Raw genomic sequence first — 284,669 nt, 5'->3', positions numbered from 1 at the left:
TCATTTCAGACATCTCAGTGAGGTCACACTTGTAGTTGGGAAGAGAAGAGTATGCAAATGTCTCCAAGTGAATTAAGCAGTAACGGTTTCCAAGTGAATTAGTCCTTCTGAATATAGACACATCAGGAATCTGAGCAAAACAAACAGTGCTCCAGCTGTAATTCTTGCACAAAGGCAAAGAGTATGAACTCTAACAGAGTCCAACAGTCCAATAGGCAGCCAAATTAGTGAATTTCATAGCAAACAAGGCAACTTTAAGTGTGTGCACACACTCCAACAAGGTTGCAACCTAGCATAGCAAGCTGAAAACACCACTAATCAGAACTCCATGTACCAAAAGACTACATGATATGCTTATCTAACGCAGCAACAGTAGCAGCACAGCACCAATCAAGAAGCTGATTCCACTAACAAGCAGTCTAGCAACACATCCGAGTCAAGTAACAGCGCCAAAGGAGGGGAGGAACGAGGAAGCGGCAGCGCATACCTTCATCTTGGACTTCTTGGCCTGCAGCTTCTTGGCATGCTCCTCCTTGGCCTTCTTCTCCCCTGTAAACACACAAACACACTCACACGATCAATTCAAACCCAAACAAATCAAATCACGCTCTTCATCTGAACCGCTACTGATCCTTGGAGAAGGAAACCGACATGCAGGGGAGAAAGAGCACGAGCAGACGGTCGAACACGGTGATCGGGAGCGCCGCGTCCTCGGGCACCTCCTTGGACAGGTACAGCGGGTACCTCTCGGCCGCCTCGCTCCCCTCCTTGGGCAACATCACGCCGTCCTCCTGCGCGCCGGCCTCCTCCACCGCCGCCGCCAAGCACCTACCGATGGCCCAGATCCTCCCACTCCTCCCGTCGATCCTGACCCCCTGCCACCGCACGCCACACGCTGGCTCATCGCCGCCGAGATCTTGGTTCGAGGGAGGGGCGTGGCAGCGCGGTGGTGGGAGGTTGGAAGGGGAACTGGTTACCTGGAGCAGGAGGGAGGAGGACGTCGATGGGAGATCGGATCTCTTCTGATGAGGGAGGGGAGGGGAGAGCCGAGGTCGTGGACAGCGGCGAGGTGAGGGAGATGGGGGAGGTGGGTGGCGGCGATGGGAGGGATCTGGATCTGAGCGTTAGGGTTCATCACGCGGGAAGAGAGAGGAGTGGTGTGCGGTGGGGCTGGAGGTGGAGGTGGAGGCCACGCGGAGGCGGACGGTGGCGGATCTGAGGGAGGGAGAGGGGAGACGGTGGGAGACAGAGGCGAGGCGGAGAGGGAAGGACGGTGGCGGTGGCGATCTAGAAAGGAGGAGGTGGCGGTTGTGATCTGGAAGGGAGGAGGAGTGGTGTGCGGGGAAGAGAGGGGCTAGGGTTCGCTGCACGGGGGAGAGGGGAGAGGATCTGAGGGGGGAGGGAGAGAAAGAAAGAAAGAATGGAGGCGGGAGCATAGACCTAGGGTTTCGGCTCGGGTGGGTTTGGGCCATTGGATCCGGAAGCATCCGACGGTGGTTGATGTGTGATCCGCGTGATATGCTCATGGTCCAATCAGAACACAGCAAACCATTTGATGACCTTATGACCATATAAATTGGTCGTGATCGATTCAAGATAAAAAATTTCATTCCATTTTTCAGTGCTCAAAATGAGTATTTTTGTGAAAGTCCTATCAAATATTTGTTCAAATGATATCATATTTTGCACAAGTTTACATCATGGATTTGCAAACAATATTGACAAAGGGAGTTTTTATTTCCTTTGCACGAAAAATCAATTTTCCATTTTTCAAGTGCCCAAAATAAGTTTTTTTGTGAAGGACCTATAATATATTTGTTGCAAAATTGGACCAAATCATTTTTCTAAAATACTAGGCCATATTTAATGCACAATTGACCAAATGGTTGGGTGTAAAAAGTTTTGATCCACCTCTGGTGAAAAAGACAAATTCCCGCCGATTCAGTTGGAAGCGGGTCAAATTTGAACTGTAGCTGCCTCGTAGTTTGCTATTTATTTTTTCCAAAAATCATTTCTAGATACATAAGTATCATTTTAATCAGAGAAACACCAACAAAATTCCAACATTCAACCACTAGCTAGGAACGGTCATTCCCGCCGTTTTGACCGCATTTTGAAACGGGCATAAAAAATAAAAAAAATTAAAAAATTGGGAAACCTTCGCATTGTGTCATCATATGTGGTCAAGTTCCTAGGAAAAATAACAAACTTGTAATACGGCAATTATTTTAAAAAAGTGTTCTCAGAAATGAGCTATCATGTGTGGAGATCAATGGCATTCAAGCCAAATGATCAATCTTATGGCCACATTCATGGCATAGTTTGTTCAAATGATCTCATATTGTGCACAAGGGTGCATATTGGAATGGCAAACAATGTTGCCTAAGGAAGTTTTCATTTTCGTTGGACGAAAAAACCATTTTCCATTTTTCGAGTGCCCGAAAGGAGGTTTTTTTGTGAAGGAACTACCAAATAATTGTTGCAAAATTGGACGAATTTTTTTTCTAAAATACTAGGCCATATTTAATGCACAATTGACAAAATGGTTGGGTGTAAAAAGTTTTGATCCACCTCTGGTGAAAAAGACAAATTCCCGCCGATTCAGTTGGAAGCGGGTCAAATTTGAACTGTAGCTGCCTCGTAGTTTGCTCTTTATTTTTTCCAAAAATCATTTCTAGGTACATAAGTATCTTTTTAATCAGAGAAACACCAACAAAATTCCAAGATTCAACCATTAGCTAGGAACGGTCATTCCCGCCGTTTTGACTGCATTTTGAAACGGGCATAAAAAATTAAAAAAAATCAAAAAATTGGGAAACCTTCGCATTGTGTCATCATATGTGGCCAAGTTCCTAGGAGAAATAACAAACTTGTAATACGGGAATTATTTTAAAAAAGTGTTCTCAGAAATGAGCTATCATGTGTGGAGATCAATGGCTTTCAAGCCAAATGATCAATCTTATGGCCACATTCATGGCATAGTTTGTTCAAATGATCTCATATTGTGAACAAGGGTGCATATTGGAATGGCAAACAATGTTGCCTAAGGAAGTTTTCATTTTCGTTGGACGAAAAAACCATTTTCCATTTTTCGAGTGCCCGAAAGGAGGTTTTTTTGTGAAGGAACTGTTGGAAATATGCGCTAGAGGCAATAAAAGCGTTATTATTATATTTCCTTGTTCATGATAATTGTCTTTATTCATGCTATAATTGTGTTATCCGGAAACCGTAATACATGTGTGAATAACAGACACCAACATGTCCCTAGTAAGCCTCTAGTTGACTAGCTCGTTGGTCAACAGATAGTCATGGTTTCCTGACTATGGACATTGGATGTCATTGATAACAAGATCACATCATTAGGAGAATGATGTGATGGACAAGACCCAATCCTAAACATAGCACAAGATCGTATAGTTCATTTGCTAGAGTTTTCCAATGTCAAAGTATCTTTTCCTTAGACCATGAGATCGTGTAACTCCCGGATACCGTAGGAGTGCTTTGGGTGTACCAAACATCACAACGTAACTGGGTGACTATAAAGGTATACTACGGGTATCTCCGAAAGTGTCTGTTGGGTTGACACGGATCAAGACTGGGATTTGTTACTCCGTATGACGGAGAGGTATCACCGGGCCCACTCGGTAATGCATCATCATAATGAGCTCAAAGTGACCAAGTGTCTAGTCACGGGATCATGCATTACGGTACGAGTAAAGTGACTTGCCGGTAACGAGATTGAACGAGGTATTGGGATACCGACGATCGAATCTCGGGCAAGTAACATATTGATTGACAAAGGGAATTGCAAACGGGGTTGATTGAATCCTCGACATCGTGGTTCATCCGATGAGATCATCGTGGAGCATGTGGGAGCCAACATGGGTATCCAGATCCCGCTGTTGGTTATTGACCGGAGAGTCGTCGCGTCATGTCTGCTTGTCTCCCGAACCCGTAGGGTCTACACACTTAAGGTTCGGTGACGCTAGGGTTGTGAAGATATGTATATGCAGAAACCCGAATGTTGTTCGGAGTCCCGGATGAGATCCCGGACATCACGAGGAGTTCCGGAATGGTCCGGAGGTAAAGAATTATATATAGGAAATGCTGTTTCGGCCATCGGGACAAGTTTCGGGGTTATCGGTATTGTACCAGGACCACCGGAGGGGTCCCGAGGGCCCACCGGGTGGGGCCACCTGTCCCGGGGGGCCACATGGGCTATAGGGGGTGCGCCTTGGCCTACATGGGCCAAGGGCACCAGCCCCACTAGGCCCATGCGCCTAGGGTTTCCATGGGGGAGGAGTCCAAGTGGTGGAAGGCACCTCTGGGTGCCTTGGGGGGGAGGGAATCCTCCCCCTGGCCGCCGCACCTAGGAGATTAGATCTCCTAGGCTGCGCACCACCCCCCTTGGCCCTCCTATATATAGTGGGGGAGAGGAGGGACTTGATACACCAGCCCCTGGCGCCTCCCTCTCTCCCCGTTACGTCTCTCCTTCGTAGTATAGGCGAAGCCCTACTACTGTGACGCCCTGCATCCACCACCATGCCGTCGTGCTGATGGATCTTCATCAACCTCTCCTCCCCCCCCCCTGCTGGATCAAGAAGGAGGAGACGTCTCCCATCCCGTACGTGTGTTGAACGTGGAGGTGCCGTCCGTTCGGCGCTTGGTCATCGGTGATTTGGATCACGTCGTGTTCGACTACATCATCACCGTTCTTTGAACGCTTCCGTGTGCGATCTACAAAGGTATGTAGATGCATCCAATGACTCGTTGCTAGATGAACTCCTAGATGATCTTGGTGAAACGAGTAGGAAATTTTTTGTTTTCTGCAACGTTCCCCAATAGGAACTACCAAATAATTGTTGCAAAATTGGACCAAATCATTTTTCTAAAATACTAGGCCATATTTAATGCACAATTGACAAAATGGTTGGGTGTAAAAAGTTTTGATCCACCTCTCGTGAAAAAGACAAATTCCCGCCGATTCAGTTGGAAGCGGGTCAAATTTGAACTGTAGCTGCCTCGTAGTTTGCTCTTTATTTTTTCCAAAAATCATTTCTAGGTACATAAGTATATTTTTAATCAGAGAAACCCCAACAAAATTACAAGATTCAACCACTAGCTAGGAACGGTCATTCCCGCCGTTTTGACCGCATTTTGAAACGGGCATAAAAAATTAAAAAAAATCAAAAAATTGGGAAACCTTCGCATTGTGTCATCATATGTGGCCAAGTTCCTAGGAAAAATAACAAACTTGTAATACGGCAATTATTTTAAAAAAGTGTTCTCAGAAATGAGCTATCATGTGTGGAGATCAATGGCTTTCAAGCCAAATGATCAATCTTATGGCCACATTCATGGCATAGTTTGTTCAAATGATCTCATATTGTGCACAAGGGTGCATATTGGAATGGCAAACAATGTTGCCTAAGGAAGTTTTCATTTTCGTTGGACGAAAAAACCATTTTCCATTTTTCGAGTGCCCGAAAGGTGGTTTTTTTGTGAAGGAACTACCAAATAATTGTTGCAAAATTGGACGAAATCATTTTTCTAAAATACTAGGCCATATTTAATGCACAATTGACAAAATGGTTGGGTGTAAAAAGTTTTGATCCACCTCTGGTGAAAAAGACAAATTCCCGTCGATTCAGTTGGAAGCGGGTCAAATTTGAACTGTAGCTGCCTCGTAGTTTGCTCTTTATTTTTTCCAAAAATCATTTCTAGGTACATAAGTATCTTTTTAATCAGAGAAACACCAACAAAATTCCAAGATTCAACCACTAGCTAGGAACGGTCATTCCCGCCGTTTTGACCGCATCTTGAAACGGGCATAAAAAATTAAAAAAAATCAAAAAATTGGGAAACCTTCGCATTGTGTCATCATATGTGGTCAAGTTCCTAGGAAAAATAACAAACTTGTAATACGGCAATTATTTTAAAAAAGTGTTCTCAGAAATGAGCTATCATGTGTGGAGATCAATGGCTTTCAAGCCAAATGATCAATCTTATGGCCACATTCATGGCATAGTTTGTTCAAATGATCTCATATTGTGCACAAGGGTGCATATTGGAATGGCAAACAATGTTGCCTAAGGAAGTTTTCATTTTCGTTGGACGAAAAAACCATTTTCCATTTTTCGAGTGCCCGAAAGGAGGTTTTTGTGTGAAGGAACTACCAAATAATTGTTGCAAAATTGGACCAAATCATTTTTCTAAAATACTAGGCCATATTTAATGCACAATTGACAAAATGGTTGGGTGTAAAAAGTTTTGATCCACCTCTCGTGAAAAAGACAAATTTCCGCCAATTCAGTTGGAAGCGGGTCAAATTTGAACTGCAGCTGCGTCATAGTTTGCTATTTATTTTTTCCAAAAATCATTTCTAGTTACATAAGAACCTATTTAATCATAAATACATGGTTTGGTGGCGATACGTCGAGGTTTGGGTGCTGGCCGAGGGCCCCAACTCTAGAGCGCGTAAACTCGCATGCCCGCCGCGTGGTCACCGCGTGACCGTGGTGTTGCCATGTGTTCTGGGCGGCCTAGGCATGTCTAGTGGGTTGGGCACTCCCCAGGTAGGTGCTAGGAATAAAATTACAACATAAGATTCTCACGAGGAGACCGATCGATGCTCAAACATGAATTAGCAGCCAAGTGTTTGATTAGCGGTACGGGAAATGTACATGGCTAATGGGCGTGAGTTTTGGCCGAGGATGATCAGTTACTAAGGATACCGTCTTCACAAATTTTCAGCTCAAAAGGAGGAGCCTAGGTGGTACTTGCTTTGCAAACTACCATGCTGGACATGACTACGGATGTTGAAGCTCGGCTCAAAATAATAAATGGATTGAGCTGGCATTTGGTGGAGGATGGTTATTTGGGCATAGGAAAGCACTGTAGAAAATGGATACTATTTGGACATGCCAAAGTAGTACTTCCTTCACAATGCTCTTCTATGGACAGAAACTTGGGAAAACTAGTGAGAGAGATTGGATGAATGAAATGAGCTCAAAATTGGTGTAGGTAAGTTACTTAGGTATGGTCATGCGCTGGTAAATTTTCAAATCATTTCGGTAAGCCTAGCTAGTACTTACTTCACAAAGCTTCTCTCGAGGTAGAAACTTTGGAAATTTCCCGAGAAAGATTTACTAGGAAAATTGAGCTGAATATTATCATGTGGCAATGATTTGGGTATGGAAGACTACCCGAAAAGTTTGAGGGTAATAGGAGGGGTCTATATAACACTTGCTTTGCAACGTGCCAATTTTGCCATAAAATATAAATTGAACCTGGGCTCACATAGATGATTTGACTGACCTGCAATTTGGAGGAGGGTGATAATTTGGGCATATGAAGGAACTGTATAAATTTCATGTCATTTAGAGATATAAAAAAGGTACTTTCTTCACAATGCTTCTAGGTGGACAAAAACTTTGGAAATTTGCCGAAGAAGATTTGCTAGGCAAATGGAGCTGAATTTTGTCATGCTGTAATGATTTGGACAGAAAAGAGTGCCCAAAAATTCCGAGGGCAATCAAGAATATATAAATAGCACTTCCTTCATAAAGTGTTGTTGTGAACAGAATAGGAAAATGAATATTGTTGAATTAGTTTTGAACTAGGCAAGGAAGGATTTTTACATATTTGATGAAGATATGCCCCAAAGAATTTATGAGATTTTTTTGGGAATTTTGGGAACGATAGAAATATAGGTTGCTTCACAACCTAGGGCAAAAACTGCCACATGGACATGACACATAGGCAAAACTGATGAGATGGCGCCTAGTCATCACAACCCACCACAATATACAAGGCTATGACCATCTATATTGGTCATTAACAACTAGAAATAAGGCAGCGGACTAGCACTATTTGCTTTGTGACCATTTCGTGTAAGGAAATTACGACCTTTCTGACCAAAATGGTCGCAATGGTTTAGGGTTTGGAGCCCCCTGAACAGCTTTTGACCAATTGGTCTAAAATGGTCATAAATTTATGACCAATTCTTCGAGGGTCATTGACAGAACGTCATAAGTTGACATATTCCTTGTAGTGCCAGGAAACAGCGCCACCTCCAAGAGTAAACATATACCCAGTTGTGGCCTTCATCTCATCAGCATCAGAGATCCAATTCGCATCACTATACCCTTCAAGTACCGACGGGTATCCGGTATAGTGAAGTCCATAGTTCATAGTACCTTTCAGATAGCGCATAACTCCCTCAACATCATGCCAATGTACATCACCCGGTTTGGAAACAAACCGGCTCAGCTTGCTCACAGCAAACGCGATGTCATGCCTGGTTGCGCTCGCTAGGTACATCAGTGAACCAATGATTTCAGAGTATCTCAATTGATCTTTAGCCATGCCTTTGGACTTTCGAATCAATACGCTAGGATCATATGGTGTGTGAGATGGCATGCAGTCCGAATATCCAAAACAACTCAACACCTTCTCAACATAGTGGGATTGCAGAAGTGTAATTCCACCCTCATTATCTCTCAGTAGCTTGATGTTCAAGATAACATCAGCCACACCAAGGTCTTTCATCTCAAAGTTCTGAGATAGAAACGATTTGACCTCCTCAATGACTTTGAGGTTTGTTCCGAATATCAGTATGTCATCAACATACAAGCACAGTATAACTCCTTCGCCCCCACCATGGCGATAGTATACACATTTGTCAGCCTCATTAACAACGAAACCAACAGATGTCAGAGTTTTATTAAACTTATCATGCCATTGCTTAGGTGCTTGTTTCAGGCCATATAAAGATTTTATCAACCTACACACCTTTCTTTCCTGAAATTCTATCACAAAGCCATCAGGCTGTTGCATGTAGATTTCCTCCTTTAGCTCTCCATTTAGAAAAGCCGTCTTAACATCCATCTGATGGACGAGAAGACCGTGTGAGGCCGCCAACGAGGGTAATACTCGAATGGTGGTCAGTCTAGCCAGAGGTGAATAAGCATTGAAGAAATCTTCCTCTTCTTGCTGCACATAGACCTTGGCCACAAGACTAGCCTTGTACTTTCCAATAGTACCATCGGGCCTAAGCTTTTTTGAACACCCACTTACACCCCAGTGGTTTGCAACCATAGGGACGATCAGTGATCTCCCATGTCCCGTTAGCCATGATGGAATCCATCTCGCTACGGACCGCATCCTTCTAGTAGTCAGCTTCTGGAGAGGCATACGCTTCTGAAATAGAAGTGGGAGTATCATCCACGAGGTACACGAAGAAATCATCACCAAATGTCTTTGCAGTCCTTTGTCTCTTGCCCCTACCAAGGGTTTCCTCGTCATCCTCCTCAGGATTTTCATAATGTGTTTGTTCATAATATTCCATAGGAATGGCAGGTTCAGGAGTCTCATCAGATTCCTGTCTAGAAGTGCTTTGCATATCTCTCATAGGAAAAATATCCTCGAACAATGTAGCATCCTTAGACTCCATAATTGTACCGACCTTCTGGTCAGGTACCTCAGATTTCACTACTAGAAATCTATAGCCAACGCTGTTCTTAGCGTAACCCAAATTAACGCAGTCCACAGTCTTTGGTCCAAGCTTACGCTTTTTGGGGATCGGCACATTGACTTTCGCCAAACAGCCCCAAGTACGCAAGAACGAGAGTGTTGTCCTTCTCTTTGCCCATTTCTCATAGGGAGTGATCTCATTATCCTTTGTTGGAACTTTATTCAGGACATGACATGCCGTCAATATAGCCTCCCCCCACCATGCCTTGGATAAACCCGATGTATCTAACATGGCGTTAACCAAATCAGTTAGAGTACGGTTTTTCCGCTCGGCAACCCCGTTTGACTGGGGTGAATAGGGAGGCGTCCTCTCATGAATAATGCCATGTTCTGCACAGAAAGAATCAAACTCACTCGAGAAGTACACTCCACCACGATCTGACCGGACTCGTTTAATTTTCTTTTCAAGTTGTTTCTCAACTTCTGCCTTATAGATTTTAAAGTAGTGTAGAGCCTCATCTTTAGTATTTAACAGATACACATAGCAATATCTAGTGGAGTCATCTATCAATGTCATGAGGTATTTCTTTCCACCTTTAGTCAACACACCATTCATCTCACAAATATCAGAATGTATGAGTTCTAATGGTGCCAAGTGTCTCTCCTCCGCGGCCATGTGAGGCTTGCAAGGTTGCTTAGCTTGCACACATGAAAGGCACTTAGAACCTTTGGCTAAGGTGAAACTCGGGATTAAATCCAACTTGGCTAGCCGCGTCATAACACCCAAACTAATGTGACAAAGACGTGAATGCCAAACTTCAGTTTCATTAACATTCGAATGAATATGGTTCACGACTTTATTACAAAAATCTGCGAGGGAAGGGCAGAACATCGCTCCGCTCTCATAACCTTTTCCAACAAAGAGTCCATATTTCGTAACAACTAATTTATTAGACTCGAAAACCAACTTAAACCCTTCTCTACATAGAAGGGAGCCACTAACGAGGTTCTTCTTGATGGCGGGGACATGCTGCACGTTCTTCAGTTGCACGATCCTTCCCGAAGTAAACTTCAAATCGACCGTGCCAACACCATGAACAGAAGCACTCGCGGCATTCCCCATCAATACGGACCCGTGACCTGTGACCTGGTAAGAAGTGAACAATGAAATGTCAGCACACACATGAACACCTGCACCTGTGTCCACCCACCAATCGTTGGGTTGAAACACTGAAAAAACAGTAAATAAATTACCGTACCCAGATGCACCATTCTCATTGTTTCCCACTATCATGTTGACAGACTTGGAGTCCTGTCCTGGCTTCTTGTACTTGTTTGGGCACTTGTTGACCCAATGTTCAACCGAACCACAAGTAAAGCAGCCCTCATCCTTCTTGTTCTTCTTGAAGGACTTCTTACCCTTCTTCTTAAAGTCGGTATTCTGTTGGAGACCATTCTTTCCCTTGGGCCTGTGGGAGTTATGGTTCCTCTGGTTCACCATGTTGGCGACAGAAGTCCCTTCGGTCCCTTTTCCATGCGAGTCTTTTGCCCTCGAATTCTGCTCAACACTCAGATGGCCAATGACATCCTCCACAGAGAATTCACTCCTCTAATGTTTCGGAGTGGTGGCAAAGTTCCTCCAAGAATTAGGGAGCTTAGCGATTATGCATCCCCTGACAAACTTGCCCGGTAACTCGACCTTAAGCAGTTCAAGCTCCTTAACAATGCATATTATCTCATGAGCCTGCTCCAATACAGGACGATTTTCAACCATCTTGTAATCGTGGAACTGCTCTATAATATACATCTCGCTCCCTGCATCGGCGGCCCCGAATTTAGATTCGAGCGCCTCCCACAAGTCCTTGGCGACATGCACATATAAATATGCATCGACCAGTTTATCTCCGATCACGCTAAGAACTGCTCCGAGAAACACAACGGTAGCGTCCTTGAACGCCTTCTCCTCTTCTGGAGCAATCGTTCCCGTGGAGACACTGGTGACCCAGAACACATTCATAGCCGTGAGCCATAACATGGTCTTAGTCTGCCAACGCTTAAAGTATGTACCGGTAAACTTATCCGGTTTCAGTGCAGCGGCAAGGGCACTTGCCGAAAAAATCCTACACATAATAGGTTTTTGGATTGTTGAGTAAATAGGCAATTTCTCGATTAAATTAATCCACGAGTAAATCACTAGCATGACATTGACACAAATAAACACACACTGATATTCAGTCAAGCTAGCACATACTACGCTAATTGCAGAAACATCTACGTATAATGCTAGCATGGCTAAAACAGAAAACAGTAGGAGCGGGATAAACGAGTTATACTCTCCAGTAGGCCATGCAGAGGCCGCGGCTTTGATGGCGCCAACGGCGTCCTCGGCGGCCTTCTTGTCGGCTTCAGCTTTCTCGGCGGCAGCACGTTCGGCGTCGGTGGACATGGTGATGATGAAGGCGACGCGGACGTAGAGGAAGTAGACGATTGGAAGCGAGCAGTCGCGTAATCGCTGCCCAAAAACCTATTCGCCCCTCACCCCGTATAGGAACCAGAAGGGCGTGGTTTCAGATACCTGCTCTCCCGTCAACCGTGTATGCGGCAGATGGGATGGAGTCACCGGCGGCAGCAGCAGCAAGGGAACGACGGTGGGCGTGCGCGTGGAGCAGGTGTGATATGTTCGTGGCGGCTAAGGTTAGGAGACACCGCACACTTATATAGACGTAGCCACGTGGAGAGACGTGGGCTCGACCCACGTCCGAGTCCGTGATAGCCCACGATCCGACGTCTCAGATCGTGGCCCAGCTGTCAGAGAACTCTCCGTTAGTGACTGGCAAAAATAAGCGCGTAGGTGTGAGCTCGGCTCGGCTCAATCCCGCAACCCGCAACCCGCGGCGCGTCGTGACGAGGCGTGGCGTGGCGAGGCAGGCGGCGGAGGAGGAGTGCGCGAGGGCCTCTTCTCTTCTCAAGCTCCAATAGCATGTAGAAGAGAAACCCTTATAAACCACTCCAACTCTCCTTCCACTAGCGGGGTGGGACTAAACTTCCCACTACACCTGGTGCCATATAACCCACATGGGCCCTTATAGATTTTTCAGAAATTTCTATATGGGCCTAGAGCCAATCTCAAATTTCAGCAATCCCCCACCAGATCTCGAGGGCCCATTGTGTCCTCTGTTCCAATTGCTGTTTCGATATACAAGTGTGTCAGTGAAGACCTGTTAAGGTTGAACTTCACCTAGAGCAGGTAGCTACACTCCTTCACAACTGAACAATGGACTATGCCTTGAATTGTCAGTTTGGCGTAAAGAAGTTTCACCACATGTCTTACTAGTACTTGGCTGCCGAAGGCTGACCCCTCGGGTGGAGCATATAAGTCACACTCCTGGCCTATTCATGAGCTTACTAGAGATCACCCCAATCTCATAGACTCTGACCAGCAGTCGGGCTCACATAGGTGTGTTCCTCCAAAGATCGCTCTAGAGGATAGCATCTTGCTTACATAAGCTTTGGAACACATTAAGACAATAGTCATCGTACAATACAGTATCGAGAGTATTGCATCTCCAACGGAGTGGGTTAGTATAGTTACTCTCCTCAGTTCACCACTGGCTTGTTTTCCCAGGTCCTAATTCACGGGATCTCCGATCACATAGGTTGGGTTACTACCATGGCAACTCATGTGGGTCTCATACCCGTCTCCCTCGATGCATTATCTATCACAACACGTGATAGCCCTTTCGTAAAGGGATCTGCCAGATTCTTAGCCGTATGGACATAGTCCAACGCTATCACTCCAGAGTTTCTTAATTTTCTGACAGCTTTTAATCTCATTCTTATGTGTTTGGTGGACTTCATGTTGTCCTTTGAACTCTTCACCTTGGTGATGACAGTCTGATTGTCACAGTTCATAAGGATAGCCAGAACCGGTTTATCAACCAATGGTAAGTCCATCAAAAGATCTCGAAGCCATCTCGGCTCTACACCAGATGTGTCTAATGCTGTTAATTCTGCTTCCATTGTCGATCTCGTTAAGATCGTCTACTTGCAAGACTTCCAGGAAACAGCGCCACCTCCAAGAGTAAACATATACCCAGTTGTGGCCTTCATCTCATCAGCATCAGAGATCCAATTCGCATCACTATACCCTTCAAGTACCGACGGGTATCCGGTATAGTGAAGTCCATAGTTCATAGTACCTTTCAGATAGCGCATAACTCTCTCAACAGCATGCCAATGTACATCACCCGGTTTGGAAACAAACCGGCTCAGCTTGCTCACAGCAAACGCGATGTCAGGCCTCGTTGTGCTTGCTAGGTACATCAGTGAACCAATGATTTGAGAGTATCTCAATTGATCTTTAGCCATGCCTTTGGACTTTCGAATCAATACGCTAGGATCATATCATGTTTGAGAAGGCGTGCAGTCCGAATATCCAAAACGACTCAACACCTTCTCAACATAGTGGGATTGCAGAAGTGTAATTCCACCCTCATTATCTCTCAGTAGCTTGATGTTTAAGATAACATCAGCCACACCAAGGTCTTTCATCTCAAAGTTCTGAGATAGAAACGATTTGACCTCCTCAATGACTTTGAGGTTTTTTCCAAATATCAGTATGTCATCAACATACAAGCACAATATAACTCCTTCGCCCCCACCATGGTGATAGTATACACATTTGTCAGCCTCATTAACAACGAAACCAACAGATGTCAGAGTTGTATTAGACTTATCATGCCATTCCTTAGGTGCTTGTTTCAGGCCATATGAAGATTTTATAAACCTACACACCTTTCTTTCCTGACCATCTATCACAAAGCCATCAGGCTGTTGCATGTAGATTTCCTCCTTTAGCTCTCCATTTAGAAAAGCCGTCTTAACATCCATCTGATGGACGAGAAGACCGTGCGAGGCTGCCACCAAGAGTAATACTTGAATGGTGGTCAGTCTAGCCACAGGTGAATAAGTATCGAAGAAATCTTCCTCTTCTTGCTGGTCATAGCCCTTGGCCACAAGCCTAGCCTTGTCCTTTTCAATAGTACCATCAGGCCTAAGCTTCTTTTTGAACACCCACTTACACCCTAGTGGTTTGCAACCATAGGGACGATCAGTGATCTCCCATGTCCCGTTAACCATGATGGAATCCATCTCGCTACGGACCGCATCCTTCCAGTAGTCAGCTTCTGGAGAGGCATACTCTTCTGAAATAGAAGTGCGAGTATCATCCACGAGGTACATGAAGAAATCATCACCAAAGGTCTTTGCAGTCCTTTGTCTCTTGCCCCTACCAATGGTTTCCTCGTCATCCTCCTCAGGATTTTCATAATGTGTTTGTTCATAATATTCCATAGGAATAGCAGTTTCAGGAGTCTCATCAGATTCCTGTCTAGAAGTGCTTTGCATATCTCTCATCGGAAAAAAATATCCTCGAAGAATGTAGCACCCTTAGACTCCATAATTGTACCGACCTTCTGGTCAGGTACCTCAGATTTCACTACTAGAAATCTATAGCCAACGTTGCTCTTAGCGTAACCCAAATTAACGCAGTCCACAGTCTTTGGTCCAAGCTTACGCTTTTTGGGGATCGGCACATTGACTTTCGCCAAACAGCCCCGAGTACGCAAGTACGAGAGTGTTGTCCTTCTCTTTGCCCATTTCTCATAGGGAGTGATCTCATTATCCTTTGTCGGAACTTTACTCAGGACATGACATGCCGTCAATATAGCCTCCCCCCACCATGCCTTGGATAAACTCGATGTATCTAACATGGCGTTAACCAAATCAGTTACAGTACGGTTTTTCCGCTCGGCAACCCCGTTTGACTGGGTTGAATAGGGAGGCGTCCTCTCATGAATAATGCCATGTTCCGCACAGAAAGAATCAAACTCACTCGAGAAGTACTCTCCACCACAATCTGACCGGACTCATTTAATTTTCTTTTCAAGTTGTTTCTCAACTTCTGCCTTATAGATTTTAAAGTAGTGTAGAGCCTCATCTTTAGTGTTTAACAGATACACATAGCAATATCTAGTGGAGTCATCTATCAATGTCATGAAGTATTTCTTTCCACCTTTAGTCAACACACCATTCATCTCACAAAGATCAGAATGTATGAGTTCTAATGGTGCCAAGTGTCTCTCCTCCGCGGCCTTGTGAGGCTTGCGAGGTTGCTTAGCTTGCACACATGAAAGGCACTTAGAACCTTTGGCTAAGGTGAAACTCGGGATTAAATCCAACTTGGCTAGCCGCGTCATAACACCCAAACTAATGTGACAAAGACGTGAATGCCAAACTTCAGATTCAATAACATTCGAATGAATATGGTTCACGACTTTATTACAAAAATCTGCGAGGGAAAGGCGGAACATCCCTCCGCTCTCATAACCTTTTCCAACAAAGAGTCCATATTTCGTAACAACTAATTTATTAGACTCAAAAACCAACTTAAACCCTTCTCTACATAGAAGGGAGCCACTAACGAGGTTCTTCTTGATGGCGGGAACATGCTGCACGTTCTTCAGCTGCACGATCCTTCCCGAAGTAAACTTCAGATCGACCGTGCCAACATCATGAACAGAAGCACTCGCGCCATTCCCCATCAATACGGACCCTGACCTGTGACTTGGTAAGAAGTGAACAATGAAATGTCAACACACACATGAACACCTGCACTTGTGTCCACCCACCAATCGTTGGGTTGAAACACTGAAAAAACAGTAAATAAATTACCGTACCCAGATGCACCATTCTCATTGTTACCCACAATCATGTTGACAGACTTGGAGTCCTGTCCTGGCTTCTTGTACTTGTTTGGGCACTTTTTGGCCCAATGTTCAACCGAACCACAAGTAAAGCAGCCCTCATCCTTCTTGTTCTTCTTGAAGGTCTTCTTACCCTTCTTCTTAAAGTCGCTATTCTGTTCGACACCATTCTTTCCCTTGGGCTTGTGGGAGTTATTGTTCCTCTGGTTCACCATGTTGGCCACAGAAGTCCCTTCGGTCCCTTTTCCATGCGAGTCTTTTGCCCTCGAATTCTGCTCAACGCTCAGATGGCCAATGACATCCTCCACAGAGAATTCACGCCTCTGATGTTTCAGAGTGGTGGCAAAGTTCCTCCAAGAATTAGGGAGCTTAGCGATTATATAGCCCGCGACAAACTTGCCCGGTAACTCGCACTTAAGAAGTTCAAGCTCCTTAACAATGCATATTATCTCATGAGCCTGCTCCAATACAGGACGGTTTTCAACCATCTTGTAATCGTGGAACTGCTCTATAATATACATCTCGCTCCCTGCATCGGCGGCCCCGAATTTAGATTCGAGCGCCTCCCACAAGTCCTTGGCGACATGCACATGTAAATATGCATCGACCAGTTTATCTCCGATCATGCTAAGAACTGCTCCGAGAAACACAACGGTAGCCTCCTTGAACGCCTTCTCCTGTTCAGGAGCAATCGTTCCCGTGGAGACACCGGTGAGCCAGAACACGTTCATAGCCGTGAGCCATAACATGGTCTTAGTCTGCCAACGCTTAAAGTATGTACCGGTAAACTTATCCGGTTTCAGTGCAGCGGCAAAGGCACTTGCCGAAAAATTCCTACACATAATAGGTTTTTGGATTGTTGAGTAAATAGGCAATTTCTCGATTAAATTAATCCACGAGTAAATCACTAGCACGACATTGACACAAATAAACACATACTGATATTCAGTCAAGCTAGCACATACTACGCTAATTGCAGAAAGATCTACGTATAACGCTAGCATGGCTAAAACAGAAAACAGTAGGAGCGGGATAAACGAGTTATACCCTCTAGTAAGGCATGCAGAGGCCGCGGCTTTGGTGGCGGCAGCGGCGTCCTCGGCGGCCTTCTTGTCGGCTTCAGCTTTCTCGGCGGCGGCACGTTCGGCGGCGGTGGACATGGTGATGATGAAGGCGACGCGGACGTAGAGGAAGTAGACGATCGGAAGCGAGCAGTCGCGTAATCGCTGCCAAAAAACCTATTCGCCCCTCACCCCGTACAGGAACCAGAAGGGCGTGGTTTCGGATACCTGCTCTCCCGTCGACCGTGTACGCGGCGGACGGGATGGAGTCACCGGCGGCAGCAGCAGCAAGGGAATGACGGTGGGCGTGCGCGTGGAGCAGGTGTGGTCTGTTCGTGGCGGCTAGGGTTAGGAGACACCGCACACTTATATAGACGTAGCCGCATGGAGCGACGTGGGCTCGACCCACGTCCGAGTCCGTGACAGCCCACGATCCGACGTCTCAGATCGTGGCCCAGCTGTCAGAGAACTCTCCGTTAGTGACTGGCAAAAATAAGCGCGTAGGTGTGAGCTCGGCTTGGCTCAAACCCGCAACCGGCAACCCACGGCGCGTCGTGACGAGGCATGGCGTGGCGAGGCGGGCGGCGGAGGAGGAGTGCGCGAGGGCCTCTTCTCTTCTCAAGCTCCAATAGCATGTAGAAGAGAAACCCTTATAAACCACTCCAACTCTCCTTCCACTAGCGGGGTGGGACTAAACTTCCCACTACACCTAGTGCCATATAGCCCACATGGGCCCTTAGAGATTTTTCAGAAATTGCTATATGGGCCTAGAGCCCATCTCAAATTTCAGCAATCCCCCACCGGATCTCGAGGGCCCATTGTGTCCTCTGTTCCAATTGTTGTTTCGATATACCAGTGTGTCAGTGAAGACCTGTTAAGGTTGAACTTCACCTAGAGCAGGTAGCTACACTCCTTCACAACTGAACAATGGACTATGCCTTGAATTGTCAGTTTGGCGTAAAGAAGTTTCACTACATGTCTTACTAGTACTAAGCTGCCGAAGGCTGACCCCTCGGGTGGAGCATATAAGTCACACTCCTGGCCTATTCATGAGCTTACTAGAGATCACACCAATCTCAAAGACTGTGACCAGCAGTCGGGCTCACGTAGGTGTGTTCCTCCAAAGATCGCTCTGTAGGATAGCATCTTGCTTACATAAGCTTTGGAACACATTAAGACAATAGTCATCGTACAATACAGTATCGAGAGTATTGCATCTCCAACGGAGTGGGTTAGTATAGTTACTCTCCTTAGTTCACCACTGGCTTGTTTTCCCAGGTCCTAATTCACGGGATCTCCGATCACATAGGTTGGGTTACTACCATGGCAACTCATGTGGGTCTCATACCCGTCTCCCTCGATGCATTATCTATCACAACACGTGATAGCCCTTTCGTAAAGGGATCTGCCAGATTCTTAGCCGTATGGACATAGTCCAACGCTATCACTCCGGAGTTTCTTAATTTTCTGACAGCTTTTAATCTCATTCTTATGTGTTTGGTGGACTTCATGTTGTCCTTTGAACTCTTCACCTTGGTGATGACAGTCTGATTGTCACAGTTCATAAGGATAGCCAGAACCGGTTTATCAACCAATGGTAAGTCCATCAAAAGATCTCGAAGCCATCTCGCTTCAACACTAGATGTGTCTAATGCTGTTAATTCTTCTTCCATTGTCGATCTCGTTAAGATCGTCTGCTTGCAAGACTTCCAGGAAACAGCGCCACCTCCAAGAGTAAACATATACCCAGTTGTGGCCTTCATCTCATCAGCATCAGAGATCCAATTCGCATCACTATACCCTTCAAGTACCGACGGGTATCCGGTATAGTGAAGTCCATAGTTCATAGTACCTTTCAGATAGCGCATAATTCTCTCAATAGCATGTCAATGTACATCACCCGGTTTGGAAACAAACCGGCTCAGCTTGCTCACAGCAAACGTGATATCAGGCCTCGTTGCGCTCGCTAGGTACATCAGTGAACCAATGATTTGATAGTATCTCAATTTATCTTTAGCCATGCCTTTGGACTTTCGAATCAATACGCTAGGATCATCTGGTGTTTGAGATGACGTGCAGTCCGAATATCCAAAATGACTCAACACCTTCTCACCATAGTGGGATTGCAGAAGTGTAATTCCACCCTCATTATCTCTTAGTAGCTTGATGTTCAAGATAACATCAGCCACACCAAGGTCTTTCATCTCAAAGTTCTGAGATAGAAACGATTTGACCTCCTCAATGACTTTGAGGTTTGTTCCGAATATAAATATGTCATCAACATACAAGCACAATATAACTCCTTCGCCCCCACCATGGCGATAGTATACACATTTGTCAGCCTCATTAACAATGAAACCAACAGATGTCAGAGTTGTATTAAACTTATCATGCCATTGCTTAGGTGCTTGTTTTAGGCCATATAAAGATTTTATCAACCTACACACCTTTCTTTCCTGACCATCTATCACAAAGCCATCAGGTTGTTGCATGTAGATTTCCTCATTTATCTCTCCATTTAGAAAAGCCATCTTAACATCTATCTGATGGACGAGTAGACCGTGCGAGGCCGCCAACGAGAGTAATACTCGAATGGTGGTCAGTCTAGCCACAGGTGAATAAGTATCAAAGAAATCTTCCTCTTCTTGCTGGTCATAGCCCTTGGCCACAAGCCTAGCCTTGTACTTTTCAATAGTACCATCGGGCCTAAGCTTCTTTTTAAACACCCACTTACACCCCAGTGGTTTGCAACCATAGGGACGATCAGTGATCTCCCATGTCCCGTTAGCCATGATGGAATCCATCTCGCTACGGACCGCATCCTTCCAGTAGTCTACTTCTGGAGAGGCATACGCTTCTGAAATAGAAGTGGGAGTATCATCCACGAGGTACACGAAGAAATCATCACCAAAGGTCTTTGCAGTCCTTTGTCTCTTGCCCTCGTCATCCTCCTCAGGATTTTCATAATGTGTTTGTTCATAATATTCCATAGGAATGGCAGGTTCAGGAGTCTCATCAGATTCCTGTCTAGAAGTGCTATGCATATCTCTCATAGGAAAAATATCCTCGAAGAATGTAGCATCCTTAGACTCCATAATTGTACCGACCTTCTGGTCAGGTACCTCAGATTTCACTACTAGAAATCTATAGCCAACGCTGTTCTTAGCGTAACCCAAATTAACACAGTCCATAGTCTTTGGTCCAAGCTTACGCTTTTTGGGGATCGGCACATTGACTTTCACCAAACAGCCCCAAGTACGCAAGTACGAGAGTGTTGTCCTTCTCTTTGCCCATTTCTCATAGGGAGTGATCTCATTATCCTTTGTCGGAACTTTATTCAGGACATGACATGCCGTCAATATAGCCTCCCCCCACCATACCTTGGATAAACCCGATGTATCTAGCATGGCGTTAACCAAATCAGTTAGAGTATGGTTTTTCCGCTCGGCAACCCCATTTGACTGGGGTGAATAGGGAGGCGTCCTCTCATGAATAATGCCATGTTCCGCACAGAAAGAATCAAACTCACTTGAGAAGTACTCTCCACCACGATCTGACCGGGCTCGTTTAATTTTCTTTTCAAGTTGTTTCTCAACTTCTGCCTTATAGATTTTAAAGTAGTGTAGAGCCTCATCTTTAGTGTTTAACAGATACACATAGCAATATCTAGTGGAGTCATCTATCAATGTCATGAAGTATTTCTTTCAACCTTTAGTCAACACACCATTCATCTCACAAAGATCAGAATGTATGAGTTCTAATGGTGCCAAGTGTCTCTCCTCTGCGGCCTTGTGAGGCTTGCGAGGTTGCTTAGCTTGCACACATGAAAGGCACTTAGAACCTTTGAATAAGGTGAAACTCGGGATTAAATCCAACTTGGCTAGCCGCGTCATAACACCCAAACTAATGTGACAAAGACGTGAATGCCAAAATTCAGATTCATTAACATTCGAATGAATATGGTTCACGACTTTACTACAAAAATCTGCGAGGGAAAGACGGAACATCCCTCCGCTCTCATAACCTTTTCCAACAAAGAGTCCATATTTCGTACCAACTAATTTATTAGACTCGAAAACCAACTTAAACCATTCTCTACATAGAAGGGAGCCGCTAACGAGGTTCTTCCTGATGGCGGGGACATGCTGCACGTTCTTCAGCTGCACGATCCTTCCCGAAGTAAACTTCAGATCGACCGTGCCAACACCATGAACCGAAGCACTCGCGCCATTCCCCATCAATACGGACCCGTGACCTGTGACCTGGTAAGAAGTGAACAATGAAATGTCAGCACACACATGAACACCTGCACCTTTGTCCGGCCACCAATCGTTGGGTTGAAACGCTGAAAAAACAGTAAATAAATTACCGTACCCAGATGCACCATTCTCATTGTTGCCTACAATCATATTGACAGACTTGGAGTCCTGACCTGGCTTCTTGTACTTCTTTGGGCACTTGTTGGCCCAATGTTCAACCGAACCACAAGTAAAGCAGCCCTCATCCTTCTTGTTCTTCTTGAAGGTCTTCTTACCCTTCTTCTTAAAGTCGGTATTCTGTTGGACACCGTTCTTTCCCTTGGGCTTGTGGGAGTTATGGTTCCTCTGGTTCACCATGTTGGCGACAGAAGTCCCTTCGGTCCCTTTTCCATGCGAGTCTTTTGCCCTCGAATCCTGCTCAACACTCAGATGGCCAATGACATCCTCCACAGAGAATTCACGCCTCTGATGTTTCAGAGTGGTGGCAAAGTTCCTCCAGGAATTAGGGAGCTTAGCGATTATACAGCCCACGACAAACTTGCCCGGTAACTCGCACTTAAGAAGTTCAAGCTCCTTAACAATGCATATTATCTCATGAGCCTGCTCCAATACAGGACGGTTTTCAACTATCTTGTAATCATGGAACTGCTCTATAATATACATCTCGCTCCCTGCATCGGCGGCCCCGAATTTAGATTCGAGGGCCTCCCACAAGTCCTTGGCGACATGCGCTTGTAAATATGCATCGACCAGTTTATCTCCTATCACGCTAAAACTGCTCAGAGAAACACAACGGTAGCCTCCTTGAACGCCTTCTCCTGTTCAGGAGTAATCGTTCCCGTGGAGACACCGGTGACCCAGAACACGTTCATAGCCGTGAGCCATAACGTGGTCTTAGTCTGCCAATGCTTAAAGTATGTACCGGTAAACTTATCCGGTTTCAATGCAGCGGCAAAGCCACTTGCCGACAATTCCTACACATAATAGGTTTTTGGATTGTTGAGTAAATAGGCAATTTCTCGATTAAATTAATCCACGAGTAAATCACTAGCACGACATTGACACAAATAAACACATACTGATATTCAGTCAAGCTAGCACATACTACGCTAATTGCAGAAAGATCTACGTATAATGCTAGCATGGCTAAAACAGAAAACAGTAGGAGCGGGATAAACGAGTTATACCCTCCAATAGGCCATGCAGAGGCCGCGGCTTTGGTGGCGGCAGCGGCGTCCTCGGCGGCCTTCTTGTCGGCTTCAGCTTTCTTGGCGGCGGCACGTTCGGCGTCGGTGGACATGGTGATGATGAAGGCGACGCGGACGTAGAGGAAGTAGACGATCGGAAGCGAGCAGTCGCGTAATCGCTGCCCAAAAACCTATTCGCCCCTCACCCCGTACAGGAACCAGAATGGCATGGTTTCGGAGACCTGCTCTCCCTTCGACCATGTACGCGGCGGACGGGATGGAGTCACCGACGGCAGCAGCAGCAAGGGAACGTTGGTGGGCGTGCGCGTGGAGCAGGTGTGATCTGTTCGCGGCGGCTAGGGTTAGGAGACACCGCACACTTATATAGATGCAGCTGCATGGAGAGACGTGGGCTCGACCCACGTCCGTGTCCGTGACAGCCCACGATCCAACGTTTCAGATCGTGGCCCAGCTGTCAGAGAACTCTCCGTTAGTGACTGGCAAAAATAAGCGCGTAGGTGTGAGCTCGGCTCGGCTCAATCCCGCAACCCGCGGCGCGTCGTGACGAGGCATGGCGTGGCGAGGCGGGCGGCGGAGGAGGAGTGCGCGAGGGCCTCTTCTCTTCTCAAGCTCCAATAGCATGTAGAAGAGAAACCCTTATAAACCACTCCAACTCTCCTTCCACTAGCGGGGTGGGACTAAACTTCCCACTACACCTAGTGCCATATAACCCACATGGGCCCTTAGAGATTTTTCAGAAATTGCTATATGGGCCTAGAGCCCATCTCAAATTTCAGCAATCCCCCACCAGATCTCGAGGGCCCATTGTGTCCTTTGTTCCAATTGCTGTTTCGATATACCAGTGTGTCAGTTAAGACCTGTTAAGGTTGAACTTCACCTAGAGAAGGTAGCTACACTCCTTCACAACTGAACAATGGACTATGCCTTGAATTGTCAGTTTGGCGTAAAGAAGTTTCACTACATGTCTTACTAGTACTAGGCTGCCGAAGGCTGACCCCTCGGGTGGAGCATATAAGTCACACTCCTGGCCTATTCATGAGCTTACTAGAGATCACCCCAATCTCATAGACTCTGACCAGCAGTCGGGCTCACATAGGTGTGTTCCTCCAAAGATCGCTCTGTAGGATAGCATCTTGCTTACATAAGCTTTGGAACACATTAAGACAATAGTCATCCTACAATACAGTATCGAGAGTATTGCATCTCCAACAGAGTGGGTTAGTATAGTTACTCTCCTCAGTTCACCACTGGCTTGTTTTCCCAGGTCCTAATTCACGGGATCTCCGATCACATAGGTTGGGTTACTACCATGGAAACTCATGTGGGTCTCATACCCATCTCCCTTGATGCATTATCTATCACAACACGTGATAGCCCTTTCGTAAAGGGATCTGCCAGATTCTTAGCCGTATGGACATAGTCCAACGCTATCACTCCGGAGTTTCTTAATTTTCTGAGATCTTTTAATCTCATTCTTATGTGTTTGGTGGACTTCATGTTGTCCTTTGAACTCTTCACCTTGGTGATGACAGTCTGATTGTCACAGTTCATAAGGATAGCCGGAACCGGTTTATCAACCAATGGCAAGTCCATCAAAAGATCTCGAAGCCATCTCGCTTCAACACCAGATGTGTCTAATGCTATTAATTCTGCTTCCATTGTCGATCTCGTTAAGATTGTCTGCTTCCAAGACTTCCAGGAAACAGCGCCACCTCCAAGAGTAAAAATATACCCAGTTGTGGCCTTCATCTCATCAGCATCAGAGGTCCAATTCGCATCACTATACCCTTCAAGTACCGGCGGGTATCCGGTATAGTGAAGTCCATAGTTCATAGTACCTTACAGATAGCGCATAACTCTCTCAACAGCATGCCAATGTACATCACCCGGTTTGGAAACAAACCGGCTCAGCTTGCTCACAGCAAACGCGATGTCAGGCCTCGTTGCGCTCGCTAGGTACATCAGTGAACTAATGATTTGAGAATATCTCAATTGATCTTTACCCATGCCTTTGGACTTTCGAATCAATACGCTAGGATCATATGGTGTTTGAGATGGCGTGCAGTCCGAATATCCAAAACGACTCAACACCTTCTCAACATAGTGGGATTGCAGAAGTGTAATTCCACCCTCATTATCTCTCAGTAGCTTGATGTTCAAGATAACATCAGCCACACCAAGGTCTTTCATCTCAGAGTTCTGAGATAGAAACGATTTGACCTCCTCAATGACTTTGAGGTTTGTTCCGAATATCAGTATGTCATCAACATACAAGCACAGTATAACTCCATCGCCCCCACCATGGCGATAGTATACACATTTGTCAGCCTCATTAACAACGAAACTAACAGATGTCAGAGTTGTATTAAACTTATCATGCCATTGCTTAGGTGCTTGTTTCAGGCCATATAAAGATTTCATCAACCTATACACCTTTCTTTCCTGACCATCTATCACAAATCCATCAGGCTGTTGCATGTAGATTTCCTCCTTTAGCTCTCCATTTAGAAAAGTCGTCTTAACATCCATCTGATGGACGAGAAGACCGTGCGAGGCTGCCAACGAGAGTAATACTCGAATGGTGGTCAGTCTAGCCACGAGTGAATAAGTATCGAAGAAATCTTCCCCTTCTTGCTGGTCATAGCCCTTGGCCACAAGCCTAGCCTTGTACTTCTCAATAGTACCATCGGGCCTAAGCTTCTTTTTGAATACCCACTTACACCCCAGTGGTTTGCAACCATAGGGACGATCAGTGATCTCCCATGTCCCGTTAGCCATGATGGAATCCATCTCGCTACGGACCGCATCCTTCCAGTAGTCAGCTTCTGGAGAGGCATACGCTTCTGAAATAGAAGTGGGAGTATCATCCACAAGGTACACGAAGAAATCATCACCAAAGGTCTTTGCATTCCTTTGTCTCTTGCCCCTACCAAGGGTTTCCTCGTCATGCTCCTCAGGATTTTCATAATGTGTTTGTTCATAATATTCCATAGGAATGGCAGGTTCAGGAGTCTCATCAGATTCCTGTCTAGAAGTGCTTTGTATATCTCTCATTGGAAAAATATCCTCGAAGAATGTAGCATCCTTAGACTCCATAATTGTAGCGACCTTTTGGTCAGGTACCTCAGATTTCACTACTAGAAATCTATAGCCAACACTGTTCTTAGCGTAACCCAAATTAACGCAGTCCACAGTCTTTGGTCCAAGCTTACACTTTTTGGGGATCGGCACATTGACTTTCGCCAAACAGCCCCAAGTACGCAAGTACGAGAGTGTTGTCCTTCCCTTTGCCCATTTCTCATAGGGAGTGATCTCATTATCCTTTGTCGGAACTTTATTCAGCATATGACATGCCGTCAATATAGCCTCCCCCCACGATGCCTTGGATAAACCCGATGTATCTAACATGGCGTTAACCAAATCAGTTAGAGTACAGTTTTTCCGCTCGGCAACCCCGTTTGACTGGGGTGAATAGGGAGGCGTCCTCTCATGAATAATGCCATGTTCCGCACAGAAAGAATCAAACTCACTCGAGAAGTACTCTCCACCACGATCTGACCGGACTCGTTTAATTTTCTTTTCAAGTTGTTTCTCAACTTCTGCCTTATAGATTTTAAAGTAGTGTAGAGCCTCATCTTTAGTGTTTAACAGATACACATAGCAATATCTAGTGGAGTCATCTATCAATGTCATGAAGTATTTCTTTCCACCTTTAGTCAACACACCATTCATCTCACAAAGATCAGAATGTATGAGTTCTAATGGTGCCAAGTGTCTCTCCTCCGCGGCCTTGTGAGGCTTGCGAGGTTGCTTAGCTTGCACACATGAAAGGCACTTAGAACCTTTGGCTAAGGTGAAACTCGGGATTAAATCCAACTTGGCTAGCCGCGTCATAACACCGAAACTAATGTGACAAAGACGTGAATGCCAAACTTCAGATTCATTAACATTCGAATGAATATGGTTCACGACTTTATTACAAAAATCTGCGAGGGAAAGGCAGAACATCCCTCCGCTCTCATAACCTTTTCCAACAAAGAGTCCATATTTCGTAACAACTAATTTATTAGACTCGAAAACCAACTTAAACCCTTCTCTACATAGAAGGGAGCCACTAACGAGGTTCTTCTTGATGGCGGGGACATGCTGCAAGTTCTTCAGCTGCATGATCCTTCCCGAAGTAAACTTCAGATCGACCGTGCCAACACCATGAACAGAAGCACTCGCGCCATTCCCCACCAATACGGACCCGTGACCTGTGACCTGGTAAGAAGTGAACAATGAAATGCCAGCACACACATGAACACCTGCACCTGTGTCCACCCACCAATCGTTGGGTTGAAACACTGAAAAAACAGTAAATAAATTACCATACCCAGATGCACCATTCTCATTGTTGCCCACAATCATGTTGACAGACTTGGAGTCCTGTCCTGGCTTCTTGTACTTGTTTGGGCACCTGTTGGCCCAATGTTCAACCGAAGCACAAGTAAAGCAGCCCTCATCCTGCTTGTTCTTCTTGAAGGTCTTCTTACCCATCTTCTTAAAGTCGGTATTCTGTTGGACACCGTTCTTTCCCTTGGGCTTGTGGGAGTTATGGTTCCTCTGGTTCACCATGTTGGCGACAGAAGTCCCTTCGGTCCCTTTTCCATGCGAGTCTTTTGCCCTCAAATCCTGCTCAACACTCAGATGGCCAATGACATCCTCCATAGAGAATTCATGCCTCTGATGTTTCATAGTGGTGGCAAAGTTCCTCCAGGAATTAGGGAGCTTAGCGATTATGCAGCCCGCGACAAACTTGCCCGGTAACTCGCACTTAAGAAGTTCAAGCTCCTTAACAATGCATATTATCTCATGAGCCTGCTCCAATACAGGACGGTTTTCAACCATCTTGTAATCGTGGAACTGCTCTATAACATACATCTCGCTCCCTGCACGGCCCCGAATTTAGATTCGAGCGCATCCCACAAGTCCTTGGCGACATGCACATGTAAATATGCATCGACCAGTTTATCTCCTATCATGCTAAAACTGCTCCGAGAAACACAACGGTAGCCTCCTTGAACGCCTTCTCCTGTTCAGGAGCAATCGTTCCCGTGGAGACACCGGTGACCCAGAACACGTTCATAGCCGTGAGCCATAATGTGGTCTTAGTCTGCCAACGCTTAAAGTATGTACCTGTAAACTTATCCGGTTTCAGTGCAGCGGCAAAGCCACTTGCCGAAAAACTCCTACACATAATAGATTTTTGGATTGTTGAGTAAATAGGCAATTTCTCGATTAAATTAATCCACGAGTAAATCACTAGCACGACATTGACATAAATAAACACATACTGATATTCAGTCATGCTAGCACATACTACGCTAATTGCAGAAAGATCTACGTATAACGCTAGCATGGCTAAAACAGAAAACAGTAGGAGCGGGATAAACGAGTTATACCCTCCAGTAGGCCATGCACAGGCCGCGGCTTTTGGCGGCAGCGGCGTCCTCGGCGGCCTTCTTGTCGGCTTCAGCTTTCTCGGCGGCGGCACGTTCGGCGTCGGTGGACATGGTGATGATGAAGGCGACGCGGACGTAGAGGAAGTAGACGATCGGAAGCGAGCAGTCGCGTAATCGCTGCCCAAAAACCTATTCGCCCCTCACCCCGTACAGGAACCAGAAGGGCGTGGTTTCGGAGACCTGCTCTCCCGTCGACCGTGTACGCGGCGGACGGGATGGAGTCACCGGCGGCAGCAGCAGCAAGGGGACGACGCTGGGCGTGCGCGTGGAGCAGGTGTGATCTGTTCGTGGCGGCTAGGGTTAGGAGACACCGCACACTTATATAGACGCAGCCGCGTGGAGAGACGTGGGCTCGACCCACGTCCGAGTCCGTGACAGCCCACGATCCGACGTCTTAGATCGTGGCCCAGCTGTCAGAGAACTCTCCGTTAGTGATTGGCAAAAATTAGCGCGTAGGTGTGAGCTCGGCTCGGCTCAATCCCGCAACCCGCGGCGCGGCGCGGCGCGTCGTGACGAGGCGTGGCGTGGCGTGGCGGAGGAGGAGTGCGCGAGGGCCTCTTCTCTTCTCAAGCTCCAATAGCATTTAGAAGAGAAAACCCTTATAAACCACTCCAACTCTCCTTCCACTAGCGGGGTGGGACTAAACTTCCCACTACACCTAGTGTCATATAACCCACATGGGCCCTTAGAGATTTTTCAGAAATTGTTATATGGGCCTAGAGCCCATCTCAAATTTCAGCAATCCCCCACCAGATCTCGAGGGGCCATTGTGTCCTCTGTTCCAATTGCTGTTTCAATATACCAGTGTGTCAGTGAAGACCTGTTAAGGTTGAACTTCACCTAGAGCAGGTAGCTACACTCCTTCACAACTGAACAATGGACTATGCCTTGAATTGTCAGTTTGGCGTAAAGAAGTTTCACTACATGTCTTACTAGTACTAGACTGCCGAAGGCTGACCCCTCAGGTGGAGCATATAAGTCACACTCCTGGCCTATTCATGAGCTTACTAGAGATCACCCCAATCTCATAGACTGTGACCAGCAGTCGGGCTCACATAGGTGTGTTCCTTCAAAGATCGCTCTGTAGGATAGCATCTTGCTTACATAAGCTTTGGAACACATTAAGACAATAGTGGCGTGGCGTGGCGTGGCGGCGGAGGAGGAGTGCGCGAGGGCCTCTTCTCTTCTCAACCTCCAATAGCATGTAGAAGAGAAACCCTTATAAACCACTCCAACTCTCCTTCCACTAGCGGGGTGGGACTAAACTTCCCACTACACCTAGTGCCATATAACCCACATGGGCCCTTAGAGATTTTTCAGAAATTGCTATATGGGCCTAGAGCCCATCTCAAATTTCAGCAATACTTAGGCTCAAATATATGCTATGTCACTTCTAGAATATTTTAAACTTTCAGTGCGACTGCCGGCGAGCAATTGTCAGAAAAAAGGATAGAACACTTTGAAGGTTTTCGAACCTTTCACCAAACCTGCTTGCTACCCAAAGCTTGGGAAAATAGTAATGAATCATCACAAAAATAGAGATGTGAGATAACCGGTGCTCTTCTACAAATACGGACTCCTTCAAGACCATCATCCGCCATAGATTTGTTGATCAACGTAGATAAATCGTCAACCATACAAAGAAATAAGAACATGGATAATGGATCGCCTTGGTGTGTAAAATATTCCAATAGCTTCCCATGAAATTTCATCGAATATTTCACCGAGGTAACAAATATCATGGTCTGATAAATCCATGCCTGAGAGAACCCCATTTGAGCAAGGCCTTCTCCAAAAATTACCAATCAACACAATGATTGGCCTTTCACAGATCCAATTATAATAACATCAGGCCGGTGCTTCACCCCTCATTGCCTAGATATGGTGGATACACTCAAAAGCTATGAAAGCCGTCCCATATATGGGGAGGATATGGGGATCTCCAGGTGTGTTCGGGCAGTGTGCCACACGTAGGATTCGACCCACCATGGATCATCCTTTTGTCTTTTTTTTTCTTTTTTTCTTTTCTCTATCTCCCTCTCCACCAATCATATGCATGTGACTGGAAATACATGGGAAAAAGTGGGGGGCATGGTTGTATGCATGGACAAATAGGGGCTGACAGACATGCCAACACACTGACTGGACACATGTGTTTGAGGGGGTAAATTTGCCGACTGTGGTTGTAGATGCCCTTAGCAATGGAATGAATTGTTCCAGGGGAACTCCTATTGGACGCTCGTTGCATCCAACAGCGTGCCGATGCATACGGGGGGCGCCGCAACTAGGCCCGCCCAAGCTAGTGAACAGAAGGAGACCTAAAAAAATGTGAGGCTTTATATAAACCAAACACAGGATCTCCTGTTGCTGAAGATGTGCTATTACAAGTCGACCCAGCATACGTTGTTGAATATACTGCTGCGCGAAATAATTAAGAACCAAAACGAGCGCCGATACAATTTCTTTGAAATTTCAACCGCAAAACATTTTTTTGAAAAAAGATAAGAATATTTATGAAAGACGAACACATTCCAAAAAAATTAAAAATTAAAAAGAATGAAATTTTTCAAAAAAACAGGAACTTTTTTTAGCATAATGAATTTTTTAAACGCCTTTTTAAAGAACTCTCATTTTTTTCAAAAAATGCAAACACTTTTTGAAATTCCATGAAATATTGGAACACGGACATCTTTTTAACTTCTTGGATAAAATTTGAAAACATGAACCTTTTATCACAACTGAAACATTTCTTAGAAATTCCAAATCAAAATTTGGAACACGGACATTTTTTTTTGAAAACTTCAACTTTGTTTGAACCTATGGAACAAAATTTCAAAATAAGAGCATTTTTGAAAATTTCTGAACAGTTATTGAGACAGGACCATTTTTTTAGACCCTCAAACTATAATTAATTCAAAACATGAACATTTTCTAAAATTTTGAATTTTTTTAACAGGAACGCGCTTTCAATCTCTGAAATTAATTTGGAAACATGAACATTTTTTAAATTGTGAACAATTTTTGAAATAGAATTCTTTATTGAAATCTCCAATATTTTCAGAAAGGTTGTGAAAAATTTGAACATGCACGAAAAGTGAACGATTTTTAAAAAAGTGAATTGTTGTTTAATTTTTGTACAAAATTTTCAGAACATTTTATTCAATTTTGAAATCAAGGAGAAACACAAAAAGTAAAAAAGGAAGGAACTGGAGAAAGGAAAAAAGGAAGAAAAATTGTTCAAACGCAAAAAAGAAGTGATAAAACTTGGACAAAAAACCAATCTAGGAACCTTATAGAAGGTTCCCGAAGCAAGAAGAAAAAACAATACAGAAAAGTACAAACGCTGGGTAATGGGCGGCCCACTGCATCTCTCGCTCTATCCCTCTATGCGAATATCCCTCTATGCGAATCGTCGACATTACGACGCGGTAAGCGTCCAATAGGATTTTCCCGAAAGCAATTAATTGAGGAGCGCTCGTTCAGGAGCCTCCCAAGGGTCATTTGGGTGGGCTTGGAGCGTGTCAACCGCCGCCATGTGTCACGCTTTCGACGCTACCATTGGTTTTTTTTATTTTCTCGCACACGTTTTTAACTTTTTAAATGGTTTTTCTCGGGCTTTTTGACTTTTTTATTTTCCATTGGTCTTTCTTAGCTTTTCGACAAAATGTTTTTTTTGAAAAAACTGTATTTTTTTCTTTTTCCTTCCGCGAGAGGCACGGCAGTGCCCCTCAAAAACGGAAAAAATATTTTTTTCTTCCGCGAGAGGCACATTTTTGCTTCCACTGTGCCTCTTGGAAACGAAAAAAAAATCTTTATTTTCTTCCTTCCATGAGAGGCACAGTTTTGCTTCCGCGAGGGACACATATTTGCTTGAGCGAAAAGCACGGCCGTGCCTCTCTAAGGAAAAAAGCATTGCTTCCGACGTGGTTTTCTCGTCGTTTTTTTTGTGAAAAAATAGTCATCAAAACCTATCAAAATGGTATCTAGTTTTAAAGATCTCAATGGGAGGAATCCAACAGTGAAAGCGGCTTGAGATTTGGACGCGCGGTTTGAGAGATAAAACATTTTAAATAAACAGATCTATAAAAAAAGAAAAAGAAAACTCTCCGATTGCGACCAGTGACGCACGTCCAACGCGTCACTTGTTACAACCTAGGGAGATGGAAGTGATCTTTCAAAGGAATACTCCTCAATTAGTAGTTTGGATTTTCCCTGTTCTAAGTCAAAGAAAGAAAAGGAGATTAGTGTACCAAACTCAGTAGGGCTGATTCTTTGGCATGTGGCATCCACGTTACCTTGACCTCGGCCCAAAAGCCCAAATCAGCCGCCGTTCCGTTCTCCTTTCCCACCTCCGCCCTAGCCCGCCACTGGCCCCATCGCCATTCTGTGCACACGGAGGAGCGCCAGGATCGCCGTCTGCTCGCCGGCCCCCCGTATGAATCGGCTTACCCTTCCTCGGCTTCGGTCTGCCACCTCCTCGCCCCGTTCCCATCTCGCGGTGAGCCCCTCGCCGGTCCCCGTACCATAAATTTCGCGTATCCACGACTGTATGTATATCTGCCTCCGCGCATCTCCGTTACCGGTGAAGACTGTAGCAGTACTGCAGATAGCTCCAGCTCGCACGCCGGCGATGTCTGGTCTGGCACAGTAGTAGTCGAATTATTATACTACTACTAATTCTTCATTAGATGAGCCAACTTACCGGCCGGTCTTGATGAAGATGCTCTTTCTGATTTGACGAACGAAGTAAGTAATTTACGTTTTGTCTGAGGCAGCAGGGCATGAGGCATCCCAGTCGCATCCTGATGTATTGTGCTCATTCCTAGCTAGATTGGAGATAATGCCCAGCAACATCCTGCAGCACGCAAAGTAACTTAACCGAACCTTGAGCCTGGTTACATGACACATGCCTCCTTCCCTGCTAAACTGAAGTTTATTACTGCTCCAATAGTACTGCTAGCAATTGTTCAGTTTATCATACATCAGACAGGACAGAGAGTGGTTCAAATTACTGAATCAAATTATAATTAAAAGCAGGCCATCATGGCAGAACTTGAACTATTTTGGCTACTGGGGGTGAAGGCATCACGCCCTGACAATGATCCATCTACCTATTTCATTCTCCTACCTGATTTCCAGGCTAGCATGGCTCTCAAATCTCAAGCAAGTTGTGCTCCAAGGGTAATACAGTGACTCTGAATTGGTGATACCTGAGGGCCAAGCTCGCTGAGAATCTAAATCAACCAGGAGCAAACACAAGGTGCGTTGTTCCATTTGCTTTGCAGTATCAATTAATCGTTGTAGTATTTCAGTTCGTGCTGGCCACTTGTTCTGGATTCACTTACACGATACAGTTTCAGTTATTTAGGTCGTGTTGAAGATCCGTGTCCTGATAATTAGTAGGACACCATGCACTTGACTATGTATGCATATGTACTGCTTCCGTCCTCTAATGTGTATAGATTTTCTCTTTCTAAGAAATTGTAGTAGACTGGCTAAGCTAACAGTCTGCTGTCTGGGAATCTACCACTGCTAAACACAAACCGACGATAAGTCACGGGAGCACAGGCATGCATCGATCGGTGGCAACCTTATTACTTCACCTACTTGTATATATATTGGCAAGTTGGAAAAGGCGCGCATATCGATGCACTCATGATTTGAAGACATCTTGAAGTGAGATGTATGGTATGTATGTTATGCAACTGCCCGGTTGTTCTTATATACTTTTAAGAAACAGCATGTAAGTGGAGGTTGTAGGCTAGCTAGGGCGCTTGGCTCAATTGATAGTTGGATAATGGTGTCTTGTCCAAGGAAAATGGAACTTTACCGACCTTCACGCATATTGTTTCCAACATAACATGTTATCTGAAGAAACGAATGAACTGAGAATGAATCATCGAGTATCTCAGTTAATGAAAGTAGATGTATAATTCCATCCCTAAGGATTGAACTAGCTCTTAACTCTAGTTCAGCTATTTTATCTGATTTATTTATTAAAAGAACATAGTGTTCCTCTTAGATATTGGATAAAGTCTGAATAACCCTTGATTAGATAACCTCAGCTTTATCCCATATGACATTTGCAATTATTAATTGACTGTAGGTACTCCATTTCAATTTGTGCGTCAGTAGCAATTCGAAAATAAACACCAACAGGAAAACTCAATTATTTTGCTGGACATATAAATGCTGGTACGGTGCATCTGATAGGATGTGCCTCAAATTTGACGAATTCAAGTCTTTGCGTGTATGGGCAATGTTCTAGTAAATTAATGTTGCATGCTAGCTAGCTAATGCATGTGATTTGGGTCGGGACCATCAAAATAGTGATCTAAACGCTCTTATATTGAGTACTTAATTAGATCAGTGCAACAAACTAACGCATTACAAAATCTGTGATGCCGTGATACGAGGATTAAGGAGTCCTATGGAATCTCCCCTTTTTCAATGATATTCACGTGGCTCCCTTGATGGAAAAGTAAGAGAAATGTTTAGTCAAAATTTGAGTTCGTGTCAGCTGTTCATCAGTGGAAAATGTTAGTTTTGGTCCATAGATTGTGGCCGCACCTGGCTTTTTAGTATGGCAATCAAGCTTTTAAAACCAGATTTAGCCTATTTTTCCATGTGGATAACTATTTTGTTTCATTTCTCATAGCTGTTTTTTCAGGAGTAGATTACAAAATAAGTTAGCACAGCGCAGCTCAGTAGTCACAAACCGAGCCCATTTCACTCTTAGGTAACTTAGGGTCAATTTTCTATTTCTTATTAGGGTGGTGTGTGATCTCATTTTCATATGAAAAAATATAGCCACGAAATAAGAAGAAAAATGGTCAAATAGAAAAATAGGCAGCTGGTGGCAAGAGCTAGATTGTCATAATCCACCTCAGTGCCGAACCCGACCTCAAAGTGACAACATATCTCATAATGCTTGTTTTTAAAACTATTTGTCTCAACTATAGGTCAATCATAATGTTTGCAGGATACTATCTGCCTTATCTCTTGCCAGTAGAGGTTTCCCAACAACTGATTTTTGTTGTTAAAAGATTTACCAAGATGGTATTGTAACCGATAATATAGCCACATTGTACTAGGGCGGGAGTTCGGTAGTATTGCCATAACTTGTATAACATATGCTTTTCGAAGGTTGAGGTACACGATTTCCGAAGGTTTCTTGGTTATGTGTTGAAGGATGGATACAGCTGGATGTAAGGATTGTTAGAATTGGGTGAGATATATTGCTTCCCGTGTATCCCCAACACCTGATTGCATAACTAGAAAGTTTCGGGAGTTTATAAGTGGGAATTCAAGTATCTCGTAGGATATCTTTCCAACAGACACATGATACGATATGGGGTCTATCATATGTTTGTTTCTGGCTTAGTTTGCAAGCCAATCCTTTGTTTTGTTTTGAGTTGTGGTATTCGAGTTGCTTCAATGTCAAATGTTGATTCCATGCCTTTTTCCTAAGCGGCGTTCTCATATTTCTATGGGAGTGCTAATCCTTTTCGATAATCGAAATTGTCATGTCAATCCTTTTCAACCGACGTGTTTATCTTCAAGTGAATCCGATCATTTTCAACATTCGCAAGATCACCTCTCACCTTTCTAAAACGGTATCTATTCCATCCGTCCCAAGTTGCCACTGTTTTCCCACCCTCCCATCCTTTTTCTTTAAGGACTCAGATTTCTTAATCAAGTATCATTTTATTGATGGGAAGTCTCTCCATTCTTTTCCATCAGTGTTCCTATCTGGTGATTCTCAGGAAGATACTAACAGAGCTTCAAGTTCATCATTCTTTGTCTTCGTTCTTCTCCGATGGATTCAAGTCAAGCTTTGTCGAATATATCTTTTCCTCGTTTCAAATGTTTTCTAATGCCGGTGCACCTCTTAATCATCCACTTCTCGCTATTCATTTTTTCTGGAGTACTGAAGATATCTAAGAAGGCTCGTCTTTTCATTCAAGATCTGTTCAACCTATCTCGAGGTTGTTATCTCATTCAAGTCATTTAATTCAACCGGTGAAATCTCTCTTTTAAATCACTCAACGGTGTTTTCTTTTGAGTGGGCCCTAACCCACAGGTCTTTTCTCAGGATCTTACCTGACTCTTCTAATTTTCCGGAGTTATTTTCAAATTCATTTCAAAGTTTGACGTAAGAATGAGTTTTCATCAGTCAAATGTCTTTCTCCAAGATCTTTCAAAGTCTTTTCATCATTGGTTCAACCTTTCTAATTTTCATTCCGAAGTGTCTCAACAATTCGTGGTGTTGTTTCTCATCGTCATTCTATGCATTTGAAGACTGAAGAAGAGTTCCTCTTAAATCCTTACCCATTCTTCCAAAGATTCATGGTTCTAGCTTGACGCCATCCTCTCTTAATTATTTTCGATTGTGAGAATTCTTTTCACCCATCCGGAGCATTTCATGAGCTGTTTCCATTTCTTTCCTCTGAAGGCCATCTTTTCAAATATTACTCATTCTCAGCTTTCAGCTCTCGTTCTCCAAATCTTACCGGTGCATCATTCAAATATCCTCTAATTAGTTCATGATCTCTCCTATCTCATGTATCTAAATTCCCTCAAGCCTCTTCATTCGTTTTCCAATTCTTCCCGGTGAATTGTGCCTTTGCTACTTTCATTTTCAATTCTTACGGCGACTTGTTCAAGAATTCTCTTCCGTTGTTAATGTATCAATTCATTCGTCCTTTCCAAATCCAACCGGTGGTTCGTCGAAGACCTTCTCCAGTTTGCGCTATGTCTTTCCCCAATCCTTTCTACGAGAATAAGTAGTATGCCAAAATCCGTTGCTTGTCATCAATTTAAATTGGTGAAGGATAAGCATAATGTAACTCTTATTCTTGTTTCATCGAGTGAATTCAATTCCTTATTCCGGAGGTTCATCAAATTCTCCGTTTCATTTGTTCATCTTTCTTTTCCGGAGTTCCAGGTTTTCCGCTTTATCTCGTCGCGAAGCTTCTTATAATCATTGCAAGGCTTCTCCCGGAGTTCTTTTCAACTTTCCCTTTCGTTTGATCATTCTTTTATTACCGGAGTTCTTCGAGAGTTTCTTCACTGTGGTTCGTCAAGATTCCTTTCATTCTTCATTTGTCCTCAAGTTTTCTCTCGAAGTTAAGTTCCGCCAAGCTATACTAAAAAATAAACATGGTGTTCAAGACATGTCTTGTTTTGAGGAGTTTAAGCATTCTTCAATTTGCAACCGAAGTGCAATTCTTTCATATCTCATCTTTTAAGGTGGTGTTATGTCATTCTTGACAATTTTCCCTTCGTGTTTCATAATTCGCAAGTTGTTAAGAATGAGATATTTAAACCCATCATTTTCTTCCTTGGAATTATCTTGGGTTATATTTCACCTAAAGCTTTCCCTAAGGAATTTTGCTATTTATGGTGCTCATAAATGACCCAAGTTCTTCATTTATCCTCCCGGTTAAATAAGTTTCTCGTCTCCTTGTTGATATCAATCCAATCTATTGTTTCCGTAGTGGTAGAGTTTCGCCTCAATTTTGAGAAGTTTTCCATAAGTCCACTACAAGTTTATTCATTTCGTTGTTGGTTTTTCCAACAACTCCATTATAACCTTCTTGGAAGGGTGCTCTCCAAGATCTTTTGTGGAAGAAATCAGCATTTCCTTCTCCATTCTTTCATTCCATTGGTCTATCTTCTATTATTTCTTCCGGAGGCATTGTGATGTTGCTCTCTTCACTCATCATCTCGAATCGTGAGGATCATGTGCTTTTCATGCTTATCCATTTAATCAGAGTGTTGTGTCCTCTGCTCAAGTTCTTTTCATCTTATCAAGTCATGCATCTCCTCTCAACCGGAGTGTTGGACGAATTTGTTCTTCCTCGTTCCTCTTTTCTAATGGAGTGTTTTCAACTTCATTCATCTCCGTTGTATTCTTTTCTCGGAATGGTTTAACCTCTCAAGGTTCTTTGGTTTCACTCGTTTGTCGAAGAAGCAACTTAGTTTTACCTCTTCTCTTCATCTTCCGTTTTCCCTCCGGTGCCATCCTAGATCTCAGGACGAGATCCACTTGTAGTGGTGGAGTGTTGTAACGCCCCGGATACAACTTTCCATATTTCTAACTCTGACTCTTGCCTTTTCCGGACATGCGATATGTTATTACTTCGTGGTTGGGTTTTTTCTTCGTTTTGCATTCTGTTCATGTCATGCATTTCATATCATGTCATCATGTGCATCGCATTTGCATACGTATTCGTCTCATGCATCCGAGCATTTTCCCCGTTGTCCATTTCGCAATCCGACACTCCCACATGCACTGGCGTACCCCTCTTGTCTCTTTTCATGAGTGGGAGATAAACATTCTCAGAATGGACCGAGATTTGTCAAGTGGCCTTGGTACATCACCGGTAGACCGCCTGTCAAATTTCGTTCCATTTGGAGGCCGTTTGATACTCCAACGGTTAACCAGGTGACTGCAAAAGCCTCTTTGTGTTGCAGCCCAACACCCCTCCAAAAGGGCCCAATAAACCATCTAAACCATCTCCATGTCCTCCGTCGTCGGATAACGATCGTGTGGGCGAAAACTACACCTCATTTGGACATTCCTACCTCCCTCTACCTATATATATATGTGATCCCCTCCGAATTTTTCGCGCAGTCCAAACCCTAGCGCCGCTCCCCTCGCGCCGCCAGACGTTTCTTCCTCCGTCGCCGGACATGTCCGCCCTCCACATCGCTCCAGCCAATCCCGTTGTGCCACCTCAGCTCCGCCGTATCCCGCGCCCAACCTAGAGGCGCCACGTGTTGCCGGCGTCCTCCCACCACTGTGTGGCCCGCGGGACCCGGATCGGGCCCGCGCGAGCCCGACCGTGCCGCCGCCCGGCCCGAGCTCCGCCCGAGCCGCCCACCGCCCAGCTCTGTCGCGCCGTCGACCGCCAGAGCCACCGCGCCTTGCCTTGCCAGCGCCCGCGCTCCGCCCGAGTCCCCGCCGCCCGTTCCGGATCGCGCCGCCACCCGAGGTCCTCCTCCTCGCACCTCCCGCCGACGACCAGCCGCCGCCGCCGACCATCGCCAGGCACGCCGCCCGCCATGGCCCGAGCTCGCCAAGCTCCACTGTTGGCCGGAGCCCGCTGCCGGCGCTCGCCTCCCGGCTCATCGCCGCCCGCATCGGCTGGAGCCGCCGTCGGACGCCGCCCCGACCTCGCCGCTACGCCGTCTCGGCTTCCGCGCCCTCGTCGGAGTCGCGGAACGCTCGCCGGAGCCGGATCCACCGTTGGGTGGATGAGATCCACCAGCACCCCCATCCAAACAGGCGCCCGCGTCCCGGATCTCCTCATCTCGCTCCGCTCCATCCATTTTGCCCGAGGTCCAATTTCTACAAAGTCCCAGATCCCTAATATTTTGATGCCCCCTTCATCCTGTCACGTCTCCGTGCTCGGTGATCCGAGTCATGCATATGATATGTCGATTTGTTCGTCTTGTTGAGCTCTTCATGGTAGAAGTATTTCAATGCATGTTTCTGTTAATTATGATGCCATTATCAATGATACAAGAGTGCTATAAAATGTTAACTGCTGGTTTTTATCAGTTTATGAGGTTTTGCCATTTTTGTTGCATTTGGTGTGTGCATTGTTTGGGCATGAGATCTACATGTGTTTTTAACTACAACATGCCATCTTTACAGGGGTGCTTGTCTTGTATTTTTGTGATCTTTGTGGTGACTAGAACAAGCATGCAAAGTACGCTCCAGAATGTTGTTGTTTTCAGGGCCTTAGGATTTTGCTAAGTCTTTTTCCTGTTGTTATTTTGATGCCATGTAAACTTGATGCTACAGTGAGATCCATGCTTATTTTGGGTTACTTCAGTAAGGATGTTTTGAACATGTGGTTATGCTATTTCCATTCATGCCCCTGTTTGCAAATATGGAGTGCTCTAGCATGTCATTTACGTGCTCTACTTTTGCTAAAATGTTCCTGGCAGAATGTTAACATGTTAATCAATTTTGCCATGGTTGTTGTCAGTGATCCATGTATCCTATGAATTTTCTCTTGCCATGTTTAGCTTCACGAACATGTCTTGTTGCTATTTGTATGCTTATTTTGTCATGCAATGCTTTGTGGTGAGTGGCATGATCTCGCAAAGTTGCCTTCATAAATCTGTTTATGACATGCTCTGTTTTTCTGCTAAGTCTGAGACTGTTAATAAAACTTGCTATGTTTACATGGGTGCCATCTTGTCTTCTATTTTCGTGTAGCATGATGTTTGCTTGCTCTAAACATTGCTTCCTGATGTTGTTTATGCCATGTTATTATTCTCACTAAGTCTGTGATGCTGATATCTTTTGCACTTTTGCCATGCTTGCTTGAACCTATTCTAGTGTGTTTTAGTCATAGCTCAGTGTTCATGTTTTGTCAAGCATCTCTTGTACATCACTGTCATATGCTTTGTTTCTATGTTGGAGTGCAGTAGCTTAGTTTCTTGTTGCATTCTAAGTGCCATCAAGGAAAAAAGGAAACGCTATATTTATTTTTTGTAAAGAACAAAAGCAGAACTTGAACTATTTTGGCTACTGTGGGTGAAGGTATCACGCCCTGACAATGATCCATCTACCTAATTCATTATCCGACCTGCTTTCCGGGCTACCATGCCTGCAAACTCTCAAGCAAGTTGTGCTCCAACACTACCGGAATCGCCCCCTATGCCGACGGCAAGGGCCGTCGGCATAGGCCTGAGTCCCGTCGGGGTAGACCTATGCCGACGGCCCCCGTCGGCATAGGGCCGTCGGCAACATATGCGTCGGCACAGCCAGGGAGGCCGTCGGCTTAGAAAAGCCGTCGGCATATATGATACGCCGACGGGGCCGTACATCTATGCCGACGGCCTCGGCCGTCGGCAACTATCACGCCTAACGGCAGCCGCCGTCAAGTCTGCCCAATGACTGATAGCCACATGGCACCCCTATGCCGACGGCCTAGCCGTCGGCTTAGTCAAAACCTATGCCGACGGCTAGACCGTCGGCATAGGGGTGCCACGTGGCGACCAGCCGCTGCTCTAGGACCAGGCCTATGCCGACGGCCGAGCCGTCGGCATAATTTGAAACTAAGCTGACGGCCAGGCCGTCGGCATAGTCCTTCATACAGAGCTCCCAGTAGCTGCCACGTGGGCGCCTATGCCGACGGCCTAGCCGTCGGCACAGTTTTAAACTAAGCCGACGGCCCTGCCGTCGGCATAGGCGCCCACGTGTCAGCTACTGGGAGCTCACGCTAGCCCTATGCCGACGGCCTAGCCGTCGGCATAGTTTGCTTTTGCTTTTTTTTTCTTTTTTCTGTTTGTTTTCAGATCAATTCAATTCAAATAGCAGCACATATCAGCAGATGTATATGATGAGATAGACATATAAAACACAATGGAATATCATCCGGCACCATCACAACAATATATGCATAAGCATCATCACACACAAGTCTCTAAATGAACATCATCACAACCAACATAAGCATATAGAGAAGCACACAAGTCATCTAAATGATCATCACCACACACAAGTCATCTCAAGCATCATCACCACACAAGGATCATCGAGCACCGCGGAGGTCGTCACCGCCAAGACGGCCAAAGCCCAGGTCGTCGGTGCTAGCAGCAGCGCTACCGCCAAGACCGCCTCCGCCTCCGCCTCCGTGGACCGGAGTGGTCCGGCTCCGTGTCTCCGGAGTGCTGCGAAGACCGCCGCCAACGGTAGATCCACGTGTTCCCTGGATGTTGAAAAGACATATGCACGGGATATATGACTATGTTGAAAGGCATGACATGCTTTGGGTGAATAGATTGGGGATGAACTAACCGAGAAATTATATATCAAGCTCTATTCTCACCAGCCGCTGCCAGAGATGTTGTGGTTGTTTCAGGCATGTTGCTTGGTAAAAGATGCTATGTTTGTGTGGTTAAAGGATGATGGTAATGGTTGTGGTTTGCAGTGCCGTGTGGGCTGCTTGCTGTTTTCTTTCCTCTATTTTTATGCTTCTCGAAATATAAAGACTATCTGCATGATGTTCTACTAATCTCATGAAAATTAAATTGGGAGCAGGAGCACCGTAATTCGTAGGAGAAGACATAGTACCTGTTGATACAAGTGGGGTATGTATGCCTTTGATGAGATGTGATACATCTTTATCTTTAGAGTTCAGCATGTTGTCCAGCAGAACTTCAACACTTGATGTAGACCCCAACGTTTCCATCTCTGCAAATTGCGCATTTTCAGACTGCAGAACAGCGCCATCCTGGAATGCATATTGAAATATCTTTATCATTCTTTTATTATTCCGCGGAAGCTTTTGGTACCAAAAGCAGAAGTTTAACACAGAACAAAGTAAAATAAGCAAACTTCATGAGAATTATCAAAAGAAAAATAAGACACGGCCCTCCAAATATCATAATTCATTATGAAAGCCTCATTCTAGATAGAACTAGCTAACATGACTGGTCAGACCATACTAAATAAGCAAACTTTCATTGAGAATTCTCTAAGAAAACATAGAATGGCTCTCATGTTTCTAGTAATCAATTAAGAAAGCTTTTCTACGGAACATGAAAAGAGCATTTGCAGCTAATTACGAAAGCCTACTCCAGCACATTTAATTATCCACATCTCTCCCTCCTCAAAGTTAAACAACCGAAAACGTAAAAAACAAGAGAAACGGAAGGATTGAACTTACATGGTATTTGTGCAGATTACCAGCTTCATGATCACCTTCACCATCAAGCTTGAATCCTGCTAGCATGATTCATGCGAACTCAGAGATTATATCCACATTAGCAATATTTCCAGCACTCAGTAATGTGCATTCCTTTAAGGACCCGAATAAGGGGCAAGGTGAAGTTTCTCAACAGAAGATCTATAGTGATATACACTAGCGGAGAATCAAGGGGCATAGAAGGTTACCAGGGTTGCAGCTTTCTTCTAGATGCATACTCGATTCATCACTGTGCAAGAATATTTGTATTACTATTTTCGTGCAGCTCAAACTTCAGATAAGCAGCTTTCTTTTTATTTTTCAAATAACTATATTGATTGAGGAAAGCATTTCTGAAGGCAGCAAATGGTTTAAAATTATTGTACGACCCTACTAGACAAACACACCTCTTCTTTCTGCTCCCGCTCCCGCTCTCGCACTCTTCTCCTTCAGGTAAAACTGGTGTAATATCTAGGATCACAAGGACAAAAAAGAAGAAACAGAAGTTGGGTCAGGAAATGTAATTTATCATCCACGGAAAATACATGGAACACAGCGTTCAAGCAGTTCACATAACTCATCCTAATAGTACACGGAAAAAGCATTAAAGCATGCAAATATAAGATCTCCAAGTCATATACTTGAATCCAGTTCAGGCCCAACACTAATACAAGAAAACATCTGATAGTTCATTCTCTTTGCTTTAGAAAAAATAAATAAGGAACAGTGACTCCATTTTCACCATTCAGTCATTTTTTACTCTCCATCCTACGCTATGATTCTCCTCCTACCAGCACAGTTTTACAACTCCTTCTATCGACTGCCTCTATATGTTGAACTCAACACAAGCATCACTACGCTTATAAATTTCCCCCACCCCCACCCCACTCCGCTGATAGCATTACCTACGAATCCCAAGGAAATTGCTGAAAGTGCAGTTGCAATTTGAAATTGAAGCACATTGTGAATTCTTCTGTTCATAACTGGAATATAAATCAGATGGCGGGACTTTGTACCTTGTGCTACTTTCTCATGCCACTACCGGAATCGCCCCTATGCCGACGGCAAGGGCCATCGGCATAGGCCTGAGTCCCGTCGGGGTAGACCTATGCCGACGGCCCCCGTCGGCATAGGGCCGTCGGCAACATATGCGTCGGCACATCCAGGGAGGCCGTCGGCTTAGAAAAGCCGTCGGCATATATGATACGCCGACGGGGCCATACATCTATGCCGACGGCCTCGGCCGTCGGCAACTATCACACTTAACGGCGGCCGCCGTCAAGTCTGCCCAATGACTGATAGCCACATGGCACCCCTATGCCGACGGCCTAGCCGTCGGCTTAGTCAAAACCTATGCCGACGGCTAGACCGTCAGCATAGGGGTGCCACGTGGCGACCAGCCGCTGCTCTAGGACCAGGCCTATGCCGACGGCCGAGCCGTCGGCATAATTTGAAACTAAGCCGACGGCCAGACCGTCGGCATAGTCCTTCATATAGAGCTCCCAGTAGCTGCCACGTGGGCGCCTATGCCGACGGCCTAGCCGTCGGCACAGTTTTAAACTAAGCCGACGGCCCTGCCGTCGGCATAGGAGCCCACGTGTCAGCTACTGGGAGCTCACGCTAGCCCTATGCCGACGGCCTAGCCGTCGGCATAGTTTGCTTTTGCTTTTTTTTTTCTTTTTCTGTTTGTTTTCAGATCAATTCAATTCAAATAGCAGCACATATCAGCAGATGTATATGATGAGATAGACATATAAAACACAACGGAATATCATCCGGCACCATCACAACAATATATGCATAAGCATCATCACACACAAGTCTCTAAATGAACATCATCACAACCAACATAAGCATATAGAGAAGCACACAAGTCATCTAAATGATCATCACCACACACAAGTCATCTCAAGCATCATCACCACACAAGGATCATCGAGCACCGCGGAGGTCGTCACCGCCAAGACGGCCAAAGCCCAGGTCGTCGGTGCTAGCGGCAGCGCTACCGCCAAGACCGCCCCCGCCTCTGCCTCCGTGGATCGGAGTGGTCGGGCTCCGTGTCTCCGGAGTGCTGCGAAGACCGCCGCCAACGGTAGATCCACGTGTTCCCTGGATGTTGAAAAGACATATGCACGGGATATATGACTGTGTTGAAAGGCATGACATGCTTTGGGTGAATAGATTGGGGATGAACTAACCGGCGAGGGGCCAGCGTTCTGTGCCACAAACTCCTCAAAGCTCATCAGCACTGGTTGTGCTGGAGGGCATTGTGCTGGAGGGAACTGAGGACACCTGTCGGCCGCCATATCCTGAAAAGCCTGCTGCATCTGGCTATCCCTCTGCACTTGGTGTTCATAAATCCTCTGATGCCACGCCATGGTCTCCTGGCGTGTGTACTCCATGTAGGCCTACGGTATGACAGGATGGAACTCATAAAACTACTAAATGCGGAAAATGAAGTGAGAAATGAAGATAAGAGGGAAAATACTTACAGATTGTTGCTCCTGAAAGAGGTACTGTGTACTGGTCACTGGCTGGCTCGTGCACTGGCTCAGACTCGAGTCGATCCGACGAAGCTGTGTGTAGGAGATACTAGGAGTGATCACAGCATCGAGAACCGCCTCCCGACCGTGCTCCTTGGGCCCCATCCTCACCACCGCCATGTCGTCCAGAGGCGCCGCAATGGGGTCAGGTGTGTCAGGATGTAACTCCAGATACGCTTCGGAGTAGGCCTTCTTCCTCTCTGCGGTCTTCTTGCCGTAGTACTTGGGCTCGCCAGGCTTGGGGTCCTTCCGCGTATGGGCGATCTCCCACGCCTGCATGTGTGAGAGCGGCCGCTTCAGTTTCTCCTCCCGCACCACCAAACAGAGGTTAGTCATACATAAGAAAGTGATGGTAAATAGAAGAAGAAGAATGTTTAATGGGGTTAGTCATACATTAACTGCCTTGTGGAGATAGTGGTTTCGGTTTCCCTGAGCATGTACTCCCTCCGTCCCTCGGTTAGCCTTATTTTTGGTTCTCATAGCCGCCCAGGCTCCAGCCTCATCACACCAAAGATCCACCAATGCCGCCCAGGACTCGTCTTTTCCATAACACCAATTTGGACACACCTACATAATAAAAGCATAATGGCATGTAGGTGTATCCAAATTGGTGTTATGGAAGCATAAAGCATAATGTACCACAAGGTAATGAAAGCATAATATATGAAAGCATAATGAAAAATCTTTTATACTTACCGCCAAGAACTCGGGCCTCTCCAAGGTAATGCCCATCCTCCGCGCTTCTTCCTTGGTCATCTTCACACCAAGATAGTCGTGGTAGTATGTGGAGATGGCCACATAGCACACCTCGTACTGCATCTGGCGGGCCTTCTTCTTGCATTGGCGCAGCACGATCTGGTCCGCTCTAGCCCTGTGCTCCCGAAGAACTCGATAGAATTTCTACAATCATGCATGAAACAAGAATGGGAGAAGCCATGAGTTAAATCATTCATGAAACTAGAATGGACTTGTGCTTCTGAAGAGAACTCACCCAGAAAGTAGTGATCACGGCCTTGGCATGGGTCTCATGGTCCGCGTGGTGGGCCGCTTCCCAGTGGTCCCAGCTCGTGGCCAAAACCCGACGGTCCGGCTGCCTGACTGGATCAGGACAGTACAACCCCGGCCAATATAACTTCAGCAAGACGGTGATGAGGCCGTTGGGAATACGGACCCCTTTAGAATATATCCAGTTGCTGCAAAAGAATGAACGATTAGCATGTGACAAGAAAAATAAATAACAACCGGAATAAGCATGTGACAAGCAACATAATGAACCACTTACTCTTTTCCCGTGGGCTCAATGAGCCACTTCTGCTCCTCAGTAGCAGGAACCTGCTTTGGTAGCTTTGCGTTGCCACGCAGCCACCCCTTCGTGTCAACCCCCTTCCCGTCACCACCATCATCCCCGCCACCACCCTCCTCCTCGCCTGCCTCCCCCTCCCCAACCTCCTCCTCCTCCTCCTCCTCCTCCTCGCCTGCCTCCTCCTCCACCTCCTCCTCCTCCTCCTCCTCGCCTGCCTCACTAGAGGAGGGTACCTCACTAGAGGAGGACCTCGAAGACAACACCCCTAAGTCGGTGAGGGTGCGCTCTTTCTGGCCGCGACCCCCTGTAGTGGCTCTCCCCCCAGCACCTCGTCCTCTAGAGGCTCTCCCCCCGCCCCCTCCTCCTCTAGGGGCACCTCTCCCTCGACCTCCCTGTGAGGAGTCATCGTCAAGTAGCCGAGGGGGAGGATTACGTGCTCGACCACTCCGACTAGGCAGGCCGACGACCTTGCGTAGGAAACCCACGCCGTCGGCCTTCCCCTTGCCCATGTTCCACGAACCTGCATTGAAAATAGAAAAAGCAATTAGTAAATTAATGAAATGAAGGAAAAGGCATGATAATAAACACATTAATAAAAATGCATAAAAAGGCATATTCCTAAACTATAGAAAAAAAATACTTGAAACGTACATCTGCTAGAACCCATATGAATCATCACTGTTGTAACCACTTTCTCGGTCCGTCTCATCATCACTATCAATCATATCATCTTCGTTGTCCGACGGAGGTGGAGGCTCTTCCTCGTCGTCAGCGTCTTCGTTTAACTTTTCTAGCATAAGTATGTCATTTTCATTGACAATGTTCTCACCATCATTCCGTGCATCGTCGACGTTTGGGTCCACATCATCATCACCCAATGGTCTAGCGTCATCGTTTCTAACCACATCATCATCATCATCATCAGGTTGCTCTTGATAGAACACTCCCTCGTATGTCATGGGGTTAATGTTGTAGTAATCGTCTTCATTCGGGTCTGGTAGCTTACCATGTGGCGACACCTTGAACACAACTTCCCAACCCTTTAGATACACTTTCTGGCATGGGTAAGGCAGATAATATACTTGTGTAGCTTGGGTAGCCGCAATGAAGAGATCGGCTCCGGCATAGACGGTTGATGGTTTAACTTCGACCAAACCAATGGAAGGCGTATGTTTTACCCCCTCCTGCGGATCGAACCATCGGCATTTGAACACAGGCAGACTTAGGGTCTCACGCCCCTGGCGGAATTTAACCTCGTATATATTTTGTACCCTTCCGTAGTAGTCTACTGAATTTTGACCGGGGGTGTACACTCCAGTATTTATAGTTTTGGGATCGGGGCGGCTGTTTTGGTGCTCCTCTGTATGGAAGCGATACCCATTCACATCATACTTTTTACATGTCACGACAGCAGGGTCAAAACCCATGGAAACCCATCTCAATTCATCATCCATAGATATGTTTGGATCTTTTCCCTACAAGTATAATGGAAATTGTTGCGTGCATTAGTTCGGTTAACTAATAAATGTTGAAGTAGGTATTTAATAGGGGCTCTTCTATATTGTATCGAGGCACCTTGTTATGCAGATGGGGAACATGGTCTGGATAGTATGATGTCCTGAGGTCTGACACCTCCTCTAGGATAACTGCCTCAGTTATGGAAGCTTCAATCTTAGCTTTGTTTCCACATTTCCGTCGGAGATGCTTGTTCTGCCTCTCAGGGCCGTACTGCCAGCGATTTTGCACAGGGCCCCCCAACAATACCTCGTTCGCGAGGTGCAGAATGAGATGTGTCATCGGAGTAAAGAAGCCTGGCGGAAAGATCTTCTCTAGCTTGACTATCAACTCCGGTGCCTTCTTATGCAATATTTCAATCACCTCTTTACTTACTTCTTTAGCACAGAGCGTGCGGAAGAAATGGCTAAGCTCGGCAAGCACTCGCCAGACATGCTCGGGGACATAGCCTCGAACCATCACCGGCATTATCCGCTCAATCCATACATGGTAGTCATGACTCTTCAGGCCGGTCACTTTGCCCGTTGAAAGATTGACTCCCTTACTTATATTCAATGCATAACCATCGGTGAACTTCAAAATTTGTTTCAGCCAGATAAGTACTTCTTCTTTTTTTTCTAGCGGTTTAAGGACAAAGTCAACATCTGGCTTGAACCAGTTTTTACGACCGCCTGTGGGAGGCTTCATGTTCAGGCGTGGTCTATCACAAATTCTCTGTTGATCGGCTCTAGCTTTTACGTTATCCTTCGTCTTATCAGGAATGTTGAGGATCGTGTGGAAAAGTGACTCTGCCACATTCTTTTCGGTGTGCATCACATCAATATTGTAAGGAAGTTTGAGGTCCTTGAAATAGGGAAGCTGCGAGAAGGGGGTAATGTGCGTCCAGTTATGCGTCTCACCATATCCCTCGAAGCCTTTGGCTTTGGCTTTGCCTTTGACTTTAGGCTTGAGAGCTTTTAGCTGAGCAAGAACATCTGCCCCCGAAAATGTTGGAATCTCGGTTACTTCATGAACAACCCGGCCTTTCGTGAAGTTCTTCTTGTCTTCCCTGTCTGGATGGTCTGGAGGGAGGAACTGTCGATGCAGGTCAAAGGCTACATACTTGCCACCCTTACTCAGCCAAATCATTCGCAGAGCCTGCATGCACACTGGGCATGGCATCTTACCACTTGTACACCATCCGCAGAATAGAGCATAGCCGGGAAAGTCATGCATGCAATAGTGCAACCAAACTTTCATCAAGAAATTTCTCTGCAAATCCCGGTCATATGTCAACCTCGGAAAATACCAAGAATGGTGCAAAGCATCCACAAGCGGCTGCATAAACACACCCAACTGCTTCCCCGGGTAGTCAGGCCCCGGAATGATGAGCGACAAGAACATGGTGTTCCGTTGCATTAGGGCACCAGGAGGAAGATTGAGCGGAATTACAAACACAGGCCAGCAGCTGTATGGATTGGACGACATACCATATGGATTCAACCCATCACCTGATATGGCTATTCTGACATTCCCAGCCTCGGCTGCTTCCTCGGGGTATTCTTCATCGAATGACTTCCATGCTTCCCCTCCCGATGGATGTATGATTTTTTTTGGATTGTACCTTATACCTTCCTTGTGCCACTTCATCATTTTGGCAGACTCCTTCGTGATGAAAAGGCGCTGCAGTCTTTTTATAAAATCAAGATATCGAAGAACCTTAACGGGGATGGTTAGATGCTTTTTCTCACCATCCTCACCGACCACCTCAATGTACCGAGACGAACCGCACTTCCTACAGTACTTGTCATCCGCATACTCGTGCCTAAACAAAAGGCAATTCTTCGGGCAAACATCTATTTTCTCATAATCCATAGAGAGTGCCTTCATGATTTTCTTTGTATCGTACATGCTTTTCGGCAGTTCATGACCCTCAGGGAGGCTGTTAGCCCATACTCCCAGGAATGCTTCGAAGCATTTCTGGCTACAGCCATACTCAGCCTTGACTGCAATCAGTTGCGAGATGGCATCCAGCTGAGATATTTTCGCACCCGCATAAAGAGGTTTCTTCGACGAGGCCAAGACCTCCAAGAAGGCCTTTGCGGTTGCCTCCGGCTCCTCTGGTTCATTCTCTGAAGGTGTCGCATTTGCCGTTTCTGCAACAATGACATCATCTAGCATGTCCCTGACCCCGTCGTCCTCATATCCATCGATGCGTTGTCGCATCACCTCCTCTCTACCACGGTCCTGCTCGGCTATGTTTATCGGCGGCATGTCAAAGTTTGGCATATATCCGTGCGTGCGAAGATGCTCACTCATGTCCGTCTGATTTCTACGGTGACGTCTGGCACATCTCGCACAGGGGCATGGTGGGATAATTCTCATTGGACGACGGAATATCTCCTTCAAATACACATCGGTTTTCGCGATCCACTCTGATGTTACTCGATTCCGACGGATAAAACCACTGTACATCCACTGATTATCTGCCATCCTCTGCTTTTTTGCAACCCACACAACATAATTAAGGATTCACTTAAATTAATCACATCAAATTTTCAGTTTCTACCGCGTTTAATCCACCTACATCTCTAATAGGTAAAGATGGGTCCTAATCCCACCCGAGAATGTGTAGATTGAGTACGTTGTCCACGCTCTACCCCGTTCCGAGACAAAATTTCGGCAGCACCTCCCCGCTGTTCTCCAGATACACGTCTCGGCAAAATGCCGAGAGAATGTGCATCCGGAGAACAACAGGGAGGCGCCGCCGAAATCCTGTCTCGGAACGGGGTAGAGCATGAACAACGTACCCAATCTACACATCCTCGGGCTGTCCGTGGAAAGCGCTGGACAATCCGAAAGAGCTGCGGTGATAAATATGCAATTGAATGCATATTTATCGATGCAACCCTTTCGGACGGGAGACCTAGGTTACGCGACTTGATGTGAAAATTTAATCTAGTGACATGGAAAAAAAGTGGACGGGGTCATGGAATTGCTGCTCACCCTCCGATGTAGAGGATGTAGTCAATCAAAGGAGGGACGATCCTGGACCAACACCTCCAACGTCGACGGTCACTCCACGAAGATGGGAACACCACAAATCCTGTTAATTCCATCAAGTGAAAAAATTAGGTCTTCACCTCACATTAACCATTTGGCACAACATTATGAATCGACATGAAACAAAATGTCAAATTGCAAAAAAAAAAATCTTTATTAAGTATTTTAGAAACCAAGTGCCTCGATTTGCTTCTTATATATGAATCAACATGACCATAACACTAACTTGACCAATATCCATCCATCTATCACAAATTTGCCCAACATCTAATTCATCTATATTCACGAACTTAGTAAAAACTATCTAGTATGTATGTAAATACCTAATAAAACTACACAAAACTATCTAGTATATATCTAAATATCCATCCATCTATCTATTCATCTAGGAGGGGCGGAGAGGGTCGGGGCGAGGGGCGGGGAGGGGCAGGGGCGGCGGCAGGCGGCGGGGAGCGGCGCGGGTGGAGCGGCGGCGCAGCGTGGGGGCGGCGGGGAGCGGTGCGGGTGGAGCGGCGGCCCAGCGTGGGGGCGGCGGGGAGCGGCGCAGCGTCGGGGGCGCGATGGGGAATGAGTGGAGGGGGTTCGCCCCGCGGGTGGATAAGGCAGACTATGCCGACGGCTAAGCCGTCGGCATACGTGAGGAGGCCACGTGTCACCTATGCCGACGGCTTAGCCGTAGGCATACTTTTTTATTTTTTTTATATTTTTTATTACCCACGTCACTGATCCGCGTAACGCCTACCGTATGGCCTAAGCTATGCTGTCGGCATAGTTTTATTTTCCTTTTTTATTTTATATAAATTTTTTAATGTTTTCTTATAGTTATATATTTATTATTTTTATTTTATATAGATTTTAAATTTTTTTATAGTTATAATTTTCCTTTTTATGTATTATTATTTCATATAGATTTTTAATTTTTTTTAAACCGCTCAGCCCTCTCCTCTCCCGGAACCACACAGAGGGGAGGGGAGGGGAGGCGCCGTCCGTGACGGGGGCCACATCCCGGAGACGCGTGCCGCCTCTTCGGACATGCCACAACACCACCCCACATGTATGAGGGCCCGGTACGACACTCCGGTGCCATTGCTACCCCCCAGGTCCCCCGTCCCGCCTAACCCTGTAGCATTTGACCACGGGATCTAGCCCTTTGACTTTGCACGGACGGGCTTTGACCAGCGGACCTTCCCACCCGGTTTTGTTAGGTCAGCCCATAGGAACACTTTGGAGCAACATCCGGGCCAGACCCACAACAAGATCCCCTCCGTGTAGACCCGATGCGTCCGTTTCCCCCCTCCAGGTGCCGGCGGCGGCGCCGTCCGTGAGGGGGGCCACGCCCCGGAGACGCGTGCCGCCTCTTCGGACATTTCACCACACCACCCCGCATGTATGAGGGCCCGGTGCGATGCTCCGGTGGCATTGCTACCCCCCCAGGCCCCCCTCCCGCCTAACCCTGTAGTGTTTGACCACGGGATCTAGCCCTTTGCCTTTGCATGGACGGGCTTTGACCAGCGGACCTTCCCACCCGGTTGTGTTAGGTCAGCCCATAGGAACACTTTGGAGCAACAACCGGGCCAGACCCGCGGCGCCGTCCGTGAGGGGGGGCACACCCCGGACACGCTCCGGTGGCATTGCTACCCCCCCAGTGCCCCCGTCCCGCCTAACCCTGTAGCGTTTGACCACGGGATCTACCCCTTTGACTTTGCACGGACGGGCTTTGACAAGTGGACCTCCCCACCCGATTGTGTTAGGTCAGCCCATGGGAACACTTTGGAGCAACATCCGGGGCAGACCCACAGCAAGATCCCCTCCGTGTAGACCCCACGCGTCCGTTTCCCCCCTCCAGGTGCCGGTGGCAGCGCCGTCCGTGAGGGGGGCACACCCCGGAGACGCGTGCCGGGCGTTTGCAACCGCGACAACACTTCCAGACTTGTGAGAGGCCGCCGGCGCAAGATTTGGCGGCATGCTAGCCCCCGGAGGCCGCCGGCCACAGCCGTAGACACGCGAAGGGCAATCCGCGTAGAGGGAATTTTTCGGATACTTCTCCATCACCAAAAATTATGAAAAAATACCATTGTTCCTATAGCATATGTGCCCACGTCGTGCAAAAAAATCATGATTTTATCGCGCTCCGAGTATTTAGTAATATTGACGCCGCATCGTTACCGCAGAACGTCTACTACCGTGTCATCGCCGTCCGTGAGGGGGGCCACGCCCCGGAGACGCGTCCCGCCTCTTCGGACATGCCACCACACCACCCCGCATGTATGACGGCCCGGTGCGACGCTCCGGTGGCATTGCTACCCCCAGTGCCCCCGTCCCGCCTAACCCTGTAGCGTTTGACCACGGGATCTACCCCTTTGACTTTGCACGGACGGGCTTTGACAAGTGGACCTCCCCACCCGATTGTGTTAGGTCAGCCCATAGGAACACTTTGGAGCAACATCCGGGACGGACCCACAGCAAGATCCCCTCCGTGTAGACCCCACGCGTCCGTTTCCCCCCTCCAGGTGCCGGCGGCAGCGCCGTCCGTGAGGGGGGCACACCCCGGAGACGCGTGCCGGGCGTTTGCAACCGCGACAACACTTCCAGACTTGTGAGAGGCCGCCGGCGCAAGATTTGGCGGCATGCTATCCCCCGGAGGCCGCCGGCCACAGCCGTAGACGCGCGAAGGGCAATCCGCGTAGAGGGAATTTTTCGGATACTTCTCCATCACCAAAAATTATGAAAAAATACCATCGTTCCTATAGCACATGTGCCCACGTCGTGCAAAAAAATCATGATTTTATCGAGCTCCGAGTGTTTAGTAATATTGACGCCGCATCGTTACCGCAGAACGTCTACTACCGTGTCATCGCTGTCCGTGAGGGGGGCCACGCCCCGGAGACGCGTCCCGCCTGTTCGGACATGCCACCACACCACCCCGCATGTATGAGGGCCCGGTGCGACGCTCCGGTGGCATTGCTACCCCCCTAGTGCCGCCGTCCCGCCTAACCCTGTAGCGTTTGACCACGGGATCTACCCCTTTGACTTTGCATGGACGGGCTTTGACCAGTGGACCTCCCCACCCGGTTGTGTTGGGTCAGCCCATAGGAACACTTTGGAGCAACATCCGGGCCGGACCCACAGCAAGATCCCCTCCGTGTAGACCCGACGCGTCCGTTTCCCCCCTCCAGGTGTCGGCGGCGGCGCTGTCCGTGAGGGGGGGCACACCCCGGACACGCGTGCCGGGCGTTTGCAACCGCCACAACACTTCCAGACTTGTGACAGGCCGCCTACGCAAAATTTGGCGGCATGCTCGCCCCCGGAGGCCGCCGGCCACAGCCGTAGACGCGCGGAGGGCAATCCGCGTAGAGGGAATTTTTCGGATACTTCTCCATCACCAAAAATTATGAAAAAATGCCATCGTTCCTATAGCACATGTGCCCACGTCGTGCAAAAAAACTCATGATTTTATCGCGCTCCGAGTATTTAGTAATATTGACGCCGCATCGTTACCGCAGAACGTCTACTACCGTGTCATCGCCGTCCGTGAGGGGGGGCCACGCCCCGGAGACGCGTCCCGCCTCTTCGGACATGCTACCACACCACCCCGCATGTATGAGGGCCCGGTGCGACGCTCCGGTGGCATTGAGGGCCATGGGGGGACGGGGGCCCTGGGGGTAGCAATGGCACCGGAGCGTCGCACCGGGACCTCAACCGTGAGGGGGGCACTCCCCTGAGCCGCGTGTCGGGTGCCTGCGCCTGCCACCATGCTTCCACAACCGTAGGAGGGCCCACCGCAACGCCTAGCGGCATTGCTACCCCCAGGTACCCCGTCCCGTCTAACCCTGACAAAGACGACCGCTGGGTCTAGCCCTTTGACTTTCGCCGGACGGGGTTTGACCGGTGGACCTTTTCACCTGGTTTTCATAGCCCAGCCCATAGCTAGACCCCCCAACACCATCCCGGCCCAACCCACCCCAAGATTCCCTCCGTGTCGGCCCGACGTGGCCGTTTCCCCTCTCCGTGACACGGTGGCAGCGACGCCCGTGAGGGGGGCACACCCCGGAGCCGCGTGTCGGGTGCCTGAGCCTGCCACTACGCTTCCACAACCGTAGGAGGGCCCACTGCAACACCTCGCGGCATTGCTACCCCCCAGGTACACCGTCCCGTCTAACCCTGACACAGACAACCGTCGGGTCTAGCCCTTTGGCTTTCACCGCACGGGGTTTGACCGGTGGACCTTTTCACCTGGTTGTCATAGCCCAGCCCATAGCTACACCCCCAACACAGTCCCGACCCAACCCACCCCAAGATTCCCTCCATGTCGGCCCGACGTTGCCGTTTCCCCCCTCCGGGACACGGCGGCAGCGACGCCCGTGAGGGGAGGGGCACACCCCGGAGCCGCGTGCCGGGTGCCTGCGCCTGCCACCACGCTTCCACAACCGTAGGAGGGCCCACCGCAACACCTGGCGGCATTGCTACCCCCCAGGTACCCCGTCCCGTCTCCCCTCTCCGTAACACGACGGAAGCGACGCCCGTGAGGGGGCAATCGATATATATATATATATATAAGGCACATTTAAGTTAATCTAATTATTTTGGAAAAAAATAAAAAGGAAAAAGAGAAAATAAATAAAATATGAAAAAAATATTAGAAATCTATGCCTACGGCTATGCCGTCGGCATAGCTACAGCCACAGAAGGGTAGAGCCATGGATCGATGACGTGGCATACGGCGCGGATCGATGACGTGGGACCATCCATGGGCCAAGCCTATGCCGACGGCAAGGCTGTCGGCATAGATATGCCACCCCACGGACCAGTGAGCGTTTCGGATCGTTGACGTGGCAGATCACGCGGATCGATGACGTGGCAGATATGCCGACGGCCACCGTTAGGCCCCGTCGGCGTAGGCTTCACGCCGTCAAAGGATGTCGCCGCCCGGGCAGTCGGGCACACAGATATGCCGAAGACAGCCTCTATGCCGACGGCCGCCGTAGGCATATTTATTGGGATGCCGACGGCCCATCTGTGCCGACGGCCCGCGTCGGCATAGGTGGATGTATGCCGAAGGCGTTTCTACGCCGACGGCCTGACCTGTGCCGTCGGGATAGATCTGTTGATGCCGACGGGGGCCGTCGGCATAGATTTGGCCGTCGGCAATTGGGTAAATTCTGGTAGTGCAAGGGTAATACGGTGACTCTGAATTGGGGATACCTGAGGGCCGAGCTCGCTGAGAATCCAAATCGACCAGGAGCGAAACAAGGTGTGTTGTTCCATTTGCTTTGCTGTATCAATTAATCGTTGTAGTATTTAGGTCTATCGTGTTCTGGATTCCCGTAAACGATACAGTTTTGGTTATTTAGGTCTATCGTGTTGAAGATCTGTGTCCTGATAATTAGTAGGACACCATGCACTTGATCATGTATGCATCTGTACTGCTTCCGGCCTCTAATGTGCATACATTTTCTCTTTCTAAGAAATTGTAGTAGTCTGGATAAGCTAGCAGTCTGCTGTCTGGGAATCTACCACTGGTGAACACAAACCGACAATAAGTCACGGGAGCACATGCATCAATGGGTTGCAAACTTATCAATTCACCTACTTTTATATATATTGGCAAGTTGGAAAATGGCGCACATATAGATGTACTCATGATTTGAATATGTTTCGGAGACATCTTGAAGTGAGATGCATGGTACGTATGCTACGCAACTGGACGGTTGTTCTTACTTTTAAGAAACATCATGTAAGCGTAGGTTGCAGGCTAGCTAGGGCGCTAGGCAATTGATAGTTGGATAACGGTGTGTTGTCCAAGGAAAATGGAACTTTACCAACCTTCACGCATATTGTTTCCAACATAACATGTTATCTAAAGAAACGAATGAACTGAGAATGAATAGTAGCTCAGCTACTGAAAGTAGATGTATATTTCCATCGCTAAGGTTTGAGCTAGCTCTTAACTCTAGTGTAGCTATTTTATCCGATTTATTTATTAAAATAACATAGTGTTCCTCTTAGATTTTTGGATAAACTCTGAGTAAACCTTGATTAGATATCCTCAGCATTTTCCCATATGACAGTTGCAAGTATTAATTGCGTGTGGATAAATGGATATCAAAAACACTATTGTGCTATGTAGATACTCCATTTCAATTTGTGCATAGTAGCAATTCCAAAATAAACACCAACAGGAAAACTCAATTATTTTGCTGGACATATAAATGCTGGAACGGTAAATCTGATAGGATGTGCCGCAAATTTGATGAATTCAAGTCTTTGCTTGTATGGGAATGTTCTGGTAAATTAATGTTGCATGCTAGCTAGCTAATGCATGAGATTTGCGTCGGGGCCATCAAAATTATGCTACTACTTAATTAGGTCAGTGCACCAAACTAACGCATTACAAAATTTGTGATGTCGTGATACGAGGACTGAGGAGTCCTGTCGAATCTCCCCTTTTTCAATGATATTTATATTACGCGGTTTCCGGGTTTAGTTGAGGCATCTCTTGATGGGCTCACTTGATGGAAAAGTAAAATAAATGTTCAGTCAAAACATCAGTTGATGTCACCTGTTCATCAGTGGAAAATGTTAGTTTCGGTCCATTGATTGTGGCCGCACCTGGCGTTGTAGTATGGCTATCCAGCTTTTAAACAAGATTTGGCCTATTTTTTCCGCGTGGCTAACTATTTCCTTTCATTTGACGTAGCTATTTTTCAGGAGTAGTTTACAAAATAAGTAAGCACAACACAGCTCAGTAGTCACAAACCGAGCATATCTGCTCATGTCACTTCCTTTCAAATTATTTTGTTTTGAGCTCGTTTAACCCCATGTCAAGCACTTTGAACAACAGTTTAATGGCGTGGACAGTGATTTTGTCTCCGAGTCACCCATTTCACTCTTAGGTAACTTAGGGTCAATTTGCTATTGCTAATTAGGGTCTGGTGTGAACTCATTTTCATATGAAAAAATATAGCTACGAAAGCAAAAAAAAAAATAGCCAAATAGAAAAATAGGAAGCTAGTGGGAAGAGCTAGATTCTCATAATCCACCTCAGTGCCGAACTCGACCTCAAAGTGACAACATATCTGATAATGCTTGTTGACAAAACTATTTGTCTCAACAATAGGTCAATCATAATGTTTGCAGGATACCATCTGCCTCATCTTTTGCTATTAGAGGTTTTCCCAACAACTGATTTATGTTGTTACAAGTTTTACCAAGATGTTGTTGTAACCGATAATATGGTGGGACCTTGTAACTTCTAATAATAGTGTAAAGTCTTAGAAGATTCATGTGATTTGTAGTTTTTTTTCTCCTAGAAAAGACTTAGTCCTTGCCTTCTTATCCATTGTGGATGAAAACTTCTTATTTGATTCTCTAATGCAATTACTGAGGCCTTTCTTGTGCAGCATATTATTATCATCCAATTGGTGTTGCCTGTAATTTGCGATAGTGGTTAGTCTACCTTGTGTTTGTGCCATCTGTTTGGTGCCGTCACAGCTACCATACTACTCCATCCGTCCCAAAATAAGTGTCTCAACTTTGTACTATCTTTAGTACAAAGTTGTACTAAGGTCGAGACACTTATTTTGGGACAGACAGAGTAGTACTTTCATTCATGGCCTACTGCATTTTGCCAAAGTTTAAGCTAAAGGTCGTTTGTTCGCCCCAGCAAGTGATAGTTGAACTTGGAGCAATAGCGCCCCTTTTATGTGCGGACATGTGATTTGTCTCCAGACTAGCAAAAGTTTTAGGATTTTTCAGCATTATGGAGGTGTCCTTGTTCTCACTATAACTAGTACTCATCGTCATGTGTACCTTCATACAAAGATATATGTCAACTTGCTCAACCAGCATCTGTTTCTTAGTCCATGATGTTGGCTTCATGATTAGTATATAACATATATACAGTAGGCAGTGTAAACAGGGTGGGTTACTGTTACCCACACAATGGTATGCAACAGCCCAAGTATTATTTAGGTTATCTCTACTTACAACAGGAACACAAAAATATTCGGCGACTGGTTGGTTCTTGTGCCATTGTCTTCTCCTTGGGTTCCATTAAGAATTATGTCCTCTGCTCACCCAGAATCCTATGAGACAACTGGCACCTGTGAGAAGGCATGCACCTGTTCCGATCTTGCAAAATCAGATTTACAGCCAAGGAGATTGTGAGCTTTGAATAGTTTGAACATACCCTGCTTCGTAGCTAAGCTTCATCATGAGATTTATAGGAATTTCAGATGACATAACAAGACATCACGTCTTAAAGATTAAATTAGTTGGGCAGTATAGAATGATTATGCAAGTGCCATATCACAAACCTTCATCAGTTGAGTATGAAATACAGTCCTTAGATTTTTCTTTATGCTTCGTGTGAGGCAACCGACATATACGTCGTCCCAAGCAAAATATGTAATTTCATATGCATCTCTCTGGCCTGGATATATTCAAGGGGCACACATGCCATAGTTGGACCTGTTCAACTGAACTTTAATATTAGGGGTTCCACTGCACCTAGCACAACTGGGAGCCTAGCGAAGTCACTTGCGACTGTGCTCTTGTAGGCAAGCAAGCTCCTCCTTTTGGTCTACCATCCTTAGCTTTTGCATCTACATGCGCAAAGCATTTGCACTACTGCCTCCCACCATCACAGCCACTGCACACAAACCAAGTAGCAGCACCATGGAGGCCACCGCACTGAGCGTTGGCAAGTCTGTGCTGAATGGAGCGATTCGATATGCCACATCCGCCCTGGCGGAGGAGGTGGCTCTGCAGCTCGGAGTCCGGCGTGACCAGGTCTTCATCACCAACGAGCTCGAGATGATGCAGGCTTTCCTTGAGTCTGCTCATGACGAGGGAGATGACAATAGGGTGGTCAAGGTCTGGGTGAAGCAAGTCCGCGACGTTGCCTACGATGTCGAGGACACCCTCCAGGAATCCGCCGTGCGCCTCGAGAAACAGTCCTGGTGGCGTATCCATCGCACACTGCAAGATCGGCGCCGTGTAGCCAAGCAGATGAAGGAACTCAGAGCCAATGTTGAGGATGTCAGCCAGAGGAACATGCGCTACAACCTCATCAACGGCTCTAGCTCCAAGGTCGCCACAGCTGCCGAGCAGTCTAGCATTACTTCTGCAGCACTGTTTGGCATTGAGGAAGCAAGGCGTACATGAAAGCAAGAGAAATCAAAACTGGATCTTTTTCAGCTGATCAACCAGAAGGAGAATGGCCTGAGGGTGATCGCAGTGTGGGGAACAAGTGTTGATCTTGGACAAACATGCATAATCAGGGCGGTATACGAGAATCAAGATATCGAAAGCAAGTTTCCATGCCGAGCTTGGGTCAGGGTGATGCATCCTTTTAATCCAAAAGACTTCGTTCAGTGTTTGGTCGAGCAATTTCACGCAGCCATAGGTGTTGATGTTTTGTTGGAGACAGAGAAGACGTCCCAAGAGTTGGTCGAGGAATTCAATGGATATGTGAACAAGAAGCGGTACCTGGTTGTGCTTAATGACCTATCCACCATTGAGGAGTGGGATCGGATTAAAAAGTGCTTCCCAAATAACAATATGGGGAGCAGGATCATAGTGTCTACAGCTCAAGTTGAAGTTGGAAGCTCATGTGCAGGGCAAGGAAGCATGGTATCACAGCTCAGGCAACTGTCTGCTGATCAAAATATTTATGCTTTCCATGAGAAGGTAATATTCAAAGCTCCACCTTATGCCGTTCGTCTAGATCAGCCTCTTCGCTAGCTGATTGCTTGTGGAGTTATTTACATGATTACTCGTTTATAATACATGTCTTCTTTGACAACAACGACCCAAACGAGTGTGTCACATTAGGTTTATCATTTCTAGTAATTAGTACATCATTTTGTACCATCTTATCCTTGCCTAAATAAACAACATTGTTTGGTCCCTGTAATACTAGTGATGTTATTGCCAAAGAAGCAGCGCTATTTCACCACATTTGAAATTAGAAGTAAAAAATATTTGTGTTGAAGTAGTATTCAATGATAAAAAAAGTTCAAAATTCTAGGTTATCCTTTTGAGAACAGAATGCACACTTCCATTGTAGTTGTGACCTGTGTGTATACCTGCACATGTTTGGTTGAATTTAACATGTATTCTAGGTTTTTCAGGAATTGGGATGGGAAGATTTCAGTTTATGGGAAAGTTTGCATCTGAATTATTCAATCGATTTTATAGTCTACTTATTTAGCATTATTTTACATTCATTCATGTATAGGATTCTCAACATGGATAAACAATTAAACATTGCTCGCTTGTGAACAGGTTTCTCAAGATGAAACAGATTTAACTAAGACAGAATCAAGCTCAAACCGTGCCATTACCAGTACAGATAACAACTCTACTATGAGTGAAATATCGGAGGACCAGTCCAAGGGTGCAGATGAAAAAACTATAGTAAAAAAGAGCTTCACCCGCCTCAGGACGACGGTGACTGCTTTGGAGGAATCTCACCTTGTTGGGCGAGAGAAAGAAAAGGATGAGATTATCAAATTAATTTCAGATCAACCTACCCAAGAATTCCAGGTGATCACAGTGTGGGGAATGGGTGGTCTACGAAAAACCACTCTAGTCAAAGATATCTACCAAAACCAAGGGCTGAGTAGCATGTTTGAGAAGCGTGCTTGCATCACAGTTATGCGTCCTTTCAATCTTGAAGGTCTTCTTAGAAGCTTAATTATGCAACTAGATAGAGAATCTTCTGAAAAGAAGGATGTGGCGGGGTTTGATGGGCAGCACAAAGAACATATTATTATTCATGCCACTTGCAGAATTGAGCACGGAACTGGCAAGGCTTTTAGAAGGAAAGAGGTGTTTGATTGTTCTTGATGATCTCTCATCTACCGCAGAATGGAACATGATAATACCAATTTTCCATGGAATGGAAAAAACAAGCCGGATCATAGTCACCACAAGGGAAAAACATATTGCTGATTTTTGTTCAGAGAACAAAGAAAATATACACATGCTCAAAGGTCTAGAATACAAGGATGCACATGACCTCTTCACTAAGAAGGTACTCAATGACATATGTCATTATTGTTTCCATCTTATTAGCTATCAAACCAAAATGATCAGCTGTATTTTGAACGTAATTTGATCCACCACACAACCTGTCTCTCCGGTCTTGGCCATTGCTACAGCCATGGGATTTACTGGGAGTAATTCATGCATTCCAACATTATTGTATTTCATGACCGCCAACATTATTTTGTAAATAGTTATAAGCTATGCAATCACATATATGCTTACCATTTGGTTGGTCTAGTTGCACATTAACTTTGAACAACAAGGAAGCAAATGTCCTTATATTTTATTAAGTATATTAAACTGATAGTCACTGGTCACAGGTCACCTACGCACCCACCAGCCATCTTGCATGCCCACAGAAGTCTATAGCTGCTCCGTTCCATATCACGCTGTGTTTAGTGATTAATTTGAGTATAAATTAATTAATCTCCATGTCCTTATATTTCAATAAGTATATTAAAATATAGCTACCAACCTTACCTATTTTTCACAATAATAAATAAGTTCATCACATGAATTTTAGGTATTCAAGGAGACTACAGATTTGGATACAGAATATCCTGAGCTGGTTGAACAGACAGAACTCATCTTGAGGAAGTGTGGTCGGCTCCCTCTTGCAATAGTCACCATAGGTGGCTTCTTGGCTAGCCAACCAAAAACCTCTTTGGAATGGAGGAAATTGAATGATCATATCAGCGCCGAGTTGGAGATGAATCCAGAGCTTGGGACTATAAGGACTGTACTTATGAGAAGCTATGATGGTTTACCTTATCATCTCAAGTCATGTTTCCTATATATGCCCATCTTTCCTGAAGACTACAAGGTTGGCCGGGGACGTTTGGCACGTAGGTGGAGTGCAGAGGGTTACTCAAGGGAGGTGCGCGGCATGTCTTCAGAGGAAATAGCGGACAACTACTTCATGGAACTTATAAGCAGGAGTATGATCCTACCATCTCAACAGTCAATTCATAGCACAAAAGGAATTGATTCCTGTCAAGTCCATGATCTTATCCGTGAAATTGGTATCTCAAAGTCCATGGAAGAAAATCTTGTTTTTACACTCGAGGAAGGTTGCAGCTCAAATAGCCAGGCCACGGTGCGCCACCTGGCTATAAGCAGCAACTGGAAAGGAAATAAGACTGAGTTTGAGAGTGTAGTGGACATGTCCCGTCTACGGTCAATCACATGTTTTGGAGAGTGGAAGTCATTTTTCGTTTTTGACAAGATGAGGTTGCTACGAGTGCTGGACCTAGAAGACGCAACCGGTCTACATGGTCATCACCTTAAGCATATTGGGAAGTTTCTTCACCTAAGATACCTTTCTCTAAGAGGATGTGATGATATTCTTCACCTTCCAGATTCACTGGGTAACCTGAGACAGCTTGAGACACTAGACATTAGAGGTACCTACATAATGATGCTGCCAAAGACAATCATCAAGCTTCGCAAGCTAAACAATCTTCGTGCTGGGTGGTTGTCAGAGAATGAGGATGCCTCATTTGAAGTGGGAGAGGATTTGCCAAAGGTATTGAAGGGGCCATGCAATTTACTTCTCTTGATGGCGCTATCCTGTTTTGTTTGTCAACTGCCTTGTATTGATGATGTTGACATGAGCCACCGAGCTATGTGCAATTTCTTGTGCTGCTCCCTGTTCCCTGCTGTGTTGATGCACATTGAACTAAGTGGTGTTCTAGTGCCAAGAGGAATGAGGAAACTGGAAGCCCTGCGCACAGTGGGTGTTGTGAACATTGGGCGACGTGGAAAGGATGTTGTAAAGGACATAAAACGGCTCGTTCGTCTGCGCAAGTTGGGAGTGACCGGTGTCGATAAGAGAAACGGACAACAGCTGTGTTCTGCAGTTGTTGGCCTGAGCCGCCTGGAGTCATTATTGATACGGTCAGAGGGGGAGCCAGGTTTATGTGGCTGCCTGGATGGAAAGTTCTCGTTTCCGGAGACACTGCAGAGCCTCAAGCTGTACGGCAACCTGGTCAAACTGCCAGAATGGATCCAGGGCCTCAAGAATCTGGTGAAGCTGAAGCTGCGGAGCTCCAGGATAACAGAGCACGATGCTGCCATACAAGTCCTTGGGAATCTACCCAATCTGGCGTTCCTGCATCTGTTGGAGAAGTCAGTCGAGGGTAAAGAGGTCCATCTCAGTTTCCAGCAGGGGACGTTCCCGAGCCTGGTGGTGCTGGAGCTGAGCATGGGACTCGAGGGAAGGCTCGGGTCGGTCAAGTTTGAACAAGGAACAACACCGAAGCTTGAGGTGCTCAAGTTTGGTACGACTATATACATCGGCAGTGGTTTCCTTTCAGGCCTACCATCTCTCGCCAGCTTAAAGGAAGTTGTGCTAGGAGGCTCCCACTTTGGCTCTATATTGGAATACCTGAGAACCGAGCTTGCCGAGCATCCAAATCGACCCGTGGTGAAGAGGGTCTGATTGAGCTTCAGAGGTCAATCGTGCCCAAGAATCCACGACAAGCTACGAGCAGTTTTTTTTTCTTTTTTGTTGGAAGAACATCTATGACCATTTAATCGTTGATATTTCCATTCGTGCTGGTCGATGGCTTGTTTCAAAGTCACATATGACCTGTAATTATTATGTATAGGTTGCGTCCGACGGTGTCCTGATAATTATGCACGCGCTTGATCATGTATGTGTCCAAATTTTCAATGGCTAGACCCCCTTGGTCCTTCGGCCTACATATTATATCCCACTTAGCAAGCCTATACTTTCGTTTGAGGTCGTCATTCTGCCAAAAGAACCGAGATCGGTAGAAATCTAACCTTTTCCTGACTCCCACCGGAACCTGGAAAAAGGATAAGAGAAACATAGGCATACTGGTAAGGACCGAATTAATCAGAATCAATCGTCCTCCGTATGACATGAGCTTTCCTTTCCAACAGCTCAGCTTCTTTTCAAAGCGATCCTCGATGCATTTCCACTCACTCTTAGTCAGCTCACGATGATGAATGGGTATACCTAAGTACGTAAACGGTAAGGAACCCAATTCACATCCGAACAATTGTTTATACGTGTCCTGGTCCTCCTTTGCTCTTCCAAAGCAAAACAATTCGCTCTTGTGAAAGTTAATTTTGAGGCCAGATAGTTGTTCAAATAAGCATAATAGCAGCTTCATGTTTCTTGCTTTCACCAAGTCGTGCTCCATAAAGATGATTGTATCATCAGCATACTGAAGAATAGAAATCCCTCCGTCAACTAGATGTAGGACCAGGCCACCTACCTGTCCTGCATCCTTGGCCCGACCTATTAAGATAGTGAGCATATCAGCCACTATATTAAACAGGATCGGTGACATCGGGTCTCCTTGCCTTAGCCCCTTGTGTGTTTGAAAATAGTGACCTATGTCGTCATTCACTTTAATCCCTACACTCCCTTTTTGCGTAAAGGAATCAATCTGGTTTCTCCAGGCCGGATCAAAACCTTTCATACGCAAAGCTTGTTGAAGGAAAGGCCATTTAACTTTATCATATGCTTTTTCAAAATCCACTTTAAAAACTACGCCATCAAGTTTTTTGGAGTGGATTTCATGGAGCGTTTCATGCAAGACAACAACCCCTTCCAGGATGTTTCTATCAGGCATGAAAGCAGTCTGGGACGGCTGAACTACTGAGTGTGCAATCTGCGTAAGTCTATTTGTCCCGACCTTGGTGAAAATTTTGAAACTCACATTTAGCAGACATATAGGTCTGAACTGCTCAATGCGAACAGCCTCTGTCTTCTTAGGAAGAAGAGTTATCGTCCCAAAATTCAACTTAAACAATTGAAGCTGCCCCTCAAAAAACTCCTGAAACATGGGCATCAAATCTCCCTTGATAAAATGCCAACACTTCTTGTAGAACTCCGCCGGAAACCCATCCGGTCCTGGAGCCTTATTATTCTCCATTTGTGCAATAGCCTCAAAAACCTCTTTCTCCGAGAAAGGCGCAGTTAGTATCTCATTCTCGGCAGTCTCAAGTTGAGGCACATCCTCAACCCTAGACTCATCCAACGACACAAAATTCTCTACCGGGGGACCAAACAACTGCTTATAATAATTGGTAATGTAGACTTTCAGACTGTCCTGACCAACTATTGTCCCTTCATCTTATTCTAGTTGGAAAATTCTCTTTTTACGATGCTTCCCATTGGCAATCATATGAAAGAATTGAGTGTTATCCTCGCCTTCTACGATTTTGCGAACCTTAGCTCGCAACGCCCACTTCAATTCCTCCTCACGAAGAAGCTTTTTAAGCTGCAACTCCGCTTCTATCTTTGTTTCCAGCTCATTGGAATCCAAGATAGAAGTTTCTGGTTTAACTTTAAGGTTGTGAATAAGTAGAAGAAGTCTCTCCTTCTCCACCTTATAAATCCCATGCGTGTGCTTAGCCCAACCACGAAGGAACCTTCGGAGATGACGAATCTTGCATTGCCATCGCTCGATAGGCGTCCTACCTCCCAAGTCCTTCGCCCACTCTCTAGCTAGCAACTCAAGAAACCCTTCTCTTTCAAACCAGGCAAGTTCAAACGAGAAAATGTTCTTGTTTCCCACAAAATTTTGAGCTCCGGAGTCGACTAATAACGGTGTATGATCCGAGACACCTCGAGTCAGAGCCTGCACAGTTACCAAAGGAAACTTCTGTTCCCACTCGACACTAGCTAGCACACGATCAAGTTTCTCAAAGGTCGGAACCGGTAACGAATTAGCCCAAGTGAATTTCCTACCCGAAAGCTCAATCTCTCTGAGATCCAAGCTTTCGATAATAGTGTTGAACATAAACGGCCATCAGCCGTCAAAATTGTCATTATTCTTATCCTCCTTTCTTCGGATAATGTTGAAATCCCCTCCCACTAAGAGAGGTAGCTGTTCGTTACCACAAATGCGTACCAAATCCACCAAAAAATCTGGCTTGAGCTCTGGTTGCGCAGCTTCGTAAACTGCCACCAAGGCCCAATCAAACCCATCTGCCTTAGTTCTGACTCGAAACTTGACAGCGAACTCTCCCATAACTACGCTCCGAACCTCCAACGACTCGCACTTAACCCCAAGTAAAACCCCACCGGATCTTCCTCGAGGGGGGAGGCAATGCCAATCAAAATCTACCCCCCCGGACAAAGTGGCAAGAAATTGAGAAGTGAAATTGCTTCTTCCAGTCTCGGATAAAGCAATAAAATCTAAATGATGTTCAAGAGAAGCATCCGCTAGAAACCTCCTTTTAGCCAAGTCTCTAAGACCTCTGCTATTCTAGAAAATGCCTCTCATAGCTCATCATGAAATTTTTTGGCAGTACGGATCCTAGCACTCCTACGCGCTGCGGAGGCTGGATAAACCTTTCGTTTCCATGTTCGCTTAGGCTTTATGTGACCATCAGCCTGATCACCGCACTCATTCACAGCTTCTAGCACCAAAGGCTCATCTACAAGAAGAGACGTCTCAGGATTGGTGTCTTCCTCTGTCTCTAGAAATGCAGGGTCAAGATCGGCACACATACCATCAAGAACCCTAACCCCAAGCGCATCAATCTCCGAGTCATTCATTGGTTTAACGACAGCTATGTGACGAATCATATCTACCGCACGATCAGCTTCCAAATCAAGAATGTCGTTAACCGACTTGGCAATTTCAATATCATTATTACCCAGTGAAATTCCTAATTGATTTGCATTATGAATGATTTCATTATTAGTAAAATGCAGAATGGAATTCGACTTAATAACAGACATACCAGTGGAGGTCTCGACGTCATGCAACTTGGCAGCCCTCAACGCACACCTCAGTTGTATGTCATCAACGTCCGGCTGCTCCTGCAGCCTCCCGCTGATCTGCCTCCCCTGGGAGACAGGATCCGGGATACCACCAAAGGCGATGACCTCCTCTCGAGAAGCTCTGCTAGGGGAAAGGCCTCCTGCCCGTCCCCCAACAGCGGCGCTCCGGGTCGCAGTCACCGGAGCAGGAGAACAACGTGGCGGTGTCTCCTGCAGCCTGTCCACAGGCGACCCACCAGCAGCAGAGCCCGGGGCAGCCCACGCGCAGCGCACCGGGGAGGAAGCTGGAACACTGGCCGCGTCACCCAGTCCACCCACAACGGGGACCGGCGAGCCAGCGACCTCTTGCCCAGCCACACCCACGCCCGCGCGTGGTGACGAGGAGAAGGACGCCGCCCCAGCCAAAGGGGTGGGTCTGGCCGGTGAAGCGGCAGCCGGCCCGTGGCCGCCCCCAGCGGCCGGCCCTCCGAAGAAAACTCCCCCCGCCTCTGAAGATGCCATGGAGGGAGCGAGTGGTGCGTAGGCCTCCTGCCCGCTTGTCCCACCCGAGGTCGCCCGAGCCTCCGGAGGGGCCAAAACCTCCGCACAGGCCTTAGGCACCATCGAAACAGGCGCCGCAAGAGCGCGGGATGGCCGGACCTCACTCCCGCCCAAGTCCGCCGAGCCGTCCAGCGAAGTCGTCACCTCCGGCCTAGGCAACGGCGATGAAGGAGGAGTAACTTGGACCTCCTGTCCAGTGGTTCCTCCCGGTCCATCGACCAACAAGACACAGTCAACCCCCGTAATCTCCGGCGGCAAATGCTCAGACGGGTCATCCATGTCCACCCGATCACTCCAGAGACGAGGAGGCGCCGAGAAAGCTCCTACGGAACCAAGTTGCAACATGTTGGACGGGACCAAAACCGGCGATTTCCCCTGAGCAGACTCTCCTGCCTTAGACGAATCCACAGGCCTGGAATCCCTGTCCCCATCATTATGTGCGTCATCACCATGGTTCCCAGAGGGGCCTCCCCCCTCAGTAGTATCCATATGATGCACCTCCTCAAAATCCTGAAACAGGTTAGGGTCCTCATACTCGACATTCAACATGTAAGCAATACCCTCGTGACACCATCTGACCACTTCCGGCAAGAACTCGATGTTAGCCACGCTAACCAGCAAGCGCGCCACACCATGTGCACGGGTGAAGGGCATATCTACACGCTATCCATCTCTGCGCCATTATTAACAAGTAATAATTCTAGGTTGATAAGTGAAACCAGCCACTTGGCAATCCAACGGAGCCGCCCACTCCTCAATGTAATCTTTCGGGTGCTATTGAGAGCAGGGAAGGACGGATGTCCTATGATGCCATCCTCTTCTCTCAGATACAACCAAATGCGGAGGTTGCGAAGGTTGCATGCATCCAATTTACAGATCGAAGACATGTTCATTGGTGTCCCAATAAATGCCCAACTGCCTCAGACTTGTTAATCTGGCAAGTCCTTCCAGAAACTTCATTGACTGCACAAAGATGTTTATAAAATCCCCAAGCTCTTGCAAGTTCTCCATTTTCCCAATACCATCGGGCAATTCAGTTTCATTTGGAACAAACAGACGGCTAGTCGTTTTAGCCGAGTAATCGATTCTGGAAGCCCATGTAATTCGGATTCAGACGCATCTAGCATCTCTAGAAACTGCAAGTCTCCAATTTCTTTCGGAAGCTCGGTTATCTTTGTAAGAGAGATGTTCAAGTACCTCAGTTGCAAAAGCCTTCCAATATCCAGGGCATAGCACGGCACCTTGCTATAAATGGCAATTGGGAAGGAGACAAGACTGAGTTTGAGAGCACAGTGGACATGTCCCGTGTACGATCAGTAACAGTTTTTGGCGAGTGGAAGTCATTTTTCATTTCTGATAAGATGATTCTTCTGCGAGTGTTGGACCTCGAAGACACCACAGGTCTTTATGATCATCACCTTCAGCATATCGGGAGGCTTCTTCACCTAACATACCTTTCTCTTAAAGGATGTGATGGTATTTTTCACCTTCCAGATTCGGTGGGTGACCTGAGAAAACTCGAGACACTAGACATCAGAGGTACCACCATATTGATGCTGCCAAACACCATTATCAAGCTTCGGAAGCTCCAATATCTTCGTGCTGGTGTAAAGTCAGCAAATGAAAATGTCTCATATGAGGATAAACTGTTAGAAGAAATTCCACACATAATGAGGAACAGGCTATGCATCTTGCCTCAGTGCTTGCTGTTTTCTTATTTATTATGCAAAGATCGCAGTGACTTGAAAATCCATCATGCATGCACTATGACATGCTGTGTTATACTCCCTACTTTAGCGATGTGCCCGGACTTGTGTGGTGTTCTAGTGCCTAGAAGGATGAGGAAGCTTAAAGCCCTGCACACACTCGGTGTTTTGAACATTGGGCGACGAGGTAAGGATGTTCTACTGGACATAAAAGGACTCGCCCAGCTGCGCAAGTTGGGAGTAACTGGCGTCAACAAGGGAAATGGCAAAGACTTATGTTCAGCAATTGTTGTTTTGAGCCACCTGGAGTCATTGTTAATCAGGTCAGAGGGGAAGCCAGGTTTATGTGGGTGCTTGGAGGGAAAGTTCTCGTTTCCAGAGACACTGCAGAGCCTCAAGTTGTACGGCAACCTGGTCAAACTGCCGGAATGGACCTTGGGAATCTACCCAATCTGGCGAAGCTGAGAACGATGCTGGCATACAAGTCCTTGGGAATCTACCCAATCTGGCGTTCCTGCATCTGTTGAAGAAGTCAGTCGAGGGTGAAGAGGTCCATCTCAATTTCGATCTGGGGACGTTCCCGAGCCTGGTGGTGCTGGAGCTGAGCTTGAGCCTCTTTGAAAGGCTCAAGTCCGTCAAGTTTGAACAAGGAGCAGCCCCGAAGCTTGAGGTGCTCAAGTTTGGTGCGCCTATATACATCGACCGTGGTTTCCTTTCAGGCCTACCATCTCTCTTGAGACTCAAGGAAGTTGTTCTCCAGGGTACCTACGATGACTCTGAATTGGCATACCTGAGAGCCGAGCTCGCCAAGAATCCAAATCGACCTGTGGTGAAGAGGGTTTGATCGAGCTTCAGAGGTCAATCCAAGGCAAGCTAGGCGTACTGTCTGTATTTTCATTTGTGTGCAGTATCTATGAGCAGTTTTCTTGTTGTTAAAAATACGGTTTTGCTATTTAACAGTCGACTGTTTTCTAATTCGCTGTCACTCGAATTTGTGTCCGTCTGATCACGCGCTGTGATTCGCCCTGAAAGTTGTTGTTTCGGTCACGGGTTTCTTTTGTCGGGCACGGTCGGGTGCGGTTTTCTTTTGTTGGCCTTGGTTTTATATTGGGTCTGCCCGTTATCATCTCCCCGTGTGTGTCGGGCACGGTCGGGTACTGTTTCGAAAGGGCAGAGGTGCAGAGGGAGGAGCGATAGGAGGAGGCGCTCGAGCGGCAAAGGAGTCGAGGCGATTTCGTCAGGTTCATGGCGTCTCCGAGATCCCTCTCTGCCGGAGCTTGATTCTCCTCTTCGATTCTCTACTTCCCTCGTTACTTCTTCATTGTCTCTCTCCCTTCCTGTGTGCTATTTGCCATGGTTGTGGTTGTGTAGCTTCCAGATCTTGATGTTCGTGCGTTTGTGTAGTAGATTTTGTTGTTGTTTGAGTATTTAGCTGTTGGTTCTGCTTCGTGGTTCATGTAGTTTCCTGTGGATCCAGTGTCCTAGCGTCAGTTGTTAGTATTTGTGTGTTAGCCCTGGCTTTGTGATTGCGTTGTTATGTTTTAGGTGTTCTCATTTTGATCCTTTTGTAGTAGCCGCTGTTTTGTTGCTCGTTTATGATTTTTTTAATTGATATGTTGGTGCTCTGGTAGGGTGAGGGTTTGTGGGTTTTCAGGTGATAGGCATATCTCTGTGTCGAGTCTTCTGGATCGTCCCCTGCAGTTGCAGTTTCAACCATCTGGTAGGGTCAGGTTTTAGGTGACAGTGCTCTTTTAGGGTTGGTTTTCTTTTGTATCCGAGTTTTTCAGAGTTTGCAGTGCTATTTTCCTGGTAGTTGGTGGGATTTTTTTCTCTCTCCACAGTCCCCTGCGTTCTAGCACTGCAACTAGGTCTGCTAGTGTGTGTCAATTTTTTCTCTATATATTTTCCTTGAATTTCAGTGGATTTTAGCTCTGAATTCCACTGTAATACCCGAGTATTTCCATGTAATGTAGTCCCCCAGTTTTGTAGTGTATTGTTCTCTAGTATTTCTTTGTAATTCCCGTCTGAATTGTTTGCTGCAATTCTTGTGCTTTTGGTCTGTAATCCCCCAGTCTAGACCTAGGTTTGCACTGTAATTGTGTATCTTTACTTTCTAATTCATGTGCTTTCTGCCTTAGTAGCTTACTCTGTAGTTTTCATCAGTTTTGCACTGTACTTTGCAGCAAGCATGGCAATTACACTGTACTTTGCATTGTAATTTCACTGAAAGTAGTCTGTAAGTAATTACACTGAAATTTTCCTCTATGTACACTGTAATATTTATGGTAATTACACTGTAATTTCCCTCAATATACACTGTAATATTTGTGGTAGTTACATTGTATTTCCCTCAATGTACACTGTAATTTCCATATAGTACTTACACTGTAATTTCCCTCGATGTACACTGTAATTTCTGTATAGTTTTTACACTGTAATTTACCTCAATGCACATTGTAGTATGCATGGTATTTACACTGTAATTTCCCTCAGATTTCTCTGTAATTTTCCTATAGTTTTTACACTGTAATTTCCCTCCATGTACACTGTAATATGCTTGGTATTTTCACTGTAATCTCCCTCAGATTTTTGCCTGTGTAATTTCCCTAAAGTAAACTATATAATTGCTCTGCAATTACTATGTAATTCATGTGATTTTTGCACTGTAATCTCCCATTTCTGATTTTCACTGTAATTCATGTGCTTTCTTGGTTGTATGCCTTTTGATTACTCTGTAATTTGTGTCAGGTTTACACTGTAATTTCTTTGCTTCTTGAGTGTAATTTCCATTAGTCTACACTGTAATTAGTGTCTCCTGGATGTGTTATGCGTTGGGGTTGTGTATTAGCTGGGATCTGTGGATGGGAGGGGTAGTACAAGGTGAGATCTGGGATGTGTGTTTGGGCCTTTTCATTTTCTTTTAGTTGTCCAGGGTATGTGCGCGCGGGGCGGGGGGTCCTTTTTAGCTGTGTCATTGAGTTTCTATTTCGATTAGTTGAGAACCGGGTCACAATGTTAGCCCGACCCGTTGGTAATTGGACATACAGGTGTCAACAGGAAATTTGAATGATATCCAAATGGAAATCAGTCAAATGCTAGATAGACACTCCCTAAAAATATCTATGAGCAGTTAACCGTTGATATTTCTATTTGTGTTGGTCGATGGCTTGTTTCAGAGTCACATATGACATGTAATTATGTATGTATCTGAATCGTTTCGTTTCCAGCCTGTTTGCTATACTTGTCTTTTCTTCATATGGGATGGCAGCCAAGTCTGTAATTTCTTTGGTGTAATGTTTTCTTCCTCGTATGTGTGCGTTCAGTGAAGGATAGTGACAGCTCTGGCTGCTGCATACATGCTGCTGAATCACAAACAAATTTTGAGCAACGCTGACTGTCTGCGGTGATCTATATATAACACTGAGACTGTAGTTCCATGTACATGGTAATACTGGAGCCAAATTAAGGTGATTCAACACAAAGCATAGAAAGAACATCGCCATCACCTTAATTTTGATATACGCCCTGTTATGGCGATGTTGGCTTTTGATATACGCCATCACCTTAATTCAACACAAAGCATAAAACTATTGCAGTATTGAAAGAGGATCAAAATCCAGTCTAACTTTTGATATACGCCCTGTTATGAATGCTGAAAAAGAAACGAGAAATAAGAGTTCAGCATTGCCTACACTCGTGCAGCATTCATGAGACCTTCAAATCTCTGAATTTTCAATGTGAGACGGTTGGGGCACGCATCGGCCATGGTCTTGAAAGCACCCTCCGCAGCCTCCACATCTTCATCCATTCGTGCTGGACGATGACTTGTTTCGAACTAACATTTCACCTGTAATTATGAATAAGTTGCCTCCGCCGGTGTGCTTAATATTTCCGATGTAATCATGTGTGTATCTGAATCGTTGGCATGCTTCCAGTCTGAACATCCAGTTCAGTAAGGGGTAGGCATGCTTCCAACAGTTTCAAAGCCTGTCGGATGCTATGCTGTCGACAAGATGGAAGGTCGGCGGAATTGGAGTTTGAACAAGGAGCAGCTAGCCCCTAAGCTTGAGCTACTGAGGTTCAGCAGTTGGAGTTTGAATCCCAAAGTTGGTCCAAGCAAGACTTCATGGAGGAATTGCGGGGCAAGCTTGGCGCGAATCAAAATGGACCCGTTCTGAAGAGGTTCCGAGCCCGAGCCCGATAATTTGTCCCTGCTCCCCATATCGGCCTTTGTTCCTTCTGGCTTGTATTTTTTATTTCTTTTTATTTCAATTCGTAAGCAATGTAAGTGTACGTTCATTTTTGTGTGTGTTCAACGCAAGTTTTGCTATTCGTTGTGTATCAGTCCCAGCAAAGTTGTAATTTTGGTTATTCTTGTTCTTTTATTATTGGTGAAGAAAAATGACAATGTAGTCCCTGGTTTGTGTGACTGTGTACGTGAAGTTGTTCATGGTCCTAGAGTTGTTGTTACATGCAAGGCCGTGCTTGCCAAGAGCCCAAGAACCGAAACCGGCCCTCCTTGAAGATGGTCCGACCTCCAGTGCATCCATCCAAGGATAGTATACTACTGCTGCTACTATCTTGTTGCAACGCTCTGCTTCTGTATAGAAAACAATGTATTGATCAATGTAGTCTCCATTTCTGATGATCACATGTTTTGAATTCATAAGATTAGCTATGGAAGCCATGGTTCATGTAATGTATGTGTCTCCATGCAGAAGCGCGAGCAACTAGGCCGGCCCATTAAGCTATGTCCCTTCTACCACATTCTATGTAAGCGACGTAAAAATAAAGAGAATAAGGAGAGCACATGCTACTAGCCACTTCACCTCAATGCTGTTTGTGATGTTGTATAGAGCGAAATATATAAGAAAACACAACGACATATATATGAAATCATTTCTGAATTTTTTTATTTTGTTATAACAAATGTGATTGTTTCGAAATCCCAAATATTTTATGAATTTGTGAAAAAAATTAAAAATCAAACATTTTTTGAAATTTGAACGAAGTTTCAAAACATGAATTTTTCAAAAAAAATCCGAACATGTTTCGATACATGAACAGTATTTAAGAAACGCGACCAGTGTTTGAAATTCCTGAACATATTTTAAATTTACGAAGAAAATTTGCAAACATGAACATTTTTTTGTATTCCAAACAGTATTTAAATTTCTTAAAAAGGTTTCAAAAAGAAAAAAAGTTCAAAAATGAGAAAAGTAAATTAATAAGAAAAGAAAAAGGAAAATAACCTTAGGCCTTGGCCCAACTAGGCGACCGCATCGCTCCCGTTGGGTGACCACTGGGCCGGACCAAGCATTCGCGGATTGAAAAAATTCATAAATTTTGAAAATAAGGTCACGAATTTGAAAAAAAATAACGGGATTTGAAAAAAGTTTGCAACAGTTGAAAAAAGATTGCTGATTCGGAAAAATGTTCAAGGATTTGAAAATAAAGTTCATGAATTTAGTAAAATGTTATGAGTTTAAAATATTTATGGCTTTAAGAAAAAAACTTCTTTTAAAATAGTTCGCGATGTTTAAAAATGGATGAAAATGAATAAAGAAAAAGAAAAATAAAGAGAAAAATGAAAAATGAAGGAAAACGGGACAAACAGAAACTGAAGAAAAAAAATGAAAAAACACAAGTTTTAAAAATTACTCATGTTTCAACAGATGTTTAAATTTTTTATAAATTGTTCACTATTTAAAATTTTGTTCGAATTTCGATTTTTTATTTATTTTAGAATGTTGTTAAAAAATTCAAGAACTATTTGGTATTTCAAATTTGTTCACATTTTCTTTGAATAAAAGTTTCGATTTTTTCAGAAATATTTTCATATATATGAATGTTGTTATGTGTGCTTGTATATTTCACGTTATAGAACACCACAAGCAGCGGTAAGGTGATGTGGCTAGCAATGCCCGCCTTAACTGCGAAGTCAAGTACTCGCAACCTCTTGTTTTCCTCTGTATATTTACGCCGCTTTGACGAAAACGTGGTAGGCGATTCATGAATTAATGGACCGGCCCAGTCGCTTGCGCCTGTGCAATTCGTATAAGAGGTCCCGCGTATTGGTGCAGGCGACGTACTTTTAAGCGATGTGTTTAGGAGGTGTACCGAAGCAGAAATGATAATTTTTTCATCTGAAAATAAGGTCAGCACACCACCACGATTAGGAACGGCAAATTGAGGCAAACTGCTTGAAACGGGTTTACACGAGCTCAACCTGCAACAATTGGAAAGGGAAGTGATCTGAGCAGATAGGCTCGGTTTGTGACTGCCGAACTGTGGTGTGCTAACTTATCTTGTAATCTACCCCAGAAAAATAGCGCTGAGAAAAGAAAGAAAATAGTTAGCCAAACAGCAAAACTGGCAAAATCTTGACGAAAAAAACTGAATTATCATACCACGGCACCAGATGCAGCCAACATCTATACCAAAACTGAAATTTTCCACTAAACAGACAGTTTTGAACAAACACTACTTTTACTTTTCCATCCAGTGAGCTGAAATAGCAGCTCACGCCTGAGGTGCATCTATGCATGGTAGGGGCAATTAATACATTGGGTGGTCGATATACTATTATTTTATCGAAATATGTATTTGGCAACCCTGTGCCCGATTGCAAAATTGCCACACCACTCGGTGTCCCTCCGATCGGCATCACACGCATAAGTCTTCCTCCCGTATTCCTCCCCCGCGCCAAGTCCCAGCCGATGGTGTCTTCCTCTGATTCCTCCTCCCTGCCGCCAAGTCCGAGCCCTCCTCGCCGCATCCTCCTCCGGCGAGCCGCCGCCGGCAAGCCAAACCGCAGTGCCGCCCCTTGCTTCCTCCTTTTCCCTTCATCTTCCTTCCTTCCTCTCTCTCTATCATCTCTTTCTTTCTGCTCACGGGAGCTCCCATGGCGCCCACTAGTAGAAAAAGGGCCTATAGTCCCGGTTCGTAGGGGCCTTTAGTCCCGGTTCTTGAACCGGGACTAAAGTGTCGGTACTAATGCCCCGACCCTTTAGTCCCGGTTCAATCCAGAACCGGGACTGATGGGCCTCCACGTGGGCAGTGCGCAGAGCCCAGGCAGGAGACCCTTTGGTCCCGGTTGGTGGCACCAACCGGGACCAATAGGCATCCACGCGTCAGCATTTCTGTGGCTGGGGTTTTTGTTTTTTTTAAGGGGGAGGGGGGGTTGGGGGTTTTGGGGGGTTAATTTAGGTGTTTCATATATTGTGTTAGCTAGCTATAATTAATAGAGAGAAGTGTCCTCTCTTATGTCCGTGCTTGGTCGACGCTACGTACTATACAAACGTATAGAGAGGACTAGACACGCTAGCTAGCTAGTAAGCAAATGAAGGAAACAGAAGATCGTCATGAACATATATGCATACAGAGAGAAGTGATATCGACCACCTCTCCTTCTCCGAGAGATTGGTCGAACAACAAGTTCTCATATATCTATCTGACACTACCGGCTACATATATACAATAATTATCTCTTACAAATATAATCATAGGGACTCAGAGTCCACATAGAATTCTCCGTCTTCAGGGATCACGTGGTCAAGAAAGAATGCCGCCAATTCCTCTTGAATTGCTCGCATGCGAGCTGGTGCTAGGAGTTCATCCCGCTTCCGAAACATCTAATTTAAAGAAGGGGGTCAATACATATATATATATATATATATATATATATATATATATATGAATGAATAAAACTCAACACAAATGATGGTAATAAAATAAAATTGTGAATGTTGTTATTTACGTACTTCATATTGTTCGTCAGTGGAGCCCCGCTCACAGGTCGTGTGGCGGATGGACTCGCAAACGTAGTATGTATAGAAATCATTCCCTTGTTCCTGCCACAACCACTTTACAAGAAATAGAGGTTAATCAAACTGATAAGCAAGAATGCCAAATGGTATTGATGAAACTAGCGCTTGAATGACTAGTAGATGCGCTTAAAATGCTACTATAGTACTTACTTTCGGGTGTCTAAATTGCAGCTCCTTCGGCAGTCCCGGAGCTTTTCTGGTGAATTTTCTCCAAACCCTGCCGGACAAAGAAAACAATTACTTGATATATCAGGAAATGAACAAAGTTGCTGATATGGTGGATAATGATCGATTTAACTTACTTGTCGAGTATTTGAGTCATGTCTGCATAGTCCTGGGGATCTTTTCGTCTTGAGTCTAAGACGGTTACTAGTCCCTGCTCAAGCTTAATCTCTAGGAGAATATAGTGGAAACTGCACATGCATGCATAACTCATCAATTACATTACTATAACCTTGACTAATATATAAGGGAAACCGAATACGCACAAGACAGTAACACTCACTTGAAGTTGTAAGGAAAGAGTATTATATCTTTGTTTTCATTTATTACGAACGATCATAGCAAGTTGGCCTCGGTAGCTGCGGCATGAAATTTAACCTAAGTTGCATCTATGAGATATGTGTTAATGAACCCAATATCACCGACTTATCTTTTCTTCAATTCGGCGATCTTCAATCTGCATAATATAGTGAGGATGATTATAAATACATGCAATGAAAGAGCTAAGCTATATAGAGAAACTTAATGACAGAAGTAGTACTACTTACAGACAGTAGCAGGCGACCGTTGTTTTATCAAGGGCCAATTGATGGAAAAACTGATAGAACTCCTCAAATGGAACAGGCAACAGTTCAATTCCAACGAGGTCATGCTCCTTTTTAACTTTCACATACAAAGTACTCCTCCCCCCAGAGTCTCTGCAGATTTTCAAGTACCAATCATGCAATCTTCGCATCATCGTTGATAGAGATCTTTCATCTTTGATGAGAGGCTTCCCGTACTCGTATCTTTGTATCTGCATGTCCATGGGTTCATAATGTACATCGTCGGGCAGGTAATCTGCAAGATTGCTATAACCGGGCACCATCCTCGGATCATTAGCGACGTTGTGGCTAGGCACCTTGAGCGAGGGGCACGATTGCTTCGCTTGTTCGCCGAGCTGGGCAATTTGTTTCCCAGATCGTCGTTCTTTCAGCCTTTGATCACTGACAGTACTTCCCGACCGCTCCGCTTCGGCAAATTCCTTTCCAATAATGCGCTCATAGTTTCCTTTCGGCGGAGACTTCGGTGGTTTTGTCAGGGCAGCCAGAGTGCGCTTCACTTTCACTGGATCTACCTTCTCCTCCGGAGGTGGATGTCTCTTTGCTCTCAACCCTTGAAACCAGTCATCCACTTCGGTTCGCTTGATCTCGACGTTCTCCTCCGGGTTCCTCTCATATGGTAACTTCTCTGGAGTCTTCAGAGAAGGACCGAATCTGTATGCCCTCCCTCCTCTGGTTGTACTGCTAGACGTCGACCGAGCAGACGGAGCGGTTGTCTTCTTTACTTGCTTATGAGGCGGAGGAGAAGGACTACGACGCGCCGGAGCAGCTGGAGCGGCGGCAGGTCTCTTCCACCCTTGCTGACGAGGCGGAGAAGGAGGAGGCTGGCTGCTCGGACGCGTCGGCGCAGGCGGAGAAGGAGGCGGAGTGCCGCCACGCGCCGGAGAAGGAGCCGGCCGAGGGCCCTGATCGTCACTCGCCGGAGGAGGAGGCGGAGTGCCCTGACTCGCCGGAGGAGGAGGAGGAGGCGGAGGCGTCCAGTTCGGAAGGTTGATGAGCTCCTTCCGCCATAGGCATGGAGTCTTCAGAGCAGACCCCAGCCGAGTCTCCCCTTCACCGGTAGGGTGGTCAAGCTGGAGGTCCTCAAATCCCTCTGTTATTTCATCCACCATCACCCTAGCATATCCTTCTGGAATCGGCCGACAGTGAAAAGTTACGCCGGGTTCAGTAGGATAAACAGAGCCAACAGCCGCCTTGACCTTCAAATTCATCCATTGCGTCATAAGGTGGCAATTTTGAGACTCCGTGATAGCATCCACGGGATAGCTGGCAGGAGTCGTCAAGGCATGCTCCGGCTGAAGCAGCTCGGTGGAAGCCACGCTGCTTCTGCGCTGAGATGGCGGGGTAGCTTCGGGGGAGGCTTCGGCAGTACATTTGCTGCGATTTGCTTCTCGTTCCTCTATCGCGTCTACCCTTGCTTGCAGCGCCTGCATTTGGGTCTGCTGCACTTTTTTCCTCCTCTCATGGGATTTGTAACCGCCTGCGTCCGGAACCCAACCTTCCATGGAATGGAGCCTGGTGTGCCTCGTGTCCGTCTAGGGTGCTCAGGATTCCCGAGGGCCATTGTGAGCCCATCGTTCTCTCTGTCTGGAAAGAACGTCCCTTCCTGCGCTGCTTCGATATACTGCTTAAGCTTCCTGACTGGTATGTCCATTTGATCGTTCATCCCAATGCACTTCCCTGTTACAGGGTCCAAGGTTCCGCCAGCCCCGAAGAACCAAGTCCGGCAACGGTCTGGCCAGTTAATTGTCTCTGGTTCTATCCCTTTATCAACCAGATCATTCTCAGTCTTTGACCACTTAGGCCGGGCTACGAGGTAGCCACCTGACCCCGTGCGATGGTGAAGCTTCTTCTTCGCAGCATTTTGCTTGTTTGTCGCCGACATCTTCTTACTCTTTTCCGATGTCTTGTGGGCCACAAATGCGGGCCAGTGATCTCTGATCTTCTCATATCTGCCCTTGAATTCTAGTGTCTCATTATTTTCGACAAACTTATTCAGCTCTTTCTTCCACGTCCTGAATAGTTCTGCCATCCTCTTAAGAACAAAAGACTTGATTAATTTCTCTTTAACTGGGTTCTCTAGATTATCCTCTGGCGGTAGGGTGAAATTTGACTTCAGCTCAGTCCAAAGATCATTTTTCTGCATATCATTGACATAAGACACCTCAGGGTCTTCTGTAGCCGGCTTAAACCATTGCTGGATGCTTATCGGGATCTTGTCCCTAACCAGAACCCCGCACTGAGCAACAAATGCGCTCTTTGTCCGGAGGGGTTCAATCGGTTGGCCGTCGGGCGCGATTGCTATGATCTCAAACTTTTCATCCGAGCTCAACTTTTTCTTCGGGCCTCGTCTCTTTACCGAAGTTGTGCTCGATCCGGAGGGCTAGAAAAAAGAACAAAGACTTAATTAATATGTGTACATACCAAAACAATGAATGCATCAATCAGCTAGTCAGCACAGGCTTAACTAATATATATACCTGGCCGGACTCGGTTCGGTCACCGGAGCCGTCATCACGGTCTCCTTCTTGCACCGGCATTGGGTCACCGGAGCTGTCCTCATGTTCTTCTTCTTGCACCGGCATTAGGTCACCGTAGCCAGCTTGTTCACCCTCTCCTTCTAGACCATCGGTTTCCTTGAGAAACAACGAGACGGCATCACTTCCTTCTGCGATTATGTCCCTCAACAACGCCTCTTTTGCTTCGTCTAGGGCGATGTCCATAGTTTCTACAAATATTTACAACATGGCAATTATTATTCAAACATGACAGATGGATATATTAGTGCCAACGTAGAACTAGCTACCTAATAAAAGTAAGCTATCGGGAGGGGGTATATATCGACAACGACGTCACTACATCTATGTCCCTCGATGACCCTCGTTCCCGATAAAAAAAGAGGAAGAAGAAGAAAAAAAGAGGAGAAGAACTCCTCTATTCTTTCTTCTCCTCTTTTTTTTTCTTCTTCCACTTCTTTTTTTATCCTCTTCTTCCTCTCATGTTCGAGAGGATCGCCGAGGGGTCGGGAGGTTGTGTAGTGTCAAAGGATTCAACAAAACCATGTCTTCATCATCAGGCGAAAGTAACATGTGCATGATGGTACGAATCTCTTCAAAGTTGTTCTGGAACGGAGTCTCAGATAGGATAATTCGCTTTTTGGTACAAAGTTCAGCAAGAGCCCTCCGAATATCGCTATTTGGAAGGCCTTTGCTGAATTCGTACCAAAAGGCGGATTATCCTATCCGGGACTCCATTCCAGAACAACTTTGCAGAACTTCGTACCAACATGCCCTGGTTACTTCCGGCTAATGATGAAGGCATGGATTTCTTCAAAACTTTGACACTAGGAAACCTCTCTCGACCCCTCGGCGATCCTCGACCCCTCGAACCCTGGACGACCCTGGAACCCTCGACCCCTCGGTGATCCTCTTCTTCCTCTCATGTTCGAGAGGATCGCCGAGGGGTCGGGAGGTTGCGTAGTGTCAAAGGATTCAACAAAACCATGTCTTCATCATTAGGCGAAAGTAACATGTGCATGATGGTACGAAGCTCTTCAAAGTTGTTCTGGAACGGAGACCCAGATAGGATAATTCGCTTTTTGGTACAAAGTTCAGCAAGAGCCTTCCGAATATCGCTATTTGGAAGGCCTTTGCTGAATTCGTACCAAAAGGCGGATTATCCTATCCGGGACTCCATTCCAGAACAACTTTGCAGAATTTCGTACCAACATGCCCTGGTTACTTTCGTCTAATGATGAAGGCATGGATTTCTTCAATACATTGACACTAGGAAACCTCTCTCGACCCCTCGGCGATCCTCGACCCCTCGAACCCTCGACGACCCTGGAACCCTCGACCCCTAGACAACCCTGGAACCCTCGACCCTCGACCCTATAGAACCCTCGAACCCTCGACCCTGAAACCCTCGACCCTTGACCCCTTAACGACCCTCGACCCTCTACCCTAGTTCCCGACCCTCGACCCCTCGGCGATCCTTGACACCCTCGTTCCCGATAAAAATTAAGAAGAAGAAGAAGAAGAAGAAGAAGAAGAAGAAGAAGAAGAAGAAGAAGAAGAAGAAGAAGAAGAAGAAGAAGAAGAAGAAGAAGAAGAAGAAAGAGGAGAAGAAGAAAGGAATAGCTAGAGGATAAGATCGAAGAAAAAAAAGAAAAAAAAAGAGGAGAAGAAGAAAGGAATAGTGGAGAAGAAGAGAAAATAGAATACACTATTCCTTTCTTCTTCTCCTCTTCTTTTTCTTCTTTTTTCTTCTTCTTATTTATTTCTCCTCTTCTTCCTCTCCTCTTCTTCTTCTTCTTATTTAGTTCTCTCGACCCCTCGTCCCTCTCTCATGTTGTCGGGGAGGGGGTATATCGACCTCCGCTCATGTTGAAATTATCGGGGAGGGGGTATATCGACCCCCACCCCCCTCATCATGCATATATAGCTACCACATACATATATACATTGAAAAAAATTACATATATGCAACAAAAACATTAATACACATATGAACAAAAAAATACATATATGAACAAAAACATGCTGTGAACAAAAACATTAATGTAATAAATCTAACAAGAAATTAATCTAATAAAAAACATGCTCTGGACTTACATATAGCCACATACATACAAATATACATTATATATATATGAACAAAAAATTAATCTAATAGAAAATCAAAACAGAGCCGGACCGGCGTGGCGGCTCACAGCAGGGGCGTCTGGCGATGGCGACGGCGGGGGAGGCAAGGGCGCCGGCGGGCGGGGCGGGCCGCGTGAAGGGGCTAGGGCGCGGGGCAGGGGCCAGCGCGGCGACGACATGGTCGGCGGCAGGGGCGGCGCAACGACGGCACCGGAGGCAGGGGCGGCGCGGCGACGGCGTCGGAGGTAGGGCGGCACGGCGACAGCGTCGGGGGCAGGGGCAGCGCGGCGACGGCGTCGGAGGCAGGGGCGATGATGGCGATGGCGACGAGGAGCAGCGCTGGGGCGTCGGGCACGAACTGACGGTGAAGTTGTGAAATTTTCACAAGTCCAGCTTATATACCGACAGCATTGGTCCCGGTTGGTGCTATGACCCGGGACTAATGCCCCCCTTTAGTCCCGGTTGGTGCCACCAACCGGGACCAAAGGCCTGTGCTGCCCCGAACCCAAATATTTAGTCCCACCTCGCTAGTTGAGAGGGAGGCGCACCTATTTATAAGGTGCGGTGCGCCTTCCTTCTCGAGCTCCTCTCTAAAGCAGGCTTTCGGGCCTAACACTGCAATCTGTGCCTGTGGGCCTACTGGGCCTCCCACGGGCCTGAATCCTGGCCCATGGTAGGGTTTCTAGTCGTATTCAGGCCGTGGGGCCCAGTAGGTGGCACTTTTTTTGTTTTTTTGTTTTTTTGTTTCTACTTAGAACTAAATACTTATAGTTTTGTAGTGATTTCTTTTTTATTTTAGGTCACAAAAATTATAAACTTTCTGTTAGTGCCATTAGTTTTAAAATTTGAATAGTTTAAATTTGATTTTTTTTTTAATTTGTGTGAATCACTAGTTTATGAATAACTTTACTATAAAAATTGATTTTTGAGTCAATCTTTTTCCTGCCATTTAATATTACTGTGTTTTATCATTATACTCAATTTGGTAATTTTAGTTAGTCATACCAAATATTATAGGGGTGAGCCCTATTTTTTTCCAGTTTTTTGTTTTGTTTTCTGCATTATTTATTTCCTTTTGTTTTTTGCTTTATTTTTTAATTCTTTTTTCTTTTAGTTTTAGAAAAATTATAAACTTTCTGTTAGTGCCATTAGTTTTCAAATTTGAAAACACTTTTTTAGTTTTTTTGTTTTCTTTGTTGCTTTATTTATTTTATTTTGTTTCTACTTACAACAAAATACTTATTGTTGCTATTTTTATTTTTTCCAGTTTTTTTGTTTTGTTTCTGTATTATTTATTTTCTTTTGTTTTTTGCTTTATTTTTTAATTCTTTTTGCTTTTAGGTCAGCAAAATTATAAACTTTCTGTTAGAGCCATTAGTTTTAGAAAAAATATAAACTTTATGTTAGTGCTATTAGTTTTCAAATTTGAATAGTTAAAATTTGAACATAGATGCACCTATAGAGAAAATTCGACCTAAATTCATAGTTTTCAAATGAACTTTGAAAAAGTTGGCATAGCATACTCGTCTGTTACAAATTTGGCATGGTATCATCATAATAGTTGCGGGAGAAAGTCTTCACTTTTTCTTCGCTTGTGTCATTTGCTTATTGCGCCGTAACCATGGATAATCTTCATTGTTTATCAGGATGCTTGGGTCAGCCTTGACATTGAAGGGAGGAATTTCATGAAACTTTTCATAATCTTCAGACATGTCTGTCTTGCCGTCCATTCCCAGGATGTCCCTTTTTCCTGAAAGAACTATGTGGCGCTTTGGCTCATCGTATGATGTATTCGCTTCCTTATCTTTTCTTTTTCTCCGTTTGGTAGACATGTCCTTCACATAGATAACCTGTGCCACATCATTGGCTAGGACGAACGGTTCGTCAGTGTACCCAAGATTTTTCAGATCCACTGTTGTCATTCCGTACTGTGGGTCTACCTGTACCCCGCCGCCTAACAGATTGACCCATTTGCACTTAAACAAAGGGACCTTAAAATCAGGTCCGTAGTCAAGTTCCCATATGTCCACTATGTAACCATAATATGTATCCTTTCCGGTCTCGGTTGCTGCATCAAAGCGGACACCGCTGTTTTGGTTGGTGCTCTTTTGATCTTGGGCGATCGTGTAAAATGTATTCCCATTTATCTCGTATCCTTTGTAAGTCAATACAGTCAAAGATGGTCCCCTGGACAACAAGTACAACTCATCACAAACAGTGTTGTCACCTCTGAGACATGTTTCCAACCAACTGCTGAAAGTCCTGATGTGTTCACATGTAATCCAGTCGTCACACTGCTCCGGGTGTTTGGAGCGCAGACTGTTCTTGTGTTCATCGACATACGGGGTCACCAAGGTAGAGTTCTGTAGAACTGTGTAGTGTGCTTGAGACCAAGAATATCTGTCCCTGCATATTATTGAGTCTCTTCCAAGAGTGCCTTTTCTAGTCAGTCTCCCCTCATACCGCGATTTAGGGAGACCTATCTTGTTAAGGCCAGGAATGAAGTCAACACAAAACCCGATAACATCCTCTGTTTGATGGCCCATGGAGATGCTTCCTTCTGGCCTGGCGCGATTACAGACATATTTATTTAGGACTCCCATGAACCTCTCAAAGGGGAACATATTGTGTAGAAATACGGGCCCTAGGATGACAATCTCGTCGACTAGATGAACTAGGACGTGCGTCATGATATTGAAGAAGGATGGTGGGAACACCAGCTCGAAACTGACAAGACATTGCACCACATCACTCCTTAGCCTTGGTACGATTTCTGGATCGATCACCTTCTGAGAGATTGCATTGAGTAATGCACATAGCTTCACAATGGCTAATCAGACGTTTTCCGGTAGAAGCCCCCTCAATGCAACCGGAAGCAGTTGCGTCATAATCACGTGGCAGTCATGAGACTTTAGGTTCTGAAACTTTTTCTTTGGCATATTTATTATTCCCTTTATATTCGACGAGAAGCCAGTCGTGACCTTCATACTGAGCAGGCATTCAAAGAAGATTTCTTTCTCTTCTTTCGTAAGAGCGTAGCTGGCAGGACCTTTATACTGCTTCGGAGGCATGCCGTCTTTTTCGTGCAAAAGTTGCAGGTCCTCCCGTGCCTCAGGTGTATCTTTTGTCTTCCCATACACGCCGAAGAAGCCTAGCAGGTTCACGCAAAGGTTCTTCGTCACGTGCATCACGTCGATTGAGGAGCGGACCTCTAGGTCTTTCCAGTAGGGTAGGTCCCAAAATATAGATTTCTTCTTCCACATGGGTGCGTGTCCCTCAGCGTCATTCAGAACAGCTAGTCCACCGGGACCCTTTCCAAAGATTACGTAGTGTAAATCATTGACCATAGCAAGCACGTGATCACCGGTGCGCATGGCGGGCTTCTTCCGGTGATCTGTCTCGCCTTTGAAATGCTTGCCTTTCTTTCGACATTGATGGTTGGTCGGAAGAAATCGACGATGGCCCAGGTACACATTCTTCCTGCATTTGTCCAGGTATATACTTTCAGTGTCATCTAAACAGTGCGTGCATGCGGGGTATCCTTTGTTTGTCTGTCCTGACAGGTTACTGAGAGCGGGCCAATCATTGATGGTCACGAACAGCAACGCCTTAAGGTTAAATTCCTCCTGTCTGTGCTCATCCCATGTACGTACACCGTTTTCATTCCACAGCTGTAAAAGTTCTTCAACTAATGGCCTTAGGTACACATCAATGTCGTTGCCAGGTTGCTTAGGACCTTGGATGAGAATTGTCATCAAAATGAACTTCCGCTTCATGCACATCCAAGGAGGAAGGTTATACATACATAGAGTCACGGGCCAGGTGTTGTGATTGCTGCTCTGCTCCCCGAAAGGATTAATGTCATCCGCGCTTAAAGCAAACCATACATTCCTTGGGTCCTTTGCAAACTCATCCTAGTACTTTCTCTCGATTTTTCTCCACTGCGACCCGTCAGGGGGTGCTCTCAACTTCCCATCTTTCTTTCGGTTCTCACTGTGCCATCGCATCAACTTGGCATGCTCTTCGTTTTTGAACAGACGTTTCAACCGTGGTATTATAGGAGCATACCACATCACCTTCGCAGGAACCCTCTTCCTGAGGGGCTCACCATCAACATCACCAGGGTCATCTCGTCTGATCTTATACCGCAATGCACCGCATACCGGGCAAGCGTAACAATCCTTGTATGCACCGCGGTAGAGGATGCGGTCATTAGGGCATGCATGTATCTTCTCCACCTCCAATCCTAGAGGGCATACGACCTTCTTTGCTGCGTATGTACTGTCGGGCAATTCGTTATCCTTTGGAAGCTTCTTCTTCAATATTTTCAGTAGCTTCTCAAATCCTTTGTCAGCCACAGCATTCTCTGCCTTCCACTGCAGCAATTATAGTACGGTACCGAGCTTTGTGTTGCCATCTTCGCAATTGGGGTATAACCCTTTTTTGTGATCCTCTAACATGAGATCGAACTTCAGCTTCTCCTTTTGACTAATGCATTGCGTCCTTGCATCGACAATGACCCGGCGGAGATCATCATCATCGGGCACATCGTCTGGTTCCTCTTGATCTTCAACAGCTTCACCCGTGGCAGCATCATTGGGCACATCGTCTGGTTCCTCTTGATCTTCACCAGCTCCCCCCATTGCAGCATCACCGTATTCAGGGGGCACATAGTTGTCATCGTACTCTTCTTCTTCGCCGTCTTCCATCATAACCCCTATTTCCCCGTGCCTCGTCCAAATATTATAGTGTGGCATGAAACCCTTGTAAAGCAGGTGGGAGTGAAGGATTTTCTGGTTAGAGTAAGACCTCGTATTCCCACATTCAGTGCATGGACAACACATAAAACCATTCTGCTTGTTTGCCTCAGCCGCATCGAGAAACTCATGCACGCCCTTAATGTACTCGCGGGTGTGTCTGTCACCATACATCCATTGCCGGTTCATCTGCGTGCATTATATATAATTAAGTGTCCAAATTAATAGAAGTTCATCATCACATTAAAACCAAAGTGCATACATAGTTCTCATCTAACAACATATAGCTCTCCAGAGCATGTAATTAATTAAACCATACATTGAAACTATGTAAAACATTTTAATGCGAAAACAAATGCGATCATAATCGCAACCAAGGTAACAATTGATCCAACGGCATAATGATACCAAGCCTCGGTATGAATGGCATATTTTCTAATCTTTCTAATCTTCAAGCGCATTGCATCCATCTTGATCTTGTGATCATCAACGACATCCGCAACATGCAACTCCAATATCATCTTCTCCTCCCTATTTTTTTTTTCCTTCAACAAATTGTTTTCTTCTTCAACTAAATTTAACCTCTCGACAATAGGGTCGGTTGGCATTTCCGATTCACATACATCCTAAATAAATAAAATCTATGTCACGTTGGTCGGCATAATTTTCATAAACAATAAATGAACCAATAGTTATAAAGATAATATACATACCACATCTGAATCATAGACAGGACGAGGGCCGACGGGGGCAGATACCAAAACCATCGCACTATATAAGATGCAATAATAAATGTAAGAAAATGATACAAGTATCTATCTAAACATACAAGTAAGAATATTTTTCCTTTCAGAAAGAAGATAAGAACAAGAGACTCACCACGGTGGTGTCGGTGATGAGATCGGCGCGGGTGATCGACGGCGGTGAAGACGGGGACGGGGCGTGACGGACTGCTAAATCTAGACAAATCTCGAGGAAAATGGAGCTTGGAGGTCGAGCTTCGAGAGGAGAAAGCTTAAGAAGTGTGGCTCGGGCATTCCATCGAACACCTCATGTGCATAGGAGGTGAGCTAGAGCACCACAAAGCCCTCTCCCCCTCGGCTAGAAAAAACAAAGCACTGTGCTCTGCTCTTGCGCGAGGGGGTATATATAGGCACCTCATTGGTCCCGGTTGGTGACATGAGCCGGGACTAAAGGGGAGCCTTTGGTCCCGGTTCAAGCCACCAACCGGGACCAATAGTGGTGGGCCAGGAGCGAGGCCCATTGGTCCCGGTTCATCCCACCAACCGGGACCAAAAGGTCCAGATGAATCGGGACCAATGGCCCACGTGGCCCGGCCGGCCCCCTGGGCTCACGAACCGGGACCAATGCCCACATTGGTCCCGGTTCTAGACTGAACCGGGGCTAATGGGCTGACCCGGCCTGGACCAAAGCCCTGTTTTCTACTAGTGGCCGCCCATGGATCCGAGCAAGCTGCCGCCGAAAACACAACCCATTCACTGGACCCCCTCCGCCCCAACGGTCGCGACCTCTGGCGCCTCCCTGGCGTCCGCCGCTGCCTAGTCGTCATCCTCGAAGCCCACGATTGCAACACCTCCTCCAGGGCCGGACTAGGGGGTGTGAGGCTCCAATAAATTATGTAGTTGGGAGGTGTAAACAAGCTCAGTTGACCAAAAAATGGAGTTCCGAAGGTTGCTGGATCCAAGCAGAGTGATGAGCCTGCTGCGTCGCTATAGAGAATGGACGAGACCTGGCGCCACCGCATCGCAGGAGTGTGTTGTGCATCCCTTGCTCATTCAGTTCAGTTGTCTCGTAAGAAAACCTGAAGGGAAATGTATTGTCAAGAGATGCCAATACTATTGTTGCTTCTTTGCAACTTTTTTGTTCATTTCTTACAAGAAACTCTAGCCTATTCATATCTGGTGCTGCTACAAACTTACAAAGTGTACAGATAGACTAGCCTGGTATATTCAGTACTTCAATTTATTGTTCAGTTGTACCACTTGTTGGTACAAAAAAAACTATGTTAGTTCTACACATTTTCCGGTGTTATGTGCTAGAATTTCAGTGTTAAGTACTACAAAAATGTTCAATTTGGAGAGGTTCCGGTGCTTTGTTGCTGCTGTTATGTGCTAGAATTTCATTTTTATAAATCGTTTCTTGTATTCTTATTAAGCCTATAAGTGAGGCTCTAAAAATGCAGTTTGGATAAGTTCCAGTGCTTTGTTGTTGCTGTTATGTTGTACACAATCTGCACTTTAAAGAGGGTCCAATGCTTGGATGGTGCCGTTTCTTGCTATTAAGCGTGCAAGTGTGTTGTGAAAATCTGCAATTTGAGATATTCTAGTGCTTTGCTGTTGTTCGTTATTCCTGTACTAGCACTTGTAAAAGTCAGAAATCAGGAGACGTCCAAGTCCCATGTTGTGGTTGTTTTCTTGCTTCTGCTAAGTCCATAGGTGTGCGCTATTTTGTTTTCGGACAATCTCGTGCATTGGATTTATATTGGATGTCAGATAAAAGAGGGCATGTTACAACACGACTTGCTAGAGGCAAGTTACTAGATCTCGGTCCAGATAGGACAAATAATATTAGGGATTGTTGCGTCTGTGTTGTGTGGTGTGGTAACTTAGTTTTTTCTTGGCTAGATACACCGCAATATTGGTACCATTTTGAAGTTGAGATCAATTTTCACCGCGTGGATGAAAATTGATGCTATCTCCTAGTGTGAAGAATTTTTTCAGTCACACCGTAATTTTTGTTTCCTATTTTTGAAAGATTGACTACTCCTTTTTCATTCTTGAGGTTGAGACCATAATATCGGCAACAAAAATTGAAAAAGCAATTAGGTGACTAATGGGTGTTCACTTTTCACATCGTTTTTCACATGGTAATTTATGCATTACAACCCTCAAAAAAATTTATGCATTACAGATTTGATAACTTACATAGAAACATAGTGATAACATTTTGTGTATGTTTCTTAATTGAGAAATGTTTTTAAGTGTAAATAGCATGGTCATATATGTACCGCAGACCCGATAACTTAAAGACAAATCCCATGGTAACTATGGCCCGGAAAAAAAATATTGAAAAAGATAACGTCACTAACTTACGTGTAAATAACATCATAATTTACGCTCCGCAGACTTTATAACTTGCATATAAACATCATGGTAACTTTAATGGCGTAGGGTGGAGGGAATTATTGAAAACATACCCCGGTAATTTTGGTATAAATAACACGGTAATATAAGTACCGCATAACTGATATTTCACATACAAGCACCGTGGTAACTTTTGATCTGGCAAAAAAGTTACTGAAAACACAACCCCGGTAACTTTTTCTGTAAATACTATGGTAATATACATTTTGTAGACATGATAACTTAAGTACAAACACCGCGATAAAATTAAACAAGGAGGGGAGTTGTTAAAAAATAAACCCAATAACTTTACGTGAAAATAACATGATAATATATGAACCATGTACAAGATAATTTACGTAAAAACATCGCGGTAAAATTGACCAAGGGAAAAATGTTATTGAAAAATGTACTCCCAGTAACTTCTGTGTGAGTAGCTGGGTAAAATAGGAAACACCAACTTGATAATTTGGGTGCAAACACCATGGTAACTTTGTCCAAAGAGAGGAAAATTGTTGAAAAATATACCTCGACAACTCACGTGAAAATAGAACGGTAATATACGAATCATATACCCGATAACTTACATACAAACACCACGGTAACTTTGACTAAAGAGCAAAAATGTTGTCGAAAAACTTATCCGCGATAACTTAAGTGAAAATAGCATTGTTATATATGAACCGCAAAATCCGATAACTTACGTCCAAATACTATGATAAGTTTGATTCGAGTGGATGAAGTTGTTGAAAATATACCTCGGGAACTTATGTGTAAATAGCACGGTAATAGTCTTGATTTGGGGAAAAGTAGTAAAAAGTGGTCGAAAAATACACATGGTAACTTTTTGTATGTAAATAGCATAGAAATTACGCACCACAAGCTTGATAATTTAGGTCCAAACACCACGGTAAATTTGATCTGGAGAAAAAAAATTGTTGAAAAGATACCCCGGAAACTTCTGTGTAAATAGCATAGTAATATACACACCGCATACCTGATAATTTACATACAAATACCATGGTAATATTTGACTCGGTGGGGAAATTGTTGAAAACATACCCCCGTAAATTTTGTGTAAATAGCATGGTGACATACGCATCACATACCTACGTACAAACACCATGGTAATCTTGATCAAGTAGAAAAAAATGTTAGAAACATACCCCCCGGTAACTTATATAAAAACACCATGATAATATACGAACCGCAGACCTAAAAACAACATGGTAATATAATAACCGCAGGCCCTATAACTTATATGAATAAAGCATGGTAATATATGAACTGCAGGGTCGGTGAACCATTTTTATGCCTTCGATAACTTATGTGGAAATAACACGGTAACTTGCATATAATGAGCATGGTAACTTATGTAGCCTAGGTGTGATAAATTTTGGCTGAAAAAAAGTCATCGGAACATGCCAACATGGGATCTAGTTTCGAAGATCTCGGCGCGATGAATCTTTTATGTAGAAACGGTTCTTACATCGGACCAATGGTTTGACCTACAAAACATTTTAAAATTTTGGAATAAAGAGAATCTAGAGTGACATCAGATTTTTTGTCTTCTAGTGTATGCATATAATTAGAAAGAGAAATGCATGAAAGAAGAAAGAATGCTAATGTATGCATGTATTTAAAGTGAATGAAGTAGAGGTGTGGCAGTTTTGCTTATATGACACACATGTGCCAAATATCACAATCCGTATTTTATTAATAGAATTAGTTGGGCAGTATAGATTATATTGATTAACAGAATTAGGTGGTAGGAAGCATTGAGTGCAGCGTTTCGGTGTCCAAACTTATCTGCACCTGGTCAGAAAAAAATCACAAAAATTAAAACAAAATTCAAAAGATTCCATTTTTTGCAAGGTAGAAAATTTAGTGCGTGAGGTCTGGTCAAACTTTCAAATCATTTGGACATCTGAGCAGCTCTCGGCACAAAACACAAATCGGTTCAGAACAATGTATGAACAATAAACTTTTTTAAAGACCCCGAATTTGTCTTTTTTGCCGAGAGCCGCTCGGATGTTCAAATGATTTGAAAATTGGAGCGGACCTCATGCATGACATTATCTACCATGCAAAAAATGGAATTTTTGAATTTTTCTAGTACTTGTTTTGTTTTTTTCGTCAGCGCGGGTGCAGATGAGCCTGGGCTCGGAAGCGGATTTTCCAAGATCATATTTCGTTTTCTGACAAAAATGCTGGTCCAGTTACAGTGGTGGCATATTAATACAAATATATCTTCAACCAGACCATTCTGTTATAATATATTCCCTGCATAATAATATTCATTATGTGTGCAAGTAAGAACACATGTGGGATGCCTCAACATCATTGTTGGCTAGGCGGTTGACTTGTTTAAAAAATGGTCTATATGTGCAAGTCCCACCAAACTAATTATAGATATTGGGGCTTGGGTGTGTTAGGAGGATTGGAACTTTTATTACTCAATGGCCAAGGGCCTGCCAGTATATAGAGAGGAGTAGGTGAAGGGAGATAGGCAAGAAACAACGTATACAGTGGTTTGTGTGGATTTGTTTTGTACGAATGTTAGGTGTTGTGTAGATACGAAAGATGATATATATATATAATAAGTGATTCTTCACCCGAGGTAATCTTACGATCGTTTAATAAATAAATTACGTTTGGAATATAAATAGTTACATTTATATTGATTCACTACGTAAAATTTCGTATAAGAAAACTAAAAAATATGTTATAAGACCAGAAATATCGCATTATAAGTATGTTTTACACTATGTTTTTACGTTCGTAATTTTACGTAACATAAAATATTTTTTACAGCGGCTATATATTTTCTTACGTGCTCTTTTTACGTATGAAATAATACAAAATTTACGGAATCTAAAAATACGATGCACTAATGTCAAAATAGAGAGGGGGTGAATAATAACTATTCATCACCCAGGGTGACGAATAGCGCGACCCTATATATATGGGTAAAAAGGAGGAGCTGGCTTGGCCGCAAGAGTCAGTGTATCCACAAGTTGCCTAATTTGGCATAGTAAATTGAGCAATTTGTATCAAAATAAGAAGAAGACTAAGACTCGAGGCTATGCTGGGTCCGAGTCCTTGTAATTTATTGTACGTATGTTGATTGCATCAAGAATAAGGACATTTTTGGCATTAGGGGTAGATAAGTTCTACAAATAATGCCAAGAAATAAATTGGAAATATTATTGACACTCAATCCTTATATCCACGTATTCAACGAATTTGAATTAGAAGTTTAGAGAATCATATATTTGCAACTTGTTCCAAATTTGCCACATACATTTACTGATGACAACATTGGCACTAAATTTTATGTTCCTGCAATATAGTGTCGGAAAGTGTGGTAGTACCTTATAGAGAGCTCTTCTCCCCAAATGAGAGGAAGAGGGAAGAAATCTCACCACACAAGAGATATAATTTCTCATATGCTTCCATGGAAATATAGAAAATTAGATCCTCAACTAGTAAATGTAATTCAATATCAAGTTGGAAGACACCTCATGGGATGCTCATCAACCAAAGCCCCGACATAAATGTGCACAAAATTTTTTGGTGTTGGGACATCGAAACACCTTGACTCCATTGTCGTAGAAATACATTTCCCCAAATTTTATCGATTCCACCAGAATCATATAACACAATGACTACATTTGTAGGCATACATTTCTTCTCAATTTGCAAAAACCTTTTGGGACTTAAACAAAAAAATTCCATAGTGTGGGTATTTTCCTCATATTGGTTCACATGAAAGGAAGCAAGTTATAGTATAGTAGCACTCGTTCAACAAAAGAGTTGTATTTATCGCAATAATACATACTCCTGATAAGTATTTTCCATACATATTTACAAGTAACTACTCATTAATAGACAAAGTAAATGAGGTGGTGAGAAAGTGAGGCTTGTAGCAAAAGGGTTCACGTAGAGATCCGACGTCTATTACAATCTAACATACCCTCTTGGTATGTGTGGAATTATGTTTCGACACAAAATATAGTTGACAGTAAAAATACTTTATCCATGCAACTAATATATGCAGTGAATACATACTCATATGTGTCAGTCATTAGGGATGTCTATATATTAAATTCCCTGAAGAGCTTACAACTCCAAAACCAAAAGCAAATCATAACATGTTTTGTCTAAAACTTCAAAAGTCACTCAATGACTTGAAATAGTCGGAAATCATAAGCTACTACCGACTAAATGAGTTTCTACTTCAGATAGACTAGTAAAATAATGATGATTGTTTACGTGCTTATTAAAGGAATCCCAAATTTTATTTCCTTATATCACCTTATATTAGTGTATATCGATGAACTCATCATCAAAGTCGATAAAAGACATAAACATAAACAAAATCAACTTAAGACGGAAATTTGGATTCAGTCAAAGACATTCTGAAGTTTACAACCTGAGCATTACATTTCAGTCTATAAATATCTAAAACATATGAGAAGTTAAATATGAAAATATTATATCAATAAATACATCTATAGTCATATTTTCCCTGGCAGGAATACAAATCCATTCAAACTTAGGGGTGGTAATGAAGTGATATATGCACCTGAAGTTCCATATCTCACTAACACTGAAGTACTCGTATAATTGCAAGCTACGTCACGCTTGAGACTATATTTCCTATATTTATTCAGAGTGCAACTCCCCCAAATGTATATTTAATGGATATCCGCTTATATGTAAATCTTATAATGTATCTTGATTTATTTCATAAGGAAAATCAACATACAACCATGATATGATATAATGATATTGACCACTTATTTGATCCCGACAATGCCATATGAATGACTGGATTTGCTCGAATAGCCTTCTTATGAATGTCATATAAATATAGTTGAACGACTACTTCCACTTATCATAGTGACATAAATTCTTTATTCGAAGAATTGCAAAATATTTATGGATCGGAAGAATGATTGACCACACTCAAAATCATGTGGCTAAGATTCATTAGAATCACATATTATTATCTAGGTATCCCTTATATCATAGAAATATCTATGGGTTACATGAAGATTAATTTCATGAACAAATTGCACATAAATTGTTTATCCTCGCCAATTATGAAAAAGCGAGAAGATAATTTGGAAAAATATATTGTGAAGATGTAATAGATTATTCACAGTTCCATTACCAACTTCTATATTCCATGACACACTAGATTTGCAATATTTAGGGGGAGTAAACTAGAAAAATTATAACTACATGATAGTAATTAGATTGCATATATTATACTCCTTTTTCCTTCATGAGTTTTTCCCTAATGGTTTCTTAGAAAAGGGTTTTAATGAGACAATATAGATACAAGTGTTAGGGAGCGGCGTTCTGGCTCTGGGGTCCAGATGATCCCGCTATCTGCACCGTCCAGGATCGCGCTGTGATCTATGCGCTGTATTTCTGTGCTATCAATACGGGGACAGGAAAATGCCATGATGTACACGTACGTGCGGTGCCGGACGGACGGTCGTTTGCGGGCGGCAAGCAGCCGTTAACGGACTGCAGCGGAGCACGTTTGTGGGGACGCTCACGTCGTTCGCATCTGTCCTGAGCAGGACCCACCTGTCGGTCTGGCTAAGCATGGACGGGGGCATCTGGACCACAGAAAAATGGTTTTGCCCCCCACCCCCCCACTCAACTGGTGTTGCGCATCTGGACCACCTGCATCTCCGCGCGGCGGGGCGGCGGCGTCGGCGCGGCAGTTTGGCCATGGATTTCCCAGTTTCTCCTGTTGACAGGTAATTTTTGATTTACTTGCTATGAATCGATGGATGTAGTTAGTACTGGTTATGAACACCGCTGATTGTTAGCAGATTGCCAATCTTTACAGATGAGGCATCTAGCACGGCGGCGCTGCTGGAGATGAGCTGCCGCGCGGCAGATCACTCCGGCGATGGATCTCGTGGTGCCGTTCTATGCGGGGCACGAACGGCAGGAAGGGACTCTACTGCCTATCGGGGTAGTTTCTTGGGCGAGGAATCAAGTGTTGGCACCGTTGGGGGAGCTCTGCCCTGTTTCAGCAAGAGTGAAGGTGACAACGCCGATGCAATCCAGGATGTGGAGCCTAAAGACGCTGTAGTGGGTGAAATTGGTGAAGGAGACGATGCTGCCTCTGTTGAGTCCACTGGGAAGGTAGATCCTCAGGCTCCAGGATGGACAAAAAGGTATTGTCATTCTCAGAAGTTTGATTGCCAAAAATGACTGAACATACCTTGTTATCTGAAAAAATGTGAAGCTGTTGCAGTATGTTTCAGTAAGAAGGCAGGGGAAAATGTTTCCAGTTTGATTCATTTGTTGCTTGTGTGTGCACGATTAGAATGTTTAGCTGATGAACTTACTTCATGTCTGGACCGATGACAAAGTTGTTTGCTATGCTAACATAAATGGATGGGCCAAAAATGTCTGCAGGGTTAGGATTCGGAAGCAGCCGTTGGATAGAGTTTCATGTCCTGAAAGAGTAGGCGCACTAGAGCAAACTGTCAGGGAATACGCTGAGAAGCTGGGTGATCATGTAGTTGAGCCAACAGTTGGTATGACATTTGATTCATTGGGCGAGGCATACGATTTTTACAATCTGTATTCGTGGGAAAATGGCTTTGGGATAAGATACGGGAAAAGCAGGTTAAATGCAGAGAAGACAAAGTGCATGCAGGAAGTAGTATGTGGATGTTCAGTGAGTTCTTGCACTCTTTAACATCAACTAGCACGGATTACTCCGGGTGGATGTTGAAAAAATAACTAACAACTTAGTGTGTTTTCCTTTTCAGGGAAAACCGACGAAGGAGAACAGCAGGTCATGCAGGTGTGAGTGCCCCGCGAAGATAAGGTTGCTGAGAACATTGGACAATGGTTGGTACATAACAGAGCACAGGCCTAACCATAATCATTCATTGACCCAGACGTGCGGCGAGAAAGTGCATTGGCCATCGCACAAACACATAGATATGTACACAAAGGATTTGGTGAAACAGCTAAGGCAGAACAATGTCAATGTCACCAGGGTGTATAGCATAATATCAAGTTTTTTCGGTGATGCTGAGAAGGTGCCTTTCACCAAAAGGTCGCTGCGGAATCTGTGCGGCAAGATTAACAGAGAGCAAGCTGAAGATGATGCGAGGAAGACAATTGATGTCTTTGCTGAGATAGCTGCTAAAGATCAGGAATTTGTTTTTAGAGTGCAGCCAGATAAAGGGTGCAGAATAAAAAAATCTGATGTGGGCTACAGGAAGTAGTAGAAACCAGTACATGTACTTCGGTGATGTCGTTACATTTGACACCACCTACAGGACAAACCTTTACGACATGCCGTTTGGGTTGTTTGTTGGTGTCAACAACCACTTCCAGAGCATCATACTGGCTGGGGTTCTTCTACGGGACGAGCAGGTTGAGAGCTTCGAGTGGGTCTTCACTGAGTTCGTCAGGATGATGGGAGGGAAGGCTCCTATAACTATGCTCACAGGTATTGACATCTGGAACAAAGCATTGTTTTTAACATCTTGCTCCTGATTTAAATCAATCTAATTTCTTTTTGGTTATTGGGATTGTTGATGTTGAGCAGATCAATGCAGGGCCATGGAGGTAGCTTTGAAAAATGTCCTCCCGTCGACGGCTCATCGGTGGTGCAAATGGCATGTGTTGAAGAAGGTGAAAGAAACTCTTGGTCCGATGTACATGAAGCAGACAGATTTCCGTGACGAGTTTCACAAGGTTGTTAACCACATGCTTACAGTTGATGAGTTCGAAGAAGCCTGGAAGATGATGATAGAGAAGTACAACCTAGAAAGCCAGAGCTATCTGTCTCAAGTGTATGAGGTCAGGCACAAATGGGCAAAGCCATATTTCAAGGACGTGTTCTGTGCTAAGATGACAAGCACACAAAGGAGTGAGAGCGCTAACAGCATGCTGAAGTCATATGTCCCCCCCCCCCCCGGGTGCCCAATGCATATGTTTGTGAAACACTATATGCGGTTGCAGTACGCCTAGGGATGCAGACGAGAGCTATGAAGAGAAGCGGAATAAAATTGTGAGTATTCAAAATTGGTTGTGTTTTCTTTTTTAATGTTGCAGTTTTGATTGCCATCCATGAAACCACTATTAGTTAATGATCCGGATAAAATGTTGTTCATTGTTAACAGGGAGGCATGGTCGTGAAGTGCAATATGTCGTTGGAGAGGCACGCGGCCAAGGTTTACACGCGGGCGATGTTTGAGCAGTTGGGCGACCTGCTGTACCAGGCTCATGCTTACAGGATTGAAGAAGTTGAAAAGGGTAAGATTTACATAGCGACGCACACACAAGCAGATAGGCGGGAGAGATGGTCGCGGGTTGTTTTTGAGGTGAAGATACTGGATGATGGGGCCATGTTACAATGTGAATGCGGTCTTTTTGAACACATGGGAATGCCTTGCTGCCACATGCTGAAGGTACAAAAAATCCAATCAATTGATTTGTTGAAGGCAAAATGCAGTTATGCTGTTTGTGATGCTGTCTGGTTTGTCCCAGGTTATGGACGTCACTGGCTACACAGAAATCCCTTCGAGGTTGATAATGAAAAGGTGGACTAGGGATGCTAGGGATATTCTACCGTCGCACCTGCAGATATACCAGAGAGACCATGCTGGGAGCAGGACGATGACGCATCGGCACACAACTTTGTATGTGCATGCGATGGAGCTGGTTCGCCTCGGTGACGCATCAGTAGAGGCTTATGAGAAAGGCATGAAGATAATTAGGGATGGGATTGTTGCGTTGGCTGAGTATGAAGATCAGAGAGATGGCTTAGCCCTGGAAGACAGGGCTCCTTTGACAAACAATGTAGCAAGGCAATGCGATGAGGCAACGCCCGAAAAGGGTGGCAACGAAGGGGGGATGAATGTTGAGACTTTGGCTGGCCTTGATGCACCAGAGAAGAGGAGGAAACTTGGCCGGCCAACTAACAGTAGAGAAAAGGCGCCATATGAAGAGTTGAGTAAGAGAACCAGGTACTGCAGCATTTGCCGTGGGAAAGGGCACAAGAAAATGACTTTCCCAGAAAGAGGTGATCTTCCCAAGAAGGCAAGGAAGGAAGCGAAATGCAGCAACTGCGGGGTTGCTGGTCACAGGAGGAACACGTGCACAAATGCGGAGGCTGTTAAACTGCAAGCGGGCTAATGACAGACATGGTAGGGTTGTATTTGTAGAAAAATATTGTCGTATTCTTGTGCTGAGCTTTTTTCCACTCGTTGCATTTTTTATTGTGCGTGTTAGAACAGTATGTTTGTGTTCATGGTGAGCCGTATGTCATGAAATATTTTCTGCTGTTGTAGAAGAGAGATCGGGGAGGCGTTCCGTATCCACCTGGGACGCTATGAATGTTTTTTCCTGAGGGTGTTTCGTTTCCTACTATGTGGGGCATGGTCCAGTTCGAATTTTGAATTTTGAAAGACGGTGGAGGCAGTGCTTGCGGGTGTGTGTGGTATGGGGTGCACCACGTTAGCTATCATGCCTTTAAGTAGCCAAGCTCACCGAGCGTTGGCTTGGTTACATACACGGCGGAGAGCACCATCGAACTCAGACACAACTCAGAACCTTTCATTTGCTTCCTCGTCATGGCACCGTCGTTTAGATGGCCAAGCTCCGGCATCCTGTCCGCCGGCTTAGCGTGCGAGATAGACAGCGATTTGTTCGCGCAGGTACGTCTTCGCGCTTTCTTTTGAGGCAGCTGGCAAAGAGTGCGTGCGGACGATACACATACTGACGGATTGTTCTCCGTTTTGCAGTGGCTGGGGATATCCGCAGGAGATGCGCCGCAGGATGGGGGTGAAGCCAGTTCTGTCCATGGGCAAGACCAGGATGGCGGCGGCGAAGCGGCCGATGCTGAGGTGGTTGCTGTTGTAGAGGTAAAATGCAATCATATTACCGAAGGTACACATTCAGAGCGGGGGGCAAACAAATCTCAGATACATTCTTCTTTCGCTTGTGCATCCGCATGTGGCTGGAGAGGTTGGCGTCCCCGTTGCTTTGGAGCAGGAGGGCGTCCGCGAAGTGGATCTAGAGGTGGTGGCGGAGCACGACCCAGACGCCGTCGAGCCACACGGCAGCGCAGATGGTCCTCCGCTCGAAGAATTCGAGCTGTCTGTGATGGTGTGGCCATCTGACGACCAGTCGGAGGACGAGGATGAGGTTTGCTCGTCAAGCGTGAAGCGCCGCCGCGTGGATTAGGTTGCGGGTGTATGGGTCAATGTTATGAGTTGACTGTTCAATGTTTAGTTCGTACGAGCCGGTTTAAGTTAGTCGTTTGGCTGGGTGCGCTGTCTTGTTGTTAGGGGACCTTATGTTGTAATCATCGGATTTTTTTTCAAAACTATGTTATTTTTTGTAGCAATTTCGGAAACTATAGGACGTAATGCAAAAAAACCAAAACTAGTAGCCCGTCGGCCATTCTTTGGCCGAAGTAGTACTTTTCGGCCACAGTTAGGCCGAAGTAGTACTTTTCGGCCACAGTTAGGCCGAAAAGGTACTTTTTGGTCAACTCTAGGCCGAAATAGACTTTTTGGTCTAGTCTAGGCCGAAAAGTCACTTTTTGGTCAACCCTAGGCCGAAATTGCATGGCTCATGCTGAAATGTATTTTGTCGCCACCCGTTTCCCGCCCACCCCTTCCCGCCATATGTTTCCGCCACCCGTCTCTCGCCAACCCCTCCCCGCCAATCCCTTCCCGCCTTATTTTCCCGCCTTATTTTTCCGGCAATCCGTTCCCGCCTTATTTTCCCGCCAATCCGTTCCCGCCTTATTTTCCCGCCAATCCCTTCCCGCCTTATTTTCCCGCCAACCCTTTCCCGCCATACCGCAGTTATTCTTTCCCGCCATTTTCTCCTCTGTATCTATAAAACCCGCTTCAGGCGGAGGTGGATAAGCATTCAAGTGTAGTGTAGTCGAGATGTCCCATTATCCATTCGATTGTAGTTTTCACCCTGAGATGAGCAGCACTCTGCTGAGTCTAGCTACCGATTTCAGGATGGACAATATGATAGTTCCATGGGACGAACTCACCGGTAGTGACACCATAATGAATGAGTTGGCTCACCAATTATGTAGGTCTGGGTGGCCTGAAAGGACCTATGCGGAGGTACGTCAAGAACTTCTTAGGTTGCATGAAAGGTGGAAGAAGGTGGTGGAGCCGAAGAGTGAAACTTTCAGAAGGACAGCAGAAAAGCATCCATTTTTATGGACTGAGGAGAGCGAGGACGACGATGATATCTTCATGCCGCCGCTTCCGGGTTCTGCATCGTCGAAGGGCAAGAGTTCTGCATCGTCCAAAGGAAAGAGTTCTGCATCCGCGAAGGGCAAGAGTTCTGTATTGACCAAGGGCAAGAGTTCTGCATCGACGAAGGGCAAGAGGAGCGCATCGTCGAAGGGCAAGAGGGCTGCATCAACAGAGGATGACGATGATGACTTCATGTAGTATGTAAGATGTATTCCAGTTGTACCGTTTTATTCAGATGTATTTGCATTATTAGTTTGTATCGTATTATTGTAGGGCATTATGTTCTATCTGAATTTCATTTTGTAGTATGTGATGTATTGCACAAGTTCAGCCGCACCGTTTAATTCAGATATACTTGTATCTTAATTATCGGTTGTAATCTATTTGGAAATGTAACTGAAATAAGAATGCGAATTAATAGTAATATGTCTCTCGCATACATAAAACAATATATGTCTCCTGATCACATAGAAGCAAGTGCGAATAGTCTGAAACTAACATAGATAATGAGTCATACATAGATAGATAAGCATATCACTGCGGAGGACGACGACGAGTCTGGGTCTTCCTCGGGCGAGGACCGGAAGGCGATAAGCGCTGAGGTGGACGAGGCTCGCGATAACCACGACCATAGTTAACCTCGTCTGTCACGGTCTGTGTCTCCTGCATCGGTGGTGGTGGTGGAGTGTGAAGCACTGTCTGCGAGAAGCCATAAATGTTTGTAGCTTGGTGATCACCCCCGCGGTCGCCCTCAAAGTACGAAGCACCACCACTAAGGATCGGTGACTGCTCTGAATGCATGAACGGTTGCGAATGGTTGCCGCCTGCGGTAAAGTAAAATTGATACAAATGCATGAACGAAGCACCACCAGTAAGCATCAGTGACTGCTGAGAATGCAAGAACGATTACTACATTGTTCAAAAGAATGTAGTGAGTAGTGTTACCTAGATTCATCTGCTGATGCCAGGAAGAGCTCCCTGGCTGTGAAGGAGGTGGCTCATGCCAGGAAGAGCTCGCTGGCTGTGAAGGAGGTGGCTCATGCCAGGAAGAGCTCCCTGGCTGTGAAGGAGGTGGCTCATGCCAGGAAGATCTCCCTGGCTGTGAAGGAGGTGGCTCATGCCAGGAAGATCTCCCTGGCTGTGAAGGAGGTGGCTCATGCCAGGAAGAGCTCCCTGGCTGTGAAGGAGGTGGCTCATGCCAGGAAGATCTCCCTGGTTGTGAAGGATGAGGTTCTGCACGGTGCACAGAGGGTCGTGGTTCTGAACGGTGCACAGAGGGTCGTGGTTCTGAATGTTGTACAGAGGGATGTGGCGGATGATGGGCTGGAGGAGGAAGTGCAACATCCGAAGTCCGTCTACACGTAACAGCTGCGTAAATCCCGCGTAGCTTGTCATTAAGACGCCTCAACCATGAGACGCCCTCTCGCGGTGGGATAGTTTCTCCCCTCTGAAAGCGCCGCATTAAAGCGGAAACCTCCTCTCGCGCCTGTAGTGTCAAGTCACCCTGTACAAAAAGAATGAACCAATTATATGCTCGTTGTATGATAGACACCACGAATAGACAACCAAGCGAATATGTCCAGATTAACAAAAGACTTAACATATGAGAACCAAGGCATTTACCGCGTGGTGTCTGGTTCCCACAACAGAGGCAGTTAGGTACATATCGCTGGTGAGAGGGGCTTCGATCTGATCAGGAGTAGCTGATGGAACCAAGTAGATCCTCGTTGTATGCCGGTAACGCTGCAGATACAACCCAAACATTTCCCAGTTAAAGGGCCGAACCTCACCCCAGATATTTGTCGCAGCGGTAGTCCATTCGTCAACGTAAGGGGTAATGCTCTCAAGCCAATAAAACATGGACTTGTTTCCTCCTAGGCGACTGTCCCTGAGATTGACATGCGCGATACATGATTAGGTATATTATGAATGCAGAGCTGCCAACTAAAATAGTATTAGTACTTACTTGTGCACGTGGTCTGGCAAGTGTGGAATAACTGGAATCTCAGGCTGTTGATATAGACCGAACTGTCTCATCACCCTATGAAGAGACATCTCCTCAACCGTCACGTCGAACACCAACTTGGCCTTGGTCATCCAAAAGTGCCGATCTCTAGTGCACAATCCAGAAATCCCAACTGGGTACCTCGATGATATAGCCTGAGGCGAGTATGGCTCCCAAATAACTTGATCCTCGTGCAAACTATCAAACTGCGCCATGAAGGACGGGTAGCATCACCTAACCTGAGTATGCGCAAACTGTCTCTGTGCATGACAACAAATAAGCATCAGCAATACTATTGAATGGCAAGAAATAATTGAATTAATTGTTACTTAATATAAAAGTACCTCTCGCCGTGTCCAAACAGATCCCATAGTAGGTAAGTCCCGATAGCAGGCACATAAGTCCCAGCTAAGTCCTCCAAACCAAAAGGTTTATCAATGTAGACATAGGGTCGTCCAATAGGGAACCTCTCGTATGACCAAAGCTGCAACAATAATGGACATCCAACAAGACTAGATTTTCTAGACTTCAACAAGCAAGCTTTGCACAGGCCTCTGTACGTAGCCGCTAACACAGCAGAACCAAAACTCCTCTGTAGAATATCCGCAGGGCAACGTGCTTCAGCTATCTCTCGTGCAATACTGATGAGTCGTGCATCGACAGTGGTCACGTGGTTCTCCGTAAACATTGTCTTGCCGAACAGCCAAAGAATATATGCCTCTAGGGACCGGTCAATCTGAGCCTCCGACAACTGAACGTCGGGATGTCCTAACGAGACAATCTACATAGAAACGTAATAATTGTATGAACATCGGACAACTAAAAAACAACATTTGTTTAAGTGGCCGTGATGGTTACCTAAAACTGGCTCAACCATCTAAAAAGAGGTCCATGAGGATCGTTGTCTATAGCCCTAGCAGTCGGGACTGCAGCCAAAAAACGGGTCTGCATCGCTGCTTGCCACCCAGATTCTGCCTCTAAGGGACCTATGGCAGCACCGGCCAGAGGTAATCCCAACAAGTAAGACACATCCTGTAAAGTAGGCGCCATCTCTCCCCAAGGAAAGTGGAACGTATGTGTTTCTGATCTCCATCTATCTACTAAGCAGGTAAGGAGTGACTTGTCGTAAGAGAAACGTCTCACTTGCCTCTTGTGTAACTGCAATGGTTCACCTGCCTCATCTAAGTCCGGACCATCAATCCACTCGTCCAATGTACCCTCAACCAGCCGTGCCAAGGGTAGAAGTCCAGCCCAACTTAACCTACAAAATAAAGAGATTGTTAGCGGTTATGAAAAGTATGTCAAACATAGTAAGTCATTATATGGTCTCCATTATATGCACACATACCTATCAACCCATGAATCGTGTATCAGCCAGTTAGTCTTTGGGGTACGAGTGACCAACACGTCTAAGTTGTTGCCCGCTTCCGTAAGGGCGCCCCGGTGCTTTCTATCGATGTTACCATTAAGCAACGGATACGAAGACATATCTGCAATTCAAACAACAAATCTCAGGTGCAAATAAAACATAGTATGACATATTACAAATTATAACATAGTCCTGACATATTACGAATTAAAACATAGTCCTGACATATTACATATTAAAAATAGTCTTGACATATTACAAATTAAAACATAGTCCTCACATATTACAAATTAAAACATAGTCCTGACATATTACATATTAAAACCCACTACGGCACATTATATAGCTTGTGAGTTATTTCTTCCTCGTCCGCCCCTTCGGCCTCGACTGCCACGACCACGCGGCCCTCTTGCTCCTGTTGTCGCAGCCGTCGATGTGGAAGCACTCGTCGATGCGGAAGCACCATCTTTGTTCAGGTCGGGACAATATTTCATCCTATGCCCATAAGCCGCGCATAACAAACATTGTCTGGTTGCTCCACCAGCTTCAGACTGGTCCATATCGTTCCGGATGCGACGGGCCTTTCGTCTGCCCCTACTTGTTCGCCTAAGGTCTGGATGCGGGATGTATACTCTCTCACCGTCGTTTACCTTGTTGAAATTGCCGACGACTCTAAACCCTGTCATCTCGCCTATCCAGGTGTTGAACACTGCCTCTTTTAAATAGTATGGGGACACGAAGGATATAGCATCCAACTGAATCTGGCCACAGGCAGCCAACACATGAGAGCAAGGTAGGTGCAGCAACTTCGGTTTGTTGCATGTACACTCACACGTTGGATAAAATTCCGTTCCAATTTTTACCTCGTGTGTCTTCACCTCATTTCCAGAACCAAAACCATCGGTAGGAAGCTGAACCTCATACATCCTTTCTTGATTCCCTATGAGTCTGACACTGTGCTTCTTTGCTTTCTCTATCTTCTTTGCCATGTATTCCATGACACGGCTACAATAAGGTGTGTTCTGATTATCTTCAATATGCTTCTTTGCTAACTCGTGCCTTTCTCTGAAATATCTCAAAGTGCCATGGAATACAGCCTCCACAATAGCTGTGAGTGGCAATGCTCTATTCCCTCTCAGCACAAAGTTATACACCTCTGCAAGATTGGTTGTCATGTGGCCATACCTAGCTCCATGTGTGTCATGCAGCAAAGACCAATTCATTGGAGGCTCTTTCTCTATCCATTCAGAAAAATTCTTTATTGCCCTTCCCTTCTTTCTCTTAGTATTAGGAGGGTCAATTGCTGGCAAGTCACAAAGACCAACTGGCTCCTCTAGCTCCGCGATGAGTGCTGCTAATTTAACCTGATCTTCTTCCATTTTCTTCCTTGCACGGACCTGCTTCTTAGTAAACTCATCTAGTTTTGACCAAATAAATTCGTATTTCCGCTGCTGGCTCTGCTTGCATAATTTTTTGAACAAGTTCATCAACCGCTTGTTCTTGAACTGTGAGAAAAAATTAGCCCCAAGATGGCGCATGCACCACCGGCTCTGCAAGTCCCTCCAAGGTGTTGGTTCATCATCTGCTGGATTCCGAAGTGTCTTCACGGCCTTCAATATACCAGCATGTCTGTCATGAATGACACACACGTTTGGTCGGTCCTTCACGATGGCAATTTTCACTTGGCGGAAGAACCAAACCCAGCTGAGAAAGTTCTCACCCTCCACAAATGCCATGGCAAGTGGGATGATTTGATTGTTCCCGTCCACACCAATAGCAGTCAGGATTTGCCCTCTATACTGACCGGTCAGGAATGTACCATCCACAAACATAACAGGAGGACAATGCCGGAAAGCTTCGATGCACATAGCAAATGAGAAGAACACTCGTTTCAACACCTTGAAATCTGGTATACTCAGCAACCTCATGTGTTATACGTTCACATAAGTGCCGGGATTCCTCTCCTTCAGTATGCCCAGGAGACGGACAACATTATCATATGAGTTGAAGAACGTCCCAAACCTTTCCTCCATAGCCTTCTGCTTAGCGCTCCAAGCCTTCCCATAAGCAATGACATAATTCCATCTGACCTTCACTGCTGTCTGGATGTGTTTTGCTTCCATATCTTTCTTCTCTACTATCTCAGTATACATGAGTTGCGCAATGAGACTTGAAGTCAGGTTCGGATGCTTCACCAGCAGGTTCGTCCTCACACAATTATGTGGGACGACAATGGTGACAACCCAGTGGATGTCATACTTCGGCACGTGACCGTGCACCTTCCCAGGACAACCTGTTACAACACATTTCACGGTATAGTTTGTTGGAATTGATATGTGTGTCTTCAAAACCCTCTGCGTAGACATAGCCCACTTTATCACCGCATACTTCAATTTTTTCTTTGTATCAAACATAGCCCCTATTTGTACTTGGTTCAGATTATACTGCCATGGAGTCTCATGGCCATCGTTCACCGTAAGGCCGGTGGATATGTCCTGCTCCCATGCAGAAGGAATCGGTACCTCAACTTCATCCTCAGAATTTTCAGAATCCAGTTCCTCCACCAATCCATCCTCGTCCTCTTCCTCCATCACCCTCTGCATTTCATCCCCTTCCTCATCCCCATCAGCAAAACCAGAAACAACTAATATTATCGACTGGCTACTCTGCCCAGTATCAGGACCACAAACATTGTGTGGCACGTAGTCTGACTCTTTCTCCGGCTGGCTAGCATCCACATCTTGTGGCTGTGACCCGGATAAAACAATCTCGTTAGCCACTTCACTGCCTTGGCCGGGTTCATACCCCCTGTGGAGTTGTACGGTATTCTCCTCCTTCGGCACAGGTTGCACAAGTGCATATGGGTGGATTCTTCGGTCTCGGCAGCGCCTTAACAGGGACAACCAATGCTGGCTCCTATCTACCGGCATCAACTCCCACTTGACATTTTTACAAGATTTGGTCCATAATGCATGAATACTGACGGAACATACTTCAGGATCCAGACCGAAACTAGTTGTCAACCAGTACTTCAACTGTCTAATGTCCAGTCTGTCCGGGTCAGCTAGTGTCATAACGCCATTTTTAAACTCGCTAAGATCAACCCCCAACTCATTATATCGAACATTACCAGCGCCGTAGTAAACATTCAGATTTACTGATTCAGACATTTTCACCTGTCAGACATTGCCATCTTCTCATTAATCACAACGAACTATGCGCTAAAATGCCTCCAAAAATATATTAACACTAAAATTCATAATATGACTTATATATACACTAACTAAACTATATTAATCACAATATACACTAATATTATCCGCTACACGAACTATGCGTTAAAATGCCTCCAAAAATATATTAACACTAAAATTCACAATATACACTAATATTATCCGCTACACGAACTATGCGCTAAAATGCCTCCTAAATTAAATTAACACTGAAATTCACAACGAACACTAATATTATCCGCTACACGAACTATGCGCTAATATTTACATAATATTTGTGACGACGTGATTATACCTTCGAAGTGTGTGTCCACTTCTTGCTTCTCTCTTTGACTCAGCGGCACCGGCCACCTCGCGAAGTACTTGCACCACCGGAGAACGACAACGCCGCCCCCGACGACCGGAGGTTCAACTCCGGTCAGCCCCCAACCTGCTCCTCCTCCTCACCACCTCCTCCTCTGCAGCTGCTGCTACTAGTCACCACCACCTACTACCCGTCCTCCTCCCCACCATGGCTCCACCTCCCCACCATGGCTGCTCCTCCCCAAACACATCAAAAACTATCCCATAGCAAAAAATAACACCGTAGGCCGGTGGAGATTGCTATGATCTACTGATTCTGTGGGTTGGATTTGCAAATGTGTGGCAAATGGAGGAGATCAGCGCGGGGGGGAGTTCTACAGAGAAGAACTGAGAGAGAGAGAAAGGGAAACGAAGAACAGCAGCGCAGGGGCGAACGGGTGCTTATCCGCACCTTTTCGGCCTAGACCTGGCCGAAAACCTCTTCGGTTGAAGCCTGGCCGAAAAGGCCAGCTTCGGTCACCGGTGGGCCGAAAACGGCCCAGTTCGGCCGCCTAGTAGCCGAAGCTACTATTTTCGGCCGGGCCCCCGCCAACAGCGAGTTTTTGGCCCAAGCGCGGCCGAAAAGCCTACTTCGGCTACACCCTGGCCGAAAACTGCCTTTTCGGCCCACTCCTGGCCGACGGGCTACTAGTTTTGCGTTTTTTTCATTCTTCGCTATAGTTTCTGAAATTGCTACAAAAAATAACATAGTTTTGAAAAAAACCTAATCATCGTGTGGGGCGGTAGTAATTTAGGTTGCTGTCAGAGCGAACATCTGTGGGATGTGTTCGGAAAAGCGTGTCGCTTTTCCCTCTGTTTGGAAATGTAGGGAAACAAACAGTAAAGTTTCGCTGCCGGACGAAAAAACAACTTTTCCGTAGATTCGATGGTTAGTTGAGAGAATCAAGTGGATGCATTTTAAAAAGAGGATACGCTTTTATCATCGCCGCAAAGTAGCATGTAAACGAACCCAGCCATCCATTGGATCTAGCAGGGCCTCCTTGTGACTAGAAAAAAGTCTTAGCAAATAGCCGTTCTGTCTTGCATGCATGTCGGTCGTGCCGATAAACGATAGTAATGCTTGCGGATCCCCACGGTCAATTATTGGGAGTTGCATTAAGTTTTTCTTGAGGGCATGTGCTTTGCGGAGGGACCAGCACGGTCTGGGTGCCCGTGTGCACTGGTGACGACATTCCCTTTGTTTTTGGCACTACGCCAGTGGATCGAAGTGGTGGCTGGCACATGCGCATGGATAAATTGAACTGTACAGATCACTTTGATCGTGCACCGGGTTGATCACGCGTGGACCACAGACCGGAGTTGTATCAGGATTCAGAAAAAAAGATTTGCACCCATCGTGTACCGTTGGTGAACCTGTCGTAGGAGTCGTTTGCTTATATCGGTCTCAGAACGCTAAAAATTTGTGTGCAGCGAAAATGTTTGGGCTATCGCACCAACCAGTCGTGGCAAGTGTGATTTGTGGTGTGTTGGGCGGGAAAAATCCCGCCAAGCGAGACAGGGGCGTGGGATTGGGAAACAATGCCGTGTGGTAGCTGGGGTTCCACGTCGTCTTTTTTTGACCGAGGTGGTTGTATTGACAAGGGTGTGGCTAGGACTGGCCAACGGGGCCCCATCCCCCCACATCGTACTCCCAGCTATACACCAGAGCTCGTTGGAGAGTGAGAGATAGGAGGAGAGATAAGAGCGAGAGCAAGAAAAAAGAGGAGGAACATTGGGTCTGCGCTCGTGGTGAATTTGATTCGGTCAACGCCGCCTTGCATCTCCTCCGAGCTAGCGTCAGTGGTTAGTAGATCGGATTCCAGCCGTCGTTTTTTTTGCTATCCAATAAGCTTGCATTTTGATCTTAACTAATTCTTGGTGCTCATTGTCCTCTCAATTTTTGTAGCTTCGGTGGCACCATGAAGGGGGAAGCTTCTTCCTCCAAGAAGTGCCGCACTAGGAGCCGCGGGAGAGCGACTGCTGATGTTGGATCTGGCAATGTTGTACGTCAGTGGGGTAGCAAGCTGCAGCTACCGGCCCCAGCGGATGAAGCCGAGATCGAGCCAAACGAAGCTGCGCTGGCGGCGGAGAAACTGCCAGGGCCATCGACAAGGAACACCTCCACTCCAACAACCTTGTTCAGTGTCGGTTCGATTCTGTACCCAGTGGTGAGGAGCACCGGGCTTGGCAGTTTCCTGACAGTTAGAGTAGCTGGGAAAACGAATAGAAGGTTCTACGCACGTGTGTTAGCTATATTGGATCCGAAAACGATGGGTATGACTTTCCCGGATGGGCAAGTTAGGTACTTAGACAGGGATGCTGTGTCTAGGATAACTGGCGTCGTGTCCGGGACGAGGCCTGTTAAATTTGGTCCTCTGGTAGACAGGGCACGTACTGTCGAGAAAGTCCAGTCCTTGTTGGGTTTGGATGTTAGAGCATCTGCTGGAGTTAAGGTTGGAGATCTGCAAAAAATTGCTCAGATCTGTGATCCTGATGAGATGTCGGCACAGCAGCTCGAGTCGGCACGCATAGCATACACGTTGATGGTTTGCTGTACTCAGGTTGACCCCAAGAGTGGGCAAGCCAACGTGCCAGATGAGCTGCTGGCATGTGTTGAGGACCCAAGCATAATTGGAGAGTACGACTGGGCAGGGTACATTCTTACTGTCACGAGGCGAGCTGCTGAGAAATTTAAAGCAGATCTCCTAACTGGTGCAAAGACATACACCATAGGCGGCTGCAATCTCCTTGTGCAGGTCAGAAAAGAGATAACTGTAGTTTGTTGAAGAAAACTGATGCAGGTTGATATTTTTGCTGACCTATCTCTTGTGTGCAATTACATAAGCAGCTATTCTGCCTGGAGTGGGTTGACTTCAAGGGGGCCAATATTAGCATAGACCTGGTGCCCAAGATTGCAGCTTATTCATCGGAGAAGATGGATGAGCTGATCACTTTGTTTGAGGAAGACAGGGAAAGGCCGGCGGAAACACGGAGATACAAGGTTTGCAAAAAAACCGCATATGAAACCTGATTTTGACAAAAAAAATTGGATTCTTCCTACTTAATCAGAATAGCATGTCTGTATGTGGATGAAATGATATATGCCTTCATTTTCTTTGTGGGCGCAGACAAAACCCGAAGGGAGCATGGTTGGCCTAGCAATGAGGTGGCACCCACTGATGGTGCCGAGGACAGATGTAGTACCATGGGCAGGCGCTGTGGAGGTTGCGGAGGTAAGGAGTTAGTAAAACCATTGTCTCTTAATTAGCAAATGGTGTTGAGATGCTAAAAATTCTGTGTCTCGTTGTTTCGATATGGTGTTGTGGACAGGGCATGGAAACCATCATGTCTGTGCTGGAGGAGCATGTGAAGCCAATGCTGGCAGATGCTGTCTTAACAGTTGCGGCAGAGACTAATGAGGTGAACCGAAGCTCGGTGGTTGGCGAGTTGATGAGACAAGCAGATGAGAAAATGAGAAGGCTACAATTCTGCTTTGGGAGCAAGTTGTTTCCGGGTGTTGTTAGCACTGGTGCAACGATCCGTCCCATAACATGTATGTAATTAGTAATATGTAAAATGTGTTTATTTGTGGCATAAAAAAATTGAATGAGTTACATTTCTGAGCGAGTTAGCTAATTACCAGGGAAATTACTATGAAAATGCAGATTTGGGGAGCAGCAGTTCGAGCATGGACTTGATGGTTGGCTCTTCTAGTGGTACATCTATTGGAGGACCAACTGGGTAAGGTAAGAACATATATTAATTTCAGGAAAATGCTAGAAATAAATGGGAGTACGATTCTTGTAGATAAAAAAACTCTGACTTGCCTTCGTTTGTGGCTAGCTTTGATATGTGCACCTGGAACGAAACATACTCCCCATGCTGCATCCAGATACAGTGCACTTGGTGCAGATGATGGAAGCTTCGGTAATCCATCTGGTAGTGGTGTGGCTGCCGGCGCAGTTGGTAACCCGTCGGATGGTCTTACTGAAAGTGGTTTGCGTACAGAGGTGCATGGGAGCATCCAACACTTGTACCGTATGCCGAGAGTGATGAGGAGGTGGCTCTTCTGGATGATGATATCGCCTTCTGCCTGCGTGCAATGTTTGCATCACCGGGTGAGTTCTATTCAGTTGACATAGAGATGCTACAATAAATAAGATGGATATTAAGAAAGTTCAAATGTGGGGTGTGATTTAAAAAAGCAAGAACAAAAATTTCGTGGCAGGGGGTCCAAGTAGTGGCGTTGGAGATGCAGGTCCAAGTAGAGCAGCCTCTCCGGTTCGGAAAATGTTTGCAACAGACGGAGAGTACGCTCGAGAGTTGGCAAAGAAGCTGGAAAGCAAAGGTATGTGTTAAAAGAAAGCACGTTCATAAAAAAATATCAAACAGGTTGGTGTGCACTAAGTCGGCATCGTTTCTAAAATGCAGAGATAGAAGCAAATGATGTGGTCGAAGATCCACTTGCGGTGGCTGCTCAGAGAGAACAACAAGATCAAGCCGGGAATGGTAAAGCAGGTATAGAACCAGTGAACTAGAAACACCGCTGAGAAATTTGCATTTTCGTGAACTAATTTGACTCTAACTGTGTGGAGCAGGAATATCAGCCGTGCCGCGGATGATTATGGTTGATGACATGAGGACACTTACCCCAATAAGGATCACAACTGATAAAGTGGCAGTCGATGGTAATCGTGGTGGGGGGAGGAAGAGGGCTGGTGGTGATGATGATGCTCCTAAGCGTAAGAAGGTCAGGTTTTTGTCTGAAATTGTTTCGCAGCCAGAGGCAATGCCGATCACGGTTGCCCCAGCCCCCGTGGAAGAGTGTGCGGTGCATGATGCCCAGGCTGTCCCGGAAATGAGTGTGAACATGCCTGGGACAGTTGGTGTGGCATCTGGTAGTGACGTGTGCCCCCTAGGGTATGGTCCTCTGCGGCAAATATCAAAACGTAAGTGAAATTAGAGCTATTGAAAAAAATTAAGCCTGGAAAAACATTTATTAGGCTGAACGACTGTTATTGTTGATAGCACTTATCCCAAGCTTTCCGCTATTTTGCAGAGGACAAGGGAAAGGAGGCGGTGGTTCTAGAGGATCCAGTAATTGAAGCGATCCGTAGAGCTATGGCAGGAGGTAAATATAAAACATGAAATGAATAGTTGGGTTGTTTATTCCAGGCTAAATGTTCATGGCTGACTATTCATACTCAATACAAGGTGGTCCGATGATTAGAGACGGTGGGCAAGTTGGGCCGATGATAAGAGACGGTGGGCACCATGGTACACCAGATGATGACGATGGTACGTCGTGAGACAATCATCAACTTATTTATGCTGCATGCGGTGCTAAACTAAAATAAGATGTTCTTCCTGACATCTGTTTTCTGTGGTATATCAAAAATTAGTCCAAGTGCCACCGCATCTTAGCCAGTACATCAAGCCTAAGAAAGAGATGAGGGAGAAGTACCCAGGCAAGCTCGGTCTTCATCCAGATGAGCCAATTGGATGTGATGTGATGGGGTTGTTTGACAAGATAGACAGATGCTCTTCTATGGAATTTGCAAGGTCAGGTCAATCAGATAGTGGTCGTTCTATGCTCGCATATGTTTAACGATCAATGTCTAACTGTTCTGTCAATGCAAAAATGCAGGCCATGGTACACTCATACACACCCGTACACCACACAGTTGACGGGGACCCAGATCCAAATGTACTTTGACCGCGATGGTGATCCGGATCTTGACCACATGGTTAACATGTTCCGGTTGGTGCGGAAGGAGGAGTTAATTCTTTTTGCTGGTTTGCCAGAACGGTTTAGGATGATACCAGACTTCAGGCTGGCGGTAAGGGTTAGATATAGTAGGAAACTAGAGCGGGCAAGTACAAGGGTTAATGATCATGAAAAAAATCTAACTACCTATTTGTATTGCAGGCAGAATTGGCTGAAGCCGAGCGGGCTTCAGACCTTGACTACGATTATACTGCAACTATGATAACAGAGGAACATATTGGAGTCAGGATTGAAGCGTGCCAAGAAGTACGATCATTTTTCCAATTCGTACGGTCGTTCCTGTTTCGACCACAGTGATGATTTGCATATATTCCATGCTTAAAAAATAAAGCGGGAAGTTACATACAACCTGTTTTGTTGCAGGTAATGCTGCTGTTGAAGCACCGCGATAGCTGGGCTGTTTATGCAGTTAACTTGGAGAAGAAAAAGTGCTTGGTGATGGACCCAGTGGAGACACAAGAACTACCTAATGAGGTGAATGATAAACACAAGAAAAATGCAACGAGGGTGATTTCTAACCTGCGTCGTTGCATACACGAGTGCATTCCTGGGGTCCGTGTCTCCTCAGAAGGTTGGACACTGGAGTTCAACACGGGAGTGTATGGCCACTGTGAAAGGTACTGCGTGCCACGCATATATGAATGCATTTGTGCTGTGTGATTGTTGTTACTCAAAATTTATGTGTGCAAAAATGTCAGGGAGGAAAGCTGGATATATGCAATGCACTGCCTCCGTGACTACAACGGTCAGAGAGTTACTGCACTGACTGATGTAAGTTTGTTGACATTTGTCCCATTTTTGGTAGACATGCTGGCAACATTTTATTTGGTAACTGACCGAAAAAATGGCCTTCTCGTTCGTCAGGGGCAGCTTGAGTACATGGCGAAATCTCTGGTCTACAAGCTTGTGACCATGAAGGAGAACAGGGCAAGGCTTCCATTCTGCCTGAGGGCAGCCAGTGAATAGGGAGAGTCACACTGCGGTGTGTGACCGCTCATTTTGCGTTTCGAAGGATGTAAGAGATGAAAACTGCTAGGCTCCTCTGATCCTTCGAACCCAGGGATTGGTGAATTTAATTCCCAGATGTCTTATTGTAAGAACCTAAAATATCGACTTATGTATGTTGACGGGTAGACTCATATGGTACTAATCCTTCATTAATGTACAACTAGCTTGAAAATGCCATAGTTTCGGTTATGTGCATTGAAGTAATTCGCTTCCGGAGTTCCGTGGGGGGGCGGGGGGGGGGGGGGGGCATGGGATGCATGGAGTTGACGCGATATTAATTTGAGGGGCAATGGAAAAATGAAACACTTTCGGAAGAGAGTGTGAAAAACAATATGGTTTTAGAATATCGTTGGTGTAGAATATACGGGATAGGGGAAAAAATGTGCGTGGCGATGAGGGATTGCTTTCGAAACTGATTTATTGTGTGTCCTTGAGGATATTGCTTAACGAAATGTGAAGTGGGTTGTAGGAAAAGGTTATTTGTGTGGGAACTTTGTGACCACATGGAAAATGCACAATTGAGACAAGGAATGTAAGGGAGTGACAGAAAAGAGTTAACTGTTGAAGCTGGATTGCTGGTATGAGTATGATACTGTGTTCGAGTTAGTAGGATAAATTTTGGCATGAGTTGTCTTAATTAGAAATGAAGTGTGGAGTTAAGATCGGTGGGAAACAAATGAAAACACCGTACCAAAATGAAACGGCTGGGGAGTTTGTTACTACACGATGGCAGTTGCTTAAAGAAAAAGAACAAATTCAGCAGATTGTTGCTTCGGGGAACGAAATACACATAGAGAAAGAAAGATCCCTATGTTGGAGTTGGACAGTTAAGCAGCCATGTCGTCGTCGAATCCATCACTTGGAGCAAATACTGACCATAGTGCATCGGCTGGGAGTGATGATTGGTTCCCCTGAAGCTTCATCATCTCCTGGATGCAACACAACCTGTTGACTGACAGATTTTCCTGCATCAGGTTGTACCATAATTCCAGTTAAAACGGAAAATGCAAAAGCTAAGGAACTTTTCAGTAATAGAAATGAGAAAGCTTCTCCGATGCATGAGACATGCCTTGGTAAGCGCATTCCGCACTTTTTCCCCGTCATGGTACCTCATGATATGCATGACGCATAATCCAGTTTCTTGCCTGACAGAACACAAAAATATTATGTAGTGGTTAGGCTAGTTGATATCTGTAGTTTAAAAAATAAGGATGCATGTCAGTTCATGGTTAAAACCTGGTAACCGAAGTTTGCATTAGAAGTGGGTATTTAGTAGTCCAGTTCTCCTTAGGTGTGGGCCAGCCAGCAAAAAAATCGTTGAGGCATGCAAACAAGGCGTCATGAAGACGCGACGCTATGAGCTCATGACGATCCTTCTGATCTGCATTGCATCCCATTGGGCCAGCGGCAGGGGAGATGATGTGAATGATCCTAGACAGCATGTCCCAGATGTACAAAGCCCATCCCTCCTGGAGTATTGCAGGGATGTAGAACTGCGGTGGGGGGGGGGGGGGGGGGTGCACCGAAATAAGACGGTAAGCGAAAAAATAATTTTGCCTAACCATTTGTGCACGAATAGAAATTGCTGCGGTTAAGCAATTAGACTTTAATCATACCAGCTGACATGCCTCGATTGCATGTGTGATGTTGGGCCCGATGAACTGATTTTGAATCTCTATGAAACTTGATATAGTTGCGTTGTCGGCAAGAGCCAGCGTCTGACATGTGGGGGGGAATGTGAGGTCGAGTTATGTAATTGCCTTGAAGGGATAATTTACTTTGACGGGGTGTCCTTACCGAGAAGTCGCATTCCAGCAGGTGACGATGTGTCAGGTGAGGAGTGCCTAGGCTTGCATCAGCGTCGAGCTGGGATTGCCGACGGATAAGTATAGAACCCAACTCATGATCGAGCATGCCGTTGCGAACAAGCTGGTGGATGATTTCTTGTGCAGTTACTTTGACAAGGCGAGGGGCGGCATGCAATACCCAATTTCTGATAACAAAACGGACGTTTCGTGAGTGCATGGCGCAGGGTTTAGGAAGAAACGACAAAAAATTGTTGAGTCTTAGGGATGAGCAAGTACTGACCGTGCAAGCTGGTTGTCGGGAAGTGATGGCAAGTATGCTGAAAGCAATTCTCCTGTTTGAGTTTTAGGAGGCACTACAGCTTTCCCTGAGAACCACGGATTGCTGGCATAGCTCCTTGACGATATGTACTTGCGTTTAGGTAGAGGGCCACAAGAAACGCCAAAACAGATTGAGGTCTGGTCCTCCAGTGGACTTGAGCAGTATAGATCCTTGACTGCTTCCGCTATGCATGAGGCGTAGCGCTTAACAGAGTTGCAGATAGCCTCGATCCTCGCTTGAGGTGCGGCTGTGCCTTTGAGTGGGGTTCTGTCGTGGACGAGGGTGGCTGGTGAGACCAGATCGGACGTAAACATTTTTTGCATGGCTGTTCGGCGTGAAGACCCTGTGGCAGTAAAAAATGCTTTAGAAGCAGAGTTGTTCTGCCACATGCTGTGGTTTGAATGAATGGGAAAAATGATTTAGATGTTAGAACAGATTGTTGGATTACCTTCACCGTCAGACATATCAAGCCTGACACCAGATAGCTTGCGAGCCTTCGGAGTCTTGTAGGATGTTTCTGCAGTGGGAGTGAGTCCAGCAGGATGAGGTTTTCGTTTACTATTAGTAGACACACTCTGCTCGTCTACCGTCGCCGAGCGAGGTTTGAGAGGACAATCAAGCAAACCCCTTGCAGCACAACAAGTGCAAGCTGAAGCGAGTGCATGCATTAGCTTGTCTGAGAATGAAACCATATCATTCTGAATGTTTTGTCTTGCCATGGTGACGTGACGGATCGCGCGTGCGTTCTGCTCGCGTAGGAGGACTGCAATTGGTTGTGACGACTGAAAAACAGGCAGAAAAAATTACTAGGAGGGGAGACAAAAAATATAATTGAAGGTAATGACGGGCAAGAAACCGTGTGGGGTCATTGCAAAAATTTAAAAAATCTGCTACCAGCTAGAAGGATGCTTACCATCGCCGGATATCGATTTGCAATGTAATTAGAGAACTCCATTGCTGATGGCTGTCTGGGTGGTACGAAATGGGAGACGGACCCTGTGGCAATGGGAGGCGAGTTGTCCGTGGTGGCATTAGGTAAGCGCGAGCAACTGGATGAATGATATTGATTGCCCCATGTGCGGGGCAATGCAGGTGCGTCACTCCTCTTGTTGTCAGTTCGTACACTCCTGGAGTAGCAGACGGTTGACGGGTCCCTGAGCTGTGTCACGCAGATAGTGAATAATCCGGAAAAAAATCATGTTAGGTACGGGCGACATCTCCACAATGGTTGGTATGTGAAAAATGAGACCGGGGGGCATCAGACGTATACCATTGCGGATGCGAAGGACGGCTCGGGTACGCCGACATCAGAGGCCATTGTTGTCATTTTACGCAAACAATCTTGGTCGAACAGTTTCACCCTCGGGCGCGCGTCATGCTTCAGGTTGAATAGCCCAAGGTCAAGATTGTCAAGAAAGAAAACCTGCAGTTGGATGGGTAACCTTGCGTGAGTGTCAGTCGGTAAAAACATAGCAACAATGCATGGTTATTAAGATTCATCCATGTACAGGAGAGGAAAACAGAAAAGAAAGATCGTGACCTGCAGGAACAAATGGCAGCCTGGTAGGTTTGCTACTGGCACCCCGTTGTCCATATCAATCTTCAGTTTTGCAACAGCATCGAGCAAACACTGCAGCACGTACTCACACCAGTTGAACTGAGCAATCTCTTCGGTGCTGGCAAGCGCACCCCAGAAGTCGATGCTGTTGTAGTCATGCTTGGACGAAGGAGCAAGCACATGGCCCATAACGAAAATCACAAATGCAATCTGGAAACAGTCTTTCTCCAGCTTGCAACTTGGAGGGACTACATCGGATCGATCGTGGGTGGCGGCGAACCTAGTAGATGGTGATTGAACTTGCACAGACCCATGGTGTCCGCTATGCCGTTCAGAAAAATCGTCGTCGCCAAGTGATTCGGACATCTGGCAAATAACAAAGAGAACACCTAATCTTACTGACTGCGTACATGTACAGCTACTGACGAATCGCTAACTGCATGTGAAGCTACTGAAGAACTGTGCCGATGGTGGTGAGGGGTGTGCGGGGTGGGGGGAGGGGTGGGGGTGGACCTTGGAGATCTGGTGTGGCGGCCGGGCAGAGATGCGGGGCTGACATCCTTCACAGGCGGCCGGCGGCGGCTGTGGAGCAGCGGCGATACGGCGAGCGTCGCCCCGAAAAGAATCGCCGTTGGGGGGGTGGGTGGCTGAATCTGGAGGTGTGGTTGCGGGATACATGATGGGGGCGTGTGGTGGGGAATGGCCTGAGCCCTAAAGCGATAAACTAGGACAACAGTGTGAGGGACAAAAAAAATTGAAAAAGTCGATCAGTGGCCACGCATGTCAGTAGCTTAATTGCTGGTCCAATTACAACAACACACATCATAGTGGGTGCGCCATTAAAGAGACAATCTGACAGAAATTTAGGCACGATCAAGCTGGCAATAAACTAAACATCATGGTGGTAGTACTTGTACTTAAACTAGCCGCTTCCGGCGCGCCCGATGATGATGGCCGCGCTAACGAGGATGAAGATGGCTAGCAGCAGTGCCGTGGCCATGAGATTCGCCCCGGCAATGAGCAGATTAAGCCTCAGGAGGTTTTTGACGATCCCCAGGTTTGCAGCAATCTACTGGTCTTCGAGAGCGGTCGAGCGTGCCTGACATTGGCCGGCTTGGATGGACGGCGATGGATTTGTGGTAGCTGCCGGCTGGGAGTGGGATCGAACTGACCGAGGGCCTGGATCTGCAAGAAGCCACCTCGCATAGCCCTCCTGCCACTCGTAGAACCTGCACTTGCCGGACTACATTGGGAAACAGGAGTGGGGCGATCAGTAAAAATCAGTGGATGAAATCACGAAATTTCATTCGCATAAGACGGCGAACTTACATCCTTCCAGATGCACTTGTAGTAGCGTTTGCCCGGCCTCGTGCCGTTGGGGCCGCACACGAGCGTCACCAGCTCATCCTTGCAGTGCGGGCAGGGGATGAGCGGCAAAATCTTGTCCGCCGCGTGGTGGGTAGACGATGACGAGGACGCCATTGATGCAGTAGCGAGAGCTATCCAGCCCCCAAGAGATATCTTCGGACTCGTGTGGACGAAAGAGAACGAAGAAAGTGAGGGTTCGTGCGGTTGGGTATGGGCCCTGTCGGTGGACGGCCGTTTTGCGCCGTTGGTCCAGAACCGTCTGGACCTAGACGGGCCCCACATGTACCGGCTGTCCCCCTACCTGACACCGTTGCTATTTACACGCATTAAGTGGATATTCTTGCTGGCGCAATACGGTACAGAATACAAGCATACGCGCGAATCGCGACGATCATCGATGGTCCAGATAGCGGGATCATCTGGACCCTGGTCCCGAATTGCTTTTCCGCAAGTGTTAACATATGTCATATCAGTTTCTCCTTATACAAATGTTAACATATGTTAATATACAAGATCATATTACTTTTTCTGATAAACATGTCAGTCCAGTTACATTGTTGACATATATTAATACAAATCCATCTTCAATCAGGCCATTCTGTTATAATATGTTCCCTTTGTACTAATAATGATTATGCGTGCATGCGAGAATGCTGAGTGTTGTGTAGATACAGAAGTTGGTATATATTAGTTAAAAGGATGAGCTGGCTTGGCTGCAAGACGTCAGTGTGTCCACAACTTGCCTAATTTGCTGTAGCTTTTTTAGCACCAAATGACAGTAGGCTTCGCCTACTGCCTTTATATTAACACCAATGGATATACAAGATTATTACATGGTGATTTTACAAGCTAGTGTCTCCAGCCCCTAAGCCAGCCCAAGAAGTTGGGAAGAGCTAGATTACAGAGCCCCTAATTTTCTGTAGTAAATTGAACAATTATTGTTACAATAAGAAGAAGACTAAGACTCGAGGTTGCTCTGGCTCCAAGTCCTAGTAATTAAACGTCAGATTGCAAATTTAAGATTAGAAGAAGAGGAAGAAGATGAAGACTAAGACTCGAGGCTGCGCTGGGTCCAAGTCCTTGTAATTAAACTTTAGATTAGCAGGGAGGCATGTGCTTCATGACGCTCCAATGAGGATGGGCAAATTAGGATGCTGGGTGGGTATATTCCATTAGGATGAGTGCAAAACATGCAGTAGATGGGAATAATGCCTAATAACTTAGAATCTAATCACGCCTTGTTTGTCATAAAATGAGAAAAAGAGGAGCTTGATCAAGAACACGTCAGTTGGCTACTTTCGTTCCTTAATAAGCTCGATCAAGATTCAAGACCGCTTCAGAATTCAGTAGGACATGTGGATATGTGGTACTCTTGCCAAATGAAAAATGGCAACTCAACCACAAAAATAACAACGAGGTGGAGGATGAAATCACCTAGACAGGAGAGGAATTGGCGAGGGTGTAACAATGGCATATGGCAATGAAAATGTGTGGAGACCCCAAATAATGAAGGAATTTAGAGCAATCGTGGATGCCACATGGCTAGGTCACAACCCACATCACAAAAATAGTTTTTTTTATCAAAAAGGATCGCGTCCCGGTTTATAGATAAAGCAACAACAACCGTACAACTCGACACGACAACACCACAACACACTCAGGAATAGATAAAATGTGCTTAAGCGGCTACACAACCCCAAACCACTGCAATCACACTACAAGTAGGAAGAAAGGGAATAGCCTCAAGTTGTTGGAGCCTTCAACGAGTCACTGCGAAGAAACGAAGCCATGCACGACAACCTGGATGCTCCAAGGCGGCAACTTCAGGAAGGGCACGACATCTAAACGCCGCCACCACCCGATCCTGCGATTTGAGGTTTCCCTCGAAGAAACATAGAAGGCGCAGAGGAACAGCGACACTGCCTTCAACGAGGAGCCCGCATGCACAGGTGCATCCGCCTGACATAACCAAATAGATTTTTCACCACAGCAAGCCCTCTGCACCTCCAAGACGTAGTACCGAACACTAGTAGGAAAACCCTTATGGACTAAGTAATTAGGGGCGCTGCACTATTTCTGAATGTCGGTGCTATTTTCACATAATAGCACCGGCATCCGGAAAAAAGTAAATGTCGGAGGTAAAGCTTAGTAGCGTCGTTGAATCTACAGCAAAAGCCCCTGGTGTTTTGTAAAATAGCACAGACGTTGGCACATCTCGCAACACCTCTGGTTCTTGATGTACCAGCAAAGTGGGAACTTTGTGTCCACGCCGTGCCGCAGGAGGAAAATATTTGTGGCGTTGGGTCTGTTGGAGAATGCCTTAGATAACTTACCGACCAAATTTGGCAAAAAATAATAATCTCATAAGGCTCGAATATATAACATTTTAAAATAAATTTTTGCCACATATCACACGTACAAAATGAAGTTAAACTCGATTATATAGACATGTAGAACTTATAGTTGCTTGCATGTGCGATAGTTCGTCCGTGATCTGAGTCCGCCACAGAACATAATTGGTGCAGGAGAGTTTCTTCGTGACTCCGCCATTGAGAGTTGGCTGGATGGCACTAGAGAAAGACATGGCGGCTGTGTACTAGATGGAAATGGAGATGCTAGATCGATGAAAGAGAGATGCTCTGTATACCGTGTGCGATAGCGAAAACGTCTTACCTCAACGAGAGGGGACGTCGTACATGTTATATGCAGGGGCGCACCTCCCAAGATAGCGCATACAGTTAAGGAGGTTCACATCTTGGAGAACAAGAAGGATAGAGATAGAGGAAAGTTGTTACAAGAGATAAGCTATGCGCCTCTAAACCCTAACCGAACCAAGACTCCTGCCACGTTACAACTTTCATGTACAACGGTACATCATGTTTAACAAGCTACACTTGGAGTACAGGAAGCTTGGTGGGAGAACAGGACGTACGAAGTTTCGAGGAAGTTGTATCCTATCTGCTCAGGAGGTGCAGAGGAGATCGTTTTGAGGAAGTTGTGTCCTGTCCACCAGAGTTCCTCAACTCGTCAGCCTAGCTGATGACGGCAACGAATAATACTACATCTTATGTGATCCTACGTAACCTTCCTTCTAATTCTTGAACGTCGATAAGTGTCACATATGTGGGCGTTGGGAGGTTTGCCCACACATTTTGTGTGGTGTATAAAAGGAACAGCCCATACACCTACGTGTGGGCAAAACAAGTAATGCCTATACATCTTTTTTCCCCTCCCGATGCCTCTCACACGCGTGCGCGTGAGTGAAATAGATAACGCCCACATGCCCCGTACGTCAGGCCTCATACCTCGTGGTCCTGCACGCCGCGCGTGACAGTCATCGCGCGTCCCGCAGTTGCCATGGTCCAGACTCTCGTCCATGTTCGTTTAACTGTAGTTGCCATGTCGCTGAACTTCGGTTGCCATGTCGGACAACTACAATTGCTATGGTTGCTCAACTGCAGTTGCCATGTATGGTCTGGTCTACTGCAGTTGCCATGATTTCAAAACTTTAGGAGTTGCCACCTACTAACACTAGGCAGTTGCCGTGTAGCACTACAAAAAGGCATGGCAAAAAAATATGTCCGGGTAAAAGAGAAAGTTGGCGTGTGCTCACAAGCACGCCAGGGCAGTTTCCATGTAAAGAAAAAGAGTGCCATCTGCTTACGTGCACGTTGGGACAGTTGCCATGTACCATGCAAAAATACATGGCAACTCGGGTAAAAGATAGTTGCCATCTGCTTACAAGCAAAACTAGGGCAGTTGCCATGTACCCTGCAGAAATACATGGCAACCGTCAGCTTTGTGTGTGGGCGGGGAGACGGGCCTGTGGGCGAAGTGATAAAGGCCCACACACCAGTCCCCTCCGCGTGCGTGAAAACTGGTGTGTGGGCGAATTGTTAAACGCCCACACACCAGCCCCCGTGTGGTGAAAAAAGACGTGTGAGCGACCGGATGAATGCCCATACACCAGCTTAGTTCTACGTGGCACAAAAACTGCTAGAATGCGCCAAGATTCGTGTAGAATTGGTTGGACGAGGATCCATGCGTGTGGGCGAGTTGCCAGACGCCCACACGCGTGGGCGTTAATGTTTACGCTAATTCTTTCCTCCCCTGATTTTCATGGGTGTGGGGCCCCCTCCCTCCCCTTATTTCAATTAAAATTTGCCAAATCAGCAGCATTACGTAAACCTTATGTAGCTTTGCGTGGATGTAGCATTGCTCTGACGGCAACTTGGGTACTTGTCAGCCTAGGAAAGAACTTTTCCATTTTAGCTTTTCACATCCATCTAAAGTCACAGTCAGCAATATTCTTTTCGAGGTGCTGATACAAAGATTTGGTAGTGAACTTCTTATTGGGACCAAAGGACCAAACGACTTGGTCACCGAAACGGCGTTCTCACTAGCATGTCCGTATGTATAAATGACGGATGGAGCCTAATGAGCATAGAGCAGCAAGCAGATCGGGGAGCTAGCGAGCCCTAGCTACCTACATACACAATGGTGGGGCTCTCTGTGCTGGTGATGCTGGTCGTAATATACGTGGTCCGGAGGCTGAGTTCCATGTGGACACGCTCATCCGGGTCGCTCCCTCCGGGGCCGTCGCCGTGGCCGGTGGTAGGCGCACTCCCCGAGCTGATGGTTAACAAGCCGGCGTTCCGGTGGATCCACCAGGTGATGGAGCAGATGGGCACCGACATCGCCTGCTTTCGCTTGGGCGGCGTCCACATCATCCCCATCACGTGCCCTCGTATCGCCAGGGAGGTGCTCAAGAAGCAGGACGAGATCTTCGCGTCCCGACCGGTGACTTTCGCCTCCCGTGTGGCCAGCGGAGGGTACGTGGAAGCCGCGCTGGCGCCCTTCAGCGCGCAGTCCACCAAGATGCGCCGGGTGCTCACCTCCCACATCGTCTCCCCGTCCCGCCACAAGTGGCTCCACGACAAGCGCGCCGAGGAGGCCGACAACATCACGTGGTACATGTACAACCTCACCGGCGAGGAGGGCAGCAACGTGGACGTCAGGCACCTCGCGCGGCACTACTGCGGCAACGTCATACGCCGGCTCCTCTTCGGCAGGCGCTACTTCGGGGAAGCCGGTGTCGGCGGCGGCCCTGGGAAGCTGGAGATGGAGCACATGGACGCCTCCTTCGCCGCGCAGGGGATCCTCTACTCCTTCTGCGTCAGCGACTACCTGCCGTCGCTGCTGGGGCTCGACCTGGACGGCCACGAGAAGATTGTCAATGAGGCTAACGCGACGCTGGACAGGCTGCACGACGCGGTCATCGACGAGCGTCGGAGGCAGTGGAACGCCGGTGAGAGGAAAGAGGTCGACGACTTGCTCGACGTGCTCATTGCGCTCAGAGAACCGACATTGAGCATAGAGGAGGTGAAGGCACAGGCCAAGGTACGTAACGGTAACGTAACGTGCGTAGCAATGCATGCATGTCAAGCAGTCCAGCACCACCATCCAACGGTAATCGTAACGTACGCATGCAGCTCATCAATCTCGCGGCCGTCGACAACCCATCCAACGCCGCCGAGTGGGCGCTGGCGGAGATGGTGAAGAGGCCGGAGCTGCTGGCGCGGGCGGCGGAGGAGCTGGACCGGGTGGTGGGAAGGGAGCGGCAGGTGCAGGAGTCGGATATCGCCCAGCTCAACTACGTCAAGGCCTGCATCCGGGAGGCGTTCCGGCTGCACCCGGTCGCCCCCTTCAACGTGCCGCATGTCGCCCTCGCAGACACCGTCGTTGCCGGCTACCGCGTGCCCAAGGGCAGCCACGTCCTCCTCAGCCGCGTGGGCCTTGGCCGGAACCCGGCCACCTGGGAAGACCCTCTCCGCTTCGACCCCGAGCGCCACATGGGAGGAGGGAACCTCGAGCTCACCGAGAACGACCTGCGCTTCATCTCCTTCAGCACAGGACGCCGCGGCTGCGTCGCCCCCATGCTCGGCACAGCCATGAGCGTCATGCTCTTCGGCAGGCTCCTCCATGGCTTCACCTGGACGAAGCCCGCAGAGGTGCGGGACATTCAGCTCACCGAGTCCAAGCACTATCTCTCCATGGCTAAGCCGCTGGTGCTGCACGCCAAGCCACGCCTGCCGCTGCACCTCTACCTCTACCGCCCGTGAATTTATTTACTTGCTCCTGTCCGTCCGGACAAGTTAATAACGACCGGACCTGTTCCTCCGTGCGAAAATTTGCTCACGCAATAATTTCTGCAGCCGTCCATTTGCTCCGTGATTCGCACACATTTATTTATGGTGGTTGAAAAATAGAAAGAAATTCTTAAATGTCTGAATACGATACAGTTTCGGGCAGTGATGGGCGCCCGCAGTCCGGCCGAACAGTTCGGCCGGACTAGCCCCAGCCATCCGATGCGTGGGATAAGAGCCGTTCGATCCCCACTCTTCCACGTCATCATCTTCTTCCCCCTTCCCTCTGCTTCAGATTTGCCGTGCGCTCGCCCCTGGCCGCCGCGTGCTCGCCACCGGCTGCCGTTGGATGTGCTGCTACAGCCACGATACCGCAACCCCCCCCCCCCCCACCTCTCGGCCCCCATAGCCATGACGCCATCGCCCGCGGTCGCAGCGCTGGTGGTCGACGCTCACCGGGGTCGCTCAGTCGTCCCGACACGGTCGTCGGCAACATCAGTTGCAGCCCGCCGGCTTGTCGATTCGAAAACTCGCCATGGTCATCATCGTACATGGTGGAAGCTTCTGCAAACGCTGGTTGTAGCTTTTCCATAGCCGGTTGCAGCTTTCGTCCTCCGACCATAGCTTCTGTCACCTCCAGTTGAAGCATTTTTGTTTGCCGGTTGGAGCTTTTCCCATCAACAGTTGTACCTTCTCAGGTGCCCATTGTAGCTTCCATGGCGCCCCGCCTCAGTTTCCATGTATCTCTGGTTGGAGCTTTTTTGTCAGCGGTGGTAGCGGTGGTAGCATTCTCGTGTGCCGGTTGTAGCAAATTGAAGTGCTGGTTGTAGCACGGCATGACAGCATTGTAGCAAAAAATTCCCGATGCCGACTATGGCAAAGCCGCAAAATGAGACACCGGTTGTAGCAAAAATCGACACTAGTTGTAGCAAATATCGCTGGATCATAGTGGCTACAAACTCCGGCGAACTCGGGTTGCAGCTCTGACGAACATGGTTGTAGCTTTTTTGTCGAACGGTTGTAGCATTTGACGACACACGTTGCCGATTGTAGCTCTGTTGTGCACACGTTGTAGCATCTTTGCAAGCTTATTGTAGCTTTGTAGTACATGGTTGTAGCATTCACGACACCATCATCGGCAGGTCTCTCGTGCAGCAACCTAATGGGGTCCGCCGGTTGTGGCCTCGCCGGAGAAGCCGCAATGCTCGGCGGCAGCGCCTAAGGTCGCAGGAGGGGGGGGGGGGGGGGGGATGAAAGGTGGAGGGAGGTTGAGTGGTAGAAGAAAGAAGAAGATAAGGGGTCCGCCGATGATGGCCTCGCCGGAGAAGCCGTGGCGCTCAGCGGCAGCGCCTGAGGTCGCGGAGGGGGGGGGGGATGAAAGTTGGAGGGAGGTTGTGTGGTGGAAGGAAGAAGAAGATAAGGCAAAAGAAAAAAAAACTGGGAGAAGGACGCGCGAGACAGGCTGGATCCATGTGGATCGAACACGCGCGATGCGACCGGCCGAACGTTTCGGCCGGTGCGCTGGCGTAAAACGTTTACCTACAGTTTCTCCGTGTGTGTATGATACATCTCCTATTTTGTTACATACTCTGTTCCACAAGTTCATTGCACTGTTCATCTTCTTCTTCCTTCGTTTTTCTCTTGTTCCGTTCTTATCTTTCAGTTTTCTTCTCTTCCTTTGACAGTGTGGTCCTTCTGTTGCTGACGTGACTCCTTTCTAGTGATCTTCTGCGTTGAGTCCTTGTTCTGGCAGCTGTGTTGGCGCCCCCCAACTTGTTGGAATAACAGTTTATCCTGCCGACTTCCATCCGTTGGCAGTTGCTTGCTCGGGGTTCATACTGTCGCTGTGGGTGTTGTATCCAATAATTAATCTGCCATATGTTGTACCGTGATATATGTACAATGGCATGTACCAAGCTTTGTCCCGTACCTTATTCAGGCACCATGTCCTGTGCGCGCTTCGTACCATGTTATGTCATACTTGTGTCAACACTGCCGACTTCGCCGCCGAGGCCGCCATGCTGCAGGCCACGCAGCACAAGGCCGCCATCAAGGACAAGGAAGCCATCATCGCCAAGGCGCACGCTCTCCTCATGCGAGGATTGTGTCGACCCTCACCGGCCATTCTCTCAGTCGCTATTATGGCCACGGTTAGTACAGGCTTGTAGGCCGTCCGCCCTCCACATCGCCCGTCGCCCAGCTCCTCCATGACAACAGAGACAGTCGGTTTTCATCCGTCTAGGTACGATGGTCATACCGGTTCTCCACTTCGCTAGACAGCAGCGTGATGCGTCCGTGCGTTGGGCGCACAGACAATGCTTTCAGGAAACCAGCCGGTTGATCCATAATGTGGATACTTTTTAGTCTCTAGGCTGGTTGCACCATGCTGGATAGTAACTTTTTTTTAGAATGGAGCAAGGTTTGCTAATTTCTGGGAACTATCAGACCAAGTCAATCAATAACAAAAATGACGGAAACCTTACAAACACTGGCAGGCAACTAGGAAGGAAACTTCCTTCCTACATTCGACTTTTTCCTCACCGAATCTCTAACCTACCCCTAACCTAAACATGGCTCACAGAAGTTTTCCCAGGTGCGAAGCATATCCAAAATGCATGCACATGTACCATCTCTCTCTATATGGTATGTGGACGTAAGCAAAATGGTACTGTATGATTTGTCTTTTGCATGTTACGTCCTTGTTGGCTTGTGGCTCCTGCTCCAGTTGGTGGTCAATATAGGTTTTATTAGTCAAAGAGTACGACAAACACTGTTATGATTGATTCCTTAATAATCAAGTTTGGGCTGCTAATAAGCTCCTTATTGACTAAACAAAAATAGCAATGCTGTGTCAAACAGAAAAAGAGTGGTTGCATGATGCAGCACACTGTCAAGCTGGCACATATAGAACAATGTGTACTCAACAATAGAAAAAAGAAGTTGCTGAATGTGCATAAGATTATCACTACAAACTGACGCAGGTATGGTGCAATGACGTATTACGAAATGACGTATGCTGCCACTAGATTGTGAGCTTGTGATTTTTTTTCTTTATTATGTTTGTGGGTAGTGAGCTTGTGAAGTCAATCATTTATTTATACAATAAGATGCAAAGGTGCCTCTTTCCGAGAAGGGAACTCTGAAGATTGTAATACTAGTACAGTCACTTTCAAACCCACATCCTAACTCAAATAGGTTTGTTGAAAACATATGTGGAATAGACAAGACCTTAGAAAATTACACCAAGGAAAATGGTTGGTATACATTCGCCTTATTGTTATATAGAGGAAACTACACCGATACACATATTGAATATCTATTGTAACAAAACTAATGCAATTCTTAATGGATTTTTACATCAACTTTAGGTATAATTACTAAAGAACATGGGTGACATGAAATCTACAAAAGTTCACTGAGGTTAGTGCCTAGCGCTTCACCGGAGACGAGGAAGCCGATCATGGATCGGTGGCAGCTCACCTGGGGCTTGACGTAGAAACTGGCCTATGCATCTGAAATACATGTTTGATAGGCTACACCAAGTATGTTTTGTTAACATAGTACTCTGAAACTATATCTTTGGTTGGTTTAGAAAACTAACCGGCTGCAATAGTGAAGTATACCAGCTGGTTTCGCAAAACAGTGGGCTGTATTCGCTAAAAAGAAAAGAAAAGGGTAACAATTCCACGCATCTCACGGAATCAACAATTTATACTCCCACTGGTTAATGTGATGCATGCATGCATGAGAGAGAGAGAGAGAGAGAGAGAGAGAGAGAGAGGAGCATCTACTGGACGGTGCATGCATGCTTCCATCCATCGATATCTATTCCTTCCTCCACTCCTGTCCTTGTAAATACTTGCCACGTTCTTTGCCCAGTCCATCACATCTCGTAGAACAAAACAATCTTGAAGCAGCTCCTCCATCGCATTGTGTGCATCAAACAGTTTTTCACTCTACTTAGGTATCTCATCGATTGCTTTTGCTTATATTGATGTTATAGTTGTCTTTCCATTCTTAAACTAGCTGGGAGTCCCGCATATTTGTGCTGCTAAATGTAAAACAAACTGTTACATTTGTAATGTTTTCTTGTCAAGATATTTGGTCATGTGAGAACATAGTTGCACTTTGGTAAAATTATTGTGCATTAAGTATATTAGCTTTTCCAACAATAGAAGACCGTTGGTATCAATGTTTGCAGCTTGTCGTCTAAGATATCAACCTCTAGCTTCCCATCTTCTTCTCTTTGTATCTCGGTATCATCTTGTCTTTCTAGAAAGGGCACTGATAGGCGTCGGCGCGCCGGCCGAAATTTCGGCCGGTCAACGCGCAGCCGCCGGATACAACTATAGCCAGCCGTCTGATCTGACCTTCCGCATCGTCTACTTCCTTCCCCTTGATTATTAATTTCTTCCCTCTCCCACGCGCTGCCGCACCAGAGCCGCCGCCTAGCACGAACCAACCCCCGCGTCTCTCTCTCCCCTGACGACCCCCAACTCCGGTGACCTCGCCGGCTCGCTGCCGCTCGCCATCCCCGCTCTCGGTCAGCCGCAGTTCCAGGCAAAAACACCAAGTTCATGGTTGCAGCAAAACGCGACTATACGGTCCCAGCTATTCTCGACCGCGGTTCTAGCTCGGCGTGGTTACCGTCGCAGATGGCCGTGGACATGGTTACAACTCGTTGTGTTTCCATCGCAGCTTGCCGTGGTGACCGTCGTGCTCACCGCGGTGACCGGTTCCAGTAAAAATGACTCACGGTTGCAACTTGCCGGCCACCGACTCTTTTTGTGCTCGCTGGAGCATCGTCGCAGCCATGAACGAAGGGTGTAGCAAAAACGTCGACTGGTAGTAGCAAAAATCAGACATGGTTGAAGCTTTGAAAAAATCCGGTTGTAGCAAACTAATTGGCCACATCCAGCGAAAAACTAGAAAGCAAGAAAAATATCCAAAATCTTGGTTGAAGTAGAAAAATTTGCAGGTTCCCGCAAAATCAAAGGACGATGGTAGCAAATTTAAGGCTGGTTCCAGAAAAATCAAAAGAAAAGGAGTGGTAGCAAAAATTAGGACTGGTTCCAGCAAAAAAATAACATGGTTCCAGCAAAAAATCCACCTCGTCGGCTTCCCAGCAAAAAAAATGCCTCTTGCTTGTATCATCCCCCGTCACTGGTTCCAGCACTTTTGCTAGCCGGTTGCAGCAAAACCATGTGCTGGTTTTAGCATGACGTCCGCACAGTGATCGGTCATGTCCATCTCCGGTGAGAGATGGTTGTTGGGGTCAGGTCTCTGGTGAGAGATGGTTGTTGGGGATCTGGTGATTCAGGGCCGCGCGTTGGCCATTAGAGAGAGAAAGGAAAGGAGGACGCGGGGGGAGGGGGGCGGCGGCGGCGCCGTCGCCTCTCGTTTGGGATGGGGAATCGGAGCTGCAGCGACACTGGTGCGGGGTGGGGATCAAGTAGATAAGGAAGAAGACTGGTTCACGGGAGCTGCATGGGCCCCCACAGCCAGGCATTTGGGCCGTGCGTGGATGGCCAGGCTAAAAGCGGATGCTTCGCTCGCAACAGCATCCAACGACACGCGAGCGACCGGCCGAACGCTTCGGCCGGCGTGCCGACGCAAAACGTTTACCTTCTACAAATGGCATGCGACCAGATGCCTCCACGCTATCTTCCACCATCCTTATTTGGAAATTACCACTATATGTTACCTAAAATATGTCGATCCATTTTGTTTGACAACTTCATGTATTGTTCTTTCTAATCTTGTGTGTTTGAGAGTAATACTCCTGGGTAATCCTTGGTACTTCATTTACTACTTCCGCGTCACCAAGAGCCAGCACCTCACCGACCTCAAGAAAAAATTCAAGGCCATGTGTAAGCAAACACAAGCACATGCATGCATACAGTGATCGTCTTCGTCTAATTAATAAGTTTTTTTGTTGCGATCGATCTCCTGGCCAAGTTAACATTGGGTGTTTAATTTTGTTGTTTCCAGGCCAGATGACAGCAACGGACTGTTGAATATATAAGAAAATTACTACGAGTTTTAATCTAAATAAACAGTAAATAAATCATGACGGAAATAACAGAGATAGAACTAATCATGCGAATTAGCATAATAGATGAACAGATCAGATCTATGACAAAGACTAGAAATAGAAATTCTAGCATAGTCTCAAACAAGGAGGATAGAATCATACGGTGCAACGGGAGCAGAACAGTTGGCATTGAAATTATCACCCCTGTTGTTGATGAAGAGGTTGCCAAGGTAGGGAAAGAAGTCGTTTTTGAGGAAGTCACTAGTAGAAAACCGGGCATTGGTTTTTGCCAGATCAGAGCAACAGTCTCAGTCAACTTACGAACCGGGACTAATGCGTGCATCAGTCCCGGTTTGAGTGGCCAGGACGCCGGCCCGGCCTTGGCAGGCACCAGTCCCGGTTCGGCTAGGACTTTTGGTCCCGGTTCCAGCCACCAACCGGGACTAAAGGGCCTCGCTCCTGGCGCAACCTCTTTAGTCCCGGTTGGTGTCTGGCATTTAGTCCCGGTTCCAGACACCAACCGAGACTAAAAAATGCCTATATATATGCTCGTCCTTGCCCGCACACTACTCGTTGTTTTGGCCGACAAGCGTGTGGGAGGTGTGTGCTACTCTGTTCTCACCTCCTATGCACATGGGGTGTTCGATGAAATGCCTGAGCCACACTTAAGCTTTCTCCTCTCACTAGTATAAAACAGGGCTATGGTCCAGGCCGGCTCAGCCCATTAGTCCCGGTTCAGTCTAGAACCAGGACCAATGTGGGCATTCGTCCCGGTTCGTGAGCCCAGGGGGCCGGCCGGGCCACGTGGGCCATTGGTCCCGGTTCGTCTGGACCTTTTGGTCCCGGTTGGTGGGATGAACCGGGACCAATGGGCCTCGCTCCTGGCCCACCACCATTGGTCCCGGTTCGTGGCTTGAACCGGGACCAAAGGCTCCCCTTTAGTCCCGGCTCATGTCACCAACCGGGACCAATGAGGTGCCTATATATACCCCTCGCTCGCGAGCAGAGCACCCCAGTGCTCTGTTTTTCTCTGGCCGAGGGGGAGAGGGCTTGGTAGTGCTCTAGCTCACCTCCTATGCACGTGAGGTGTTCGATGGAATGCCCGAGCCACACTACTTAAGCTTTCTCCTCTCGAAGCTCGACCTCCAAGCTCCATTTTCCTCGAGATTTCTCTAGATTTAGCGGTCCGTCACGCCCCGTCCCCGTCTTCACCACCGTCGATCACCCGCGCCGATCTCATCACCGACACCACCGTGGTGAGCCTCTTGTTCTTATCTTCTTTCTGAAAGGAAAAATATTCTTACTTGTATGTTTAGATAGATACTTGTATCATTTTCTTACATTTTTTATTGCATCTTATATAGTGCGATGGTTTTGGTATCCGCCCCCGTCGGCCCTCGTCCTGTCTATGATTCGGATTTGGTATGTATATTATCTTTATAACTATTGGTTCATTTATTGTTTATGAAAATTATGCCGACCAACGTGACACAGATTTTATTTATCTAGGATGTATGTGAATCGGAAATGCCAACCGACCTTGTCGAGAGGTTAAATTTAGTTGAAGAAGAAAACAATTTGTTGAAGGAAACAATAAAAAAATTCGAGGAGGAGAAGATGATATTGGAGTTGCATGTTGCGGATGTCGTCGATGATCACAAGATCAAGATGGATGCAATGCGCTTGAAGATTAGAAAGATTAGAAAATATGCCATTCATACCGAGGCTTGGTATCATTATGCCGTTGGATCAATTGTTACCTTGGTTGCGATTATGATCGCATTTGTTTTCGCATTGAAATGTTTTACATAGTTTCAATGTATGGTTTAATTAATTAGATGCTCTGAAGAGCTATATGTTATTAGATGAGAACTATGTATGCACTTTGGTTTTAATGTGATGATGAACTTCTATCAATTTGGACACTTAATTATATATAATGCACGCAGATGAACCGGCAATGGATGTACGGTGATAGACACACCCGCGAGTACATTAAGGGCGTGCATGAGTTTCTCGATGCGGCTGAGGCAAACAAGCAGAATGGTTTTATGTGTTGTCCATGCACTGAATGTGGGAATACGAGGTCTTACTCTAACCGGAAAATCCTTCACTCCCACCTGCTTTACAAGGGTTTCATGCCACACTATAATGTTTGGACGAGGCACGGAGAAATAGGGGTTATGATGGAAGACGGCGAAGAAGAACAGTACGATGACAACTATGTGCCCCCTGAATACGGTGATGCTGCAACGTGGGGAGCTGGTGAAGATCAAGAGGAACCAGACGATGTGCCCAATGATGCTGCCAGGGGTGAAGCTACTGAAGATCAAGAGGAACCAGACGATGTGCCCGATGATGATGATCTCCGCCGGGTCATTGTCGATGCAAGGACGCAATGCATTAGTCAAAAGGAGAAGCTGAAGTTCGATCGCATGTTAGAGGATCACAAAAAAGGGTTATACCCCAATTGCGAAGATGGCAACACAAAGCTCGGTACCGTACTGGAATTGCTGCAGTGGAAGGCAGAGAATGCTGTGGCTGACAAAGGATTTGAGAAGCTACTGAAAATATTGAAGAAGAAGCTTCCAAAGGATAACGAATTGCCCGACAGTACATACGCAGCAAAGAAGGTCGTATGCCCTCTAGGATTGGAGGTGGAGAAGATACATGCATGCCCTAATGACTGCATCCTCTACCGCGGTGCATACAAGGATCTGAACGCATGCCCGGTATGCGGTGCGTTGCGGTATAAGATCAGACGAGATGACCCTGGTGATGTTGATGGCGAGCCCCTCAGGAAGAGGGTTCCTGCGAAGGTGATGTGGTATGCTCCTATAATACCACGGTTGAAACGTCTGTTCAGAAACGAAGAGCATGCCAAGTTGATGCGATGGCACAGTGAGAACCGAAAGAAAGATGGGAAGTTGAGAGCACCCGCTGACGGGTCGCAATGGAGAAAAATCGAGAGAAAGTACTGGGATGAGTTTGCAAAGGACCCAAGGAATGTATGGTTTGCTTTAAGCGCGGATGGCATTAATCCTTTCGGGGAGCAGAGCAGCAATCACAGCACCTGGCCCGTGACTCTATGTATGTATAACCTTCCTCCTTGGATGTGCATGAAGCGGAAGTTCATTATGATGCCAGTTCTCATCCAAGGCCCTAAGCAACCCGGCAACGAAATTGATGTGTACCTAAGGCCATTAGTTGAAGAACTTTTATAGCTGTGGAATGGAAATGGTGTACGTACGTGGGATGAGCACAGACAGGAGGAATTTAACCTTAAGGCGTTGCTGTTCGTGACCATCAACGATTGGCCCGCTCTCAGTAACCTTTCAGGACAGACAAACAAAGGATACCACGCATGCACGCACTGTTTAGATGACACTGAAAGTATATACCTTGACAAATGCAGGAAGAATGTGTACCTGGGCCATCGTCGATTTCTTCCGACCAACCATCAATGTCGAAAGAAAGGCAAGCATTTCAAAGGCGAGGCAGATCACCGGAAGAAGCCCGCCATGCGCACCGGTGATCACGTTCTTGCTATGGTCAATGATTTACACTACGTAATCTTTGGAAAGGGTCCCGGTGGACTAGCTGTTCCGAATGACGCTGAGGGACACGCACCCATGTGGAAGAAGAAATCTATATTTTGGGACCTACCCTACTGGAAAGACCTAGAGGTCCGCTCCTCAATCGACGTGATGCACGTGACGAAAAACCTTCGCGTGAACCTGCTAGGCTTCTTGGGCGTGTATGGGAAGACAAAAGATACACCTGAGGCACGGGAGGACCTGCAACGTTTGCACGAAAAAGACGGCATGACTCCGAAGCAGTATAAAGGTCCTACCAGCTACGCTCTTATGAAAGAAGAGAAAGAAATCTTCTTTGAATGCCTGCTCAGTATGAAGGTCACGACTGGCTTCTCGTCGAATATAAAGGGAATAATAAATATGCCAGAGAAAAAGTTTCAGAACCTAAAGTCTCATGACTGCCACGTGATTATGACGCAACTGCTTCCGGTTGCATTGAGGGGGCTTCTACCGGAAAACGTCCGATTAGCCATTGTGAAGCTATGTGCATTTCTCAATGCAATCTCTCAGAAGGTGATCGATCCCGAAATCGTACCAAGGCTAAGGAGTGATGTGGCGCAATGTCTTGTCAGTTTCGAGCTGGTGTTCCCACCATCCTTCTTCAATATCATGACGCACGTCCTAGTTCATCTAGTCGACGAGATTGTCATCCTGGGGCCCGTATTTCTACACAATATGTTCCCCTTTGAGAGGTTCATGGGAGTCCTAAAGAAATATGTCCATAACCGCGCTAGGCCAGAAGGAAGCATCTCCATGGGCCATCAAACAGAGGATGTTATCGGGTTTTGTGTTGACTTCATTCCTGGCGTTAACAAGATAGGTCTCCCGAAATCGCGGTATGAGGGGAGACTGACTGGAAAAGGCACTCTTGGAAGAGACTCAATAATATGCAGGGACGGATATTCTTGGTCTCAAGCACACTACACGGTTCTACAGAACTCTACCTTGGTGACCCCGTATGTCGATTAACACAAGAACAGTCTGCGCTCCAAACACCCGGAGCAATGCGACGACTGGATTACATGTGAACACATCAGGACTTTCAGCAGTTGGTTGGAAACACGTCTCAGAGGTGACAACACTGTTTGTGATGAGTTGTACTTGTTGTCCAGGGGACCATCTTTGACTGTATTGACTTACAAAGGATACGAGATAAATGGGAATACATTTTACACGATCGCCCAAGATCAAAAGAGCACCAACCAAAACAGCGGTGTCCGCTTTGATGCAGCAACCGAGAGCAGAAAGGACACATATTATGGTTACATAGTGGACATATGGGAACTTGACTACGGATCTGATTTTAAGGTCCCTTTGTTTAAGTGCAAATGGGTCAATCTGTTAGGCGGCGGGGTACAGGTAGACCCACAGTACGGAATGAAAACAGTGGATCTGAAAAATCTTGGGTACACTGACGAACCGTTCGTCCTAGCTAATGATGTGGCACAGGTTATCTTTGTGAAGGACATGTCTACCAAACCGAGAAAAAGAAATGATAAGGAAGCGAATACATCATACGATGAGCCAAAGTGCCACATAGTTCTTTCAGGAAAAAGGGACATCCTGGGAGTGGACGGCAAGACAGACATGTCTGAAGATTATAAAAGTTTCATGAAATTCCTCCCTTCAATGTCAAGGCTGACCCAAGCATCCTGATAAACAATGAAGATTATCCATGGTTACGGCGCAATAAGCAAATGACACAAGCGAAGAAAAAGTGAAGACTTCCTCCCGCAATAAGCAAATGCTATGTGGGTGAAATGATGATACCATGCCAACTTTCAACCTTTTCAGAGTTTATTTTGAAATGCTTTCCAATTTCAGAGTCATTTAGCTCAAAGAATGAATTAATAGCAAACAGAATGAACTACAAAATTTTTATGAAAATAAAAACAATCAATTAAAATATTATGTTATGATCAACTAAAATAAAACTATAATATTCTTCAATAGCAAAAAGAATATAATTTTTATGACCTAAAATCAAACTATAAGTATTTAATTGTAAGTATAAATAAAAAATAAATAGCAAAGAAGAAAAATATTTCTATTTTTATAGTAAAGTTATTCATAAACTAGTGATTCACACAAATTTTATAAAATTCCAATTTAAACTATTCAAAATTTTAAAACTAATGGCACTAACAGAAAGTTTATAATTTTTGTGACCTAAAATCAAAAAGAAATCACTAAAAAACTATAAGTATTTAGTTGTAAGTATAAATAAAAAATAAATAGAAAAAAATTCTATTTTTATAGTAAAGTTATTCATAAACTAGTGATTCACACAAATTTTTAAAAATTCAAATTTAAACTATTCAAAATTTAAAACTAATGGCACTAACAGAAAGTTTATAATTTTTGTGACCTAAAAGCAAAAAGAAATCACTAAAAAACTGTAAGTATTTAGTTTTAAGTAGAAATAAAAAAATAAAAAACCAAAAAATGTAGAAATAAAAAAGCAAAAACCAAAAAAATGCGACCTACTGGGCCTCCATGGCCTGAATACGACTAGAAACCCTACATGGGCCAGGATTCAGGCCCGCTGAGGCCCAATAGGCCCATAGGCAGTAGCAAGTTTAGGCCCGAAAGCCTCCATTAGAGAGGGGCTCGAATGGGGAGGCACATCAGCGCTTATAAACCAATGCCGGCGCCCTTCAGCTAGCGATGTGGGACTAAACTTTTGGGCGTTGGTAGCACAAGGGCATTGGTCCCGGTTGGTAGCACCAACCGGGACTAAAGGGGTGCAATGGTCACGGTTCGGGGCATTGGTCACGGTTCGTGGCACCAACCGTGACCATTGCACCCCTTTAGTCCCGGTTGGTGTCACCAACCGGGACCAAAGGCCGCCGCTTCCCGCCCTTTGGGCTGCCGAAAATTGGCCTTTGGTCCCGGTTGGTGGCGCCAACCGGAACTAAAGGGGTGCAATGGTCACGGTTGGTGCCACGAACCGTGACCAATGCTTTTGGTATATAAGCTGGACTTGTGAAAAATTTACAACTTCACCGTCAGTTTGTGCCCGACGCCCCAGCGCTGCTCCTCGTCGCCGTCGCCATCATCGCCCTTGCCTCCGACGCCGTCGCCGCGCCGCCCTGCCCCCGACGCCGTCGCCGTGCCGCCCCTACCCCCGACGCCGTCGCCGCGCCGCCCCTGCCCCCGACGCCGTCGCCGCGCCGCCCCTGCCCCCGATGCCGTCGCCGCGCCGCCCCTGCCCCGCGCCGGCCCCTGCCCCGCGCCCTAGCCCCTTCCCGCGGCCCGCCCACGCCCGCCGACGCCGTCGCCATCATCGCCCCTGCCTCCCCTGCCATCGCCATCGCCAGAGCCCCCGCTGTGAGCCGCCGCGCCCATCCGTCTCAAAGCATGTTTTTTTATTAGATTAATTTCTTATTAGATTTATTACATTAATGTTTTTGTTCACAACATGTTTTTGTTCATATATGTATTTTTTTGTTCATATGTGTATTAATGTTTTTGTTGCATATATGTAATTTTTTCAATGTATATATGTATGTGGTAGCTATATATGCATGATGAGGGGGGTGTGGTCGATATACCCCCTCCCCGATAATTTCAACATGAGCGGAGAGGTCGATATAGCCCCTCCCCGACAACATGAGAGAGGGACGAGGGGTCGAGAGAACTAAATAAGATGATGATGTTTATGATGTTTTTTTCCTGTTGATGATATGATGATGTTGATGATGTTTTTTTCTGTTGATGATATGATGATGTTTTTTTTCTGTTGATGATATATATGATGATGTTTTTTTTTTCATATATGCATTTTTTCATATATATGATGATGTTAGTGGAGAGGAAACAGTAAAATAAGGAAAAGGAAAATAAGTAGAGAAAGAAGGAGAAGAAGAAGGAGAAGACGAGGAGAGGAATAAAAGGAAGAGGAGAAGAAGAAAAGAATAGAGGAGAATAAAGAAAATTAGAATATATATTCTATTTTCTCTTTTCTCCTCTATTCCTTTCTTCTTCTCTTCTTTTTTTTCTTCTTTTTTTTCTTTGACACATGGGGGGGGGGTCGAGAACGTCGGACATTCATGAGAGAGGCGAGGAAGAAGGGGAAGAAGAGGGAGAAGAAGAGGAGAGGAAGAAGAGAAAGTCTTATCCTCTATTCTTTCTTTTCTTCTTTTTTCTTCTTCTTCTTCCTCTTTATTTTATCGGGAACGAGGGTTGTCGAGGGTCGCCGAGCGGTAGAGGAGAAACCCTAAATAGAAAGTATCGTCGGTGTGAGATACATGTACTGTTGGTGTCGGACACTACATCCACATCCCACAAGTGGCGCGGGCTTCGACGCCCACGTCACTTGTGGGACGTGGATGTAGTGTCTGACACCGACGGCCACATGTATCTCACACCCACGATACTTGCTATTTAGGGTTTCCTCTACCGAAAAGAAGAGGAGAAATAAATAAGAAGAAGAAAAAAGAAGAAAAAGAAGAGGAGAAGAAGAAAGGAATAGTGGAGAAGAAGAGAAAATAGAATATATTCTATTTTCTCTTCTTCTCCACTATTCCTTTCTTCTTCTCCTCTTTTTTTTCTTCTTTTTTTTCTTCGATCTTCTCCTCTAGCTATTCCTTTCTTCTTCTCCTAGTGTCAAAGTATTGAAGAAATCCATGCCTCCATCATTACCCGGAAGTAACCAGGGCATGTTGGTATGAAGTTCTGCAAAATTGTTCTGGAATGGAGTCCCGGATAGAATAATCCGCCTTTTGGTACGAATTCAGCAAAGGCCTTCCAAATAGCGATATTCGGAAGGCTCTTTCTAAACTTTGTACCAAAAAGCGAATTATCCTATCTGGGACTCCGTTCCAGAACAACTTTGAAGAGCTTCGTACCATCATGCACATGTTACTTTCACCTAATGATGAAGACATGGTTTTGTTGAATCCTTTGACACTAGGCAACCTCCTGACCCCTCGGCGATCGAACATGAGAGGAAGAAGAGGATAAAAAAGAAGAGGAAGAAGAAAAAAGAGAGGAGAGGAAAGAATAGAGGAGTTCTTCTCCTCTATTCTTTCTTCTCCTCTTTTTTTTCTTCTTCTTCCTCTTTTTTTTATCGGGAACGAGGGTCGTCGAGGGACATAGATGTAGTGTCGTCGTTGTCGATATATACCCCCTCCCGATAGCTTACTATGATTAGGTAGCTAGTTCTACGTTTGGCACTAATATATCCATCTGTCATGTTTGAATAATAATTGCCATGTTGTAAATATTTGTAGAAACTATGGACACCGCCCTAGACGAAGCAACAAAAGAAGTGTTGTTGAGGGAGATAATCGCAGAAGGAAGTGATGCCGTCTCGTACTTTCTCAACGAAACCGATGATCTGGAAGGAGAGGGTGAACAAGCTGGCTATGGTGACCTAATGCCGGTGCAAGAAGAAGAACATGAGGACGGCTCCGGTGACCCAATGCCGGTGCAAGAAGGAGACCGTGATGACAGCTCCGGTGACCAAACCGAGTCCGGCCAGGTATATATATTAGTTAAGCCTATGCTGACTAGCTGATTGATGCATTCATTGTTTTGGTATGTACACATATTAATTAAGTCTTTGTTCTTTTTTCTAGCCCTCCGGATCGAGCACAACTTCGATAAAGAGACAAGGCCCGAAGAAAAAGTTGAGCTCGGATGAAAAGCTTGAGATCACAGCAATCGCGCCCGACGGCCAACCTATTGAACCCCTCCGGACAAAGAGCGCATTTGTTGCTCAGTGCGGGGTTCTGGTTAGGGACAAGATCCCGATAAGCATCCAGCAATGGTTTAAGCCGGCTACAGAAGACCCTGAGGTGTCTTATGTCAATGATATGCAGAAAAACGATCTTTGGACTAAGCTGAAGTCAAATTTCACCCTACCGCCAGAGGATAATCCAGAGAACCCAATTAAAGAGAAATTAATCAAGTCTTTTGCTCTTAAGAGGATGGCAGAACTATTCAGGAGGTGGGAGAAAGAGCTGAATAATAAGTTTGTCGAAAATAATGAGACACCAGAATTCAAGGGCAGATATGAGAAGATCAGAGATCACTGGCCCGCATTTGTGGCCCACAAGACATCGGAAAAGAGTCAGAAGATGTCGGCGACAAACAAGCAAAATGCTGCGAAGAAGAAGCTTCACCATCGCACGGGGTCAGGTGGCTACCTCGTAGCCCGGCCTAAGTGGTCCAAGATTGAGAATGATCTGGTTCATAAAGGGATCGAACCAGAGACAAATAACTGGCCAGACCATTGCCGGACTTGGTTCTTCGGGGCTGGCGGAACCTTGGACCCTGAAACAGGGAAGTGCATTTGGACGAACGAACAAATGGACATACCAGTCAGTAAGCTTAAGCAGTATATCGAAGCAGCGCAGGAAGGGACGTTCTTTCCAGACAAAGAGAACGACGAGCTCACAATGGCCCTCGGGAATCCTGAGCACCCTGGACGGACACGAGGCACGCCAGGCTCCGTTCCGTGGAAGGTTGGGTTTCCGGACGCAGGCGGTTACAAATCCCATGAGAGGAGGAAAAAAGTGCAGCAGACCGAACTGCAGGCGCTGCACGCAAGGGTACAAGCGATAGAGGAACGAGAAGCAAATCACAGCAAACGTACTGCCGAAGGCTCCCCCGAAGCTACCCCGCCATCTCAGCGTAGAAGCAGCGTGGCTTCCACCGAGCTGCTTCAGCTGGAGCATGCCTTGACGGCTCCTGCCAGCTATCCCGTGGATGCTATAACGGAGTCTCAAAATTGCCACCTTATGACGCAATGGATGAATTTGAAGGTCAAGGCGGCTGTTGGCTCTGTTTATCCTACTGAACCCGGCGCAACTTTTCACTGCCGGCCGATTCCAGAAGGATATGCTAGGGTGATGGTGGATGAGATAACGGAGGGATTTGAGGACCTCCAGGTTGACCACCCTACCGGTGAAGGGGAGACTCGGCTGGGGTCTGCTCTGAAGACTCCATGCCTATGGCGGAAGGAGCTCATCAACCTTCCGAACTGGACGCCTCCGCCTCCTCCTCCTCCTCCGGCAAGTCAGGGCACTCCGCCTCCTCCACCGCCTCCTCCTCCGGCGAGTGACGATCAGGGCACTCGGCCGGCTCCTTCTCCGGCGCGTGGCGGCACTCCGTCTCCTTCTCCGCCTGCGCCGACGCGCCCGAGCAGCCAGCCTCCTCCTTCTCCGCCTCGTCAGCAAGGGCGGAAGAGACCTGCCGCCGCTCCAGCTGCTCTGGCGCGTCGTAGTCCTTCTCCTCCGCCTCTTAAGCAAGTAAAGAAGACAACCGCTCCGTCTGCTCGGTCGGCGTCTAGCAGTACAACCAGAGGCGGGAGGAAATACAGATTCGGTCCTTCTCTGAAGACTCCAGAGAAGTTACCATATGAGAGGACCCCGGAGGAGAACGCCGAGATCGCGCGAGAAGAAGTGAGGAAATTCTTTGAAGGGGTGAAAGCAAAGAAACATCCACCTCCGGAGGATAAGGTAGATCGAGTGAAAGTGAAGTGCACTCTGGCTGCCCTGACAAAACCACCGAAGTCTCCGCCGAAAGGAAACTATGACCGCATTATTGGAAAGGAATTTGCCGAAGCGGAGCGGTCAGGAAGTACTGTCAGTGATCAAAGGCTGAAAGAACGACGAGCTGGGAAACAAATTTTCCAGCTCGGCGAACAAGCGAAGCAATCGTGCCCCCCGCTCAAGGTGCCTAGCGACAACGTCGCTAATGATCCGAGGATGGTGCCCGGTTATAGCAATCTTGGCGATTACCTGCCCGACGATGTACATTATGAACCCATGGAGGTGCAGATACAAAGATACGAGTACGGGAAGCCTCTCGTCAAAGATGAAAGATCTCTATCAACGATGATGCGAAGATTGCATGATTGGTACTTGAAAATCTGCAGAGACTCTGGGGGGAGGAGTACTTTGTATGTGAAAGTTAAAAAGGAGCATGACCTCGTTGGAATTGATCTATTGCCTGTTCCATTTGAGGAGTTCTATTAGTTTTTCAATCAATTGGCCCTCGATAAAACAACGGTCGCCTGCTACTGTCTGTAAATAGTACTACTTCTGTCATTAAGTTTCTCTATATAGCTTAGCTCTTTCATTGCATGTATTTATAATCATCCTCACTATATTATGCAGATTGAAGATCGCCGAATTGAAGAAAAGATAAGTCGGTGATATTGGGTTCATTAACACATATCTCATAGATGCAACTTAGGTTAAATTTCATGCCGCAGCTACCGAGGCCAACTTGCTATGATCGTTCGTAATAAATGAAAACAAAGATATAATACTCTTTCCTTACAACTTCAAGTGAGTGTTACTGTCTTGTGCGTATTCGGTTTCCCTTATATATTAGTCAAGGTTATAGTAATGTAATTGATGAGTTATGCATGCATGTGCAGTTTCCACTATATTCTCCTAGAGATTAAGCTTGAGCAGGGACTAGTAACCGTCTTAGACTCAAGACGAAAAGATCCCCAGGACTATGCAGACATGACTCAAATACTCGACAAGTAAGTTAAATCGATCATTATCCACCATATCAGCAACTTTGTTCATTTCCTGATATCAAGTAATTTTTTTCTTTGTCCGGCAGGGTTTGGAGAAAATTCACCAAAACAGTTCCGGGACTGCCGAAGGAGCTGGAATTTAGACACCCGAAAGTAAGTACTATAGTAGCATGTTCTGCGCATCTCCTAGTGATTCAAGCGCTAGTTTCATCAATACCATTTAGCATTCTTGCTAATCAGTTTGATTGACCTCTATTTCTTGTAAAGTGGTTGTGGCAGGAACAAGGGAATGATTTCTGCGGATACTACATCTGCGAGTCCATCCGCCACACGACCTGTGAGCGGGGCGGGTACTCTAACAAACAATATGAAGTACGTAAATAACAACATTCACAATTTTATTTTATTACCATCATTTGTTTTAAGTTTCATTCATTCATGTATATATATATATGTATTGACCCCCTTCTTCAAATTAGATGTTTCGGAAGCGGGATGAACTCCTAGCACCAGCTCGCATGCGAGCAATTCAAGAGGAATTGGCGGCATTCTTTCTTGACCACGTGATCCCTGAAGACGGAGAATTCTATGTGGACCCTGAGTCCGTATGATTATATTTGTAAGAGATAATTATTGTATATATGTAGCCGGTAGTGTCAGATAGATATACGAGAACTTGTTGTTCGACCAATCTCTCGGAGAAGGAGAGGTGGTCGATATCACTTCTCTCTGTATGCATATATGTTCATGACGATCTTTTGTTTCCTTCGTTTGCTTACTAGCTAGCCAGCGTGTCTAGTCCTCTCTATACGTATGTATAGTACGTAGCGTCGATCAAGCACGGACATAAGAGAGGACACTTCTCTCTATTAATTATAGCTAGCTAACACAATATATGAAACACCTAAATTAACCCCCCAAAACCACCAACCCCCCCCCCCCCCCCCCCCCCCGCCCTTCAAAAAAAAACAAAAACCCAGCCACAGAAATGCTGACGCGTGGATGCCTATTGGTCCCGGTTGGTGGACCAAAGGGTCTCCTGCCTGGGCTCTGTGCACTGCCCACGTGGAGGCCCATCAGTCCCGGTTCTGGATTGAACCGGGACTAAAGGGTCGGGGCATTAGTACCGACACTTTAGTCCCGGTTCAGGAACCGGGACTAAAGGCCCTTACGAACCGGGACTATAGGCCCTTTTTCTACCAGTGTCTCCAAGCTCGACCTCCAAACTACATTTTCCCCAAGATTTGTCTAGGTTTGGCGGTGCACCAACTATGCAAGTGTTCTAAAAGGTTAGCAACTTCATAATTTCATCTCTCACTGCTAGTTTAGCTCATTTCAAATGCTCTAGAAGTAGAGTGGTTTGTGGGTTTTAGAGGAGGAGTGTATGCGGGAGTTCATTTTATTAGATACACAATTTGAGCTCAAATTAATTTCTGCACATTTGTAGGGTGCCGTCCAGTCCCCGTCCCCGTCCTCACCGCCGTCGATCGCCCGCGGCGATCTCGTCGCCAGCACCACCGTGGTGAGCTTCTTGTTCTTATCATCATGGGGTACGTTATGTTTGGGAAATATATTTCTTAGGTATATCATTTCGCTTATCATACATGGGTATACCATTTCTATGTTTCTGTCATAGATGTATTATTATATGTATATAATTTTTTGTGTGTTAGGTATATATATGTATGTATGTATGCACGCATGCTGGAATTTAGTCTATTTTGTGATAGCCCAATAGAAAATTCAGAAATTCTTAATAGATCCTAAAGGCCCACTAAGCCCATTGTGCAAGACAAGGGGTGCTACTAAAGGGAAAAATCCTATATGCCGCTCGCTGCGTCGTACTGCCGAAGCTTCGCACAGGGGGTGCGGGAGCGAACGACGCAGTGGACCGGCCCCACTGCTAGCGAAGCTTTTTGCTTCTTCTTTTCGTTTTTAGTTCTTCTGTTTCTTTTATCTTTTCTTCTTTTTTCGTTTTTGTGTTTGTTCTCTTTCTTTGGTTTGTTATTTATTTTTCTATTTCTTTTCTCCTCTTTTTTTCAAAATATTCAAATTTTGTTTGTGTTTCCATGAAATGTTCAGTTTTTGAAAAAATGTTCTCAAAATTCAAAAATTGTTCTGGTTACACAAAAAAGTTCAAAACTTTTGTAATTCATATAATGTACCAGATTTCATTTTTTTGTTCAGGTTTTCAAAAACAATCATGCTTCCAGTTTTTTTTGGGATTTTTCAAATTTGTGCTCTGTTTCAAATTTGTTCTCAATATTCAAAAAATGTCCGTGCTTTAAGAAATTGTTCCCACTTTGAAATTTGTTCTCTGTTTGAAAATTTGTTCTCAAGATTCAAAGAAATTTGCATGCTTTAAAAAGTTGTTCGCGCTTCCAAATTTGTTCTCTGTTTCAAAATTTGTTCTCAAGATTAAAAGAATGTTTGTGCTTTAAGAAATGTTAATGTTCAAATTTTGTTCTTGATTTCAAAATTTTGTTCTCTATATTCAAAAAAATGTTCGGGATTTTAAATTTTAGTTCAATACTAAAAAGTATTTCAGAAATTTTCAAAATTTGGTCGTGTTTGTCAAGATTGTTCGCAGGTACAATTAAAAAATATTCAGAAATTTTCAAAATGTTCTTGTTTTCAATTTATTTTTTTCCTTTTTTAAAAAATGTTTGAGATTCCAAAAATGTACTAATTTGTTTTCACATTTTTTAAAGTGTTTGCATTTTTCAAAAATTGTTTGCAATTTCAAATAATGTTCTTATTTTTAATTTTGTTCTTTTTTATCCCCAAATAATGTTTGCATTTTCACACAATGTTCTAATTTTGGCCATGCTACAACCATGGTCTATACTTTTAGTAATTCAAGCATTGCAACCAAAATGTAGTTCATTATTCCTGATAATATGTTCTGCAAATATGCCTCCCAGCATTAGCGATATCCTAGCATACTGGTAGTATATGCCAATTTGATTGATTCACTTGCGCAGTCACTTCGAACAACATGGAAGCAAATGTACTCTTCATGATTTGCATATTCCAATAGTTCCTGCTAAATCAATAAGTATACTGAAATAATGTTCCCAATCTAGCTTAATTTCCACAGAACTGGATAATTAGACCGCATGAATTTCAGGAATTCAAGGTGACTACTGACTTGGATCTGCAATATCCAGAACTCGTTGAATAGACAAAACTGATTCTAGGAAGGTGTGGTCGACTCCCCCTTGCAATAGTCACCATAGGTCAGGGTGGACACGGTCTGGGCCGGTCCGGTCCCTTACCGAGCCGCCGTTTTGACCGGCCGGCGGCGGACCGGACCAGACCGGACCGGACCGAGCAGCTCCTCGGTCCTCTTTTCCTAGACCGGACCGGCAGTGGTAAAGCTCGGGCCGGACTGAGTGGACCGCCCATGTTAGTGTACGGCGACGGCGAGCGGCGGCGGACGGCGACAGCGAGCGGCAGCGCACAGTGATGGGAGTCTATAGGGTATGGGAAGGAGAGGAAGGAGAGGGGAAGCAGCCGCGGGCCTCGTCGCCACACTCGACATGGCCTTCTCTGAGCTCGTTGAGAAGAAGCACAGGGACGCCTCGAGTAGCAGCAGCGGCGTCACCGTCAGTGCGTTCTGGCTGGTGCCCTAGTTCTTCCTTTCTACCATGTGTAGCTGGAGTTTTTTCATCTGGGAGGCCCGGATGAATCCCATGGACACGGCCACACAGCTATGTTACTCATGAGGTAGTGTTATGCAATTAATGGTGTTGCCTCGTTGCTTCCTGTTTTTTTGACACGTTAATTCTGATTTCTGTCACGTTAACTCCGTTGAGCCGAAAGGAGTCTGCACTGCAGGGTTGTTGCATGTGCCATGACGGCTATGACGGCTATGCCCAGGTACAAAAGTTTGGTCTGCCTCTGATCAATCTTCAGTTAGATGGCAGATCGTGGGGAGGTGTAGCGTAACGATCGGTCATGATCTCCGAGATGTGTGGATCGGACAGAATAAAAAGGAAAGAAAACAAAAGAACGCTGATTACGCGCATCGCAGAATCGTGTGCTGGATTGTTTTTGAGTTGCGTTGTTTCGGTTAACCGAGTTGGACCGAGCTAAAACCGGACCGGACCGACACTTTTACGGGCCGATATTTCGTAACCGGACCAACCATATTCTTGAGCGGGCCAAGACCATACGGTCCGGTCCATAGCAGGCCCCGAGCCGGGCCGAAAGCCCGCTCGCCACGTCCAGGCTGAACCATAGGTGGCTTCTTATCGAACCAACCAAAAACATCTTTGGAATGGAGGAAATTAAAAGATCATATCAGCGCTGAGTTCGAGATGAATCCAGAGCTTGGGACCATAAGAACTGTCCTTATGCGAAGCTATGATGGTTTACCTTATCACCTCAAGTCTTGCTTCCTTTATATGCCCATCTTTCCTGAAGATTACAAGATTGGACGGGGCCGCTTGGCAGGTCGGTGGAGTGCAGAGGGTTACTCAAGGGAGGTGCACAACAGGTCTGCAGAGGAAATAGCGGACAACTACTTCATGGAACTTATAAGCAGGAGTATGATCCTACCATGTCAACAATCAATTCAAAGTACTAAAGGAATTGATTCCTGCCAAGTCCATGATCTTATCCGTGACATTGGTGTCTCTATGTCGATGGAAGAAAATCTTGTTTTTACACTCGAGGAAGGTTGCAGCTCAAATAGTCAGGCCGCGGTGCGCCAGCTGGCTATAAGCAGTAACTGGGAAGGAAATAAGTCTGAGTTTGAGAGCATAGTGGACATGTCCCTTCTCCGTTTAATCACATGTTTCGGAGAGTGGAAGTCATTTTTCGTTTCTGACAAGATGATGTTACTGCGACTGCTGGACCTGGAAGACGCAACCGGCCTACATGGTCATCACCTTGAGCCTATTGGGAAGTTTCTTCACCTAAGATACTTTTCTCTAAGAGGATGTGAAGGTATTGTTCACCTTCCTGATTCATTGGGTAACCTGAGACAGCTTGAGACACTAGACATTAGAGGTACAAATATAATGATGCTGCCAAAGACAATCATCAAGCTTCGGAAGCTAAACAATCTTCGTGCTGGGAGGGTGCTGGAGGATGAGCATGCCTCGTTGGAACTGATAGAGGCTTTGCCAGAGGTTGTGAAGAACGGGCTATGCAAATTACTTTTCTTGATATCCACGGGCGTTGGCGCGGTCTTGCAATTGTCCATGTCAGCACGCTCCAGGATCTCCTCAGCATACTGGGACTGAGAGAGGAAGAAGCTGGAGGCGTCGCGGGTCACCCGGATGCCCAGGAAGTAGTGGAGCTCGCCCAAATCCTTCATGGAGAACTCGGCAGTGAGGCGGGCGATGATGCGCTGGAGAAAGGCGGCTGAGCTCGCTGTGAGGACGATGTCGTCCACGTAGAGAAGCAAGTAGGCGGCATCAGCGCCGGCGTGGAGGAGGAAGAGTGAGATGTCCGAGCGCGTGGCGACGAAGACGAGCGTGGCGAGGAAGGTGGCGAAGCGCTGGAACCATGCGTGCGGCGCCTGTTTGAGGCCGTAGAGGGACTTGACGAGTCTGCAGACATGCTCAGGCTTGGTGGAGTCGACGAAGCCGGCTGGCTGCAGGCAGAATACCTCCTCCTGCAGGTTACCGTGCAGGAAGGCGTTGCTGACGTCGAGCTGGCGCACCGGCCAGTCACGCGAGGCAGCGAGGGTGAGCACGGTGCGGATGGTGGCGAGCTTGACGACGGGGGAGAAAGTCTCGCCGTAGTCGACGCCGGCGCGTTGGCGAAAACCGCAGACGACCCAGCGCGCCTTGTAGCGTTCCAGGGAGCCATCAGCGCGTGTCTTGTGCTTGAAAATCCATTTGCCGGTGATCACATTGGCACGGGGGGGAGGGGGGACGAGGAATGAGCTCCCAGGCGTGGTTGCCGATGAGTGCAGCGAATTCTTCCTTCATTGCAGCGACCCAGTTCGGATCACGAAGCGCATCGCGAACAGATCGCGGGATCGGCGAGATGTCCGGCGAGGGAGCGACAGCGGCGTTGTAGATGTAGTCGTCGCGGTACCGTGTGCTGGGGCGGAATACGCCAGCGCGAGCACGGGTGATGATCCAAGGCGCTGCCTCTGTGGTGGAAGAAGGGGGCAGCGCGGGCACGCCTGAGTTTGAATCAGGGCCGCGCGATGCAGATCCGACGGCGGCACTTGAAGGAAGCAGGCGCGCGCCACTCGACGGAGGGCTGGAGCCGCTGGATGGTGTTGAGGCAGATCCAACGGCGTCACTTGAAAGGCGCGGGTGCGCGCCAGAGGATGAGGCGCTGGGGCCGCTGGATGGGGATCCAGCGGTGGAGTTTGAAGTCCCAGAAAGCGCGCGTGTGCTGCCGCTGGAGCTGCAAGGTTCAACAGGCGCCGGCGAGACAGGCGTAAGCTGCCGCTGGAGGGGCACGGGAACGAGACGCGGGGGCGGCAGAGCGCTAGGGGCAGGCGGTGGCGCTGTGGCGAAGGGAAACGAGGTTTCGTCGAAGCGTACATGTCGGGAAGTAAGTACGCGACGAGTGGCGGGATCGTAGCAACGATAACCACGGTGGTCAAGGGGATAACCCAAGAACACGCAAGCGACAGACCGGTGACCGAGCTTGTGTCGTGCGGTGGATGAGGTGTTGGGGTAGCAAAGGCAACCAAACACCCGGAGAATGGAATAGTCCGGGGGAGCGCCCAGGAGCAGCTCGTGTGGTGATCGCGGCGAGGAGGTGGTGCACGTTTTGTAGTTGAGGAGAAGGGTGGGGGTGACGAGAGCTTCAACCCAAAATCGTGCGGGGAGGGAGGCATGGAAGAGCAGAGAGCGCACACTGTCATTGAGAGTGCGCATCACCCGCTCGGCCTTGCCATTTTGTTGGCTCGTGTATGGACATGAAAGGCGGAAAGTGGTGCCGTGGGTGGAGAGGAGCGAGCGAACAGCAGCGCTGTCAAACTCCTTGCCATTGTTTGTCTGAAAGGCGAGGATGGGGCGCTCAAACTGGGTCTGAACGTAGGCGTAGAATTCAGTAAGAACAGAAAGAACATCAGACTTGTGACGCAAGGGAAAGGTCCAAACATAATGAGTGCAATTGTCGAGTACAACCAGATAGTACAGAAAACCAGACACACTAGCCATAGGAGATGTCCAAACATCTAAATGCAACAATTGAAAGGGGAAATAGCTACGACTATGTGAAGTGGCGAATGGCAGACGAGCGTGCTTGCCCAGCCGACAGGCGTGGCATGTGTGGACAGCCGAGGGCGCACAACTGAAGGAGAGCTGAGGCAGCACGCGGCGAAGAGCATCATCCCCAGGGTGGCCAAGATGCTGGTGCCATAGCTCCACGGTGGCGACGCTGGCGAACGGACGCGAGGGAGGGAGCGCGCGGCAGGGCGTCACACGGTACAGATCGCCGGTCGAGTCACAACGCAGGATCACCTGACGGGTGCGGATATCCTTGACAGAAAAGCCAAATTTGTCAAATTCGACGGAGACAGGATTGTCATGAGTTAGTTGACGAACGGAGAGAAGGTTGGTCAGGAGAGATGGCGAAACTAGAACATTGCGAAGAACTAGAGAGGAGTTGGTGGCGATCAGAGAACCGTGGCCGGTTTTCATGATCGGCAAGTGATCGCCGTTGCCGACCACGATCTGGGTGAGAGAGGAGTGTGGGACAAAAGAATGGAGGTTACCAGGATTGTTGTCATGTGGGACGCCGCGCCAGAGTCGAGGTACCAGTCCGACGTGTTTCCGGTGGTGGGGGAGGAGGTGGACGCAGCCTGCAGAGCCTTGCGCAGAGTCCCCATGTCCCAGGGTTGTGGAGGCGGGGGCGCGGTGCTAGAGCTGGCTCCGGGGTCGCCTTAGTGGAAACCGGGGGGCGGGCCGTAGATGCCGTAGCCAGACGACGCCGGGGGCGCGCTTGGGGCGGTGAAGTAGGCCTGCTGATGAGGCATGCCGGGGCAAGGGCCGAGGACGCTGGCGCCGGGCGTGCGCTAGGCCATGGGCCAAGCTTGCACGAGGCCGGTCCAGGAGTTGGCACCGAGCGCCTGACGTGGGAGGGCAGGCGGACGAGCGGGCGGAGGGGCGGATGAAGAAGACGCGCCCGGAGTGCCATGACCACGACACCGGCCACGGCCACGGCCACGCCCCGAGTCAGGGGGCGGGGTGGTTGGGGAAGCCGCAGGAGTCGATGCAGGCGCAGTGGGTGGCGCTAGAGCGCGCCCGGCCACCGTTGCGTGCGCGTGTTGGAGACGAGCCGTCTGCTCCGCGTGGTGTTTCTCTAGCAGCAGGAAGGAAGGAGCCTGTAGGAAGGAGGGCAGGGGCACGCGCGAGGTGAGGTGCGGAATGGCACCGTGGTACTGGCGGCCGAGGCCACGGATCATGTTGAAGAGCTGCTGGGTCTCGGAGACGGGCTGGCCGAGGTCCCGAAGCTGATCGGCAAACGCCTTCAGGCGAGTGCAGTACTGCATGATCGTGAGATCGCCCTAGACGAGCGCGTGGTACTCGACGTCAACGTACACGGCGCGAGACAGCTGGTTGTCGTGGAAGATCGCCTCGATGGTCGCCCAAAGAACGGCGGTGGTGTCCTCAGGCTGCATGACCGCGTCGAGCAGCCCCGGCGAGATGGTGGCGTAAAGCCAGTGAACGATGCAGTGATCGATCATCACCCACTCGGGGTCACGGTGAGCCGGGGCAGCAGGGGCGATGAGATGATCGCGGACGCCGAACATGCCGACGATGGTGTGGAAGAAGCGCCGCCACTGCGCATAGTTGCTGGCATGAAGATCGAGGACGATGGGGACATGATGGCGGATGTCGATGGTCTGGAGGACAGACGCGGGGAAGGCGCGGAGCGGCTGGAGGAGGGCGTTCTGGAGGAGGCCAGTGGCTGTGCGATCGCCGTCGTCGGAGGAGGTGGGAGAGGGGACGGGGTTGCCGTCCATGGCAGCGGAAGGGGGAGGGAGGTCAGGAGCGAAGGGTTGGTTTCCTCAGTATCTGATACCATGTTTCAGAAGAAGAGATCGAACGCATCGATTCTATTGCACTTGGGCATAGATATAGTTTACAAGAGGGGGCACGCAGCCACGAACGGGGTCGTGGGGTGACCACGATCAGAGGAGGTGGGCGAGTGTGCTTACAGGAAAAACTGCACACATGCACACCTGTCTACGGTACAACTGTTGGGGAACGTAGCAGAAATTCAAAATTTTCCTACGTGTCACCAAGATTTATCTATGGAGAGACAAGCAACGAGGGGAAGGAGAGTGCATCCACATACCCTTGTAGATCGCTAAGCGGAAGCGTTCAAGTGAACGGGGTTGATGGAGTCGTACTCGTCGTGATTCAAATCACCGATGACCAAGTGCCGAACGCACGGCACCTCTGCGTTCATCACACGTACAGCCCGGTGACGTCTCCCACGCCTTGATCCAGCAAGGAGAGGGGGAGAGGTTGAGGAAGACTCCATCCAGCAGCAGCACAACGGCGTGGTGGTGATGGAGGAGCGTGGCAATCCTGCAGGGCTTCGCCAAGCACCACGGGATATGAGGAGAAAGAGAGGGAGGGCTGCACCATCAGGCAGAGATCGAATCACATGTCTTATGGGCAGCCCAATGCCTCAATATATATAGGGAAGGGGAGGGGCTGCGCCGCCTCTAGGGTTCCCACCCCTAGGGGGGGCGGCAGCCCTAGATGGCCAAGGGGTGGCGTCAAGAGGGGGGAGGAGAGGGAGGCGCAGGGTGTATGGGCCTTAGGGCCCATCTGCCCTTAGGGTTTGCCCCCTCTCCTCTTCTAGGCGCATGGGCCTTAGTGGGGCTGGTGCCCTTGGCCCATGTAGGCCAAGGAGCACTCCCTACAGCCCATGTGTCCCCCTGGGGCTGGTGGCCCCACTTGGTGGACCCCCGGGACCCTCCCGGTGGTCCCGGTACGTTACCGATAAACCCCGAAACTTTTCCGGTGACCAAAACAGGACTTCCCATATATAAATCTTTACCTCCGGACCATTCCGGAACTCCTCATGACGTCCGGGATCTCATCCGGGACTCCGAACAACATTCGGTTACCACATACAAACTTCCTTTATAACCCTAGCGTCATCGAACCTTAAGTGTGTAGACCCTACGGGTTCGGGAGACACGCAGACATGACCGAGACGTTCTCCGGTCAATAACCAACAGCGGGATCTGGATACCCATGTTGGCTCCCACATGTTCCACGATGATCTCATCGGATGAACCACGATGTCAAGGACTTAATCAATCCCGTATACAATTCCCTTTGTCTATCGGTACGATACTTGCCCGAGATTCGATCGTCGGTATCCCGATACCTTGTTCAATCTTGTTACTGGCAAGTCTCTTTACTCGTTCTCATCGGATGAACCACGATGTCAAGGACTTAATCAATCCCGTATACAATTCCCTTTGTCTATCGGTACGATACTTGCCCGAGATTCGATCGTCGGTATCCCGATACCTTGTTCAATCTCGTTACTGGCAAGTCTCTTTACTCGTTCCGTAACACATCATCCCGTGATCAACTCCTTGATCACATTGTGCACATTATGATGATGTCCTACCGAGTGGGCCCAGAGATACCTCTCCGTCACACGGAGTGACAAATCCCAGTCTCGATTCGTGCCAACCCAACAGACACTTTCGGAGATACCCGTAATGTACCTTTATAGCCACCCAGTTACGTTGTGACGTTTGGCACACCCAAAGCACTCCTACGGTATCCGGGAAATGCAAAATCTCATGGTCTAAGGAAATGATACTTGACATTAGAAAAGCTTTAGCATACGAACTACACGATCTAGTGCTATGCTTAGGATTGGGTCTTGTCCATCACATCATTCTCCTAATGATGTGATCCCGTTATCAACGACATCCAATGTCCATGGTCAGGAAACCGTAACCATCTATTGATCAACGAGCTAGTCAACGAGAGGCTTACTAGGGACATGGTGTTGTCTATGTATCCACACATGTATCTGAGTTTCCTATCAATACAATTCTAGCATGGATAATAAACGATTATCATGAACAAGGAAATATAATAATAATCAATTTATTATTTCCTCTAGGGCATATTTCCAACAGTCTCCCACTTGCACTAGAGTCAATAATCTAGTTCACATCGATATGTGGTTAACACTCAACGTCACATCCCCATGTGACTAACACCCAAAGAGTTTACTAGAGTCAATAATCTAGTTCACATTTACCATGTGATTAACACTCGATGAGTTCTGGGTTTGATCATGTTATGCTTGTGAGAGAGGTTATAGTCAACGGGTCTGAACCTTTCAGATCCGTGTGTGCTTTACAAATCTCTATGTCATCTCCTAGATGCAGCTACCACACTCTATTTGGAGCTATTCCAAATAACTGTTCTACTATACGAATCCAGTTTACTACTCAGAATAATCTGGATTAGTGTCAAAGTTTGCATCGGCGTAACCCTTTACGACGAACTCTTTTACCACCTCCATAATCGAGAAAATTCCTTAGTCCACTAGTTACTAAGGATAACTTTGACCGCTATCCTGTGATCCATTCTTGGATCACTCTTGTACCCCTTGACTGACTCATGGCAAGGCACACTTCAGGTGCGGTACACATCATAGCATACTGTAGAGCCTATGTCTTAAGCATAGGGGACGACCTTCGTCCTTTCTCTTTATTCTGTCGTGGTCGAGCTTTAAGTCTTAACTTCATACCTTACAACTCAGGCAAGAACTCCTTCTTTGACTGATCCATCTTGAACACCTTCAAGATCATGTCAAGGTATGTGCTCATTTGAAAGTACCATTAAGCGTTTTGATCTATCCTTGTAGATCTTGATGCTCAATGTTCAAGTAGCTTAATCCAGGCTTTCCATTGAAAAAAAAACTTTTCAAATAACCCTATATGCTTTCCAGAAATTCTACGTCATTCTGATCGACAATATGTCAACAACATATACTCATCAAAAATTCTATAGTGCTCCCACTCACTTCTTTGGAAATACAAGTTTCTCATAAACTTTGTATACACCCAAATCTTTGATCAAAGCATACATTCCAACTCCGAGATGCTTACTCCAGTCCTTAGAAGGATTGCTGGAGCTTTGCATACTTGTTAGCATCTTTCAGGATTGACAAAACCTTCCGGTTGTATCACATACAACCTTTCCTCAAAAATCATCGAGGAAACAATGTTTTGACATCCTGTCTGCAAGATTTCATAAATAATGCAGTAATTGCTAATATAATTCCAACAGACTCTTAGCATCACCACGAGTGAGAAAATCTCACCGTAGTCTACTCCTTGAACTTGTCGAAAAACATCTCAACGACAAGTCGAGCTTTCTTAATGGTGATACTTACCATCATTGTCCGTCTTCCTTTTAAAATCCATATGCACCTAATAGCCTTACGACCATCAAGTAGTTCTTCCAAAGTCTACACTTTGTTTTCATATATGGATCCTCTCTCGGATTTCATGGCCTCGAGCCATTTATCGAAATCCGGGCCCACCATCGCTTCTCCATAGCTCGTAGGTTCATTGTTGTCTAGCAACATGACTTCCAAGATAGGATTACGTACCACTCTGAAGTAGTACGCATCCTTGTCATCCCACGAGGTTTGGTAGTGACTTGATCTGAAGTTTCATGATCACTAACATAAGCTTCCACTTCAATTGGTATAGGTGCCACAGGAACAACTTCCTATGCCCTGTCACACACTAGTTGAAGAGACAGTTCAATAACCTCATCAAGTCTCCACCATCCTCCCACTCAATTCTTTCGAGAGAAACTTTTCCTCGAGAAAGGACCTGATTCAAGAAACAATCCCTTATTGCTTTCGGATCTGAGACAGGAGGTATACCCAACTGTTTTGGGTGTCCTATGAAGATGCATTTATCCGCTTTGGGTTCGAGCTTATCAGCCTGAAACTTTTTCACATAAGCGTCGCAGCCCCAAACTTTTAAGAAATGACTGCTTAGGTTTCTCTAAACCATAGTTCATACGGTGTCATCTCATCGGAATTGCGTGGTGCCCTATTAAAGTGAATGTGGTTGTCTCTAATGCCTAACCCATAAACTATTGTGGTAATTCGATAAGAGACATCATGGTATGCATCATATCCAATAGGGTGCAGTTATGATGTTCGGACACACCATCACACTATGGTGTTCCAGGCTGTATTAGTTGTGAAACAATTTCCACAATGTCTTAATTCTGTGCCAAACTCGTAATTCAGATATTCATCTCTATGATCATATCATAGATCTTTTATCCTCTTGTCACGTCGATCTTTCAACTTCACCCTGAAATTACTTGAACCTTTCAATAATTCAGACTCGTGATTCATCAAGTAAATATACTCAACATCTACTCAAATCATCTGTGAAGTAAGAACATAACGATATCCACTACACGCCTCAGCACTCATTGGACTGCACACATCAAAATGTATTACTTCCAACAAGTTGCTTTCTAGTTCCATTTTACTGAAACCGAGGCTTTCAGTCATCTTGCCCATGTGGTATGATTTGCATGTCTCAAGTGATTCAAAATCAAGTGAGTCCAAACAGTCCATTTGCATGGAGTTTCTTCATGCATATACACCAATAGACATGGTTCGCATGTCTCAAACTTTTCAAAAACGAGTGAGCCCAAAGATCCATCAACATGGAGCTTCTTCATGCGTTTTATACCGATATGACTTACGTTGCAGTGCCACAAGTAGGTGGTACTATCATTACTATCTTATATCTTTTGGCATGAACATGTGTATCACTACGATCGAGATTCAATAAACCATTCATTTTAGGTGCAAGACCATTGAAGGTATTATTCAAATAAACAGAGTAACAATTATTCTCCTTAAATGAATAACCGTATTGCGATAGTCATAATCCAATCATGTCTATGCTCAACGCAAACACCAAATAACAATTATTTAGGTTTAACACCAATCTCGATGGTAGAGGGAGCGTGCGATGCTTGATCATATCAACATTGGAAACACTTTCAACACATATCGTCAGCTCACCTTTAGCTAGTCTCCGTTTATTCCGTAGCTTTTATTTCGAGTTACTAACACTTAGCAACCGAACCGGTATCTAATACCCTGGTGCTACTAGGAGTACTAGAAAAGTACACATCAACACAATGTATATCCAATATACTTCTATCGACCTTGCCAGCCTTCTCATCTACCAAGTATCTAGGGTAATTCTGCTCCAGTGGCTGTTCCCCTTATTACAGAAGCACTTAGTCTCGGGTTTGGGTTCAACCTTGGGTTTCTTCACTAGAGCAGCAGCTGAATTGCCGTTTTATGAAGTATCCCTTCTTGCCCTTGCCCTTCTTGAAACTAGTGGTTTCGCCAACCATCAACAATTGATGCTCCTTCTTGATTTCTACTTTTGTGGTGTCAAACATCGCGAATATCTCAAGGATCATCATATATGTCCCTGATGTATTATAGTTCATCACGAAGCTCTAGCAGCTTGGTGGTAATGACTTCGGAGAAACATCACTATCTCATCTGGAAGATCAACTCCCACTCGATTCAAATGATTGTTGTACTCAGACAATCTGAGCACAAGCTCAACAATTGAGCTTTTCTCCCTTAGTTTGCAGGCTAAGAAAATCGTCGGAGGTCTTATACCTCTTGACGTGGGCACGAGCCTGAAATCCCAATTTCAGCCCTCAAAACATCTCATATGTTTCGCGATGTTTCAAAAACGTCTTCGGTGCCTCAACTCTAAACTGTTTAACTGAACTATCACGTAGTTATCAAAATGTGTATGTCAGATGTTCACAACATCCACAGATAACGTTCGAGGTTCAGCACACTGAGCGGTGCATTAAGGACACAAGCCTTCTAAGAAGCAATGAGGACAATCCTCAGTTTACGGACCTAGTCCGCATAATTGCTACTTTCAACTTTCAACTAATTTTTCTCTAGGAACATATCTAAACAGTAGAACTAAAGCGCGATCTACGACATAATTTGCAAAATCCTTTTGACTATGTTCAGGATAATTAAGTTCATCTTATGAACTCCCACTCAGATAGACATCCCTCTAGTCATCTAAGTGATTACATGATCCGAGTCAACTAGGCCGTGTCCGATCATCACGTGAGACGGACTAGTCAACATCGGTGAACATCTTCATGTTGATCGTATCTACCATACGACTCATGCTCGACCTTTCGGTCTCTTGTGTTCCGAGGCCATGTCTGTACATGCTAGGCTCGTCAAGTCAACCTAAGTGTTTCGCGTGTGTAAATCTGGCTTACACCCGTTGTATGTGAACGTAAGAATCTATCACACCCGATCATCACGTGGTGCTTCAAAACGACGAACTTTAGCAATGGTGCACAGTTAGGGGGAACACTTTCTTGAAATTTTAATGAGGGATCATCTTATTTACTACCGTCGTTCTAAGCAAATAAGATGTATAAACATGATAAACATCACATGCAATCAGATAGTGACATGATATGGCCATCATCACTTTGCTCCTTTTGATCTCCATCTTTGGGGCTCCATGATCATCATCGTCACCGGCATGACACCATGATCTCCATCATCATGATCTCCATCATCGTGTCTTCTTGAAGTTGTCTCGTCATCTATTACTTCTACTACTACAGCTAACGGTTAGCAATAAAGTAAAGTAATTACATGATGTTTATGTTGACACGCAGGTCATAAATAAATTAAGACAACTCCTATGGCTCCTGCTGGTTGTCATACTCATCGACATGCAAGTCGTGATTCCTATTACAAGAACATGATCAATCTCATACATCACATATATCATTCATCACATCCTTTGGCCATATCACATCACATAGCATACCCTGCAAAAACAAGTTAGACGTCCTCTAATTGTTGTTTGCATGTTTTACGTGGCTGCTATGGGTATCTAGCAAGAACGTCTCTTACCTACGCAAAAACCACAACGTGATATGCCAATTGCTATTTACCCTTCATAAGGACCCTTTTCATCGAATCCGATCCGACTAAAGTGGGAGAGACAGACACCCGCTAGCCACCTTATGCAGCTAGTGCATGTCAGTCGGTGGAACCAGTCTCACGTAAGAGTACGTGTAAGGTCGGTCCGGGCCGCTTCATCCCACGATGCCGCCGAATCAAGATAAGACTAGTAACGGCAAGCATATTGAACAAAATGAACGCCCACAACTACTTTGTGTTCTACTCGTGCATAGAATCTACGCAATAGACCTGGCTCATGATGCCACTGTTGGGGAACGTAGCAGAAATTCAAAATTTTCCTACGTGTCACCAAGATCTATCTATGGAGAGACCAGCAACGAGGGGAAGGAGAGTGCATCTACATACCCTTGTAGATCGCTAAGCGGAAGCGTTCAAGTGAACGGGGTTGATGGAGTCGTACTCATCGTGATTCAAATCACCGATGACCAAGTGCCGAACGCACGGCACCTCCACGTTCAACACACGTACAGCCCGGTGACGTCTCCCACGCCTTGATCCAGCAAGGAGAGAGGGAGAGGTTGAGGAAGACTCCATCCAGCAGCAGCACAACGGCGTGGTGGTGATGGATGAGCGTGGCAATCCTGCAGGGCTTCGCCAAGCACCACGGGATATGAGGAGAAAGAGAGGGAGGGCTTCACCATCAGGCAGAGATCGAATCACATGTCTTATGGGCAGCCCAATGCCTCAATATATATAGGGAAGGGGAGGGGCTGCGCCCCCTCTAGGGTTCCCACCCCTAGGGGGGCGGCAGCCCTAGATGGCCAAGGGGTGGCGGCCAAGAGGGAGGAGGAGAGGGAGGCGCAGGGTGTATGGGCCTTAGAGCCCATCTGCCCTTAGGGTTTGCCCCCTCTCCTCTTCTAGGCGCATGGGCCTTAGTGGGGCTGGTGCCCTTGGCCCATGTAGGCCAAGGAGCACTCCCTACAGCCCATGTGGCCCCCCGGGGCTGGTGGCCCCACTTCGTGGACCCCCGGGACCCTCCCGGTGGTCCCGGTACGTTACCGATAAACCCCGAAACTTTTCCGGTGACCAAAACAGGACTTCCCATATATAAATCTTTACCTCCGGACCATTCTGGAACTCCTCGTGACGTCCGGGATCTCATCCGGGACTCCGAACAACATTAGGTTACCACATACAAACTTCCTTTATAACCCTAGCGTCATCGAACCTTAAGTGTGTAGACCCTACGGGTTCGGGAGACACGCAGACATGACCGAGAAGTTCTCCGGTCAATAACCAATAGCGGGATCTGGATACCCATGTTGGCTCCCACATGTTCCACGAAGATCTCATCGGATGAACCACGATGTCAAGGACTTAATCAATCCCGTATACAATTCCCTTTGTCTATCGGTACGATACTTGCCCGAGATTCGATCGTCGGTATCCCGATACCTTGTTCAATCTTGTTACCGGCAAGTCTCTTTACTCGTTCCGTAACACATCATCCCGTGATCAACTCCTTGATCACATTGTGCACACTATGATGATGTCCTACCGAGTGGGCCCAGAGATACCTCTCCGTCACACGGAGTGACAAATCCCAGTCTCGATTCGTGCCAACCCAACAGACACTTTTGGAGATACCCGTAATGTACCTTTATAGCCACCCAGTTACGTTGTGACGTTTGGCACACCCAAAGCACTCCTACGGTATCTGGGAGTTGCAAAATCTCATGGTCTAAGGAAATGATACTTGACATTAGAAAAGCTTTAGCATACGAACTACACGATCTAGTGCTATGCTTAGGATTGGGTCTTGTCCATCACATCATTCTCCTAATGATGTGATCCCGTTATCAACGACATCCAATGTCCATGGTCAGGAAACCGTAACCATCTATTGATCAACGAGCTAGTCAACTAGAGGCTTACTAGGGACATGGTGTTGTCTATGTATCCACACATGTATCTGAGTTTCCTATCAATACAATTCTATCATGGATAATAAACGATTATCATGAACAAGGAAATATAATAATAATCAATTTATTATTGCCTCTAGGGCATATTTCCAACAACAACTACAACGTACAAATATAGTATGCTAACAGTATCCTAATCGCTCCAGCATGTAGTATTTGTCACTGTTTTAGTGTTTATTATCTGGGAGGATCATGTCAATTCTGTAGTAGTAACTGATTTAACACTGTACGTACTGCAATGCCAGTTGAGAAGTTGCTATCCACCGAAGTGGATGGAGTGGAATCCGTTGGTAATTAGCATTTCCTTGATGGTAGAATAATAATGCATGATTAAAAGCTCTAAACGCCCTGCTGTATGTGGTAGTAGTACTCAGGGACAAACGGGCCAATAGCTTTTGTGCGACGTTTTTTATGTGAATTGGAAGGAGTGCAATGTAGTTTGAATGAATGGCTCTGGTGCGACACATTTTAGCGTGTAAATAGCCCAAGGCCACATGGGGTATTAAATGGGGTTAAATTGGTCGTCAACCAAGCCCGTTTATGTTAGGACATGTGGGTCCAACTTAATTGGTTCTCAAAACAGCTGACCATGCCCTGCCAGCCCCCCCACCCCATTTCTTCTCCGACGGCGGTGGATCTTGCATTCTCGGCAGCGGTGGCGGATCCCTTGAGGGAGTCCTGGACTAAGGGGTCCTCGGGCGTCCGGCCTGTTAGCCATGGGCCGGACTGATGGGTTATGAAGATACGAAGACCGAAGACTGTATCCGTGCCCAGATGGGACTCTCCTTGGCGTGGAAGGCAAGCTTGGCGACCGGATATGTAGATTCCTTTCTTTGTGACCGACCTTGTGTAACCCTAGATCGTTTCGGTGTCTATATAAACCGGAGGACTTAGTCCGGATAGAGAGATTCATTATCATAGCCATACAAGCTAGACCTCTAGGGTTTAGCCATTACGATCTCGAGGTAGATCAACTCTTGTAACACTCATATTCATCAATATCAATCGAGCAGGACGTAGGGTATTACCTCCATAGAGAGGGCCCGAACCTGGGTAAACATCGTGTCCCTTGTCTCCTATTACAATCGACCTTAGACGCACAGTTCGGGACTCCCTACCCGAGATCTGTCGGTTTTGACACCGACATTGGTGCTTTCATTGAGAGTTCCACTGTGCCTTCGCCAAAAGGTTCGATGGCCCATTCGATCGTCAATAATGACGTTGTCCAAGGAGGAACTTTCCTCCCCGGACAGATCTTCATGTTCGGCAGCTTCGCACTGCGGGCCAACTCGTCTGGCCATCTAGAGCAGATCGAAAACTATGCCCCTAGCCATCAGGTCAGATTTGGGAGCTTCAACTACGCTGCGGACATCCGTGGAGACTTGATCTTCGCCGGATTTGAGACCGCGGTAGCCGCTCTCCCTGTCACCCTGATGATCATGACCTAAATCTGTCATCTGGCCGCATCGAGGAGATTGCTCCTGTAACCGCTCTGGCCCTAGATCCGGAGCAAGCTGCGCCATCCAAGGACGGGCGGAGGCCACAGATTCCATGGCATTGGAGCCAAACATAGACTTAACCTCTCACGACGTTTTTGTCAGTGGAACTCCGGACTCGTCTCCGGTCGTAAGTTCCAAACCACATGAGCCCGCGGACGCCGAGCTCGATCGTTTGTCGATCTTCGAATTCAGCGCCGCAGACATCTTCCAGCACTTGCCTTTGGGCGATGCGCTAAACTCATTAAAAAACCTATCCTTGGCGGAGGACTCACAGCCGAACTATATCGGCTTGAAATAGGGGCTGACGGTGGAGAATTTTGCTTTCCACCGGCCACCCACTTCATAGCCACGGTCGAGGATTTGACCGACGAACTTGATTATGACTCCGAATACATCGACGGTATGGACGACGATGCCGGAGAAGAAGAGGCCCAGAACCCGCCGTTCACTGGACGCTGGACGTCCACTTCCTCGTATGATGTATATGTTGGGGATCGTAGCAGAAATTTAAAATTTTCTACGCATCACCAAGATCAATATATAGAGTAATCTAGCAACGACGGGAAGGAGAGTGCATCTACATACCCTTGTAGATCGCTAAGCGGAAGCGTTGCAAGAACGGGGTTGATGGAGTCGTACTCGTCGTGATCCAAATCAGCGATGATCCTAGCGCCGAACGGACGGCACCTCCGCGTTCAACACACGTACGGAACGGAGACGTCTCCCACGCCTTGATCCAGCAAGGAGGAGGGAGAGGTTGAGGAAGAGAGTCCAACAGCAGCACGACGGCGTGGTGGTGATGGAGTGGCAGTTCTCCGGCAGGGCTTCGCCAAGCTCACGCGGAGGAGGAGAGGTATTGGAGGGGAGGGGCTGCGCTAGGTTCAAGGGTGTGGCAGCCCTCCCACCCCTCCACTATTTATAGGTGGGGAGAGAGGGGGGCCGACCCCCCTAGATCCCATCTAGGGTTGGGGGCGGCGGCCAAGGGGGGGGAGGAGTGCCTCCCAAGTCAAGTGGAGGCCCTCCCCCTTAGGATTTCCCCTCTCCCATGTGCATGGGCCTTGGGGGGGCTGGTGCCCTTGGCCCATTAAGGTTAGGGTTCCCCCTACAGCCCATGCTGCTGTATTGGATGTGGTGGAACATTTTCCGGACCTCCGGACCCCTCCGGAATCCTCTGGAACCTTCCGGAAGCTTCCCGGTACAATACCGGAAAAAACCGAACTTTTTCCGGAACCCGAACAACAACTTTTCATATATAAATCTTTACCTCCGGACCATTCCGGAACTCCTCGTGATGTCCGGGATCTCGTCCGGGACTCCGAACAACATTCAATAATCACATACAAGTCTTCCTAATAACCCTAGCGTCATCGAACCTTAAGTGTGTAGACCCTACGGGTTCGGGAACCATGCAGACATGACCGAGACAACTCTCCGGCCAATAACCAACAGCGGGATCTGGATACCCATGTTGGCTCCCACATGTTCCACGATGATCTCATCGGATGAACCATGATGTCGAGGATTCAATCAATCCCGTATTCAATTCCCTTTGTCCAGCGGTATTGTACTTGCCCGAGTTTCGATCGTCGGTATCCCGATACCTTGTTCAATCTCGTTACCGGCAAGTCTCTTTACTCGTTCCGTAACACATCATCCCGTGATCAACTCCTTGGTCACATTGTGCACATTATGATGACGTCCTACCGAGTGGGCCCAAAGATACCTCTCCGTTACACGGAGTGACAAATCCTAGTCTCGATTCGTGCCAACCCAACAGACACTTTTGGAGATACCTGTAGTATACCTTTATAGCCACCCAGTTACGTTGTGACGTTTGGCACACCCAAAGCACTCCTACGGTATCCGGGAGTTGCACAATCTCATGGTCTAAGGAAATGATACTTGACATTAGAAAAGCTTTAGCATACGAACTACACGATCTTGTGCTAGGCTTAGGATTGGGTCTTGTCCATCACATCATTCTCCTAATGTTGTGATCCCGTTATCAACGACATCCAATGTCCATGGTCAGGAAACCGTAACCATCTATTGATCAACGAGCTAGTCAACTAGAGGCTTACTAGGGACATGGTGTTATCTATGTATCCACACATGTATCTGAGTTTCCTATCAATACAATTCTAGCATGGATAATAAACAATTATCATGAACAAGGAAATATAATAATAACCAATTTATTATTGCCTCTAGGGCATATTTCCAACAGTCTCCCACTTGCACTAGAGTCAATAATCTAGTTCACATCGCCATGTGATTAACACTCACAGGTCACATCGCCATGTGATCATCATCCAAAGAGTTTACTAAACTCAATGATCTAGTTCACGTCACTATGTGATTAACACTCAAAGAGTTCTGGGTTTGATCATGTTATGCTTGTGAGAGAGGTTGTAGTCAACGGGTCTTGCCATATTCAGATCCCTATGTATTTCGCAAAACTTTATGTCATATCATAGATGCTGCTACCATGTTCCACTTGGAGCTATTCTAAATTGTTGCTCCATTATACGTATCCGGTATCTCTACTCAGAGCTATCCGGATGGGTGTTAAGCTTGCATCGACGTAACTCTTTACGTCGAACTCTTTATCATCTCCATAACCGAAAAATATTTCCTTATTCCTCTAAGGATAATTTCCACCGCTATCTGGTGATCCAGTCCTAGATCACCTTTGTACCCTCTTGCCAGACATGTGGCAAGGCACACATCAGGTGCGGTACTCAGCATGGCATACCGTATAGAGCCTATGACAAGAGCATAGGGGACGACCTTCGTCCTTCCTCTTTCTTCTGTCGTGGTCAAGCTTTGAGTCTTACTCAACTTCACACCTTACAACTCAGGTAAGAACCCCTTCTTTGACTGATCTATTTTAAACTCCTTCAAAAACATGTCAAGGTGTGCGTTCTTTGAAAGTATCATCAGGCGTCTTGATCTATCTCCATAGATCTTGATGCTCAATTTGTAAGCAGCTTTATCCAGGTCTTCCTTTGAAAAACACTCTTCAAACAACCGTTTATGCTTTCCAGAAATTCTACATTATTTCGGATCTACAATATGTCATCCACATATACTTATCAGAAATGTTGTAGTGCTCCCATTCACTTTCTTGTAAATACATGTTTCTAGCAAACATTGTATAAACCTAAAAGCTTTGATCACTCTATCAAAGCATATATTCTGACTTCGAGATGCTTGCTCTAGTCCATAGAAGGATCGCTGGAGCCAGCATACCTTTTAGCATCCTTAGGATCGACAAAACTTTGATTGTATCACATACAACTCTTTCTTACGAAAACTGGTAAGAAAACTTGTTTTTGACATCCATCTGTCAGATTTCATAATCGAAAAATACAGCTAATGCTAACATGATTCCAACGAACTTAAGCATCGCTACGGGTGAGAAATTCTCATCGTAGTCAACTTCTTGAACTTGTGAAAAGACTCTTTCACACAAGTCGAGCTTCATAGACGGTAACATTACCGCCCACGTCCGTCCTCTTCTTAAAGATCCATTTATCTCAATGGCTTGCCGATCATCGGGCAAGTCCACCAAAGTCCATACTTTGTTCTGATACATGGACCCTATCTCGTATTTCATGGCTTCTAACCATTTGTCGGAATACGGGCCCACCATCGCTTCTCCATAGCTCGTAGGTTTATTGTTGTCCAACAACATGATATCTGAGACAGGATTACCGTACCACTCAGGATTAGTACATATCCTTGTCGACCTACGAGGTTCAATAGCAACTTGATCCGAAGCTTCATGATCACTATCATTAACTTCCTATTCAACAGACGTAGGCTCCACAGAAAACATCTTTCTATATTGCATCACTCTCTGGTTGAAGTAAAGGTTCGACAACCTCATCAAGTTCTATCTTCCTCCCACTCAATTCTTTCGAGAGAAACTCCTTCTCGAGAAAGGGCCCGTTCTTAGCGACAAACAATTTGCCTCGGATCTGAGATAGAAGGTGTACCCAACTGTCACCTTTGGGTATCCTATGAAGATGTGTTTGTCCGCTTTGGGTTCAAGCTTCTTCGGCTGAAGCCTTAAGCATCGCAGCCCCAAACATTAAGAAACGGCAACTTTGGTTTCTTGCCAAACCAATGTTCACACGACGTCGTCTCAACGGACTTAGATGCTGCCTGGAATCATTGTTGATACGGTCAGAGGGGGAGCCAGGTTTATGTGGCTTCTTGGAGGGAAAGTTCTCGTTTCCAGAAACATTGCAGAGCCTGAAGCTGTATGGCAACTTGGTCAATCTGCCGGAATGGATCCAGGGGCTCAATAATCTGGTGAAGCTGAAGCTGCGGAGGTCCAGGATAACAGAGCTCGATGCTGCCATGCCATACAAGTCCTTGGGAAATTATCCAATCTGGCGTTCCTGTATCTGTTGGAGAAGTCACTAGAGGGTGAAGAGGTCCATCTCAGTTTTCAGCAGGGGATGTTCCCGAGCCTGGTGGTGCTGGAGCTGAGCATGGGACTCAAAAGAAGGCTCAATTCCGTCAAGCTTGAACAAGGAGCAGCCCCGAAGCTTGAGGTGCTTAAGTTTGGTACTACTGCGTACATCAACAATAGTTTCGTACGAGTGCATACATCGACAGTGCAACCGTTTTGGGTCTACCATCTCTCTCAAGCCTCAAGGAAGTTGTGCTCCAGGGTTCCTACAATGACTCTGAATTGGCCTGTCGTGAAGATGGTCTGAGGGCTGAGCTCGCTGGGAATCCACACCGACCTGTCGTGAAGATGGTTTGATCGAGCTTCAGAGGTCAATCACGCGCAACAATCCAAGGCAAGCTAGGAGTACTGTCTGTATTTTATTTCGTGTGCATCTATGAGCAGTTTTCTTTTTTTGCGAAGAACATCTATGAGCAGTTAATCGTTGATATTTCCATTCGTCCTGGTCGATGGCTTGTTCCGAAGTCACATATGACCTGTAATTATGTAAATATAGGTTGCGTCCAACGGTGTCCTGGTAATCATGCATGCGCTTGATCATATATGTATCTTAATCGTTTCCAGCCTGTTTGTTATACTACTTGTTTATTCTTCATATGGGATGACAGCCAAGTCTGGAATTTCTTTGCTGTAATGTTTTCTTCCTTGAATGTGTGCGTTCAGTCAAGGATTCGGGCTCTGCGATAGTGACAGCTCTGGCTACTGCATGCATGCTGAATCAGAAGCAGTTCCATGATACTGGAGCCAAATGTGGTTCAACACAAAGCATGTCACTGAGTATTGCAGTATGGAAACAGGATCAAAACCCAGTCTACACTGTCACTAGACTGACCTTCAAATTTCCATACCTTCATCACTGAGTATTGCAGACTTGCAGTCTAACATCGCCATTAGACAGCCCTTCAAATCTCTGAATTTTCAATGTGAGACCGACGGTTGGGGCGTGCATCAGACATGCTCTTGAAAGCACCCTCCGCAGCCTCCACATCTCCATCCCTCGCGCCAAGGAAAAACATCATGAAATCGACGCGAGCAAGGCCGGCGAGGTGCTGTGTCAGGCACCTGTCTGAAGAAATCGACGCATGATCTTATATTCAGCTTAATAGGTCAGACATATTGTTGGAAATTTGCCCTCAGGATCAATCACATCAGAATAACACAAATGCACGTGCACACAAAATTGATAGCCAAGGACCCGTATCGTGCCCTTTGTTTTCTTCTTTATTTCTATTTTCTTATTTTGTCTGCGATATTACGAAGCTGCGTATACGTGCATATATATATAGGAGCTACCCTACTCATAGCACGTATAGCAAACCGACCTGAGCCTAACTCCTAACCCAATACGGACGTTGACTCAAGTCCTAACCGGACTCTCCTAATCTAATCACCGGCAAGCTTGATCACAAGCCTAACATGACTCGGTACTACTACTTGGATACACGGCTATTTACTACTCCTAGCCAGACGCTTTGCTTAACATCACCACATGCAAAGATATGACTAGACCACTTTGCAATCTAAACTTTAAACTTGTTTGGATTAAGCTAACAAGGCACCGGTCTGAAGAAACCACGCTTTGCCGGTAATGTCCATCTTTGTTCATCCAACATCTCAAGACCTCTCCTGCCACTTCACGCCGGCAGGAGCTCGTTGTCGACGTGGATCTTCGATCGAATGGCTACAGGGAGCTTCCGTCGTTGTTCCTTTTCCGACACTCTCACCTGCTCCCTTTCTTTCTGTTTTGCTTTTCCATTTGATTGTAGTGATTACTAGCCATACCCGCGCGGCGACACGCCGTTGATACGGTACATGTGTATAAGCTTTTGTTGGCTCATGTGTGATAAGAGCACCACGTGTCTAAGTCTGTAGTTCTAATCTATAGTCACAAGAAAGCAAGATATGGACAAGAACAATTTGGAAATGCTACATTTATTATCACCATGAGTGCCACATCTTTCAAGATAGAAATTATAAATCGGACATTCTAGTGCCACTAAAATGAAATGATTTTTAACAACTTTTTTACATCTGAAAACTAAAAAATGAACAGAAATACGCATAAAATGAGTACCTACACTCTGTCAAAGAAAAAATTTATCAAATTGCTCTACTCCATTGCTCGGTGACTGTGGCTAAACCCATCAATCCATTTGGAACCATAATCAATTTATGAGGAAAATTTAGGGAAAGTCTTTGCATACATCAAAATTCAAATCACTTCTCACTAAAATTAGGAAGTGACAAACGGCAAACAAGACATAGTGGTCCTCCAATACATGAGCTAGTAAAATGATACTACATAATAAAATTATTGGTATCAACACAATGCAAGATCAACCATTCACTAATGCTTGGAAATTTTCAAAAGCTTCGTTACCACATCTAAATTAGAACTGCACTATAATTTTACAAACAAACAAAAAAATGAATATAAAACATATCTATAGAATTCGGGATCTGATTTTCTCCATCCAAAAGGATGGACAAAAGGATGGACAAAAGGAAACAAAATCAAACGCGAAGACTGCAATAGCGGCACGTCTAGATTGGCCCATGTAAGCGGCACCGTTTACAAAAAGCAGAACGCCTAGACACGTCCACGTTAGCCCATGCAAGCGGCACCGTATACAAAAACCACGACGCCTAGACCAAGCGCCCTAAACGGCGTTGAGGACGATAGCAAGGTTGCAAGTCAGCGCAATGCATGACCCACATAGAACTTGAATGGCTAAAACCACACGGTAGAGAATCAATCACGTTAAGAAAATTTAGGCTATGGACATACGGCCACACAAGTCTTTGTACATGGCCACATCCCAATTTAATACACGTGCTGTGAACCGGTTTACCGCAGGGTCTTTTTCAACCAAGTGGCAAAACGTAGAAGCAAATTCATCCCCAGATATAGGGGCTTGGTTATAAAGCCTGTGATTTGTGGGGACTTGGGCATCTCGTTTTGTAAAGGCTTAAACGCTAGCCGCCGTGTTCCGGCACCTCTGTTGGCTGGTGGCCAAAACCCAAAGAAAATTCCCCAAAGCATCCCCTGTTTTACTGCGTCTCACCATGTTTCCCTGAATATTTAGAGTGTTTCACCTTTCCCCCACACAACACGAGTGGTTGCCGTGGTCACTCGCCGCTCACCGGAGCCCCGTGGCCCCAACACGCTGACGCGCCTGCTGAAACCGCCGCCCAATAGAGGCGGACGACACTGTCGGCCGTGCGCCAGGCGACGCGGGGTTGTTTCCAGCTAGTAATTATGGTGAAGAGACTGGTAATACTACGAGGTTCGGCTAAAAAATCACCGTTTTCTGATCATCATGCATTAGCATAATGCATTATACACCCTACAAAGTGGAAAACTGGTGAGCACACTAATCACCATGCATTAGCATAATGCATGCCATGACCCGTTGCTTGCTTGTTCAAATGCGTTCTTCTGAATTCTGATCACAACAAAACTTGAACGTTGCGCAGAACAATTTCTGAAATGCTTCTTGCTAGTTCCTGACAGGAAGAACAGTTTTAATCCTGTACTCTGCTTCTCTGAAACTCTTGTAGAGTGGAACATATATACACATACAAGGGCAACGCATGTGCTCTGCACTCACAACTTGCTCATTATGAATGAAAGCATCAAGTAATCTCATCATTTTAGAGATCATCTTACAAAAGTTTCGTTCCCCAGTTTCATTAATTATTAATCTGCAAATGCTCTCTCGTATCTCCGTGGCATACATGATCCGTCTTGTGGCTGCTCACGAGACGGTGATAATCACTGTTACATCACATGGAATGTTCACAGAGATTCATGTTTTCGCACTCCATATAACTGAATTTAGCAGCCACGGCTGGAAAACCTTCCAGACATCTATTACATTTTTTTTGAAAGGAGGATGACCCCTAAATTTCACCGTCCCAGAGCTCCTCATGAGTCTTGTAAACGCTCTGTGGATTAATCATCATGTCGCCTCTCAGCAGCCTAGCCTGAAGACAACAAGATAAAAGATGTCAGATGCGCTCACTTTTCCCAGTGAAAAGGTGTTAAAAGGGAAAAAAAGTGGATGAAAATTAACAATGAATAAATGAATGGTCGAATGACGTTCTAGAAGTTTCTGCGACGCAGAAACTCACCCACATCGTAAAACATTGGAATTGCATGCCACGGTATTATGATCGACGCTGCTACTGCTACTAATATACTTCTAGAAAAACAATCGATAACAGGGGCTGATCGAGATGACTTATGCTTATCTTAGGTGGATCCATACCAAACTGGAGCTATTTACACTCACTCTGTGTTTATTTACTCTGCATATTAAGTTTGCCAAGAGTCAAGTTTTATGAACTTTCAGCAAGTTTCTGGAAAACTATATTAACTTGTACACCACCAATTTAATATCATTGGATTCCTCGTTGAATATATTTTCACATCATACAGATTTGTTATTGTAAGTGTTCATATTATTTTCTACAGACTTGATCAAGCTTTATAAAGTTTGACATCAGTAAAAGCTAATATGTGACTGAACAATACGGAGGGAGTATTGAACAATATGGCTGTGCCCTATGTAGCTAGAAAAATGAACATCGGATATCGATAGCGTGAATTCAGTTCTACCCAAGGTAACTAATACTGCCACTTTAAGAGTGAATAAAACAGTTGTGCCCTTATTTGAATCCGGTCACGATACACTGGTGTTTCAAGCTCCAAGAAGCACAAAAATGAACAAATGCTACTTAACCCTAGCAATTTAGATTGCTCCAAGAGATTTGTTCATTTGTCCTCCTATAAATATCTTTAATTATCACCAATAAATATCAATGCTTTATCCTCATTAAAGTATTGCTAAGGCTACTCAGGTACATATATGACATGTACCTGCTTAATCTCTGAGAACTTTGCAAGCATGTCAGCTGGAAATGTCCAATCATAAACATCAAAGTTTTGCTTTATCCTTTCTGGATTAGTACTCTTTGGTAGTACACCGTGACCCATCTGAATGTTCCAGAGCAGAGCCACTTGTCCAGGTGTCTTCCCGAGTTTCTCAGCTATTGAGACGATTATTGGCTCTACAAGGACATCACCATTCATCCAAGTAGTACCAGGTGAACCTAGTGGTGAGTAAGCCTACAAAAAACATACACGTGAGGAAAGAACAAAAATAAAGTGTGCCGCAAGAGCAATCCACCTTATTTAGTGGTAAATAACACAAAAGATAATCAGACTTACACTAAGATGAACGCCAGTTGACTGACAAAAGTTGTGGAGCTTAGTTTGCTGCCAACAAGGATGACACTCCACCTGATTAACAGCAGGAGGTACACGAGCTACATCAAGCAAGTCACCCAACTTCTTTGATGAAAAGTTACTCACACCAATCGCAAGAGCTTTGCCAGCATCATGTAACTTTTCCATTGCCCCCCAAGTAGCAGGTATGTCAGGTGTAACATAGTTTTCAGGGCTGTGGTTTGTTCCCTTCTTGACACTAAATGGGCAGTGGATCTACAAAATACATGGAGAATCAGAGATTTTAACCATATCATTTGTACACACCATACTTAACAGTTTGAACACGTAATCATGTAATGCTAAGCTGAAGGTACCAGAAGAAACTATCGAACAACAAATGAGATAAAACTCATTGGACAAACATAATCTTTTCTACAATGTATTCAAGATGCCAAAAATGAACAACAGAAATTATCTGGAAAAAATTAACAATTTGACACCGGAAATCAATAACACCATGCTAATCCATACCAAATATGATGGCAAAACGTATATGTATGTAATATGGTTAACTGAATAGACAGAATTCAAGGAATATGGCACATGTGTTAAAAAATGACACAGAACCATATGCCCAGTTTGCACATTATAGACCATAGCAATAACACACGATAGGCTAGCATGGATACTTAATTTTGTCATCAAATATGATTTAACATTTATGCATAATATAGACCTGACAAGTATTCAATTCCTGGTGAGGATACTTTCTAATTAAATAATAGAGAAAAGTATGTTTTTAGTCCCTTAAGTTCACCAAAAGTATATATTTGGCCCCTCAAATTTTTTTAGGCGATATTTCGTCCTTCAAGTTTCAAAAGTAGCTTTATTTCGTCCTATTCCTGGTTTCTGTGGAAAACCACCCACGTGTCACCGGTTTTATCTTTCCTCACATGCCACGTCGGATGGGCCTTTTTTTCCTCATTATCTCTCTTCTCCCCTACCGAACACATCCACCACCACCGCGTGACCTCCCTCCTCCTGGATGGCACCGCTGTGCCGGTCCCCTCATCCCCCAGTCAGTCTCACCGCGGCTTGCTGCTGCACCAATGATCTCATCCCCACGCCATCGATGTTGCTTGGTGCTCCTCTTCCCCTACGGACGGCATCATCCCCTCGCACCACGACATCTCAATGGCTTCGTTGATCTGGTCAACGCGGTCAACGATGGCCATGACGCTTTCGGGCTCAAGCGTGCAGCGGGCCTCGTCGATTCAAAGCTTCCACACCGGATCCATGCAGTGCCGACCTTGGCACATGGCAATGCCGGTGATGCGGTGCCGACTGAGTGCGTCGAGCTTCTCGACGAGCATGAGTCATGTGTTGTCTCGGGGGCACGAGGCGACGAGCGCGTGCACAATGTGGGAGCCGAGGCTGAGCGGAACCAGCAGGTGGCAGTCAACGTGATGTTTCAGTCAAAACCAGTGACATATACCGCTTCGTTTCTAGTTTTGGACGAATTGTGTCTGGTTTTGAGACTTGAACGACCCAATGTCTTCTAAAAATTTCTGAGGAACCAAATGTATACTTTTCGTGAACTTGTGGGACCAAAAACATCCTTTTCTCCAAATGATAACGTACAAAAGTAGTGCTATCAGTACACATAAAAACGAGATATTGATGATATAGAGGCCAGAATGGAGGAACTCGGGTACTGAAATATAATCGTAAATATGAGGTGCTCACAAGATAAAGATCCAAGTAATCAAGCTGTAAATCATTCAGGCTTTCATTTAGTGCCTCTGGCACATCTTCAGGAGCGTGACAGTCATTCCTGAAAACATAAGGCGTCCAAAGAATTTAGATGAGAACGATTAGAAACTTCAAATAGGCATCTGTGTACTCGACTTGATCTGCCGCGATAGACAGAACTACTAAGATACCACCAGAGATTGGGGTTACCATAGCTTAGAGGTGATAAACAGATCTTCACGCTTCACTACACCCTCTTCAAATAGCTTTTTCAGCGCCAAACCGATCTGGATAATGCAAATAATTGATATCAGCCTTCCACTACTCCAATTATTATGTAGCATGAATCAAGACGATACAACAGGCAGCACATGTCCTAATGTACGAACGGAGTAAAAGCTTCTTGTCAGCTATGGATGCCATGTCAATCTGGCCACTGATGTTTCAAAATAGTCCTGAATTAACCCTTTATCTGAATCCTTGGCAGGTTCATTATAAGCCCATATCACATAGTTAAATATTGGAAAGAAGAAATTCCCAGTGCGACGTTATATTGCTGTCTTGCTTTTCTAGTTGCTTTGCAAGGGTAGCAGATCATACACACGTTGAAAAAAACATACAGGACTGATCAAAAGCTGTTTTTTTTAGTGGACTGAACAAAATAAACCTTTACAGATAGCTAGTTGACAGTGGTTTTACCTCCTTCTCATTGTGGTATTCTCTGGCGCAATCGATGTGCCGGTAACCGGCCTGCATGACCCAGAAGCAATTGAGAAATGAAATACTATTGGCGATCTTGTGGAAGATAAAAACAAGGAAACAACACAGTACGAAGGGGCGGATAGAGGGGGCAAAAAACATGCCATCGGGATGGTGAAGCTTGTTGCAAAAAATAAAAGATGGTGATTGGTGAAGCGAGTGGTGAGCAAATAAATAGGAGGTATGTGCAGACCTTGACGGCAGCGTAGACGGCATCGCCGACGACGCCGGGTTCAGCCTGCCAGGTGCCGAGCCCCACCGAGGGCATCCTGGCTCCCGTATTGAGCAGGAAGTGCCTCGCCATAGCCGCCTCTCTCTCTCTCTCTCTCTCTCTCTCTCTCTCTCTCTCTCAACAGGGGACTGGGGAAGCAGGAGAGGGGGTGGTTGTGATAAGCAGCAGCTACTGCATCCGGTTTTGGCGCGCTCAACGCATTGACGAGAACGAGATCATCACCACACCTGCCCCACTCTCTATTTATTTGCTTGTCCTTCTTTTTCTCTAATTAGTTGCAACTTCGACATCTAGCTTTTGCGTTGTCCTGGTGACCTTTTGTATGTATAGTACTATAGTATACGTATGATGTTTGTTTCGTAGTGTGGATTGAGATTCGGTGTTGATCTGATTTTAATTTGCAGAGAGCAAACTGATTATCAATACATGATCTTTCCTCAGCGCCCCGTTCCCAGCGCACGGTGATCCCATCACCAATTCCTCTCTTCTTATCTGCGTGATCACTTGCAAGGCTTTGTACATGTGCAGCCAATTTCGCGTCCCACTAAAATAAGTTATAGTGGGCATTGCTGTTGAGGCATCATGTTCCTATCTACTCCATGTTTTTGCAGTGCTGTCGAAGAGCGTCCTGTTAAACTTACGTTGATTAATACCAATTGCCACTAGTCTTGGTCTTCTTCTTATAGTAATACCAATTGCTCAATTTACTAAAGCAAATTAGGCAACTAGTGGACACACTCTTGCAGCCAAAGCGAGCTCCTCTTATCCATATCATCCATAGCTCCTCAAAGCATTTCTTGCTTATTTCCCTTGGCCTTTGAGTAATATATGTTCCAATCCTCCTAACACACATGGCCTAATATTTAAGAGGAAATTGTAGGGACTTGCACAGATAGCCCAGTTTGTAAACAAGTCATCTTCCTAACCAACAAAATGGTTGATGCATCCACATGTTTTAACTTGGAGACATGATCATTATAAATATGCAAGTGATTTTTTTTGATAAAGGGCATATTTTATTGACACATAATGTAGCATAGAGGGCTAAAATCATAATGAGCACACACCCGATCTCTGCATAGGTAGAATGCACACTATAGCCAACACTAACTCACATGCTAGCAAAGAGCTAAGTCATAAAAGACTGAAGCTATGCCAAGACGAAGAGAGAAAAAGAAAAAATGAAGCGATCAAAACAACATTGATCGATGATATACTACAACGACTATCGACACCAACTATCTTTTGACAGCAGAAGGTCTACGAGAAAGGTTTTTCAAAAGCAATGCCTAGATCCAACCTCCGAAGGCTAACTCGTGAGTTTCTATTTTGAAGATCAAGTCCAGGCAAATTTTATCTCCTCCACTTTTCAAGATCCCAATAGCACAATACGCGTAGACTTTGACGAGGGAGCAAGGCCATGCAAAGCCAAAATCCCGAGTTTGGGACGCTCTAGCATTCTTGCACCATCCTCGCAAGCGGCAGCGATGACCGATCTGCACGATACAAAATCACCACATGCCGCGACTGCCTTCATCGTCCAAACCCCTCTGACCTTTCAGCACCCACCGTCAGCCCATTATGTGTCCCCGAAGGTAGCGCCACGGCCAACACCGCCAAGCAGCACGCAGACCAGATCGCTTGTGATGGCCACGACATCTCCTGCATGGCCACCACCACATCCCAGCATGCGGCAGAGGGGATGTCGGCAACATTTTTCAATGTTTTAAATAGCGGGCTATGAAAAATAGCGACGGGCCCCCAAATCTATAGCGGGCTATTTGTGAAGGCGGCCATTTAGCGGCACCCTGTTAAAAAGGCTATAGCGGGGCCATTTAACTCTTGAACTGACAAATGTATATTTCTTGTTCCCGTTGCAATAAAGTTGATGATGATTATTATTTTTTTAGCAAAGTTGTTTAATAGAAATACTATCATCACATTGTTTATGAGTTATATGCATTATTTTCATTTCCGCCCAACGGTGATATGGAATTAATGTAGAAGGTTGATGTTTATTCTAATTCTGCCACAACGGTGATATAGAATATAACAGAAAGTTTCAAAAGTTTAATGCGCATTTCTTTTAACCAGACCAATGTAGGGTTATTTTTATGCCCATTATTGTAGATTATTGTCTAAGTTTTCCCAGACTAAAAGTTTTCCATGCTTTCATTCGTGGAAGCGAATGCCTGGGTACTTGTGACCCGAAAGATGACCAAGAAAGGTCATAACGTGAGGGAGTATATTCTCTCTAAAGAATGACATCAAAAGAAAAGAGATAGATCATTGAGAGTCTTGGTTGATGAATGTCTTTCATGTACTCTCTATGAAGAAGATTTTTCAGTCAACATGATTTGAAATGAAACAAGTAACATGCGTGTTTAATTTGACCAACGTCGGATCAAGCATGTGTGTCAAAGAGCATTCGGATTTATTCCTAAATTTGATGATTGAATATGCAGTCAAAAGAGGCAATTATGTCATTTATGTTCCCTTACTGGGAATTACCCGCATGGCGGGAAAAGATGATTATGATAAAACCCGCATGGCGGGAAAAGTCTGGGAAAATACCTGCGTAACGGGGTAAAGTTGACATAATATTATGTCAAAAATCCCGCATGGTGGGAGAAATTCTGACAGAGAAAGATATGATAACTCATGTGCTTTTAATGTATCCCACTCTGAGACAAAAGAATGGAGTAGCTGAAAGGCGCAACCGTACATTTATGGATATGGTACGCAGCATGATAAGTTATTCCAACTTGCCATTGTGATTATGGATGGAGGCGCTTAAAACCACCATTCACATTCTCAATAGAGTACCAAGCAAGTCGGTGCCCAAAACACCGTACGAGCTATGGACAGGAAGGGTGCCCTCCCTACAACACTTCAGGGTGTGGGGGTGCCCTGCTGAGGGCAAAATGTTTAATCCAAATATTGCAAAGTTAGATCCCAAAATAGTAAATTGCCACTTCATTGGCTATCCAGACAGATCAAAAGGTTTTCGTTTCTACTGCCCAGACAGATATACAAAGTTTGTAGAAACGATACATGCAGTCTTCTTAGAGGACGAAATGATGAGGGGGAGCTTGGCAGCTCGGAAAATTGATCTTGAGGAGAAGAGGGTGCATGCACCTAATTCGATGATTCAGGAGCCATTTTTCTCACTACCAGTCGCAACTCCACCCAAGAAAAAGATCCCACCTCATATGAAGAAGCCATGATGAAGGCAATGAAAGACGAGATGAAATCGATGAGTTCCAAAGATGTTTGGGACTTAGAGGAAATTCCTAAAGGAGCCAAAGCAGTAGGCTGTAAATGGGTCTACAAAATTTAGTATGACTCTAAAGGGAATATAGAAAAGTATAAAGCACGACTCGTGGCAAAAGGATTTACACAAAGAGAAGGGATAGATTACAATGAGACATTTTCTCCAGTCTCATGTAAGGATTCCTTCAGAATCATAATGGCATTAGTTGCTCATTTTGATTTAGAGTTACATCAAATGGATGTTAAGACGACATTTCTGAATGATGATTTAAAAAAAATATCTACATGAAACAGCCTAAGGGTTTTATCATGGAAGGCAAGGAAAATATGGGATGCCGCCTGAAGAAATCCATTTATGGATTAAGACAAGCCTCTCGGCAGTGGTATCTAAAGTTTAATCAAACGATTAAAAGTTTTGGATTTAAAGAAAACATTGAGGATAATTGCATTTATGCAAAGTTTAAAAATGGGAAATATATTTTCCTAATCTTGTATGTGGATGATATACTGCTTGCTAGCAGTGATGTTAGTCTACTACAAGAAACAAAGAAATACTTATCCTCAAATTTTGACATAACAGATCTTGGTGAAGCATCATATGTTTTGGGCATAGAAATTCACCGAGATAGGAACAATGGAGTCTTAGGACTATCGCAGAAAGCATATTTAGAAAAGGTTCTTAAAAAGTATAATATGCATGCGAGTAAAGCCACACCTGCTACTATAGTCAAGGGCGATAGTTTTGGGAAATTCCAATGTCCCAAGAACCAGTACGAGATCGATCAAATGAAAGCAGTACCATATGCTTCGGCAGTTGGCAGCTTACAGTATGCACAAGTGTGCACTCGCCCTGACTTAGCTTTTATCACCGGGATACTCGGTAGATATCAAGATAATCCAGGCATGGAGCACTGGAAGATGGTAAAGAAAGCATTGCGTTATGCGCAAGGCACGAAGGACTACATGCTAATATACAGGAGAAGTGATTCCCTAGAGATAAAAGGGTATTCAGACGCAGATTTTGCGGGGGACAGAGATGATAGAAAATCCACGTCAGGATACGTCTTCACTCTCGCTGGGGGAGCTATTTCGTGGAAAAGCTCCAAACAGTCAATAGTTGCATCATCCACGATGTATGCAGAATTCATAGCATGCTTCGAAGCCATGGGGCAGGCGATATGGCTAAAGAAATTTGCACCCGACTTGAAAGTGGTAGATTGTATTCACAAATCACTAAAGATGTTCTGCGACAACCAACCCGCGGTATTCTATGCTCACAACAACAAGTCGAGTAATGCTGCCAAAACAATAGAGATAAGGTATTATGTTGTGAAAAATAAAATCTAGGATCAAACTATAAGTCTCAAGCATATAAGGACAAAGGATATGCTTGCGGATCCGCTAATTAACGAAAGGCTTACCACCCAATGTGTTCAAGGAACGCTTAGCCGGCATGGGTTTAAGGGAAAGCCTTATGATTCCTGGATAGGCCCAAAAGGAACAGAATTTGTTTCTAAACAAAACGTATGTTGTAGCTGTATCATTCTATCGGCAATTAAGTTGTGACGATGAAACATGCTCTATGTACCAACATGTGACGAAACAAATAAACTAGAAAGTATAAGGTTAAAAGTAAAGTTGAGATCAAGGGGAAGAATGTTAGGTTGATCTCCTCCCGATCGAGTCCAACGGCTCGACGGGCCCTTGACCCGCGCCCTGATCGGGGGCGCCCAACCAAACCATGGTTGGTGGGCCCCTGTCGCCGCGCTATATAAAGGGGTGGGAGAGTCGGCCGCACGGAACAAGAGATTTACCGTGCGTCCAGAACCCCACCTACATCCCTACAGATCTAGGGTTAGCGCGATACGACGGGAAGCTCCACCGCCGCCACCATCTCTCTGTCATTGCCGTCGTGGCCATCTCACCACGATGGCCTCTGGCTCGAGTTCATCAACCCAAAGTGAAGGTAGGTTTACCGGATGATCTAGCCTACCCCGATCCAGTGGATCTAACAGGGGACGCTTGGGGAGAGGCTCGCTGAAAAAGTGGATCGGGAGGCCGCCCATGTCACCCACGCTGATGACGCAGACCGATAACTATCTTGTACTACCTCTGTTCCAAAATATAAGAACGTTTTTAACACTACACTAGTGTCAAAACTGTTCTTATATTATGGGACGGAGGGAGTAAATGTTTGTGCAGGTGCTGCATCTCTATTCTCTCCGGTCGTTAACATGCAAACCTGATGGATATATATAAGGTCTTCCAATCCATGCCTGAGAAATAAGATACGGCTCCTTGTTTCATTCTCTTATATATATTTGTACTGCTGCTGGAGCATTAGGTGTAATTTTTCTTTTTTTGGCCGCAAAAAACATCGTTGTATTTCATGACTCCCAGCATTATTATTCTATAAATTAGTTATGTGTCGTGCAACCACATATATGGTTACCATTTGGTTGGTCCAGTTGGTCCGTCAGTTTGAACAACTAGGAAGCAAATGTCTTCATGATTTGCAAATCCCAATCACTCCCATCAAATCAAACTGATTAGTCACTGGTCCACCTATGGACCCACCAGCCATCTTGCATTTCTATAGTTGCTCTGTTTCATATCACAAAATACATAATGAATAATTTGTGTAGAAATTGATGAATCTCTAGGTCCACATATTTCATTAAGTATGTTAAAATATCTCTCCAATCCTTATCTAATTTTCACAGTACTAAATAACTTCATCACATGAATTTTAGGTATTCAAGGAGACTATAGATTTGAATACACAATATCCTAAGTTGGTTGAACAGGCAGAACTGATCTTGAAGAAGTGTGGCCGGCTCCCTCTTGCAATAGTCACCGTGGGTGGCTTCTTGGCTAGCCAACCAAAAACCTCTTTGGAATGGAGGAAATTGAATGATCATATCAGCGCCGAGTTGGAGATGAATTCAGAGCTTGGGACTATAAGGACTGTACTTATGAGAAGCTATGATAGTTTACCTTATCACCTCAAGTCATGTTTCCTATATATGCCCATCTTTCCTGAAGACTACAAGGTTGGTCGCGGACGTTTGGCACGTAGGTGAAGTGCATAGGGTTATTCAAGGGAGGTGCACGGCAGATCTGCAGAGGAAATAGCGGACGACTACTTCATGGAACTTATAAGCAGGAGTATGATCCTACCATCTCGACAATCAATTCAAAGTACAAAAGGAATAGATTCCTGCCAAGTCCATGATCTTATCGGTGAAATTGGTGTCTCAAAGTCCATGGAAGAAAATCTTGTCTTTACACTTGAGGAAGGTTGCAGCTCAAATAGCCAGGCCACGGTGCGCCATCTGGCTATAAGCAGCAACTGGAAAAGAAATAAGACTGAGTTTGAGAGCATAGTGGACATGACCCGTCTATGGTCAAGCACATGTTTCGGAGAGTGGAAGTCATTTTTTCTTTCTGACAAGATGAGGTTGCTACGAGTGCTGGACCTGGAAGACGCAACCGGTCTACATGGTCATCACCTTAAACATATTGGGAACTTTCTTCACCTAAGATACATTTCTCTAAGAGGATGTTTACATATTGTTCACCTTCCAGATTCATTGGGTAACCTGAGACAGCTTGAGACACTAGACATTAGAGGTACCAAAATAATGATGCTGCCAAATACAATCATCAAGCTTCGCAAGCTAAACAATCTTCGTGCTGGGATAATGTCAAAGAATGAGGATGCCTCATTTGAAGTGGGAGAGGATTTCCCAGAGGTACTGAAGAGCCGGCCATGCTATTTACTTTTCTTGATGGTGGCATCTTGTTATTTGTGTATACGGTCTCAGGATGATATTGACATGAGCCGCCGAGCTATGTGTACTTTGTTGTGCTGCTCCATTTTCCCTGCTGTGTGGATGCGCATGGAACTAAATGGTGTTCTAGTGCCAAGAGGAATGAGGAAACTGGAAGCCCTGCGCACACTGGGCGTTGTGAACATTGGGCGACGGGGAAAGGATGTTGTAAAGGAGATAAAGCGGCTCGTTCGTCTGCGCAAGTTGGGAGTGACCGGCGTCAATAAGGAAAATGGACAAGAGCTGTGTTCTGCAGTTGTTGGTCTGAGCCGCCTGGAGTCATTATTGATACGGTCAGAGGGGGAGCCAGGTTTATGTGGCTCAAGCTGTATGGCAACCTTGTCAAACTGCCGGAATGGGTCCAGGGGCTTAAGAATCTGGTGAAGCTAAAGCTGCGGAGCTCCAGGATAACGGATCACGATGCTGCCATACAAGTCCTTGGGAATCTACCCAATCTGGCGTTCTTGCATCTGTTGAAGAAGTCAATCGAGGGTGAAGAGGTCCGTCTTTGTTTCCAGCAGGGGACGTTCCCAAGCCTGGTGGTGCTGGAGCTGAGCATGGGACTCGATGAAAGGCTCAAGTCCGTCAAGTTTGAACAAGGAGCAGCCCTGAACCTTGAGGTGCTCAAGTTTGATGTTAGTGCTGTCTACATGCACAGTAGTTCCGTTTTGGGTCTACCATCTCTCGCCAGCCTCAAGGAAGTTGTGCTAGAATGTTTCTTTCATGACATGGCACACCTGAGGGCCGAGCTCGCCAAGAACCCAAACCGACCTGTAGTGAAGTGTGTCTGATCGAGCTTCAGAAGTCAAGCACGCCCAGCAATCCAAGGCAAGTTAGGACTACTGTTGATGATTGTTTCATAGTCACATATCTCCTGTAATTATGTACAGCTTGTTCATGTCTGCATCTGAATCGTTTCCAGCCTGTTTGCTATACTTGTTATTGTTCATCTGGGATGGCAGCCAACTTGTGTTTGGCGTAATCTTTTCTTCTCGTATATATGTGGGTCTCCCTATGTGTCTTGATTTATTCTCTCCTGCCAATATGTGTGTGCTCGGCGGAGGATTCCGGGTTTGCAATAGTGCACTCTGGCTGCTTGAATCAGAAACAAATTTTGAGCAACACCGACTATCTGCGGTGATGTATATATAACACCGAGACTGCAGTTCCATGTCCATGGTAATACTGGAGCCAAATTAAGGTGATTCAACACAAAGCATAGAACGTTGCCATCAGCCTGCTGTCACTAACTATGGCAGTATTGAAATAGGATCAAAATCCAGTCTATATGGCATCCCTTTTATGAATGCTGAAAAAGAAATTGCCTGAACTCGTGCACAATTCATGAGACCTTCAAGTCTCTGAATTTTCAATGCGGTCGGGGCGCGCATCGGCCATGCTCTTGAAAGCATCCTCCACATCTTCATCCCTCGCGTCATGGAAAAACATCATGAAATTGATGTGAGCAAGGCCGGAGAGGCGCTGTGTCAGGCACTGGTCTGAAGAAATCGACACCTGATCTTATATATTCAGTTAACAGGCAGCGTACAGCTTTGTCAGTACTTCAGATTCAGCCGTCCATCCTTGATCCAACACCTCAAGACCTCTCCTACCGCTTCACGCCAGCCGGAGCGCGCCGTCGTCCTCCGCGCCATCCTTTTCCCGTTCATCTTCTCCTACCTCCCGCGGCTCCCTCTACGCACGCACTCGAACGCAGACTCGCACCACCACGCCATGGTCATGGCCTCATGGGCTCGTTGCCGCAAGCCAGGCATGTCGCCGCTGTTCGGCTTTGCCATCCACCACCCAACGTTGGTCGCTCCTCTCGCCAGACTTCTTGCTCTACCCCTCTCCTCAGTCAGCCAGCCATAGCCGGCCCTCCCGTGCACCCGCCGGGCCTCTTCGCGTCGCTCCTTCCACACGTCTCCTGTCATGGCCGCCTCCCCAAGCATCCTCATCTTCTCCAACAAGGACCTTACACTGTTACACATGACTGCACCCTTCTCAGTTCAGCCGCCTGCATCACTGCGCCCAGAAGATGTTCGATGAATTGCCCCACCAAGGAGATTGCGTTGATGGCCCATAGATTAAAGGTATGATTCCTCTTGATCAGTGATTCCTATTAGGATTCACGCTGCTGGAATTTTGTTTATTTTAGACCTAGCTCAATAGCAGTTTTAGAAATTTCTAATAAATCCTAAAGGCCCACGTAGCCCATTCATGCAAGGCAAGAGGTAGTATAAAAGTTTAGTACCACATTGCTAGTTTAGAGAGAGTTGGACCTTTTTATAAAGGAAGTTCTTTCCCCACATGTATGAGCATGAGAACAAGAGGAACATCCACACGCGCTCCTCCTCCGCCGCCCGCCCCGCCGCGGGTTGCGGGAATGAGCCGAGCCGATGTCTAAATTTTTTTGCCACGCACGACGGGTATACGAAAGGTCACGTGGGAGTTGAAACGTTTTCTGTAGTGGACACTGAATTCGAACGGTGCGCCTGTTCGGCCGCTGCCTGTTCGCTTCGTCTCCCTTCGTTGCTTCACCTCCCGCCGCAGCATCTTCGCGTCCTTCTCCTGTGCCTATATAAGAGAGGTCGCTCCTCTCCAGAGAGACACAACAGAAGCTCCTCTTCCTCTCGCCACAAAGTTCCGATCACTGCGCTGCTGCTGCAATTTATCCAAAGTGACCGAGAGTGACTGCAATTTATGCATTTCCAATTCAAGTTATGCGACAGAGAATGAAATAGGAACAGCAAAGTGTCACCCACCATGCATATTCAACGGATTTAGTGAACTAAGTATATTATCGGAATGAACAGATCCATGGTTGTTTTATTTGTGCATGAATGATGCTTGTTTTTTGTAACTTGTCTCGCAATGCTTTTTTTATCGACAGAGAGTGGCTGCTTGGAATGAAAGTTCTCGTTTCGAGAGACACTGTAGAGCCTCAAGATGTACGGCAACCTGGTCAAACTGCTGGAATGGACCAGGGGCTCAAGAATCTGATGAAGCTGAAGCTGCGGAGTTCCAGGATAACGGAGCACAATGCTGCCATACAAGTCCTTGGGGAACTACCAAATCTCGCATTCCTGCATCTGTTGAAGAAGTCACTCGAGGGTAAATGGGCCCATCGACCGGGATTGCCCCCCCCCCTCCCTCGCGTCGCCCCGCTCGGGCGGCCCGAGGGGCGAAACCCTAGCCGCGCCGTCTCCCTCCCCTCCTAGATCTCCCCTCGCTGCCGCTTGAAGCAGCCGTCAGGCAAGCCCACGCGCTGCTGATGAAGGTGGCGGCGGGGCCCTCGCTGCCCCGCCTCGCTCGCGGGGGGCCCTGGGTTCCGGGGCGGCGGCCCCGGCTGGTGAGGCGTCCCAGCTTTCGACATCTGGTGGCGCGGGCGCAGGCCGTCGGATCTCGGCCGTGCGGACGGCGAATCCACTGGAGGACGCGGGCCAGGGCGCTGTGGCGGCGTCAGATCTGGCCTTCTCCACTCCTACACCTCTCCAGCGAGCTCATCCCCCAGATCCGGCCTGCTCCGTCGTGCGGCTCCGGTTTTCGTCGGGTGGGAGCGGGTGCCGGGATGCAGGACCGGGGGAAACCCTGACAGCCTTGCCGGCTGTGACAGCGGCGACGCCCACGGGCGCCGCTCACCTTCCTGGAGGCGTCGGTCAGGTCCTGTTCCCCACCCCCGTCCCCCTTGTCTCCCGGGTTAACACCTCAACTCTATTGGATGGCGGCGACGCCTCTGGCGCCGTAACCTTCTTGAAGGCGCTGTTTTGGGGAGCAAGGATGGGATGTGGGCTTTGTTGCGGTGTGGGCGGAGGGCGTGTTCATCCTGGCTGCTCACCCTCTTTCGTGCCAGAGCTCTGGTCTTTGGCGTTTGGTTGCTCTAGGTGAGTCGACGGCGGCAAGCGGGGATTGCCTGGTTCCGCTCCTGTGGCTTCCTTCGATACCAGCCATCCAGGTTCTAGGGTGAACATGTCCATCATTCAACGGTGCGGCGCCCTCGAGCCGGGCAAGGAGACAGGGGCCTTCTTTGATGATGGATCTGATAGGCTGCGTCTTCTTCAAGTCCTGGAGTTATTGGCAACGGCATGCCTTGTTTTGTCGTTGTTTCCCTCTCCTGAGCCGGCTGTCGCCTCCTCCTTGGCTTTGTGCGTGCAAGAGGTCGCTGGCATCTTCAAGCATTTGCTCTTTGTCTTATCTCTAGCTTGTTGTATGTGAGCATTGTGAGCTGTCCCCCGGCGTCTCTGTACCTTTCGCCGTTTTTCTGTTATTTTTCTTTGTGTGCTCTGTGGTTGTAATCTTGCATTGTTATCCTGGCCGGTTGATGGCTTTGTTAATTCAAAGCCGGGCTCCTCTGGAGCCTTCGTTCTGGAAAAAAAAACGGGCCCATCTCAATTTCCATCAGGGGACGTTCCCGAGCCTGGTGGTACTGGAGCTGAGCATGGGACTCGATGAAAGGCTCCAAGTCCGTCAAGTTTGAACAAGGAAAAACCCCGAAGCTTGAGGTGCTCAAGTTTGGTACGACATACATACATCGAGAGGGGTTTCTTTTCAGGGCTACCATCTCTTGCCAGCTTAAAGGAAGTTGTGCTTGAAGCCTTGAAGGTGGCTACACAGGTTCCGAATTGGCATATGTGAGGACCGAGCTCGCCAAGAACCCAAATCTAGCCGTGGTGAAGAACGTCTGATCGAGCTTCAAAGGTCAATCACTCCTAACAATCCAAGGCAAGCTAGGCGTACTGCCGTATTTTCATTTGTGTGCAGTATCTACAACTACAAGCAGCTTTTCTTTCCTCCTTTTTTTTGTTGGAAGATCATCTATGAGAAGTAAATCGTTGATATTTCCATTCGTGCTGGTCAAGGATTCGTTTCAGTCATATCTGAATGTATCTGGGATGGAAGCCTGATCATGTATGTATCTGAATCGTTTCCAGACAGTTTGTTATATTACTTGTTTATTGTTCATCCGGGTGGCAGCCAACTCTGGAATTTGGTGTCGTATGTGATTTCCTGCCAAGTAATGTGTGCGTTTGAGTGGAGGATTCAGGGTTTGCAATAGTGCTAGCTCCGGCTGCTGAAACAGAAACAGAATTTTCAGCAGCGCTGACTGTCTGTGGTGATATATATAACAGTGAAGATGCTCAATTTACACCGAGACTGCAGTTCCATGGCACTCAAGTGCTGAAATTACCCAGATCTGATGATAATGGCACCCGGAAGAAAGAAACTACCATCTCAAAATGTTGCTGCTTGCTGTCTCCCCATCACCACCATCGACAACAGGGAAGGTCGGGGCAAGTCCTATGGAAGTTGTGTCGTCTTCTCTCCAAACATGTTTTAAATGCTACTATTGTGCTTATGAAAATTTGACTTTTGAATACCTATGTAGAATAGTCAGGGCAATAATGCTACTGTATATATATGCCCTATGTATGTATGTATGTATGTATGTATGTATGTATGTATGTATGTGTGCGTGTGCGCATGTATGTGTGTACATATGTGTATGAATGTATGTACATGCGTTCTACAATACATATGTATGTTGATTATATCAGTCAACCTTAGACTACCAAAAACAACAAAAATAACAATGGATGGTGCGGGTGCTGATGCACCACTTAATCATGGACATAAATTTTCATGCAACAATGTATTTGTTTTGTAATCTCTAGTATAGCTTGTTGAACATATAGAAATTGACGTATAAATGTAAAAAAAAATAGCAGTATAAATGTATGTTATTAATAGAAACAGACCTCGATACAAATTCAACATAAGAAAATTTAAAGAAAATTGAAAAATTAGGAAGCCTGAAAGAATAACTTTCACACTAATCATAGAATTGAGAATTAGGGTACTCTTGCACTGCAGAAGTTCGAGCGGGAGGCTAGAGCATCCGGAGTGGATGGTTTGGATTGACCACACATCACGACTTGTTTTTTTTTTAGAACGAAGGCTTGCGGAGAGCTCGGCTTTGAATTAACAAAGCCATCAACCGGCCACGAAATACAAACACACACAAACCCCCACGACCAAATGATATAAGAGGACACTCTAGGAGGCTTACAACTCAACGAGTCGCACAAGCTCAAAAAGAATACAAGAAAACAAAGCTCGAAGCTTGTCCTAGCCGAAGACTACAGCCAAACAGCCATCTAGGGGTGAGGCACACACGAGCACGACGAGGACCTGCTTGCAACAGAGTGTGGCAAGTGAGCCCGACCAACGCCCAAGTAGAAAGACATCACACATCCGCCGTCTCTCTCGCCGCAGAGGGACCCTTCCCTCTCGCCATGGCTCGCAAGGCGCCGTACCCGGCGGACTTGAGAGACGCTCACCCTAGAGCAGGGGATGTGCCAGCTTCGGGTCCTGGAGCAGCCGCAGCACACCAACACTTGAACATTCAAGCACTCCGTGACTGCCGCATCACCACAACCTAGAACGCCGGAGAGCTGCAGGAAAACCACCAGGTGCAGCTACTGAAGAAAGGCAGCAGAGGCATCAAGTAAACCGGCAGGCCAACGAGGAGAACCTCATGACACCGCCGTCACCGAACCACCCAAGCCACCCAAGCTCCGACCTTGAACCCCTCACCTGAGCGCAACCCTCCCCAGGCGGCGCCCCCAAGGAAGACACGACGCACAGCGCGCCGTCGCCGCCCAATCCAAGCCGGATTTTGGGCTTTCACCCAGGAGGAGGAACAGGGGTGGAAAGGGGAAGGACCTCTGCAGCACCTCCAAGGAGGAGACTGCGTCGGGGACGTCGATGCTGCCAGGCCGGCCAAGCCGGCCAACGGTTTCCCGCGGCCCAGAACCAGACCACCAAACACCCACCCACATCATACCGGTGCTCGGGAGGAGGCTGGCGAGAAGCGGCGGAGACGAGGGAGACAGGGGAAAGGAGCCACCCTCAGATCTGACGAGGAGGGGAAGACCTTCGCGCCACCGCTGCCACCCGCCGTCATCTTACCACCCGCGTGGTCGAGGCCGCCGGTCAGAGCACCCCGCGAACGACGCCGGCCGAAAGGCGCCGCCGCCTCGCCAAGAAGGGCCGCCGCCCCAGATCCGAGGTCCTCCTTGAGGAAAGGAGCGGCCGAGGCCTCGCCGCCGCCATCACGGGCGGCCGCGCGAGCGGATCCGGCGGCTTTCTCAGGTGGCGGCGAGGAAGGGAGGGTGAGGGAGCGGCGGCGTGACGGGGAAACCTTAGCCGCCGCCCGAGTCGCCCGAAGCGGACGACGCGGGGGCCGCGCGGGGGGGGGGGGGGGGGGGGGAGGGGGTGTCTACGAGTCGTCGCCACATCACGACTTGTGTGAGCCCCGACTGTATGCCCCCTTAATTTCTGAAAAGAATCCCTAGATTTTTCTGTAGGGGTCCTAGAGAATGCCTATGCGTGATAGAATGCAATTTATTTCTTGCTCGTCTGACTTTTCCGAGGGACCTCCTATATGTCAACCAGCGTGCCTAAAACAAGGGAAGTGCGTACAACCCAGCTCCACGCGCACCCTCATGGGCCGGCCCATGTGCGTGGCGGGAAGCCCCTTTGCTTTTTTCCTTTTTATATTTTCAGTTTTCCCTTTTCAGAAATATTTCGGAATTCAAAAAAGTTGCAAATTGTGAAACAATTGCTCGCGTATTCACCAAATATTCATGGTTTAAAAAAATGTTCGTAAAATGATATATGCTCACTTCAAAAAATATTTGTGATTTCAAGAACAATGTTCATTATTTTATTAAATGTTCACAATTTTCAAAAAATGTTTGCAAATCTAAAAAATGCTTGTGAGAAGTTTTCAATAATTTTAAAATGTTCATAATTTGAAAAAAATGTCGATGGTTATGAAAACTGTTCACGGTTACAAAACATGTTCGTGAATTTGTAAAACAAACATCTCAAAAATTAAAAGGATGTTCGAAATTTCAAAAAATATGAACATTTTTAGAGTTTGATGAACAAATTTTGAACTAAAAAAATGTTCATCCGGATTTGAAAAAAGTTCACTGTTTTGACAAAAAAAGTTCCCAGATTTCCGAAAATATTATTAAAATTTGGAATGAAACAATGAAAAAAAAGAAATTAAGAGATAAAGAAAATGAAAAAGAAAAAGAGAAAAAATCGAAATAAATAAAATAATACAGGTTTTTTTTGCGGGTTTGGGAAGGTTATATAACCTTCTCAAAACCTGAAATGAGCTACTTGGGCCGACCCACATGTACCCAACTGGGAAGCACGAAGGTGCCGTGCGTTCGGTACTTGATCGGTTGGAGCATGAAGAAGTTCGACTACATCAACCGCGTTGTTAAACGCTTTCGCTTACGGTCTACGAGGGTACGTAGACACACTCTCCCCTTCGTTGATATGCATCCCCATGGATAGATCATTGCGTGTGCGTTTTTTTTTGTTTTTCATGCAACGTTTCCCAACAGCTGGATCCGTCGTCATGCGTGCTGGATTTGTCTCCTCGTGTCATTCTTCCCTCCATCCGATGCAGCCCTGCCAGAGCCGCCGTCGCTGCAGCTTGCTCGACGTTGCCATTAGAGCATAATCTCACCTGGACTAGAGCACCATTTCATCTGCATGTACAGAGGCGGGTAGGATTAGAAGAGGCAACGCGAGGATCTAATTTGGTGAGGAAGAGAGATGAGACTGCAGCGCTGCTGGAGCTTGCTTGCCACCGGGAGAGATGGCCGAAGCTGGTCAGGATCGGCCGCTGAAGAAAAATACGAAACGGGGATCACAGCTTCAGAGTGAGAGGGAGAGATCGAGAGAGAGACGCGGTTGTGGCCGGTGAGCCTGTGGCTCTCCTCTTATCTCCACCAATTAGAGAAAGCACAGATGGGTGTGGACGTGCAGATGTAATTAAGCCACGTCATCAATTTGTGGGATGGACATTTCAACCAATCAGAAGGAATCATTTTGGTACCAGTGGCGGGCTCTAGATTGTGCCCGCCACTGCTAACTATATTACCTGTGGCGAGCGAGCCAGTGCACCCGCCACTGCCATGTTTTTTTTTTACTAATTTTCTATTATTTATTGTGTAACATAAGAAATTCCCACTATTGCTATTTAGTACATAACCAAATAAATTACTTACTTTGTGACTTTTCCATGATTTCCACATGGATAGACTTGTGCATGATATGGATATTCTTAAAATTAAAATTTTACCACCTAATAAAGATGAATCCGAACATAATATGAGTGATCGATGTCCGACACTTAGCATATGGGAGAGAATCATTTTCCTATTCTAAGAAAAGGAAATGTAATATATAATCCAAGATAGGTCTTAGAGGGCACTCGGCTTATACCTCCCGCTGTCAATGAGCGGTCAAGTGCGGCGGGCATGTCCATGTGTCACAGACAGGTTGTCGTCTGCTGCGTAAAAGTGAGTGCTTGACCTGCGGTATGTCGAGAGCGTGCGGTAGACCAAGTGTTTTGTGCATGCCTTGCTGTTCGCACTCGGTTTATCCTCTTATATGCCAAGTGGTCGATAAATTACATTCGGTTTACAAAGAAACACAAGGCAATATATATTTTTCAAGTAGCGTATGAGTCAATAATGTGCTAACTGCAAAACTTGTTCCTGGCGAGGTCGCGTTCAATTGCATGGATGGTCTTCGTGATGACCACGTACGACGACGTACTGCTCATAACTAGCATCTCCCCGATGTAAATACTAGATGACGACTTGTTTTAAAGAGTAGTGACGACTGTTACCTAATGATTTTCTCAGTAGCTAGCGACACCGTACGATTTCCCCAATGGATATAACGACTGTTCACCTAACAGTCTTCTAGAATAATTTCATTTGAATTGTCATCGACATCTCAGCTTGAATATGTGGCGGTGATGCTCACAGGTGGTGATGAATCTATTTTGCTCAGAGTTTGTGTGTTACGTCATCAAGCCCAATAGACTTTGAGAAACCAAGAATATTAATTTGTGACTCACGGCAAAAAAAACATTAAAAAAATCAGCGCTCCATAGAAGCAAGACATGAAACTTGGGGTCCGTTAACATGGCCATTTCGGCTAGCCCATTTATTTTTACAAGAAAATACATCTAAAGGGCATCTTAGATCTAATAAATATCAAGAAAAGAGATGTGGGTTTCGCATGTGGACGCCCCGTGCACTCTTCAAGCCATGGTGAACGTCCAACTAATTAAAAGAGGTTGCAACAGGTATTTTAATTGCGGCAAAGGGCAAACTCATGCACAATGTTTGGATGCCAGTCACCTTGGCTAGGCTGTTTGTAATGTCTTAGACGGTTTTGAAGATATATATTCACCTTCACCCTTTTGAAGGTGTTGACCCTTTTAAAGAGCGTGCCGTAGGCCCAATGTTTTGCAGGTGCTTGTCGGCGTACAGGTACGTAACCAAGGGCCATTTCTTCTCCATGGGCCTTGCCGTTCGCTCTTTGCTTACCCTTTTATATGGCGATTGGTTGATAAATTACACTGGGCTTACGAAAAAACACATGGCAATGTATGTTTTTTGTGTGTGTAGTGTATGAGGCAATAATGTGCAAATTGCAGACGTGTTCCTTGTGGTCATCTCCGTTCAAATAGGTTTTGATATGTTTGGTCGCGTGTAATGATGGTCTTTGTGATGACCTCGTACGGCGACCTACTGCTCACAACTAGCATCTCCCCGATGTAATAGTAGATGACGACATGTTTTAAAGCGTAGATGGCGACTGTTAACTAATGAGTTTTCTTAGTAGGGTATGATTTGGGCAGCATCGCAATACCACACGCACATGCACGCGCCACTGTCCGGCCACACACTACACTACGACGTAGCCGAAGCGAAGCGTCGCACGTAAAATAGCTAGACGTTATGTGTACCTGTCCATCGATCTGGCCTAATTGTAGTAGAGATATAATGCATATTCCGGCCGGCCGGTCGCGGAAGTGCACCTAGAAGCAATGCATCGAACTTGGGGTCCGTTACTCATTATTTCATTAACATGGTCATTTCGGACTGTCCATTTTTTTTAAAAAGAACAGATATGTAAAGGGCAAGTAAACAGTATGCAGCGAGTGTTTGATCTAATAAATATCAAAAAAAACAAACATAGGTTTGGCAGGTGGACACCCATGCACTCTACAATCCATGGTGAACGGCCAACTAAAAGAGGTCGCAACGGGTATTGTCGTTGCGGCAAAAGTCAAACTCATGCACAATATTTCGATGCCGGCCACCTTGGCTAGGGTGTTTATGTGTAAGGTCTTAGACGGTCTTGAAGATGTTGACCCTTTTGAACAACCTCAAGGTTCAAATGAGGGAACACACTACAAGCTCAGACAGTGCCCGGGTTGGCCCCTTAGGTGCCGCAAGATGCCCGAGAAGTCCACCTGACCACCATGCCATCATCGGAGCACCCGCCGGACCATTGCGCCATCCACTAGACCACTCACCGGACCACCGTGTCATCAACTCGACCACCTGTTAGACCTCCATGCTACCCTTCAGACCATCATGCTGCCACTAGAGTCGACTGTCGTACCACCGCTCCGCCGTCGCAGCCCACCACCGCGTCGACGAACCACGGTGCCACCGTTGACACAATCCGCACTTCCGTCATCACCCACCACCGTTACCACCAGAGCCGATGTGGTCTTCAAAAAGAGATTTCTCACTGACAAGACCCATATGTTAGATTTAATATTGGGAAAGAATTATTAGGCTCTGAAAAAACATCTCACCTGCAAACTTCTCCTAACTTATTGGGACAGACCCAATAACTACTTATTCGGGAGTTTTTTCCAGGGGGGAGGGGGCTCTGTTAGAGATACTCTAAAGCTATGGCCATAAAGCACCCACGTCCCCCACGGAAGAAATTAATATCACCCACGCGGATGGTTATCCTGCCTATAAATAGCTAGCACCCAGGCCACAGCGATCACCCACACAAAGATTAATCCAGCTATAGGCAGGCAACGTGCATTGGAGCGTTGATCTGCAAGCATCCAGGAAGCCATGGACGCCGCTGCGGTGATCGGGTGTTTCCGGGGCAGGAGCATCCTCATCACCGGCTCGACGGGCTTCCTCGGAAAATGTACGTACATTTGAGTACCAATCTACTCATGCACTGGTTCTCCCTCCTTTTCTAAGTAGAATGATCTTTATTTAGTGGCAGATTTAGCATAGGGCTGGACAGTCACGTCCTAGTCCTATATATCATATTAGTGTTGCAAAAAGAAAGTTAGGCGTAGTTGTTTGATTACTGGTCCACGCATGGCTTAGCTTACTAATCAATTCAGAGGTTGAATCAAGTCAAAAATATTTAGAGCTTTGTGTGCAATAACGTATATGCATGGTATAATGTAGTGCTGGTGGAGAAGATACTAAGGGTCCAGCCGGACGTGAGGAAGCTCTACCTTCTTGTGCGCTCACCAGACGCCGCATCCGCCCAGCATCGTGTGCTCACCGAGGTACGTTTGCCTTCAGTCTAACAATAGAATCAAGGGAAGATCTGGACTATGAATGATGAATAAAAACAAATCTGTCCTCTCTTACCTAAGAGAAATGAGATGATAGTTTGGCCTTTGTATCAGATACTATCTCTTAGTCAGATGCTAATTTAATTTCATATGATCTCCAGACATCCATTGACCGCTGTAGACAACGCTAAGGAATAACCCACGGTATATATAACAAATAGTAATAGTAATCATCATCATCATCGTCACCTTTAGATAATGGCAAAAGATAAAAGAAGGATGTCTTTGTCACAACTATGCATACCCTTTCTTTCTTCAGCCCTTCCTTTTTCCTATCTAGTCGTAATCATGAGTATGTGGTAGTTAAGTAAGCCATGATTGCATCTAACATAGGACAAAATACACTTAAACAAGCCTCTCCTCCTATGTCAATAGAGTGCACTATCAGGAGCCATCACATGTTTCACACAAATCTTTTACATTATGGCCAAAATGAAGGAATAAACTAACTACTACTATTACTCAATGTCTTAAATAGTGGTTTTCATGGCATAGAGGTGAGATCCCTATAAACTACCAAAAGTTATAGCTAGCTATCATGGAAGCTACCAACAATAGTATTTTGACATCAAAATATAAAAATAATAAATATGCATACATGGTAAGCCTTACAAGCAATTGCAGTTTTTTTTGCGGGGTAAGGAAATCGTAGTTTTGAAACATATTTAAACATATTGGAATGAATAACCATAGTTTGTATGAAATCATGTAATTAATCGCTAAAAGAACATGGATGTTATTGAAATATATGTTTTTGGTCTAGATAAGTTGATTTACAAATCATAATTTTGAAAATAAGAATTCCTGTCATAAAAATGTTTATATAAAAAATTGGTCAATTACAATGATAAACTAAATAGAGACTGTAACCAATTATCAAAAATAACTTTATATAATTAACTCGATCAAGGTAGCCTGCAATGGTGGACGGGTTCAGCCCATGAAAAGATCAAGCGGGTGGGGTCCATCTAGCAATCCATTAATCTCGAACGTGCGTCTGACCGCATCTTCGCCTATTGCCGAGGCTCTGCCGCTCCGCTGCCCAGATTATCTCGAAAAACCAACTTTATATAATTAACCTATATTCCAAGTGCCCCCACAAAACAAGACCTGTATTTCAAGTGAAACATTTTATTTTAGTAGCATTTTTTTACCATGTGACATTTTAAATTGTCAAGTATTCTACCATAAATACCATTACATGACTCCCTCGATTCATTCGCCCGGCCCTCCGCTATTTTAGTATTCATATATTTTTAAATATTTTATATAATAACATGTATCTAAGTTACATAATTACGCAAGAGTATACTTTGGTTACATAAGTTATTCAAATTCAGGGGACTCGGTTTTGCGTTTCGCACCAGGGCCCCAAATTTCTAGAGATAGCTCTGGGTGGGCCGCACTAGTCGAGCCAGTGATGAGGATCTTCCTGATTATGCACCTGGTGTATGCTTGATTTTACTGGAAACGTCACATCATTGGCCCCACGAGGCAATGTTGATAGACAAGTCGTCGAGAGAAGAACACGCCACATCCCACCTCCAGATGACACAATGTCGAAGAACACATACCTCTAATTCTTTTTTTAATATATTGTTAGTGGGCTAGTATTATATCTAAGGATAATATTTGATGGGCCCCATGTTCTCCTTTCGTTGCGGGCCCCTGAAATCTCAGGACCGGGCCCGTGGAAACAACAAGCTATGGTGAGTATGATGTTAAAAAAAAGAAGCTATGTCAAGTATATAGAAGAGTTATTTGGAGACATTGCGCTAGTGGCTAATATACATACAATTACTGAAACATTGCCCGTCAATTAACGCAACTATAGCACGGAAATTCGCAGGGGCACACACCTACCCAGCCGTGTCCGGCCACACAATTGCCTCACGATCTGCAAAGTTGTTGGATTCCGCACCATGGCACACCAAGTTTTAAGTTTTAGTTTCTGGAATTTGTGATATTTTTTTCGTTCTTTGTATCAAGTTTCAGTAGATGAAACTTAACAAAGTTCTTTAAAGTCCCCAAAACATATATTAAAAGGGTCTTATTTGAAATTCTTCATCACGACAAATAGGAATATGAAATCGAAACTTAATCTGGATTTCTATTTAAAAGATACGAAAGGTTGAAAATTGAAAGCTAAAATAAAAACGGGGCCAGTGCCCCCACACATGCGTGCCACAAATTCCCTCCCAGCTATAGCAATCCATGTAGAGCCTTTGTAATATATGTTAGAAAAATGGGGTCCGTTCCCACACGCGTGAGTGCCACAAATTTCCTCCTAGCTATAGCAAGCCATGTAGAACCTTTGTAATATATGTTTGCCCGCCTCTTCAAGCTGACTCGCGGACTCCATCATGTTGTTCCTCGGGTAATCTGGAGAGCATGAATCGCCATGTCTTCTGTGGTGTTTACTTCTTCAAGATGCAAGTCTAACTAGTGACACGTTGACAGTCACATTGTTGTTTCCCTCCTAGTGCCGTTTTTGAATGTGTGGTCCAATCCTCGCTATGGATGTTAAAAGAAGTTAATCTGTATTAATTTATTTGTGGAATTCAAGTATCTTTCAAACTTAGCTTTTCTTATACTATTTTGTGTAGGTTGTTGGAACAGAACTCTTTGATGTTCTGCGAAGCAGGCACGGAGCTGATTTCAACTCTTTGATAAAAGACAAAATTTTCCCTTTAGCTGGAGATATCGTGTACGAAAATTGTGCACTCCCAAGCTCTACGATTGAGCAGATATCCAAGGAAATTGATGTCATTGTCAGTGTAGCTGCAACTACTAGCTTCTACGAGAGGTGCTTATAATACTAGTAGACTGAGAAACATTTATTTCTTAATCGACTGACATGGACACCCGATTCAGAGTACCAACTTCTTTGGAGAAAAGTAGTATAATAAATTCTGCTAAATACTCATAAATAAGAGTCATGTAGTTTCAAATAGAAAAACTTCATCTATATATCGGTCTAGTGCTTTTTCCAGTCATGCATAACCTTGTCATCTTCAGTACATTTTTTGCGAGGGTTCATCTTAAATACATTTTTTATAAATATGGTTTGTTGATCTACACTAGGAACATTAATTGATATATGAGAAACCTAATGACAAACAAGATACTTATCGTGTTAATGAAGAGATAGCCAATAGGAAATTTAGGTATGTCACCATTTGATGTATTGTTTTAGAAGGCTAACATATAGGTTGTGAATCAGCATATCACTGGATATTCCGTGTGCAGATATGATGTTGCTTTGGCTTCAAATGCCTTAGGGGTCGCCCATGTGTGCCATTTAGCAAACAAGTGTGGTAATCTCAAAATGCTCCTTCATGTTTCCACAGGTAAGAACGTCCATAACTCATGCTCCTTAGCTCATCTTTGTGAAAGTGATGAAACATATGTTTAAAATGTAGATGTTCTGTGCATATATATGATGAAACATCATATACTCACCAAAAGTAGTGATGTTGTTCTCGTTGTTGCTGTCTTGAGTAGCTTTTGTAGCCGGTGATCAAGAAGGCTTGTTAATGGAGAAACCATTCAAATCAGGGGAATCACTAAGGAAAGGTTACAACTTGGACGTTCAAGCTGAGATAAAATTAGTTGAGAATTTCAAGTCAACACTCAGGATGCATTCCTCTAATGACAAGTTAGAAAAGAAGAAAATGAAGGAACTTGGGTTGAAAAGGTTTGGAAACATAAATATACATATCATTTGAATGATTTTCTATAAACATATGTGACCAAGATGTTCTAGTTAACATAAGTAACATGAGCTAATTAACAACATTTTTTTCAAGGGCTAGGCACTTTGGTTGGCCTAACGTGTACTCACTCACAAAGGCTTTAGGGGAGATGTTGCTTGGTAACTTAGGACGAGACCTTCCGGTTGTCATAGTCCGCCCTAGCATCATACTCAGCACTTTCCAAGATCCAATGCCTGGATGGATAGAGAGGACTAGGTAATTTTTTTTAAATGAAGTGTTTGTCCTTCATACTAACTCGTTTTATGCAACTATATTAGTACTTATATTATGTGTGTGTTAGTTGATTATGTCACATTGGTTGCAGGACAATTGATATGTTGTATGTCGCCTACAATGACCAAAAACTTCCATGTTTCATCGCCGACCATAATGTCATAAGTGATATGGTGGGTATTGCACAAAAACTAATCCAAAACATACATACACATATCAAAAGTTGTTTAACCATGTACAGAGGCATGTGTTTGCCAACTACGTCAAATAGGGTGCCTAGAGATTATTCTTAATATAATTGGGGGCTGTTAGTGTATTATTAACGCATATGAAGTTTATACATTTCACTCATATGTAATTAACTAGCATATACGTTTATGGGGTATTCTTATAGTTATAGGTTTGAATTTAATTTGAAAACTACAATATTTATAGATACCAGCACAGAGCCATGGCCATTCATTGGGACCAGCACAGAGCTCAAGCAATTTACCATGTGACCTCAGGCCATCGGAATCCTTTGAACTATTCTATTACAGAGGAATCACTTTATGAATACTTTCGTGCAAATCCTCGTGTATCCAACAGTGGGATGATTGTCAAGAATAAAAGGGTGCTCCTTTTCAAGAAATACACACATTTCCATTTATACATGATCCTACGGTATAAGATAGCATTAGAGGTACGCACATTTTTCTTTCCAATTCATATGTACTTTCAATCTATGTGAATATGTAGACGTCGACAATAATAGCTACAAACTACAGGTTCAATCTCCAAGAACCCTCCCTTTATTTTGCTTTAGTACGCGTTACAATATGCATTGGTACTTAGAATATTTCGAATTATAGATGAGAGAGAGAGAGAGAAGTTTTAACAGAAAAGAAAGAAATACAGGTTCATATTCAAGTCATTTAAATAGATATTTACTTAGGAATGATGAAATAAATATGTTAAAACTGTGAATTATGTAATGACTTGGGAAATCTTGTGATATACAGATGTTGCATGTGATGAGTGCATTTGGGGGTTCATTTTCCAAGAGTTACAATAAGCTGAACCGCGGCTACAATTTCCTGATGCTTGTCGCCAAGTTGTACGCTCCATATGTCTTCTTTAAAGGGTGGTGAGCAACTTCAACTTAATTTTGTAGATTACCACAGAAGTAACGCTATTTTGTTATAAGAGTCTAGAACCACGTACCATTTAGTGATTGGTCTCACAAACCAATATTTACTTTTGGCTTTCATTTCACAGGAAGTAGATTTAGTTTATTTGAATGTTCTGGAAACTACATGTGAACTTTTTATGTTAGCATTGTTTCAATAATAAGTAGTTCTTTGAACGCTTCTTAAGTGGATAACTACAAGTAAATTTCACAAGACCTACCATGACTTCATGTTTGTGTTAGAGAAGTTTAGAATAACACATGTTTGGAACTAGATGTTGCTAGTGGTAGTTGGTACTTGCTATATAAGGACATAATAGTGGCAGTGATGCAAATTTTACTCTATTCTTAAAAATATGTAGTTCCTACCAAAAAATTGTAGCCTCCATCATCAAGGACCAGCTAGAACATTCTGTTTGGGGAAAAGGTATAGTGATGTTTCATAGTGTAGGTTGGGTTATCTGTACAAGTGTGAACGTTTTACTGAGAAATTTGAGAATGTTGTACTAGTGCTAACTATTATGGTCGATGTGTACTAGTGCTAACTATTCTAAACTAACTTACCAAGTATTAGGTACAACTAAAAATCTAGAATGCATGTGCAAGCAATGTTACATATATAATCACTTAGGTAAAGGAAAATGGTTATATACTCTTGGGGGTGCGTACTTCCACTCTTCAAATACTACATAGATGAAGTGATTATACCCAGTTATCATTTTTAATATAACTCGTATTTAGGTATCCTAGAATAATTAATAAGATATATTTATACATGAACACTCGACCTTGTCTCTAAAGACCCTATGTTGAGCTTGACCTCATTAATGGCTTGTAAATAGCATGGTAATATACACACTGCAGATTTGATAATTTACATGCAAACACCACGGTAACTGACCAGGGAGGGGTTGGGGGAGTTGTTGGAACATAGCCACGGTAACTTCAGTGTAAATAACACAGTATTTTACACACTACTGAGCTGATAACTCACGTACAAACACCATGGTAACTTTGACCCATGAAAAAAGTTGTTGCAAACATACCCTCCTTAACTTCTGTGTAATTAGCATGGTAATTAACATAGCACATACATGGTAAGTTACGTACAAACACCACGGTAACTTTCACCTAGAGAATTTTTTTATTGATTACATACACCTGGTAGCTTCTGTATAAATAACATGGTACTATACACACCACATGATAACTTACTTACAAACACCCTAATTATTTTGACCCAGAAAGAAGGTTGTTGAAACATACCTGGTAACTTTTGTGTAAGAAGCGTGGTCACTTATGTACCCAAGGTGTGGTAAATTTTTGGCCCGAAAAAAGCCATCGAGGCATACCACATAGGATCTAGTTTTGAAGGTCTTGTCAAGACGGATTCAGAGATTAAAACAGATTTTGAGTCAGACAGACAGTTTGAGATACAAAACGTTTTGAATTTTTGAAATGGAAGAATTTATGATAACATCAATTTTTTGTCCTCTAGTACGTATGCATGCACATGAATGAGAAAGAAGGTTTGGAACCATTTTTATGCCCCGATAATTTAGTGTAAACAACATGATGATAACTTGCATACCTCGGGCCTGGTAACTTTGGACCCAAAAATATACCATCAGAACATATCAACATGGGATCTAATTTCAAAGATCTCGTCGCAACGAATTTAATTGTGAATAAAACATTTTGAATTTCAAAATCATAGAGAATCTAGGTTGAGATCATGCATCTCTTTTGCATTTTTCATGCATGCAATTAGTTGCTCTAAAAAGACTCACACATGCAAGGGGAAAGAAATGCAGTAGGAACACGAACATCCACAAAGGAATCGTCCGGTTTGATTACTCGAATCGTGACGTTCGTCGGTTATTTCAGCCCATTAAGGATTATAATGAGGTATACTATATTTATTTAAGAGGTATATTTTGTGTGGAAGTACATAAAATCCAAGGAGTCCATATCACTTGGATAGAATTGGTTATAGCTCTTTGTTATTTGTAATATGCTCCATTAGTAATTGTTATATACATGAGAGGAGCTCTACTAAAAAAAATCCAAGTTCATATATTTTACATAGTTTGCATCATTGCATATATACTGCTTTTTTGTATGTATGAAGTGTTTATTGCAAAAAGTAGGGGCTGGAGATATTCTTTCATGCTACTCATATTACGATTTCTTAAAATAATTTATTAAAACTATATTGAGAAAGATAAAGTGGTATACTAGATACATACAAGAGGTATGTTAACCGTGGCATCCATACCTCAGGAGTATAGAATATGTGTGTGTGTGTGTAGCCCTAGGAAAAATCTATACAAAATATAGTAAACCGGTGTACAAAATGTAGTAATTTCCACAATATTGTAGTAAGGCGGTAACATTGATAGTAAAAAATATTATTGTAGAATACTAATGTTTGTCCACACTTTTACCATGCATGCTTGTATATTTGTATATGTATAATAGATACATAGGTATAATAGGTACTCTTGTATATGAAGTTTCAGGAAGACATGACATCCTAGGTATTCTGGAAAAAACTAACAAAATCGAAGCTTTGTTCAAAAACACTATTTGAATGAATGGTAAAGTCAGATCGTATTTTCCTTACTACGAAATACCCTAGGTGTCATTCCTTCACGAAACTACACAACTGAGTAGAATGGTCGACCAAGATTGATACCCCAAAATTCAGATTTTTCTTCTTCTTCTTCTTCTTCTTCTGAATTTACTATTCACGGGGGTGCGCATGAAACCATGTTGAACATGTGTATTTTCGGGTGTAATAGTTACTTACAAGATATATATTGAATGTGGGATTACGTACACCTATGAGTACATATATTTTCACACAATATATATTTGATTTCATAGATCTTAGCATACATTTCCATAGACTTGGCCAAACTTAAAATTGTTTGACTTATGACTAATCTAAAACTTCAATTAATTTGGAATGTAGGATGTATGGATTTTGCCTCAAGGTTTTTGTTGGCTAGAGAATGTTTTAAATTGTTTGTTGCTCATTATTTACTGTACTTATCCAATTTTCCATGTGTCCTACAAAGCTTTGATGACACGAACATGAGGAAGCTGTGGGTGGCGACCACTACAGACAAGCTAAATGAGGATTCCATGTTTGATTGTGATCCTGCCTGCATCAACTGGAGCTCGTATCTCGTGAACACACACATCCCAGCTGTTATGGTGAATTCACGCAATGCCACATGAAAAAGGTCGACAGGATTGCATAAGGGACGCAAATTATAAAGTTTATTGCCAAGTCGGGAATGAGCATATATGTATATGCACTATATGTATGCATTGTTTTGTGTATGGAGATATATCGTCATAATATACCCGTCCTTTCCATGTACGTACCTTAAATATACATAATAACATAGACTAAATATAGGTGCCTATGTGTGTCACAGCCATATGCGATATATGTAACACTTCCTATGGAGATAGTGTGTTCTATCAGATTGGTTGTCCCGACATTTAAATACATTATAACTAATCATTTTCCCTGCTCTCTCAGGCCATTAACATTTTTAACCATTGGATGTGTTGTTTTGACGATTCCTGGCCACTGGATGTCGTTCTAATCCCGCGTGGGTTACGTACGCTGGTCACCGAGCGCTTAACACTGGTGGGCCGCTGCTCCCGGAACTAATTCCGATGTTTCCTATGACTTGGGCCAAATGGGCTAGGTTCATGTCTGGAGGGAGAGGCCGCTACTCCGGAGACAAAATCCAAAGCCGCTCGTTCACCACGACCTTGACTTTCCCTAAAAGAAAAAAAAACTCAACCTTGACCTTACCTCGAAAAAAAAACCTCGACCTTGACCTCTCATCTCAATCCACCTCGACCTATCCTCTCCGGAAACCCTGCACATGCCGCCACGCCGCCATTCCCTCCGGCTCTTCGGACCTCGCCCCATGCAGCCGTCCGTGAAGTGAAACGACGCCTCCGCCATCGCCCAGCCACCGTCCTCCTTTTCCTGTCTTTCCCCAAGACGAGTGCATCAGGGAGGGGTCACCGCCCCGGCGATGCCTACTCTGGCCAATATCACCCCCGCTCACCAAATCATGTGTGAAGCACAAGCTTCCGATGCCTCTGCTACCTTCCCTATTCCTGTGCGCCTCCTACTACACCAGCCATCCCAACGACCTCTTGAATACGCAGGTATTCCACCTCCACTCACCGATCTACCCGGCGGTCCAGACCCCCGCGTCGCCTCCCTGGCGGCTCGGGGGAGACAACCCTAGCCGCCGCAGCTCTCTTCCCCTCCTCCTGTCGTCCCAGCGAAGCTCGGGCTGACCCAAGGAAGGTGGCGGCAGGGCAGCTTTGGGCGCGGGGCACGGGCGCGAGGTGCTGTGCTGCAGCGAGATGTCATCCAGATCTACGCGGCGACGCGGCGGAGGCATGGAGCTGCGGGCGGCGGTGCCGCGGCAGGGCTCCGCGCCAGGAAGCTGGGGCGGCGGCCCCAGGGGCTCTCGACGGTGGCGCCGCCGCTACGGCTGCGGGGGCAGCGTGGTGGCCGCCCGTGATGCCTGCTCGCGACGATTCGGGGCGTCCCCTGCTTAGATCTGGTCCGGCGAGGGTGGTGGTGGCCCGGGCGCTCGCCAGCGGCCCTGCTTCTCTCCTCCGGCGTGATGCTGGGATGTCGTTGGTGCGGCGGGCGTGGTGGATCTGGAGGTGGTCCAGATCGATGGCTGGCGGTGTTGCTGGGGGCGCGGGCAGCGGGCGGCCTCTGGCCTGGAGCGGCCAGATCCGGAATTTGGCGTCCGGAGGCCCGGAGGTGGGTCGGCCGACGACTGTCTGCAGTCGGGTTGCTTGGTGGCTCCTTGTGGGGATGGTGGTCCGCGGTGGCATGGTCGGGGCAAGGCCTTCGGGTTGCTCTGGCTTGCGTGCCGGCGGCGCTTCGGCTGGTTCTTGGGCGGTGTAGCAGGTGGCGTCTGCTGCTCCGGTTTGGTGGTGGTGTGTTGGAGACGCCGTCTCCGGCATAGGTGCTCGGCTCCCTGACGAAAGTCATGCTCGACTTCGGTCTGGGCTGGTGGCGAATGATGCCTTCGGGTGTGATTTTGCCTTGTTGGAGGCGCCATCGAGGGGATCCGACACCTCTCCCTTCTTCGAGTACTTGTCTCCCGGTGAAAACCGTGTGTAATGGTGGCGCCATTGGCGTCATTACTTTGTTGAAAGCATTGCCTTGGAGCCAAGTTGGATGCTCGGAACACTTGATAGTGGTGGTGCGGTGGATCTGAAGTGGGCAGCGTTTTGGTGTGCTTGGTGCCATTGGTGGTGCATCCGTCTGGGCTGGTCGTTGGTCGGCAGGAATGCGGCAGGAGCTCCCCTCGGTGATATGTCCGTCGGGGGCGATGGTGGTGGGCACTTGGTGCGCACACGACATGCTTGTGGCGCCAGGCGAGTTAGGTTGGGCGCCCTCTCGGGGTCGGAGAGGCACTTGTTCGCTCCTCTTTCGTCGGACATGTCGTTTCTCTCCGGCGACGGTGATGTCGTCTTACATGCTCGTAGCTGTCTCCTGTATGTCCTGTTGTGTCCGAGCCTAGGTGTGGTGTACTCTTTGTAAAGGTTTTAGCTTGGTTTCCCTTAATTAACCGAGCATCGATTTCTTTACCGCTTCTTCTAATCAATCGAAATACACAGCTCTCCTACGTCTATTTCAAAAAAAAAACTCACCGATCTATCCGTGTCCGGATTTAACATACCTGCTCGTATGTTTGTGTGATGTTTGCCATGTCATTTTTTTGTGCAGGTAGCAAGGTGAAACTCGACCGCGAAGTACATGGAATTTTGGTTTCGGATATATGTTCACAATACTACTCCATCACTTCTAATGTTTCGAGATACCAGTTTTATATAACTGTTCGTTCATGCAGAGGTAGAATTTTTTCGAACATTAAAATAAGATCAAAATTGTATATAGTTGAATGGATAAATGGCACTATAAAACTCTTCAAATTTTCTGCAATGACGACCCTTTGTTCAGTGAAATAAGTTAACATGTAATACTGCTTTTGGTTTCTTAACATTCACTTTAAATAGTTTTAGATTGGTGAGTAAGTTGTGGTTGATTTCTGTTTTTTATTTCTACAGATTTTTGTAATAGTCGACACTCAATTCTTTCTTTTGTGCACACATCATGTGCCTGAAGTTGTGCAAGCAACAAGAAAAATAACCAACTATCTAGACTAATGGAGCATTTCACACCACAGTTTTGCAATGTTTCTGCTTTACAAAGAGCAATAAACAAAGACGCAGAACGGTAAACCTGGCATGGCCACTGACCACTAATTTCCTGCCGAGATGATTTTTAATATGTTTGTTAACTCAGTGCTAAATTTATGAATGTAGACTCGAAACTACTTTATCCTGCTCATCCATGCATTGACCAATTTCCGGAAGAGGAGATTAATAAGATGCCATTGTGTAAAAAAAACCTTGATAGCTCTTTGAATCGATATAAGTAACCAACATTTTTAAGAATAACAATTAAGTTGAAGAAAAATAACTAGAAATATTTCAGATCATGTTTTATCAAAATGGGAGAGCTATTGGAATCAACAATTGTAGTACAACTCTTAGATAGAGGAAAATGATGAGGTACAGTTTTGGTTTCTGCTTTGACATATTAAGGACACTGATTTTACACCTTCGCTTGTTTGTTCCAAACCGTCAGACTTGGGAGCCATGTTATTACTTGTTAGTGATTATACTGTGGAACTGTATCCAATGACTAATTTTTCTCCGTGTGTAAATATGTCTTCGAAACATCTTTTCTTTTCACAATGCAGACTTGGAAAAATATGTGTTCCTTTTAATTTACATATGTTCTGCTAGATTCCTTAATTATCACCACTCATCTTAGAAAATACAAGAAATATCTGTAATTCTGCATTTAGATTACCTGGAGCTAAGACACGTATGCGACATGCAGGTATTGTGAGAACATTTCCGTTTTTTGTGCAAAGGAGATGTGTGGGCTGAAGTAAGTAGTACCATCTATTTCCTTCAATTAGTAGAGTCTGATGCGTTGCAGGAATTGTAAAAAAAAATGGTTGCCATTTCTTCATTTTTATACTATAATACAGCAACAACAGAATTACATAAAGCCTCGCCTCAGGATTTAGATATTTGTTTTTAGGGAGAACAATTAGCTTTGGTTTGACAACGAATAGATATGTAAATTCAATGTGATTCGCCTTAGAATGAACATTCCCTTGTGATTCTTAAGATCTTTGGATGAATGGATCTTGATAGTGGTCTTTAGGTGTTCACATTATATATGCTTTTGTTCTTCGGCACCTAACAAGTATGAACATAGGGCATGCAGCTTCCAACTATTACTTCGTAATACGCTTATTATGATGTGTACAAATTACATCATTGTTTAGGACCTAATAAGTATGAACATAGGGCATGATAGGTTTATGTCAAGTCTTTAGTTTAGTCTGCACATCTGTTCAGTTTTTTGTTCATCAGATTGATGATGTAGATTTAAGTGCTTGTGATCACTATGCATCTACTTAAAAAAAGTACCATTAACTCTGCAAGTTGTTGTCATCATATCATTATTTTCTGCAGTTTCTTTTAGCCTTGCACATAATTAAGTTTGTAATTGTTGGTGTGAGTTGGAATTTATATATCTGTAAGAGGGCTGGAGTGTAAAATGTACAAATAATATAGATAGAGAATAGAGAGATGGATCGAGAAGAGATCCAGAAAATTCCCCATCCATCGCCTCTGCCTCTCTCTCTCTCTCCGTTCTTCCACCTAGCTCACTCAAATCTGCATCATTTTCGTATGAGATTCAATATGGTATCAGAGCAGGTTCGTTCCTGTGTGTTCCACCTGAAATTTTGAGCGAAGATTGGCCGCTGACGAGGTGCTGTGTCGCCGTACTCTGGAGCTTGCGGTCGCTGTAGTCGTGTGTTGTGGTGTGGTCTCTCCGAATCCCCGTCTTCATCCCTACTGCAGTCCGCCGTCCGACCCGGCCATAGGTCTGCAGCGCTGCTCCGGTTTGGTGAGTGGTTTGCGGAAAAGTCAATTTCATCCCCAAAGTGCCATCGTTCTTCCTGGTACCTATCACGCCAATAGCTAGTTCATCTCCAAGTTTGTTTTTTGGATGCTATTCTCCTGCGTGAGATCTCCATTACAAGCAGTGGAGAGGCCAAATTAAATCAGGCTCATGTACTACAGCAAGTAGCACCTTGCGTGGTGAGTCTTACAATTGTTGAGTGTGCTTGGGGTGTGCTTTTGCATTGAAAATGTCAGAACAATCTAAAGACAAGTCAGGGGATGCAAGTATAGAAAAAATGTATGAAATTTTCAGTAAATTGCTTGAGCAGCAGCAGCTTAAAGCAGTCCCAGAGACAGTTAAGTATGCCCTGGAACCAAATCCAGTGAGGTTGTCAGGTCCTGGCAACTATGTCAGTTGGGCACGCCATGCTCAATTGATACTGAGTTCCCATGGCTATGAGTACCTGCTTGTTGATGATGAAGAAAAGCAGAAAAGTGGTGATACTCACACAAGACAGATCAATGATAGAGTTCTAGTATGGCTGTTAGGAAGCATGGATCCAATTGTGCGACAACAGGTCGAAATAATGTCATCTGTGTCTGAAGTGTGGACCGCCTTGGAGAACCAATTCGCTGGGAAATCAAACAAAATGCAGGCAACCCGCATTATGGAGGAATTAACTCATCTAAATCAAGGCACAAAGTCTGTAACAGAGTACGCTGGTGAATTGAAACGGTTGTACAGGGACCTACACTACTATCATCCTTTTCAAGCAGTTGACAAGAGAGATCTAGCCATTCATCACAAATGGTTTGAGACGATTGTGGGCAAGCTGTTTCTAGATGGACTAAACCTGGAGCTTAACCTTCGGTGACAACTTATATTCTCTCAACCAGAATGGCCAAGTCTCGATGATATTATTTCCAGTGTGCTTGAGGAAGAAACTCGGTTGGCTCAACCTAAGGAGGATGATCTGAAATGTGCAGATGACCGTGCGGCTTTATCTATGCAATACCGCCGTACTCCCAGGCCCTTTGGCAAGATAGACAAAAACAAGTTGCTTTGTGATCATTGTAAAAGAAAAGGACACACAGAGGATGGGTGTTTTGAGCTGCATGGATATCCATCTTGGTGGGAAAAAGGAAAACCTCGGATAGGGGGAGTTCAATGTGTGAATAGAAGGCAATCTAACCACACCACGTCTCTACGGGGGCCACCAGTGGTAGATGTACGAGCTCTTGAGGAGTTCAACTCCAAGCTTAAACTCTCAGAAAGCTCATCTTCCTCGCAAGGCACCTCTAAGGTTGATTCCAATCTAATTGCCACTTCTCACCAAGGTATGAACCTTTATCAAGCGAACACTACCACCAAATCAAAACCTTGGATTATTGATACAGGAGCTACAAATCATATGACAGGGGATTCAGACCTGTTTGTATCTTATACACCTTGTTCAGGTAAAGACAAGGTTCGTGTAGCGGATGGATCCATGGCATCTATTGCAGGACGAGGATCCATCTGGTGCACCAAGTCATTGTCTTTACCTCATGTTCTACACGTTCCCAAGTTCCCAGTGAACCTATTATCTGTTAGCTCTATGAATAAATCTCATGGTTGTAGAAGCTGGTTTGATCCTACGTGTTGTGCTTTTCAGGAGCTAGGGACTGGGACCGAGCATGAAGGACTTTATTATCTTGATGATGGAACTGATGAAGTGGCTTTTGTATCATGTTTGTCTTCCTGTCAAGAGTTATTGTTGCATCACCGCAGGCTTGGGCATCCTTCTTTTGCTGTTTTATCCCGTGTTTATCCTGCTTTATTTAAGTTATGTCATAAAGAGGCTCTGGTATGTGATGCTTGTGAGCTAGCTAAACATACTAGGGGCTCTTATCCTAGTATTGGTCTTAGAAGTGAAAAACCATTTGAAAGAATTCACTCCGATGTTTGGGGACCCTGTGAAGTTCACTCAGTGTCTGGGCACCGGTGGTTTGTCACCTTTATTGATTGCTTTAGTCGGTACACTTGGCTCTATCTTCTGAAGCATAAGAGTGATGTATTATCTGTTTTCAAAGACTTGTGTGCCCTTATTAAAAATCAGCATGCAGCTACTGTTAAAATTCTACATACAGACAATGGTACAGAATATGTCAATCATGAGTTTGAATTGTTTCTTGCTTTGAATGGCATTGAACATCAGACGTCATGTGTTAATACACCAGAGCAAAATGGTGTTGCTGAACGTAAAAATAGGCATTTGCTCGAAGTTGCACGTTCATTGATGTTTACAATGAATGTGCCCAAATTCCTTTGGGGCGAGGCAATTAAAACTGCAACTTACTTGATAAATCGCATGCCTCTTCGTGTTTTAGGTTACAAAACTCCTGCTGAATGCCTTTTAAATTCTAATGAATTTGTGGTTCCTCCAAAAGTCTTTGGGAGTGTTTGTTTTGTGCATGACTATAGAAATTCAGTACGGAAACTAGATCCTCGTGCTCTTAAATGTGTGTTTATGGGTTATTCTCCCTCAAAAAAGGGCTATAGATGTTGGTGCCCTTCAGAGCATCGTTTTTTTGTGAGCATGGATGTAACTTTCCGTGAAAATGAACCATATTATGAATCAAATGTTGAGTCTGGTATTTCGTTGTCACCACCTGATGAGCAGCAAGAAAGAGTAAATGAAGGGCCTGTCCTTGTTCTTGCTCCCACTTCTGGTGATCCTCTGTCTACTAATAGCACTCGAAATCAGGGGGAGGAAAATGATGGTGTTAGTGATGATAACTCTTGTCATGGAGACGAGGATGATGGCATAGGACACTTATCATTTCCATCTCAAGATGAGGAGTCTCAAATGCGTGAGGACCCAGGTACCAATACTATCCCTTCTGATTCCGTAACTCCTACGAGTACATCAGGGCAGAGTGATAATCAACCTTCTACTCCTGTAGACACTTTACCTATTGCCTTACGAAGACCAACTAGAACCCGAAATGCACCAGGATATCTTAAAGACTACAAACATGATATAGCCAATTACATCTCCTACAAATATTGTAGTCCGTCCCTCCAAACTTTTATTGCTTCTCTAGATCTTACTTCCATACCAAAAGACTGGAAAGTTGCCTTGAAAGACCCCAAGTGGAAGGATGCAATGCTGGATGAGATGAGAGCATTGGAAAAAAATAAAACTTGGGAGCTCGTTGATCTACCTCTAGGCAAGCAACCGGTGGGATGCAAATGGGTGTTTACTATTAAGCACACACCAGAGGGTAAGATAGACAGATATAAAGCACGCCTTGTAGCTAAGGGGTACACGCAGACTTATGGTATAAACTATGATGAAACCTTTGCACCTGTGGCAAAGATGAACTCTGTAAGGACTCTCATATCTTGTGCGGTTAATTTTGATTGGAGCATCTACCAGATGGACGTAAAAAATGCATTTCTTCATGGAGATCTTCATGAAGAGGTGTATATGCAAATTCCACCAGGTTTTGATTCCAGTCGTAATACAGGAAAAGTATTACGCCTACATCGTTCCTTGTATGGGTTAAAACAATCACCAAGGGCGTGGTTTGATCGTTTTAGACAAGCTATGTTGAAAAGAGGCTATCGACAGAGCAACGCTGACCACACATTATTCTATAAACATGCTAATAACAAGGTAGCAATCCTGATAGTTTATGTTGATGATATTGTGATGACAGGCAATGATACCGAGGAAATTGTTGGCCTGAAGCATCATCTCGCACAAGAATTTGAAGTGAAGGATCTAGGACACTTGAGGTACTTCCTTGGCATAGAAGTCTTGCGTGGTCCAAAAGGTATATTTCTGACACAAAGGAAGTACATCTTAGACCTGCTCAAAGAAACTGGCATGTATGGTTCAAAACCGGCTACTACTCCCATTGAACAGAATCACAAATTAAGTAGTGATTTAGGGAATCCGGTTAATAGAGAACGCTATCAGAGACTTGTGGGTAAGTTGATTTATCTTTCCCACACTCGTCCCGATATTGCATTTGCCGTAAGCGTTGTGAGTCAATTCATGCATAACCCAAGAACGGCTCGTCTGGATGCTGTTAATAGAATCCTACGGTACCTTAAAGGGTGCCCAGGAAAAGGTCTTCTCTACACAAAGCAAGGGAATTTACAAGTTGAGTGTTATACAGATGCGGACTGGGCTGGTTCTCTAGATGATCGGCGATCCACTTCTGGTTATTGTGTATTTGTTGGGGGAAATTTAGTCTCTTGGTGAAGTAAAAAACAAAATGTGGTAGCTAGGTCAACTTCCGAGGTTGAGTTTAGATCCATGGCACATGGCCTATGTGAGCTATTATGGCTGCAGATTCTTCTAACTGAACTAAGGTTATGTCAGAGTAAGCCTTTGATGCTTTACTGTGACAATAAAGCAGCAATTGATATTGCGAATAATCCAGTGCAACACGATCGTACTAAACATGTTGAAGTTGACCGTCATTTCATCAAAGAGAAACTAGATAGAGGAGTGGTTTGTATGCCATATGTGACTTCAGCAAATCAGGTAGCAGATGTTCTAACAAAAGGTCAACCAGAAAAGTTGTTCTCTATCTTTTGTAACAAGATGGGTCTATCTGATGTGTTTGCCCCATCTTGAGGGGGAGTGTTGGTGTGAGTTGGAATTTATATATCTGTAAGAGGGCTGGAGTGTAAAATGTACAAATAATATAGATAGAGAATAGAGAGATGGACCGAGAAGAGATCCAGAAAAATCCCCATCCATCGCCTCTGCCTCTCTCTCTCCAAATTCTTTCTTGATCTGCACACGCATTGACAACCTCTAGTGCACCAGCTTCGATCTGTATGAAGTCATAGCCCATGGAATATGCTACAATTAATCCATTTTTCATTGCTATTGCTTCCGCTGTTACTGCATTAGTAACATAAGGGATTGTAGCACATCACGCCGCCAATAAGGTACCATGTTTGTCATGGGTTACCGCCCCTGTCGCACCTCTTCCTTCATCCCCATGGAAAAAATCTCATCATTCACCTTGACAAACCCAATTGGCGGTTTGTTTCATTTCAGATCTGATGGAATGTCAGCCCCTGTTGCAGTTTCCACCTAGCTCACTCAAATCTGCATCATTTTCGTATGAGATTCAATAGTAATGTACACTGCGAGTTGAGGCTTTATTTTCCTTCCACAATCCTTTTTGCACTTTCATGGCTTATTAAATGCTGATGTTATAGAGTAATGATAAAATTTATGAGATGCTAGAAAAATCTTTATAGGTGGTAGGGGTCGGATACTATTGGATGTATTAACAGCAGAAGCTTTGTCTTTAAGGTTCGGCCTACCCCTTGCACAGAAGGTGGGATGCAATTGTCTTGTCGTTAACTCTGACAATATGGAGGTGATTGACACAACGAAAAATGAAGGACATTCAACGGGAGCGGCGACAACCGTGTTCGATGATTGCTATTTCTTAGCTTGTGATTTTCCTCTTGTTAGGTTCGAACATTGTAATAGGGAAGCTAATAAGGCGGCTCACGAACTTGCTAGGCTAGCGAAAGTTTCCATCACTAGGGATTGGTTTGAGGAATGTATGAGTGATATTGTACCTTTCCTAATCGAGATGTAATAATTACTTCTAATTAATAAAGTTGATGTTTATTTCAAAAAAAGATAACCTTACCAATATAGAAGATGTTGCGTAAAAATGATCAATATTTTGTTTGTGTACGAGAATTTGATCAGAGTTTCAATTAGTGTTTCACTTACTGATATGAGTTCAGTTCTTTCTTGCCTTTGCATATTAATTAATCACAATTCTTATTATTCCATTGGAAAAATGGACGGGCGCAGCAACGCGCGCAGTCATGGTCTAGTATAACCTAACAATACACATGACATGTGTGTAGTACACAATAAATATGAGTCAAACCAACTGCATCAATGTGTTCCTGTTTTATGTACCTCCCTAGTTGTCTTCTTCTCCCACATTTCCAATACCCCTGATATTCCAGAAGAGAGCTGTCGTCTTTTCTTCATTGTTATTTTCTTGCTCCCTTTTCTAGCACTCGATCTCTTTGGTTTCCCTTTCCTAGTGGTACACTCTTCATTCAAAAGATATCATCCTCTCGGTCACTATGTTATCCACCAGGTTGGTTTTCATTGACAGCCCCTGAACGCTCCACCAGAACTTGCTTATTTGCCAGCTCCTCTGCTGGCTTTTCCCCCTCTACATTCTCTTCTTTTTCGTATACGTCCACGAGTTTCGCGTGAACAATCTCTTGCGCATGAATAGAATTAAATTGTGCAACAGCCTTCCCTGCCTCGGTTCGAAAGATGCAAATTTGGCAAATTATTCAAGGGAGTGAACAAATTACTTGGAGCTGCATCTTTTGCCGCTACACGTGCCTCCACCATCTGCTGGACCGTGATGCCAGGCTTAGCACACATCGACATCCTACTAGTCGAGCTGTCGCTGCCTTCCGCTTCGCAGCGGCCGCCTCCTCATGTGCCTTCCTTCCCTCTTCCTCCTCTTTCGCTGCAACCTGTTGTTCCATGGTGATTGTGTGGTCGATCTTGTTCAGCATCTGCTCTTCAGCTTGGTCCTCAGAAGGGAGCTCCTCCCTAAGCGTCGCTTTCACACCTTCATACATATACGTAGTCAGCACCAGAGCACGCCCCCAATTTATTGTTGGCGGGCAGGGATCCTGGAATCGTGCCCCTCTGCAGTTTCCTGTTCCACTGCTCTCCCTCAGCAGGGTCATTTTCCTCGCCTGACAGCTATGTTACACGCAGTTTGTTCACCTTCCAAGCTGTGATTGGTTTCCCCATTGTGGTTGCGTAACAGTTATATGGATTACTGACCAGTCCACAAGGGCCCGGGACAACAGGAGAAATGACCTCAGTTGACCCTGCAGTGTGCGTCCGGACTTGGACCATCTCCTCCTCCAGTACCACCCCTGTTGTTCTGGTTTGACTTAAATTCTGTAGTCAGTGTTAAGAAACATTTCAAGGCGTCCGCGCACTTTGATCAAACATCTGCATGCAATGTCCAATCGGATCAGCCCTTTCCAATTAAGTGATAGATCATTTGAAAAAAAATGAACCACCAACACACGTTCATGTTTTACTCCAGAATTTTGCCATTGACTTTTGACAAAGGGGGCACCTTAACAGTTCAGAGCATAGTTCCAGACTCTTGATGAAATACAACTGCAAAGTCATGGTCGAGAAGCAAGATGTCTAACCTGCCAATCACATTTATCGTCCACCAATCCTTCAAATCATTTTCAGTTTGACCACACGTTGCACTCCCCTTCAGGATCTAGATAATTGCAGTGTTCATAGCATATCAGTAGAGTTCGCAACCTCTGCAACTACAGTCATGGAAGATCGAGACAATTAGTGGAAATATGCCCTGGTTTCTTGCGCTAATAACACAAGGGCATCTCCAAGGGCAAACCTCAAACGGACGCCCCTATTTACCCGCATGTCTGGACAACATATATGTACAACTCTAATATTAGGAATGTGCTGCTTGGTAAATATTTGTTTGTTAAATTTCACATCCTTTTGTTGAGTATACTTTTCATGAAAAATATGTGTCCTTCCTTGTATTCTTTTCCTATTCAACTGTGGTTTTGTTATGGAGGCAAGTTCAACAAAATGGTTCTGGACGCATGTTTAGCGGTTTGCTGAACCTAGTATGATGAGTTGTTCTTTGGCTGTGTTGGGTTTGGTAATCAATCTATAAATTCACTATACTCCCTAATTTTTATGGCCTCGCAATCAATTGAGGTCTCCAATCTAGAATTGGGTCATCCAATTTTGAATGGGTCAATAATTTTTCAAAGAGCTCTCTCATTTAATTTTTAATTTACTAATTTTCTAGGCCTCACAATCAATTGATTTCCAATTTAGAATTAGATCACCCATTAATTATGCTCCATAGTTTTGGAGCTCTTCCTTCGATTGAGGTATTCAATTTCAGATTTGGTTCCCGATTTTGAACGGGTCGATGTTTAAGAAAAATCAATTGATGGCAACCGACTCATAAAAGCATATCGGTTACACTTACCTCTCACCACCTAGAAAAAGGAAACACCAATATATTATACTGTAGCACCAGTAATTCTTTTGATTCAATATGCTCCCTAATTTTGGAGCTCTTGCGTTCGAATGAGGTATTTAATTTTGGATTTGGTTCACCATTTTGACAGGGTAAACAAATATTCAAATAAATCGACAGCAACCAGCCTATATAAACATATCAATCCCGTGCACCCTCTCACCACCTAGAAAAAAGAAACGCCAATATGTGATACTGTAACACAAATATAATACATGCAACCACTGATGTAGAAAGTTTCTCCACATAAGTATGGGTTGGTTAGCAGATAACATAAAATCACCTCGCCAAAGACCCACCACAACACCACATTATAAATAAAAAGAAAACACACATCAACATCTCCCCCACTCGCCAAAGCAAATACTCCCTCAGTTCAAAATATAAGGTGTGTTAGTTTTTTTAAACTTCAAATTTCTTTAACTCTAACCATGTTAAGAGCCAAAAACTTTCGACATCCACAATACTAAATAACTAAATATGAAAATTCATTTCATGACGAATCTAATGATACCGATCTGATATTATGGATATTGATATATTTGTCTAAAAATTTGGTCAAACTTAAAGAGGTACGACTTTTTGAAGACTAATACACCTTATATTTTGAAACACATGGAGTAGAAAATTTATGAAAACCCAACAACATCAATGGTGCAGCAAATCTTGACCAACCCTTCGTTTATACTGAATACGAGGATCCCAAAAGTAGCACAAAAAACACAGCTGCTAATCCCTCTAATGTACCAAATGTATCTCCTCGGTCATTTTTTTGTTCTTATGATTCGGTAGTTGTCCTCGATCATTTGTTTGTTCTTATGTGTTACATGTTGTTGATAGATATGAATTTCAGGTCATGTGGGGCCATAGCTTTCCATAAATGTATGGTCTTGAATTTTTTTGAAATATATTTGTGTATATGCAGTTATGTGTTTATTGTATTTTTCTCACAATTTGCTCCTATTTGTTTATAGGGTGTGTTGACATCATAGTCAACCAGCATTTTATAAAACCTCCGTCGTCGGGATTAGCCATTGGATATTCATCTGGTGCCTATACAAATAAACTAAAAATATAGAACAATGATTTTTTTTTAGAAATGGAGGATGACCCCCGACCTCTGCATCTGGGCGATGCATACGGCCACTTTGTTAATTATTCTCACAAGACCTTACAAAGTAATACAACAGTAAGACTAGAGCCGCCGTCTAAGCAACAAACTGTCGCTACACCTATCCAGTTGATGAAGGGGCGCAGATAGCCTGGGCCTAATACCAAACAGACATCGCAGCCAAACCTAACATCTAAGACCTAAGGACCCATCCAGGACGCCTGTCGGGCATGGGTCTCGCCGGTCCGGCGTGCTCTCAGAGGCCGCCGCCGCCAACTGCCCTCGCTCCATCTTCAGAACTGTACTGATGCATCAACCTTGCTCGGTCTAGCTATCGTCGACGCCACCACGGCGCCCAACGGTACCTCCTCCCTGCGCGCAAACAGCTGAGCACGTCGCGGTCGCCGCTGATACACCTCAGCACCATGCTGCCAAGTACCACCAGCCGACACAGCTTGAAGTCTTTGGAAGATCTGTCGTGCGTAGAACCTGCCGACCAGGCATGACTCAGCGTAGATCCTGTCGGCCAGGCATGACTTGACAGCTCCACCGAAGCTCCGTGCAAGACAAAGCCGCTCCACCTCCCGCCTCTGTCTTCCAGCGCTGCTCCACAAACGATGCTCCTAAGAGACAGACGGCACTGTAGTACCGCCATTGTTCGATCTGGAAGACCATATCCTAGGGTTTCCCCCGAAGCAGCATGAGTGGGTTGACAACGGTTACACGACGATGCCTTCATCAAGGTAACGACGCAAAACGCCGCCATCGCCCGCCAACGGCTCGGTTTTCACCGGCAACTATGTCTCCCCGACTCGTAGCCGAGACTAGCTGACGGATCTCGAGATCCGATCACCCAGCCGCAGGCCGATCACCTCTGACGGAAGAGATGACCACCACTGCCGACTGCACCGGTTAGAACAGATCTGACGGAGGTGCCGCCTACGCGACCACCAGGCCCTCCACGCTGCCGCCGCCGATCCAAAGGCAGATGGCGCGCCGCCGCCGTCGCCGACCGCAGTGCCGCTGCCGCGCGAACAGGGCTGGTCGCCGCGCCTACAGCCCGCGCCGCCTCCGACGCCGCCGCGCCACAGCCATCGCCGTTGCCGATCGGATCTGAGGCGCCTCCACATGATTCGGGGATCCGCACAACCCCAGATCCACGGGAGAGAGGTGATGTCCTCCGCCACCGCCGTCGGCCCCCGGGATTAGACCGGCGGCGTCCCCCGGCGGCGGCGGAGGGTGGGGAGGAAGGAGTATGCGCCCCCGGCGGCTGGGTAGGGAGCCGCCCGAGCCGCCCTAGCGGGGACGACGCGGGGGCCGTGCATGAAATAATAAGGGAAAAAGGGAATTGAGTTTAAATTATATAAAATATTGTGCAAGTAGGAAAAAATAAAATAAAGACAAATATACAGCGAGATATAAAAAAAATTGTTGCATGCATAAATCTTGAACCAAGGATCAGGCTTATCCTCTGGCTATGGGGGACATCGACTTAGCAGTAGGACATCATATATTTATAAATATATATACTTTCCTATCTAAATTACTGAATTAAGACTTTCAGACCAATACGATCCCTTGAATTACGATCTGAGCTGCACTCTAGGGAAGATTTTATAGTTTTAAAATGTAAGCTTATAGCTAAAGAATGGGAAAAAAGGTGTGGAACACTTTCAAGGTTTAACACGCGACCAGCTATCATCCTAGGAAGCAGCACCTAATCATTGCTTGCTTGTGTCTAGGATTCGCAAGATGGAACAGATTTAACGGAGGCGGGGTGTAACTCAAATGTGAACACTGATAGTAGTGACAACTCTGCCAGTAGGAAAATGCTCAATCGCACAGAGACAATGCTAGTAGCTTTTAAGGAATCTCAGCTCATCGGGCAAGAGAATGAAAAATCAGATATTCTCAAGCTAATTGCAAATGAAGATAGCCGGCAATGTGAGGTGATCTGTCTATGGGGAATGGGTGGTGTTGGAAAAACCACAATAATCAGAGATGTCTACCAAAGCCAAGAACTCATTGGCAATTTTGAGAAGCGTGCTTGTGTCACAATTATGTCCTTTCAATCCTCAAGTGCTCCTAAAAAACTTAGCTATGCAGTTGGAATGCAAGGAGTTGGACGATTTGGTCAAACTATTAGAATTGAAGAAATACTTGATTGTTCTCGATGATCTGTTATCCACCACAGAATACGCTATAATACCATATTTTCCTGCAACTGAAGCATCAAGCCGGATCATACTCACCACAAGGATAATGTTTGAAGAATTCTAAACATGAGAAAATGTATGAGCTCAAAAGTCTGGGACATAGCGACGCACGTGACCTCTTCATTGAAAAGGTACAGATAGTGTGTGGTCTTGTAGTCCATTTGCTTGAATTTTAAGAATGCATATTTATCTTTTAGATTTAACAACGTGTGGTTGGGCTACAATGCATATAATTGATTCAAATACTTACAATCTTAATTGTATCAATTTCAGGTATTTGACAGGACTACGAATTTGTATGAGCAGTATCCTGAGTTGGTTGAACAAGCAAACCTGGTCCTAAAAAAATGCAAGGGCGCTTGCAATAGTCACCATTGGGGGCTTTTTGGCAAACCAACCAAAAACTGCGGTAGAATGGAGGAAATTGAATGAACATATTAGTGCCGAGTTGGAGATGAATCCAGAACTTGGGACCATAAGAACTATCCTTATGAGAAGCTATGATGGCTTACCTTATCATCTCAAGTCTTGTTTCCTGTATCTTCCCATATTCCCTGAAGACTACAGGATTGGACGGGGACGGTTGGCACGTCGGTGGAGTGCAGAGGGATACTCAAGGGAGGTGCACGGCAGGTCTGCGGAGGAAATAGCGGGTAGCTACTTCATGGAGCTTATAAGCAGGAGTATGATCTTGCCATCTCAACAATCAATTTGCAGTACAGAAGGAATTGATTCCTGCCAAGTCCACGACCTCATGCGTGAAATCAGCATGTCGAAGTCGCTGGAAGAAAATCTTGTTTTTACACTAGAGCAAGGCTGCAGTGTAAACACCCAGGGCATAGCATGGCACCTTGCTATAAACGGCAATTGGGAAGGAGACAAGACTGAGTTTGAGAGCACAGTGGACATGTCCCGTGTACGATCAGTAACAGTTTTTGGCAAGTGGAAGTCATTTTTCATTTCTGATAAGATGAGTCTTCTGCGAGTATTGGACCTCGAAGACACCACAGGTCTTTATGATCATCACCTTCAGCATATCGGGTGGTTTCTTCACCTAACATACCTTTCTCTAAAAGGATGTGATGCTATTTTTCACCTTCCAGATTCGGTGGGTGATCTGAGAAAACTCGAGACACTAGACATCAGAGGTACCAACATATTGATGCTGAAGATGTCCGATAGATATTTGGTGGCATCCCGCTGAAGATGTCTTGTTTACAAAAGGATAAGTAGGTATGCAATGTACCCATTCAGGGTGCAGTCACCATGTCTTCTGGATGGACACAAATTGCACAAATTCGGTGGCATCAGGGGAATCATTTGAAGTTTTTCCCTAACCGAGGATGCAACAAAGTAATCATCACTCTAACACAAAGTGACATGCGGTTGGCGCGTGTTCGAGAAAAAAAGAAAGCAAACATAACTTGTTTGCATCTACCAAAGATGCTTTTTTGCAGTAGATGCACACCTTTGGATTGGCATTTTCTATACAACGAAACCCTCTATCAACTTGCTAGCGAAGTGCCAAGGGAGTAATGTAAATTGTCAGAATTTAAAGCACCCCAGATATTTTACAGCAAGCTATTTTCTTTCTGACAACAAGAAGACAGAGGCCATATACTACCATATAGGAAGTAGAAAATCAAATTACTTCTCATAGTTACTCGTAGCAGTTGGTTCATGTATTGTTAATGAATATCTCAGCTCAACCTCTTTCCGAATATCAGACATAATATAAGTCAACAATAAACACTGTGTCAAATCATTCAAAATAGGTACAGAGCCATATCAAATGCAAAATATTATTTGAGTGCAAACATCCAAACATACACACACACTTTTGGATTACAGATAAAGCAGAGGGTCTTAAGAAGGCTATCATAAAAGGTTTTTTTACATGCAACGAGGTTACTCAGAAAGTTGCCACTTATGTGATGCCAAGACCTCCTGGATCTAGTCCTTACTTTGTTAAGTGTGGCAAAAGGTTATCAAACATGAAATTCGTGATGGCACTTAAATTTTAGTTTGCACCAGATGTTCACCTCAGCGTAACATGAAAAGGTTTTCACATCAAAAATCTGTAAGCATGATTACCACAACTGAGCAGACAATTAATTGGGTTAAGATCCATTACCTGTCAGTGTTTAATGTTCTAAAAAGTACCCGTTGAACTCCTTTAGGAATATGCAAAGATTCCATCGTTTTAGCTGCAATAATAGATCAACTCAATACGCAGATTCCATGTATAATTAAACAGATATTAAGGTATTAATTCAGACTTCGTCAAACATCAATTAGACAAGTTTGACTTCTTGTTGTCAGTATTCTTGATTCTTTGACACATTTCCTTGGTGATGTACCTCACCGTTCATAGACTCATGCTTTTCCTAAAACTTGTGTAAGATTTGGCCACCTATTTGTGGGGCACAAAAGGTGTGGCACGACTTATTAATCACACACGACCAACATAATAACCCGCAGCAAGCAAATAGTTAGCCTAAGTAAAAAACACTAGCCTTTTTACCACGATAACAAATAAGAGACAGGAACAAACAATAGAAATTTTACCAGTAATATTTTCATCCCTTGGAACATCAACCAGCAGTGCAGGACCTAATAGCACAAGGAGTTGTTAGAATGATACAAACCAATTGCATATATGTAATAAATATGTACACCTAATTGTAACCCTGTGTGTAATGATTCAGATGTACACAAAGTATGATATGTGATGCCTTTTCTATCAATAATGGCATGTTCAATGTGCAGTACCACTCATTTTGCAAGCCCGAGGAATGAGCTATGATCGTGTACATGCAATGCTTACAGAAACTTATGTTGCTTAGCAACAGTTAACATGAAAATTTAGCTGACTAAGTAAGAAAATGTTTGAACCAGTGGAGCAAAGCTCTTATAGACTGGATGGTATCAGCACTTTTAAATCAAGAAAGTAAGGAAAAGGAACCATGATGTAGCCAAGGTTGTTACAATCGCGATTCTGTTATACGATTCTACGACTTTACGATCCAAACTTACTCATATGATTCTACGATTTTAGTTCATAAAATCTATGTTTCTACGATCCTGGTAGTGAAGATTCTACGATTTACGATTCTACCATCAGAGCTCCGATGCGATTCAAAGTCGCGATTCTGACAACCTTGGATGTAGCAACCATTTTCGGTTACTCGAGTACCGGGCCCTCCTCTGTCGCAGCAAAATGTGATATTACTAAAAGTTCCCTATGGAGCTAGTCTCACTAGAAATCTAGCTTTGGAAATTCCTACTGCCTCAAACAATATTTTCTCACAATTTTTACCTATTTGTTTATAGGGCATGTCGACATCATAGTCAACTAGCATGTTATAAAATCTCCATCGACAGGATTAGCCATTGGATATTAGTCCGGTGACTATACAAATAGAATAATGAAATAAGAAAAAAATGAATTGAGTACAAAATTTATTGGAAAAATTGTGCAACTAGGACAAAATAAAAAAAAGATAACTTTTTCGCGAGATATAAACAAAACTTTTCCACGCACTTTAGAGAAGATTTTATAGTTGTAAAATGTTTGCTTAAAGCTAAAGAATGGGGAAGAAAGTGTAGAACACTTTCAAGGTTTAACACGTGACCAGCTGTCATCCTAGAAAATGAAATAAAGCAGCACCTAATCATTGCTTTATTGTGTCCAGGGTTCGCAAGTTGGAACGGATTTAATGGAGGCGGGGTCTAGCTAAAATGTGGACACTGACAGTAGTGACAACTCTGCCAGTAAAAGGATGCTCAATCGCACAGAGACGATGCTAGTAGCTTTTAAGGAATCTCAGCTCATCGGGCAAGAGAATGAAAAATCAGATATTCTCAAGCTAATTGCAAATGAAGATAGCCGGCAATGTGAGGTGATCTTCCTATGGGGAATGGGTGGTGTTGGAAAAACCACAATAATCAGAGATGTCTACCAAAGCCAAAAACTCATTGGCAATTTTAAGAAGCGTGCTTGTGTCACAATTATGCGTCCTTTCAATCCTCAAGAGCTCCTAAAAAACATAGCTAAGCTGTTGGAATGCAAGGATGTGGAAGATTTGGTCAAGCAATTAGAAGTGAAGAAATACTTGATTGTTCTTGATAATCTATTATCCACCACAGAATGGGACACATTAATATCACATTTTCCTGCAACTGAAACGTCCAGCCGAATCATAGTAACCACAAGGATAAAGGATATTGCTAAGCATTGTTCCAAGAATTATGAACATGAGAAAATATATGAGCTCAAAAGTCTGGGACAGAACGATGTACGTGACCTCTTCATTGAAAAGGTACAAATACTGTATGGTCTTGTACTTCATTTGTTTGCATTTTAAAAATACATATATATCTTGTAGATTTTAACGCCGTATGGTCGGGTTATAACGCATATAACTGATTATAATTGATGCAAATAATTATAATCTTAACTTGTATCAATTTCAGGTATTTGATAGGACTATGAATTTGAATGAGCAGTATGTTGGAATTCGCCCACAAGACCGATCACATCAAATCACACGAACACACGTGCACGAAAAACTAATAGCCAAGGACCCGTATCATGCCCTGTTTTCGCCTCTTTATTTTTTCTCTCGTTTTCTCTCAGGTTGCAATCTTAATAGCCTGCCACTGCTTATATGGACACAGCCGGGCAGCAAGACCCGAAACGCTAGTCTCCTAAACCGACTAGTACATGGACATTATAGTAGAACTCCAACTCGGTTAACACACCACCACCGTAGCAAACTTTCCTAGTTTGACTACTCCTAACACAACACGACTTAGTACTACTATTTTTGACTGACGCGTGAGACACTTACCTAAACTAATTATCGGCAAGCTGATCAAACTACTAATCCTAACCGGCATACGTTTGGATTATTCCAACATTCACCCCCTAATCCAAACATCCGATTCTTGACTCGAACGAGACACGCAGACGACCTTCTGCTCATCTTTTCACGCCGATTGGCTCCAGTGACGCAACTTACCGGACCGTAACTTCTCTCTTCTTCAACGATGGTCACAACTTCGTCACACTAGTGCAAAACCAGGCAATAGCACCGGTTCGTAAGGCCCTTTAGTGTCGGTTCAGTAACCGGCACTAAAGTGTGGGCACTAAAGCCCCCCCCCTTTAGTACCGGTTCAGCACGAACCGGTGCTAAGGGCAACCACGTGGCACGAGACGCGCCGTGGTCTAGAGGACCTTTAGTCCCAGTTGGTAAGGATTTTTTTTTTATTTTTGAAATAAAGTAAAAACAGCCCGCCTACTGGGCCGGCATGGCTGCGTACGACTAGAAACCCAATCTCTAGTTGTGCCAGGATGCAGGCCTGTACGGCCCAGTAGGCCCCACAGGTCAGAAGACTTGCAATAGGCCCAGAAAGGCCTGCTTAGAGAGGAGCTTGACACGGTAGCCGCAGTGGGGCTTATAAACCGGTGTGAACTCCTCTCAACTAGCGAGGTGGGACCAAACATTATGCACTGCGGGTGGCAGCGCACCACCTTTAGTACCGGTTGGTGGCTCCAACCGGTAATAAAAGGGGGGTCTTTAGTACTGGTTGGAGCCACCAACCGGTACTAAAGGTGGTGGCCTTTAGTACCGGTTGGTGGCTCCAACTGGTATTAAAGACCCCCCTTTTAGTACCGGTTGAAGCCACCAACCGGTACTAAAGGCCACAACCTCTTTAGTACCGGTTCGTGGCACGAACCGGTACTAAAGGTTCGCCACGAACCGGTACTAATGAGCGCTGCCCGCCTAGCCATTTGGAACTGGTACTAATGGTCACATTAGTGCCGGTTCAATTACAAACCAGGACTAATGAGTTTCACATTAGACCCTTTTGTACTAGTGTCACCATCTTTTTCATGCCCACTTGTAGACTGAAAACAACGATTATCCGGACTACCAGTCACGCTGCCACATTTTAGCATGCTATATGCCGACTAAACGCATAGCTTCATGCAAAAACTCAACTTAACTGGTGTGCGTCCTCTTCACGTTGATCTTCATCTTCTCATCGGCTTTTTGCACACGGAGAGACACAACTCTTCACCCGCCACACCTTCACATCTTATCATTGTTGCCGATGCCATATCTTACCGAACGACACCTCCTGTCCAGTGGCAACACAACTCGTCATATACGTGCAACTCATCTCTATCGTATATGAACTCGCCGGAACTCCGCGACCACAAACGGAAACGCAAGGCACGCATTCCTTTTTCCACCCGCTCTCGCTTGCAATTCTCCTCCGCCAGTGACGCATCTCAACTGCAGCAGAAGATTCACACACCTGAGCTCTTGGACGCACCTTACAAGAACTCATGTGAACACGTTGACGGCGGCTCGCAACTTCGCCATCTCCACCTTGCACCCTCCAACGATGATCTCGATGATTTCCTCGGTGTTGCAACTTCAACACCTCCATAACCATCAACGATCACCAACGCCTTGCCGACGACAGCACTGTCGCCCTCCTCCAGGTCATTCCACAGAACGACAATCAGCTGTCGCCTCGCTTACGACGGTGTCCTCGCCATCTTCTCGTTGCCCCTCTGCTGAACAACAACCGCCTGACCCTTCACGTCGCTGCACCACCGAGCGACTAGATCGCCCGTTCCTCCTCGTCGTTGTACCACCCAACGATTATATGGCCCGCACCTCCTCGTCGCTACACCAGCGACTGTATCACATGTTCCTCCTTGTCGCTACATCAGCGACTGTATCGCCCGCCCCGAGACGCTAGTCAGGTCGCCACCCCGGGGCAAGCGCAGCTTCACCTCGACCTTGCTCTGATACCAATTATTGGAATTCGCCCACAAGATCGATCACATCAAATCACACGAACACACGTGCATGAAAAACTAATAGCCAAGGGCCCGTATCGTGCCCTGTTTTCCCCTCTTTATTTTCTCTCTCTTTTTCTCTCAGGTTACAATCTTAATAGCCTGCCACTGCTTATATGGACGCAGCCGAGCAGCAAGACCCGAAACGCTAGTCTCCTAAACCGACTAGTACATGGACATTATAGTAGAAATCCAACTCGGTTAACACACCACCACCGTAGCAAACTTTCCTAGTTTGACTACTCCTAACACAACACGACTTAGTACTACTATTTTTGACTGACGCATGAGACACTTACCTAAACTAATTATCGGCAAGCTGATCAAACTACTAATCCTAACCGGCTAAACTAATTATCGGCAAGCTGATCAAACTACTAATCCTAACCGGCATACGTTTGGATTATTCCAACATTCACCCCCTAATCCAAACATCCAATTCTTGACTCGAACGAGACACGCAGACGACCTTCTGCTCATCTTTTCATGTCGATTGCCTCCAGTGACGCAACTTACCGGACCGTAACTTCTCTCTTCTTCAATGATGGTCACAACTTCATCACACTAGTGCAAAACCGAGCAATAACACCGGTTCGTAAGGCCCTTTAGTGCCGGTTCGGTAACCGGCACTAAAGTGTGGACACTAAAGCCCCCCCCCCCCTTTAGTACTGGTTCAGCACGAACCGGTGCTAAGGGCAACCACGTGGCACGAGGCGCACCGTGGTCTGGAGGACCTTTAGTCCCAGTTGGTAAGGATTTTTTTTTTTTTGAAATAAAGTAAAAACAGCCCGCCTACTGGGCCGGCATGGCCTGCGTACGACTAGAAACCCAATCTCTAGTTGTGCCAGGATGCAGGCCTGTACGGCCCAGTAGGCCCCACAGGGCAGAAGACTTGCAATAGGCCCAGAAAGGCCTGCTTAGAGAGGAGCTCGACACGGTAGCCGCGGTGGGGCTTATAAACCGGTGCGAACTCCTCTCAACTAGCGAGGTGGGACTAAACATTATGCACTGCGGGTGGCAGCGCACCACCTTTAGCACCGGTTGGCCTTTAGTACGGGTTGGTGGCTTCAACCGGTACTAAAGACCCCCTTTTAGTACCGGTTGGAGCCACCAACCCGTACTAAAGGCCACAACCTCTTTCTTACCGGTTCGTGGCACGAACCGGTACTAATGGTTCGCCACGAACCGGTAGTAATGAGCGCCGCCCGCCTAGCCGTTGGAACCGGTAGTAATGGTCACATTAGTGCCGGTTCAATTACAAACCGGGACTAATGAGTTTCACATTAGACCGTTTTTCTACTAGTGTCACCATCTTTTTCATGCCGACTTATAGACTGAAAACAACGATTAGTGACCACACTAATCCCACAGAAAAGCCATGACCCGTTGTTTGCTTTTTTAAATGTGTTTATCTGAAGACTGATCACACCAAAACTTGCATGTCGCGCAGAACAATTCCAGAAATGCTTCTTGCTAGTTCCTGTCAGGAAGAACAGTTTTAAGCCTGTACTCTGCTTCTCTGAAACTCTTGTAGAGTCGAACATGTATACACGTACAAGGGCAACGCATGTGCTCTGCACTCACAACTTGCACATCATGAACCGAAGCATCATGTAATCTCATCATTTCAGAGATCCCTGAGATCATCTTACAAAAGTTTCCGTTGCCCGGTTTCATTAATTATTAAACATCGTTTTCTCCGTTGCATACATGATCCGTTTTTTGGCTGCTCCGTGGCATGACGAGACGGTGGTACTTACAGTTACAGCAAATGGCATGTTAAGAAGAGATTCATGTTTTTGCACTCGATATAACTGAATTGAGCTTTCACAGGCATCTATATTACTACAAACGACGGACAACAGTGTTCCCTTCCATGCTAGTTTCAGAACTACACGGCCAAGCTCTGCCTTGAGGACAGAAGGCCCATGCCCAAAGATGTTAGGCCAACTCCAACACAGGGACTCAAATGGGTATTGTCCACCGGCCCGTAGATGCATCCGACATGGCCAACGCATTTCACCATTAGTCGGCTATACATGGCAGCAGTAGGTATGTGCTAGTAATCCCGAACAAACCGGTTAGTTGTGGCAATGAATTGAAGCCCACTATGGCGCAGCAGCTGATGCAGGATCCAACAATGGCCTCACTCCTCATGGTCACGCTCACCGCCGCGATACTACTCATCGCCGCCGTCAGCAGAGGCGGCCGGCGAAAGCCACCATTTCCGCCTAGCCCGAGGAGCCTGCCGGTGATCGGGCACATCCACCTGGTGCGTCCACCGGTGCACCGCATCTTCCGCGACCTGGCGGCCCAGCTCGGCCTGCTGGTCCACATCCGGCTCGGCTCCACTCATTGCGTGGTGGCCAGCTCCCTTGGCGTTGCCGCCGAGCTCATCCGGACGCACGAGGGAAAGATTTCGGAGCGGCCGCTCACTGCCGTGGCGCGCCAGTTCGCCTATGGCTCCGACGGCTTCGCCTTCGCTCCCTACGGCCCACACTGGTGGTTCATGAAGCGGCTGTGCATGTCCGAGCTCCATGGGCCCCGCACCATCAACCAGCTCCGCCCTGTCCGTCGTGCTGGACTAGTGTCACTGCTGCAGAGCGTACTCCATCATGTGACGTCGTCATCTCACCGCCGCACTCATCCGGCTGTCCAACACGTCCATTATGAGGATGATGGCGAGCACCGTGCCCGAGAGTGTCTTGGAGGAGGCACAAGCGCTAGTGAAGTCTGTGGCAGAGCTCGTAGGTGCATTCAACATCGAGGACTATGTGGCATTGTGCCGCGGCTGGGACCTCCAGGGCCTCGGCCGCCGGTCCGCAAACGTCCACTGCCGCTTTGACGCACTGCTCGAGGACATGATGATGCACAAGCAGGAGGCCCATGAGGCCAGGAGGAGGCATGGTGAAGGAGAAGGAGAGCCGCTGGAGAGCAGCAACGACTTGCTAGACATCATGCTGGACAAGATGAAGGATGACCCGGTGGGGGAGGTGAAGCTCACCAGGGAGAAGATCAAAGCCTTCGTCATGGTAAGATAAAACCTTTCCCAGCTAATTTCCGCATGTTCTTTTGCTGTTAACTCTTATCGATCATACATGCGGATGTAGGACGTGGTCACTGCCGGCTCTGACACGTCGGCGGCAATGATCGACTGGATGCTCGCGGAGCTGATGAACCACCCGGAGTGCCTCCGCAAAGTGTGCGAGGAGATCGACACGGTGGTTGCCCGTGACAGAATAGCCGGCGAGGGTGACGTGGCGAGCCTGCCCTACTTGCAGGCGATGTACAAGGAGACACTGCGCCTGCGCCCTGCGGCACCGATCCTACACCGACAATCGACGGAGGAGATGGAGATTGCCGCGAGCGGTGGGTTTACGGTCCCGGCCGACACGGCGGTGTTGATCAACCTGTGGTCCATTGGGCGCCACCAGGCCCACTGGGACGCCCCTCTGGAATTCCGGCCGGAGCGGTTCATGGCCGGCGGTTGTGGTCGCGCTGCAGTCCGTGCCGGCAGTTGTGATCGCGCTCGTGCAGTGCTTCGACTGGGCCATGATCACTCCCGGTGACGGCCATGCAACGCCGAAGTGATGATGGACATGGAGGAAGCCGATGGGCTAGACAGTGATGGAGGAAGCACCCCCGAAGTAGAACAATTGTAGTGCAAAGCACCCCCGAAGTATATATCAAGGTCCTTGGACCAAAACATTTTAGCTTGACATTCTTCTCCTTCTCGGGGGTCTACTTGTGGTAGCAGACACGATCTGAGCCTTTCTCCTTACCAGTCCGCTCTTTTCTTTTGTTCATCCGGTGTTCGTTTCCCTTTTTTGTCAGTGGTTTTGTTTTTTCTATTCATATGAACATGTGATAAAATAGTGGGTGTACGCGTCTGTTTATGTCTGCGTCGACACAAGAGAGCATTTTGGCATAACATTGTTTTTCTGCATTTTTCTTTCTTTAATAACTATTATATTTTCATTATTAGTTTTCTCCTAGTTATTTGACTACATATTAAGAAACACAATAGGGCAAACCAATATGTGGTTGGACTCTTAGGAGGATAGTGGTATCCTTAGCTCATCATAAAATATAACTTAACTAGTGCAGGCGTTCGTCCGCCATCATCTGGCCGATCGGCACTGCTTCAATGCGGGTAGCGGCCGAAGTAGCCTTCTCAATCATCGTGCCAGTGTGAATGGCGGGCAGGTGGCTGGCCGATCAACAAATATAAATGTGTGTAAGAATCCGTCTCATCTGGTCACATCCATTCTTAATGGCATGCATGCGGCGCGGTGAGCAAAGCGATGGTGGTGTGGACAATGTTGCAGTAGTGCTGTGAGAGGAGAGGAGTGATGCGGTGTGGTGTGAACGGTGATGGTGCCGTTTTTAAATGCGCATGACCAGGCCACCGAACAGAAGCCGGCTTCAGTGCAGAGCTGGAATAGGCTTCTGGGTCACCGCTTCGGCATTGAAGCCGCGCCGCCCGCTCTTCCAGTCACGTTGCTATGATCGACGTCAATGTTGTTTGTAGTCGCGTCTGCTCTGGAGCGGCCTGACCGGCATGAATCCGCGGCGGCCGCTTCGCTTATAGATGTTTTTTTGACCAGCGTCGATTTTGGGCGGGTGGGAAATGGTGGCCAGCAATTTTCGACAACAGGACGTGTCTCTAGACATGTAAGATATTGTGTTGGATGGTAAAATGTGTCCAGACAGCTTGATCCGGATATTTACGAGCAATTTGAGAGTCCGCGTTAGAGATGTACTAAGCTATTTGATTTGGTCTGCAACTAGACCGTTTTCCACGGAGTGCCAGCCCATGTCTAAAATTAATCATTTTCTAATTACTTCTTTCAGGTTTCTTGTCTTCTCGTGCAAAAGAAATCAGCTAGTGAGAGGAACGAAATTAAGATATATATGAGGCGCAGACTACGGTTACCCGGGGTGGCCACCCATATCTGCCCCTACGGCGGCGCCGCCCCTGATCAGTGGTGCCCGCGGCCGAGGTGGTGCTCACAACGACGCTCATGGCAGCGCGCCGGAGTAGGAGAGGAGGCAGGTCGCGCCTGGTTTTTGTGTTTAGCAAGCCGGCGCACGTGCACGTGCTCACGTCTTGTATTTTGCAGGGGACACCAAAGTTTTGTCCTTTGCCAAGTTGTCGAACTCGGCATAGGAAGCCCAGCCGTGGAGTAGCTGTTGCCACGTCTACCGTGGGCTCCACTATCTGTTTTTTGCCGAGTACTATTGCATGTGGCTACTGCAATTTCATAGTTCAAAATATAGAGAAGAAAATAAAATGATTGCCGAGTTTTTTTAGTATAAACCCGGCAATCACAGACCACCGTCACGGATAAGTCGGCTGCTCATCCATGGGGCCCACCGGTCAGTCTTTGCTGACTTTTTATCTAGAGAAACTCAGCGAACCTGAGGCGCTACAGAGTTCCTGTCTTTCGCCAAGAACCGTTCTGCTGGTACTGGCAAAATGTGAACCTTTCAGCCAGGACTCCTATTCGCGCAGCGAACGGCAGTCGAAGCCGTTGGCCGCCGCCTCGTCTCCGGGGAAACGTTCTGCCATGGGGATGGGCTCGGGAGAGGTAGAGAGTGAGAGGGAGGGGTTGGGCGGCGGCGCTCGGGAGAGATAGAGAGAGGGGCTGGGCGGCGGCGAGGGGCGGGGCTGGTGTGGGCACAGGCGAGTGAGGCCACCGGCTATATAGCCGCACCGCGCCAGTGTTAACGTGCGCGAGGGAGGGAAGGCGTCGGCGCGCCGTCCCGTGACGGGCCGCTCGTGGGGAATCAATGGCAAGGCTGACCGGCACGGGAATCGAGGCCGTTGGGGGAATACGAGGCGCCGTGTCACTGACGCGGCTGGCCCGTGGCTTTTTCGCGCAAAATAGCTCACCCCGGCGCCCCCGGGAGCCCCAGCGCGCCGGGTTCGGTCTGGGTCCGCCGGCACTGTTTTCGGCCCAGGCCGGCGAAAATCGGGCTCCTGGGGCGCAACTGGGCTTTTTTCGGCGTCGGCGTGAGAAAATCGTCTGGGGAGGCCTTCCTAGGACGCGGCTGAAGATGCTTTAAGCTATTTGATTTGGGCTGCAACTGGACCGTTTTCCACTGAGCGCCAGCCCATATCTAAAATTAATCATTTTCTAGTTACTTCTCTCAGGTTGCTTGTCTTCTCGTGCAAAAGAAATCAGCTAGTGGGAGTAACGAAATTAAGATATATATGAGGCGCAGACTACGGTTACCCCGGGGCAGCCGCCCATATCAGCCCCTACGGCGCCCCCGTCCCTGATCAGTGGTGTTGGAATTATGTGTCCTGCAACTATATTCAAATTACTTGGAATTGTTAAAATTCAGAATACCTCATTATGGAATTATACATGTATTTATACATGAAATTGTTTTACATGTTTAGCATGGAATTGTTACTTGCTGGAACGTACTTAAGTTTTATATACTTAAGGAAGCTGGTCGATTATCGGTGGAATACAATATACTATTTATATTGGAAAAACTATCCGGGTACACCGATGATTGGAAAGAGCTAGATCGTATAATTAGATTACAGCTCTAATGTTGATCTACATAATTAGAGTAATTTACACTCTATTATGGCACGTTGCTCACAAGCGCGTGCTCCGGGGACGAAACGGGTAGAATCCGTTAAACAGACAAATATGATCGTGGTTGATAATTTGATCTGGACTCTATCCCGGAAACTAGTGGAAAAGACTAGGAATCTTATATCTATATAAGAGGTGGACTCTTTGAAAAGACAGTATAAGAAGGTCCCTATCCCCTAGCCTCATATATGTGAATTGTGAGCGGCACCATGAATAAGCACAAAGGAATAGAAGGTAGACCGTAAACTCTAAATTTTCTTACAAGTGATGCCCGCGGCCGAGGTGGTGCTCACAACGACGCCCGTGGCCGAGCTGGCGCTGACGATGATGCATGTCGCCAAGCTTTCCATGGCAGCACGGCGGAGTAGGAGAGGAGGCAGGTCGCGCCCGCGCACGTGCAGGTGCTCACGTCTTGTATTTTGCAGGGGAGACCAAAGTTTTGCCCTTTGCCAAGTTGTCGAACTCGGCATAGGAAGCCCAGCCGTGGAGTAGCTGTTGCCACGTCTACCGTGGGCTCCACCATCAGTTTTTTGCCGAGTACTATCGCATGTGGCTACTGGAATTTCATAATTCAAAATATAGAGAAGAAAATAAAATGACTGCCGAGTTTTTTTAGTATAAACCCGGCAATCGCAGACCACCGTCATGGATAAGTCGGCTGCTCATCCATGAGGCCCACTGGTCAGTCTTTGCTGACTTTTTATCTAGAGAAACTCAGCGAACCTGAGGCACTACAGAGTTCATGTCTTTCGCCAAGAACCTTTCTGCTGGTAGTAGGCAAAATGTGAAGTTCACCGAGTTTCTCTCGGTACCGAGTACAAAATTGAATCAAACCCGGCACATGCATTAGTTTGTCAAGCTCCCGATGAAACGAACTTGGCAAAAGATCGAAACTCTGCATTAAACCTTGGTGAGCTTTACTATATAATAATAAAAATAATAAAAAAGTATGGAAGTTCCGCTCACTATTAAAGAAGCAACATGATCAAATTTTATTAAAATTACTACCTCCATCCTGATTTATTGGTCCTAATTGTATTTTGTGCTAAATTTTAACCGTAAATTTAACTAACAAAATGTTCATGCATGTCACAAAAAATTATATAATTGAAACTAGGTTCAAATATGAATCCAACAATATAATTTTTGTTGACATGCATCAACATTTTATTAGTTAAATATTTGGTCAAAATTTGGCACAAATTACAAAGAAGACCAATAAACCAGTTCGAAGGTAGTACTTGCTAACAGGCAGCAGGGGCAGCGACTTCTTCCTTAGGCATAGCAAAGTAGTTGTGTTCCTTGGGATAACAAGAATCTCAGTAGTAGAGAACATGAGGCTTTCATTCGTTCGCCCAGCACCCCGTGTCGCTCCCGCGAGCGACCGGGGGAAAACCTAGCCACCACCTAACCCCTCTTCCCACCGTTCCTCCTCCCCTGCCGTCGGCGGCGGGACCTCTACTCCCCGTGCAGAAGTCCCTCTTTGGCTGGCACGGGACGGCCGGGGCATACAACGGTGTTGTGCTTGCGTGGGACCGACGTCATGGTGGCGGGCGGTCGGGGCGGCATTTTGCCCGCTGTGGCGGTGCATCGGCGGCCCGGGGTGTTTTCTGGCGGCATGGTGGTTCCGTGATTCAGGATTTGGCGGGGCATGCTGGTTGGTCTCCGGTTGAGCTCTTCAGACTCCAACCCATGGACAACGACGGGCGGTGCGGGAGGGCGTCTCCGGTGAGATTCTTGGCTACATGTGGCGGTCCTCCTGGATCTCTCGTAGGTGGGTGGGTGGCTGCTAGTGGCTTCGCATGTTTCTGAGCCGGCGGCCTCGGTGGGGCGACAGAGGTGTCCGGTGGGGAGGTTTGGATTGAGGGATGGGAGCTTCTGACTGTGGTTGAAAAACCCATCGCTGGCGGGGGTCACCGGCCGTGGATGCATCTGCTCCTCCTCATCCCCCTTTGATCGGCCGAGTGCGGGCTGGGCGGTCGTTGCCGGCTCCGTCTGCTGGGGACTTCCGGTCGGGCCAAAGCCGAGGCCTTTGGTTGATCTCGGGGACGTCTGGATTTAGGGCGGCGGCCATAGCGGTGCGAGGCATGTTGGTCGTGGGCAGATTGCACGTGCGGCTCGTGTGCGGGCGGGCAGCCATGGCTTCTTGGGCGGCATGGCTGCGGGTGGTTGGCGGAGCGATGGTACGACGGAGGGATAAGAGCACTGGGGTACATCACCTGCCCAGTCGGTGTACTGGCCGACGGTGGCGGCGTTCGTGGACGTCGTGCTCCTCTTGTAGGTTCCGTCGGGGTGTTCCTACTCCTTTTGTGTTGTTCCAGGTCAAAACATGATCTTCAAATCGGATGGTGGCGCCTATCCGTGGTCATGCCCTTGTTGAAGGCATAGTCTTGGAATCCTCGCTCCGGTGTTGTCCGTCTCACCTCTTCCCGGTGGATCGCTCATCTTGGTGGTGGTCTTCGTCGACTCTAAACGGATTTTCTTTGCTCATCTTGTAATTTGCTTGGTAGTCGTTGAGGGGGTGTGCCGGTTCCCGGCACCTTTGTATCTTGCTTTGGGTGTGTCTGTTGTGTGCCGTGGTGACGTGTATTTGTATCAGTTTGCTCGGATGTGGATGATGGTTCCTTTATAATGTAAAGCGAGTGAAGATCCTTTTTCGTTAACCTATGATGTCTATCAAATAAATTTAGTGCAGGAATATGAGAAACATATAAGGGAAATTTAAAATTAGCGGCAAGCATCGGCGGTCCTGCATACCGCGTGCTCCTTGCTGATTGCTCGGTCATACTCATTCCGTCTGGAAATACTTGTTATCAAAATGAATAAAAGAGGATGTATCTAGATGTATTTTAATTCTATATATATCTTTTTTGTCCATTTTGATGACAAGTATTTTCGGACGGAGGTAATAGGATTTTTAGCTTGCAGTCCGATGAACGTTGCTGAGGAAAATCCTGCGCTGGGACTGGGACATAGGTGACTGGCGGAGATAGCGCGGAGGCTTCCATGGCCAACGTAGGTGGCACCGAGGCCAGCGGAAGAGATGTGGCTGGCACCGAGGCCACCGAGGCCAACGTAGGTGATCGTCCACTGGTGACAACTGCAGAGCCGGACGATTTTAAAGCGGTAGTTGCTTTCATACTTCCTTATTTTCTTTTTGGTCCATATATAAATTTGCTTTTAGTCAAACGTACTAGATTTTGACTAAAATAATAGGACAAAAATCAACACTCTCAATATGAAATCAATATCATTAGATGTGTCATTGAATTAACTTTCATATTGCGTATTTGTAATAATATAGATGCTGACAACTTTCTATACAATTATGATTAAATTTTATGAAGTTTGACTTAAAACAAATCTTATATGCGAAGTGAAAAGAAACGAAGGAAGTACATTATAAAGCGGCCGGTGTGTATAGCTATCATTGTGTGCAGAACTGCAGACAATGAGGTCGCTCGGGGAGGCCGTGCAAGGAACGATTGTGACGGCTTGCGTACGAGGTCCCTCTCTCCTACTCGGGCCAAACTTAAATTGACCATCCTAGGTAGGTACTACTAGTACTATTGCTTGACTGAAGGCTTGCGCGGTGATATATTATGGCGCCTCATCTTGCCGCCGTGTGTGGCCAAGAAAGAGACGAGGGACCTACTACGTACCTAGGCTTGGATCAAGCTATAACCCTGTTGTATTCAAGAGTGGAGTAGCTACTAACTACCACCAAACCAGCTAGCGTGTGTAGTGCATATTGCTCTATCGCCGGCACGACCACGTGAGATTTGGTTGCTTAATTTGCTGGACAGGGCGAGGATCGAGATCGACCGTGGGGATGGGGAGGGCGCCATGCTGCCAGAAGCTGGGGCTGAAGCAAGGAAAGTGGACCAAGGAGGAGGACGGCATACTTGCAAACTACATAGCCCAGCATGGTGAGGGATCATGGAGGTCTCTGCCCAAGAATGCCGGTAAATATGTGACTACTTAAAGTTATTTTCTTTGTTTGCAGCCGCAACCTATAAATAATTGAAACTTATTTGTCAGACACATTAGTTAACTAGCTAGACAGTAATCCGTTAGTTTCTAGTTAGTTATTCTTGATTTGTCTAGATACGGCTCCATCTAACACTAAGTGGTTGTTTGGATAGAGAGTAATTATCCTCAGTATTATCAAAACCCGTTTTAAGAACATTTTATAGGAAACCAGTTTTTGCTACTAATCTGTTAGGAAATCACGCGTAGAAGATTCTGTTTGGATTTAGAAATCATTAAATAACGCATTTACAAAACCAGGTTTTGGTTATCTTCACGAGAAAACAGGATGGGTGCGATCATGTTTGCATGCAGGTAGGGCACAGTGGGAAAACGTAGCAACTAGAAACTAGGAAGTAGGTTCTTGAGTTTAGGATAAACGTGTTCATACAAAAACGACTAATAGTCGTTTTCCCAAAAGCTTGGGTTTTTGGGTGTTACGAGAATCGGTTTGGGATATCTACGAGTTAGTTATGCGAAACCAAACAAAGTTTTAGTTTGTTACACTGCTAGATGAGTTTAAGAAAAACTAGATCTGTAAATACCCGGTATCCAAACAACCCCTAAAAGTGTCTAGATACTGTTAGATCCTCTGGATCGGATAGGCTAGATGATTCGCAGTACTTTACCTTCACTTTGGCTCGAGGAGCTCTCGGTGCCGGCCATGGTGACGGTGGCCCGTGATGGCAGAGAGTAGTGGTGATCCATGGTGAAGTGGCTCGTGGCACTTCGCAGCACTTCAATGCCTCCCTCTCGATCGGAATAGGGTTACGAGTGGGGAGCAGCGGCGGAGACGAACCTCAGAATTTGTGCCGTGGTCCCCACCTCCTCTAAATGGCACTGCGCGACAGGGGCCCACCAGCCTTGCTTGGGTTGGACACCCCCAATCAGGGTGTGAGTCAACGGTCCAATGGGCCGTTGGACCCATTGGGGAAGAGATCAATCTATCAGATACATCTATGTCTAGATAAATCTAAGACAACTAATTTAGAACGGAGGTAATATTTGTTAATCTCTTCATGCTTCCGTAAGTTGTACACATACAGGGCTACTGAGGTGTGGCAAGAGTTGCAGGCTGCGGTGGCTCAACTACCTGAGGGGCGGGCTGAGGAGGGGCAACTTCTCTAAGAAGGAGGACGATCTCATCGTGAAGCTCCATGCCACCAATGGCAACAGGTACCAGTTCACTGATGTCTTAGTTATAGGTTTTTCTTGTCAATTTGCTATAGGGCTTATCATCCGATATAAAACCTTCACTGGTCTTATTCATCTGCAAAGACACGGGAACAATGGGAACAATTAGCTATAGGTTTCTGTTGTCAATTAGCTATAGGTTTAATCATCCAACATGATACCTATGTTCGAGTTACTTGTCAATTTGGGACGGAGGGATTATAATACTAAACCTACCTACGCACGTTATGTTGTTTACGGATGTATCCACATCCTACCACTAAATCCATCCCTGATTTTAATAAATATAATCCCCATGATTCTACCATGGGCCTCCACGTAATTAAGCCTTTAAACTCGTTTCGTCTGGAAAACAAGTCTATGGATCTACCATTACTCTCTTTTCTTGACAATGTAATGGTTTCATTCGTCAGAGAATAACATTATCATTTACAATCAGGGATGATATAAAATCAGTCCGGTCGGTGTCCCACAGAGATGAACTTTTGAACATGTATGCTACTTTTGCTAAGAGTCTGCCACTTGCTTGGTTTACTTCACGGTAACAAGTAGTGAATTGGACCTGTCGAAACTCTTAATCGTCGAAACTCTTAATAGCAATCAGGTAAGCTACCCAAAAAAAAAACCAAATGATAAGTGCCACACATGTGACACGAAGCAATCTGGCCTTGACTTCTTTACAACTAAAATCGTCATCCGAAAAGAGAAACCAACGCCCAAAAAACTGAAAGTTGCCATCCTCGCGTCACTAAACTTGCCACCAAAAACATTTGGAGTTGCCATGTGTTCGTGTCACACGTGTGGCATTTACCAGGTTCCAAAAAATAGATTCAGGTATGTGCACATACATGCATGCAAAGATATATTTTTTTGCGGTAGAATTAACAAACAGTTTGGATCAATCCGTCATAAATAAGGAAGGCACCAAATCTGTCAATTTAAGCTAAAATCAATTCATATCCATAGAGGTCAGTACGGTAACTACAGTGTGACGCCATAACACGCAACCAGCGCAAGCGGTTCCGCATATCTCACAACGGTCCACATATGACACATCAATTCATATGTACTATGTGAGGGCTTGCTGGGTGAGCTTAGGTTATGAATGACTATCTGTCTAATGTTTTTATCTACAATTTTCATAACAAAAATAATACTCCTATTGTGTTATAAAAAAACTCATGCTGGGGCACGTTCCCTTTTTGCGAATCATTTAAAGATTGCTCGCCACACGTTCCTTAATATGTGAAGAAGAAAAAATGCTTCTCAATTTATGTTGACGGTTCAAAATAGTAATTTTAAGGGCATATCAGTTCTTGAAAATACACCACCACGTTCTTCCACATAAGCTAAAACATTTGATCCATTTATTATAAATTTTGATGGATGAGATTTTAAAAGTAACATCTCTAAAATTAGTACACTTATATATAAACTACAAAAGGATGTGATGGGGTGCCCTTACAAAGAAAATTGTTGAGGAAATCGTTAACTGGTAGTTGTTCGGTTGGCTGGCGAGTAGGGAATTAATGGGCTAATTGAAGTTAATCAGTAAGTTGGACGATTTATCAGTTTATCGGCTACTTGATGACCCTACAAGTAAGGATTAATCAGCAAGTTAACAGGTTAATCGGACGTATTCTTGAACAGGAAGAAAAGTACGTGACATGTTAGGATACATTATATATGTGCTAACCAGAAATATAATACGAACACGTCAAATAGTTAGGAAGCGGTCTGACTGGATTCAAAAAAGGCCAGCTGTCCGACCCTAAAAAAGGCCAGATGTTCGATCCTCGGCCAGCAAAATAACAGTCCGGATAGTACTGACATCAGCAATAAAAAATAGTATCTATTTAAACATGTACATCAGGATCATATGAAACATTAGATTATAATTTCTACTGAAATTTATAGTTTGAATCTGCGAATTAAGTATAGAAGAGAGAGTAGATTAGTATCTAGACGTGTACTCCACAAATCATATAAAACTCTAGAATTCTTTTCTACTGAATTAGTAGCTTATTTTGTGAATAAAAGATGGACGATAGAGTAGAATGATAAATTGAAGGACCAAAACAAACATGCATTGCATACTAATGAATAATTAATGTCGAGCTACAATACTAAGATTATATACGTATGTGAACTAAAATAAATACAATATACCTAAAACAACTAATTGGCATGCCTCACCAAAATGATATAGCAAAAAATTACCTATGATATGGCCAAAATCAACTTCTTATACCCGGGGTACTTAGAGTAAGAATAATATACCTTCAACAACAGAATTCCACACCTCACAACAATGATATAAAAAAATGAACTTATTATCGGATTAGAAAATGTGGCATTACTAGTAATGGTATACTTGGAGACATACTGAAGGTAAATACATGTTATTTCTAGGTCTCATATGTCTACCAGAAGTAACAGCCAGGCTTTTTGAATTTCATTCTAATTGGGGTATATATGCCGATAATTGGTATGCATGACCAACCAGTACATAAATCAAGACCTCACCAATTAGACACATAGTCTAATATGTCACCTATAGACTACCTTGCCTTTAAATAAATTCATAATAAAAAGGGCAAGTTAATGTCAAGTGGTTTTTTTCGTATATTTTGTATATTTAAAATTTGTATTTACTATTCCACGGGTATGAGATATCCATGTCCCTTTCTAATGCCATTCTACATTTGGTGTCAGATACCCCTTCTGATACCTATTTTTGTCGAGTATCAAACACAACACGTTCTAAGAACCTCCTAATAGAAATTAAATTTAGAAAGAATCAAGCTACTCTTTCGGGTAGCAAAATATTGTACATACCAGGTCGACATATATACCTATAGTAAAATATGGCTATGTATATACCAACTACATGAAATATGGCATCCATAAGTATCGAGTTATTTTCTTTTTCCTTGCTTGGGCATAGTTTTGGTCTTATATGACTTTGCCTTTTGCCAGCGTGTTCATTAGTGTGTGAGTTGATGTTGGCTGTGTGCATCTTTGTTATGCAGAGGCCGGGTGTGTGCTCATTGTGTTTGTATCCACTTGATACTTCATTTTGAGTTAATAAAATCCACCATTTCTCGAAAAAATAAGTATCTGGTAACCGGTGCGATAAACTGAATGAAAAAAATACTATCTTAATTTCGAACCATAAAAATGTTGTATGTATCCACTTAGTCGTGCTACATATCTCCGATCATACAGGTATGAATAAATGTCCATATACCCAAGAACACATGCTCACCTAAATTTCCTAGTATATACCCAATGAACTAAAAAATAAAACTGCATATCTAAAAATAACCCACAAACACATAAATTTTGGAAATGATATACACAAGTCCCAACCTGCTTCTTATCATATTAGAATATGGTATTCCCATAAATAATATACCTCAAGTGGAAATATACCCAATGTGTCTGCACACAGACGTATATACCCGGCTATGTGAAGATAGCGAGGAAAATATTGTACATATCCGGTCGACGTATATACCTATAGTAAAATATGGCTATGTATATACCAACTACGTGAAATATGGCATCCACAAGTATCTGGTAACCGGTGCGATAAACTAAATGGAAAAAAATACTATCTTAATTCCGAATAATAAAAATGTTGTATGTATCCACTTAGCCGTGCTACATATCTCCGACCATACACGTATGAATAAATGTCCATATACCCAAGAACACATACTCACCTAAATTTCCTAGTACATACCCAATGAACTAAAAAGTAAAACCACATGTCTAAAAATAACCCACAAACACGTAAATTTTATAAATGATATACACAAGTCCCAGCCTGCTTATTATCATATTAGAATATGGTATTCCCATAAATAATATACCTCAAGTGGAAATATACCCAGTGTGTCTGCAAACGTATATACCCGGCTATGTGAAGATAGCCAGGAAAGTACCGTACATACCAGTCAACCTATATACCTAAATTAAAATATGGCTATGTATATAACTGGCTACATGAATTATGCATCCATAGGTATTTGATACCTGGAGTGGTAAAATGGTTGAAAAATATGTTAATTTTGAAAAAGAAAAAATGCTGTATTTATCTGGTCAACCGTGCTACATACCTCCAATCATACACGTATGAAATAAATGTCCAGAACATGGACGTTTGGGAAATAATAATGATGCCTTCACTTCTATATTTTTCTCTCCAATTTATATTATTAAGACCTCTCAACCAGGAAGAATGACATGCATGGTATTTTTAGCTTGCTTTTGAAATGTCACCATGCATGGTGTGCTGGGTCATGGTTAATGACATCCATTTATGATTACCGCTATAGTAATTGTTTCCAAATTATGTATATGTTTCCAAATCAGTTGTTTGTGATGGATTGACCCATTAACCTATATACCATTATAACAACGCGCCCCTTAATGAAATCAAATGGTGGAAAAGGCTAGGAGCATGGGGGGTAATATAACCAACGAGGAGGGGAGTAGATAAAGAGATCTCCAGGTTTAAATGCGAATATGAATGGCAAATATTTAGCTTATTTCTCGATGGATACTATTCAAATTGTTAGCACATGCAACACAAGATCAAGTAACATGATTTATACCTTCTGGTGGGCAAATTAAAAAATATTAAATCCTACCACATAAAACAACGGGTCACAATGCTAACAGTAAAATAACATTACATTAAGATGAGAATGCACGTAAGCATTGATCGAGATATTGCACTAACAACAATACAATTTCACTAATACAATGTGGGTGAAGAAAGGGAACACAAATGTTTACACGATGTATCCATTCTTTATGTCTCAAAACCTGTTGACATTGAATCATATGTATGCAAATTAAGAAGAGAGTATGTGCTATCAAATGTTAGGAAATTACCTATCAATAGTTATAATTGATTTCAGTATAGTTTACTTCGGCCAAGGTCATTCCGTGTAGCACCATCACTCGTAATTTCATATACAATTAAGCATACTAATGACCATCTTAAATATAAAACAACATTTACAATGACATAAAATCTAGCCATGCAAATGCGCATGTCACTCTGGTAGTTTCATTAATTATTAAGCCGAGTAGAGAAGAAAGACAACCACTATGGAACCATTACAAGATAAGAAATTGACACCTACGTCGGCTTCTTCCTCAGCAATGCCTCCAAGAAGTGTCAAATGTCTTCGCGTCATTGTAATCAAGTCTGACCTAAAACGTCGCCTTCATGTGTAGATATCTGCCCCTTCGCTTTTAGCCGTGACATTTAAATATCTCTAATTGACGAGCATGCATGTTGTTGTACTTACTGACAGGTGGTCGCTGATTGCCAGCCACCTACCAGGGCGGACCGACAATGAGATCAAGAACTACTGGAACTTGCATCTCAGGCGGCAGTTCCATAGCTTCAAGAAGACATACACCACCAACAACAGCACCACCATAACCATTGACATCAACATGATTTCCGCCACCAATAGGAAACGACGAGGCGGTCAGGCGCTAGGTCAATTGCCAAGGAGCAGCACGAAGAAGAAGCCAGTACCTAAGCCAGCCAAGCCGCAGGATGGCTGTAGCCCGATTGGCGCCACTTCATCAGCATCATGCCTACCTCAGGGTAATCAGGACCAGAACCAGCCCATAAACATCACTATCAGCCACACTTTTGGTGAACCTTGTAGTGGAAATGGGATATGTCACATGGTCAGGGACAACATAGCCCAGAATGGTGGTGTCCTAGAGACAAACGGTGCAATAGATTGGATTGAGCTCTTGGAACCGAACAACTCAATGGATCATATTGGTCTTTTGGAGGATGAAAGTGAGATGGAAGCCCTATTGTCAAGCATCGACTTGACAACTAGTGGGCATTCGGTCATTGAGCATGGAGGCCAGTCTTGGTTGGAGGATCTCCTGGAAATGGACTGGGAGGGGTTTGTATCCCATCTATGGGGCCAGTCTGCCCAGAATGATCTTCTCCAGACTACTATGCCACATGCAATGACGGGCTCCGAGGTGAGCGAGTTCGAGCAGTTCGTAAGTTGGCTCCTCTCCGATGAGTTCTAAGAAGATCCCAGAACGGCAGAGTAGCCACTGCCCATGGCAAAGTAGGTTTCATGTGTGCTAGTCCTCAGGGCCTCTGTGCGATGGTGCTAGTGTTGGAAATATGCACTAGAGGCAATAATATTATATTATTATATTTCCATTTTAATAATTAAGAGTTTATATTTAATGCTATAACCGCTATGATCCTGGAATGTTGGATTCAGTGGAAAAATCATATGCATGTGTGGAATGATAAACACTAAAGAATAGGTTCCTAGTCTTGCCTTTAAGACTGGCTCAAGTCTTGTTGATGATCATGTTTTTTGGATCTTAGGATATCGTTAAGTGTAATGATAGTTCTAAAACAACATTGTTGAGAGTATGATGTTAGAAGAACGATGATCATATTGAATCGAACCAATTGTTTGTTATACTTTAAGGTAATATCGTCTGAAATCAATTGTTATAACACGAAGTGTTAATTAACACATATTTTTGTTCCTCGGACCATGAGAGTATCATAGTCACTTTCCACCATATGGTGGACTTTAGTGTTGCTCGAACATCATTTGTAGCATGGTGATCATAGCGAAAACTTACAGGTTCATCGGATGGGGGGTGTCATTCTTTTTTGAAAAAGGGGAACCCCGGCCTCTGCATCAGAACGATGCATATGGCCATACTTATTAATAAGCAAATAGGTTCAACAAAAGTCGTCATGTGTCAAACAAAAGAACGAAAAATGCTCACAAAGAGCAGGAAAAGTAAAAATAAAGCCACAACCAGATGGCATAATAAAGATAGGGAAACTAATTGCCTATCCTATTACATGACCGCCATCTAAACTGGTTGAAAATAGCCGGGCTACCATCTCCCATCGGATAGATCCAGTAACCAAACGCTCCCTACTCTCCCTCAGAGTGAGTAGCGACCACATACAGATCAATGCAGTAGCTCGGAAGATAACCTACAAAAAATGAATGTTTGTTGTTCTGTTAAAGACCAAATCATTTCTGCAGTTCCAGACTGCCCATAATAAAGCACATACTCCTACACAAATGTGTCTCGCTGTTCCGGAATCTATCCCATCAAGCCACGTCCCAAATAACGTACTGATAGCTAGTATTCGGAGGAGTAATATTAAAGGCTACGTGAACCGTCCGCCATAAGATTTTTGTCAAAGGGCAGTCAAGAAAGAGGTGTTTGATGGATTCATCCCGATCACAAAAACTGCATCTTGTAGATCCTGTCCAGTTGCGTTTGCCAAGTTGTACTTAGTTAAAATGACTTGTTTTGTACGAACCACATAAACACTTTAACTTTCAAAGGTACTTTAACTTGCCAAACATGTTTTGAACTAGGGATAGAGCTAGAATTGATAATATCCAGATACATGGATTTAACCATAAACTCTCCATTCCTAGTTAGCTTCCAGCACAACTGATCAGGCCGTTGAGAAAGTTGAACATCCATCAGTCTTCTCACGAGATGGAGCCAGGCTTCCTAGCGGTTTCCTGCTAGCGCCCTTCTGAAATGAATATTGAGAGGAGTAGATTGTAGTACTGTTGCAATGTAAGCGTCTCTTCGTTGAACAATGCTATACAATGAAGGATATTGAAGTGCGAGGGGTGTTTCCCCTAGCCAAGTATCCTCCCAGAATCTCGTAGTGGTACCATTTCCAACAATAAACTTCGTCCTATTGAAAAAGGCTGATTTAACTCTCATCAGTTCTTTCCAAAAAGGTGAGTCTGTCGGCCTCACTGTCACCTGGGACAAAGTTTTAGAGTGCAGGTGCTTATTACGCAAAATCTGTGCCCATGTGGCCTCCGTCTCAACAGATAACTTATACAGCCACTTACTAAGAAGACATTTGTTCTTCACCTCAAGATTCTACAAGACATAAAAGGGCTCACCTTGTTACGCAAGTTGGGAGTGACCGATGTCAATAAGGAAAATGTCCAAGAGTTGTGTTCAGCAATTTTTGGTCTCGGTGCCTAGAGCTGCTGTGTCAATCCGGTCAGAGGGGGCACCAGATATGTGTGGCTGATTGGAGAGAAAGTTCTCGTTTCCGAAGAAACCGCAAATCCAAAAGTTGTGCGGTAACCCCACCAAACAGACGGAATGGGTCCAAGGGCTAAATAATCTTGTGATGCCGAAGCTATGGAGCACTAGGCTTGTGCCTGTTGTTGCACCATGGAGGTCCTTGGGAATATACAAAACCTTGCATCCTTGTATCATGTGCATAATTTTCTCTGGAGCTTGATCTACTTCATCTTAATTTTTATTCGTACATGTTCCCGAGCCATGTCATGCTGGAGCTGGGATACCTTAGTTCATTAGACTCGGTGTTCGGGGAGGGAGCAACATCCAAGGGCTCAATAATCATGGGAGTTGTTGAAGGTTCATCGTTTCAGCCCTCGGTGTGGTTTTGGGTGATAGGTGATTAGGAGATAACTAGCAAACATGCCCGTGCGTTGCAATGGGATAAAAAAATCATGCGTCTCTAAAAATGACTCAGGACCCTCTCTCTCTCGCACAAGCCCTCTATTTCAACCGGTCACCGACCCATTTCTCGCTTTATATAAGAGCTAAACGGTAATTAAAAACCTATTCTCAGTATTACTACAATATGCAGAAGTTGAAAGGCTTACGAAAACAAATAAATAATTGACTGGTTGCAAATTATAGTTAACTAAAAAACAACAAATAAAGTACGAATAATCATGTTTATCTGTAAAAATAATTAGGTAAAGAAATGGTGCTGAGATCTAACAAAATGTTTAAGAAAAATAAGCATTAAGTTCTTCTGAAAATTCAAAAAGGAAATGTCTGAGACGCACGTGCTTTGGTACATTGATTTGCTACAAAATTATGAGCTCCAACCACTATAGAAGACGTACATGATTGAGGAACTTCTGGCATAACACACCCAAGTAAGATCACAAGCACAACCAACTATTGCTAAAGAAATATCTTGGTTTTCAAGGAAGCAAAAGAAGTAAACGTATGTTATATAGTATGTAACAGATGCATAGAGAGTCCAACAACGCACCTATGCTGTGCATCAGAACTTGTATCGTATCAAATCAAGTGGGCATAGTAAGTGAGGGTTTGGTCGGTTTACAGCGACCCAATCTGCATAGTACTATATCAATAATCAGATGGATTAGCAAATAAGTAATCACAACAATTGATGTATAAACATCTACTTTGGATGATCATGTGCATGCATACCTGTAGACGTGAACTCATGCGCCAGGTTGCTGGCTTGAAAGCCTTCCTGCAATCACCAAATAGGATTAACCAGTAACCAAGATAGTTTGATATGTTAATAGGTATATGAGTTTTCCATCGGGCGAGTATCCATGCATCGCTATCTAACCTCCAAAGGAATCAACCCAGCAGCTTGCCATTTTTCTGCCGTATAATATCATGTTCTTGTAAAACCAGACATTCGGAAGTAATCAGAAGACCCTTTTTTTGACATGGAACGGCAAGAGGTCTTTTGTATTGAAGTTTAGAAATGTACAGGGAAGTGATACAGATCCAAGAAAAGGGATGGGAGCAAAAAATAAGAGCAATCACCAGCAGGCGATGTCTGTACAGGGGCGAGACACTACAGTGCTAAATTCATCAGTAAAGCCCTTGCAATGGATGAACGATGACTCATAATATTTATAATCCCACAATAAAACAATTCAAATTCATCAAATTGAATGAATCAGCCATCAATTTTACAAATAAAATAATATTTATTAAGAATAACACATGCAAGGTAGAGAAGAACAGATGCACTGACGGCTAATCAGTCACCCCAAGGGAAAATATTACAGATTGACGTGGTCCACTATAGCATGCGATAAGGCAACAACAGCATCGGCCACTGCATCCTCACAAGCTTCGCTCCATGCTACTTCAAGTTATGTGCCGACACTTGCCGCCGCAGCTCTCTGCAACCTGCGCACCCTCTTGTTGCAATGGGCGCTCCTCCTGGTTTAGATTGAGGGACTCCACTGATCCACTCAGATCCGATTCCTTCTCACGTACGACAATAGGAGGTGGAAGAGCACTAGTAGAAAAAGGGGCTTTGGTCTAGCCAGAAAAGAGCATTAATCCCGGTTGCATTACGAACCGGGACTAATGTGAGCATTAGTCCCGGTTCAAGCGGCGAGGGCACCATACAGGCATTACTCCCGGTTCAAATGGGACCTTTAGTCCCGGTTCGTGGCATGAACCGGTACTAAAGGGTGCGATGCCCATTAGTACCGGTTCGTGGCACGAACCGGTACTAAAGGTTAGACCTTTAGTACCGGTTCGTGCCATGAACCAATACTAATGGGGTTGAGACCTTTATACCGATTCGTGCCATGAACCGGTACTAATGGTGCAATTTTCAAATCCTACCCCCCCCCCCCCCTCATCGCCTTTTCAGTTTTGTAAAAAGCAAAAGAAAATGATAGAAACTTCAAAATTTAAAATCCTTCCAGTGGTAGTTATGTTACTACATCTACTAGTTAGGAAAATTTAAAAACTTAAATTTGGACATGTTTTGTAAAAAATGTAGGGAAAATGTAAAACGGCTATAACTTTTGCATACGATGTCGGAAAAAAAGTATAATATATCAAAATGTTCCGAACGAAAATCCGCATCCGATGGAGATGGCCTACGGCCTGTTTGTAAATTTTTAGAATCCTCAAATTCTAAAAGGAAAAAAAGTTATGCTCAAATTTCAGTTTTTTTTGAATTTTTGTTAAATCTGGTCAAACTACTTATTCAAGAAGTATTAGTGTTACTAAATAATTATTCAAAAATATTAGTGTTACTAAATAATTATTCAAAAATATTAGTGTTACTAAATAATTATTTCAGTTTTTTTAAATTTTGGTCAACTATGGTCAAACTACTTATTCAAGAAATATTAGTGTTACGAAATAATTATTGATTTTTAGAACAATAGTTACAAACTCAAACAGTGAAATGTGTGACTTCATGCTCAAGCTAAATTCCTGAGGGTTAATAGGATTGCCATCTTAATATTGTTAGGAAAACAACAAGTGCAGACTTAGAAACGAGGGAGAATAGAACCCGGAAGTTAAGCGTGCTCAGGCTGGAGTAGTGAGAGGATGGGTGACCGTTTAAAAAGTTAGATGATTTGGAATGATGAGGGGTGATTAGAGATTACATATTAAATTGAGCAGTGATGAGGGGTGATTAGAGATTAGAGGTTAAAATAATTCAGAAATTTGAAATTCAAAAAAAATTCAAATTTGTTTTTTCAAAAAAATCATAAAATATCCTTGAGTACCGGTTGGTGTTACCAACCGGAACTAAAGGTGGACCTCCAGGCAACAGCCACGTGGAGGGCCTTTAGTCCCGGTTCCAGAACCGGGACTAATGGCCCTTATGAACCGGGACTAAAGACCCTTTTTCTACTAGTGGAGGTCGAGGGTGGCTGCCCAGCTTCACGGCGACCACCTACGCAACCAGACGTGGACGACAGAGCACTTTGGGGTCAGGTAGGTGGGGGACGATGCAATTGGGGTATGTCTATTTTTTGTTTTGTTGGGCCAAACGTTGGATATGATACGGGCGTGGAGTCTGATACAATCACCCTTTTCCTTTTTATCGTCTTGTGCGACACACGGAAAAAATAAATTAGCCCTTGTCCGATCAATCCGGACATATGAAAGCCCAAGTGCTAGGTGGCCCAGTTGGGCGACGGGAGGGCCCAGATGGGCGACGTGAACAACGACGCGATTCGAACGTATGACAATCGACGCAGACGGCTTCTTTTTTAATCTCAGCCATCAAAAGTCTATGGTTAACACAAAATCAACGGATATAAAGAGGTGACATATAGAAAACTATGAAATCTTCCGTCTTTTAATATTAGGTATAGATATAGATTGCACGTATCATCCTGGAAGTCGGCGGCGAGGTCCAACATGGTCCTGAATGCTGAGAAGTGCTTCAATACGGTCCCGATACATGGAAACACGTGATCAATATGGTGCTAGCCAACTCACCTGGCGCGATTGCTCATAATTAATTGACTATTTCCTTCTTATCTATCTATCTATACCTATACTAATTAGGCTCTTCCTAAAAGTTCCCACATCTAGATTAAACCATCCAAACCTAATCTCAAACCCATCCATTGCTTCACCGAACTCCCACAATCTCTAACCCAGCTGCCACCCTCCCTCTCCTGATTCGTTGATGGTAATCACGTCCTTTAACATAGCCAATACCTATTTTCTCCTAATTCCTACATGCTTCACCACGCTCTTATGGATGCAGTCTGGCAGCGACCTGCAAAACACGGCTCCGCCCGACTGACGCGCATCCGGTGCTGACGACCGTAGGGGCAGCGCACAGGCGAACCCGGGCAAAGAGCCACCGCATGCGAGGGAGGACCTGCAGGCTTTGGCGCGCACAAGAACACGGCCCTGAGTGCGCGTCACCCGCAACAGCCGAGAACCAATCTATTAAGTCATCATGCAGGTTCACAGTGGCGAAGCGACGTTCTAGCTGCGTAGTCAAATGACTACACAGGAAATTGGTAGGCCAAAAACTCCCAGTTATAGTCATTTGACTACGCAGGAAATTGGTATACCCCACGATTGAACAAACAATCTCTGAAAATTGACTATTAAGGCCCACAAGTAATCTGCTTTGGGTAACCGGTGGTTTGGCCCATATAGTAAATTGAAGCAAAGGGAGTCCTAGTCTTTGGCAACTCAACTTCTATGCCTTTCCATCTTTCCGCCCATGACCATGGTTCCTGGACAGCCGCCACAGCTCCTCCCCTCCTCCGTTCGTGATCTTAGCCGCGAGGCACTGCCACCTCGGGCGAGCCATGAGCGACGCAGCGTCCCTGTCGTCCATTGACATCCAAGTACCCATGTAGGCCTGTACCTGAACTGCCGTGCAGATCGAGGTTCAATCCAACACTAGAACAAGGCCCTTCCCCTTTATTTGTAAGTTTGATCTTCCTTCTATTCCAATTTTTACTCCCACTAGCAGTACAGAAAGTAAGAGATTAGAAATTGTTACTTTCTCCGTATCAAAATATCTTCTTCAAGTTTATGCCAGACTCAAAACGAGAGCGCTGAAGCCTTCTAGGGATTAGCTGTGGCTGGCATGTGGGCCAAGCACCCCTGAGCATCCAACCGTCTTTTTTACTCTTCTGTAGTTCAACTCCAGTCGCTAGTATCATTCATATAGTGTCAAAAAACGTCTTATATTTTGATACAGGGGGAGTATTTATGAAGAATTGCAGATATTGTTTTCTTAGCGATAGATTTTTTTGTCAATTCGGTACATGGATTAATTTGTATAGAAGTGGCATTCCAACTCATATGTTGCAAATTCTTGGTGGCAATTACTCGAAAATGAGGACAGACCTATTGACGCAAGCCCTGCTTTGGAACGGGTGCAAGTTAATAGTAATGCAACGCCACATTCAAACAAAGAAAATGAACAAGTCAACAAAATTTTGCATTGGAAAGTTTGACATCACAAGGTTTAGATCCTGGCACCACCACTGAGTTCACTATCAACCCCATATATAGACCTGTAAGTGCTGATGATATCAATTAACATGCATATCTTAGGCTAGACGGAGCGAGCGGGCTTTTTAGCCTGTTTGGGACCGGACCGTTCGGTCCTGGCCCGTCAAAGAAATTAGCCGGTCCTGTTATAGAATTTGGGCCCGATATTTTGTCGGTCCGGTCCGGTCTTTGACCGAGCCAACTGAGCGGACCGAAGCGCGCTGCAGGCCATTCCTCGTCATCGCGGCCACCACATGCTCTGGCCGGCGAGATCCGCGCGCTGGGTGACCGACGACCACGCCCCGTCGTCCCTCTCCCGTGTGGGGCTCGCCCCTCCTTGATTTATTTCCGTTTATTGAGTCGAACAAAGAAGAAAACTCAAGTCGCACGTGAGGTAGAAGAGAACAGAAAATAGAAAGAACACGCCCTAACACCAGTGATTATCTGAGAGTCACACAGGGGCAAGAGGCAGTCACGCCCTACCATTTGGTTTTTCCTTTTACTAGTAAGTATGCACGTACAACGCACGTCTTAATTGTCATCAAATAATTATTAAAATAGTTTATCATCTACTCCCTCCATCCCATAATATAAGATCGTTTTTGAAGCTAACATAGCTTGAAAAACGTTCTTATATTATGGGACAGAGGGAGTAGTATACATGTATTATTACTGATAATAATTTTTTTGGGATGGAAACACAACTAAATGACCAATAAATAAAGGGCATGCAAATAAGTTCAAGATCAATAAATTTATGTAACATATGATGCTAGTACCTAGTAATTAGTTATAAGCTATTTTTGTAGCCATATCATCTTGATTCTACCCTCTGCCCCATCATAAAAATTGACATGACACATGGCTGCAACAATTTCAACATGATGATAGTCAAATACGTTGCCTCTCCTGTCTCACACATGCCCTTGTTTCGTCATATCATAGAAGAAAAACAGTTCCGTAAAAAATGGACAAGCTGATTTCTTCATCATGAAATTTTATGATTTGAAATAGTTACTAAATATGTAATGTTTAGTCCAGCAGCCAAATGTGCTTATACCCCTCAGTTGTATACATTTTTGCTTCACTCATGGTTTAGTGCCATGATGTCATAAAAGATATATTAGAAAAACTCGAATACACATATGTAGTAATGCAGCGTGTGGGAAGATGGATTCATGCATAATTAACAGATACCCAAAGCAATTATGAAAAAACATGAAAGGACGGATTAACCATTGTTACATCCCAAATTAGTGAGAATATTTGTAAATTGTAGAAGAAAAAGGTACAACTATCAAAATAAAAAAAACTTGAATCTTGGTTCATTAAAAAGTAACTTATCCTACAGTCTAATCACAGAACAACACATAAGTAAACGACTTGTTGTTTTCTAAAGAGGATGAATTTCATTGGCAGCATGTCTGAACTATCATAAGAAAATTAGTCTGAACTCCTAAAATTTGTTACTCAAGAAATCATCTCCAGGCCCCTGAAATTTTGCTATGCATTTTTTTGGAAGAGAAGAGCGCTATATCATATCCACAGTACTGTGCAATAGTTTGTTTCTTGAGCCTAAACAAAAGCAAAACTTCCTCTAGACACTTGCCTGATGTAAGAGGGGAAGAAACTTTCATAATTTCAAAATGGAGGACAATTCACACTTGCCTTTTTTTGCAAACAAAGGGATTGTCTATGTACGCGGACTGGTGGAGACATCTTTGAAGAAAAACTCACCTCTATTTTTTTTTACACAAAATGAAACTGACCGTGCACCTTAAATATGTGCAAGCTAGTTGTGTATTTCATCGATTGTTCAAGGAGAAGGCATCGAGGAAGGAACCTCCCTGATGATAATACAACCTAGTCGGTCAGAAGATAATTCTTTTTTTATTTGGACAAGCCGCACTCACTCACAATTTCTCTGGTGAGTCACTGTCAACACGGAGTACGTCTATACAGTATTAATGAAAGAAAAACAATCTGGTCACTTCCCCACCGCCCCCTCGCATCTCCTTGCCGTTCCCCATTCTCCCATGGTCGCCCCTGCTCCTCCTCCCCTTAATGTTGAATCCGGCCGCGGAACTGGCCGTCGGAGGCGTGGGACTCGCACACCCCTGCTCTTCCCTGCTCCTTCATCGAATCCGGTCGCCGAAGTGACCGAGGCGGTGCTCGAGCTCGGCATGCTCGCCCGGACGCCGAGGCTCCTCCCTCCTCCTGATTTAGTAAACATCGCCGCCGCCGCCATGAGCCTCTCCACCCTCTCCCGCGCTCGTCCCAGTTCCAGGTTACTCTATCTCTCCGACCCCGCCGCCTGCTCCTCCCCGTCAATTCGGTTCGTCAACAGGTGCATCACCTCACTCCGTGCAATGTTCGGACCCCTAGGGTTATCTGCTCGGGGGCCATGGCGTGTTCCGCGCGGTGCTGCCTTCGCCGCCGCCGCCGCCCGGCGGTGAGGGCGCTGGCTTGTGTCTCGTGGGTCGCTGCCTGACTTCCGGTCTGGGGAGACGGGCTTCATTGGCCAATAAATAGGGACGGGAAGGTCCGAGACTGGAGGTCCCTGCTCGCAAACTCGCAATCCCGGCAGCTATTCTATTACCAATCGAAAAAGAGTAAGCTTTCTTCCAAGTTTTGGGTTTCCTTTAATCCGCTTATTAGTTGGTGGCTGTGTTGACGATGCGATCCTTAATGGTCCAGTTTCATGAAGGAGAAGAAGAAGGCACCGAAAGGGAATGGGAGCAACAAGTCTGAATGGACAGGTATGTTTTGATTGTGAATTGCATTGCACTTTATTTTTATAGTTTGGGAAATCCTTGGGGTTGCCTATGGAACATTTCCTTGATGTGATGGTTGGGCATATTTGTTTACTAAATCAATGTTCCAGTTTACATTCATCGGCAACTCTAAATATTTCTTACACGTCTTACCACAAGCATATATACTTCAAAAACATTTATTCTAAACCGGTTCATGATAGATCAACAAAACCTCGTTGACGTTCTCACCTAATAGGATATCTACATGAAAGAAGAATATCGCATAACTGCATAGTTCCAACAAGCAGACATTCAAATGCACCATTTTACACTCTGGAATCAGGAAGTGCAACTTCTTTAGTGTTTAGAATGGATCAGGTTACATGTTTTGTTTTCAGTTTTAAATAAATAGTAAGCTTGCAAGTGCAACGCATGTATTATCATGTGAAAACAATTAGCATTCATCATACAAAGATAATATATCAATAAAATGATGAAAATACATTGATGTGCCAACATAAGAGAGGCAATAGAGATGTTTACAAATGTTGTAACACACCAAAAAAAATTACTCGGACTAAAACCCTAGTGAACATATTGCCAAACCTTTGTATTCAAGTTTTTCCTATTAAATAGGTAATGCCGAGAACCAATTTTTTTGTAATTACACACATGGGAAATTCGCAAAGAAGCGAATCATTCATCGTAATCAACTCCATATTATTAGGGAAAATCTAAAAGGCTTGAAACATAAACCAATGCATCTATCCACAAAATAAGCTCTGCTTCATGACACCGACCAATGATTACAAAGAATTGTTATGATCACACTAATAGGGCATCTTGCAATATAACAGAAAATCATTCAAGTCTATCATGTATATTTAGGAAAAAAGCAAATATTGCAGTAACTTTTTGTGATGAAGTAATACAAAAGAGGTTCTGGAACATACTCCTTGGCTTCTTCTAAGGCTCAGTAGAAGCATGCTTGCTTGCATTCATTGCAATCAACCTTCCACTCAAATCCTTTTAACCAGAAGGGAGCTTGCTGCCACAAACGAGCAGTAACAAACACTTTTCTGTTGGGAAATGTTTCACCCTGAAATATAATCTCAAGGAATCACTTTCATAGCAGAATTTTGTGTTCTAGTTTGATGAGGGATGCATTAGTTAAAATTTCAAAACAAGTTATTTCAGTTACACCAGTGTTCCATATTTTACTGTATTACTATTTTCTGCTATGTACTTTATTATAACGGTTTCCTTCACATACTTCCAGTTTGCAACTTCGGTTATACTAATGTTACAAACACAAACAAATAAAAATACTTGGTTGTACTTGAATTTTGTGTTGTTGTCCCTCCTTTTTCATTTATCTAAACTGCAATGGACTCCATTATAAACACTGAAGCAGTGTACAAAGCTATCACTGAAGCACTATATAAAGCTATCACATTGCTATTCCATTTTTGCTGAAGTGTTTTTTCAACCACAACTTAGTTCTGTAATTCTTGTTAAAAATATCCATCCGGTGATTTTTTTTATATCTTCATAATAATACCTATCCTCTAATTGCTGGTGCGATGTAGTGGGATTCAAATTTGGAGCAATACATCTTGCCCAGTTTCACCTGTGAAAACCCTCTTTTAAGGTCAAGATCCCTACAAAGATCAAAATGATAGAAGGTCCGGTGTGCTGGCGCTAATGCAGAGCGTGGCGCAGATGGGCTGGGTCCTCGGCCCATCGTCCTCATTGTGTGCGCCTACATCACCTACTACATCGTTGTCCTCATCTCCGACTACTACCGCTCGCCGGAACCCATCCATGGCAAACGGAACTATACACCTGTATATGGACGCCGTCCGCTCCTGCCTCGGTAACAAATAATCCTGAAATTAACTTCTCCTGGCATGTATGGATGGACATCGGCAGCATGCATGCATGTCTGTTGTTAGGCAGAATAAATGGGTCTCACACTCTTGATCATGTCCATGCAGGGCCTAGAGATGTAGCTGTGTGTGGCAATGCACAGTACACAGTTGTCTATGCATCACAGTTGACACGGGCATCATGTAAGCACAGGCAGTTTTACTATTTAAGCCTCTTTTGCTTCTGAATATCTGTAAATATTTTGTTCATAAAAGTCATGGACTGAAAGAAGTTCCTTGCCTTGAGAGTGGAGGTCTGTGGCGCCCAGCAACCGCCGCCATTAAAAGGGCCACGACGCGAACTGCAGCAGGATGGGGCGATGTACCTGGTGATGTTCCGCCTTGCCGAGGTCGTCCTCTCATAGTTCCCGGGCCTGGAGATCGGCCACCTTTGTCTCCATCATCGCCGTTGTCATGTCCTTCACCTACTCCTTCATTGTGTTCTTCCTGAGTGTGCGACCTGCGCGCAAGGATAGGCCAGTGGCGGTGTACAGCCACTTGCATCGGTCGGTGGCCAAACGAAGGAGCGGTGGGTGGTGACCTATGCGTAAGGAGAGGCCGGCCAGCAGCGGCGGGGGCGGAGGCCAATGCAGATCAATGGCGACAAGGGAAAAAGAGGCAAGGCAAGCGTTGGCGGTGGCGGAGGAGGAGGGTCAGGCGGCGACCTATGGGGCGGCGACCCTCGAGGGAGTAGGAGCATCCGGCGGGTAAAGGCAGGCGGCATGCGTCGCGGGGTAGTTGTTTTGAGGGGATCTGATTGCGATCAGTTTCCTGTTTTCATGGCTTGCGTGATCATAGGGATTGCAGAGGTGGGACGGCAGAGTTTTCGTCCGCCGAGGAAAATTGCTAAGCGCAGTTTTGCCTGAGGGTTAGTCTAATCTTAAATGTTAGATCTAATTAAGTAATCTGATCGTGAGGTTGTAATTGGTCCATGATGTTTTGTGTAGCTTAGGCTGGGTGCACTTAGCAATGAATATGTTTGTTTGTTTAATAGTAGTATACATATACATATACATTCAGTCGACAAAAGATAGAGAGAATGAGATAAACATGATTCGATCCGATAATTTAGGCGCTTCCCACAACAACTCCTCGCTGTTCTTCCTTTTACTTGCTAGTAATGAGAGAAATAAGTTCGATCGGATAATCAGGCGCCATCCCATGACGCAGTTTCCTCTTATTCAGACGAACATGCAGAAAATAGAAGGAACAAGAGAGAAAAAATGATTGGATCCGACAATCACGGTGTCATCCCACGACTTTCTTTACGTCAGAATTAATCCACCAATCACGGCAAGGCTCATACAAGGAAAATCATGGGCCCATGCAAGCGCGAAAATATACTTACGGACGCTCGAGGCTAACAGTCACCCCCCGTCCCCCTATCTCTTGTGCCTCTCCCTCACGCCGCCGCGCCATCATCAGGTACGTCTTCTCCCGCTCCGGCCACCATGCTGCTTCTCCAACAACCTCTCCGACATCCTGGGCCCACATGGCAATGACTGAACGTCACCGGGACCATGAGGACCGCCTGTCCGCACCGAGCTTCTCGTCCACCGGTCCGGTCTCTGAAATCAGGACCGCTGCCCTGCTCGATCCGGTCCGGACCGGACCGCCGGCGGCCGGTCCAATTGACAGCTCGGACTGGGCCCGGGCCGGCCCGGACCGTGTCATATCCATTTCTGGTCCGGTAATTTGGGGATGCATGTTGTCTTTTAAAACGCTAGATCACATCACGGGAGCGATGTACATATACCTGCAAAGCTAGCTGAGGAAGGAAGCAAGCTAGCAGCTTGATTAATATTTCCTTGGAATTGCACGTGTGCATCTAGCCGCTTAGAGTACGTACGTACCTTAATTTGAGGCTAGATTTAATTAATCGATCTACTCTCTCGACAGAACACACACGTAACTTTGGCGTACGAAAAACCAGGAAACAGATGTGTCCGATAACACTGCAATGCACGATGGATATGATGCAGTGGAGAAGGAGCGAGGTGCGTCAACAATTGGCTGATGCATCGCATCTCTGCAGGTTTCGTTCCGCAATCAAGTTTCTCTACCATCCCAGGTCGTTCTCTCAGCATACGGCGTGGGCATGTACTTCCTCCCCTCCACCGTGCATCTCCGGTTGTGCCCAGCCCTTCGGTTGTCCATCTCTAGGCCTTTGATCATCCTTAATCATAGTTTTAAATAGCCAGCTATAGCTCCGCTATAGCCTTTTTAGCAGGGTGCCGCTAAATAGTCACCTTCGCCACAAAATGAGAGAATTTCATCCACAGTGTATTGAATGGGTCAGAAAAATCCTAATGGGAGATATGGTTAGTGTGAAACTAAATGATGAGGTGGGCCCCTACTTTCAAAGCTCGAAAGGGGTGCGCCAAGGGGATCCATTCTCGCCCTTTCTTTTTAACTTAGCTGCTGACTGTTTAACCAAGATGGTACTTAAAGCTCAACAAAATGGCTTATTCAAAGGTCTGGCCTCCGACCTGATTCCAAATGGAGTAGCTATTTTACAGTATGCGGATGATACAATTTTGTGTTTTGAGGATGACCCTAGAAATGCTCTAAATATTAAGTTGCTCTTATATCTCTTTGAGATCATGTCAGGCTTGAAAATCATTTTTTTAAAGTGAGATCTTCTCTGTCCGTGCGGGCGATGAGACTATGCATAAATACGCTGAGATGTTCAATTGCCAAATAGGTAACTTTCCTATAAAATACCTAGGCATGCCTGTTAGCTATGCTGGACTAAAATGCAGTGACTGGATATTTGTGGATGACAAGTTCATTGATCACTGTGAAAATTGGATTAGCGAAGTGCTATCTATGGGAGGGAGACTAATTAAAGTGAATGCGGTGTTGTTATATATTCCAACTTTTTACATGTCCATGTTTTTACTGAACAAAACCACTTTGGAGAAGTGGGACAAACCGAGAAGAAAGTTCTTCTGACATAGTAAAGGGAAGAAAAAAGGATACCATATGGTCAAATGGAGCCGCATTTGTCAGTCTAAAAAAAGGGAGGCCTGGGGGTTAAAGACCTAAGAAAACAGAATATTAGTTTGCTGGTGAAGTGGTGGTGGAAACTAGAAAAAAATAAAGGTCTCTGGCAAGATATTGTTAAGGCAAAATACTTGAAGAAATCTTCAGTGGCCACGGTGAAGGCAAAAAATAATGATTCACCATGCTGGAAATCCCTCCGGAAAGTGAAAGACATGTATATGAGGGGCAGGGGTGTCAAATTGAATAGGGGGGATGTAGCCAGGCTTTGGTTCGATGAACTGGAGGGAAGGCCCCCATTTAAAGAAAAATTCCCGTTGCTTTTTGAAATCTGTGTTGAACAAGATTGTACAGTGGATAGAATTGACTCGTTGAATCAAATCTCCTATTTTAGGAGGAGGATGTCCCCTGAGATGATGAAACAATGGGAGGAAATGAAGAAAGAAGTTGTAACACTAAAGCAAAACGATCCGCTTGATGAGGTTTATTGGAAATTTGACAACTCCGGAAAATTTACGACAAAATCGATGTATAGATGGTTGGAAAAAGACATCGCTGGGTCCAGTTTCAAGTGGGTTTGGGATGCTAAGCTGCCGCTTAAAATTCAGATCTTCTTGTGGCAGGTGGGGCAAAATGCCATCTTGACTAGGGAAAACATGAAGAAAAGACTCTGGCCCGGAAACCCTTGTTGTTCCTTCTGTGATCAATTGGAAACAACACAACACCTGTTTTTCTTATGCCCTGTGTCTAGAGTGGTGTGGAGAACTATTGGAGCTCTCCTTGGGAGTGACTGTTGTCCTAATTCTGTCTGGCAGTACTATGTGTGGGTTTTCAGCTTCTTACCTGGCTGTGAGCAAATTTACACAGTCGGCTTGGCTGCTATATGCTGGGCTATATGGCTGGCTCGAAACTGGGCCACTTTTGAACGCAAATGGATTAATTCTCCGTTTGAGATTGTGCTCACAGCTTGTGCTTTTCTGATATACTGGGCTGGCCTCCAGAAGCCTGAGATGGAAGAGATGGTGAAGAGGGGCGCGGAGATGCTGAAGGAGAACACTACGCAGCGGATGCTACTGTGCGGCCCTCCGGCTCTAAACATGGACGGGCGCGATGGAAGCTGAAAGCTGGATGTCGACAGAAGTTTGTGCTCGTCTTCGTCTGCCGGAATGTGCTGCTGGGGTTGTGTTGGGGGTGTTAGTTTCTTTTGAAAATTGCTGATACTTTGGCCTGGGCCTGGTGATAGCGTCTGTAATATGTGAAGTACTCTTTTAGTTTCCTGTAGGGCGGCTTTGGGTGATATCAGGTTTTCGCCCCATGATCTGTCGTTCCTGATGACAAGCGCAGATGGTGGGTTTCCTGGTACTGCTCCGAACTCGCTTTTCTTCTTTCCCTAGCCTTGATAGTTTCAGTTCCTGAGACAATGTATTTCCGTTATGAAAGTAATGGAAAGGGGAAAAACCCGGTTCGAAAAATAGTCGCCTTCACAAATAGCCCGCTATAGCTCATTTGGAGGCGTACCGCTATTTTCCATAGCCCGCTATTTAAAACATTGTCCTTAATGCGGCCCTAAGACAAAGAACCAGCACATGTAACACCTATCTACTTCTAAAAAGCACGCGATTTTCTTGGATGAGGGAGAAGACAAGCATGAGAAACTAAAGGTTGGTCTTTATAATCTGCATCCTGTTTTACTCTTCCTTAAGAGTTAAGTTTTTCCTTTTACAAAAGTTCGTTAATCTAGATTCAGTATGATCCTCTGTTACAATTAATTTGTCGATCTAGGATGAGTTGAATAATCTAATTATAATTTAAGTCAGACTAGCAAATTATCTTACTTTTATATAGCATAACACATTTATCTTAATTGGTTGTTCACCAATAACATGTGCAGATAGGCTTTGAACACACTCCGTTTAGGGTGCGTTAACGTTGCTCAAGTGCAGGCCAAAGGGTTGAATACAACTCCATGTTAACGTTGCTCAAACAATTTTCTCTCTAAAGTAGAAGAACCTCAACAGTACGTGCATTTTTAATCACTTCTTCCAGTAGAATGAGCGGTTTTCAAAGTTTGATTGCTAAGCTCCTTCCAGGATTTATTGGTCTATCATTAGAGAACAACAGTATGCATGCAGTAACACAAAAGCAACATTTATTTCTGTAATTGTTTAAAAGGGTCCTATACAAAGCTTATGCAGTCCACGAATAATAACACTGAAGAATGATCTCGACACAAGAATATCACTACTCATTTGTTTTGCTACTGAGACTAAGAATGTGTTTGGCATTATGGTGGATGATACTGAACTTAAGAAACAAACCTTTTCCTTTTTATTGTTTTTTAGCAAAAACACGTTGTATATAACTATGCTTATAGCAGATTATAAAATGAGAACAAGCGATTATTTTCCTATATTTCTCACAGAGGCAAGTCCGGACAAATTTGCTCTCATAACAACATATTTAATGGAGTTTGTTGTAGTAAAAATTAGGTGGTGCCTATATCTATAGGATATTCAGTTTCATAAATAATTCAGTATGTTTTCATAATTTATCGCAGTATAAATGCTAATGCTCTTCCTTACGGACATCGTGACAATTTCTGCGATATGCAAATTATTTCTTCTTCATCGGGCCACGACATGAATTTCTATTCGTGCTTTCATAGAAATATATCAGTTTTGGCGTATGTATGTTTAGACCCAATGTGCTTAAATACATGGGAGAAAAAATGGTCCATAAGTTCAGAAGGCAACTATGATGTTCACGTACACGTGCACGGGAGGGCATTGACGTGGATGTGCGTTAGGTGTCCATTCCGCTAGCCACAACTTGGAGGGATTTGATGGTCGTAGGCCCCCTCATGCCAAGCTCATCCTCTTGGGATCAATGAGTTTACGCATATTGTGATTGGATGAACACCACATCATCGTTAATGGGGACGGGAAATGAGGATAAGCGGTGAAACTGATGGGTTGTCGTGCTGAAATAGAGAATGTGGAAATGTGTGTGTGGGTGGGGGGATTGAGGTCTTGGTCTTAATCCATGCTTAATGGTGTAGGAGCTCATTATTCTTTTTCTCTTATTACAATAACGACCCATTTTCTAACTATAGCGGGTAAAATATAAATCTTTTAAAGAACTTCTAATTATTTCCTTGCAGTTATTTAATTCAGTTGCAATTGATGAACTTCCCACTTGCTTCAACAATCAACTCCCCCCAATTGTCTTTCTTCATATAATGCTTATGATGACTTCTATTCTTTGCATTTTCTTAGCCTATTCCGACTGTTATTTAATTTGTCTTTTTCTTTCTGAGACTGATATTCAGGTTTGTGTCGAATTACCATAATTAGTATTATTGATACTCTTTTGTGATTTTGATCCATTCACACAATCATGCCATTTGTGCACACACATTAGTGACTAACATTGTATCACTAATTTATTTTTCATCAGATAGAATCCATTATATCAATGGTTGAGAAACTGATTAGTCTTACCTACGTTCAGGAGCAAGACCACGTTGTTTTATGCGATATACCAATAGTGTTAAGAATCTTTACTTTTGGTTCTATTGCATGATCTAAAACTATAATCTTGAAAAATTTATAGGTCTCATAGAAATCTTAGATTTCCCCTTTTAAGAATAGATATTTTTAAATATAAAACATCAATATCAGGAATCCAGCCTGCATATTATGTAAAATCTCCCTTCCATTTAATGAAGTTTAGAAATTTGAGTCTCTAATAAAATTGGATTGTAGCTCTTTCATTTTGTGTATAGTATCAACATAAATGGTTAGAGATGTTCCTTATATATCATGATCCCACCAGCTTTACTAGACACCATCATGAGTAGATCAAGGCCAGTCTCTATTTATCTTTATTGAAGGAGAAAATAGAGACTTTCATCTATGTATTTGCATTCTCATATCAGAGTAAATAATCATATTTTGTTTTCTAATAAAACTGAGATACAGAAGGGAGGGTATTCTCTAATTAATCATGACTTAAAATTCAACAACCAATATCTTCCTCTACATGGATGGGATGATTATTAATTGTGTAACAGCTCTCGATGAAGTGTTAATATTGATAGAGCGAGGCAATAGATACAGAAAAAAGACTTGCGGTGCATTGTCGTTACATAATAAAGTCAATATTTTTTAATATTCTTATTATGGACCAATGTGTGGTTCAATTTTATCCTTACTTATATTTTTTTAACTTACAGTTCCTATCTTAAATCTTCAGTTTTGTTTCAAATGCATACGGATGTAGCTTTCATTGATTTGATGCAAGTGGTAAAGCTTCCATTGATTCAAGATATATTGTCATAGTAAAAAAATGAGTTACTGAAACAGTTGACCGAGAGCAGTCATTATGATGGTCTATGGATCTGACTGAAGCTGCAAAAAAGTTCAGTAAGTGGATCATCGTGGCTTTTTTCCTCACGACAAAAGTCTTCAACGCCAATGCACTTTTCACCACCATGCGTAGGGTGTGGAAACCTTATGGTGGTCTGTGGGAGAAACCGATTGCAAATAACCGGTTCATTGTCGAGTATGAACAGGAGGGTGACTACCTGCACGTCCTAAGGGGAGGCCCCTGGACTCACGACAACGACGCTCTCCTCGTGACGGCGTACGACAGAAAGACGACGCCGTCGGAGGTCCCTATCGTTATCCTGCCGATGTGGGCGAGGATTTTTGATCTACCCTTGCCAATGATGGATGACATATTTGGAAGAGAAGTGGGGAAAAAACTTGGTGCGGTGAGGATGGTTCACACAGACAATAAGGGGAGATCTTTTGATGGTTTTCTGCGCGTCAGGATTGAACACATAGTTTCCAAGCCACTTCGCAAATGGATAGTGATTGAAGATATCAGTGATCCGGAGAGGAAGAAGAAGAGATGCCCGGTAAAGTATGAATGTATCCCACACTTTTGCTTCTTTTGTGGTTTTATTGGGCACACACAGAGCTCTTGCCTGATTCCAGAGGAAGAGAAGATTGTTCGTTTCAGCACTGAGCAGCGGGCTTCGCCATAGAAAATGTTTGAGCATAGAAGTTTCTATATGCCCGGTGAACAGAGCAAGGCTAAGCGCAACCTCCAGTTCAACTCGTCATCACCGTCGGGTTGGAAGTGTGTCCCTCAGAATGACTCAGGAAACGACAGCCATCAGCGGAATGTAGCAAAGGTAACAGCGAGGACAGCTGGTATACCAAACAGTACTGATGAAGAGCGTACGATCTCTGACCCCATGGTCGCTCAGGTCGTCAAGGAGGTAGTGAAAGCTGTTAACAATCTGGACATTTTTTTTCGCGCGGGAACAACAATATGGACATTGACGGGGAAATACAGGTATGAGGAAACAGATGGGAGAGTTTCAGAGTAGTGTTCCGGTGCAGCTAGCTGCGAAGAAAGGAACATGGACTAGGTATGGCCGCCCGGAGCAGACTGGTCGACAGCGCCGTAGCCCGACACAATCGCTCACACAGACAGCAAGAAGAAACCCAAGTGTTGGCCAGGTCGCTGCTGCACTCTCAGCGGGCATAGCTGCACGTAAAGCTGCACTGTTAAGTCAGCGTCAGGAAATAGCAAGAAGAGAGAAGATAGGAACAGAGGTGTGCGCTGCTGCACATAGCAGGATTGAGCATGAACATCAGGGGCAGGTGATCAAACATACAGGTGGTCAGACACATGCAGAGTGCCATCAAGAATCCCGCGAGACGGATTCCACAAAGCTACTGTATGCAAACATTCATGGGGGTGATCCATTAGTACATGTGAATGCTCCAGGAGTGGGAGACGTAGACTTGTTGGCAGGAGACAAGATGACGGTACTTGGTAAGCGTGGCGTGGAAGACCTTGACCCAATGCAGCCGGATGAGGGTGGAAGCTTCCCTTTCAGTTTTGAGAGCAGCAAGAGGAGCCGTGGCACTTGGTCGACAGAAGCAGGAATGCAATCTGATGGCAGGGAGAAGCAAGCTGAAAGGGAGGCAACCAGCCTTGGGGCCGCTAGTCAACTGACAGGCGAGGAGGAACGCACCTGTTAGGAGCCATGACGATTCTTTGTTGGAACTGCCGAGGTTTGGGCGACCCTCGGACAGTTCAAGAACTTATCCGCCTCGTGCATGCTCATCAACCAAAGCTCCTGTTCTTGTCGGAGACGCGTCAAAATAAATTCGTAGTAGAAGGTTTACGTTGGAGGTTAGGTCTTAAACATGTAGTATCCTTTCATGAGCCAGGGAAGGGGGGAGGTCTAGCCCTCTTCTGGCATGAGGATGTCAAAGTCGAGTTGTTTAAGATAGGTAGTCGAGTCATTGATGTAATTGTTCATGAATGGCCAAAAAATAATAAATGGAGATGCACGTTTGTTTACGGTGAACCTCGCACACATCTTAGGCATCACATGTGGACTTTGCTAAAAAGAATAAAACCTATGCTTGATGCTCCTTGGCTAATGGCCAGAGATTTTAATGAAGCTTTGTACCAAAATGAACATTTTTCTGAAACAAAAGGAGGGGAACGACAAATGATGGATTTTCGAGAAATTCTATCACATTGTGACCTTCATGACCTCGGCTTCTCCGGAACGCCGTGGACTTACGATAACAAACAATCTGGTAGACGTAACGTCAAGGTGCGACTTGACCGTGCGGTGGCTTGCCCAGCGTGGTCGAACATATTTCCGAACTGTCAGGTAAGACATCTTGTATCCTCGCGTTCAGATCATACACCCCTGCTAATTAGTCTTACACATAAATCGTTGGGGAGAAGCTCAGGTCGCCGGTGTCGTAGATATGAATTTTTTTGGGAAAAAGAAAAAACATTAGCAGATGAAGTAGAGGTTGCTTGGACCATGCATAGGCAGGCAACGGACCTAGGAGACGTAAGATCCAAGCTGGAGGGGGTGATGGACGCACTCCATTCATGGAGTAATAAGACAGTGGGCTCGGTCCCAAGGAAGATAGAAAAGACAAGGAAGACTGGAAGCTATAATACATAGCAATAATCCGAATAAACAAGCGATTCAAAAAAGGCTAGAAAAGGAGCTAGATAGTCTCCTAGAGAAGGAAGAGCTTTTCTGGAAACAAAGATCGAGGATGGACTATCTCCGTGATGGTGATAGAAATACAGATTTTTTTTTCACTGCAAGGCGACTTGGAGGAAAAAGAAAAATAAAATTAGTCAGCTGGAGAAGGATGATGGTACCATGACGGATAATATTCAGGAGATGGAGGAGCTTGCTACATCCTTTTTTCAGAATTTATACACAGCCAATCAGGGAGTACAACCTGATATTATTTTAGATAAGATTGAACCATTAATCACAGAGCAGTTAAATGAAAAGTTGTGTAGTGAATTTTCCAATGAAGAGATCAGTAATGCACTGTTCCAAATAGGTCCTCTGAAGGCTCCAGGTGCAGATGGGTTCCCTGCGAGATTTTATCAGAGGTATTGGGGTACTCTGAAAAATGAGGTGATCAAGGCAGTAAAAGAGTTCTTTAGTTCGGGCGTCATGCCGAAGGAGTTAATAATACTGTTATAGTGCTAATACCGAAGAAGGAAAACCCGAGCTCCCTAAAAGATTATAGGCCTATCAGCCTATGCAATGTAGTGTACAAAATTGTTTCAAAATGTTTGGCAAATAGATTGAGACCACTGCTCCATTATTTGATAGCCCCAATGCAAAGTGCCTTCATTCCAGGGCGAATGATTACGGACAACGCTCAGATTGCATTTGAATGTATCTATAGCATTCAAAAAAGTTCTGACGCAAAAGGAAAATATTGCGCATACAAATTAGACCTCGCAAAGGCCTATGACAGAGTTGACTGGAATTACCTTGAAGGGGCGATGAGAACATTAGGTTTTGCAGAAAAATGGATACAATGGATCATGACTTGTGTGAAAACAGTAAAATACTCTGTTCGTTTCAACGGGAACCTGTTGCAGAGCTTCACTCCTACATGTGGTTTGAGACAGGGAGATCCAATTTCCCCTTATCTCTTTCTTTGTGTCATTGATGGGCTCTCACGGCTAATACAGAGTAAGGTGGAAACGGGTGAATTACAGGAGCTGAAAATTTGTAGACAAAGCCTTGGTATTTTACACCTTTTATTCGCGGATGATAGCCTGCTATTTTTTAAAGCTAATAGCGACGAGGCCAATAAGGTAAAGAACATCCTGGACAACTATGAGAGAGCCACTGGACAGCTAATAAGTCCATCTAAATGCTCCCTGCTCCTTGGAAACAAATGCTCACAAGAAGATGGACAGGACGTAATAAATATCCTAAATGTAGTGACAGTGACTTTTGAGGAGAAATACCTGGGTTTGCCGGTTCCAGAAGGACGTATGGTAAAAGGGAAATTCAAGCACACAAAAGATAAAGCGAGGAAAAGAATGAATGATTGGACAGGAAAATATTGTTCTAGTGGAGCTAAGGAGACACTAATTATATCAGTGGCCCAAGCGATCCCCACTTTTGCAATGAGTGTTTTCAAGTTCTCAGCAACCCTTTGTGAGGAGCTCATGCACATGACCAGAGACTTTTGGTGGGGAGATGATAAAGATCGTCGACGTATTCATTGGTTGAGTTGGGAGAAACTTACAAAACGTAAAAGCCAAGGAGGTATGGGATTCAAAGATCTTAAAGTTTTTAACCAGGCTCTTCTCGCTAGGCAAGCCTGGTGACTGATTGCACATCCTGACAGCTTGTGCGCGAGAGTACTTAAGGCAAATTATTACCATGGGGCTGATCTGCAAGACACGGCGTTTATTCATAATGCGTCGCCGGGTTGGCAGGGCATCATGCATGGTTTGGAACTCCTTAAAAAAGGATGTATTTGGCGCATTGGCAACGGAAACAGTATCCGCATTTGGAGAGACAATTGGATCCTGAGAGGAAACATGAAAATAAACATGAACCCAACAAGCTCCCGAACTCGGTGGGTAGCAGACATCATCGACCAGGAGAGTCACGCTTGGAAGAAGGATTACATCACACGTATATTTACACGCGAAGACGCAAATTATATTTTAAGTATCCGACTACCAAATTATGATGATGAGGATTATATTGCGTGGCAGCCCAAAAAAATGGAATTTTGAGTGTTCGTAGCGCATACCGGTTAGCCATGGACGAAAAGGGTTCTGTGGTGATTGGGTCCAGCCACAATACCCAAGGGGATCGCAGTATTTGGAATAATATCTGGAAGACAAGTGTACCCCAAAAAGTACGTATTTTTACATGGAGACTAGCAACGGAATCACTGGCGGTTCAAACTAATAGATTTTGTCGCATCGCAGGCCTCACCCCGATTTGTAATGTATGTGGGCCCGAGGATGGAACAGGCTTCCATATGGCACATCGATGCACATTTGCAAGGGCCCTGTGGCACGAACTCAAGGAGGTATGGAACCTGCCCCCTGAGCAGGAAGTAGAATATACTGGAAGGGATTGGATCCTAATCCTGCTAGATAAGGTGAGTGAAGATATGAAACAAAAATTTATGCTATTTTGGTGGCGTGTTTGGCACTATAGAAATGACGCGATCTTCGCAAAAGGTAAAGCGAAAATTTCCCACTCTGCTCGTTTTCTGCAAAACTACCTTGCAAACCTCCGCTTGATTGCGGAGGGAACTTCTGAGATAGATCGAAAAGGGAAAAGTCCAATGGTTAAATTGCCATCTGTGCAACAACATGATAATACAAAGGAAAAAGGATGGACAAAGCCAGAGCTCGGATGGGCTAAGGTCAATGTTGATGGAAGCTTTTTGGAGGAAAGTAGGAGTGGAGCCTGGGGAGCTGTGATTCGAGACCATGATGGAAGAATTATCTTATCAGCTTGGGATTATATACCGAGGTGCAATGGAGCGGACTGCGCGGAAGCCATGGCTTGTCTAGAAGGACTACGGAAGGCAATGTCGGGGACGGATCTACCCTTAATCATCGAGACGGATTGCAGCTTGGTGACAAAGGCGCTTATCCTCTTGTCTATTGATAGATCGGAGGTTGGAACAATTGCAAAGGAGTTTCAAGCCATGAAAAGGAACAGAGAAGTTAGAGTTTGCAAAGTAGATAGAAGGGACAATAGGTTAGCTCATAGTCTTGCCAGTTGGGGCGTAAAGAGTTGCGTGGTGGGGTTATGCAAGGCACAGTGCCAACCTGCGTGTTGAGCGAGGCCTTGCACGATTGTACGAACTATGTTTTCTCTACTTAATTAATACAACTCTATTTCAAAGAAAAATATGATACATTCTCAAATAAAAGTACCTCGCTATACATGTTACCAATATTATAAGGCCTTCTTCTTGATTAATACCAGAATAATTATTTTTTAATTCCTAACCGGCCTGGTGGAATGGAAAATACAAGCAACTCATTTAATTAATGTTAGATTACGTATAGTGCCGTAACTGTGAATAACTAGTCCATGCATTCGCACGGGTTGGCGACTAGTGACCATTAGCGCTCCTGCCTGCATTTTTTTAATCCTTAATGTGGCCATTTCAAGTTCGTTCCCTCACAGATAACCAGGAGCTAATAATGAGACAAATATTAATTTGATGATTCAACCATGTAAATCATCAAACCCACACGGATCTGACTTTATTTTTTTGGAATTTCACAACCATGACAAATGGCAGAAATATATGGATTACTTCTAATGATATATGTAAGAACATTCCAAAATGAACATGTGCTTTCAAGGTTGAAAACTAGAACACATAGTTCCGCCAAAAAAAAAACCTTAAACACATAACACTGAATTGTACATATAGCACATCCCCAAAGTAGCATGTGTTTTTTTTCTCTTGCTGGGTAAACCAACATGTGTTTTCAGGGTTGGAAGTATTTACTGAACTAAAAGGAAGTCGTGTTGTACTTTGCACGGTAATCTATCAAACATGAAATTAATTTATTATGTTTATGCATATCTAGAATAGAAAACTATCGTGTGAAAATCTACTAAAATCAGTCCACCAATACAAATGAAAATAAATATGAAATGCGAAGGAATAGTCCAAAGTGTGCCTTCCAACCATGTCAACATCTCGTTGCTCCATCTCTCTGCCATGGACAGTTAATAATATTTCTAGGGCTAGATACAATACATCAGATGAATGTCTTTTCTAGGGCTAGAGGAGGTAATGTTAATTGGTTTGCTTGGGAAGTGTCTATAAAATATGAAAGCTAATTTGCCTATATAAACATATATTAATTGGTAGTCAAAGTTAACCGGCATTCAGTAAAGCAATATTGTAGGACCGGGAAACTTTCTTTGATCTAATGTGCTCAAGTTAGTTCGGGTTTGTGCTAAACTTTTGATTATTCCTTTAGTGAAACGCTGAACTTTTGATGGTAAATGTTTTGTAATTGATCAAGCACATAAGAAGGCAAACGCAAGGTAATGCTATTTGATTATTTTGTGAGACTTTGCAGCTAGGCCAAGCCCTAGACAAAGAAGTGCAAGTAGAACAGGAGATCTAGGAGGGACATACCTCTCGACTTTCTTCAGCACAATTACCCACGAGAGATAAAAATCAGAGGCTGGAGATGAAGAACAGAGTCCACCCAGCAGCACTTCTTCAATGAGAAAACTCTATCTTCCGGCTAGCACTCTCCTTAACCAAAGATATATAGTAGATATAGTGAGCAGAGAACTGAACTGAACATAAAGTTCTATTACTGCCATGCAAATGCTCTCGGTTATTTTGGTAGTTAAAAAACACACAATCAGAAGCTACATACCTAATCCTGGCAGATCACGAAATCCCTAAAAATCATGCATACGGCTACGTACACCACACGACCATAGGGTCTGGATTCCCCAAATAGCTTCCATAAAAATCATGCAGGCCAGAAATTTATGCAATGAGGTCAGCGACGAAGAGATCACAGGAACTCGCGCCCACGGCTATACCTCAGAGGAGGTGTGATCGGTGGGCGGGATCCCACAGATAAGTCCCGTCAGGAATCGGACGCATGGCGAATCTGGCCTGCCAGGTCGGCACGGTTGGCTTGCTTCGGCTCAGCATCACGTACATGCTCGAGAGTGGCGTGGATCAGGTGGCGGGTGTTGGTGGGATATGGAAGCGGCCAGATGGATTGCAATCGCCGCCGTCGTCGTCGTACGCAGCATGTCGCTCATGGCTCGCCTCGCACACAACGCTTCACTGCTTGATTTGTTTCCTTTGGCCGCACATACACTAAAGGCCCAGTAGGCCCAAATAAGGGTAGATGGCCAATTTTGTTACTGGAGCAGCGGCTAAGCCCGTGTAGCTCTCTACAACGAGCAACCTAAGCCCAGACGCGACTGTAGTTAGATTCAATGGCTAGAAACATCCACAACTACAGATCGACGGCTGAAAACGCTGATAGGCTGAGAAGGCTGGAATAGTGTGCGGTTGTAATATATCTAAATTTCTAGGATGACAAGTGAAACGAGACGTTTGGCAATCCAATAGAGTCGCCCTTGGCGGAGAGTAATCTCTCGGATGCTATGATCCAAGAGCAGGGAAGGAGGGATGTCCGATGAGGATTGCATAGCACAGTCTTCACCCAAATAAGTTGCAATACAGAGGCTGCGAAGCTGCTAGTGTCCAATTTAAGACACTACTGTAGTTCCTTTACACTCGCAACTTGCTTCGCCAGGTTTACTTGTGTCCCAATGGAATGCTCAGCTCAGCTAACTTAGATTTGTTAGTGTTCCCAAGCTCTTGCAAATCTCCATGTCTCCATCTTACATCTTAAAGACAGCTCGGATAGGAGACTTTCATGTTGGCGTCATTGGGTTATTTTTCAACTGAAGAAAATGAATATTTGATACTGAAGCTTCTTCATTTTGCTTCATTTTTCAGTTAGTTGTACTGCTTGAATCCATGCTTGTAGTACTCCTTATTGTTTATTCCTCTTCTGCTCGAAATGACAAGTTTTGAATGTATTACCGAAAAAGGCTTTCGCCCCACTTTATAGATAAAGCAAACCGCCAAGAGCAAACATACACAGACTAGTTCAACACACACACACCCAAGTCACATAACGAGGAGTACAAAGGTTCTGCTGAGGGCACAGCTCAACAAGCCCAGAAAAAACACAAAAAGGACGTGGCCAAGGCAAGGCGTCTAATCCGGCTCCGGGGGTGGCGGAGGGGGCGGCGACGATAGACGGACGGCCATCGAGCGAAGGTCGGCGATGAAGGCGGTGATGGCGTCGCGGTCCTGCGGGCGGCTAAGCGGCCGCCATAGCTGCAAGTAACCAGACAGTTTGAAGAGAGTGTCAGTAGCCCGTCGAAGAGGAATACGCTGGATCACAAGCTTATTGCGAATCGTCCAAAGGGTCCATGCAAGAACCCCAATCTCGAGCCACCTAATGTGGCGAGAAGGGGAAGGAGAGTGTTGGAGTTCGGCAAAGAGGTCGGGGAAGTTGGTGTGACACCAATCACCTCCCACAGTCTCCCTAAAGCAGCTCCACAAGAATTGAGCTGAGACACAAGTGAAGAAGATGTGATTTGAGTCTTCGGGGGTATCGCACAGGGGGCAGAGGCCGGACCCAGGGCCATTGCGTTTGCGGACCTCCACCCCAGACGGAATCCTACCACGGATCCATTGCCACATAAAGATCCGAATTTTGCAAGCGGATGGGCCAGACCGCCGTAAGGGGGGGAGGGGCGGAGGAGGGGGCAATGGCCGAGTAGATGGACTTGGTGGAGAATTGGCCCGAAGGCTCAAGGCGCCACCGAACCTCGTCCGGGCCCGCAACCAACTCTGGTTCGTGGAGAGCAATGCAATCCAGCAGCTCTAGCCATGCGGCGCCTTCCGGAGGCCCAAATGGCCTCCGGAAGGCGAGGCGCCCTAAGTCAATAAGGGCCCTCTCAACGGAGATTAGGGGGACGACAGCAATGGAGAAGAGGTCGGGGAAACGGGCCGCAAAGGGGGAGTCTCCCGCCCACCGGTCAAACCAGAACAACGTCGCAGTACCCGATCCAACCGAGATGGAGGTGCCAATGCGAAGGACGGGAAGCAGTTGGACAACCGATTGCCAGAACTGGGAACCGCCGGATCTCTGACAGAAGGCGAGAGGCTGTCCGCGCAGGTACTTGTTCCGGATAATGTCAAGCCAGAGACCACCGTGGCCCTGCAAAATGCGCCAGAGCCAATGGGTGAGGAGGGAAATGTTCATGCGTTTAGAGCACATGATACCAAGGCCTCCCTGTTCACGGGGCTTGCAGATGTCCGGCCAGCTTATTGTTGTCACCTGCCCAAAAGAAGCGAGACAGGATTTTGGCGATCTCATGGTGAAGGGTCTCGTGGAGGCTGTAGAAGCTCATAAGAAATAGGAGGAGGCTAGTGAGGGAAGAGTTAATGAGGATCGTCCGAGCAGCCTTTGACAGCCACCGGCCCTGCCACGGCTCCATGCGCGTTTGAATCTTGGCCACAGTGGGGCGCAAGTCCGCGACAGTGAGCCGAGAGTCACTGATGGGGGTTCCCAAGTAGGTCGTGGGAAAGGAGCCGAGGCGGCAATTGAGGCGGTTGGCGATAGCCAAGGCGTCGGCCGGAGAGTAGCCCATAACCATCACATCACTCTTATCGAAGTTGATCTTGAGGCCAGACATTTGTTGGAAGCAGAGAAGAAGGAACTTGAGGTTAGCGATGTCCATGTCCGAGCCCTCGACCATGATGATGGTGTCGTCGGCGTACTGGAGTATGGAGATCCCGGAGCCGCCCGCTAGATGAGGGGTAATCCCACGAATGTGGCCAGCGGCTTTGGCCTTATCGTGGATGGCGGCAAGTGCGTCCACCACCATGTTGAACAGGAACGGGGACAAAGGGTCGCCTTGTCTAACCCCACAAAGTGTGGGGAAGTAAGGTTCAATCTCTCCATTGATGTTCACGGCAGTGCGACCGCAGGACACCATCTGCATCACCCGGGTGACCCAACGGTCATCGAAGCCCTTCCGGAGCAAAACTTCCCGAAGGAAGGACCAACTAACAGTGTCGTAGGCCTTATGAAAGTCAATCTTTAGGAAGACCGCCTTAAGGTGTTTCGACCGGACCTCATGAAGAACTTCATGGAGAACTAAAACCCCATCCAGGATATACCGCCCTTTCACGAAGGTGTACTGGTTGGGGTGGGTAATGAGGTCCGCGAGCAGGGTCACCCTATTGGCGTACCCTTTAGCCAGAATCCGAAAGATCACATTGATCACCGTGATCGCGCGGAACTGGCGGATGTCGGAGGCCCCCGACACTTTGGGAATGAGCGAAATGATCCCATAGTTGAGGCAACCAAGGTCGGCGGTCCCAACATAGAGCTCATCAAAGATGGTCATTATTTCCGGCTTAATCACATTCCAGAAGGTCTGGAAGAATTTCACCGGAAGGCCGTCCGGGCCCAGGGCCGAGGAGGGATTCATGCCTCTAATGGCCGTCCAAACCTCATCCTCCGAGAATGGAGCCGTGAGAGCGGCATTCTCCGTATCTGAAACAAGTTGGCGGCTGGACTAGCAGTCGGGGGCCAGAGACAGGCCGCTTCTAGGAGAGGCGGAGAAGAGGGATCGGTAGAACCCGTCGACATGGGTCCTAATGTCGCTCGGGGACTGCAGAAGGGCCGGACCGTCCCAGAGGAGGGGGATGGTGTTGCGTCTCCGGCGACCGTTAGCTATGGCCTGAAAGTAGGCAGTGTTCGCATCGCCCTTGAGGACCCATTTCTGGGAGCCCCGTAGGCGCCAATAAGCTTCCTCGTCCGTGTAGATGATTGAGAGTTGGTCTTCCAGGTCATACTGGGAGAGCCACTCGTCAGGGGAGAGGCCGACCGTGTCCGCACGGAGGTCAAGTGCCTGAATGGCGGTTAGCAGGGCCTTTTGCGCTCGCATAGGTCCCGACCCAGATTGGCACCCCACCCCTTCATGAATTGCCGACCACGTTTGGCACAGAGATGCCAAGAGTCAATAGCAGAGGGGGCGGGAATGAGGAAGAGACCTAGTCTCCACCCAACGAGTCCCAACAGCCTCCACAAATCCAGTTTGGGACAGCCAGAATGTCTCAAACCGGAATCTAGGAGGGATCGGAGGCCGCTCGTCGGAGGAGGACAATAGCAGAGGGACGTGGTCGGAGCCAATCCGCGTGATGGCCCGAAGAGAGGCCAGAGGACAACGGAGGTCCCATTCCGGGGAGACTAGGACCCGGTCCAAGACGGACTGGGTCGGGGAAGCTTGCTGGTTAGTCCAGGTGAACCTGGCACCGATCCTATCAATTTCGCGAAGACCAAGATCGGCAATGCAGTCGTTAAACATCTGCATACGTGCATAGTTAACATGATCATTGCTCTTGTCCTCCGCGAATCGGAGGAGGTTAAAATCTCCTCCTACAACCACCGGGAGGGTGGCCGCCGATACCTTCCGATTAAGCTCATCAAGGAAGGACGCGGATCTACTGTGGTCCGCCGGACCATAAACGATGATAACCTCTCATTTGAAGTTCAGGGCCTGTTCAAAGAGCTCCATACTAACAAAGAACTCACCCCGGTCCATACTTCCCACCTCGAAGGTGGCATCCTTCACACCCAGAAGGATGCCACCCGAATGGCCGGCGTTCCCACTAGAAGGGAGCCAGTGCCACGCAAAGAGGTGGGAGCTCAGTCGGTCGAGCTCCGGCAAAGAGAAGTCAGAGCGCATGGTTTCCTGAATCGCCACTATGTCAATATGCTCATCGCGAACGTACTCGATGAGTTGGCGGCGTCGACCATCATGGCCAAACCCGCGGATGTTCCAGAATAGGGCACGCATTAGGGAGCCATTGGGGGGCTGCTTGATTCAAGAGTTGCTTGAGACAACATTGCTGGTCGTGCTTGAGCTTTCAGTCACAGCCCGTTTATTTATTCATTTACTTTTGCTGTAAAACATTACCAGCCAGACTTGATTAATGATTTTTTTTCCTTCAGAAACATAATTTGGCTTTCTGAATCTATCAGGTATGATTAAGGATTTTTCTATTCAGTTCTTGCATCAAGAGTTGCTTGAGAAGCATGGTTTGGTAAGCTGACAAAGCACGCCCATCAGCCTAGTGGAAAGGCCTGTGTCACAATGTCGCCGTCGCCAATAATGGAAGCGTTCTGACTACTGGAATTAGGAGCAATCTGCCATTGAAATAGGTTAAATGTATTACTATATGTTAATGCTCAAACATTTTGAATTCAAAATTCGTTTAGAATTTTTGGGTGAAAAAATGAATTTTCTGAGATACTTCGGAAACCGGTTCTTCCAGGCACGACCAAAAACAAACCTGTATCGAGAAAAAACCGGTATCCAATTTCCCTAGAAAGCTTGGATATATCTTCTGCAGAGATTCGATGTGGAAATACCAAATACCTGAGATAAAAAGGTCTTGGGATATCTTCCTCTCCTAATTCCTTCTTTCTCAGCTCCGGCCGGCTGGCCACCTCCTCGCTCCCTTCACAGCGCACCTTCGTGATATCTTCCTCCCTCTCATCGTTTCTATGATGCCGTGCCCATCTAAACTACTGGAATAGTCGGATTCATTGAAAAACAATCGCATTCCGTCCATCTCGTCCATACGTTTCAGAGCGTATCCTTCTGGAAGATTCCCAGCAGGTAGCAATCAAGGACCCAGCTCGTACAGCCTCTAGTATAGTCCTCCTGGCTTTCTTCTTCATAATAATTGTTCTCTCGACATCCACACAAACTAACCAAAAAGACTGACAATGGAGGCGACCATGCTGATCAGCATTGACAGAGTTATTTACCCAAAACCACCACACTTGGAGATAGGGTAACAACTTGGTACCAGATTTAAGCTAGGGCAAAGAAAACCACCGAAATTGTGCCTAATGCATAACGCGGAGCACTAATGCTGTGATAATCTCGCGAAAACAGCGAAACTGACCAGTTGGACCCACTTGTCGGTCTGATGTGGCATGTCTACTTGTACAAATTGCTTAGGTGGACACAGGTCCCACTGGCAGCCCCCACCTACTTCTTCCTCCTCCCGTCTCTTCCCCTCTCTATGTACGAACTGGAGGGTCAACGACGAGCATGTCCGACTCCCGGCGGAAGAAAACGACCACGACGGCTCGACGCCGCCCGATCCAGCGAGGGAACCGTCCCAGCGCGTCCCTACGGCTGCCTCCGGCCGCTAGATTCCGTCATCCACCTTCTTCCCCTCTGCCTCAAGATCCAGATCCCCGCCTCCCTTCGTCGGACCCGTTCCCGAGCGTCCGGCCACCACGCCGTTCTTCCTTGGCTCCGGCGCCCCTGCGACGAGGTGCGGCGCAGGAAGTCGTGTCCACCTGAGCCGAGTGTGTCCACGGCCTCGACGGGAGCCCCGCAGTGGCCGAGTGTGTCCACGGCCCCGACGGGAGCGCCGCAGTGGCCGAATGCTGGAGCTGGTGTGCTGCTGCACAGGGCGGACGGCGGCGCCGTCGTGCCGAGCTGCTCTGCCAGCCACCGCACAAGCCGCACCTCAGCTCGCTGTTGCGCCGGCCGTGCGCCGCCCACGGGTCTGCCATGTGCACCCATCGTCTTCTCCTGCCTCCGGCCGTTGGCGGCGGGTGCGCTAGCGTCGGCGATGCTCGACAAGGGCGGCCCGAGACCACCGTCGCATCCCCAACTGCATAAGAACACCATGGGCGCCGCCCGAGCTTTTGCGCGACCCGTGCTTCAGGGGCTTCTCGGGCACGCCCTGCACGGCGCCGAGGGAGGCAGCCAGTTCCACCACACGGCTCGGGAACGCGACCTGGTCTCCATCGCGTGTACGTGTCGCCCGGCGGCGCACACAACTCGGCGACGGAGAAGAATCAGTCACGACGGAGCTCGGCCAGAGACAGGGAAGAAGCAATGGACGCTCACAACATGTTTGTTGAAATGCCCATGGAGGAAAAGAGGGAAGAAATAAAAAGAAAAGGTAAAAAAATAAACACACGAGTCATTGATAGGTGGGACCCTTGTCCAGCTCAGCATATTGTCCACCTAAGCATGCCACGTCAGCCTGACAGGTGGGCCCAACTTGTCAGTTTCACTGTTTTCGCGATGTTATTAGACTATCAGTGCCCCGCGTTACACATTAGGCACAATTTCGGTGGTTTTCTGTGCCCTGGCTTAAATCTCGTACCAAGTTGTTACCCTAGCCCCAAGTGTGGTGGTTTTGGATAAATAACCCGCATTGACAAGTCCCGGAATATAGCCAAGCCAAAGCACGAGGTCCATCCCTGCAAAGTCCAAACTAGGCCCATCCTTGCAAAGCATTAGTCCTCATGTGCTGCTCGTCGCGTTCGCCGTCCTTGCAGCGCTTCCCCTCGCCCACAGCCAAGGTGAGGCCGGGATTCTTCTTTCTTTGTTCATCCATTTCATTGTGTCAAAATCGCTTTTGTTTTGCTCCTCCTCGAGTAAGTCAGTATAGCAGCTTACTGACGCTTGTTTGGTGCCTGCAGTGGCGAACCCATGGCCGTCCTGCGGCAACTGCGACTCGTGCACCAAGTCCAACCCACCGGGGTGCACGCATTGGGATTACTTAAGCTCCTGGGTTTTTTATCGTCGACCCAGTACAAGAGCTGTGTCGTGTCCACCATCGGGCCACGACAGTTTCCAGTGCACGAACCGCATCAACAACTTCTGCGAGAGCTGCTGCATGCTGGCCGCTCAGAGCTTTTTAGCTCCCTTGGCATCTGGATTGAACCCGAGAAGAAATGAACATTACAATAAGCGCACAAGAGCATAGTCTATGCTCAAAATCTTCTCAGTTGAACCTTTTGCGTAGTTTGTTAAAAAAAACTCAATCCCTATGTATGTTTGGTGTTAAAAGTTTCAGTATTGTGTTCACGCACAAGATTTTTTTGATAAATGACATTTCATTAAATTGATATATCGAGGTGATACAATCGCATCTAAAGAATGCCCGGCCTCTGCATAACTCGATGCACACAGCCAAAAAGTCCAACCGATTCAAAAAATAAAATTGTTTTACAACTTAAAAAAGATAAATTAGTCCAAGCCTATGATGTGGCAGCTCCTATCCGAAGATCACACCGCCATCCATGGGGGAGAAAACCTTCCTGGCCGAATGCTCCAGCCGCGTAGACGCCATTATAAAAAGGTCCATGTCCTCCGGCCTCTGCGGGATAGATCAAGTACGGAGCCATCACGTAAATACATGAATAACCTGCATAGGAGATGAAACACATTTTTTATTAAAAACCACATCATTCCTGGTAAGCCACAATGCCCAGCATAAGACAGCCGCCCTCACAAGAATATGTGCAGAAAATTGTTTATCAATACCCCTCAACCAGTTGCACATGTTACGAGCACTACGTGGTGGGTATAAATTTGAAGCTACTTGAACTATGGCCCAAATCGCCCGAGCGAACTTACGCACAAGATAACTTGCATGAAATGAACTATGGATTTTTGGAGATGATTTAACTGGTTTAGGAGTTACTGTTTTCCAGATCACAATCAAATGGTGCACGCTTTAGTCAGAACAGAAAATTAAACAACACCCTGTCCTGTGTGGATAAACATCCGGAGATGTTACGATTATTCTTCAACAATACAGCTGTAACACAAGGGTGGTCAATAGTTTTTTTTTATCATGTTCCAACAACAACAAAAAGGGGCCTACGTAAAGAATTGATTTTGTAAATTAACATACTCCAGCAAAGAACAAATAGTGTCTACATGAGATCTGCACATGGATTTGCTTGTCAGTTGTCAAATCCTATGCATTTTCATATGGTGATATTTCACAATATCTTATAAAGATGTCACACGATAATAGAAAACATAAATGTAAGTTTGTCCTATTTTAAGTATTATCAACAAACGTGCTTAAGCCCAGCAAACATGGCAAAGCACGTCATCTGGAATAGACCAATAATAAACATCATGATTACGATTAAGAGACGGGGCCTAGTAGGTGGTGCACAACGAAACCTACCCAGCCTTGCTACCCTCCACCTCGGAACGCGACATGAGGAGGGGGAGGTGGATGGCGGGGTGGGGGTGGGTGATGACATGTGGGGCTCTGCGGAGAGCGGGCCGTGGTGTTAATGAGAGAAGGCTGCTTACTGATTAAGTATTCATGTGGATTTTGCAAAGAACACTTAATCATCTTTTTTTGCATAAAACAACATCTATTCACGCAATTAGTTGTAGCTATCACTAGTCTATTATTTCAACTCCATTGACATTATTCCTGATGGGTGGGTTTTGCGTGCACATGTGGCAAATAAAGGGGCCACATCAGCTGACCAACAATCAATTTTTTTCAAAATTAAATGTTTTTGCAAATCCAAAAAATCACTAAATCATATGTGTACTATGGTATTTTTTTTTCTATGCATGGTTTTGTGACTGGTCTCTGACCTGGCCAGTCGCCGACACATATGGAGGCGTTTGAGGAGCAAGACTATAGATGCTCTATCTCCACGCACAGCAATAGGGCGGCAGAATCGGCAGGGTCCATTCCCAGCGCATATAGTGTGGGAGCCTTGGTGATATCTTCCTCACTCTCGTCGTTCTGTGATGCCATGTTGCACGCCGATTCCGTACCCATCTCCACGTTTTTTGAATGAAAACTGGAATAGTCAGATCCACTGAAGGAGAGGGCGATGGGTGCCTGCCGTTGCTCTCCCATCCGTTCACATATTCTGAGCGTAACCTAACGGAAGATACCCAGCAGCAAACAAGGACCGAGCACTCCTTATTCTTCTAATGGTTGTACGCTTGTTCAATCTATCACTAATTCACAGCCAATCCATCCACACGTGATAATATTGTCAATAGAGGTGATCCACGCTAAGCGTTGGTAAGTCCCGACGTCGACATGACATGAGAGGACAAGCAATAAGTCTTCTCCTACGACATTTCTCTATGACTAGTAGCTTTTGCTATCGCCTGGGCTCCTATAAGTAACAAGGCATGCATCTCATATCCATCTCATCAAGGCTTTGGCCGCACGCATACGCGCTCAGTCTGAGATAGCCAAGCCAAAGCACAAGCTCCCTCCCTCCAAATTAAACCAGTCCCATCCTTGCAAGCATGAGGCCTCAGGTGCTGCTCCTCGCGTTGGCCGTCGTCGCCGTCCTCGCAGCTCTGCCCCTCGCACATGGCCAAGGTAAGGGACTCTTCTTTCTTTCTCCATCCATTTCACCCTAACAAATTGGCTTCTTTTCATCCATTTCCTTGTGACAAAATGGCATCCCTTTTCCTCCTTGCCGAGTAAGTCATCAGTTATACTCCCCGTTCCTAAATATAAGTCTTTTTATAGATTTCTATGTTGGCGCCGCCTCTCGCAGCACCACTCTTCTTCTACCTCGCAACTCTCTTTGTTTCTCTCATAAACACAAAGAACAAGTATGACCAGGGAATAAGCGCGCACACACACACTAGCACCAAGAAAGAGGAACAATGACTTTGCCAAAGAGACTTCCTCG

At 45.5% G+C, this 284,669-nt stretch overlaps 10 protein-coding genes, 1 long non-coding RNA gene and 7 pseudogenes across 12 annotated transcripts in view; 15 read left to right on the top strand and 3 right to left on the bottom strand.

Moving 5' to 3' along the window:
- The first annotated feature begins 59,917 nt into the window (after positions 1 to 59,917).
- LOC125542949 (disease resistance protein RPP13) lies at positions 59,918 to 226,551 on the top strand. Its single transcript, XM_087534869.1, is given in 2 exon segments — positions 59,918 to 61,074; positions 225,880 to 226,551. Coding segments are annotated over 2 exon segments (1,755 nt in total). The 5' UTR covers positions 59,918 to 59,991.
- On the top strand, positions 62,141 to 65,061 carry LOC147988456 (disease resistance protein Pik-2-like). The gene is made up of 2 exons (XM_087544396.1): positions 62,141 to 62,422; positions 62,960 to 65,061. Exons 1-2 carry the CDS (start codon positions 62,165 to 62,167, stop codon positions 64,874 to 64,876), a joined length of 2,175 nt encoding a protein of 724 aa, XP_087400522.1. The 5' UTR covers positions 62,141 to 62,164; the 3' UTR covers positions 64,877 to 65,061.
- LOC147988455 (uncharacterized) lies at positions 70,543 to 71,293 on the top strand (annotated as a pseudogene).
- LOC147988454 (protein FAR1-RELATED SEQUENCE 11-like) lies at positions 97,328 to 100,978 on the top strand (annotated as a pseudogene). The gene is made up of 7 exons (XR_015616961.1): positions 97,328 to 97,425; positions 97,501 to 97,851; positions 98,096 to 98,360; positions 98,455 to 99,146; positions 99,246 to 99,710; positions 99,823 to 100,110; positions 100,190 to 100,978. The product of XR_015616961.1 is annotated as a protein FAR1-RELATED SEQUENCE 11-like (transcript).
- On the top strand, positions 101,245 to 101,936 carry LOC147988453 (uncharacterized). Its single transcript, XM_087544393.1, has 3 exons — positions 101,245 to 101,358; positions 101,446 to 101,576; positions 101,662 to 101,936. Exons 1-3 carry the CDS (start codon positions 101,275 to 101,277, stop codon positions 101,885 to 101,887), a joined length of 441 nt encoding a protein of 146 aa, XP_087400519.1. The 5' UTR covers positions 101,245 to 101,274; the 3' UTR covers positions 101,888 to 101,936.
- Positions 105,863 to 113,612, bottom strand: LOC147988452 (uncharacterized). Its single transcript, XR_015615366.1, has 3 exons — positions 113,520 to 113,612; positions 106,284 to 106,425; positions 105,863 to 106,196 (listed from the first exon to the last, which is right to left on the bottom strand). It is a non-coding gene; the product is annotated as an uncharacterized LOC147988452 (long non-coding RNA).
- On the top strand, positions 114,352 to 116,633 carry LOC147988451 (uncharacterized). Its single transcript, XM_087540672.1, has 9 exons — positions 114,352 to 114,828; positions 114,939 to 115,010; positions 115,094 to 115,177; positions 115,282 to 115,441; positions 115,527 to 115,719; positions 115,809 to 115,913; positions 116,031 to 116,284; positions 116,366 to 116,438; positions 116,532 to 116,633. The coding sequence occupies exons 1-9, from the start codon at positions 114,498 to 114,500 to the stop codon at positions 116,631 to 116,633; spliced, it is 1,374 nt and encodes a 457-aa protein (XP_087396798.1). The 5' UTR covers positions 114,352 to 114,497.
- On the bottom strand, positions 117,646 to 121,025 carry LOC147988450 (uncharacterized). The gene is made up of 9 exons (XM_087542647.1): positions 120,874 to 121,025; positions 120,343 to 120,726; positions 120,073 to 120,225; positions 119,716 to 119,961; positions 119,251 to 119,584; positions 118,764 to 119,145; positions 118,473 to 118,668; positions 117,912 to 118,168; positions 117,646 to 117,820 (listed from the first exon to the last, which is right to left on the bottom strand). The coding sequence occupies exons 2-9, from the start codon at positions 120,724 to 120,726 to the stop codon at positions 117,646 to 117,648; spliced, it is 2,127 nt and encodes a 708-aa protein (XP_087398773.1). The 5' UTR covers positions 120,874 to 121,025.
- On the top strand, positions 126,164 to 127,850 carry LOC147988449 (tyrosine N-monooxygenase-like). Its single transcript, XM_087540639.1, has 2 exons — positions 126,164 to 127,128; positions 127,221 to 127,850. Exons 1-2 carry the CDS (start codon positions 126,226 to 126,228, stop codon positions 127,848 to 127,850), a joined length of 1,533 nt encoding a protein of 510 aa, XP_087396765.1. The 5' UTR covers positions 126,164 to 126,225.
- On the bottom strand, positions 173,560 to 178,130 carry LOC125542853 (aldo-keto reductase family 4 member C10). The gene is made up of 7 exons (XM_048706083.2): positions 177,869 to 178,130; positions 177,616 to 177,666; positions 177,127 to 177,203; positions 176,911 to 176,998; positions 175,165 to 175,437; positions 174,814 to 175,062; positions 173,560 to 173,918 (listed from the first exon to the last, which is right to left on the bottom strand). Exons 1-7 carry the CDS (start codon positions 177,977 to 177,979, stop codon positions 173,835 to 173,837), a joined length of 933 nt encoding a protein of 310 aa, XP_048562040.2. The 5' UTR covers positions 177,980 to 178,130; the 3' UTR covers positions 173,560 to 173,834.
- LOC147988448 (secreted RxLR effector protein 161 pseudogene) lies at positions 181,874 to 182,527 on the top strand (annotated as a pseudogene).
- LOC125532545 (disease resistance protein Pik-2-like) lies at positions 184,105 to 189,787 on the top strand (annotated as a pseudogene).
- On the top strand, positions 196,931 to 206,203 carry LOC125532544 (alcohol-forming fatty acyl-CoA reductase-like). Its single transcript, XM_087544387.1, has 10 exons — positions 196,931 to 197,076; positions 197,349 to 197,452; positions 200,128 to 200,327; positions 200,771 to 200,871; positions 201,026 to 201,218; positions 201,331 to 201,492; positions 201,602 to 201,687; positions 201,960 to 202,192; positions 202,512 to 202,636; positions 205,762 to 206,203. Exons 1-10 carry the CDS (start codon positions 196,998 to 197,000, stop codon positions 205,922 to 205,924), a joined length of 1,446 nt encoding a protein of 481 aa, XP_087400513.1. The 5' UTR covers positions 196,931 to 196,997; the 3' UTR covers positions 205,925 to 206,203.
- Positions 210,985 to 215,370, top strand: LOC147988447 (uncharacterized; annotated as a pseudogene).
- LOC125532542 (disease resistance protein RGA4-like) lies at positions 221,819 to 223,388 on the top strand (annotated as a pseudogene).
- A 4,623-nt stretch (positions 226,552 to 231,174) lies between the features above and the next one.
- On the top strand, positions 231,175 to 232,726 carry LOC125532541 (cytochrome P450 93G1 pseudogene; annotated as a pseudogene).
- Positions 232,727 to 239,513: 6,787 nt separating this feature from the next.
- LOC125532540 (myb-related protein P-like) lies at positions 239,514 to 246,988 on the top strand. Its single transcript, XM_048696574.1, has 3 exons — positions 239,514 to 239,646; positions 240,757 to 240,886; positions 246,238 to 246,988. Exons 1-3 carry the CDS (start codon positions 239,514 to 239,516, stop codon positions 246,986 to 246,988), a joined length of 1,014 nt encoding a protein of 337 aa, XP_048552531.1.
- A 37,190-nt stretch (positions 246,989 to 284,178) lies between these two features.
- LOC125537574 (Bowman-Birk type trypsin inhibitor) overlaps positions 284,179 to 284,669 on the top strand; it is a 1,571-nt gene continuing 1,080 nt past the window's right edge. The window contains exon 1 of the mRNA XM_048700921.2: positions 284,179 to 284,350. Within this exon, the coding sequence (XP_048556878.1) occupies positions 284,275 to 284,350 (76 nt within the window). The 5' untranslated portion in view covers positions 284,179 to 284,274. The remainder of the gene's footprint in view (positions 284,351 to 284,669) is intronic.

This window comes from Triticum urartu, chromosome 1A (genome assembly GCF_056163025.1).
Source record: "Triticum urartu cultivar PI428250 chromosome 1A, HENAU_Tu73, whole genome shotgun sequence".
In the NCBI taxonomy this organism is placed as follows: domain Eukaryota; kingdom Viridiplantae; phylum Streptophyta; class Magnoliopsida; order Poales; family Poaceae; genus Triticum; species Triticum urartu.
The sequence above is the reverse complement of the archived record's forward strand: the minus strand, read 5'-3'. Positions and strand labels throughout refer to the sequence as shown.

What these genes read in the sequence shown, in the direction of transcription:
- LOC147988456 (XM_087544396.1), top strand. Translation starts at nt 62,165, where the DNA reads ATGCCACTTGCAGAATTGAGCACGGAACTGGCAAGGCTTTTAGAAGGA. An exon ending in ATGACCTCTTCACTAAGAAG is followed by an intron (nt 62,423 to 62,959) that starts GTACTCAATGAC and finishes CATGAATTTTAG; the next exon opens with GTATTCAAGGAGACTACAGA.
- LOC147988453 (XM_087544393.1), top strand. Translation starts at nt 101,275, where the DNA reads ATGGCACCGTCGTTTAGATGGCCAAGCTCCGGCATCCTGTCCGCCGGC. An exon ending in ACAGCGATTTGTTCGCGCAG is followed by an intron (nt 101,359 to 101,445) that starts GTACGTCTTCGC and finishes TCCGTTTTGCAG; the next exon opens with TGGCTGGGGATATCCGCAGG. An exon ending in GTTGTAGAGGTAAAATGCAA is followed by an intron (nt 101,577 to 101,661) that starts TCATATTACCGA and finishes TCCGCATGTGGC; the next exon opens with TGGAGAGGTTGGCGTCCCCG.
- LOC147988451 (XM_087540672.1), top strand. Translation starts at nt 114,498, where the DNA reads ATGATTATGGTTGATGACATGAGGACACTTACCCCAATAAGGATCACA. An exon ending in TACACCAGATGATGACGATG is followed by an intron (nt 115,178 to 115,281) that starts GTACGTCGTGAG and finishes ATCAAAAATTAG; the next exon opens with TCCAAGTGCCACCGCATCTT. An exon ending in TACCAGACTTCAGGCTGGCG is followed by an intron (nt 115,720 to 115,808) that starts GTAAGGGTTAGA and finishes TTTGTATTGCAG; the next exon opens with GCAGAATTGGCTGAAGCCGA.
- LOC147988450 (XM_087542647.1), bottom strand. Translation starts at nt 120,726, where the DNA reads ATGTCCGAATCACTTGGCGACGACGATTTTTCTGAACGGCATAGCGGA. An exon ending in CGTCCTTCGCATCCGCAATG is followed by an intron (nt 119,962 to 120,072) that starts GTATACGTCTGA and finishes TGCGTGACACAG; the next exon opens with CTCAGGGACCCGTCAACCGT. An exon ending in ATGCAAACTTCGGTTACCAG is followed by an intron (nt 117,821 to 117,911) that starts GTTTTAACCATG and finishes GTGTTCTGTCAG; the next exon opens with GCAAGAAACTGGATTATGCG.
- LOC147988449 (XM_087540639.1), top strand. Translation starts at nt 126,226, where the DNA reads ATGGTGGGGCTCTCTGTGCTGGTGATGCTGGTCGTAATATACGTGGTC. An exon ending in AGGTGAAGGCACAGGCCAAG is followed by an intron (nt 127,129 to 127,220) that starts GTACGTAACGGT and finishes GTACGCATGCAG; the next exon opens with CTCATCAATCTCGCGGCCGT.
- LOC125542853 (XM_048706083.2), bottom strand. Translation starts at nt 177,979, where the DNA reads ATGGCGAGGCACTTCCTGCTCAATACGGGAGCCAGGATGCCCTCGGTG. An exon ending in AATACCACAATGAGAAGGAG is followed by an intron (nt 177,204 to 177,615) that starts GTAAAACCACTG and finishes TGCATTATCCAG; the next exon opens with ATCGGTTTGGCGCTGAAAAA. An exon ending in CAACTGGCGTTCATCTTAGT is followed by an intron (nt 175,063 to 175,164) that starts GTAAGTCTGATT and finishes TGTTTTTTGTAG; the next exon opens with GCTTACTCACCACTAGGTTC.
- LOC125532544 (XM_087544387.1), top strand. Translation starts at nt 196,998, where the DNA reads ATGGACGCCGCTGCGGTGATCGGGTGTTTCCGGGGCAGGAGCATCCTC. An exon ending in AAGGAACTTGGGTTGAAAAG is followed by an intron (nt 201,219 to 201,330) that starts GTTTGGAAACAT and finishes ATTTTTTTCAAG; the next exon opens with GGCTAGGCACTTTGGTTGGC. An exon ending in TATGTCTTCTTTAAAGGGTG is followed by an intron (nt 202,637 to 205,761) that starts GTGAGCAACTTC and finishes TGTCCTACAAAG; the next exon opens with CTTTGATGACACGAACATGA.
- LOC125532540 (XM_048696574.1), top strand. Translation starts at nt 239,514, where the DNA reads ATGGGGAGGGCGCCATGCTGCCAGAAGCTGGGGCTGAAGCAAGGAAAG. An exon ending in GTCTCTGCCCAAGAATGCCG is followed by an intron (nt 239,647 to 240,756) that starts GTAAATATGTGA and finishes GTACACATACAG; the next exon opens with GGCTACTGAGGTGTGGCAAG. An exon ending in CATGCCACCAATGGCAACAG is followed by an intron (nt 240,887 to 246,237) that starts GTACCAGTTCAC and finishes ACTTACTGACAG; the next exon opens with GTGGTCGCTGATTGCCAGCC.